The sequence below is a fragment of the Lepisosteus platostomus genome, chromosome 9, assembly GCF_059453375.1.
Source record: "Lepisosteus platostomus isolate fLepPlt1 chromosome 9, fLepPlt1.hap1, whole genome shotgun sequence".
NCBI classification, from domain to species: domain Eukaryota; kingdom Metazoa; phylum Chordata; class Actinopteri; order Semionotiformes; family Lepisosteidae; genus Lepisosteus; species Lepisosteus platostomus.
The window spans coordinates 30,656,836-30,929,398 of record NC_142619.1 but is presented as its reverse complement, the minus strand read 5'-3'; the positions used below and the strand labels follow the sequence as shown (position 1 = coordinate 30,929,398).

The following is a 272,563-nucleotide window of genomic DNA, read 5'->3' as shown; positions in this document are numbered from 1 at the left end:
CCTGCTGCAAGGTGAAGCGCCGACCAATACGTTTTTAAGCATTTGGTCGGATCTGAGCAGATAAGATGCCTCTGTACACTTCAGAATTCATCCTGCTGCTGCCGTCTGGAGTCACATCATCAATAAAGACAAGTGAGTCAGTTCCACTGGCAGCCTTACATGCCCAAGCCGTGACATTACCTCCACCATGTTTCACAGATGAGGTGGTTTGCTTTGGATCATGAGCAGTTCCTTTTTTTCTCCACACTTTCCTCTTTCCATCACTCTGGTACAGGTTCATCTGTCCATAACACTTTGCATCTCGTGGTGAACCCTCTGAGATTATGCTGGTGTATTCTTCTCTTTATGGTAGTCTTTGACACATCGATGCCTAAATCCTGGAGAGTGTTCTTGATCGGTTCCACAGTCGAAAAGGGTTTTTCTTCATGATTGAAAGTATTCTTCGCTCATCCACTACTGTGGTCTCCCGTGGTCTACCAGGCCGTTTGCTATTGCTAAGATCACCAGTGTGTTCTTGCTTCTTAGCAACGTACCAAACAGTTGATTTTGACACACCTAATGTTTTGGCTAAGTCTTTGATTGATTTATTCTGATTTTTCAGCCTTATGATGGCCTGCTTTACTGGCATTGCCACTTCTTTGGTCATCATGTTAAGAGTCAGCAGCAACAGACTCCAGATGCAAATGTCACATCTAGAATCAACTCTAAACCTTCTGTTAGCTCTCTTGTGCATGAATTATTGATGCGACAACACACAGCTGGCCAAGAAACAACTGAGCAGCCAATTGTCCAATTACTTTTGGTCCCCTAAAATGGGAGGGCTATGTATAAAAAGGGCTGTGATTCGTATATGGTTCACCCAATATAGACGTACAGTAAATACTGTACCCTCAAATTAAAGCTGAGATTCTGCACTTTAACCTCATAGTCATTGTTTCATTTCAAAACTAATGTGCTGGACTACAGAACCAAAACAACAAAAATTGTGACATTGCCAAAATACTTAAAGACTGCACTGTATATATTTAAAGTGCAATATAAACTAAATATTATTTTTGTTGTACAATGTACTTGCAAAAACTCTTTTGAAATATTAATTTATGTTTTGATCATCACAATACTAAAAATATAGTACTCTGGAACCCATTGAAACAAAAGCAACCAGATATATTCCTGGACATAACAGAAACAGAACAGAAATTCCTGAATTACACTAACAGAATAAAAGAGGACTGCAAGGGTACCTGATTCAAGTATTTACAGTATGCAGAAGAAGATCATGCATATGTATTTTCTGTTGGCACACAGACATGGAAAATGAATAGAAACTTGATGCACCTGCAGGTGACATCACTACGTAACAGGTCTCTCACCAGTAGAAATTTTCCCAGTGGCCTAGTTGAAAAGGACAAGCATAATGCAAACAGATGACAATTATAGCCACACACAGTTGTTTGCTGAGCATAGTCTCAGGGGGAAACAGAGTTTCCCAGTTTCTGGTGTGATGTGATTGCAGCTGACAAAACTTCCAATGGTACAGCATAGCTTTGAAAAGTCCTCTTTACATTTCTGAGAATTCTACTCACTATCCAAAAACCCATCTTTGGTAACAGCTTTATCCTTAGAGGGTTAACAGGGAGTTGGAACCTAAACCAGCAGACACAGGGCACAGGGCGGGACTACACACTAGATGGGATGCCAGTCCGCTGCAGGGCACACAAACAAACACACACCTACTGTATACACAGACACGTGGCGGGAACTGAGAGGTGACAGGTGAACTGGACTGCGTGTTTTTGGTGTGAGTGTGAGAGGAAATCAGTGTACCTTACGGACACAGGGAGATGAAAACTCAGAAGAAGCCCCAGGCCAGAGTCAAACCCAGAGTCCAAGATCTCTGTAGCCCTAACGCTTACTTCCATATCACTGTGCACAGATCAACATCAACTTACACAGTCAACGAAATGAAGCCAACAGTATATAGAAGTGATGATGACTTTTAACGTATCTACATCCCAGCTGGAATGCTGGAATTCGACTTGAGAAATATACTTTGTTTAAATTGCTCCTCCTTGAAAAAGTTCAATTTTAATAACCTAATAGATTTAAAAATAATCATTTTCGAATTATAAATTGCAGCATTTGGAAGTATCAGAAAATTCAGTACTGGGAGCATGATCTTATTTAGGACACACAATGCCCTTGGTGAAAGAATACAGTTCTGAGAAGCAGAATAATTCACCATATCGTAGCATAATAATAACAACAACAACATATTAGCCAGAAATTTTATGAATGCCTGAAGAGGGAAGATACTCCAACCTCCAACAGTACATTACTGTTATGTAATAAGTCTATTTTTGGAAACGCAGGAAGCATAGCGTACACGTGATTACCCTTGAACTACAGTACATGAAAAGGCAGTTACGAGGTAATCTACATTGAACTGATATCCATAATACAGTGAATTCTTAAATGCGTTTAAACCGTAAACCTGATTTTGTAAAATCACATGAATCATTAACATTAGCAGCTGAAGCCGGTCATTACGCAGCTCGGGAGCTTTGGGGAAGCCCCATGTATAGATGGTAGCGCCCGAGAAGAGAAGCTGAAAGCTGCAAACACGGTTCTCTCCTTTCTCGTTTCTATTTTTAGAAAAAGACATTTTTCGCCTAAGGGGGATTAGAATCTATTTTTGAAAAGACCTTGCTCGAAACCAAACCATTTAAGAAGCGAAGTAGGGGTGTTACTATCCAATTAACAAAGGGGAGAGACGAACTAAATGCTCGCCACCGCACTCCAAGGCAGTCAGGTAAAACAATCACAGCCCTAATTCATGTCGAATTCAGATTTAGTTAAACCAATGAAATTAAAATACAATGAACATATAAATGAAACATTCGATGCATACATTTCCCCGGGTCGTTTACAGTTGTTCTTTTTCTTTATATGTGGTAAAACCCATGAATTAACATTCATGACGGGCACGACATGAATACGCGTATATGATCAGCACGTGTAACGAGATGATAAAATAATTAGAAAGGGTTAGCCATTTCTGTAGAGCTGTAGTATGTTCGATTAGAAAAATGGAAGAGGAGTCCAGATACATTTTCCCTTTACCAAATATTAGGTCCCACTCATTCTGCGCAATGCGGTAGACTCCCACGTACAGCCTCAAGTGCCTTTAAATGTAATTACAGTCATGTGATGTGGCCGGCTTTGGACTGAAAGGAATCTCACACACAATTAAAAGAATAAAATTGCTTTCTAAGAGCCAAAAATGAATGATTCATTTTATTTTTAATTTAGCAAAGGGGCTGATATTTTCAGGATACCCTACATGTAATATTGTGGTTCATTGTTTACCTACAGTATAATTTAGACCTTTATAAAGTTAACAGCAATATTAGTAACAAAGGAGTACTGCAGTGTATTCAACATGAAGACTGCATTTTTCCATGTTAGTCTCTTGTTTATTTTTGTTATCCTGTCCATTTAGGAATATAACAATAATTCCTAAATCAGCGGAATTCAAAGCTTCATCATCCCTGTCCTGTTTTCTTTAATGGATTATAGGCTGTCATAAATAACTTTACATCAGTAGATTAGCATTATTGAAATATTTTCCCATCAGGCTTGAGTGTCCAGTAATCTGCAAATTGCATCTGATGGTTTATCGAGGTGATAAAGCCTGCTGTATTTCTTTCTGGCGGCAGAAATCAGTCTTTCTTTTTTTGTGACTTAGTCTTGTCTGATCATCTCTGCTTCTCCATGTTTTTTTCCCTCTTGTTTCTTGTTGAACTTCTGGCCTTAACCAACTGCCTTACAGTAGGTTCACTCCCTCAGATAGACAGGTCCTCTTCCTGTTTTCACGGTTTCAAGACACTGTTCTCCTCTGTCTGGACACATCCTCTTAGAGCTCCTGTCTGCCATCGAGGCTTCAATTTCTTACCATCTTTACACAGATGATGCAAAGACCTGTCTCGTTTTCTGGATCCTTCCACGTCACCTAACGTCCCTCAGCTATGAGATGAATTTGCATCTTAAGCATGACCTTACTGAATCATATTCCCTCTTCTTTTCAGCAATTTCATCTTCTCTATCTTTCACATCTCCTTTTGTCTTTCTGGATTTTTTCAGGTTGTTCTTCCTCAAGGTCCTTGGATATTTCTTCTAGTCATTAAAAGAATGTCTTTCTTGCTCTCTATTTGTTGTCTCTTTTGTAACAATGTCTAAATGTTTCCTCCTGAATGGTTACATACATTTCTACATACAGTATTTCTTACTTCTACTTACTACTGCCTCTACGCTTTAGGATTGTGGCTTCCTGCCTCAGCACTGCTCCCTCCTCAGCTCAGCCAGTCTCTCTCTCTCTCAGCCTTGCTACACCAAGTACACCACTCTGTACTGGACGTCCAACTCTTCCTGACCATTTTCTGCCCATCTCCCCCATCTGTCTGTCCATCTTTTTGCTCACCCCTCTCTCTGTCTCTCTGTACTGTATGTCCATCTATACCTCCGTCTCTCTCTGTCTGTCCATCTGCACTCTGGTCCCTCTCTCTGTCCATCTGCACCTCTGGTTCTCTCTCTATCTGTCTGTCTGTACCTCTGGTCCTCTCTCTCTGTCCATCTGTACCTCTGGTTCTCCCTCTATCTGTCCATTTGTATCTCTGGTCCCCTCTCTCCCTCTGTCCATCTGTACCTCTGGTCCTCTCTCTCTGTCCATGTGTACCTCTGGGCCCCTCTCTCTCTGTCCATCTGTACCTCTGGTCCCCTCTCTCTGTCTGTCTCCGGCTAGTCTGTTCCTGGCAGGGGCCCCACATGGTGCCACAGAGATGGAGCAAGCATGGCTGAAGTGGTGTGACACTGGTGCCCTACACAGAGACTGAATTACCTTCTGTCCTGCAGCAAACTGTCCCCCTTTTCAGGATGTTTGTCCCAAAGGAGGGAAACCACTGGTTGCCTGGGGTAGTCTTCTGTTGCCCATTCTCCAGTACTCATTGTTTGCCTTCTCTGGTGCACTGAAAGGTCTGACTACCTTTCATTTTCTTTGCAAGACTGACCCCCTTCAGAGTACATTTCTACTGTTCTACTATAACTTGTGTTCTTCACAGAATCACACGTGCTCTGAAATAACTGATTTTGTATTCATTAGTTCAAGTTTTAGACTTTAAGTATAGGAAAAATAAAATACTGTAAATGAGCTGTTACAGTATAGTTTTTATGTCTTATCTCATCCCTGCAAAGACTGAGGTTATTGCATTCCTAATATTAAATTACAAATCTTACAAAAGATATTAATAAGTAATAATACTCACATGCATGAATCACAAAATTTCTGTCACATTTACGTTATTTGACTAATTATTTTATAATATTTATTCCAATAAGTATTCTTTGCAGTAACTACATTTTGGATAACCTTACATTTGACTAAAAATTCTAGAAAAAATCAATTTAACCCATTTTTGTAGTTTCCAGCTTGATAACCTCAGACAAGACTCAAAATGACTATGTTGTATAGCGCTATCCTGCCTGTCCATCAAGAAAAGGATTTTAGAAACCTAAAATCATGTAAGTTAGTAATCACAACTGAAATACATTTACAAAAGTATTTTCAAGTCAAAAAGGAAAGCTTTCTTTTCTTTACAGAAATGACAGGTAAATTCATCATGTTGATTAACATTTGTCATCGACTGATTTTACCCAAAGGGGGTCTACTGCGAAAGTCACAGTCTTGTAGTATGTACAGCTGTACCACTACTGGAAGAGAGACATGCTTTGCTCCACTGTGGGGGTTCATTCTTGTAGGATTCTGTCTTATTTTTGGACAAGTCTGGATAAGCCCTTGACACCAACTCTCAGCTCATCCCAGAAATGTTCAGTATGCTCAAATCTGCAGACATCCACAACATAACTGCCTTATTCTCATCCTGCAAGAAAGCCGTTCTCACATAAGCTGAATGAGCACCTGTCCCCGTAAACACCTGCCCCCCTGAAAAGGAAGCAAGTGAGACCCCAGGACCTGATCAGTGCAGTGCTGTGCAGTGAGGTTGCCAACAGTCGCTATGAATGGACTTCAGTAGAGCCTACATGCTGTCACGCCCTCTGCAGCCAGAGGGCGCTCCTTCTCTGTCCTGTCCCTAGTTTCCGGTCTGCTGTCCTTCCTGTCCCTCTCTTTCCCTTGGGCTATATATTTCCGGGTCTTGCACTCTGTCCTCGCTCAGCATTGACGTTCGGATGTCCTGAGACCCGCCTAGCACCAGGGCGCCCCACGTCCGCTCCCTGAGGGCATAGGTTTCTATACGGCATTCCTGACTCTTTGCATTATGAGCCCGGGCCTTTTTCCCGTCTCGCCGCCACGCATATGGGTCTTTTTCTGCTCTCCTGCTCCCCACGGTTAGTCCCTTTGGACATCCGTGACACATGCTTCTGACCAGACAATCACACCTAGACCTTACCATCAGTCTTGGAAAGGTCTCTCCTAGATGGAGGCCCGACACTGACGCACTGTACCTGGCTGTAATTTTGCTTGGTAAGAAATTGCAAGCTTGTCTCTGGTTCCTGTTCTTCCATCTCGTTTTTGCCAAGCTTCAACATTTCAACAGATTTCAACATCTCATTACCTACTCACCACCAATTCTCTCACTGATGAAATGATTTATGTAACAACTGAAGGTACAGTAGATGAGTGTGTTATAGTCAGTCGTGAATGATGAATTGAGTGAGGTATGTTTCCTCAGTTCCTTGTTGAATAAGTAGGGACCAGCAGTTCTGGGGTACCCCAGGGGAGAGGGGATCCAAGGGAGATGTGTGTTCCCCAGTTCTAAGTCCACTTAAGGCTACAGTAACCAGGGTGTGGCCTGATAAATCAATGTACTGTGTATGTATTTGTAACACTCACTGTATGTAACTGTGATATTGTACTGATCCTCCCTTTTGCCCTTAAGCTGTGTTGACGGAGGGGAGGAGAGAGCAGGACAGCAGAGTTGCAAACTGGAGGGGTTTTATTGCCCTTAATAATTTAAAGATGCGTGCCAATCACTAAAAGTGCTCCAAAGATGAAGAAAGGTTTACCTACCTCCTTTTCTATACTGGGAGAGGTAGAAGAAAGTGGAGTTGTGTGTGGGGGGGGGGGTTAAAAATGGTTAAAGAAGTATCCCCACAGTCCCTAACCCTAGCGAGAGTGGAAGGGTTGGGAGCAAACTCTCCAATCGATAGCATTGTCTGCGAGCAGGTTCCTGTAACCTGCTGTCCTGCTGAAGCAAGAGCTGCGTTGGCAAGGAACAGAACTTTCAATCTCCCTTTACACAGCAGAAAATGCAACCAAAATAGCTTAGCTGGCCAGTAGTCAAGGCTCTTGACAATGCCCCAAGTAACACAAGGAGAACTCCACTGCACAGGTTAAGGAGAGAAATAGAAACATCAGTAAGACATGAATGTTGCTGGTAAAACCTGTAATTTTAGTGTTTAAACAATTCTTTGATCTGAAAATGAATGCAAAATATACAGTACCATGGTAAAAAAAAAAAAGTGTGTGGCTCCTTGCTCTGTGATTACAGTATATGCAAGTGTGTTTGCGTGTCATGAAACTGCAGGTATTCCATCTGAGAAAACCTTTTCCTGTGTTCAGAAGCATTAAAGATGAGATCTGAAACCACGCAGCATCCATCAATTATTAAAGACAACTGGGTCAATGATTCACTCTCCTTTAGAAACAAGCAGCATGGAAAACAAAGCCATGCTTACAGCTCTGCTAAAATGTTAATGCCATCAAAAAGTTATGCAAATACACATGCATATATTAAATTGAGATTGCTTCTCAGGATACGTGGCATGCTGTCACTATTCCTTGGGAGATCACAATGACAGTAAATAGCTTCAGTGTCAAATACAGTACTGACTGCTAATATGTGATGCACTCTAAATTTAATACATACTGTAGAAGAAGAAAAATCACAGACATTTTGTTAAAATAGAACTGCTCCATCTTTCAGTAGCTGTAGTCTAACAGCCTACAGCTACTGAAAAAAATGTTCCTCCTGTTTATACACAAACTTTAAATGTGAGGGAAATTGATGAGCAAAATGATTTGTCTGATTTTTACAGTACAGTACATGGGAAAAGCTGGTCACAGCTCACAAAGTGGAAAGAATTCCCTTTGAGGTTTGCTGAATACTAACAAGGCACATACCCCCAGAGAAGGAGAGCTTGGCTAAAAGTAACTGGAACAAGCAGATTTTCTAATAAAGATAAACTACATTAAAATAATATAGTTTTACATATATATTACAGTGTATGACATTGAGAGTGAGTAACAGCAGAACACCAGGAGGCATTGAGATGCAATACTTTGCATTCTTGCTTTAATATCTATATTACAAAACCATATTTAGATTTAATAAACTCAATGTTTGTTAGTCTGATGGGTTTGTCTTCATATTAGAGCTTGAGAATTACATCTTCAAGAGGAATTCTAACCTGCAGATTATGCGCTGCTTCTGTCATGATTAAATCTGAAGGCCTGAAGCACTTATTAATGTAAGTGTGCTTTTGCTTCAGTGGGTTGCATTAAGTGAAAAATACAGCTTTCAGTTCTGGTGAGTGATGCAGAAAAACATGTTGGCGTGACATGTTTGTTGCTCGGAGTGCCTGGGGTCAGCCACATTCATTTTGCTGTTTGTTGCCAGTTGTTTTTTGCTTTTAACTGTGGACAGTTTAAATCTATCGCAAAGCTGAGTTGGACAGAGCTCTAGGCTGCACTGTGAAGTCTGGGAACTGCTCTGAGGCTAGCTTGCTGGATAGGCTGAAAATACAAAAGGATATTTTTTCTCTCTAGGTTTTGCTATTTCTTTAAATAAGTGTTTTGTTTTTAAATAATAAAGCCAACTATCTCTTATTCTCACCTTTAATCAATGAATACTGGAAAAAGTGGCACAAAACATAACATTCCCATTTATCCTTTAAACACCACACTAAAAGAACAAATCAGCATTTTGCTCTTATTGCCCTACTGGTCCAAATTCCTGTCCATTTTGCTTCTTGTGTCACCAGTGTTTACTGCTGCTGGCAACTGTGAGTATCCTGATCACAATCTCTGTAACACAAGACACAGCTTCCCTCGGTTATCAACGCACAAGGTTCACATATATGTCTAAACTACAGCAGAATTAATTATTAATTGTATTCATGTATTGCTTTCCATTCCAAAGGATCCCAAAGCACTTTACATACAGACAAGGACCAGCTTCACAGATCACTGAAGTGCAGAACCCACCTGGGTGCCGACTGGTGGACAAGCTTCACCAATTGATTTAAGGGACCCTTTAAAAAGGGCACAATGTACAGCCCAGAGTAGAATTTAGCCAGAAGAAGGCTGTTAAATGTGAAAGCAGTGACCACCTCCATTCATTGTCTTATCTGAAGGATAGCCACTCCTGCAGCAGTGTCCATGGTCACCACACTGAGGCAGTGGAAAGACTAGTCTGGTCCAAAAGGTAGAGTGTCACCTAGTGAGCCACTATCATCACTTACAGCAGCAGCCTGGTGTTTCTCTGAGGTCTCCCATCCCAGAACTGACCAGGCCCAGCCTCGCGTATTTTCTGAGATCTGAAGGTGGGAAGTCTGCCAATACATACAGTACTGTGTACTGCATAACTGCAAAGAATGCAAGAGGAGAGAGCAGAATTTTTTATTGACTTGCATTAATATTATCAAGTGGGCAGCTACAAAAGAGTGTATCGGCTGTAAAGGAGCAAGTAAAGATTAATTCCACACTGTAATGCAAAAAGCAAAGTTTTTCAAGATTTCTTCAGTTGTTAGGCCCAACAACTCCTGCACCTTATACATTTCAGCACTGAATGAACCTTTACCTGTTCATTTACACTAATATTATGCCAGGTAAGTCAACTATGGGAATAGAAGAGGTGACACAACACATGGTAGGTACTGTAGCCAAGAGCATCCTGGAAATAACATCCAGGAAGTCACCAAGAACCCTAGAGTCACAACAAAGGATCTGCGGGCATCTACAGCTCTGGCTAATGTCTGCCTTCGTGCCACAACTTTCCATCAGGAAAGAACAGACCTAGAGGGGTTTTCATGAGAGCGTAGCTATGACTGATAATTAAACAATCAAATATATACTGTACATTTTACCAGGTCATCATTGTTATGCCTCGCCCAATGAGTGTTAAGCCTTGCCCAATGAGGACCCGACACTCTCCACATTCCAGTGCAGTTTCAATTAAATAATTAGACACACACCCTCCTCCTGGCTACTTTAACCTGCCTCGCGCTCATCTCTCTGCTCAGTATTGGGTTTACACTTGTCAGGGCCTCGGCTTCCCTGAGTCCTCTCCTGGTCTTCTTGGCTTACAACCCAGTTTTGTTATTGACTCTGATTCCTGTCTCCTGGACTGTGCCCTGTGGAACCCTCTGGTCTGACCTCTGCCTGTTTCAGGCCTCTAACTACTGCCTGCTGGACTCTTCCTCTCTGACCCTAGCCAGGCTACAACCTCCGTCTCTGGATAACTTTCTGCTCAGCTGTTAACTTTTGTAACAATCATGGTCTTTTATTAGAACTTGTTTGAAGATTATGTTTTTAGGTCTACAACATACAAGATAACAGACCAACCTTTGGGGATCACAAGCTTTTTCTCGGCAATGTAGATGAAAATGAAATATTTTAAATACAGTTTGTCACCAACACTCTCCTGCCTTCCAGTAAGGCACTGATGTATGAATTTCTTCTGTTTTGGTGCAGCACTTCTTTTGAGATGAAGGACCATGCCTGTCTGGATCATTAAAAAGATGTGAGGTAGACAGAAATTCATGTCTGTGTCACAAAAACACCTCCTGTGTGGGTAGTGTTGGCCGTAGGACATCTTGTTCACAGAGAGGAAAAAAATACACGATGGCAAGTCAGTACACAAACCAAAAGGCCAGTTTTATTGAAGTTTACACAGCTGGCCACACAAACACTCACTGGGTCTCTTCACCCAGTATAAAAATAAATAAATAAATAAAGGAACAATCTTTTTATAATATCCACTCACATCTTGTTCTTATTTCTAAACCCCTAACTCACCACAACCAACTCCTGACTCCCAACAAACCCTAGTGCTCGCCACACCCTTACAATAGGATCTGGGCTGTACCATTATGGATACACTAGGTGTAAAACATAAAATTCACAAGATTAACAACACATACTGTAGCTCAGTAGTCAGGACTACTTGGACACACAAATACATGAAATCCTTAACAATACAAAGGACAGACATTCATTAGATATTCTATACATGGTTGCCATTTTTAGCAATAACATTAGGCTCTAATAACTTCCCCTCTCATGCATTCCAGCAATGGTATCTTCCACTAGCTACATTTCAGGCATATGACCAGTCTCCTATCTGTTTGCAACCTTTTGACCTTTCTGAGGACCCTTCCAAACAAATAGGCACTGGCTTCTCCTCTCACGCAGTGCTGTTAAGAGGTAAGCTAGTGGCATTCTATACTCTGCTTTGTTTCTTTAGTGCCATTTCTCTAAACAGTGTTCTCTACCATTAGTTTCCCCTCCTTTCCACAACCTGTGTGTGCACCCGCAGGCTGAGAAACAAACAGGGTAAATTGGTGAGAACTGGCACACACTGGTGTTTCAGAAAAACATAAGCTCCATTAACTTCTGCCACCCCTGTCCTAACATGTTCCATTTGCCACAGTGACAGACTGCTCCGTCACTGTTTGTCATTTTTACTTTTCACCTGAATTATCTCAGATATAAAGCAACGAATCTGTGCCTTCACTTATTGGGCATAGACATGTGTGAATGTTAAATTGCATGCGGCACCAAATGTTGATACTTCATAGCAAGTTAGACATGTTGTGAAGAATTTAGTAAAAGACGGGCTAAACAATCTCTTAGGGAATTCATTTTGTAACATTTAAAATCAAGTACAGTTGCATATCGACAGTGCGGATCTATATTATTCTTAAAATGTTACAGAGAAGATAAATGATCCACTTCCTTACACATTTCACACTGAAAATTAGCTACTAGTAAAGGAACAGTGTCATAGATTTATTGTACTTTTGCCTTCTTATGATCAGTCTTTTGTGGCCATAATGCACCCTTTGACTTAGTGTTTTATAATTTCAAGCCTTTGATAACAATATAGTAACGGGTTGGATTTCCATCATCCCTTATTGTCTTCCTGCAAGAGACAATGCTTAAAAAAGAAATTAACATCCTGTATGCTTAATCTTTAAACAGCTAATTTTCATTGCGAGGTTCTCTACATGGTTAGTAGTGTTAGTAGTTCAAACAGCAAATGTCTCTGATGTTAAGATTACGTTTGGAACATTTCTTATCACCTTTTTTATATCAATACTTGAATTCCTACCTGCTGTATATCCTAATCAGAATAATGGAGGTTCCTCTCTCTGTTGTGTCACTTATTAATTTTAATTTATTCTCATGTGCCAGAAATCAAGAAGTGGCTCCCCGTCATCTCTGAACTTAAGAGAGATCTGATGCCCTGGAACACAGTCTCGGTTTGTCTTGAAGGGATGCTTGTGACTGTGATGTCCTCTTATGTGGATAACATTTAATTTAAAGATACAATAGAGGATCATATTCTCTGTATGTGCAGATTATCCAGTTTTTCGTATACTGGATAATACATACATAACCATATCACCCTGCAACTCACAACTGCTAGCCCACTCAAGCTAAGCAGGTGTGAGCCTGGTCAGTACCTGGATGGGAGACCTCTTGGCAAAAACATTTTGCTGCTGGTAGAGGTATTAGTGGGGCCAGCAGGGTGCTCACCCTGTGGTCTGTGTGGGTTCTAATGCCCCAGTGTAGTGATGGGGACACTATACTGTAAAAAGGGACCATCCTGGTGATATGGCCAGCAGCCATATCACCTTGCAACTCACACCTGGCAACCCACTGAAGCTCAGCAGGTGTGAGCTTGGTCAGTACCTAGATGGGAGACCTCCTGGGAAAAACTAAGGTTGCTGCTGGAAGAGGTGTTAGTGGGGCCAGCAGGGGGCGCTCACCCTGCGGCTCATGTGGGTCCTAATGCCCCAGTATAGTGACGGGGACACTATACTGTAAACAGGCGCTGTCCTTCGGATGAGACGTAAAACCGAGGTCCTGACTCTCTGTGGTCATTAAAAATCCCAGATCGTTTCTCGAAAAGAGTAGAGGTGTAACCCCGGCGTCCTGGCCAAATTTCCCTTCGGCCTTTATCAATCATGGCCTCCTAACAATCCCCCTCTATGAATTGGCTTCATTACTCTGCTCTCCTCCCCACTGATAGCTGATGTGTGGTGAGCGTTCTGGTGCACTATGGCTGCTGTCGTATCATCCAAGTGGATGCTGCACATTGGTGGTGGTGGAGGGGAGTCCCCATTACCTGTAAAGCGCTTTGAGTGGAGTGTCCAGAAAAGCGCTATATAAGTGTAAGCAATTATTATTATTATTATTATTATTATTATTATTACATAAAATTGAGGTCCTAACTCTGTGGTCACTAAAACTCCCAGGGTGTTTCACGAAAACAGTAGGGGTGTTACTCTGGTGTGCTGTCCAAATTTCCCCCTGGTCTTTACCACTCATGGGCTCCTAATAATCCCCATCTATTAATTGTCTTCATCACTCTGTTCTCCTCCCTACTGATAGCTGGTGTGTGGTGAGCATTCTGGCGCACTATGGTTGCTGTTGCATCATCCTGGTGTACAATGGTGGTGGAGGAGAGACCCCATTACCTGTAAAGTGCTCTGAATGGAGTGTCCAGAAAAGTGCTATATAAGTGTAAGCAATTATTGTTGTAATTTGTATTATAATTATACAAAGCAGCAACATGTTTGTAAGTGATGCAGAACAAGTCAAGGTTGTAACAAGCTTTTCAGCATGGTTTGTTGAATACTTTCATAAATTAGGCTAAACATTTTGAAAGCTCATGTCATCATTGACAGGATGGTCCTAAAATGTTTAAAAAAGCAAATAATCAAGCATCTGAGGATGGGATCATTGAGACTTACTGTATGACTTACTGTATGTTAAGATGTTAAAGTACTTTTACAATCGTACAAATAAATATGTAGACCATTTATTTGGAATTGGTTATGCCAATGAGCATACTGCAACAAGAATGATTAAGTGGTTAAACATTAGTATTGTTCAAAAAATTACCTTTAAATTAAAAAAATAACAAATGGGTAAGCCTACAGCTGTGATTTCCAGGTTATCTTTGCTTCCTTTGAATATTTTTACAGAGACCTCCTGACATTTAACGGCTGCATAACATTAAGTCACTGACAATCTTGACTAGGTTAAAGGTCCTGTAGTGTTACATCACTCAGGCTTTTCAAAGACACTTACAATTCCTGTGTCATTTTTTGTGTCTGTGATTTTCTGATACTGTATATAAAGTATTTTTTCCTGAGATCTAGGTTCTTAAATGGTAAGGGTTGTGTGATATAACATAGGAAGAGAATGTTTGAATCCTAAGGACAACAATGAAAGGTGTTAAGAACATAAATGCAGGTGGAAAGCTGCCATGAACTCCAAACTACTGTAAGTGTTGAATTTCAGATGACAAGAGCATGGGCCATGACTGGAAATAAAATTACATGGGAAAAGACATTTACATAAGGTACTTGACAGTATCCACTGGTGCATTTGCAGCTGTTGCTGCTGCTCCCAATTGCAATTCAGTTATGCGTTCCCATGTGCAGAGGAAATATCCTGTGTAGATTTACAGTACACTGCAATGTCTCAAAAGGATTGTCCCCTCCTGTCTTTCCCATGAAAGTGAGATCTGAATGTTTCATTCCAAGTGGAGAAAAGTAGTGAAATCCAACAAGGAACCTTAAGTTAAGATCAGTAATAATAGATTACTGCAGACTGGAAAGGTAAGGGTACTAAGGGAGTTGAATTTTAAACCCTCCAACCTACTTTGGCAGAATTTGGTTCTTAAATTGTCTTACATTTCAATTTTCTATCTGTCTAACATGCTTTGGTAACTCAATCTCAGGTCAATTATACATAAAGTTCCACTTTGAATTGAATCACCTCCCTGTATCACTTAACATACACACAGGATGCCAGAGCAGGCAATAGCCTCTCTGTACTCTTGATCTATTGATTTTGTCTCTTGAATCCAGGCTGCTAATTGAAGGTTAAACTAATCTAATTAAGGGAAATGCCTGTTTGTCCAATTTATACCAAACTAAACACACACACATGACAGTATAGAGACTGCAAATTCACAAACATAATTCATCATAAAAATCTCATTATAGTGATGCACAGTACATACAGTACCAATGGCTTATTTGTATCTGAAAGCAGATGACTAAATACAGTATATAGCTTTAACTGCATTAATCAATTGATAATAATGGCATTGGATTAAAGGAATGTCATCATTATGTGTTTGAATTGAAAGGTGTAGTTGTAATATCTATTTAAAGAAACAGCGTTCTACCTATCACACCTGTAGATTTAAGAATTAATCGATGTTTTGTCCATGATGTATAAGTCCACTGTGAAAAGACATTTTCTGAAAAACACAGCACTTTTAGATTTGATACTGTACATTCATTTCAGATTAGTTACCATATGGCCTTGGAAAGTCGAAGTGCTTATCAGAACTAAGAAACTAAGGTAGTGTCCTTACTGCTTCTTACTGTCTGTTGGCTGGCAATCAGGATGCAAATTAAGTTGGTTTTGTACATTGTTTTATTGGACCAGCAGATGGCACTCTTCCTTCTAGATAAACCAAAATGCCCCACTATTTTTTTTTTCTTTTAAAGGAAATCCTACATTGTTGGCAGAGTTGCATTTATGATGAGACATGAAGCAAACATCTTATTAATAATGGGAGTGCTGGGAGTACTGTTTATTCCTAGGGTTATGAATCTAATTCGAGAAACACAACACTTTACAGGTAGATAATACACATCAGCAATGGGTTTAATTTGAGCTGCTTTGAAGATTGGTGTTTGTTGGATTTATTAATGTTTTGTTAGGTCCCATTGTTATTTAAGGTTATTCCTACTATTATTTTATGTTGGTCAATATGATCAAATTGTTTGTGATGCTCTAGTTGCTGTTGCTGCAATATGTACAGTGTAATTCCGTATGGCAAAAGTGTTCTGTGGATAGATCTGCTGTCTCTTTTCAGATTTTCTTCTAAAAAAGAAGAAAAGAAAAGGTTTGATATCTTATGAGCTGTATTTCAGTTTGTGTATTTGTGAATGTGAAGTCAAAAGCACTAGGTTTTCATCCCAGTAGAAAAGCTGTATCCCTGTTGCCATGGAGAGACATGTTCTGCATGCTACTATACATACAGACATTCTTCTGTTTGAAGCTTCCTAGCAACATCATTGATCACAGCACATCTGCAACAGTGCCAAATGTTCAGAAATCAACCAGTGTCTATTCTCTTTCGATTCATTCATACTAAAATACCATGTAAAAATGCCATCCAAGCATATCGTCCTACAGTATATCAAACAATTGTTACTACTATACAGTATATATCCTTATTTGACACAGGCAGTACAGCATCTTAGTATTTCAATAAATTCATTTTGCAGTTCCTGAAACTGAGATAAAATCTGATGATTTTGACAGATACACTGCAATATTATATCTTAGTTGATGATTTGTTTTATATCCTGTATGCACATTTATGTGTTCTGCACACTCTGTAGTTCAGATTTGAATAATTTATAAATATGAAAATGTGTGTATCTCTGGAGGAACACTGTGAATTTGATTTTTATATCTGCTCATGATTTAACACTAGACAATGTGCTCTCTGAGCAGAAATGTCACATTTTAGATCCACGCTGTTCTGTATCTCAGTTAGTACTCTTTCACTTCCAGAGAAACAGTACAGAGACTAGAGATTCTGTAATGGACTAGAGGTGTTTCTACAAAATCCATATTCTTTGAAGTCTCTCAAAATTTAATCTGAGTTTATCTAAGATCATAGATCACAAAAGCAAAAGAGAAAACTGAGATCAATGCACTGAAATTATTTTTGGAGGACAAGGTAAGAACTTTAAATGCATTTGGAAACTGTTACTGGAATAAAGAGTGCTACAGAGCTCAAATATCTTAGCTATAGTAGTTCAGGTGGGTAGCTGCGTCAGCATGCATAGGCTGCAAAGGAACAAGTAATAGGTTTATCCCATGCTGAAAAAAAGAAGAAAGAGAACACAACGTTTCGGCCGTGGAGCCTTCTTCAGGTGTCAACGGCCGAAACTTTGTGTTCTCTTTCTTCTTTTTTTCAGCATGGAATAAACCTATTACTTGTATCTTAGCTATAGTCCGTTCCTCAGGAACAAGTAATAGGTTTATTCCATGCTGAAAAGAAGAAGAAAGAAAACACAACGTTTCGGCCGTGGGGCCTTCTTCAGGTGTGAGGACTATTCCTCTAAGACTATTCCTTTTATAATGGAAGAATACATACATTATATTTATATTGTAGATGCATGTAAAATACAGGACTTATGATTTAAATAAAAAATAAAACATACTGTATATAACAATGTTCCACCGAATGGAGTGAGTATTGGCTTTTTAATGGGACTAACTGTGCCTTTAAGACCCATGATCCAGTGCAAGCCTCCCCCCACTCTCCCTGAGGTGCTTTACTTTGTTAATGACTCTGAAGGAAAGTGGTAATGGACTAGAGATTCTTGCTGGATTCATTTCTTATTATCTGTTCTCTAGCACCGCCTGTCTACTGTATCCACTGTTGTCTGCAAGGGATTCCTCCACTTTATTGCTGTAGCATAGAGTGGCAATATTGCACTGTACAAAGCATCTGAATCAACGAAGCATGCAGTACTACTCAATGGAGCAACACAATTGTAACACCAGATCTTATGATTCAGTAGCTCTTTATTCAAAATTAAATCAGTAGTTAGTAACAGGACCATTAAAGATGTACAGAAAACAGTACTAAACTACAATATACCTGTAATAATAGTTGACTAGTGCACAACTGAAAGCACTAGTCACCAGCAAAAAGCATTTAGTACTTAAATATATCAGTAATACCCTGAACTAAAGATCTTTTAATTGTATAATGCCGATGGGCAAGAGAATGTCAATCTTAGATTTCTGTCCAATACTGTCCAATACCTTAAAATAAGTACAATTAAAAATAAAGATAATTAAATAGGAAATTATCAAATTAAATCATTTTCTATCTGCAGTTTAATAACATAGGGTAAGGTGAGGTATTGTGAGTATTGTAATAATTTATATGATTATATGTATTATAATCATCATACATGAAGATGGGGAAAACCATGTTTTTTTTTTCTAAAGAAGCCCTTTAAAACATATATTATATATATATAACTGATGGGCTGCATATGTGTAACAATCAATGGTGCTCTATTAACTGATGAATATCACAAGAAGTGAAATGCATATTACAGTATATCAACATGGCATGAATATACCTGACAGTGTATATGGATGCTATTTGTTGTGTTTACTGGCAAAGGTCAATTTATAGGCTGCTGAAAAGTGTGCTGTCCATGGTGCTGATTTTTCCCATTTTATTAGTTCTAAACGTTTCTCCAGTTACTGTATGTTGGGTTATTTAGGGTCATCCTGCTAATATGGTCAATTGCATCGTAGACTATGAGAATAATTTGGAATTAAGGCCATGCATCAATGTCCTGAGCAACAGCATGAGCCATCCTTTTCACAACTGAACAATAAATCACATGGTAAAATTAGCTTGGTCAGTCGAATAATCAATATAATTTGAAACAGACAACTGCTCATTTTTGTGCGCAAAAAGGTGATGAACGCCATGGTTTCAGTAGCAGAAACATGTTGAATGGGTGCCAGACCACCACCTGTGGAACGGCCGAAGACTGAACTGCATTCCTTCAATCCCATTCTTAAACCAAAACATCCACCAAACCTCATTTTCTATACCTCAAATTGGCTAAACAATACTTTTCAAGATATTTTCACTTTTCAATCCATGCATGGAAGAACAACCTCCCAAAAATGTGAATAGTTTCTGACTTTAAAAGTCCTGATATTCATATAATCACTAGATTTTGTATCTTTCAACACTGATTTTTTTTTTTACTTTCTAATACACACCATCATAAATTACTGTAAATATCCAGTTTCTGTGGCATGGTGTAAGGTAACACAAATGCTGCTTTCAATGCCAGTGTCTGTAGTGGAAGTATTATCTGTGCTATTTAAGGAGAGCATGCTAAACCTGCTGATTATAACACATTTCTCTATTTATAGTTGTTTCCTTTAGGTGCGGAAATTAGCGATTTTAAGGAAATTAAGTATTTCATCTGTGTGCTACAGTATGACCTGGCCCACTACTTCTGACCTTTCCATTAAAAATAGTTTTATAAGGATTCGGGCTTCTAGAGCATCATGTCTGTGTATATGATGAGTACATGTATATTTAAGGATTGACCTACCTAGCGATATTCCTACTGCACACATACAGTAGAAAGAAAAAATAAAAACAAGGTTCATTGTACAGTACCTACTGTATGGTCAATAATGCTGGATGTTCCCTAGTGCTGCTTTAGCAAACTGCAAGTAAAACTATTCTGAAATACGCTGCTATTTTTAATTAAATACTGATAAAGCATGACAGAATTGCAGTAAATTAAAATAATAAGCCTGACCTTTGTCTGTGGGAGAACATAATATAAATAGTAGTGAATTTACTGTCTTGATATATTGTACAGTATGTTGAACTGGGGGTTGCATAACATGATAAAACGTCCGTAGTAGTATTATATAAACTGTATACAGTATCTCGGTTTATTTTACGTTGTCGTAAACCCCCTAAACCTATCTTTATTTCATACATGTATTTAAATCCATGTCACTCCACCTTTGTCATCGTCGAGAGTAACATACAGTACACGGTGAGACACCACTACAGCCGCCTCGGTGATTCTACAAACCCATATTTGTACAGCAGCGCTGTCTTGTACTATGCAATGTTGTTTTTTTTATGGTGTAGGATGCACTAGTGGCAACGTGTGTTTAGCACAGCCGGTCTGCATTGCGTCTAACCCCCCTCCCACCCCCCTCCCAACACACAATTTCACGCACTCTATCCCTCGCTCACACACCACTCTCTTTCCCCAGTACTTTATAGTCCTGTATACTGTATGTTAAGTAATGCGGTAGACTGTCTTTATAAATGCCTTTTTATTTTTATTATTTTTGCTCTCAATCCGTTCCCTTTTAAAGTCCCGCTTTCGTTCACCTTCTGAAACTGTACTGAGATATCGGTGTACAGTACCTTGGGACGTTCGTTATCTTATCTGCACCAAACAGGAAAAGCTCTCCAATTTCTGCTGATGCTGCAACGTCAAGAAATGGCAAAAGAGTTCGCTTATTGCCCTTAATGTATTCAGCCTTCCCAATCGCACCATCATCACTTCTCTCGCTGTATAGGACATTATGCTAAAATGGTGCAGCTGGGCTGAGGTCAATAGATCCAGTGGATTTCGTGTTTGGTTTTGTCTCTGCTCTCTCGTCTGTCTCTCGGGCTTTTATATTGCTTTAATGTAAGATGCAACACTTCGATACTTTTGCCGGTGAGGTGGCTCGGTTGTTCTGATTAAACTTAGGAAATAATGACGTTAAAATGCCGTAGACATGTACTAAGACAATATAGTCTATTAATATTTCAGGAAAGCTCCTAGATAGCGCAGTGTAAAGCGATAGCCATATTAAAACAAAGCAGGGAGTGCAAAGTTCTAGCTTTGGCTTTCGGTGTCCACGGAGTCGACGCATTCCTGCACAGTGTCTTACAAGATTAACCGGAGGTAAGGTGAATTAAGGATGATGACGAAATAATAATAATAATATTAATATTAATAATAAGAAACGCACAAAAAGAGACCTTACTTCTGTACTACCCTGAAGTCCCTAACGATGATGCAGCTGTTTGGCTAAAATGAGATGTTAGCATATGCGGGATTTAGTTTGAGGAGTGTGGGTGGGCTGTAGATCTGAAACTTGTGCAGAGCTCTATGCAGTAAAAATATGCACGGCTCGTTCCAGTGAACTGTATGGGATTTTGAACGTCTTTCAAAGAAGAAGAAATAAATGTTTTTTTTCTCCGATTTTTTTGTATTCCGCAGCATCCTGTACAGTTTGCGCTTTGGCCACCTTAGGTCTACAGCATAAAGAAAAAAAAACAGGCAGCCGAAACTGCTGATCTGGCAAAGATCTCTTCTGTTCGATCCATTTTTTCTCCTACTGGGTGACAGTAACAGCAGCAGCAGCAGGAGCAGCAGCACAGAGAAGCAATGGTCGAGTCAGCGCGGATAGCTGGGGAACCGCACTGAAGCGAAGCAAAGCTATCCCCTAAAAAGGGGAACCCGCAAACAAAAGAGCAAGTCGAAGACGACACATATAATAAAAACTGGAAGCCTGCTGACGCGGGCTGAACAGAAGACGTATCTCCTGCAGTATTAAAAGATTCGACAGCCAGGATGACAGTTGTGGCAGGAGATAACATGGATGAGACGTCTGCCTTGCCCGGGCACCCACAAGACAGCTACCCACCAGACCACGATGATCACGAATGCTGTGAGCGAGTGGTTATCAATATAGCCGGGCTGCGCTTCGAGACTCAACTAAAAACACTTGCCCAGTTCCCCAACACCTTACTGGGTAACCCCAAGAAAAGGATGCGGTACTTCGATCCCCTAAGAAATGAATATTTCTTTGACAGAAACCGTCCTAGTTTTGACGCCATCCTGTACTATTACCAATCGGGAGGCCGGTTAAGAAGACCGGTTAACGTACCTTTGGATATGTTTTCTGAAGAGATAAAGTTTTATGAGCTCGGGGAGGAGGCAATGGAAAAATTTCGCGAGGATGAGGGTTTCATCAGGGAGGAAGAACGCCCTTTGCCCGAGAAGGAATTTCAACGCCAAATCTGGCTTTTATTTGAGCACCCGGAGAGTTCTGGACCAGCGAGGGGGATTGCTATTGTATCTGTAATGGTGATTCTGATATCAATTGTTATATTTTGTTTGGAGACTCTACCTGAACTAAAAGACGACCCTGCAGGGAGGATACAAACTATAGGGAACAGTACCTTCTACTACAAACCAAATATCTTCACTGACCCTTTCTTCATTGTGGAGACTCTCTGCATTATCTGGTTCTCTTTTGAATTGGTAGTTCGGTTTTTTGCTTGTCCTAGCAAGGCGGACTTCTTTAAGAACATAATGAACTTCATTGATATAGTGGCCATTATCCCGTATTTTATCACGCTTGGCACTGAGATGGCAGAAGAGCAAGACGGGAAAGAGCAGAAGGGAGAGCAGGCGACGTCTCTAGCAATTCTCAGGGTGATCCGTCTGGTCAGAGTTTTCAGAATCTTTAAACTCTCCAGACACTCCAAGGGACTTCAAATCTTGGGACAGACTCTCAAAGCCAGTATGCGGGAACTGGGACTGTTGATATTTTTCCTTTTCATCGGTGTCATCTTGTTCTCCAGTGCAGTATATTTTGCAGAAGCAGAAGAGAAGGATTCCTACTTCTCCAGCATCCCGGACGCTTTCTGGTGGGCTGTGGTGTCTATGACAACCGTGGGTTATGGGGACATGTACCCTGTTACAATTGGGGGTAAAATCGTGGGGTCGCTGTGTGCCATTGCCGGAGTGCTGACGATTGCATTGCCCGTGCCTGTAATTGTGTCCAACTTTAATTACTTCTATCACAGAGAGACGGAAGGGGAAGAACAGGCACAATTGCTACATGTTAGCAACCCGAACATCGCATCTGACACAAATTCGAGTCGCCGTAGTTCGTCTACTGTCAGCAAGTCCGAGTACATGGAAATCGATGAGGACATAAACAATAGCATAGACAATTTTAGAGAGGCAAACCTCAGAACTGGCAACTGCACCGTAGCCAACCAAAACTGTGTTAACAAAAGCAAGCTGCTAACTGACGTTTAAAAAAAAAGAAACATTAGCAGCTCGGACCCAAGTGACACTGTCACTTTGTAGATACTGTAATCATATCTGAATGCTTTATTTACCTCGTTAATGCGTTCTTGCATTGCGATTATTATGCTCAGCGATTTAAAGAAAAAGACAAAAAAACAACAACAACAACAACAAGCTTTCAGGATACGTGAAAGATTAATATTTTCATTTATTTTTAAATGGGATTCTTCAAGTTGGTATATACAATGGGAAAATATTTTAACTAGGTTTATTATAAGAAGTTGTACAACCCTTAACAAGGACTTCCATTATTTGCTCGTCAAAACAAACAACGTGATCATTTTAAAGTAAGTTATGCATGGATTACAGTAAATTTCAGCAAGTTGCACAGTGCATCCAGGAAAGTGCATCAGAATTCTCAGTTCTGCTGAAACATGCAAGCATCTGCAGTTATCGATCTACTTATTCCCTTGTGATAGGTGATGTCATTACTTGAGACATGCCGACCAGCAAAGCACCTTATCCGAAAAAAAGACTGGTCTGTTGCTGCGAATTTATAGTATAAGAAGTCTCCCGGACATCTGCAATGCTGCTATTTTCCTGCAGATGCTGTAACTCAAATCTTACAAAATGGGTACAATGACATGCCCTTTAGATGCAAGACAGCACAATGGAAAAAAAATGAAATGTAAGCATGTTCTGATACTCTTCGTTTAATATTGGCATGCGTGAAACATTACCTCATATAATGGGAAATAGGTTTTAGTTTGATCCCAACCTTCTGAGTTTTTTTTTCCTCATTTGCTTTCACCAAAAGTGCACTGGTTATTGATTATTTAAATTATAAATAATTTAAAGAATTTAAGTGCTGAATGTTAAACCTTATGGGAACAGTAACTTTTGGAGATCATAGCATGTTAAAATACTCAGCATTATGGACAATTTGACTAAGGTACTATGTATCCTAGTATATTTAATGCATGACGTCAGTATTAAACAGCTTGTTGTAATAGAGGAACTTCCGAAGGACCGGATGATTTTCCTGGTTATTGTCAGGGAAATGAGTGGGTTCATGTCCTCACTTTGTCTGAACTGTGGCTGAACATATCCCAGACTTTCCTGGGACTGCAGACTTTTTTAATGAGAGAAGAACAAATCAAAACACTTATACTCATAATTGGCACTACTTGGTAAACTACATTCAATATTACTTCAGTGGTGTCGTGCATGGACATTCTCAGAATGCAAAAATTAGATATACTGTATTATGTAAATGATGCATCCATATTGCAATTGATTTTACAGTATTCATTAGTTCAATATTTGAATTTTTGTTCCCCAATACACTTTGCAGAAAAGAAAATGGCAACATTACTTGAGTTAGTTGCTAGTGCCTTTAACCCTCTTACACAGTGGATCATTGAAAGTGCCTCCATGTACAATAGGGAAAAAAAGCAAAGCAGTCCTGTCTCAGTTTCTTCATTAACTACTGTATAATGCACTATAGATCCATCTATATCCTAAAGAGAATGACAGAAATAAAACAGTACATCCACTCAACAGTTCTGAGAACAAAGGCCAGAATTGATGAATGTGTCATCTCAGACGTGTCAAGCACGAGACAGACAGGACACAGGATGTCTACACACAACACAGAACCGGAGAGAAGCAAAGGGCTGGATTCAGGATCATTTGAATGGCTGACTGAGGAATCCAGTTAGATTTTGATTACTTAGCATGTTGCGGTGACTGTCATGCACCGTTTTACTGACTCCTTGTAAATAGGCCTAATTAAAACAAACATACAGTAAATGCTCATGTGCTTACCAGCATCCACCCTTTTGATTTGCATCATACCATTTTAAGCCTTTCTGTTGTCTACCTCAATGTGGTTATGAATGACAGTGCAGTGCATGTGATTCCGCTTGGTAAAATGTAGAAACTGGGTTCATCTGTGATTTTAATCACTTATGTTTCCTTTGATGGCCAACTGCAATTGAACCTATGGTTTACCCAGAATATTTAATTTAGTAAGCACTTATCCAACAATTATTAACGTCTCCTGACGGAGCACAGTGAAGAGCTGTGAGTGATGGAGGGTAACCTGACTTGTGATTTCGTGTCTGCTGAAGTGATGATGAGTATGGATGTGGAGAGAAAAAGCAAAAGAAAATCACAAACCTTTCGAATGCTTGAAACTACTGGATAAAAGAGGACAAGAGGACAGTTTCACTGAAAAATCTCCAATAAACCTATGGCCTAGTTGTCCACATATTGGAAAAAACTGAATATTGGAAAAAGCCTAATTTTTATTTGATTTCCGCGCTTGATCCAATAGTTTTAAAAAGACCTGTCCAAAGCTGTGAGAGCCATAATAATCTCTCACAAACTCTTGTTGGATTTAGTATTTAATTGCACCTCAGGATAGGTTAGAGCTGGCTGCATCTAAATAAGAATGCATTGTGTTTGGTGTGGATGTGGATATGGATAAGGAAATCCGTAGAAGATGAAGCTGTAACTTTTTCATACATTTTTGGCACAGGAGAAAATGAGACATTGGTCATGAAATAATCTGATTCTTGTGCACAACAGGCATGTGTCCTTGGTGAAGCAGTGGTGGCAAAAGCGCTGAACAATTGCACTACAGAGGTTCAAATGTTGCAGGGACTTAAATGTACACCTGATATACTGTATTAATAATAGAAGCACTATTTACCCCATAAAGTGTTTTAATTCATAATGAAGTTAAGGTTTAGAGTAAGATATGCATCTTAAAATTATGTACAGTAGTAGATTTCCATTTCTAAATAACTAAAAGTTATATTATGAAACCATTTAGTTTTTCATTTAATCAATAGCTTAAAATGAAATGTATACTATGAACAATCCAAAATCCAATTAACAAACCCAAAGACATTGCAAATTTACCCACACTTAAAAGAAATAAAATACAACAAAATAATATTGTAAGTAAAATATTGCACTTGAATTACAACCCTTTTTAAATTTTAATATCAATGTTTTGTAAAATATTCAATCAATTGCCCATTAATAACGCACTGATATCAATATCTTCCAGAAGTTGGAGCTATCAGGTGTTTTCCTTTGCAGTTACATACACCACTTTTGTCTTTGTATGGGTTTACCTGTTGATATGGGTCCATCACCAAACTATTTCAACTTTAAAAGAAGCCGTGCATTTAGGAGAGCCTTCAATGCAGTAGATTTGATGGGCAAGCATTCTAAAAAGTTTTTGACATTTGTACTATTTTCCACAAAATATACTAAAATGTAACATTTGTACACAAATGTCCCTTTTAGTCAGCCCAGAAATGTTTAGAAAGTTTACAGAGTAATTCACCTCAATATAATTGACCATATATTCTGCTCAAGAGGACCCATTCCCCCTAAGAATACCTTTAAAGTCATGGAACTATAAAGTTATAATATCATTATGATTATCAGAGCATTATGCCATTTAATTCACAGGGTTATAGAGAATTTTTACATAGAGATATATACATATCTGTGATATACAGTACAGTAGTATATCCCAATATTTTATTACAATAATGTTTATTCTGATGTTAATTCATTAAATTATTTCTGGTTGTGAAAGAAGGTATTAACATTTTTTTAAAAAGACGGATACTGAACAGATTTTTATTTTATAAAAGAAAATACAGTCTGGGTTAATAGTTTTATTTTACCATAATTGCTACATATGTTAGGTACAACCATAAAACCTGTAAAATTGAGTTAAAATGTTGATTTAGATAATTCATAATGACTTTAATTGTAAATATATGAAAGGATTATCTTGACGGTGTATATGAGTTGGGATATAATAAAGCACAGAATCTCTAATGTTTTTAAAAATTAAAAATTCTAATATTCCAATTAGTAAAAAATGGAAACAACAAAATAGAAAATGATATAGAACAATATTTTTATATGTTAGTTACATTTTTATTTTTGATTATTAGAAACAAATGTGAAAAATGTTACATAATAAGTAACTCAAAACCATTGTATTAGAGTAAAAATAAGATACTGTGTACTGAGAGACTGAGAGGCTTTAAAATGCAACAAATGAGTATTGAAGCCAGTAACATTTGTTGTGTTTTAAATACACCTCTAAGAAAATATATGCTTGCTCGGCTGAAATTGAAATCCAGCATATCCCTTTACATTGAATGTGTTAAAAGCTTTTAAATATCACAGTAATGATTGTGTCTAACTTGTATATTCTGGGTTTTGAAGAAAGAGGATGTTGCAAAGTGAAAATGTTACATTTCCATATTTCTGTAATTTAATTGATGGCATTTGGTCACTGAATTGTTTAAAAGTTGGTGATATATACTGTACAGTTGAAAAATTGTGATCAGCAGAAACACCAAAAGCTTCTGTTCTGTATTGTAATTTTAAAGCTATGCCCATCACAGACCCTGTGCATTTTTAATGTCAGGTAAAAAAGCAGACAGAGGTTTAATTTATACAGTATGTGTATGTTCATAATCTAATTGCTGTAAAACCTCTCTCAAGCCTGTCTGCTTCCTTTTGTCCCTTAAGTTACAGCTGAAGAAAAGGTTACATCTCAAACAATTTTAATTTTCATTGTATATTCTTATTACATATAACAACTACTCATAACCACTACTTTTTTATTCAAATCTTAATAGCATCCTGCACATTATAGAACTGCATGGCTGAAATAACACTGCATGCGATTTTCTATCCAAAACCAAGGACAGACGACAGCTGTCAACTGTCAAAACAGTTACAGTTTCTCCTTACTGTAATTCACTTTATTATGATAGCTAAAAAAAAATCTCAAATATTTCCATTATTTTATAACCTTGCTGATCTTTTCGAACCCCAAAAGCAAGACTCCATCAATTTTCCACAAACATGGTACAGTCAGAGATTTTTTTGAACTGATGGCGATATGATTGTCCTGGGTCCATATAAATCCATTTAAAAAACCAAATCCTTTCTAAAATAGCAATGCCAGGCAATTCAAACAAATAATTCACAGTGTGTTGCCAGGGAGCCTAGAGCACTTCAACTGCAGGAAATCTGTACCTGGTGTATTCATGAGAGACTTTGTAAGTTATTGCACTTTCTGGGAGGATGTTAAATATTTGTACCTTTTATCTTATGTTGTTTTTTCTACATTCAGGAAACTGCAATTTAAATGAGTTTGTTATATGTTGTTGAATGCATAGACTAAGATCTATGCAAAGGTAATCATTGTTTTTGTCACTTCTAATTTCTTCTTAAAGAGCATCCAATTAAAGACATTTTTAAAGATTGATTATCGGGTCTTTTAATTCCTTCACTTCTAGGGTACATTTGACCACTAACTGCCTCTACAACCCTCACCCCCCAAAAGCAGTCAATTAGATTTTCCCTTATGCCCATTCCTTTGGATTAGATGGATTACGATCTGCTTTTTACACATCTGAGATTTGTTTTACGAGAATTTGCTACTTCAAAAACAAATACAAATTACACCATTACTAATATTCTGCAGGTGTTAAAAAAATATTGTTACTAATGGTGGGTCATTAAAATGGAGAAAATCAGGAACTGAACAAGCAGATTAGTTAATAAGTAAAATAAATTATTTCTGCCCTAGTGGTTGGTATAATTAGAGGCATTTGAATTCTTTTTTCTCTGATACACTGTAACTGTAGTGAAAAGTGTAATAATTTAGCCACACTAGCTTAAACATATATTTATTAACAATTATAATACAAGCACTACACTGCATACAACATACACATAGAACACACAAGCTACTCTATTTACAAGTTTACAGACAAGATCTTATATGGTGTCTTTCTGGACTGATCATTTAGCCAGAACTTAATTAAGGTAGACATTATGATTGCTTTGATCACAGACTCTCTAAAGCTCCCTCTGCTTTGAAGCTTGAAATGCTTACATTTCCAGGTGTTATAAACTTTATCTTGATTCTTAGACGTGTCCGTTGTTTTAAAAATCCATTAATTAAAAAAATTAAATTAATAATCCAGACATATGGATTAGACATATACCATATAGTCCTTTACTGAACACATCACATAAAGAGCTTTACAGGTAACGGGGACTACTCTCCACCACTGTGTAGCTCCAATCTGGATGAAACAACGGCAGTGCACCAGTAAGCTCACCACACACCAGCTATCAGTAGGGAGGAGAACAAAGTAATGAAGCCAATTCATAGATGGGGAAAATTAGGAGGCCATGATTGGTAGGGACCAGGAAGAAATTTGGCCAGGACACCGGAGTTAACACCACAACTCTTTGAGAAACGCCCTGGGATTTTTAATTACCACAGGGAATCAGGTGCTTGGTTTTATGTCTCATCAGAAGGACAGCACTTTTCTTTACAGTATAGTGTCCCCATCATGCTGAGGCATTATGATCCACACAGATTGCAGGGTGAGCGCTCCATAGTGGTCTCTCTAACACCTCTTCCAGCAGCAACCTTAGCTTTTCCCAGAACATCTCCCATCCAGGTACTGGTCAGGTTCACAGCTGCTGAGCTTCAGTGGGTTGCCAGTTGTGAGTTGCAGGGTGATATAGCTGCTGAATTCTTACTTTTGCCATGCTCTTTGCATCTTCATCAAAGTTTAGTATAATATGTAATATAAATATGTGTGAAGTCATTATCTTCTTTTTTATATATTGATTCAAAACAGAGCTAGCAAACATTGAAATAAAAAAATCTTAAATCATTGTAATTTCTATTCTAATAATAGTGATCCGTAATATCATTTATTTTGTGTTGAGCAACACCAAGCTCCAATAATGAAGCTTCCTAACACATCTCAATGTGTGCATATTTGACTTCTGTCTTAGGTTGTTTTATTGACCAGTTATTGCACATTAACTTGAAGAGACATTTTCATTGATTTAGATTCCTAAAAGTTTCAGGTTGCAGGCAGAAGCATAAACTACAACTGATTACTGACCTCTCAGCATGTTCTTTCAGACTCCTGTCTAAGGAGAGGTGCTCAGAGCCTGGAAGTGGCCGAGATTGAATCCTGCCAGGGGCAGGCAGAGATGCACACATTACACTGATTCAATGCATTTCATGTCACGTCTTGCATAACTGTATGGAAGAAAGCCATTCTCTATTCTGACCCAACCAGAGTGTTTATATGTTATGAACAAATGATAGGAGTTTCTCTTATCTTATACTGTGTTTTATTTAACCATTTGCTAAATGCACCCATTGGCCCTCCATGAAAAAAATAAGAGGCACGATAAGGGGATGACGCATTTTTGTAAGTCAGCACATGTGGTGTTTTTGGGTCCTGTCAGTGGAAAATGGCACAAACAACACGAAACGCTCTGAAGATTTCCAAGATGTGATGAGAACAACACTTCGGGGGTGAATCATACAGAAACATTGCAGCTCTGTTTCCTGTGCCAGGGTCCATGTATGTGACGGTGTGGGTGCAGGGGACTGAGGCTGATGTGGCGTGCGGTCAGCACACGAGCCTGTAGCTGTAGCCATGCAGTGCTCCACCAGCACCTGTAGGGAGCTTGGAGAGTGTGGTGAAGGGACCCCCCAGTCCCCAGTGTGCTGACGGGGGTGTCTTCCCCCAGGTTTGTGGAGTCACCATATTGAGGGGAGATGGTAAGGGGCTGGTTCCCTCCATCTGGGAGTTCTGTTGATGTGACAGTCTGGTTGTACTCCGCACGTGCTTTCTCCATGTTAGGTTATCTCTGGTGTCAATAAAGATGGCACACATGCCTTTATTTTACTTAGAGCTGCGTCTTATGTACTGGATGTCCTCAGAACTCCATAAAGCAGCAAGCTCTGTTACAATAGTACTGGGGAAAGTCAACAAGAGTTCTGTAGAAGAGACCATGCTTGAGAGAATTTATTTTCTTTAAACTCTGATAATTACAGTATGACATTGTGTACTTGATTTTTTAGCCTTTGAGGTTTCTAATGAGAAACCCATTCTTAAACTAAAGACTGTGGGACATCATGGCACACCCTATAGATGGATTTAACTTGTTAAATCACGACTGTGAAACCAAGAATATAATAAAATCTCTATGTTTTTAACAAAATCCATATTAATCCTAAATATTCCAGTTTGTGAAAATCCTGGTTAGATACACTGGAAATTCTCAAAATCCCTGGTTTCACTTTCTTACTGTATCATGTACTGTATCATGTACTGTATATGGTTGATAACATAATTCAAGGTGTCATTAGCAAAACAGTCAAATTTGTTTGGGACACTCAGGATGTAATTAGTTCAGGAATAGTGAGAAGTGAGCAGATGCATGGGAAATTAAATTTACTGTTAGCCACTGTAAGGTTTGGTACTGTATGCCTTTACTTGCTGCATATAGGACATAATTAAACCACAGGATATACACAATTAAAAAGCACACAGGGGGATAAAGGCCTGGTCAGTGGGAAACGTACAGTACATTTAAACTGCAGCTACTGCAATAAATCCATGAGATTATTACTTGACATTTACAAGAATGAAATCTAATTTGACTTTTTCTATTTTTCAGTTAGGTTTTATTTTTTTCTGGAAATCCAAAGGACAATGTTTTTCAACCGCTGTGTTTTAGCACAGTGCTGTGCCCTCAGACATTATTGGGTGTGACATGAAGTTTTGGAAAAATCAAATACTGTATGAGCAAAATAAAGAAATAATAAATATAACATTGATTATACAGTATATTGTAGCCTTCCACAGTCCCCCATATAAAGCATTGGTCCTTTCCCCATGGTGTCTCCCTTTATACCTCAGCTAACTCCCTTTCCTTAATAAAAGAGTGGAGGAATCTTCTTTCTTTTCCCTCCTCTGCATCTGCTCTTTCTCTCTCTGCCTTCCCAGCTATTGCCCTGCTTCGGAGGCAGCATGTTCCACTGAAAGGGGCAATAAAACTGTCAGGTAGCCCGTAGAATTGTCTCCAGCCCAGTCATTCCCCTCGCCGCCGATACAGAACTATGAGCGTTGGTTACAATATGTCAGTTTTGTAGAGTAACCAAAATGTTGACCTGAATGTGTGGTGTATACACACAAGACAGGGGCCACCTACTTGGAGAATCTCATCTGGTGCGAGGGTGATGTACAGAAAAAAACAAAACTGAAAATGTCTGAGAGAGACAGAGCAGCAGCTCTGTGCTTTACTGTGATCTGTTCCTACCAGGATAAGGTGACTGCGCACTCTGAGGCAAACTCAGAGTAAACACTGAAACAAGTCTTGGTCATCATATTAACAACGATGAGCTGGGGTTCGGTGACATGTGGGGGGAGGGAGCGGTGAGCCGCAAAATCCTTATATCCAAGTGAGCGGTGGGAAAGGAAAGGCTGAGGAGCACAGCCAAGGAAGGTGAGGGCTTATTGCAACACAATTCCACATCGGAGTGAGTCTCCACTGCGGTATGACTAAGATAAAAACGGTATTTCTGTTATGACTTTAAAGCAGAGTTAAACACGATAGTAAGCTGAGTATATACAGTGAATCCAAGCAAAATCAAACGATTGTTATCACCTTTGTAGTAATTACTGTTTAAAGAAAAGACCTCCTTCATTCCAGTTGTTTTTTCTTTGCTTAAGACGATACTCTTCGTTGGGATGCCGCTGAGGTTGACAGACTTGTCTGGATCCTAAAACTAAAAACCGAAGCAAGGCCTTACAAATGAGTTAATTAAAGTTTCAATAGGAAGGAGTGCTGTGTAACACTTATCCCTCCCTAGGGTGTTGAATCAATTACTTGTTAGCCTCCTTGGATACCATGTTCTTTAACACATGAGATGCTACAGGATTTTGGCCCTGGAAAACTGAGCACAAGCAAACCAGCTTAGTTTCCTTCCTACATTTCCTGGGGGCAGAACTGTTCCAGGGGTGTAAAATGTTCTCATCGTGACTGGTGCTGTTTGAACATGTTAGTCACTTAGAAACTGTAACTATTTAAACTCTAGTAACATAACCACGTGTCTGTGTGTCACAACTGCCTACATTTCTCTGCTCTGGAGCTGAGCTACTGCACAAGACATCAGACTGTGCTGCTGCACAGGACTTTGAAATGCTTTCCCTGAAATTTACACAGGCTCATAATATTCACCAGAATAATTTCTCTAAATTCACAAAGGCAAGAAAGTCATCTTTGCATGTAGCTTTGTTTTATTATAATTTTATAATATATTAAGCAATTGTGTCAAACATGACTTTTGATTCAAGTCATTTACTGATAATTTGTTCAGTATATGTAAACTAGCAATATACAGTAACTGAGAATGCTGTCCTGAACATCTCAAATATTTAGTAAGACACTAAATTCAATTTAGATAAAAAAAACACTACAAAATTACACTGACCACATCTCAGTAGTATTGACAACAGCATTACCACTTTAAACCCAAGTTCTCCAGATCTCAGAAATAAAGTAAGGTGGAGCCTGGTTATTACTGGAATGGGGATCTCCTAAGATTTCTGCAGTAAATGGGGATCTGATCTCACTATGGGCTATAATGACACCTCTAACTTCAATATCAGTGCGACCTAATCCCATTCTTGTCAGTGTTCATCTGAGGGTCACATTATTGGTCATGGATATCTGCACTATCTTTCTAAAACTGCCACGTGTTGCATTTCTAAATCTAACCTCTCTTTAGTAAGGATCTCTTTCAGATTTGGTCTCTTGAATACTTGATTTTAACAAGACACAGATTCTTAATCAGTTTATTTTTGACTGCAAAATGTCTTTTGTCCCCAATACAATGCTTTCGTGATCCAACAGGATTTCAGCCATTGCTGATGGTCCTTATTTACCATGCCACTTAACCTACTAATAGGTTTTTTCTTGTGTTATCAGATCTACTGACTGCTTTGTGCAATTCATTCACCCAAACCCAGACATTTATTTCCTGGGAATTTCAAAAGACATACAGTATGGTTCTTTGTATTGTCTTGGTTTTAATCAGCATATTTTCCTCCCAATACATAAAAGTTGTAATACGTTAAAAGTTGTCATGGTATGAGTATTTCCAACATACAGTATTACACTTGAATTGTACACTTCAGGCCACAAAGCTGCTATTACTGGATTTCACATTCCCTCTACTTTCCAATAATTGTAAATGGAATACAGCCAACAGTAGAATGAATTTGTTGAATTCAACTAGTTTGGTGGAGATCACAACATCTAAAGTTTGTCTCATTTGTGTTGTTCATTCTTTCCCTTGCACAAAAGGGAACTGAGCTCTGTGACGGCAGCAGGGCATTGTCTTGAGAAGTGACTTAAAGATGGGGCTTGCATTTCATCCGCAGGATAGTGAACAGCAGCAGCAGACCTGCAGGGATTTCCCTATTCCAATCTTGTTTAGAAGGATGATGTACGTTAATTATCCACCATCAGTAAAAAGCTCAAACCAGTAAAACACCTACTTTGGAACAATATAACACATTCATGCAATTCTTTCACAACAAAATGCATAATATTTATACCAGTTTCTGACCTCAGCTCCTGCAGTCATGACAACTACACCCACTCCCACTCTTACAAGTTTGAGATTCACTCAATGTACTGCTGTAGATCCAACATACTGTACTGTATGTGACTGAGTTGATCACTGAAATGAAAACTAATACCTGAAACTGGCACCGAGCATTTTGTACATTCAAAGTAAAATATAGATTCTCTGTTCTTTCTCCATTTGTTACTAACATCACCAATGACAGCAGTAACAAATAACCCAAAATCTGGTCTTGTAGCTGAAGATTTAATGTCTGTTGCTATCACACTTTTTTGTGCCTAAATCTTAAGTACCTACAGTAATGACTTCTGTTCACCTTTGTTTTTTTATCCAGCATTTTTTAACTGGGAAATGACACCACAGTTAAAAACTCATATTTTATTTAAAGAGCCTTTGAATCTTTCTAGCTGGGTTTAGACAAAGATACTACTGAATTAACTGTTTTTAGGTACTGGATGATTTGCTGACGATTTCTCACTCAGTTACTTATTTTTTAATAAGTTAATATTTTCCTCCTTCTGGATTGGAGAGCAGTATCTGTTGCTGTTATTCACGACATCCTACTGGAGCATGTAAAAAAGTATGTAAGCATCCCCAGTTCTTCCATTGGTTAATTTCCCTCCTATCTTTCTATTAGGCGCTAAGCTATAAGTCTTGACTTTTTTTAAACCAGTGTTGTCTTTGTCAGTATGTTCTGCAGTTTCATGCTGGGATCTTTATTATTTAGTATTTTCATCTCACCTTTCGGTCAGATCACCAGCTCCTGTGGACTGTGTTTTCACTATGCTGATGACGCTCAGATCTACTTGCAAAACTAATCAGATACAATTGGTGTGGTTTTCTGCACTTTACAGATGTTTGTCTAGGACTGAGATGCAGTATACATGCACAGGACTCTACTAAGCTAAACTGTGACAAGAATGAGGTTACAGTCACAGTCCCCCTACACCATTTTGGCAACATTGGTGACTTCAGTGTTGTTATTGATGGTGCTTAGAAATTAAGCCCTTGAGAGAACCAGAAACCTTGGAGTTACTTTTGATCCTGTGCTGTCATCTGAAGCTCATGTTAGGAAGGTCACAAGGGTATTTTTTTCCATCTGTGTAATACTGCTCACTGAAGGCCCTTTCTCTATTTGATACGTTCCTTTATTTCATTAAAAATTAAACTACTGTAACCCCTTTGCTGGGGTATACTAAGGCACTTAATACTAATCAGTATGTCCAGAATTCTGCTGTTCCTGTGCTCACTAAAACCACTTTGCATTAACATGTAAGTCCAGTCCTATGAACAGTCAACTCAAGAATTATTGGCACCCTTCATGAAATTGAACAAAAATGAATGTATAAAATAAACAACATACAATGAGGCTTTCTATGAAATTTAAAGTGAACTTTACAGTCCTCCTTTTTGTTTATAAAGCAGAGAACAGTTTAGCTGCAGCGTATATTACGTTTTTATTGCATAGATATAATTCAGAAAATAAGATACTGTATACTGATTCAGGTCTTCCTTCTCTACCAAAGACCAGACTCCAGATAACATGTGACAGAGTATTCTCCTCTTCAGCACCATATTTCTGGAAATTCATTGCCCAAATTCCTTAGAATGAATACTGTTCAACCAGAAGCCATTTGAATGTTCACAATAAAATAGCACAAGCAGTCGATAATGATTTGGCAGCCATGTTGATTTACATAGGGCTATGCTTGCTGGGCAGGTTCTGGCCATGACCCTAAATTTAACGAAGTGGTTAGAAAATTAATGGATGGATTATTGTAGACTATCATAATTACATTTTCTGCAGGATGATCAAATATAGACTTAACTGGCTAAACACACCAGTTAGAAGCCTATTCTATAGTCTGATACAGTTTCAACAAGAACATCTAGATCATCGATATTGTTAAAAAATAGGGATAGAAAAATGTAGAATGCTGAAATAGAATGAGTAGTATAATTAATAAGTAAATGAACTAACCATACCCACAAATTGTAAAGATTTTGTCAAGAATATACCTGAGTGGTTGGTAGAATTTGACGCACCTGAGTTCTTTGTTCTCTGACACAGCTTTGGTAAAAAGAATAATACATCAAGAACACCGAGTTAAACAAATATTTATTACTAAAGATGAAACATACACTAAACAATACACAACATAAACATACAAAATATAAGTTTCTCGATTTACCAACAAAGCATTCCAGAGGCATATTTCCTGACCAACCAGAAAAAAAAACCCAAGTATTTAAAGATCCTATATAAAACCTACACATGCCAGAAAGGGAGACAAACCCATAGTCTGAAGTAGACAGAATAACAAAAATTGTCTCTATATAAAACTAGAAGCTATAATGTGAATGGAAAAGCTGTCTCTCTGTTCTAAAAATATATCCACTAACCAGAAGAGGACATTTTTAATCTAGGGATTCTCTTTATGGGAAATCAGAGTTTTGTAAACATCACAATGGCAAGCTATCTTAACAATGTACAGATAGTAATAGCATGTGGTGGTCCTTGAAACTTTTGGAGTTTATTCTGCACACTTGGACTTAAATGTTTTTCTTTATCATATCGGCATATGGCCAGCTCAGTAACCTGCAGGCAAATACAATGTATAACCTTTCAATTTGATAATTAAAGGTCCCGAGGTCCTGACTCTCTGTGGTCATTAAAAATCATAGGGCGTTTCTTGAAAAGAGTAGGGGTGTAACCCCGGCATCCTGGCCAAATTTCCCATTGGCCCTTACCAATCATGGCCTCCTAATAATCCCCATCTATGAATTGGCTTCATTAGTCTGTTCTCCTCCCCACTAATAGCTGATGTGTGGTGACACTATGGCTGTGGTGGAGGCTGCACATTGGTGGTGGTGGAGGGGAGTCCCCATTACCTGTAAAGCGCTTTGAGTGGAGTATCCAGAAAAGCGCTATATACTGTAAGTGTAAGTAATTATTAATTATTATTATTATTATAAGCAGGACAGAAAAGTGCAACATTGTTAATGTAACCTGTTAAGAAAGAGTTTCACAAATGAACTAACAATAACCAACATCACAACCTTAGTCAACCTACAGTACTAGGATCTATGACTTTTCAAATCTTCAGTTGAATGATATGTGCGGCTGTATAAAAATGTAACATTCTTGAAATTATAAAGAGGCTGCATTTCTTTATTCCCATCACATATTCAACATTTTAAATATTATCTGCTGGATAACATTCTAAAATAGCAGGGCATTTAACAAAGACAGCTGTCAATAGCGAGAATGCAGCAGACATCAGAATTGTCCCAGAAGTGTATTTCCTGGCTACTGCTATGAAATAACCATGATAAATAAACCATAGTATGAAAGTTTTGTGTTAAAACTTTATACATTTCTATGAAAAAGTAGAACATCAGGTCTGCCACTTACTGTATACGTTAGCCATTAAAACAAGACAGCTAAAATGAAACAAACTAGACTAAAAGTGATAAAAGTCAGTCACTACAGGTTTTAACCACTGCTTTGCTCTGAAAAGCTACAAGCATATATACAGTACAGTATACAGTATATTAAATTTAAGATCAAACTCAAAAAGCCTAGCACACTGTTTGTGTGTTTAATAAACAAGCAGGGGTAAGGAAGAGTGAGATTTACTGAGGTAAATTGAAGGGAGAGGATGAAAAATAAGAAATTTGTAAAACCACACTGCATCCTGAGTTGTTACTGGGCTATGTAGCCAATGAGTGAGTGTAGGTGGGCAGCTGCACTGTATTTGGAAGAAGCAGGTGGAAAATTAAAACCTACTGCAGAATCCCACAGAGCCACACTATGTTTTCTGGCATGGTTGGAATGGAGCCAAGCTGGGCAACTGGTGAAGTACTGTAACACCAGTGGAAGCTACTGTCCAGTATATAGCCAGAGCAAAAACTGGATGGAAAAGTGTCACAGGGGAGGCAGATTGGAGAAAAGAAAGCAAGGCCCTGCCATAATGGCCAATACTCAAAGTACTGTCGCCAGGGCTTGTTGAAAATCTACTGTGGAGCAATGGCATGGAATCGTGCCGCAGCTGGACTGTGGATGGCGTTTAGGTCAAAGTGCAGAAGCGTCATTCATAGTCGATGAAACTCATGAAATACAAGGAGATCAGAAAGAATTAACTTTACCCTGGCTACAGTAGTGAGAGGGAGGGGTTATTTTCTTAGATATAGTTGCATTGTTGTGTACACTGTGGTGTTAGTGAAATTGAATTAAATTAAAATGTTGGCCATTCCAGGAGAAAATGCACAGGGATTTCATTTTTGGTTTGTGTTGAAGATGTTGAAGTAAGCAAAGATCCCTTCTTAAGAATGGCCATAATTGATTGAAATGCAGACAAAAGTGAATTTAGAGATGTAAATATAAATGTTCTCATCAATTCAAAGTAACCATGTTTCAAAGAGTGAAACCAGATATTCTCACTTTTTGTGATGATAAATCATAACATCAACAAAAAGCTGATTAAAATAGGCCAAACATTCTGAAATTTCAAGTTAAGGATATTTACTATCACAGTTTCCATCTTTATTATATTTTGATTCTGATTTCTGTCCTTGTTTTTCAAAATACCAAAAAATAACAAGCACTGACCTTAACAATATGTACTGGATGGTCATCAGGTGAACCTGCAGAATATACTGGCTTTCTTCGGTCTATTTTCAGTCTGTGAACGGGCTTCACAATTTCTGCAGCAAGACTGACATAAGATCCCTTTGTTTACAGCTCTCCAATTCCTGTTGAAGATTGCAGATGATATAAATATACCCTTGTATAATGTGTTACACATTAAAGAGAAATGTGATATTTGAAGAAAAAGTCCAGTACAGATACAATAGATAGCTGTATTTTCAAAATAATCCAAAAATATTAGTGAAATGTTATATGCTGTCTCCATTTTTACTTGCAGTAAAACTTGAAATTTAGGAAAACATATTTAAAAAACAACAAAGTGAAATGACTTTCAGAAAGCTGGAATGAAATACTGTAGTCACAGTATAAGTACTGCAGTTTGGCCTAAATGTAGAGATCCTAAAAGCTAATCATATGAATCTGAAAAATAATAAGAAAATGAAATGATCTCCACTGATGAAAGACTAAAAAAAAACAGATTTTGTAGTTTAGCCTTTATATTCATATTACTGTTATATTTCCATTCATTATTATCTGTCACTTATCCTGGTGACAATTACAGCAAGGCAGAGCCTATAACAAAATCAAAGGACGCAAGGTGGAACGGAGAGCATATGACTCCCTACTCCATTTAGATTACTGTTTAGACAGAATAAATAGTTTCTGATAATTTGTCTGGGATTGCTTGACTGTTTGCTCAGCAGAGCACGGCTTATAATTTCTGTTCAATTTCTACACAGTCATGCATTGCTCTTGTTATGTTTTTTATTCATATTCTAGCATGGAAATTTAACAGGATAACAGACATTGTGATACAACTCTACTCTTCAAGGGTTTCATTGTTGCCGTTTTACAGATATTTTGCAATCAGCAGCTGATTATGTTGCAATTTGACTTCTGATCCAAATAATTAGTTCAATTAATACATGAATATCAACACTGGGACAGCACGTTAAGTTTAGTGCAGTGGTTAGCATTGCTGGCTTGCAGACCTGGAACCCTGGGCCCAGTTCCTGACCTGGGGGGCTTGTCATTATACTTACATGGGTGCATAGTATAGTGAAAAGTGTTTCTCATTAGTCTCTCAGGTGCAGTATACAGTATAAATAGAATAGAAGACAAGACAATAGACAGTAATACAATAACAATAACAGTGTAAACAATAGTATGGTGCCAGTGCAAAATAGTCAAAAACGGTGCAAATACGCAAACAGAGAAAAGTATTCAAACAGGACAAAAACAATGCAAAAGTAATTTGGCAAACAGTGTAAAAATAATTCGGCAATTAATAAATAGTACAACTTGTACAGTTTTAAGTACAATTTCGGCTTGCATTCAGTTGTCGTGTATGTATGGTGTTGGAGGACAGTCATTGTGGGTACAGGAAGAAGAGGAGAGATCATAGTATAATGGGAGGAAGTGGGGGTGTCACCAGCTTGACAGCTCTGGGGAAGAAGCTATTTTGGAGTCTAGTTGTCTGCGACTGGAGCGTCTGGAACCTTCTACCAGATGGTAGGGGGACAAACAATATTCTTCCTTTGTTTGCAGAGGATTTTTCTGGGTGCACTTACTTTCCTCCCTCAGTCTCAAAACATCCTGGCAGGTTAACTGGCTTCTGGGAAAATTGGTCCTGGTATGAGTTGTAGTGTGCTCTCTGAAGGCACCAGTTCTGAAGGGTTTGCACCACAGAGATGAACAGAGAGATGAGGCCTCATTTGGGAAAGCACAGCAACACTTAATTCTGTCTTATTAACAAGCATTGCCGCAACAGAGTGTACACTTGTCTGTGTGTGTCCTGTGATGGAATGGCATCTCCAGGGTACATCTTGCCTTGTACAGGACCTTTAGCTTGTTGGGATAGGCTCTGGATCTGGTTATATACTGTAGGTTAACTGGTGTCTCTAAATTGTTCCTGTGTGTCTGTGTGTTTAAGGTGTGTGTACTCTGCAATGCACTAACTTCCTATCCAGGGCGTGGTCCCATCATGTTTCCTGGGGGATAAAGCCTGGGTTTCCGTGACCTTTAATAGGAGTGAATGACGTTCTGATATTAGATTGTTGGATATTTAAATGTTATTACACTTTGCTTCTTCACCTGTTGTACACTCCACTGAAAGAGGCGCCTAGGTGATATGTATCATGTAAGACTCATGTAGTTCTGATGTTCTCAGGATCTTCACTAATACATCTGAGAAAACCTGCAGGATAACATTTCTGCATGGTTAATTTGTTGCACAGCAAGTTTTTAACCAGCCTGCCAATTGCTTTACATTTCCAAGTGTCACAAGTGACTTCCTCTAACGAGCCCAGCTGAGCAGTCTGTTCATGCCCACGCTGGAAGACCTAGAAGTTGGATGTGGGCGTGTATTAATGTCATGGGGCTTTTAGAGTAATGTTTTCTGCTTCTTCCTGAGAAATCTGGTGGCAGTACATTTGTCACATTACAATGGCATTTTCAGTTAATATGAACATAGATCTAGCTCTGTGTTTTGTCTGATCTGATCTGTGAACAGCCTGTGACTATAAAAAGGGTCTCTCTACTAAAATTAGAGACAACCTACTGTACTACTGTATATGCCATCTCTGTATGGCTGGGGGGCAGGAGGTATACGGCGTATACTGTACATGTCCATTGCATCTAATACACAGGTAATTATATTCAAACCTCACACCATGACTCTTTGGGCCAGTGCTTATTCTGGTTTTGTAAGGTATGAAGCAATCAGAGAGAACATGACTCCGCTCTGGACAATAGCAGTGTTTGCAGTGGGTACTTGGATCACAACTCATTGGTTATGACTTACCTACTATGTTATGCTGACCCCTATTATAAATAGAGGCATTCAACATCTCTGCATTTCATGAGTTTTCCAATACATCTCATCAAGGTTTCTATGTGTCTTTATACACACAGTTCATATTCCCTGTTTCTCAAATTAATTTGGTGGTTCACACTTTTAAGAAATTCAGGGCCTCAAACACCAGTTTTGTACATTTACGTAAATAATAATCCAGTATCTCTATCTGTACACTTCATCACCTTCTTAAATCGCTTCCATAGAGCCTCGCACTCCTAGCTTTCCAGTCATTCTTTACAGTCCCTGCAAATTTCTTTTTCTACTACCAGTTACTGTACATGCGTCTCAGACATCTATCGCTCCCAACTCGCTGTTCTCCGACAAATGGACAGTTAGTGACTTTTCACTGATTCCTGAACCACGCTCTTGACGTGTCCAGACTTCAGCACTGAGTGCTTTCCTTGCATGTCTTGAATTGGTGCAGTATCCTTCACTACTCATCTAGAAATCCCAATCTCCCAGTCTAGGAAGTGGTTTAGATTATGGGATCTCCCTTGTTTATTTTGGGGATTCTAGCATCTCTGTCGAACCCTAATCTCATCCATTTCCACCGATTTACATGTACTGTGTATAAGATAACTTTATTGGCCATATACAATTTCTTGTACTAGGAATTTGTCTTTTCGCATTCTCCAGCTTGCTCTCCATGAGATACACAGATGGGGAGAGAGAAGCTTCGGGTCAGAGCGCAGGGTCAGCCATTTATACAGTGCCCCTAGAGCAGTTGGGGTAAAGGGCCTTGCTCAGGAGCACAACGGAGTAGGATTTCTCTGCCAGCCGCAGGATTTGAACCGGCAACCTTCAAGCCACAGGCACAGATCCTTAGCCACAGTGCCTGGGTTACTCACTTGCATATTTGATTTTCCCATCACTCCCTCTGATTAATCTTCTATACTGTACTAGCTCCCAAGATCATCCCTCATCAAATTAGGGGAGCCCTGCCCTGGCTGGGTTGTCATTATCCTCAGTGACTGGAATTACCTCAATAAAACTTGTTATTTCCCTCATGCCTCTTCTCCATCTTCTCCAGAGAGATACGTGTCTTTTAATGCCGACTCTCTGTGTGAATATATATTTTTTGCAGTACCACATTGGCGTTTTATTAACACCGTTGTTAAAATGATCATGGTTAAAATTAATTCTTTGAATCTGGTGAAAGCCAGTCTAGCTGACTGCTCCATGCATGATTCTTAAACGTGTGATTACAATTGCTGTGACTGCTGCGTTAATCTACTGACCTCCTGCTAGTGTAATTGGGGACGTGCCTGACACAGTTTTTAGTCTCCCGTAATTGATGCCTACAGAAATTACTTGATATAATCCCAGAGCTATTAGCTGCTTTTGAATAATCTGCTGAATGCTGGTTAAATAAAGGAGTTTTTCTTTTGTTTTTTTTTGGAATGGTTTGACCTCGGTACCAGTCACTCTCAGAGAACAGCTGTTGAAAATGACCACAAATCGATTTAAAGGTTTCTCCCTCAGTTGTCTTTAAACCACTCATACTGTATACAATCTAGATTTAAGAGACTAGATTCCATGTTTAATTAACCTTTTCATGTGAGTCAAACACAAAGAATACAAACAAAAAAACAAGAAATAATAAAAAAGTAACTGATTTTTAAATGTGATAATCCCCCATCAATCCCTTGATGTGATAATCCCTCATCATTTTAATGATGCACTCTTGAGGGTCAACAGATATGGTATACAAACAGCCTTTTCATTAGTTGCCTTAGCCTGTTAGGAATCTATACTGTACTTACAGGCTTGTAAGGAAGATGAATAAACCCTTTGGTATTCAGTGTCTTTTACACCTCAGGTGACTTCAGGTAGGCCATGTTCATAAGAGTTTTGAAGTAACACAAAGCCAACAATCAAAATTAAAAATTGCGTGATTCTATTACACAAAAGTGTTCAAAATTGGTTGTTTAAATAGATAGAAGTCCTGACTTTATTCCTATTGATGGTCTGTAGAATAACTTGCAAAGCCACTAGCCATAAGTGATCCCCAGGTTTAAGAGAGCTGGAGCAAAGCTGCCAACAAGAATAGGAGAATATTGCATCAAGCCGGTTAGTAGTTACCCACAGTTTACAGTAGATACTTACCCAAAATACTTCAGGTTGTAAAATTGTTGGGTTATGAATACTTCTGAATACAAGAACAGTTATCAACATTTTTTAAGTTTTTGCCTGATTTTACAGTAGTGTATCTCAACTTTTGAATAAAATATGAAGTTTAAACTATTCATTTTTGATAATGACAATCATTTTGTAATTTCAGGGAATTGGACCCTGTAGGAAGGACCTGAAACACTTTGCAAGGGAAAGGAATTATTTGTAATTTATTGTGGTCTGTAATGCATGTTAGGATTAAAACACCACCAATGGAAATGTATCCTTGCAAGTTGAGTTCATTTCAGTTTATTTAGCAGTGCTAAACATGGGTATGTAAATATCCTGAATCATATACAGTACATTTTAAGGGAACCCAGATGACGTTTTACAGAACCACAGACAAAAAATCTGTATGTTAGATGTGTCCTGCTTACATGTTTTTTTCATTGTATGTTAGCAAGGATAAAAACTTGCATAATAATGCTGTAATTAATATTTTCTTAATACAGTAACTCATGAATCCCAGAAATTTTATCGAGTCTCCTTACAGCTAATCAGAGAATTTGTTCCACCCTGTACTTCAGCTCACATTTAATTAGTCAAGTAGACCAAAATATCAGCAAACATAATGTACACTTAACTGAAGACCTCCTTCTCTCTTGTTTAATATTGTTAATAGTTTAATCAGTTTAATCTCACATGAAAACAGTTGCATGCATATACAACTGCATATACTGTAGACAGAACTGAGACAAGAGCATCTTACTGCTGTTTGGGAATGTGCTTTTGTTTTTGATTGAGAATTATCCATAATTGGTTCCTAGTTTTAGAGTATTCATACTATTATTCTTACGGTAATGATGATGCAGACCTAAATGTTATCTGAAGCATTTTCAATATTATTTTGTCCTTATTTTACAATTTCAGCATAAATACAATAGAGAGAGATATCATTGTCATCATTATTATTCCATTATGTAAAAGGTTTTTCTCTCATGATTATTACTGTACAATATATAGCTTTTCCTCTGTTTCTTCCTTACTTCTATTACTGTACACATTGCTTGGCTGTGTTTCATGTCCCGACTTCAGGAAAGCTCTGAACCCACATTCTGAACTGTAGGGTGTTTGCAAGCACCCACAGAACTGGCACCCCTGAAAACGGCAAGCTCCGCCTCACCTACTTTGCAAAACAATGTTCGTGAGAGCCCTGAAGAGCCCTGAAGACCGGGTGTCTCATGGGAAAAAAAACAACCCCCCCTGCTGTTCATGTACAAACCTGCAGCAGCGTGGCCCTGTTGTGCTTGTGCCGACTTAACAGCTTGACGAAACTGCTGGATGAGCTATTGAACAAAACAATATTTAAGGTTATATGTGGGTGGGAAGCAAATGATTCAGCTTGATGCTGAAACCCCCCCCACCTCCGGCTGCACACAGACAGAGATTGACATCAGCAGTTATTGTGCACATGCCTGAAGTTCTGGAGACTGAGATGGAATTCATCTGAATGCGGACAGAGTTTTATTGTGCCCTGTGAAAGTGTGGCGCCATGGTAGCTCAGATGGCAAGGGCGTCTAGCTTCCTGACTGGAAGGTCACAGGTTCAATCCCAGGCAAGGGGCAAGTGATGTAGCTTGTGATGATTCCTTCCAGGCAGCTCCCAGCTCCACTCAGGTCCTGCTTTCCAAATGAGTACTGGGGGTTAGTTCTGCTGGGAGTACTATGCCAGCTGGAGGGTGATTCTGACCACATCACCTTCACCTCCAGTGCTGGATGTCCAAGAATAAAGGTGGCCCTTGCCCCCCCCCATTCCCCCATGGGCCTTTATAGCCTGAAAAGGGAGCTCCCTCACTGTGAAAAAGCAGCTTCCCTTAACAGACATTAGGGGATATGGTGTCTCTTTATAAAACAAATTTTGTTATCCTCAAAAAGACTTAATTGTACATGTTCTTGAAATTTTGACACACATTTCTTGCATATATCATGGAACATGGTTGTTTTAAATCACGACCATTAAAGCCGTGAACACACTATGGGTTGTTTAAGGGGAGCACTTGTAACGAACAGAATCTCGTAACATGGTGATAGATTAATAGTTTTATAAAAAAAATACTCAAGATGACTTCATTCATTTTTCTAGTCGATAAATGTTATTTCTATAGACGTCCATTGAAACTTATGAAGGTAACAAAAATATTGTTTGTGCCTCTTTTCATGAATGCATTTAGCATCTTTTTTTAAATTTAAACATCCATAGCTATTGGTAAAACCATTATCATACCACATAGACTAACTGTCTTAAACCACAGCAGTTTATTAGGAGCTCAGATTACATTCACCAAGAGCCAGAGCTTCGCTGAACACAGAATCAACTATACAACTTGTGCTTAAAGTTTACTGCATTTTATCAAAAAGTGAACATAAGGCATTGCATCTGGTAGAGGTTTTAAGGACTGTTTAAATTCAAGAGTTAAAATTCCAGCGGCCCTCAGATTAGCTGGCTGGAAACCCATCACGATATTTCTGCACAATCACAGCACAGATCTCATTAACTGAGTAGCTACCTTGAGAAACTTTTTTTAGAGCACCAAATGATCTGAAATTAATTTGTAATGAAAATCATTTCAAATGTTCCCAGATTCCCAGAAGGAGCTGTTTGAATCTGCAGAAGACATTTGACAGACACACAAATAGCTACAGTAATTTTAGATCAGTTTAACCTAGCAAATTCACTCTCAAATGCAACTTTGAAATATGTGAAACTACAGTGTATGCACTGCAGGATTTATTGATGTTAATATTTTATGGATAATTAGTGCCAAAAAGGTACTGTAAATATGCAAAATTAGCTTTAGATCTAATGTGAATTAGAGAAAGTAAGAAACTATTATTTTGGAAAAGAGTGCTAGCAATGAGGTTTGGGAAGGTGCCATGGTTTCTAATCTGGAGATACAGTATCTATTGAGAAATGAATATGCAGAACACAGCATAACATGGTCCATCACAAAACAAAGTGAGAAAGGAAATGTGCTCTCCTCCCTTAAGATTTGCACCTTCTGTTTCCCTTCTTTGTATGAAAGCAATTGAGTGGCTGAATACCTTGCCACAGTAAACTTATTTGTTTTGGATTTGAGAGGAACAATATAACAGCGTGATATCAAAATTCTATAGTAATTGGATTTTCCAATCTGGAATACAGATGTAAAATTAGTTAATGATTCAATGTTTTACAATGTATTTTAATACAAGCCCTAATGTGACACTAGATCACGTCACCAAATCATACAGTCTCATCCCTAGAAGCTGAGCTTGGTAATGTGGGTGTAAATGTACTATGTGTGATACCAGATTTCCTTTCAGTTCCTTTCAGAACTGTACACTTTGAAAGGGTATCTTCCTTGGAAGACGTACTGTACATGGTGTTTTATGAAGTGATTATTCCAAAGGAGAGAATATGGAAATGACAGATGTCAATACGTCAATGTTTTCAAGGAAAGAGAGTAGTAGAAAGTAACGGTAGGATTTTGGATCTTGTTCTTTTGTGATACACTCTCAATTGTATTTAACAAACATTTTCCACATTCCTTTGTTGATGCTCTGTTATAGTGGGGGACTTTTCTGGGCTTCGACCTGTTCTTCAGTGATGACGGCGTGAAGCAACTAAAAATGAACCCATAAAGACCTTCATCCTCTGATGTTTCACAAGTATGTTTACTAGCCACATGCCAAAATTATGATCTGAAAATATTTTTAGAGCTCACACATGTACAGGTCTACTGTATTTCTAAGTAATTGTGCTCTGTGGAGTATTGGCAGGGGTACAAAGAGCAAAAATTCTGGTATCCGCACTCTCACTTTCACCCCCCTTCCCCCTCCCTCCCTCCCTCCACCTCCCACACACTCCCCCACCCTCCCACTGTCCCTCAGTGAAGAGGACCCCTGGTCCACTTCACAGCTCAACTCCTGGCTTTTCTACCCACTCACTTATTACATAATCTCTAAACATACAGCCTGCTGTTGCAGGCGAGACCTGTTTAATAATTGAGAGCACTTCCATCATTGTATTGTCGAGATGGAAATCTGTGAACTGATCTTCGTGAAACTCAATCTGGTATAAATTTGCTTCTCCACTGCTGGCTAAATATAGTAAAATAAACACAGAAAAAAATGCACTGACATATGATAGCCCTCAACAGTTGTTATTTCACTGATCCTATAGAACAATAACAGTAGATTACTATCTAAACTATGGCGAAAGGTATTTGATTCCTATGGTAAATAGTCACTTTTCTTTCAAGGTGATTTAAAGGCCAATGGAAGAAGTCATAAACATGTCAACAATACATTGAGGAGTATCTTTCTAATTTTTTTATGTATGTCTATCTTCCATCTAGCATCAGTAATTTTACTGAGTTTAGAGAACAGTAACCGTAGGTTTACACCATATTAAATGTACACCATTTGTTGCAAATTCCTTGGCCATTTCGGCTTGCTCTTAAAAAAAACTGCCATGACCCAGAAATGTGTTTTATGTAAGACATCTATCAACTTTTGAATTCATTCTGGAATATTCAGTACTTTATAGCTGAAATTAGTTCTTCTGACATAAAGTAGCCTCTTTCAAAGGATGACACCAAACAAGATAGATACTGTAGGTCAAACAAGGCTTCCCAGGAATGTGAATTTGAAGCCTTGTTTGAAGGTGTGATGAAGTCAGCTTTGTTGTGACTCTGCAGTAAAAAAAGAACAGCAACATTTAGTACTCAAGGCTAAACTTACTACTCACAATTTGTTTTAGTTACTGTATATGTTCTGCTGAAAATTCAGGAGGAAATCATAGCGGTAATACAGCAGTTAACAATTACTAGGTTTACCAAATACCAATTTAATTAACGATCTTATCCAAAGTAACTTACTGTACATTTCCAGACATTTACATAGCTGTATATTTTAGCAAAACAATTTGGGTGAAATACTTTCCTCAAGGATATAACAGCAGTTTCTTATCTGGGATTTGAACCCACAAATTCATGTTCAAAAACCTAACTACTCTTTCCCTTGGTAAGCATGTCATATAATTAGGATATGTTTAGAAATACTGATTATAAATCATTTGCTGACCAGCTACATAACTCTAGACTAAGCCTTCTGGGCCCAGGATCTTTGAGGATTTTGTGCAATGGCTTTGGGAACTATAACAGGGCATAAGGCCTTGGAGTGTAGCTACAGGAGAACACCAGAAAGCGATGTAGGAACAGTCCAAAAACAGAGAGCAGGATAAGTCAGGGTTCACATTCCTCATGAGTAATATAGAAACTGGCTTCAGCTGTCAGCCAGCTGACCTCACACTATAAAAGAGACTAGAAGCTCTCATTCGGCAGGCAGGCAGGCATGACCAGTGTGTGGCCTCGTGCTTGTTTCTGAGGTGAAGCTCACTAGTTTCAGCACAAGACCAAAGTAAGACTGTCGATAGGTTCTGAGGCAAAAACATTACAAGTTTGCTGGAACTCAAATAACCTCTTTTCAATTCTGACTGCTGCTTCTGTCAGAAAAATGACAGGGCAGAAAAATGACAGGTTAAATACCTGTCCCTGGGCAAACAATGTCAGACGGTTCAATTAAGGTTGTAGTCCCAGAGAAAGTAGAATAAATGAGGAGCATACCAGGGATGGAAGGTGTGAATCAATACTGTTGGAACGACCTTAGCTGAATAACTACTTTCCCCACTCCAAAAAATCAAGGTATTATTTATGTAGGTCCTCCATAACTCACTATCCCAGTTGGAGGATCTGCAACAGGAACAAACTGCTCAGTCTGATAATGACAGGCATGTGCTATATTTAGTAGATGGACTTCAAATCATGGCAGGTGCTTGGTACTTCCGGACATTTGTGGCAAATGTTCTTTGCACAGGGGAAAACAACTAACGGTTCTTTTCATCCAGAAAAGCAAATGCCTGTGTGGTACAGTATGAGGTGGTGGGTTTAACTCAGTAGATCTTCATGTGCTCTTTGGTAAACGAAGCAGGTCATTTCTTCCCCTAGTCTACTAATGGATTATTTTTATTATGCTATGGTGCAGCGCTGATTTATGAGACAAAGCACTTGCAGCAATTTTTATTTTGTTAAACATCCACTGGAAGTGGAGTAGACAATTGTGTGTTTATCACGTCTCAGCACAATGCCTATAAGGCTAGGATCCCTCCTGCCTCGGGGACAAGAGATTGCTCATCCCTGCCTACCTCAAAGCCACTCAGAGCCCAGAATTTTATATCATCCTTTTTTAACAAAAAAAAACATTTTTACACATACTGTATTTGTTTCAAGTGGCATCCTCACTACACTACACTCCAGGAACTTAGAACAAGCTATTCTATATATTTTTCAGTTTTACTGTATAAAAATATGAAATATTTATATAATATATACACATTTAGCTATGTCATTCTAAAGAAAGGGGAATAGTTATAATATGAAAAGAAGAAAAAACATCTGTCTCGGTTGCCTTAGGTAAGAATGTCCCAAAAATAACACTCAAAATAAAAATAAATATAAAAACAAAACACTTGCTGTGGTCTCATATGTCACTTAAACAGTGCATCTTGATTTCAGTTTTGAATGACTAATGGGAAATTACTAATTGCTCCTCGCTAGGAAGAAATCACAGTAACTCCACCTTAGGCCACCTTTGCCCCTCTATCTAGTGTGAAAAGTGACAGCTAAGAATATCCCAGTGGAGTAACACTGCAGAGTTTACTGAACCTCCTAGGTCACATTGTTAAACAAAAGGGGAAAGAAGCTTATATTTAATCACAAGAAGGTCATGTGTTTATGTACAGCTATTTTCAAGCTTGTGTGCTCTTCAAAAGGTTAATACTGTCAAAATGACAGAGAAAACACTTGATCTTTTGCCCTCCAACAGTCTTAATACACAAGCCAGGACTGGAAATCTAAGAATCTTGTACAGTACAGTATTATAATTTTTCCTCTTTTCTCTCTTCAGTGTTGGCAAAGATTTAGAATTATTATTGAAAAGCCTAGCAAGAAGTCAACATCACTTATTTTTGTTAAAAAGCAAATGTTCCTTTATTTTCTTCTTATAAAGAATTGGTTTAAACTATGCCTTGGGCTGATTCATTATAATAACACTAAAACCAAGAAATTATAATATTATGTTTTATTATGTTACAATAATGTTTTGCTTTTTAGCACAATTGTTATCTCCACATACTGTACAGGTATACAGCTTTACTTTTTTCTTCTAACGTATATTGCTCTTAAGAATTGTTGTTGAAAAGATACTAGCTGCATGTTCATGCAAAACTGTTAAACACAGAGGTGTTTCATATTGGGCTGTTCAACTGCTGGTTAATTATTAACTGCAGCCATTACAGTAAACTACTGTGTTCGGAACAGCCATCATCACACTATGTACAGTACCATGTCCTTGGTGTGTCAGGGAATCTTGCTCACTGACTGTTAAATACAAAAAGCAATAAGTCAATGATCATCCTTGGTTTATGTGGGCAGTCATCATTATAAACTCAAATAAGGTCTGGGCAGATTGCATGACCATAAGGTCTCACTACTGGATGTCATGTAGGAGGAGCAGTGAGACGTTCTGGGTGACTGCTAGTGTAAGTCTGCCTTTACATTTCTTTCGGTTGTATCCTTGTTTATAAATCTGTATTCCTTCCCAATATGGATTATTTCTTATAAAACTATAACAGAAATGTGTCTGCCCTTTCACACAACTGTTAGTATAATTATGACAGATTGTTCAACCATCCATCTTTAAAGCACTGCAGGAAACTCAAAGTCCACACATTTTTCCAGTGTTTCAGTCATTCTGTGCCTTTATTCCTCTAAAACAATGTGCACATTTACCATAGTGACAATGACGAAGGAAAGACATTTGTTGTGTTAATATGTGTGAAAATATAGGGTACTGAGTATCAAGATTGAGTCTTATGAATATGTATCAGTTTCCTTTACTAGATATCATTTGCAGTATTTTGTAATGAAACTGAAATTGTCAAGCGCATTATGTCAGTTTATTATCTGTGTTGTTGGCAAAGCAAGTGACACGCCAACATCTACAGTCACTCATTTCTATTAAGACACAACAAAGGTTATGCATCCAGAGTTTAAAATAATGCGTTGATCCTGGGTTAGCTCTAGACCTTTCTTGCAAGACAATCTTGGGAAATATTTGTGGATGACCGGGAAAACGAATTTATTTAAGTTAAGTTGCAACTGCTTGAATTGAAGTAAAACTATCTTTTGCCAGATTTTATTTTTATTTTAAATGCTGCTGGGTTTATGAATGATTCATGTGACATTAAATGCTTTCGTGACCTTGGATGTGATTTTTAATGATTTTGCAAAGATGGTCTTTAATGAGAAAAAATGCCTTGAGCTGTAATTTGTGTGGCCACATTTTGATGGGTCAGAAATTATTCTGGAAAGGCAGTGCACTAGCTGAATGGTCTTAATACTGATTAGAACCACCTTAGGGTGCAATAATACAGTAGGTGTCATTCATGAGCAGTTCTTCATCCAGACAGAGAAAAAAAAGGTTTGTTTCAAGACATCACGCAAATGATGAGGGCTGGGAAGAATGTGTGAAGTCTCTGTAATGTGCTGTAATAATAATCATGAGAAATTCAATCCCCATTCAAAGACACAAGAGTCATTGCAGAAAGAACACTTTACCACAGTGTCCATGTTTGATTGGAGCGTCTCCTGCAACGATATGTAGCCCAGCCAGAATCTTCCAGAATGTAAAAATCCCTCTAGTGTGAACTGTGGCTACAAAATATTGGATCCCCTCATAGGAGCCTTTTCATGAAATGTAATTCCTAAGATCACACTCACTGTGTGCTCCTTGTGCGTAGTTTTGTTTGAAGAAAGTGTGTACTATGCAGGGCTAAGGCATTGTTTGATTAACAAATGTCCTGTAGCATACAGTATTTGTTAAGTGTGCAAATAATCAATACACATCAGTGATCTTGGTCTGATACGTACAGTATCACCTACTGTATACCTTTGATTATTCATATTCAAATTAAATTTAACAGGTTGGAAAAGGCAATGAATTGTCCATTTTTATACTTTGATGTGACAAGAGCATATGTCCTGTATACATGTGTACAAGAGAGCCCTGTGTAACACAACGTCCTACATACTGTACAGTACTGTACAATTGTGAGAAAACATTTGTGAACCCTTTGGAATCATCTGTATTTCTGCATTAATTGCTCCTAAATTGTGACTTCATCTAAGTCATAATAATAGATAAAAACAATCTGATTAAACAAGTAACACACAAACATTTGTACTTTTTCATGTCTATATTGAACACGTTTTAAAACATTCACTGTCTATGATGTGAGTATGACTTGTTTAGGGGACTATGACTTAGATGATGATGTACATCACAGAATACACCTTTGGGGTAAGAAAGATGTATTGTAGGTATTAAACTTTACTAATCATTTTATAATTTGTGTGTGAATGTTTACACTAAGCTTATTTAATGACTAGTTAATATGAATAATAATGATTCTGGGACTAGTTGAAGAAATAGTATGCTTTACTCAGATCAACCTTACAGCAAGCAATTAGTGTTTTAGAAGATTCCTAATTAAATACAAAGACAGTCTGTAAAATGGAGCTGTACATCCTGGAAAAGACATTTATATCCTAGTGGTCAGGGTGCCCTGTGCAGCAGTCAAGAGCACCCTCTGTGAAGGTTAGGTAAGACCAGCAGGACCCAAAGAAACAAGCACTGCAGGTGCTCCTGACATATGTCTCCCTTCAGCAGATGAAAAGACAGTAATTTTGTTGACATAGATTTTGTCTGTAATGCCAAAGATCTGGGTGCCAATATGAAACATTTCTGTGGGATCTAGCATGTGGGATTCTGAAAAGAAAAGTCTTAGCCAAGAAAATACTGAGATGTCTCTAAATGATATACACTAGGTGACAATATTAATAATTAGGAACAAGTAGGAACAACGGCCAAAATGTTGTGTTTCTTTTCTTCCCCTTTCAGCGTGAAATAAACCTTCACTTGTTCTTTTGCCTTAGCATGCTGACGCAGCTCCCTACTTGAACTACTTCATAATAATAATTTGTGATATTTAGTGCAAATGTCTCCTCGAGCTCTGTTACATTATCTGAACTAACTTTGGTTTAGTGCTACAGAATAGAAACACAAGCTTGGATCTCCCACTTTATGGTACCATTTGCATTTCTTGGTTCTCTGTTTAAGCTTGAAAGGTGCCATAAGTGTGAAGCAGCAGGTGTTGATGTTGCTCAGTCCTACTATGGTTTGTTAATTAGACAGTAAAGCTGTGCAGCTCTGTGCATTGTGTGATTTATTTCCACAGTGAATTTTTACAATACTGGGGAGCCAGAGTCAATCCTGGCAAGAAAGGGGCACAAGGAAGGATACGACCTGGATGGGACGCCCCATCCATCACAAGGCAGTTTCCAGAACATTCTGCAACTTAGTGAAGGTAAAGAGGGAATATACTGAACAAATGTACAAGAAGAGTCAGGGAACAGCTTTAGAAAACAGAAGCCAAATTTACTATGTCACAGTTCTTATATTACCTTCAAAATTAATCATCTTTAATTAGGTTATAATATTTGGTTTTTGAAAATAACCTCATGAAGTCTTATAAAATAATAATCAGTCTGTATCAAAACACAGCATGCCACTGACCCAACAAAAGAAATTCACTTTAAGATTCTAAGGGGATGGGAGTATTAGTAACTATACAGTCTCATTACGTAATCTCAGAAGGTCATTACGATTTATTGAAACATCTTTGTGGTGTCGTGATTTTGCAGACTGTCTTTCTAGTGGATTACAGTGCTGAAGATACAGTAGTGCTCTCTCACGTGTTTTCTTGGATTGGTAAGCAGCCTGTTCTGATTCATCGCCCTCGGTGATTGAACACCTGCTTGAACTGAGCAGTCTACCTGCTGAAGCGTCAAGGCACAGCTTTGTTCAGCGGCTGCAGTCACGTTACCTGACTGGGTGCAACAATGATTGAGCTGGAGACATTCGAAGGAAGGTGAAACATCCTGATCACCACAGATTTCAGCGACAGCATTGAACTGAAGCCTTTTCACTGCAAGGGTCGGAAACAACAAAAGGCAAACTGCTTTTCGCTTTGCAACTTTTAAACTTTCAGATGTTGGTGAGCAGTCAAGAAATAAAATTCTGGGTTGTGCTTTAGCAGCCTTTCATAAGATGGTGTGCAAAAAAAAGAAAATGCTGCCATTTCAACTATACTCTTGTTTCCTACAACCTGTTCCCAAGGTACATACTGTCTGTAGGTGTTGGTGAGCAGTGGAAGGGTCTGAGTAAATAAACATTTAATGAATGCATTCCCATAGAAACAGAAAACATGCCTTGCCTTTTAAAGTGGGATTTATTTTGGTTGGTACACAGTATGCTTCCTAAACTCTAGATAAATATCCCGTTCAGATTTTTACCCTTTTTCATTTCTAGCAGTCTGCTGACTAAGGATTAATGCTGCCAGAATTGAGCAAGATATCCATATGGTGTAACAGCTTGCAAGATAAGGTAGAATTATTTCATTCACCTTTAGATACATTGTCAGAAATGCACTGTGGGTATTTTTCATGTGTTTCATATGCATTTGGGGTTTGCTATAATTAAGCTGAAATTGGTTAATTTTGTTAGCAACCCACAGAGAAGAGCAAATTAGTTTACGTTCTTCCAGCATGGATCTCATAGTGCGTTGACTGCAAGAAAAGTGCAAGGCTCACATTTCTTTTTAAAAAAAACGAATATTATCCGGTCATTTCAATGGACTGGAAAAACCACACCCCTGTCTTGTCTGAATCACATTTATATTGCTGTCCTCTTGAACAGGTGCAGAAAGCTTGTAATTACAAAAGAAAGATTACAGAATTTGGGCCATCAAGCTCATTTGGTTGAGTACTGTAGCTAATAGATCTGAGGATGCCATCCTACAGCTCCTTGAAAGAAACCAGGATGTGTTCCAGAGACTGTACTATGACTTTTGCCCAATTGATTCTGGTTTATTGTGTTTTCCAACTTTTCATCTTCGCTGTATGATACCAAGCTATGGAACAGCAATCCATAAGAAATTAGGGATGCAGCCTGGTACTATGAGCTTACATTTCCAGAACGTTCCTTTCTGTGATTGTTTATCACTTCTGATTGGTTGTTTTCTTGCCTTTGCAATCCTATTTAATTTTGCATTGTGCAATGGTGTTTTTAACAACTGAATCATTTTTGAATGATTGCTTTTAAAGGTGCTATATAAAATCAAATTCATTATCACTGTTACTTATCATCACTGTCATCTGTTTTTATAACGTACATTTTCCTTAATGTGGACAATAATTGTATTCAAATTGATTTGCTGTAATGCAGAATTCATTGAGGTTTGACTTGCAGTATGTAGCATGTTATAACTTGTAACATTTTCAGGACAAAAGACAAATTCAGAGTGACCTTCGGTATAAGCAGATCATACTTTTTTCCCATTTCAACACTGAATTTGAAGTATACTGTCCCGATCATTTTATGTAAAAGCTTTTTTTTGTTTATCTCTTTGGACCTAGAGAAACACAATGGCTTCTGTTTGTGTAAATATAACCACTTGTCCTACAAATGAACTGCCGTGGTGGCTGAAACTTTCCCCCCAAGTTTGGGTGTCTTGTTTCTTCTTGCATTATATTTATATGCAAAGTATCTCAGACCTGAAGTTCAAGTGACATCTGATGCGTCTCACACCTTTACCACCCATGACCCTCTCTTGTGAGATACTACACGGATGACTCAAGGCTTCTTGAATTTCTGTATGTGGTATGGAGCCACACCAGGACACTGCAGCCTAATCTCACTGAACCTAGCATCTGACCGTCTGGGTGGAAACTGCACCTCACTTTCACCATATCCGTCTGTCACAGAGGTTCCCAAAAGAGAATGGGAGTCTCATCTTGCCATGTGTTACTTCATGTTGATCATTCACGTTCACCTACAGTAATACTGTAATTGTCAGTATACAGTGAGGAGAGGGAGTGAGCCCAGGTCACTCTACCTGTGTGTGGTTGAGAGTCATTGGGGGAGGGACTAAGGCTTTAACAGCATTATTACGTCACACCACATTGATCACATTGATACACCAGTAGCTAAGGTTGCTACTGGAAGAGGTGTTAGTGGTGCCAGTAGGGGGCACTCACCCTGCAGTCTGTTTGGGTCTTAATGCTCCAGTATAGTGCTGGGGATACTATACCGCAAAAAGCTGTCCTTCAGATGAGACTCTAAACTGAAAATCCCAGGGCGTTTCTTGACAAGAGTAGGGGTGTAACTCTGGCGTCCTGGCCGAATTTCCCCCAGGTCTTTACCAATCATGGCCTACTAATAATCCCCATCTACAAATTGACTGCGTTACTCTGTTCTCCTCCCCATTGATAGCTGGTATGTGGTGAGTGGACTGGTGCAGTATGGCGGCATTCACATGATCCAGCTGGATGCTGCACATTGGTGGTGGATAGGAGTCCTCATTACCTCTAAAGTGCTTTGGGTGGAGTGTCCAAAAAAGCGCTATGTACAGTAAGTGTAAGGATTTTTTTTTTTCTTCATTAAGAAGTTCATTTCTGCATACTTTAAATGATAACACCTGCTTTGGTGGTTTCTTCTGCTAAGGACACAAGGGTAATTAATGTATGCTAATGAGTGGCAATGAAGGTATGCCAGGGTTGTATTGCCAGAGTTGAGAGAAGATGCTCTGTGAAGTAGTGAGCCAGTATGTTGGCCATAGTATGACTACATTAGAGCAAGGGAGCAAGTGTTTGGAAAAACTCTGGTCAGTCAGACAAAAGCTCTTCTCATTTACTTCAAATTCCCAGGGTGGTCATCAGATCCATCTGCAAGATCAGCAGCTGTTCATCAGATGTGAGACTGATATTTTTCTCCCTCATTCACATGTAGCAGGTAGTATTAAACATCCAATACAGGACTAGAATCAAATCTGGACATCCTCACAGACTGGTGAAAACCCTTTTAAACGTTACCTTGGGTGACCCACATCTGACCTTTACACACAGTGTTGAAATACTGAGGGTTTATTCCTGTGCTGTAACACATCTTCTCGCTGTGCGTCTGTAGTAAACCTCTCGGCTTTCCTGAGTGCAAGATTTTAACACTGAGCATTGACAGGAGCCCATGTGAGTATCGGTTTCTGAACCTCAATCAGTAAAGCAATGTTTCTTTCTGCTCAGGAGTTAATTAAGACAGCTAACAGTGTGATTTAAGCAACATTCCATATTTACAAAATACTTGTTTCTTACTCTCATACTCTATCCAAATTAATATGATACATACTGCAAAACTGTTCACCATTTAAAAGATCTGCCCAGAATACACAATATTAATCAAAATAATTATTCTGATGATCTTCAAAGATTTGTGCTGTGATGTGAATTGTTTGTAGATTTTATTGAATCTCAAATAGAAAATTAAAAACAAATGGTTCTAGCAATGACCGGTCTCTCTGAAGATGCAATGGAACAGGAGTCTCTTTCTAGAACCAATGAATGATTTGGCACATAAATAGGAACACATAATCAAGGAATTTATTGCTTCCTCATATCATTTTAAGAAAGTCACTCCTGTGATAAATACTTTATTACTGTAGTGTTTACATAGAAGTATACATTGATCTTCTTTTCAGTTCCATTATTTAGCATTTAATGTTTCTAGCACTTACAATGCTTATACACAGTTTATCATTTTAAGCTCACTGGACCCGTCTAGTGATTGTCCTGTATACATGTGAGAATTTGAACATTTTGTGTGGGCTCTCTCTTGTCTTTCAATCTAGGTAAGTTGGCTGCTTTCTCATTGAAATGCAGTTCTTCCTGCCTGGAGATACATCATTTGATTCAAATTAAAAGATGGAGGAAGTACAAACATAAAAAAGCTGAAGTCATTTTCAATGTTAATGCTTTTTCTAGGTCTTCCGTAAATTTGGCCAGCTGAGTACAGGACAGAGCACTGGTTATACTGTATACTGTATACAAGAACAGGTTAACAATTAGTAGCAGAACATCCCTGAATTTTGTCTTCTGTAAAGTTTCTGGATTGCCTTTTCCAATATCATCCATTCCCACGTGAATGAAAAGATCTTTACTTAATGTGGATATTATAAAAATGCAAAAAAGAAACAAACAGTTCTTGATGCAGTGTCATTAATAAACAGAATGCTTGACTACGCCTTTTACAGGTGAAAGACATTCATTGGATTCATGCAAAACACCAACCCAAGAGAGTTACGCTCTACACCAACTCTAATAGTAATTTAATAGCTTGCATTTGGACAGAGATTATCATCTCAAAGGGTCCAAGGGCACTTCACACACTGGAGGTGATCCACTTCATCACCAACGCAGCTCCCACCCAGGCAACCTGTGGCAGCCATTATCCACAAGCAGCCTCCACTACACGGCAGATCAGGCGGAGATGAGAGAATATTCCTTCAGCTGAATGAAGGGTAAACTTTAGGCAGGCCCGACTGAGGAAGCTAGAAGTGGTGAGCCATAAGCCTGACCCTCCTACAGGTCAGTTCCTAAGCACAGTCCTCCAGTTCGCAAATTGATGCCTGTCAAGCTAGAATCTGGAAGTATCAGCTAGGGTCTCATTACAGAAATTTGCGTTGTACCATGTAATCGCTAGTTGAGGCCCTGAGTCATCTAATTCAGCTTGTGTCTCCTGTAAATGTAGCCAGGTCACCCTTGCCTTATTGAAAACAAAAAAACTTCCTTCTGTTTGCCTTCAGGTTAGCACGTCTGCTCAGCTGTTTCCTTTCCAACTCATGGGACTGAAGGACGGAGGCAAGCCTGAGAACTGAAGGGACATTGTATGTACTGTAGGTCTAGCTTACTCAGACACTCAGAAACAAAGGTTTGGCTATAGAAAATGGAGACTGAATGAAAAAAGAGAGATTTAAAATAAATTAATAAAGACAGTTGTGTCATTAGGTAAATACATAATTCCATAACGCTAGAAGAGCTTTCTACCTAGTGTTTTTTATACTTTAAGAATATACCATGCCTAAATCCAAAAGCAATTTTATCATACACCTGTACACCTTTGTTTTTAAAAGTGATGCATGGTAACGGATTAGTTCCTCCTCGAAATTGCATTGGGCTAAATATGTTTCAGGAATGATAAAAAAAACATAGAAAGTTTTTTTTTTCTTCTCTGCTCCTCTGTAGTTGGCTGATTATAATTCATTGGCTGGTGTAATATAAGTACAGCTATAATGAGTCTGAAGAGAACTGAGCACATATTGATTTACAAGACTGGACGGACCCTGAAAATGATCCACAGTGAAATAGCATTAGTGTCACCCGACTGAACTCGCACACCCACGTTCTTTGAGCATTGTCTAAATGCTAAAGTTGAAAAGATCCATGGGAACTTATCATCACCTGCCTGCTCATGTGATCGTGGTGCTGTCATTGTCACACTAGAGTACATTTTCCATGGTCTAGCCTTTGTGAAGCCTTTCAGTGGACGTCTCTTTTGTCAGCTAGTGCTAGACCAATTACAGCCCTTGGCAAAGTTCTGCTGTGTTGTCTTGAAGCAGAAAAGTCTTGTGATATAATTTTTTTTTTCTTCTCTTGTAACTTTATCATTCTAAAATTGCCCTTTGTGAAGACAAGGAAGAAATCGTTTGGAGCCAAGACAGTGTCCTGGTAGGGGAGGAGATGACATTCACTTTCTCTACCTTCCTATTCTTTGAGATACACAATGTGAGACCAGCTGAGATTACATCTCATAAACACAATACATACAGATATACAACAATCTGTCATTCTGTGGGACACCACATTTTAAAATCACAACTATTACAAAATTAAGAGAGCAGTTGAACGACAGACATTTTTCAGATGTAGACTCACAGAGTGTTCACAGATGTCTTTAATAGAAATACATATTTTTACAAGCTATTAGTGCTATCAGTCATCCATCCATTTCCTAACCTCTTCATCCAATTCAGGGTTGCAGAAGCGATAGGCGAGGCTGGCGTGGTCAGTACTAGAATGGCTGACCTTTAAGACAAGCTAATTGCTACTTTAAGAGGTGCTGGTGAGCCAGTAGGAGGTGCTCTTCTACTGGTCCTGAATTTCCAAAACAATACCCTAGTTGGCGACAGGGGACAAAAGAGAAGCTGTCCTTTAGATAAGACATTAAACAGAGGTTCTGACTACTTGGCTATTAAAGATGCAATGACAGTGTCCTTAAGAGGAGTGATATTAACTAACACAAACCATTCACTTTTACTCTTTCAATCTGTGTTATTTTTCTGCTGGAGCTTGGATAGGTTGTGCTCCTTTTTATTCTGCATCAACTCGAAATGCACTGCAGAAAAAATGTTAGAGTCAAATTTACTACAACTCAATTTTAGGCTACATGCTTCACTGCATTTTCTGTTTAATGGTGAAAGGGGCTTGTACGAGGAAGTGACAGAGTTTTAAAGTAATACAGTATAAATCCTAATTGGGGAGAAATGCATTGTGCAAGGGAACAGGGAGCAAACTAAGCATGTTAATTCTAAGAACGAATATCGGTGAAGAATGATAGTATTTAACTTTTGTCTAGAAAAACATTAAGTAGAAAATCCTAGACATCCAGAAACTCACCTTGAGAGAATATTCATGTGCAACTAAGACAGGTAAGGCCTAAGCAAAACGACGTTCTAATACACTGAGTCATTCTTGCGCGTTATACATTTCTGATCGATGGGGAGATCAGTCCTTAAGTGCTTGCAATCACATCCCTCTCATATCAAGTCACCTGGGGAGAAATTCCATTTTCTTGAGAACCCGGAGTTGACAGGACCATTTAAAACAACGATCTTGCCTGAAGGCGGGGTGCTGGGAGGACGGCGGATACAAAAAGGCATAGCAGGCACTTTTGCTCTGCTTTGCTATACTGTTCCCACTTTGCCCCCCCACCAACACTCCCCTCCTCTGGACCAATAAAACATTTCCATTACCAACAAAAAAAATTCCAGGAGCTGTAAGTCAGGGCCAGGAAATGGAGGAGGTGACCCACTGCAAACAATGAATGAAACTGAGAAGGGCAATGCCCGATTCCATGCCGGGTGACACGAAATGAGACAGACTAATTACAGATGTAATTGTAGCCTGGTGGGAAGGCCAGTTGAAGGTATTTATGATAACAGGGCATTGTACTGGAATTAAAATTTCAATGAAGATCCGTGGGCCCTATTTAGGGACAATAAAGAGATGAAAGTATTGCTGGTCTGAAGGCAGACATCACAAATGTTTCCATTCTCGTGTGCGTACTTTATCTGGCTCTTCAGTCTAATCAGGGATTAGACTAAATACTTAGCATAAAAGCTGGAAAAGCCTCATTTTAATAGAAGGAATTCTTGTGGGGGAAATGTGGGATATCACTGCTCTAAGGTGCTGCTCTTTGCTGCTATCCAGTCGGGGTTCATGATATTTGGTTGGTCTCATGCAAGGCTGGGAGACCTCAGCAAGTAAATTAAACATGTGAAAAGCTTGGCAAACTTTCAATTTGTTTATGCGGAATTAAAACACACAATTATAACAGGGATTGTAAAGGTAGGCTGTCACATTCTGCACCCCTCCATAACATGAGCCAGTGTTTACAGTTCACTGACTTTCGTACTTTGCCATATTTTTTTCAAGGGGAGTCTGGGTCAGTGATGCAGATTCCTTGCAATCCTTTGCTTGAACTGTTACATGTCACAGGGAGGAGTGTGTTTCAAATCTGCTCAGCAGTGTGGATGGGTCCCAGCATTCCAGAATTCCGGAGTAGCTGGGGGATCTCCGTGTCTCAGGGCCACTTAGCACATTGTACAAACCTGCCATTGCAAATGTAAAACATATCCGACAGTAAGCACGAGATTTCATATTTAACAGAAGGAGATACTGTAGGCTAAACATTTTCTTAAAATAAGAGAAGTAATTCAACTATATAAAAACGATGTTGTCACTTAGCAAAATTTGTTTAGCAGGTCACCGGATGGAAATTGTTTTGTTGTTCTCTACTTTTTTAAGTAAAAAATCAGCAGACCAAGCACTTTAATAGATTTCTTTGTTATGTACTGTAACTACAGTACACTGCTTACGGTTTTACTTCTATATGTAATAAGTCTCCAGCTTTTTTGCACAAGAATACCAAACAAATTCCAAAACTGGATAAAGAAGAAGAAAAAGAAAGGGCTGGGCTCAGGATGAAATGATGTGGAGATGAACAGTGACTTTCATTCGCTCCCATACTGTACTTCTTAATGATGCAGGAATGTCATGGTGACAAAGGTAGGAGTGGGGTAGCTTTCTGGGGGCTATATTTACTTTAAGTATGCATACAAGGGCCATGGGTCCTGTCAGGTGTTGGTGTGCTCCTCCTTTAATCAAGGTCTCCAAGCCTTCCTGGTGAAAACTGTGAAGTACTGTAGGTGCCAATCCCCAAAGACTGGATCACATACTGTTTCTCCAGACTCCAGACTTTTACAGGACTCCCGTGCACTCTGTAAGTGTGCAGTATCGAGTGTCTCCTGCACGACCTTTGCTCCCTGGGCAGTCTCCAACAGCAGGAGCAGACAGAAGGCTTCTGAGGAGGAGTGGATTAGGAGGTTGGATGTGTTGAGTAAGGCTCCTCTCTTGAATTATCTCAACTCTGTTTTTCATCATGTCAAGTGAAGGGGCTTATGGTGCTCACTTCACTGCAGAGAGTAGAAGCACCAGGATTTGCTGCCTCCCTTACTAGCCTTGTTTCAAACTTTGACAGCTTCAGGATAAATTGTGCCCCAAGTTAAGGCTCACAATGCATGTACTGTATGAATTGGGACTTTCGTCAGTTTCATGCTTGTGGCCATTACTTGTTGATAGGATACAAAGTGTCGGTGTAACGTGTATATGGCGCCTCTATGTTTATACAGTAAATGACAACTATTCTAAAATCCCTGACTCATCCAGGGTTCACTCCATTGCCTGAAGTCATAACCCTGCTCATTCTGCAGTCCTTTCTAGATCAAAGTTTCGAATAATGTTCTCTGAAAGTGTGACTGCTACTCCCTGTATGTGCACCATATCAAGATTGTTGGGGAGTCATTGAGAGCCCTTTTCCTCAGATGCACTCGGTTCCCCCCTTGAGTATCTTCCTGTTTGAAGACATGATGAGGTGACTGACTCCCTCACTCAGGCTCCATTCCAGCCCATGCCATCTTCAGAATTGTGTATTTTATTTCTTGTTTCTTCCACAAACAATGACCTCCAGCACTAAAACACATTGTTCCATATGTGAGGCAGGACGCAGACCATATTGTATATTAAACAGCTTTTTGTCTGCTATAGCTTTGTTGAAGGAACACCTTTCCCACTTGATTATGGATACAATCTCTCCAGCGTGTGAGAGTCCTGCCCTGCTCTGAAGGAGAACAGTAACCAATGAGATCCTTGTAGAACTAGGCTGCTCCTACTGTATGCAGGTTCATCAACGAAAGAGTGAATGATGGAGCTGTGTGGAGGCAGACATAGAGCACGATGCTGCTTACTGGCTTACTGGGAAAATTAGTATAAAGAACCAGTCCTCCACAGCTTCTGGGCAACTGTATTATGAGCAGCTACTATAGATCTTTTCCTCATTTTTACACTGGAGTTGGCTAATTAGCTTATTCACTTGGTCTCAGGATCTTTTCTAAATAAATACATTCAAGGACAGTCATAGATATGCAAAAAATAAATTAATTTTACTAAAAAAGCTTTATATTGTATTAAGATACAAAACTAAACAGGTAAATACAGTAGTTTCTGTTACTGAGGTCTTTTAGACATGCCTGTAAAATATCATCCTCGCCTTATTGAAGAACTGAATTCCTCAGTTCTTAAAAATATTCACAAAATATTTCTTATTATTATGTTTGCTTTATAAAGTAATTTCAGAGTATCATCATTTTAATGCTGCCTACAAGTATGTGTTATTAATTTCCTGTTTTACTCTATCTTGTCTGATAAGCTCTTTGCACTTAAAACAGTTTAGCATACATACAGTAGCCTATATTTTTGCACATAATTTGCAGAAATATAAGCATCTTGTGAGCTACCTTTTTTAGAAGAAAACTTTTTTCAGTGCAGTCCCTGGTTAATACAGTAAGTGTAGGCTTTGCGGAATACAGAAAGTGTAAGCTTTGCTGAATGAGCACAGAGTGTTTTTTCTTCATGAGACTTGAGACTTCATTGTTTTCTTTTAGAAATATATGTGCCGACATCGAAATGTAAAGAGAGATGGCTAAATAAGACAAATATGGCAGGTAATAGTGTTAAAAAAAGTAAACCAAACACTGAGTTTATTGGAATAGATGATAGGACTGAAGAAAGGTCATAATTATTATGAACTAGTGTGCTCATTTGTAGTTATTTCAACCACCTTATACAGCCTTTTCTTGCATAAAACCAGGGTATCAGCTTCAACAACATGGCTGGATAGCTCGTTCCATACTCACACAATTCTTTGGTTAAAGAAGTGCTTTCTGTTCTCAGTATTAAATGCATTTCCACATACTGTAGTTTCCTCTCATGCCCTTGTGAATTACTGAATTATACAAAATTAACATAACATTCCTTTATTTAAATTCTATGCTTTCACTTTTTAATTGCCACTTCACATTGTTGAAAATGGACAGATTGTTGTTAAGAGTTAACTTAACTCTTAAATTATTTTACTTATTTAAAATAATCACTTATCACTCATCAAAAGTGTTACGACATTAAGTGTTTAGTTAACACAATTACTAGTAGTCTAACTTTCCCATTGGTGAGTCTTTAAACTCCTATACCAACATTTCTTTGAGACATTCTCTTATATATCCTACATCGCAGTATAAGCATTAAGAATCTTTACCATAGTTGACTTACAGCATTCTTCATGTTTCATGTTAAGTCTGTTTAATAGAAAAGAGTCACTAGGGGGTGATTCCCTCGGACCAACAGGAAATAAAGAACTTTAAATAGGGCTCAAATTGGTAGAGCAAAAAGTCCTCCAGGATGCACTGGAGCCTAAGTATCTCTGGAATGGCATCTCTATTTCCGTCAGGCTTTTGCTTGTATAAACCAGCCCCGCCGATCCAGACACACAAGAACAGGATGCCGCAGCTTGTTCTCTGCAGTGTATAAAAGGACCAGGAAACTCCTGGGAAGTTCAACTCTTTTGTCGAGTTAGAGGCAAAAATCACTTTCATCACCTGTCCTTTCATAGTTATATTTGCAAATTAAACTAAAAACTTCACAACAACACTGTTTAAAAACAATAATTAAATAAACAATAAGTCACTTGCCGATGTGGGGACATTACCGGTCAAAATGCAGTTTTACCTAAATATTTCAGAAAGAGAAGTAACAGTGCCTGAAAATTGAAAAAAAAAAGGTACATTATATGCTGCATACTACCTTTTAGGACAGAGAGATAACAGAATATAGAATAGCATCTATATATATATATATTCAGGCATTAATGTAGAATCTTAAAATGCAGTCATACACACTTACTGTCTCTTGAAGAGCATACACCTTTGGAATTAAAAATAATTACTAGCCCTTAAGCTGCAAAAGCTACCTGCTTTTGTAATGGCTAGGTTCACTGTAATTCTTTTTATTACACTGCTAATCCAAAAGGTGGTCATGGGAAGCTATCATGTTAGGGTGTCAATTTTTAAAAGGTGAGGAGTTTCATTTGAATCTTATGCCTGCTACGTATCTTCAGCTTTGGACTGTGAGAGCTCCAACAGAGCCAATACCACCTTCCCTTTCCTAACAAAACAAAAAAGCAGTGTGCTAAATTAATCTAAAAAGGCTAGTACTTTCTCTTCACCTATCAATTGGCATTGCAACATTTTTTTTGCTTAATACCTAATTAAATATAAGTTGTATTAACAAATGGTAAAAGCATCCATAAATAAAACAAATAAGGTCAAGGACAAAAAAGAGGCCAATCTAAAAACACACAAAGAAGTCTGATATAGTTAAAGATAAGCTGTTAAGCTGTTGCAATTTAATAATCAAACCTCATGGTATAAGTAAGAGTGCAATGATGACTTAACGGCTAGCATAGCTGCCTCGGGTTCAAGGTGTTCTATCTGTGTGGAGTTTGTATGTTCTCCCTATGTTCACATGGGTTTACCCCATCAGCTCCAGTTTCCTCCTACTCTCCAAAGACATACTGGTAGGTTTATTGACTTCTGTAAAAAAGACAGTCCTGGTTTGCGTGCGAGTGTGTTTGTCTGTGTATGTCCTGCACTGGGCTGGTGTCCCATCCAGTGGTGTCATTCTGATTTGATCCTAAATGGGTTAGGTTCTGGTGTTTCCCGCAACATTCTACTCAATATACAGTATAGTCTAGAAAATGTACAGATGGTACAAGTACATTGGAGTACAGTAGCTGGAGTTACATAGCACTGGTATTGCATTTGATGCAAAACACAGTACACAGAAAGAAGTCCAGTGAGGTGCTTGAAGTTTCTTGTGCCCATTTGCCACTATCATCATATCAGCCTTGGGAATACTGAGCTGGCAGCACTAAGTAAAACAATATGTTGACAATAGGTGGGCCTGACAGATCCCTAATGATTTCAATGACGTTGTGTGTAGTAAGTGCCACTACATTAAATTGCACAATTTGTTTTATTCAGTAAAAAGAGTAACAGGGAAGAGAAGATATGATGAGATGAGAATCTCAACAAAATTAAATTGTGTGCATGAAAGTTGCTTTTAAAATAGTTCCATGGTTTCTCTTAAAAAAGCTAAATACTGCACTGCAGGGAGATAGATACTTTTTGGATTATGGAAAACAATGACTGGTCGACAGATCCATGGTTTTAGGAGCTGTTGCAAAAATTCTTAAATAGCACAAGAACACCAGAAAACTCCAGGTCTTCTGCTGTGTTTTTTTTTCTTTCACATCAAAGACATAACCATGGTGCCAGTTTGTGCTGAGTGCTTACAGATTTCAAGGGTGTGGGGTGATTTACCCTTCTGTTTTGTCCTTCACAACCTACTGTAGGTGTCCATGTGTGTCAGCGAAACCAGACACCCTGCTGCGTAGTATTGCATGCATAATGACCTGTGCTAAACAGTACAAATATGTGGGTCTCTCAATATCAGAAAAAGGGCTAAGCTACAGTATGTCCTCAGCTGTGAAATATTCAAAATATTGGAAAGAGGAATAAAAGCTTGTGACACATGGGGGATATTTATAATTTTTTATACTTATGTTTTGTCTAACTATTCTGTTTATTCTTTTCAGACAGAGAAAAATATCCTCTACATATATTAAAGAGGAAATTTTAAGAGATTCTAGACAAATGCAGGACTGTTTACATCTCATATTTCATGGTTTGGAACAGGAACAGTTTGTTACTCCCTTGCCGAGAGCATTCAAGTCGTTTTTGTGATGTTAGGTAAACGTTCAGCCATCTGTCCAGTCCTTCTGTGAAGTGGTACTGGAAGCCCAAGCGAACAATGCAGAAGAGGATGAAGCTGTCGTTTGTAGGGGTTTGTAGGGGTGTCTGCTGTTCGCTGCTGGAGACACTCAGAGCCAGGGGCAGCTCAACATAGGCCCAAGACCCTCTGCCATTTAGCACAATTGCTGGGTTTGTCGTGTATGTAGTACAGATTAGACTATGATCCAAGGAAGTCATTTCCTTAATACAATTTGACAAAAAAAATCCCAAATAAAGCTTTAACAGCTTCTGGATAGCCACTAACACCCCACTTGCCCAAGTAAGGATGACTTCAAAGGGACTCTACTCCTTGGTAATCATCTTTGATGAGGATCTCAAGGGGAACAAAGATTTCAAGTACAGTTACTTCCAGAGGCACCCACTTCAACTTCTCCTGCAGTACTGCGCTGGCCAAAGGTGACCCTCAAAAATTGTGCAACACCTTAGGGTGCATGACATCAACCATGAAAAAAACAACTCAAACGCATCGCATTAACATGGCACCTATCATTTCAACTAAGGATCAACAACAAAACTGCAGCAGTGTCTTCAATCATCGACTGACATGTAGGGATAACCTTTATTAAATCAGGAAGTCAGCTTATTAAGTCTCTTTTACAAAATGGCTAAGAGGATAGCATATACAGTACAGTGAATACATAAAAATATTTTGGAACTCAGTTTGAATCTGGCGATGACACCATATTGATGAAGATACCCTTTTCCTAAAGATTTGAACCCTAAGGTCTTTAATTTTCATAGTGTGAACTTTTGTTTATGTATCAACTGAAGAGCTAAAAAATGTCCATGTCCCACAAGACAGTTACTCCCATCATCACAGGAGTACATAAGGAAGGGGATTTCTGCATCCTACAGAACTACTAGCACCACTTCCAAAATCAACTAGTCCTCCCCACCTGCTTCTCATTCAAGTCCAAACCAGTACAAGATCAGACTTCAAGTTGACTGAAAGTGGAGCTGCTGAAGACAGAGCTTTTGTTGCCTAGAATTATAAAGCATGATTTCACACCTTGAGGGATTATTAAAGGGGCACAATGCATGATCGGGTTCATGGCATTCAGCTTCTGAGCTGTTGCTTTTCCCGCTTTCTGATAATAACAGCTTTTTTTGGTCTGTTATTCTCTTTATTTCTGCACAGGATGGTATATCATGTTACCTCAGCCAGCAAATATACTTTCTGAGTAGACCACACACACAACATAAGGACATTGGAAGTATAGATAGCAGTACACTATGCCTTGCTTCAGAACCTGTACACTACTCCTTGCAATTTCTGACTTTTCTGACTTTTTTTAAACTGATATTGTTGTAAGCACTCTTATGGAAGATACCTAATACAACGGTCGATAGGAAAACAGCATCAGAAGGAGCAACATTATCTTGGCTGCTAACATAAATTGCAATGCAAGCTGAATGCATTAACATACTTAATGCTTTCACAAGGGTGTGTGTCTCTTTACAAGCTTGCCTAATCAAATGCATTGTGTTGTAGCAGGTGCCCATAAGCAACATACTGTCAAGACATCCAGTTTCCTCCTTCTGTGCGTCAGAGCCTGGGCACAAACCTTGTGAAGGACATATGGGAACATCACGATCGGTTTGTGTGATGAACAGGGCCTGCATATGTGTCCATCCCCAAGGAAAGATTCACAAATCTATGTTAAAATCCAAAGAAGCTGTAATACGTAAATAATGTACAGTAAGTAAAATCTATACCAAATCAGATGTAAACACTCTTTGTGTTTACGCATGCTGAATCAGCCTCCCACCTGAACTCTTTGTGTAGGAAGCATCCTACTAAAGTATTCATTATTTTAACTTTTCACATGTAACTTTTCTTAACTAAGCATCAATATGTATTTTTCAGACTGATAATACCAATCATGTAAAATATCAAAAGCTATAAATTCATTATGGATTTTTGAAAAGCTGTCACATTCTGATATGTGTTTCACAAATTAAGGCTGCTACAGGTATATTTGCTCGTGAATTAGGCACACTTCTTGAATATCACATTTCTTTTGTTTGCAACACTAAATATGCTCAAATAAAAAAGTTTTATCTAATCATGACAGACTTTCAATCATAAAAGAAATACTGTGGTTCCTGACACTTACTGTAGCAGCATGTTCATCACTTAAAGGAGAACTGCAAATCGTGAATTTTGTGAAATCACTGTAAATTGCCATGTTGCCGCAAACTCACTTTCGAGTTCCCATGAATTGCGACATGATTCGGCCCTTCCTCCTCACCAGTCTCCCTAATGGCTGATGTAATGTGATGTAGGAGTGGATAAGTACAGGTTTGTCACTGCAGAACTGTTCCAATGTGATCTACGTGCAGAGTTAACTGGTAAGTAATATTTGTTGGCAAACCGTGTTGCAATCGAAAGCAATTTTTCGACTTGTATTCACAAACCCGCTTGTTTACAATCTACAGTAGCTGGGCCAGCTCCGTGACGTACAGTAGGTCTCCCTTCAAACGGTACAAACGATGACCCCCCCTCCTTTGTTAGTGCTGCGTTTGTGCCGGTTTGTGCCATTGAAAACAGCGTTTATGATGCTTTCGTTTCCGAAATATACTGTAGCAGCTTGTTGTTTTGGTGTAATCACGTGACTATCTACAAGGACGTTTACAGGTACCAACATACGGTACTTTAATTACTGGATGTAATGAAAGCAATGGATGCAATTTGTTTTCTGAGTCTGTCTGGTCGGGTAGGGTGGATGTTTTACATTTCAGTATAGCGCCTTCTTTTTCTGTCTGTGACGTCACTCTGTGACGTACAAGCACAAAGTACTTTCAACGGCACAAACACAGCACTCACGAATGAGACCGGTTTGGTTCCCCTACGACGATTGCGGTGGATTTAATCGTTTGTGCTGTTTGTTGGGTGGGTTGGTGGGCAGCTTCATGGAGCTGGACAAGCAAACATGTCCTGGGTCATTAGATTGCATACTGCAATTTCCTGTATCATAAATTGTTACAAATTGTTTCGGTGCAATCTTCTTCTCCCGAATTGCAATTGTAAATTTTATTCACAACTGTAACAATATTTTTCACATATCACTAGCATGTGTAACATTCTTATTATAACCTTCTCCACAAATAAAGCTTTCAAATTGGTCTTCGCTGGAGATGCAGAAAATATATCAGAAATCAGTTCAACTTTGGGGTCATCTCATCAAAGAAAGATCTGGTGGTCGTGATCTTTTTGTATTTGTGTCATACTCATATGGAAGATGCTATATTGAAATGCATAACATCCACGCCACTGGATTAAAAAAAAGCACGAAATGCAAACCCGTTGTTTTCATCACATCGAGCAATTAAAAGTACCGAGTGTGTTGGTACCTTTAAACATCCTTGTAGACCTATGTTCAGTTATTTTATCTGAAAAAAAAATATTTTCTAATATTGTCATGGTCTGCGAGTTTGAGATGGTAGTTTCCAATTTTGTTTTGCAGTTGAGATATGAACTACCTGGGTCAACTAAGTCTATAGTGCCCCTATCCTGGGTCTTTTTCACATTAATGATTTTTTTCTTTTTGCATAAAAAATACTAAAAAACAATGGTCTTGTGATACAGAGGGCTGCCAAACCTAACTGTTTAAAATGCGTGGCTAGACAGGCGGGTCGAATCTTTACACGTCCCTTGGTGCGCGTGTTATTTAAGGAGACAATGAGAAACTGATTACTTCTTCAAGCTTTTAAAAAAGGACACAGATACGAAGTATTAAGACGTGGTAGTTAAAGCCTATTTGTAAGAACATACAATTGTTTGCTAATGTTCGCTTCTTAAAAGCTGCACCCGCAACTTTTCTGATAAGGGTATGATTTGGGTGGCCAATTTAATTTTCCTGTTCACACAAAAACACAGGAGATACTGTAGTTGCATCCCTGAATTGGATAAAGCTGTTAGAAAAGGGATGGATGTATATAAATTTTGTCTAACACATATACATATACATGTGAGAAGTGTACTGTATGTGTGAAGTGTGTGTATTTTTAAAAAGCCACATTATCAAATAATGTATTTGAAAAACCCTTCTTTCTGGTCAGTCAGTTTCTGGTCAGTGTGTGCCTCCTTGTGTCCCACATTATGTAGCTGATCACCTCTTTATGATCACACAGTGAATACTTAGTAACCATTACTTTTTTTTTTTGCATTTGCATGTTGTGTTTTGAAAAGGTAAAGAAGGAAAGACTACAGGTTCTTGCATGTCTGTCTCAAAATGGAGCCAGTATGTGAAAAGGCTGTTAACATACATATCAGAGAGAAAGATTTCCTGTCAAGATTAAAGCAGGCTTAAGGCAATCTGAGAATAAAGAACATCGGGGTTTATACAGTAGCTTCTTATGTAATGTCTTTTCTTTCTTTTTTCTTCAGTGTCTTATAATGGCACATGCAAGTCCATTGACCATGGATTATTTTTTCCACCAAAGTAAACAAAACATTTACGATTTCTTTCCAGGACGTTGAGGGTGTGTACCTGTCACTAAGTTTCTATACACTGGACACAGGACTAGAGGAAAGTTAGAATAAATCACATTAGGATTAGCATTAAAGCATTCACCTCAGCATTGCTTTAATGTGTCTCTATATACAGTATAGATCATGTGAATCATATTTAGTGAACACCTAACAGATATGATTTTGTCTACCCACTTCTTCTATGCAGAGTAAGTTAGAAGTCTTATGCATAATGAACATTTACATATATTCTCCCACAATAACAAAACATGATTTTAGTTTTCGAAGCTGTGATGTAAACTACTACACTGTTGAATTAGCATGACAGAAAAAAATAAAACATTTCAGCAGTGGCTTAAAGGTTCCATAAGAAGAACAAACTCTAAATGGCCCAAAAAGATTCATTTTTCATGTTCCATATTTTAATGGTAGCAACTACACCTTTGTAAATGGGACGGGACAGATTGAAAGGTAGTTCTTGTGATGACAGTTTTGAGTATTGCAATACAGGTCTTATCTTCAAATTGGACATACTGTATACTGTCCTGGGAGGGGAATCCTCAGTGTAATGCTCTGTCACCCTGTGTTCACAGCTAGAAGTCCTTGGGCAAGGGAACACAGTGTACAGCCGGGAGCATTCGGTAATAATAGCTCGGACTATTATGGCTCAGCCATTCAATGCCTTTCAAGTCAACAGGGAGCCTTTGTATTCTGCTTTTTCGGGAAAACAAAACCAGAGCAGAGCAGACACTGCAGGAGTAACACACAAGATTGAGGACTGAGACTGAGTAGTCCTTACAATGAAAAACCTTCCATGCATTCCCTATCATACAACCATGGATAACAGCTTGCCTCCCCTTTTGCTAACCATAATGAGTAGAAAGATTTTTCCTTTTTAAGTAACAGTACATATAAAACGGAAAGCTCAGAACTAGTGTACAATGAAAGACGTGTTGTTTTTCAATGATAAAAGGATTCCAATCCTCTTCCCTCACCTTACCACAGACCCAAAATCTCCTACATCAAAGCTAGTAAAAAAAAGGCTAAGATTTCATAGCAAAGGAGAAAGAACAAAATAATCCCAAGCATAGACAATGCTCCCCATTAGCATGTAACTCATTTATAGCAGCACTTAGTATATAAATGACACCTTATTATTCTTAAGAGGAAGCTGTTGGAATATAGTTTAATTAACGTAAGCCAACAGATGCAACCACCTTCCGCTTTTTTCAAAATGAGTCAAAGCACTTCACAAACTGCAAAACTATGAATAAAGCATTACCTACCCAGGCTACAAGCATTTCCCTTTTAATAGTCTAAATACAACCTTCTTGCATCTCATTTGTTCTGCTTCTCCTTAGTTTTGCAATTCACAGTAGCTGGTGGAGCCATCGATTGTATGCTGTATGGTTTTAATCATTAATCCTATGATTTTGAAGTTCAGTAATTTTATTCCAGAGCATTTAAGGCAGGCTTTCATGGACGAAACAAATAAATACAAGACAAATATGCAGAAACGCCTTAGAAATGGGACACAATTATACCACTATTAAGTCTGCACACTCAGTTGTGAAACCTATTTTTAGACAGGTGTTTTGAGAGGTGTGACGTGTCTTTGGAAAATGCTAGTGTGCGTGCCCTCTTTTTACACTTCTTGTTAGCTCTGATTTATCGAATGACAAACAGTGTGACAACAAGGGTGTTGACGGATTTATATTCCTGGCTCTGCACACACAAAGGGGTTGTTTGCATGTACAGTATATGCGATTCATAGTTATGCCCAATATTTAATGTCATGGCAACAAATCCACAGCTCAGCAAAATACAGTACATAAGCATCTGCAGTAGCTATCACAGCTGGGTGCCATGAAGACTCATAAACATGATAGTAACATAATAGTAACATTATAACTCAACATCAGTAGGCTCTAAAACTGTTACTGTCACATCAACATGAAGAGCAGCCCTTTGCATATTTACAAGACCTGTCATTTACTGATGAATCTCAGTTCTGTGCCTCATATAAGCAGCCAGGTTGCTGCTGGAAGAGGTGTTAGTGGGGCCTGCAGGGGGCGCTCACCCTGCGGTCCATGTGGGTCCTAATGCCTTAGTATAGTGACGGGGACACTATACTGTAAACAGGCGCTGTCCTTCGGATGAGATGTAAAAATGAGGTCCTAACTCTCTGTGGTCATTAAAAATCCAAGGGCATTTCTCGAAAAGAATAGGGGTGTAACCCCGGCATCCTGGCCAAATTTCCCATTGGCCCTTACCAATCATGGCCTCCTAATAATCCCCATCTATGAATTGGCTTCATTACTCTGCTCTCCTCCCCACTAATAGCTGATGTGTGGTGAGCGTTCTGGCGCACTATGGCTGCCGTCGCATCATCCAGGTGGATGCTGCACATTGGTGGTGGTGGAGGGGAGTCCCCATTGCCTGTAAAGCGCTTTGAGTGGATTGTCCAGAAAAGCGCTATATAAGTGTAAGCAATTATTATTATAATTATCATATGATAAACTAGAGGACGTGTGTGTGTACACAGGTGAGACCATGAAAGATTGGTTGAGGCATATACTGTATAAGAGATTACATTGTTTTTGTTAAAACTGATTTTAGGAGTCTGATTGTTGTTGCCACACCATCACTCATTACTCTGCCAAAAATTAAGAGTCCTGTGGGCCACTTGTTAAAGCACAAAGGTACTCATTCTTGACTTACTGTAACCTGCTCTGAGGTCAATTAGATGGATTCCAGATCCCTCAGTTACCTGTTGAGAAACTAGGGCTACTGTATGTATTCCCTTGCCTCCACCTCTCACTTTTGTCACAAAGCATCTTTTAGGACCCTATGCAGACAGCACAATCCAGAAGGGAGTGAGAAAACACAGGGAAAAAAGACTAGGATAGGAGCTGGAAGAATAATAGGGGGTGTGTCCAAGGTGTGCTGGTGCTCGGGGGGGGGGGGAGGGGGGTGTCCAGGGCAAACAAGTCCAAGGGAGACCATTAGAATATCCTGGGAAAGCCAATGTCCAAAACTGGGTGATACATCCTGACACAGACGAACAAAGTTAAAAGCCGGAGCAGGATCCGGCGAAGGGTCAAGGGAAATAAAAGGGGGTTACGAGGCCAGACACTCCCTGTCCTGGACCCAGATGGTCAGGACGCCGTTGTGAAATCGATGCCGTCAGGTCGCTCCTGGACTCGCGGGTAGGTGGGCTTTCGGGCGTCCATCTTTCAGAGCTGAGCCCAGATTGGCAGGAACGCCTGGCTTTTATAGGACAGGGGCAGGAACTGGAGGCGGGGGCAGGAGATAAAGAATAAACAAGGAATGGAGCATCGTTAAGGGGAGGGGTTTACGATCATGACAACTATTACCTTATGAGAACTGCTGCTCCTATGGCCTAGGTAAGATTGGGGCTCCCAACTTTTGGAGCCACCCCTGGAGAGAGCTTTCCTTTTCTCCTCCTTCTGCTTACTTTCAGAGCCATCCAGCTACTCAGTATGCCTTCCTTGATATACCCCAAACCAGTCCGTCCGCCTCTATAATTGAGAACCTATTACTTTACTTTAATCTCAGCATATTATTTGAGACGTATACCCAATTACTTTTCCTTACTGAAATGCCCTCCAGAGTTTGTAACCAAATATGTTTGTGTTCCCCACCTGAAGAACTTTGATCTACTTGTCCCCTACCAGGGAACTTTTACATTTTCTCCAGGATTTAGAACCGGCCAATTTCTACCTTGTAACCAACTGGGGTCATTTTCCCCTTTTCAGGGTAAATGAATCCTTTCTGGGTTTTATAACAAGGCGATGCTGAACTAGCCGCTTTCAGTGATCCTAGAGAGAGAAGCCTATTCGTCCTTTGTAGCCCTAGTAGTAGCACTTATAAAACCTCTCTCAGTTGTTCCCATTGGCCAGGTCTGCTCTACCAAACTTTAAATTACCTGGCGGAACCTGGCATGGGTCTCAGTCTTCCTGTTATTCCAGCTTCTAGCCTGATTGTGTTAGGATGACTTCCCACTCAGCTGAAGGGAGCCAGCCTCCTGCTCCACCCTAAATTAGACAACCCCCTCTACTCAGGGCTGACCCACTCCAACTAGACAACCCTCTGAGTTGCCTACTTTCAAACCAGGCCTTTTCTCTAATTGTGACACACAACCGGAAGAAAGACCACTCACTACTGCCCTTTTCTCAACTGTTGTTACTGTCAAGTGTTCTCGTCATCTCAGGTTCTCTGAATCTTCCTGGATCCCTTAGTTGTTTCTACACACTTCTTACTATGCTGTCTGCATGCTTAATTTTTCTCGTGTGATAATGTGTGTTTGTTACACCATATACACATTTCGTCTTCCTTATCAATAATCTCACAGACTGATGGCAGTAAAAGAAGGACAACAGCTTGAGGGCTATGATCCAATGAGGTAGAATAAAATAGCCAGTGTGTCTGGTTAGGTGTGGTGTCTCCGGGAGCACCGGGAGCAAACAGAACCGGATACCCAAGCCACCTGGACCAATCTGATGGACAGATCTGTGGAGGTCCCCCCTCAGCCTCTGGAATCCTCTGGACAGCACAGCCCAGGCATAGCCTGATAGAACTGGAAACCACGAACAAGAAGGGATGCGGGAAGGTGGCTCAGGAGTAATGAACGTCAATGCCAGATCATCGAGGAGAAACAGTGGAGGGTTTACATGCCCTCAGAGCCCCCGCTACAGTGAAAGATCTAACTACAGCCAGGTGCTCAGCATCATCTGTCTCCACGGCGATCAGGGCAGAGTGGAGGCGTGGCCACAGGCCATTGAAGCTGTGACACACCCCGCTGGGGAAGAGCAAGGGCAGGCGTAAACACACCCTGTTATGAACAGCGGGCCGATTGTACCAGAAAGTGCAAAAAATCAGTGTGAGCATCTTGGATTGATACAAGCTAGCTTGTTGACGAGGAACAATATTCATGTAAGACCAGTTACACGTTGTTATGCCGTGTTCAACAGCAAATTTTCCTTGGCATTATTTAGTTGTTAATCAGGGAGATGGTGCTTACTGGACTTTGGTGGGAACAGTGGATTTAATTAAAAACTACACTTTAGTACGAAATGCTATTCCTCAACAGGAATGAACTGTTCAAAGAAAAATTATACCACAGCTGAAGACATCAAAAGCAGAGGCATTTCATTGAAAGAGGTGTATCATGGGAGACAGGCTAACACTACATCTTTCTGGCACAGATGGAAAGTCACAACCAAAATAGACTGACTGCACCCACTGTGCATCTCATAAGGTTACAGTGTTGCATTTGAAATGCCACAGTGATCCTTCCTAGAATACTTCCCCCTTGCCACAGCCAAGGACAACACGAGAGGAGAGGGCGAGGGAGAATACCCTTCTAACACAAGCAACACACACTGCGACAACACTTCCATCCAAAATGAAGGGCTCAGCAAGACAGGGCTCGAAATGCTCATGTTTTGTTTTAATGAGATTTGGTTATTAAACCATATTTGTACCAGCACTTACCGAAAGTCATTATATTTACTAGTAATAGTTTTCTTGCGTTCAGATTTTTTTAGGTATATAATCAGCAAATCTGACCTGCAAAGACACATTTTGACAGTAGAACTACAGTATGTGTATCTAAATAATTGCAGATGCATCTATATTTATATTTATATTTATCACAGGTGTAGAGGTTCCCGTTGGTATCTATGCCACTGCAATCTCCAAAAGTTACACTGGCTGCAGGTTCGAAGCTAAGCAAAGGTTTAAACCTACAGCCCCAGTTCTCTCCAGGATGCATACCTGAAGATTGGGGAGGATCAAATAAGGGCTGCTTAAAAGAGAGCACTGTGGTGGTGGACTTTTTGTCTGTTGTTGGCTGATTTAAAGAGGAATTCCTTGTGCTGATTGTTTTAATTTTGAGGCTTGACATCTATTGTTGAGTATCTTAAAGGTTTTCTTTACAGTATATGCTGTACCCAAATGGGCCTTTTGTTTAACCAATAAAAAAGAGTAGAGTTAATTGGGGAGAAATCTCAGATTGGCCATATTCTGGTCTTTTTGCCAGCTCTATTTATATGAAAGTAGTATTGTTTCAAAAGGAGTGCTTTCCTCTGCAAATCCCCAGGAGTAGTTCATTATGTATTCAGTGTAGGAAATGATATGGAAACGGGTGACAAAGTGGTTAAATAATACAAATTATGTTCCATTTGAGCAAAGATGAGCAGAATTCATAATTACAGAAAACAGTGTAGCAAACTGGAGTGTTGTAGCTCTGGGTGCAGTAAAACAAAAATCAGAGTAATTCTTTTTATTATTTCTCCAGGTGAACCTAAATTATTTCCACTGTTAATGCCAATCTTTAACCTCTCTAACTGATCTGCTGTATTTTGGGGACCCAATATTTATTATTATATTATAAATATAAATATTATTCTGATATTTGTACTAATACTAATAATAATGTTACAATCGCATTAGTGCATTATTGCTACTACTATTATTCCTCAGCTGTATTTAGCTTTGACAAAGCATGTACAGTACTGTAGAAGTTCCACACTACAGCTTGGAATATCACAATTTATGACAGAGCAATGGCATACCTTACCTTGCTTTTGGGGTGTTTTGTAAAGTTTAAATGTTTAATGTTTTTTTGTATTCAGTAAGCCACAGGGAAGGCAAAAAGGGGATGTGTCTTAAATGTTCAGCATACGTATTACAATGTCTCATAACATCCTGCTCTAACAGGTCATTCTCCTTCTGCTGCATAATTAATCATGCCTTTGTGAGCCACCCAAGAGGAAAAGGACAAAGAGTCTGCTGCTGTTGCCACCTAGTGTAGTCTTCGAAAAGCCCCAAATGGTTCCCTCTACCTCTTGCCAGAGACTTTTCTAATGTACAAAGGAAAACAGGTTACCTCATGAACATGGAACAGTAAAATTGTACTATTTCTTTTGTTTTTAGCTATTGTGGAATAAAGACCAAAAATATTGAATTAAATTTCAGATTCATTAGTCGCAGTACACATTTTCTGCATCTTTTGGTTCAATACTGCCTCTCAGTGGCCAGTTTAAGCATCTATTGATAACGGTTTTTTTGTACAGCTGAAAGGGAGTCTTTTTTCCTCCTGTCAGAAGCTGCAGATCATACACTACAATCACCACTAATTTCATTGGGTTTGGTAAGGATTGTCAAATTATTATCTTGATATAAAAATGTAAATGTAATATCAGAACTGAAACATTTTAATAAGATATTTTAATAATTTTGAAAAAAACGTTTTTGTTAACAGGCAACAGACAAAAGTTAGAAATGAAGTGACATTTACAGAATGCCTACATAAATAGCTGGCTGTTACTGTAGGAAATGATATATCACTGTTACTGTTCTTGCTACTTGGTTTACAGTTTACATGATCAGTGATTCATCATCATCATTATTATTATTATTATTATTATTATTATTATTATTATTATTATTATTATTTTCTGGACAGTCCACTCAAAGTGCTTTACAGGTAATGGGGACTATCCTCCAACACCACCAATGCGTACCACTTGGATGATGCGAAAGTCAGGGCCTCACTTTTATCTCTTGTTCAAAGGATGGTGCCTTTTTACAATTTAGTATATACTGTAAGATGATGTTTCCATTACAAGAATATAATAAATTTGAAAATATTTATCATATCTCTATATACTGCATACAATTAAGTATTTTTGTGTAAATTAGTTGTGATCTATTCACATGAATACATGAACTTATAGGTTGTATCTCTTTAAAATGGGTAATTTGTCCCAAAATTAGTTTAGAGGTAGCTTTGTTACTGTAGCTGTAGAAATAAGAGAAACAGTTACAAATCATACAGGATATACAACATGAAGAGATGCCTGTATACTGTAGTTACAGGAACCAAGAAAGAGAAAATGAAATTGGAATGGCATGAGGCTATGGAAATTTTCACTGCTGCCTCACAGCTCTTGGGTCTGGGTTTGATAGCAGCTGAAAGTCCTTCCATGTGGAGTTTGCATGTTCTTTCAATTTCCAGCTTCCATAGGAGCTTCAGTTTCCCTCTAAAGATGAACTAGCTGGGCTATTTGATGTCTCTAATTTGTCTGTGTGTGTGACTGGTGTCCCAAGGGTGCATCCTGTTTTGTGCTTAATGCTTTGGTCATACACTTCAGATTGTTGTGATCCTTACTCCTTTCAAAGATGTCTTTTGCTTTTTCTGTTCTCTTGTTCTGTATTTAGTACAGAGTAAATGGAAAGAAAAGAAAAGGATGAATAAAATGAAATAAATAATTAAGTATTAATTACATTCTTAAAGTCTGAATAAATCATTTTTACAGTGCACACCACATCACATAGCTAAGCACAGTAATACATTAAACTGCATTTAAGTAACTTGAACGAATGATCACACACAGTCCATATCTGTCTCCAAACTCTTTTCTAGTACCAACTTGGCCACACCATACTGGCATTTGAACCCCTAACCACCCACTTATGAGCTCTAAACCCTAACCACTCTTCCATGCTTCTACCCTATAGGCACTCTATTTACATTAACTACACATTTGATTGAACGTTCGCATTATATGCAGTTATCTGGAATCGTACAACCAATTCAAACTTTCCACGTTCTTGTCATCTAAGTAACAAATATGCAACAAAGACAACTACAGTGTCTTCGACGGTGTCTGTGAAATTTGATCATCTCCAGGGGATAATTTCATTCATGATCTTTCTCTGCAATGTGAAGGTATGGCTCCTGATAGGCTCTCTATAACAATCAGAGCTCTTCAGAGTCCTAATAAAGGGCCTTGAAATAGTTTAGGTGCACCTGTCACTTACAGTATATTTATTTGTGATTTAATGGTTCACCTTGTTATAGCTTTCATGCCTTGCAGTGTAAATGTTTTGACAATTAAACAAGTGTTTCCGTAGAAGCAGGAATGAGGGAGATCCTTTAGTCATAACAGTGTTGCTAGGGAATGGAAAGTGCACCCATATACACTGTTCTGCACAAATGCGTAATAAAAACACACCTCTGCTCTTTGATGTCTTTAAATGCTTCATCAAACACTAATGATTCTGAACAGACAAAAAAATGCTTCTAATAATGCCGCACTGACTTTGAGGCAATGGATGTTGTTCCCTATCATTTTTACAGTGCCAGCTTCAGTTCTCGCTTCCAAGATTTAAAACAATGAGATTTGTCAGTGAGCTTTGACAAGTTAGCATACACAAGAGGGTGAGCACTAACAAAAGCAAAAGGGTTGCTTTCAGTTTGTTTTTTCTTCTCTAAAACAAAATGGGGAAATCAAAGCTGTCTTGACTATGAGCTGTTAATAATGATACAGGGAAGCTGTGTCCAGTGATTAAAGCTTGTTACGAAAGCCTGAGCTTTCAAAGGAAACCTGTCATGTAATTTGCATTAGTGAACTGATGTTTTTCACTAGCGACAGTATTCTTTTTTTTGGAACATTATGTGCCCGTATTCAGGACTCCTTTGAGGGAGAAAATATTAGTTTGTTTCTTAAGGATTTTCTGAAGAATTATTAAGAAACATTGGTTCAGATTCCAACATAATGGGTTGATTAATGCAAATTACTTCGTTCGATTTTCAACTCGCGATGCTCAGAATTTGTTGTCGCCTTGTATAAGACATGAGGTGGCACAAACTAAATGATTTCCATTCTTGGATGTCTGCTTATTTAAGAGTTGTCTTCAGTTGTTTACAATGTGAAGAATAATCAATCTAAAACAAATACAAATCCCCTAAACAATATGATACTTGCAATTGAGAACAGCTTTTCTCTTCAGAATGTTTTTGCCATATTGTCTGAAGATGAGGTGGCATTTTTACACAGGGGTCTGGTGTTCCCTTCCTGAGATTTACAAATATCACCTCCACAAACACACCCCCTGCCTCATCAAAAATTGTCCTTATTGTCCTTTTTTGTATCTCCTGCTTAAGACACGATGTACAGTATGTTCCTTCCTCTGGCTGTTGATCATAGCATTATCTTTGAGTTACATAACAATTTTTCTTTAACGTCTCATTTTTCTACATACTGTATGCACAGGAGATTCTGTTAGATGTTTCCCATGGCTATCAGATTGTCTAAGCCCCGGGCACAGTTTAAATCCTCCTGACTCCTGTCACTTGTTTCCTTTCCTGAACAGAGCACTTAATCCAACCATTACATACAGTACAGTATCGTTTAAGATAACAGTGGGAAGAACAGAGGAGTATTTGTACATATTAAACAGCCTGTTATGTGTTTTTCCCCTAAGATGTAAACCTTTATTAGTTCAGCCTTTTGTTTTGATTTTATTTTTTATGCCAGTGTGCAGCATGAATTCCCAAGGCAATGAGCAGTGGAGACACTCCTGTTTGTATTCGCACTTCTGAGCTGAAATTCTCTGTGTGGACAAATCATAGGAGAAGGAGAGGAGGGGGAGGGGGAGGTGATTCTCTGTAAATGCTGAGAGGGGAAACCCTCATATGGTAATAGCCTGCCTTCAGGAGCTGTTTCAGACACATGATCTCGTCTCGGGCTGCGATGGAGGTACAGTTGGCCTATATGCTCTCTTAGCAGAAAAAGAGAGACACCGTCATTATCTTCAGCTTTTATTGGCCTTCACTGCAGTTTGTGCTATTTGAAGTCATGAGGGTGAAGAAAGGAAGCCCATTTTATGCCGTATCTTTGTGTTACAGGTGCCTGCAGACCTCATCATAGGGAAACTGACATGTACTGTATGTTTACTGCAAATGGAAAACAATGTTTTGTCCAAGCTCTGGAAAAGCATACTCTACTTCAACCTAATCTTTTCTCCTGAAAAATATTATATTTTTATTGTTTTGATATTTTTATTGTACAACAGCTTTCATTCAGATATTTTTAAAATTCCCATGCATGGGGAAATCTTCTCTATTTCAATGAAAAATGCTAATTCAAATCAAGGCAAGCAGATAAGACCTTATACAGTAGGTGGAAGGAGTCCTGCTTTTTTCATAGTTTCTTTTTAAAAACAAAATGTAAAAAATGGCAGCATTGTTATCTGAATTACAGTGAGATGCTTACTAAATTACAGTGAAGTGGAAAGTGCCGTAATATAGAAAATAATGCTGTTTTGCTGTTGGCGTTTCCTGTTTTAAAGAAGTAGAATTTTTCTAGATGTTCACAGATGTCTGTGGAGGTTTGAGATGAATCAGTTAATACTGGTTGATGTAGGGCTGCTGTGCTATCTTTAATTTTAAAGAATGCTTTTCAAATAGTAGAGAGTACTGAATATCTTTGTAATTATGTGTATTTTTTTAGTTTTCATTTCCACTGCCACATAGATTCCTGCAAGAAAAATGTAAAAAGGTTGTGTATTCTGAAAAGGTAAAATGTGAACCAGTCATACTAATTCCAGACCTGTGTGCAATTAGAAATACAGTTGAAGACTGGTACACCACGGAAGCTCAGAGCGCCAATCAGAATGTACAGTACTACAGTATATGACCAGACCAGCCGTTTAAAATATAAGACAAATGTTTCCGCTTTGAAACTGCTGTTTAAACAGTTACTCTTTGGTCAGGGCACACAGGATACTAAGACTTTGGGTTTGTGGAAATTGTATGATTCGTAAAGTGTTAAGGATGGTGAGTGGGAGGCGTCTTTGAGGAAATAAAGCACTGTCTCTAGAAGCAGAAGTGCAGTGCTGGATCCCCATTAAAAGGCAGCCCTCATGTCATTTTTCCATCCCCTCCCAGGAGGTCTAAAAACTGGGGGCATCCTTACACATCCCTGTTGTGCATAGCTATGTGGCAGATTATGTATCAGGGACATTTTCTAACCCCCTCCCAAAAAGGGCTAAACAGAGCAGATCTGAAAATTAGGCTCCGCCACAGTTACAGTACAGCTGTCAAAATGCTCTTCTACCTCAATCGGAGACCTTGAACAGAGCAAACCAAGTAACACCATTCTTGCAGCAGCTACTGTCCCTCTGCATCCTGCGAGCTTCCAGGCATCACTGTGGCTCTGTCAGCAGGTCTCCAAAGGCCTTGGAGAAAGTGCTGGGGGGGTGGAGGAAGCCTGTGTGTGACGTCTTTTACTGTGAGAAGATTGATGCACACCGGTTTCCACAAAACATGACAGAACTAGAGTGCAACCTTGGTCCAATGGGATGGAGTCCATTACAATGGAGTTCTCATTCTGCTGCAGTCTTCATATACCAGACCAGGGGTTGAGAACTTCAAAAAGTCTAACCCCTCATCCTCGCCATGAAACCTCAATTGCTAATGGCAATACTTAAGGTTAATAAATAATGTAGGGTCAGTATTGACAGGGTTAAATATAGTATCATTCATTCATTGCTTACACTTATATAGCGCTTTTCTGGACACTCCACTCAAAGCGCTTTACAGGTAATGGGGACTCCCCTCCACCACCACCAATGTGCAGCCCCCACCTGGATGATGCGACAGCAGCCATAGTGCGCCAGAACGCTCACCACACATCAGCTATCAGTGGGGAGGAGAGCAGAGTAATGAAGCCAATTCACAGAGGGGGATTGTTAGGAGGCCATGATTGATAACAGCCAATGGGGAAATTTGGCCAGGATGCCGGGGTTACACCCCTACTCTTTTCGAGAAACACCCTGGTATTTTTAATGACCACAGAGAGTCAGGACCTCGGTTTTACGTCTCATCCGAAGGACGGCGCCTGTTTACAGTATAGTGTCCCCGTCACTACACTGGGGCATTAGGAGGGGGCGCTCACACCACATGAGCCGCAGGGTGAGCGCCCCCTGCTGGCCCCCCTAACGCCTCTCCCAGCAGCAACCTTAGTTTTTCCCAGGAGGTCTCCCATCCAGGTACTGACCAGGCTCACACCTGCTGAGCTTCAGTGGGTTGCCAGTTGTGAGTTGCTGGGTGATATGGCTGCTGGCCACCTGTAATGCTTATAAATTATCTCAGTCTATCGGAGCCAGTAACATAAAGCTGAAATTTATACAATATGAATCTAAATCTTGAAATTATGCAATGTCTATGTTTAAACAGATTTTGGATTACTATGTTTCCTTTAATTGTATTTAAACTAGTACTACTCACAATTTACAGTGGCAAATTAATGATTGTTATGACGTGCCCCTTTTTAATAATTGTTCTATTAACCTATATATATATACTATATAGGTTTATATAGTAAATATAGGGTTTAAAGGACTTTGCTTTAATGGACTTATGCTGTAACGGGCAAAATCTGATGAAGCAGAATTCTGTCTGTAAAATCAGAAATAACGGACTTATATAACGGACAAAAATAACAAGGAAAACGGAAAAAATAAAACTAGGTCAAAATAAATACTACATAGGTGCAAATCCAGGAATACTAATATTCCTGGTCAGTAATGGACCCCCTATTAGTCTGTTGAAATCCTGTGAGTTGTGTGAGCAAAGCCGGGTCATGCAGCCTCCCCTGAGAGGGAACAACTAGGAAGAGCTCGGAGTCCAGAGGGGTTCTGAAAGACAAAGTGTCACGCCCCACACTCTCCCTCGCAAACGCCGTTGCATTCCCAAACCCACTGTTTCCTAATTGAACCCATCACATTCTCACATGTACTACATTCCACAAATTCTCACTCCCTAACCAATTATCCAACCACACTCCTTTCCTTTCAGTATTTAAACTCCCCTCACACACCTTCCTACTGTATGCTTACTATTGAGAAGCCTCTTGTAGTATTCTCCAGTGTGTGTTTCCAAGCCTTTTGATTGATCTCCTTTTACTAACTCTTTGCTTCTGCCTTTTGACCATGCCTTTTGGATTTTGTCTTTTGGATATCTCTTGTTATCGGACCCTTTGCCTCCCGTATCGACCAAGCCTCTGGATCTAATCTTTTGGATTGTCCCTTTGCTTCTCTGCGTTCTGTGGGATTCACGGTTACGCACAAGTATCCTCCTATTCTACCAATTCGTTCCCTGAAGCAAAGGAGACATGGTGGCTGTGCTGGAATTAGGGAAGTCTGTATTTGTAGCAGAAAGACAACATAGGTTTTAAAAATATTGGAATTCTGGTGCTTGAAGTCCCAGTTTTCTTTCTGGTGCAGAGAATGAGAATGTCTTCTGTTGCTAACTGATATTCCGTTTCCAGTAAGATTTGCATTGCCATTATAACCAGTCTTCATCACACACAACCGCTGCTGCTGGATCTTTAAATAAATGTGACAAATTTAATCTGGGTTTCCCTAAAGCACTTGCTATCAAATACACCTAAATGCTGATTATTTGAGCATCTGCTGTCAAGACATTTTTAAGTCAAGACATGTTTTTCCTTCATATTCTTCTACAGCCTGCTGTATTGAAAGGTAGTCTTTATCCTATACTGTATGTGTTGCTATGTTAGTCATTTGGTTCGTGTCCTTCAGGTACTGTATTATTGCAATGAATCACTGCTGTCAAGTTTCCTTTGTTGGATTTGTAAAGTATTTTTGCCTTTGAAATGGTACTGCTACATCCTGTTCTTTATTGAACAACAGGGATTGGTTGTCATCAGTGCTTTCCTTAAATATTTCAGTGTCATGAATTATTTAAGGGTTTTTTTCCTTTACAAGCAGGTACTCTAGGCAGGCAATTGTGCAAGTTCATAGTAATAAAAATGTAAGACATTCAACAAACATCAAATCATGTATTTCCTAGGAACACTTCTCATAGAAATATTTTTTCTAAACATGATTTCTACCTCAACAGTGGGGTCTGGAAATTGAAATAGTGCAGATGTACAGTATTACAGGAGCTCGGTTCTGATTCCCAAGCAGGGTTATACATCAAAACTGACCAAGCTAATTTATGTTCATAATCCTTCAGTCCTTCAGCCAAACCCCAATTAAGATTAAGTCAAGGCATGATTTGAATTAGTCTGCTTTATTGACTGAAGTTGCCTGGCGGAGGGAACCCCCCTCATTTCATTAGGGATGAGTCAGGGAGCTACTGCAAGGGTGATGTTGGAGGGCAGGGAGGGAGTTGAAATGATACTGTGCGAGTGGATACTCTAGAATCCTCATATTTGTAAGTAAGTGGGCAGAAGTGGGCAAGGTTAGATTTTGAATTCCTCCCAGGTATAATTTCAAACAAAGAAACTGCATGTTTGAAAAAAGCTGCCATAACCCTGGAGGATGCTCCTTTGAAGCATACAGTGGGTGCAATTGTACCCCAAAGCATTAAAGCATTAAAGCAGGCCACCTCTGTCTGTGGCAGCTTTGGAAGGTTTTGGTAAAACATCTTGTGCTGGATGGTGCCCACAGTCACACACAACTGAGAGCTTTCGGAAAGGCAGAGCGATGCGGCGAGATCTCAGCTGCCCACGCTGCTGTCAACAAATTAGATTAGTTTGGAGTGTTATTGTTTCACGGTTCTTTACCCTTGTGACCTTCTGTGGCTAGATAATATAATCAGAAGAAAAATGCTTTTTCGCCAGGTTTGTTTTTCTAAACACTCTCATCTTCATAGCTTGCATTTTCATGCTTTTGCCATTCAGGATACTGTTCATGTGTACGAATGTATTTTGGCTTCCATAGAAACACTCATGTTAGTTCTCAAGAACCTCCCTTTTGCATCATGTTTCTGTTCATACTGAGTCTTTCTCCGAGCTGTATACAGTGCCTTGCGAAAGTATTCGGCCCCCTTGAACTTTTCAACCTTTTGCCACATTTCAGGCTTCAAACATAAAGATATAAATTTTTTATTTTATGTGAAGAATCACCAACAAGTGGGACACAATTGTGAAGTGGAACGAAATCTATTGGATTTTTGAAACTTTTTTAACTAATAAAAAAATGAAAAGTGGGGCGTGCAAAATTATTCGGCCCCTTTACTTTCAGTGCAGCAAACTCACTCCAGAAGTTCAGCGAGGATCTCTGAATGATCCAATGTTGTCCTAAATGACTGATGGTGATAAATAGAATCCACCTGTGTGTAATCAAGTCTCTGTATAAATGCACCTGCTCTGTGATAGTCTCAAGGTTCTGTTGAAAACGCAGAGAGCATCATGAAGACCAAGGAACACACCAGGCAGGTCCGTAATACTGTTGTGGAGAAGTTTAAAGCCGGATTTGGATACAAAAAGATTTCCCAAGCTTCAAACATCCCAAGGAGCACTGTGCAAGCGATCATCTTGAAATGGAAGGAGTATCAGACCACTGCAAATCTACCAAGACCTGGCCGTCCCTCTAAACTTTCAGCTCAGACAAGGAGAAGACTGATCAGAGATGCAGCCAAGAGGCCCATGATCACTCTGGATGAACTGCAGAGAACTACAGCTGAGGTGGGAGAGTCTGTCCATAGGACAACAATCAGTCTTACACTGCACAAATCTGGCCTTTATGGAAGAGTGGCAAGAAGAAAGCCATTTCTCAAAGATATCCATAAAAAGTCTCGTCTAAAGTTTGCCACAAGCCACCTGGGAGACACCCCAAACATGTGGAAGAAGGTGCTCTGGTCAGATGAAACCAAAATCGAACTTTTTTGCCACAATGCAAAACGATATGTTTGGCGTAAAAGCAACACAGCTCATCACCCTCAACACACCATCCCCACTGTCAAACATGGTGGTGGCAGCATCATGGTTTGGGCCTGCTTTTCTTCAGCAGGGACAGGGAAGATGGTTAAAATTGAGGGGAAGATGGATGCAGCCAAATACAGGACCATTCTGGATGAAAACCTGTTGGAGTCTGCAAAAGACCTGAAACTGGGACGGAGATTTATCTTCCAACAAGACAATGATCCCAAACATACAGCAAAATCTACAAAGGAATGGTTCACAAATAAACGTATCCAGGTGTTTGAATGGCCAAGTCAAAGTCCAGACCTGAATCCAATCGAGAATCTGTGGAAAGAGCTGAAAACTGCTGTTCACAAACGCTCTCCATCCAACCTCACTGAGCTCGAGCTGTTTTGCAAGGAAGAATGGGCAAGAATTTCAGTCTCTCGATGTGCAAAACTGATAGAGACATACCCCAAGCGACTTGCAGCTGTAATCGCAGCAAAAGGTGGCTCTACAAAGTATTAACGCAAGGGGGCCGAATAATTTTGCACGCCCCACTTTTCATTTTTTTATTAGTTAAAAAAGTTTCAAAAATCCAATAGATTTCGTTCCACTTCACAATTGTGTCCCACTTGTTGGTGATTCTTCACATAAAATAAAAAATTTATATCTTTATGTTTGAAGCCTGAAATGTGGCAAAAGGTTGAAAAGTTCAAGGGGGCCGAATACTTTCGCAAGGCACTGTATGTTCTTAAAGCTAGTTAACACATTTATAACATGAATGGAATATATTATTTTAATGTTTTTGTTGTCTATATACTTGCGCTGTATGTTAAAGCTCAACACATTCATCATCATATATTAATTTATGTACAGTATTAACAGGCCAGCCAAATCCAATCCTATTCTATAATTAGGAGATCTAATTTAAATGTCAGTGCAAATGCTGGTTGTTATCGGTTACCTGTTGTTATGGTTACAGTACCCTTCTGTGACTGGTAATAAGACCTAAATCACTGAGCCTTTTCACACTGACGATGATTTCAGGCAGGCCCGAGCTTTAGCTTGTTAGACACAAAATATTTCAGCAGAGAACACAGCTTGGCAAAGTAGTTAGCAAACAAAGAATCTACTGAAAAATGCTCAAATATTCAATTGAATTGATAGGAATCAATGTGCTTAATGGTCAGTACACACAGATAAAGAAACAGAGGCTTATGTCGGCACCCCAATTTACTTCCAATTTTCTTATGCCTTGGCAGCACAGTGGTGCAGTAATAGTATAGTTGCTTCGCAGCTCCAGGGCCCAGGGTTCAATTTTGAACCTGGGGTATTATCTGCATGGAGTTTGCATGTTCTCCCTGTGTTTGTGTGGGTTTCCTCTGGGTGCTCCAGTTTCCTCCCACGGTCCAAAAACATACTGGTACTGTAGGTTAATTGGCTTCTGGCAGTTTTGGCCCTGATGTGAGCGTGTGTACAGTATGTCTGTCTTTGTGACTGTGAGTGCCCTGCAGTGCACTGGTACTTTATCCTGCCACCATAGGCTCCACCTCCCCCGCAGCCCTGAACTGGAAGAAGCGGTTAGAAAATGGACAGAGGGACAATAGTCCCACACTATCAATTCAAATGAAATCTGAAAAATTAGACTTGGCTAATGATGCCTTACTCTTACGTGGTTTGTCACTTCTAGCATTTTCTAGGGAATTATATTGACTAGTCTTTTCAGAAAATCAAGATATAGCGAAGAAAAAAAAGTTAAGAGAATAATTAATAACCAGTATGGTATTATTTTGAGTATATTAAGTGTATACATGAAATTCAAAATCAAGGTTTACACTTTAAGGAAAATTAGAGGCAGGTTATGAAGGAATGAGATAAGAAGCTGAATGAGATGGGAGAAACATGGAATAAGTTGAGTATAGTTAGCAGCAGTTAAAGATATTCTGTTTAAAGCACATAATACTGTAGATTTATCTAATTTTTATTAGATTTATCTAATAACCTCTCCAGCAGCCATATCACCCTGCAACTCACAACTGGCAACCCACTGAAGCTAAGCAGGTGTGAGCCTGGTCAGTACCTAGATGGGAGACCTCCTGGGAAAAACTAAGGTTGCTGCCTGGAAGAGGCGTTAGTGGGGCCAGCAGGGGGTGCTAACCCTGTGTACCCCGGCATCATGGCCAAATTTCCCATCGGCCTTTATCAATCATGGCCTCCTAACAATCCCCCTCTATAAATTGGCTTAATTACTCTGCTCTCCTCCCCACTGATCGCTGATGTGTGGTGAGCATTCTGGTGCACTATGGCTGCCGTCGCATCATCCAGGTGAATGCTGCACATTGGTGGTGGTGGAGGGGAGTCCCCATTGCCTGTAAAGCGCTTTGAGTGGAGTGTCCAGAAAAGCGCTATATAAATGTAAGCAATTATTAATTTTTATGTACAGTGAATAAATGTCAACAAAACAGTAGTACAAAAGGCATACTTTAAAAAATACAAAATTATAAGGAATAAGAACACGCTCTATAAAATGATTTTTAAAAACACCATATATTTAAAAAGGGATATAATTAATTACAAACTCAGGTAATAGGCAGTATTAGAAAGGTCAATGGAGATACAGCGAAGAATTCTGTAAAGAAAGTAATCTCTATCTTCATGATTACAACTGCCTCCATGGTTCATTCCTCCTAAGTGAAGGAGATCATGACAGATGTAATTTCCTCAACCAGGCAAGTTAAAACCAGATTAAATACACTATTCCTTATAGTCATGATTTTTTTTTATTATTCCAGCTATGGCAATAAAACCTACAATATAAAATATTGTTTTATATTGCTACCTGTAATATATGTATATATCTTTTTTCTTCAAAGTGCTATGTATGTATTGGTAATTGTGGCTCATGACAATGGTAAGATTTAATGTGCATTTTTACTAACACTGGCAAAATAATTCATGACACAATGTTTTATAAATAAAACATTTACATGTTTGGAAATAAAAATCTTTAAGTTTCTTCAGAAATGATTTTCTAAATTAATATCATATTAAAAAGTTCCAGATGCAAACATTAAACCATTTTCACAGGTGACTTATAAGGCAATTACTTGCTGCTTAACAAATTTACCACCAAAGGTGAAGAAGATAATCAAGATTAAACCCAAGTATAAGATTAGTTTGGGATTAATGTAGTTTATAGGCAGTGGTAGCCTTCTAATCTACAATTGCTAAGGAACTAATCTTTTAAAGAGGTCACGCATTTTTGGTATTATGTTTCTTTTTCTTATATACAGGGTTGTAGTTTCTCCACAACACTGCTTTTAAAGAACAAGACTTTGGATTTCATCACTTATCTGCTAATATCTTCGTACCTGAGTTTGTGTCTCTCTGTGGTGCATGATTACCAAACGTACAGCTAACACTGATGTAAATGGAACAAAGTGCCACAACTTAGTGCTACATTCTAGACTGTACTGTCTAAAATTTACCTAATTTTGTTCATGAGTTCTTATTGCATAAGTTACTTTCTTGCTACACATAAAGACATTAGAATTGAAAACTTCTATTTTTGCTTTTGACATCCAAAATGTGGATACAAATAAATTATCCTCTACAAATCAGTTGAACCGATTGGTTAGAGCACAAAAAATCCTTGGATACATATTGTCAAGTGTAGAATTTAAATCAAACGAACAAAGTTGGGATTATACTGTATATTGCACTGTCTATACATGACATACCATACCGTGTACAGTTCTGGTTGCTGTACCACACTATATCTGCTGTACTAAGCTATATCTCTGCTCTAGGAAGAGTTCAAAAAAGAGCAACTAGAATAATTACTGGTCTGAGAGGTTGTCTCATACAGGCACAAAGGAAATTAATGTCTTGAGAAGAGATTATGAGACATTAAGAAAAAACTGTGGGTTTCAGCAATGGAGCACAAAGATATGACAAAATGTTACAAGAATGTGCATTTAGCACTGAGAACAGGAGGCACTTTTTTATGCCAAGGGTGGTACAGTATGTGACAATTCTTGGGAACATTCAAGATAGAGGTGGATGGTTATCTTGATCAATAACATACTAGCAATCAAATAAGCAGAATTAGTTAAAAGTCCCTTTCACATGTGTAACCAAATGTTCTTAACTTTGGAAGGAAAAGGAATAAAGTTGTTTATCAGAACAGACCTTTTTTTCACACAAGGGGTGTACATTTATATTAATTGGCCTAACAATCCTTTGGTCTAAAGGGCACTTTAAAAGTAATTTCATGACACAAAGACAGATTGTTATTCAAAAATTGTTTTCAAATTGACATTACATTAATGTGTCCACTTCAAAATCTTTCCTACAGCTGAGCTGAATGGGTTTTATGAGGCTAAGTTTTTTATGCCAATGTTTATTGCACTAAATGAATCCATATACTGGTTTTAGGTTAGCAACTTCTGCAATTTAAAGGCTACCTAAAGCTCAACACTTTCAGTTGACATCAACTTTCCCTGTATTATAAGAGAATTGCTAATGGAGTTACTAGCATGTCAAAATATGATTGGCTCTGATATGTACTTTAGGTGGGTCCAATGAGCATTTTTTCCCATCATTGAGTGTGCAGTACAAGACACTCTCTAATAAGAAGAGAAATATAGAAACTTGATTCCAGATTGGTTGGGCATAAAATGACAAATAAATAAAACATTTGTATAATCACATGATAATACGTATAGTGCCATTCTAAAGCATTCACCTTCTTCCAATTAAGTCCCATTTTGTTAAGTTACAAATGATATATACACATTTTTAAATGAATCATTGTATTCAAATCTTGAATGCTCCCATTTGTTCAAAAGTTAGCAGAACCTGTGGCACAAAGCCAGCTAGTCCATTTGATGGTTAAAAGTTAAGTGATCAAAGAATCTCATCCAGCCATTTTCTGAGAGAAGCCAGGGTATTGGCTTCGATAACACAGATAGGCAGCTTGTTCCAATCTCCCACAACACTTTGGGGAAATGCCTGCTGTTCTTGGTTTTAAAAGCACTTCCAAGTAGTTTCCACTTGTGTCCTCTGGTTCATATTTCACTGTTTACTCTGAAGTCCTCTGGGTTGACTTTCTCAGGTGATTTGAGGATTCTGAATGTTTCCCTTTGTAGTGCAGGACATTCATTTAAGCCTCTCTGTGTTGTTAGAAAAACATGTACTGTACTGTACTACTGATTTAGGGAAACAAGTACAAAACCTTACTATTCAGTTTGTAATATGTGCTGCAATGGCTAACAATAAAGAACAATGCTTTTGTATGTAAAGCACAGCTGAAATAGCATTACTCCCAACTAATTATTAAGTGTAGTTCTTAAGTATTCACGAGAGCAGGAAACAAACGTGAAAACATACTCACGAGTTAATCCAATGACAGCTCCTCGCCAGACCAGGGGACGATTTTATCGTCAGCCTGAAATATGGAAATATGTACAGAGTGTATGCGCGCAAATTTTATTTGCCTCGTCGTCTGTTGCGTGGGGGGGGAGCGTGCATATGACTCATACTGTAGCTGTTCTATCCTCTTTTGAAATCAGTTTCACAAAGAGTTAACCCGGAAACCTCTTTTTAAACGCTAATCCCCGCAGCCCTCGTCCATATTCTGATGAAAACAATCAGCAAGCGAGGCTGGGCTGGCCTGCTGACAGCCGGCTGCTCCCGGGGAGATCGCTTCGCCTCAAACGCTCTAATTCCTGTGAGGATTAGGTTGACACGAAACAGGACCAGATTTTTCCTCCTTTCTAGCTCGTTTTCTCTCGACGCGATCTTGATCATTTTCATCCCCTCCCCCTTCAGAAACAACCTATACAGAAGATGGCCTGCAGTTTTTTTTTTTTTAGAAATGTTTATAGCTTAGAAAACAAGATATTCTTTTTAGAAAATCAGGACGTTCATATACAGTATAAAGTTGTATGTTATTCTGAGAGGCTGGTTTTTATACAGTTTTTTAATACCATTTTGTAATTTTGAATGAATATTAAAAAGTTCAATTTAAAATGTTTTGAGCACTCCTATATTATTCTGCTCATCTGTGTCCGTTTATATAGATATTTGGTTAAACACTAGTGGGTATCATGGTATTCACTATAGTGTCACAACGTTAGGGTTCTGGGCTGGATTCTAGCTCGGGGCACCTGTCTGTGTGGAGTTTGCACGCTCCCCTGTTTTGTTGTGTCTTATTGCTGGGTGCTCTGGTCTGCTCCCACCTCTCAAAGGCAGACATACTGTATACTGTAGGTCAAGTTTGATTGTCTACTATAGCTTGTCCTTTTCTATGCGGCTACAAGGAGATCTGTTTGCTTGTTGGGTTTGTTCCCTAATAATAGTAACATCAATTTAAATGCATAAACACCTTTGGGGCATATTCACTTATCATACAGATATCTAATGGAGGACCAAATCATTTTTCTAGTACTACGGGACATACATTTATTCTAAATTCTGTCATATAAATTAGTGAAATTATGACCATCCACTAAATAAAGCACATATTCAGTATGCTGTATTATGAAAACTGATGAAAACAACCTTTTCTAAGGATGCTGCAAGCAATGTTACCATATATTTAAATTAAGAAACAAATCAGAATTTAGATTTATATCCACAATTTGTATTTTTGTGCAGACTTCCATAGGGTATAATGAATTAAATACAGTACGTACTGTACATTCAGACGTGCAGTTTACCAGTAGTGTCACCTGGGTGTTGAGTACAGTCTTTTCCAAGTAAATAGGGAGACAGTAGACGCAAGATGCACATTTTGAGTCTTGTGCTGAAATGTTTTTAGGACCAGTGTCTCTCATGGAAGGAATTACTCACATGTCAGCAACAAAATCCTGGGAATACAGAGGAGCAAGACATTGAATCTGTGCTAGCATGATCTTAAGGTGACAGTCAGTCTACTGATTGCATATAGAGGTATCATCTTTGACCCAGTGATGCCTTTGCCAGCTAGGTGGTGGGATGTACAGTATATGACAGAACTTTTGGCAGCGTAAGGAAATGTGGCAAACGGGACTGTCAGGACACTCCAATGTGTCCCTCTATCAGCAGGGGATCTGCTTGTTCTTTTCCATCTCTTGAAAGGTAGACTTACTGTATGACAGGTGACAGGTGTAGCTCAGGTGGATATTCTTCCAGGATGGGACGCTTTGATGTTTGACCGATTCAAGAAGTGGCTGCACCTTGGCTGAGCTGAAGTTAGAAAATTTTAGCTTTTGCAGAGCTAGGGAAAGCACTGACACACACCACTTTTTTTTCTCACAGATGGGCAACCTGGTAGAAATGTTGTACTGCACCCTGCTTTTTTAATACTGGAGAGTTATTTGTGAGTGGTTCTGGGAGAAAAAAAGTACTGTATATTTCTATTCTCATGACTCTAGTGTTGCAAGTCAAACTGCTGTTGAATGAAGTCGGTGGTGCAGGAGTACAAAGGCTGAAACCCAGATTTTTGGGCTGATTCCAGATCGAGTCCTCAGCTCACACAATTATTTATGCCATTGTGAATGCACTGAACCTCAGCTAAAGTACACCAAGCAGCTACACCAACTGACAGGCTCCTTTAAATCACTGACATTTCATTTCTAGATGGAAAATAATTTAGATAGTGCAATTCACAGGCATTTCTGAGAATATCCACCTCCATTTAGAAAAGTATGACAATTATTATTGATAATTGTCAAGACCAATACATTCACTGGGAGCTTTTCCAAATGTTTGACAGTGAACAGACTGCCACTGGTCTAATATCAGAGTGTTATTTATGAGTGTGTATGGAAAAAAAATAAATGGATTTCTCTTTGCTTGATCGGAAAAGTATACAACATAAGCCCATGGGAATGTAAAATCCAGTTAAGGGAAGCTGAGCTTCCCACGCTGAATTCAAATTCAGACATATGGGACATCTGTTTCTTTTAGTTTTTAAAACATGGCCCCAGACTTCAAAACTGGGATTAAAACAATCATTTTTACATTTCAGATAAAAATAGATTGAATATGTCAGAGAGTGTTTATTATTTTGTGGTTCCCAGCAAAAGAACAAAAATGCCTTTTTGCTTCAGCTGTGTCATGGATCTGTTTATATATAACGAGCTTCAAAAGAAACTTAATGGCGCTATTGGTGCATGCATGTTTTCAAAAAAATAAATTATGAGGGTTTTGGATATTGATTAAATGTTTTTGGAATTATTTTGATTAATTTATAATTCAAGACTGACCAAGATACACTCGAGTGACTTTGTTGCTTAAATACTGAATCACCTCATTATTGAGAATGCTGATCTGGTTGGCACTCATGATGAGATGAAAACCGCAAAAGAAAAATAAAGAAAGGAAACAATGTACTCTGCTTATCAAGAGAATAACAACGTTATGCCATTGGAATGTCAGAAATCGGAAAGTCACCTCAGATGGATTTACCAGGAATGAATCCAAGTACTCTTTAGGGATGAACCAAGGTTTTATGTAGTCCACCTGACAGATTTCAGTGAGACTTGTGCAAAGGTCCAGAACAATACGCTAATCATTGTGTACAACTGTTCTGGTCCCGGGACATCACCTGCTGCCCTTCCTATAGGCAGGGATCCTCATGCAATAAAGATACAAATCAAAGAAAAAATATGTAAGTCAATGATGATGTTGCCAGTAAACGGCCATGTATACTACTGTAAATGGACACAATCTGACGTTTTCTAACTTATTTTCTATTATTATTGTTGTTGCTGTTCGTTTCATGGTAATTAAACTTCATAAGTCGTATATTTTTCTCACACATGCGATTTTTTGCTTTCCTTAACTACAGTACGAAAATACATCACTTCTTAAAATATTGAAATACCGGAGCCAGAAAAATCGCTTAAATTTTAAAGACGGCTGGGACCAAACACAGGCAATGTCAGACATTATTTATAGACAAAATACTTTATTTTAAGATGATGTCATTTTATATTTTTATGTCATTGTGTTGTTGGTTTCCTCCATAGTGAAAATATACAGTAAATCGGGGGAAGAAAACCTCACGATCAAGGAAACAGAAATCCAGAACTGACAAACAACAAGATTTTATGTACAGCAGTTTACTTATGAAGGATATTACATATGTAACCCCAAGTGTCTTTTTTTCTTTACATCACAGCGAAAACAAGTCTGTTGTGCAATTGATTTCTGGAGCTGAATTAAGAGACGCGTAAAAACGCACTGACGGGGTCTCCTCCATTCTGTTTCAACTCACCTCCTTATTTCTGCGTGAGGAACAGATTGCCCGACACCACAAGACATATTGTATTCAAAGGATTCCCTGACAGACCTGGTCGTTGAATACCTCTTCTGACGTCAGGAATAATAATTACTTTTTCATCCGGGTCTCCACTCTCCTCTTATGGTATTATTTACTTTATAAAGACGCGGGAGCTTGCACTGAGCTTAGTTTTATATATGTATATTATTTCGAGGGGAGGAGAGTGTTTTGGATTATATCCAGTTTAATCTGGAGTTGATCTGTTTATCTGAAGAAACGTGTAGACAGCGAGTGAGAACACAACTGCTACTACTCAATTCTCTAAAGGAGATGAATAATTAATGGATTCGGAATGGAGATAGCCTTGGTAAGTTTTGAAAACGGTGGGGCTACTACAATAGGGAGTGGAGGCAGCACAAACGCTCTCAATCTTCCCCAAGCATCATTTGTACAATCTGGGCTCAACGACGACTACAGGAAAGAGATCAACACTTTCAGCAGCTTGCAACAGGGCTCCTGGAAAATGAACGACATGAACAACACTTTCAGCAGTAGCGAAAATGCCATTGATGCGCTTTTACGGGCAGATCACAGCCCGCATCTATTCGACGAGGATGCGATGGATATGGATTTGGACAACGAGAGCAATGAGCGAGTACTGATAAACATTGCTGGACTGAGGTTCGAAACTCAGCTGGGCACACTCAACCAGTTTCCAGACACTTTGCTGGGAGATCCAGACAAAAGGATAAAATACTTTGATCCACTCCGAAATGAGTACTTTTTCGACAGGAACCGACCTAGTTTTGACGGAATTCTTTATTTTTATCAGTCGGGCGGCAAAATTCGGAGACCAGTGAATGTCTCCATAGATGTGTTCGCCGATGAAATTCGGTTTTATGAGCTGGGAGAGGAAGCGATGGAGAGATTCCGAGAGGACGAGGGATTTATTAAAGAGGAGGAAAAGCCTCTGCCTCAGAATGATTTCCAGAAACAGGTATGGCTCATTTTTGAGTATCCGGAGAGCTCCAGCCCTGCTCGGGGAATTGCAATTGTTTCCGTTCTTGTTATCCTCATATCTATCATTACCTTTTGTTTGGAAACCTTACCGGAGTTCAGAGATGAAAGCGAACTGCCTCACTCTGCTAGAAGGAACAATGTTACTCAGGCTCCGACGTCAAACACGCTCTCCGACCCCTTCTTTATCATTGAGACTACCTGTGTGATATGGTTCACTTTTGAGCTTATTGTCCGTTTCTTTGCCTGCCCAAGCAAATCTGTGTTCTCAAAAAACATTATGAATATAATAGACATCGTGGCCATATTTCCTTACTTTATCACCCTCGGAACAGAACTAGCTGAGCAACAAGGCAATAATGGGCAACAAGCCATGTCACTGGCTATTTTAAGGGTCATTCGGTTGGTTCGGGTGTTCAGGATTTTCAAGCTTTCCAGACACTCAAAAGGGCTACAGATTCTGGGGCAGACTCTAAAGGCCAGCATGAGAGAGCTTGGTCTTTTAATCTTCTTCCTCTTTATCGGTGTCATTCTGTTTTCAAGCGCTGTTTACTTCGCAGAGGCAGATGAGCCTGAGTCTCATTTCTCCAGCATCCCTGATGCTTTCTGGTGGGCTGTGGTAACCATGACAACTGTTGGCTATGGAGACATGAGACCCATTACCGTTGGAGGGAAAATAGTCGGCTCCTTGTGTGCTATTGCTGGCGTTTTGACCATTGCCTTGCCGGTCCCCGTTATCGTGTCCAACTTCAATTACTTTTATCATAGGGAAACGGACCAAGAAGAGCAGCCAGCTCTCAGAGATGACCCAAGCAGCGGCCATGCGACCCCTTGTAATGAAATGAAGAGGAGCCGGAGCAGAACCTCTCTCAACAAGTCCTCGGGAAACCTCGATAGCAGTGATGGGATTTCTGTTGGACGGACTGTGGAAAAAGCTAATTTAAAAGCCAACAGTAACATGGACATAAAAAGATCCCTGTATGCCCTTTGTTTAGATACAGGCAGAGAAACAGACCTGTAGCTAAACGAGCCTTTTCTGTTGTAGTGACCGGCTTAGTTGGTGTTTTGCTTTTGAAAGCATTTTGTTGTCGTTTCTCTTTATGTAAAAAAATGCCCAGAGTAACTGTCAATCTATACAGTATTTGTACTAAAATATGACCAACACTTTGTTGAAAAAATAGTTTGAAGAAGTTGACTCCAATATTATTCCAGGCTGTGATAATCATAACGAAAGAGCAGTATTTCGAAGTTCTTTAAGATACATACTGTACCTTACATAAATGTGCTACTTTGTATCAAAACGAAATATTAGACTATGTGTAATAGAAAAAGAACATTCAAGTTTACATTTTTTTAATTTATGAAGAATTCATCGTAATATGCGGGCCTTCATCAAGAAGTATTACCGACTAAAATGTCGTTTACATAAGATAAATAGAATTTGAATGCTGTAGGCTAATACAAGCAAAGTTATCTTATTATTCTTGTTATGCCCCCAGGCACTTTTTATTTCTCGGAATAAGTCAATATTTATATGTAAATGGTATATATAACATAATCTTAAATATTTAATACTTTATTTAGAAATATTATTTATTGTTTAAGCTTTGTAAGAAGAACCCTGTTAACCATAAGCATTTCAATAAGCTTTTTTTTTTTCAAAAGATCATTTTTATTCGATGCTAGTCATTAGCCCTTTATCCGTTTTATCATTAGTTGATTTGTATTTTTTCAGTCCTGGGTGATTTTTACAAAATAAGCACATAAAACAGGACAACATTGGACGGTTTTGTTGAGAAGTTCCCATCATTGCAACGCAAGAACGTTGACATTTTACGGGACCTTGGATTACGGAGTTAAGGTCTACATGCAAGGTTCTGCCCATTTGAAATAATATACTAAGACAAAGATTCCTTGTAAAATTGTACTAAAGAGCACTTCTTATTTTCGTAAAAACTGGAATGGAAATGACTAAAAAGAACATCGGAGCAAGGGATTTGCTGGAGAAAACTCCTACACATTTATGGAAGATTCATATTTGCGAAGGAGGACAACTGAGAAAAAAAAATCAAAGAAAACGTCGTTTGAAAGCTTCCTCATTCTTATGACAAACACAAAAGGTTAGTATCATTAAGTTCTTTAATTTTATTAGAAATGTGCTTCAAATGTTTTGTATATACTGTATGTACATGAAATGTTAAAATTATTTTTGAGGTCTCCAGTGTCTCATCGATAGCTATCTTCTGACAACATAATGGTCAGTTTTATGTACACCGCGGGTACATGTTTTGCGGGTATTATCTGGATATTTTCCGCTCTTGATACCATTAGCCATGCTGGTAGGAATTTATGTGTAAATCCTAATTTTGTGGCCATCAATTTAGGAAGAAATGCCTTAGACTTTCAAGACTTTAGAGGAGTCTGATTCAACCGCCACATGGTTTTCAATTCTCCCCATTTACCATAGCTAGAAAAATTGTCAAGGAGAGGAGAAACGTGTCTTAGCGTTAGCAATTAAAGATTGAAATGGGTCCCATCACTCGGTCAGGGCCGCTTGCGCAGCGTACAGGTAAGACGCACGGAGCTGTTCTTTCAGAACCATTAACACACCCAGCTGCAGAATGAATGAGGGCGCGGAATTAGTCTTGCAGCCGCCCCTCGCAATTGTACACGCATCGAATCAGTAAAGCTGGGTTTTTCATGCACTTTTAATGTTTGTTTGTGGCTGCATTTCTCCTGCTAGGCTTTGTAGCATTTTAGACGCTAGAACTTCAGCATCTCATGTCATTGTATCGAACAACAATGAGTAAAGACATTTAAATGTACCACGTCTGTTTTTGTTTACGTGAGAATAAAGAGAAAAGAAGCGTGACCACTTGAATTTAAAACTATGACAACCGTGGCCCTCACATGAGTCACTCAAATCTCTTAAAATCGCCATTCGATGCCATACAATTTACATTGCATTACCGCAATGCACTGCATGTACAGGTATGTAAAAGCAAAAGCGCGGGAACTGGGTGATTTACGATTGCTTCTAGATACAGTACTAACGATGAAGCACAGAAAGTTTTCAGCAGTATATTTAGTACGCACTGATGTAACATGACTCCATTTGAAACGCTTCAAGACAGCGTTCGCAAAGAAAAGATCCGTCTATACTCCATTTGAATACAGATTTTGAATATTAGGATCAAATCTCTTTTGTTCTAGATTAAAGAGATCTAGTTCCTTTTCTCCAGCTGCTCCGGCTTCCCCCTGTCTGTGGTAATTAGTGCCTCTAAATTATTCCTATGCGTGTGTGCCCTGTGATGTTGTAACAACCTACTGTATACTGTATGCTTCTGGGGTTGGCTCAGGGCTGCCTAAGCTCTCACCAGGAAAAATCCGCTTTCTGGTAGATGGTTGGGTGCATAACCTTGTGCCATACTGTATATTCGCCATTCCTTATTGTAGACTTGCTTTAGGGTGTACTTTGAGATCATGCTCATCGCGAAAAAGAGCCGTACAAGGTAAAAATTAAAAGTGGTTTTCTATTGTCAACATGCTAGTCTCAGATTTTGCATACAATAAGGAGTGGTATGCTAATTGCGCTAATTGCATCACCATTGTGTACAGAAAAAGAGGATCATATTCTGACATAAAACTTTGGTTTATACAGTAGTTAGTGCTTGTCTAGGTCAGGTTAGAAACATCCACAGGACTCCCATCTCCTTCTGGAACTTTCCCCATGTGAGTGCAGCAAGTTCAATCGCGAACTGTATTTCACAGTTCTCCCCGAAGCGCCTGTCTGTTGAGGAGATATGAGATGAAAGCAACCCAACCCCCACCCCCCGCTGACATGAACGCAAAAACTTACAGAAGTCATGGAGAATTCACATTGGAGCTCAATCCATTAAGCAAAGTTAACGGCTTAGACTTTTTGCTTGTTAAATCTTTATTACAGTAGCTGGTGAAATGCACCTGCAACTTCACAGTTGTTCACAAACGACTGTATATCTCTCTCTTGTGATCGTACTTTTAGTAGGACTAAAATATATGAATTCGGAGTGTATTCAGTTTTTTTAAATGTTTTGCAGCTTATCATCAAGCATTTATAAACTTTAATTTTTTTACAAACAGAAGCTTACTACAGTATGTTGCCCAAAGATAATTAAAATGGAATGGTTAATTTAGTCTTGAGGGAAAAGTTACATACACAGCCTAGTACAGTATGCCTGCTATTGGAAAATAAATTACAGTTACATTTCACAACATAGGATCCATATGTTTCTAAGGCTGGTGCATTATTCTCTACGGAAGCGCATTGCTGCCATCAGCAAAATAAATCACGTGAATCTCATAAATACGTGAAAATTATAACATTATTACAGCATAGTACATTATCTCATTATTACGAGATAGTACATTATCGCGTACTTTATGTGATAATCGTCATAATCACGTGATAGCACACTTGTCGTACAATACCTTTTATCATTAGTTGAATTTCAGTTTTAAGCAATGGAATCGATTACACGGTACAGTCTTTTTTGTTTCAGGATAAGGTCTGAGTGTGACTGTATTTTTATAATCATTGTTGACATTAGCTAAAAAATGTAACATTTCAATATGACTAAACCCGTCTAAAGTATGACCGTGCTGCTCGTTCTGCAGCGAAGGACATTGTCACGAACACAGTTCAAGCTGAGCTATCGGTAGCTTCTATAGGCGCTGTCATTGCATAATGTAATGGGTTCTTCATACACTCAAATGATCATTTGCATCTCGTAATTACGCAATGGAGGACTATCTTGTAAGAACAAACTAAATTTCTCATATAACGAGATACAGTACTATATTTTTTTTCCTTGATAGCAGCAATGCACATCCGTAATTCCGTAATATATAAAACATAAAGCAAAGCTTCACTCATATTGCTGAAATAATGCAATCATATAAAATTGTCACTTTTTCTGATTGTGATTAGAAACTACTTATCCTTTGCATGTTAACAGCAAAGATGTTGCTTGACATTATTGCACTAGTCTGTAAAAGTGTTTTTGGAGTTATGGAATCTTGTGTATTGGCGCATTTAATTCAGAACATCTTCTTTATTAAGAAATGTAATCTGTAATCAGTATAATTTTTCAATAGCCTTTTTCTTATCATACACTACAGCCTTCATGTTGTTAAAACGAATAGGATTTAGCTTTAGAAATCAGTGCTTTAAGATGTCATATATTAAGTTTATTAATTGACATGTATCCAAAGTTCAGTGGTTGAGGCAAACATCTCTCTTTCTTTAGAGAATCTCACAGTCATTTCATATGACAACAAAGCAGTACATTCAAGGCAGGCCCCAAACACAACGTGTGTTTTTGATCTTATTCCAAGTGACGTCTTGATTAAGCCTTGAAGATAAACTACAGATAAATCACTTTCACAGAAACTGTTAACACAAAACACAGCTTAATCCTTTCCTGCTACACCATGAAATGTGGTGTTCATTCATCTATTATTACCATATAATTTCACTCAATATTAACGTAATTTTTTAGCATAGTTGTTTTTAAATATGCACTGTTACAGTATATTTACATTTAAGACTTCTTTCCACTCCATGCATCAAAATATACAGTAGATGTTGCCGAGGATAATTTTTTTGGATGAATTGTAGGACAACAGAAGACTACTGACACTTTTGTGTTTCATAACAATTTTTAGTGAACAAGGTACTGTATTTAACAGGAAGTTTGATCAATTCCAGCACATGCTTTGAAATGCTGTTACAGTATAAAAATCATAGAATAAACTTACACAGTTGTAGACAAAACTAAAAGGAGACAGAAGCTGCCAGAGAACTGAGCAGATATGTGAATAGCAGGGGCATGTACTGCAGCCCTTTAAGGTGTTTTGTCAAGAAAGTTGGGAACATTGAAACAAAAATGTTTTTAAGCTTAGTTTCTGGAGAGGGTTTGGTGTGCAAGAGGTAACAATAGCAATACATGAATAACACGGCAAATACTGTAGATACAAACATTGTTTTTGCAATTTTTTATTTTTGCTCCTTTTCATTTTAAAAGTACTCAACATTGATTTATACAATCTTGTGGTCTAGTAGTTTTAGGTGGTGTTAAAATGTCTAGTGACCATCCTCTTTTAGGGATGTATTTTACAACTGATGAATAATTGCCCTCTCAAAGTTCTTATATAACATCGATGTTGTTACTCTCCTTTAATGGTGTTTATACATATGCTTCATGTATATAATTATTGAACTAATAAATCCCTGTAATTCTGAACTGTAAGAATTGAGGAGACTGCTTGTAGTTCAGTGCAATAAAACTTTACAGTGCCTTGCTAAAGTATTCATTTTCCGCATTCTATGGCTTTAAGGCTTGCACTCATGACACTGTGATGTACAGTATTCATTATTTTTTGTGTATTCATATACACAGCCCACTCCACATATTCAAAGCAAAAAAAAAACAAAATGAAAGAATCATGCAGATAATTAATCTGAAAGCAAAATGGAATCAATCAAATGGTGCAGACAATTGTCTTGACAGCCACATGCTCAGTTCGTTGAGTGACCTTGTCTGTGTGCAGTAATAGAGGTTCACATGATGTCAGAATAAATATGCATCTCTGTAAAGTAATGCAGTCAGGTAGATTCAACCCTGATGACCAAGGAGGTTTCATAACAACTTAGGGAAAAAGCTGTGTTAAAGTTTAGACCGGGAGAAAGTATGCCAAGAAACATTTCAAAGACTGTTAATATGTCTGGGAGCGTGGTGAAATTAGTCATTGATACTGTGCATGGAGGCACACACTATATCAGCCAGGTCCAAACTGAGCAGCCGGGCAAGGAGGAAACTGGTTAGGGATGAACACTGTGAGACCAAAGGTGACTTTGAAAGAGTTACAGAGTTCTGCTGCTGAGAAAGCAACGTGGCAGAGATTGAGCAAATCTGGCAAGACGAACGAGCAGAATAGCAGAATAGCACCAAGCAGGTGTGCAATGTTGGTCCAGACTTCAGCAGAAATATTTGCAGTTGTATTTGCCACCCAAGGTGCTTCTGCCAAATACTGTCATCACGAGTCTGAATACTTACATTATTAATATACTGTATTTCCATGTTTTCTTCCTCGATTCTTCAGAAATGTACTATTTTTCTTTGATTAAGCTACTATATAACCTTTATTTAGTATTCTTTAGTTTGAGCATTTATTTGAATTAAATACGGGATTTAAAAAACGTGTAAGCATCATTATGTAATTTCATAAAATGGCACACTTCAGGAAGGGTCTGAATACTTTTGCAGGACTGTAAATCACACAGCACTGCATGCATTGTCAAATTATAATGTGTAGTTGATCTTTGAACTATTTTGCTTTCATTAAACATTCCAGCATATCATATGCCCCATTTTCTATGCAAATCTTTCTATTTTTTTTCTCATTGTCTTTTGCGGCTTCTATTTTTTGATAAACTACAGTATCTGTTGAGTCATGATTTTCCGTCTAATGTTTAAGCACTCTTTGGTTTGGCTACTGTAGCTATTTGTATATCTCATGCAAAACACTATTGCATCCGGTGTTAAATTAGGCACTGCACTTCTCAATATAGATCTTTCAGTTTTTGAAGTGACTTTATCGAGTAAATAAACACGAGAATAAAATGTTTGTTTTCAAAAATGTAATATAAAGTCTAACTTATCAGTGGTCTAATGACAAGTAATACGTATTGTACAGCTCCTTGTCTTCTGCTGTATTTCACCTGAAAAAAAAAAGAAATAGATTGTGTGTACTTAAAAAGAACCATTGACAATGAATATTTCCTCAAAACAAGCAAAACTCTCAGATTCTTAGATCTCTGACAAGGCAAGGAGTTTGGAGTTGCTTTTGTGGACAGGAAGAAGCTCGCTCCTGTGGATTTTCACAAAATGCTTCCGCAACTGTGCCCTTGTCCTCCTGTACTGAATTAACTTTAAAGCAACCCTTCACCAAGCATCCCTCTGCAGCATGGGAGAATAGATTTCTCTGGCAAGGTGGTGCAACAAAGGGCAGCTTAGAGCCATTTTGCCTCCACTGTGCCCTGGCAATGTGTCACTTGCATTACATCATGCATTTCTCACTTCTGAGTCATCCTTTGCTATAGCTCATGGTTCTCTGCATGTTATCCTTAACAAGATCAATTAGGCAGCTAAAATGGGGTTTCCATTTGCACTGGGACAGGATCCAGCACCTACTAATTTCTCCTCGGATACACTTGGACCTGGTTCATGATTGCGTTAAGTGTTTCAATAGAAATTCAGATTTAGCTTTTTAATCAGGTGTCTCACTTTGAAAGTCACTGTTGCCCATACTGTACATACTGTATATCAAGACAATGACAATCTTTGATTAGCACGAGTATGACTCAAGTAATGACTATTACCTAGACTTTTTCTTGCAGGCTGTGGATTTCTTTTCATGAAATGTGTTTTCTGGTAATAAAAGGAAGCAGCAGGGTAAATTGTATTAATCCCAAGACAAATGCTAGGAAAGACTGGATATTGGATTAGTTCAAGTAGGGAGCTGCGTCAGCATGCGTAGGCTGCAAAGGAACAAGTTAAAGGTTTATTCCTTGCTGAAAAGAGAAGAAAGGAAACACAATGTTTCAGCTGTGGAGCCTTCTTCTTCAACCTTCTTCACACCCAATGAAGGCTCCACAGCTAAAATGCGGTGTTTCCTTTCTTCTCTTTTCAGCATGGAATAAACCTTTACTTGTTCCTTTGCTGGATATTGGATTTGTCTATTGGACATACTAATTGAGATGAATCAATTAGTCCTTTCTTCATTCTGGATATACAATAGACGGACCAGATCAAGTCAAACCAGGCCAGTTAATTACAGAACCAAGCACCTACATGAACTCAACTGAGCAGTTTGAAAAATATCTTTCAGTGAAGCAATAGTATTTTGTCATTTTTCAGAAATGGCCTTAGTTATAATATGCTGTTTGTTGTATCTGTGCTGTGTAAACTGGCTTATTATCCATCTAATATGTAATGTTTCAACACCTGAACTTACAGTAAGTATAACTGATTCTGTGAGTATGATAATGCTTAAGTACAGTATTACAACTGACTCACCTATACAAGAGATTAGAATTTGCTTTATAGCATTGTACAAGGGTCAAAGGAAATTAATATTCAGTATTTATACAACAAATATGTATAATACATAATACATAGTGTTTTGTGATGTTAAATGTTGATCTGAAAACACTTTATATTTATTCATATGCACAATACTAGGTAGGCAGTAATGACGTTTTCATTTATAAAGCAAGTCCTGAGTTATCTTTGCAAGCATCCATTTTAGAATGACTATTGTTATCTTTCATTTTAGATGGTATTGTGTAATTATCATTACTGCACTCTAAATTTTCTATGTTTTATTTGGGAGGCTGGGTACAAATCTTCACGCATCGATTGCCTGTGCTTCGTGGTTGAGGAGGATTGTTTCCCATGGACCTGACGGTGACTGATAGATCGAGAGCTGTACACTCTCTGGCAGGCTGAGTTGGTGTTGCCCCTGGAGATATCATGTCATGTTCAATGTAATCTGGTCAGGGAGAGCTCTTGTCACTGCTCACACTTTGCTTCCTTGTTCTGACATCTTTGAGTCTTACAGTACCAGGCCCCTTTCAAATTGTTCTTCCTCCATCTGGTTCAATTGAGGACCAGAAACGCCCTGAAGTTCTTTGTGTTTGCTTCCTGCGTTGTGATTGCTTTGGCTAAAATAGAAGAACAGCACTGTTATGGAGTGCCTGGACTCTGACATGCTGACAACATGACCAACCAAACAGAGCTGATGGCAAATGATCATTGTTTCAGTGCCTGTGGTGATTCTCAGAGAGAAAGGTGTTTCCTCAAACACTCACTTCTGCAGGTGGAAAATATCTGCACTTGGAGACTTCATTTGCATTAGTGAAATCAGACTTGAGGTCTTCTCAAGTAATGTAAGCACGTTTCTTCTGTTCTCGGTTGAGATGGTGAGCTTTTCTCTGATGCATTCTGAAGAACCTTCTCAAATGGGAGGATCCTTCAATGCCTGGGTGTTGATTTTCTGTGGACATGGCTTCTTCTGCAAACAATGATTGAGAGCAAGTTTGATTAACATAACAGATTACTGTGAAATAATTTAGCATTATTCTAGGTAGTACGTCTTTCTAGAGCCCTGCTGGCTAAGTATGGAGGAAGCAGTAATTCTAAGAGGCCATCACAATAACCAAAGTTATTGTGCAGGACTGAAGGAGTCCTTCCAAACTTCTGCCTGTCAGTTCTGACTCTATATCACTCATTGTCCCGGTTCACAATAAGCTGATGAACTGTGTTTTTAATCCTCTTACAAATTCAATGTTTTTATGAAGCAGCATTTTCTGAACACTAAATAAACATCTAAGAATTCCCTAGAGTTTCTGAAGCTTCCTCCTGGAGATGATAGTTCTGTTTTCTATGAAAAGATTTATAAATTGGTAGCATGAGGTTCTGGGAAGAGTTCCAGTGGCTGGCAGAGTGGACACAAAGAGCTGTACTGTACTTACGGTTGTGAGTGTTACTGATGCTGTCATCCACTCAAGTGGATGACAGAAACAGTCCTCCTTTTATCTTAAGCAGGATACCATTTGTAACACAGTGTCATCTGGCGTCTCTTACTCTGTGGATCATTTTGGAAAGTAAAACCAATTTCTGAAATTGAAGCAGAACACACAGTAGGTACAGTATGTGCACTCATACCAGTCAGCTTTATGGAGTAATACTTTGCGAAAATTGCAGCCACCAAACTTTTGTTTTCCTAGAGCACAACTAAAAAAACGCTTTATGTGAATTCAGCCAGTACTACAGTGAACACTAGAAACTGGTGCCGAAGTTAACACTAGATTAAATATAGATCATTTCTATATTGTCTATACTGTCTAATACTACCTGCTACTACAGAAGCACTAGGAGCAGCGATATCGGCTAAAAGACAGAACAGCTAAAGACAGACAGAAAGGCATAAAATGATTATTATCAGATGATTATTATCAGATATTCTGCAAGTGTGACTGATAAATGAATTTACTATGTATTAGCTGTTTGAAAATGATCCCCATTAATTTAATTACAATACTTCACATCACAGTTTATGTAAATTGCAGTAGCTGCAGCTGCTGTAAAATACTTTGTCTTCCCTTTAAGACATTCTGCTTTGAAAAGAACTGGGATGCTTTTACTGATTTTATTTTTTATAGGTCCTTTTTTTCATTGTAAGCCATAAATGCATATGAAACCTTCTGCTTGACAGATGGAAATCAATTCAAAACATACTGTATATCTTTCATAATTATTCTCTGTTAACTGAAGCCTTTTTTATTTTAATATTTTTTGTCATTCTTCAATGCTGTCTTCATTTTGAAGGGCTGTCTCACTTAAATGTCACATTTCAGCTTGAATTAGAAATTCCACAATCTAGACTTTAGAATTTAACATAACTAAAAGGAATATCAATAAAACACATTCATTATTTTTCTATATTCCTGTCTTTATAGCTTTGATTTTTCTTCATTTTCTACAGTCAATAATAATGGGAAATGAACTCAATCGTTTCTTCCCAATCTGGAGCAAAATAGTATGCGCAAAATCACAAGGAAACACTGGAAGTTTATTACTGTCTCTACATTACTTATATAACTAAAAAGGTGAAGATGTCAACACAGAAAAACATTAGAATGGTGATTCAGAAATATTCTTCCCCCATCGCTTGTATAGGCAGTGATTCATTTCAATACTGTAGCACAGCTCTGCTGGAAACTGTCTGCTCTGGTCAGGCTCATGAATGTTCAGAAAAGTCTTCCTTAGCAACCTCTTCCTAATAAAGAAACACCCATGGGATATAACGGGATTTTTTACACCCAAACTGATTTGATTTTGTTACTATTGCTCCTCTGAATTTTTCAAAGGCCTATTGTTTTATGATAGAATACCTTTTTCCAACACCATTTAAAGTGAGAAAGATTTGTTTTGGCGTTGGATCTGGGTAGTTTTCCCTCATTAAGCCTAGAATGCTGTCCAGAAAGTCAAGCTTTTCCCCTTGGTCTAAATGACAAAATAAAGAATAGATCCAGTATTCAAAACCCAGTCATTATTGTGGATATACAACTCCTATAATGCAACGATTTTAAATGGCTTTATCCAATACAGGATCATGGGGGAGCAGGAGCCTGTACTAGCAAGCAACAGGCTCAAGCCAGGAGATACGCTGTCCATTGCAGGGCACACATAGACCCACACATAAACCTGCACACACTCACACCAGGGCCAATTTTTCTTAGAAGCCAATTAACCTACCAGTATGTCCTTGGACTGGTAGAGGTAACCAAAGAGCTCGCCAAAACCCACGCAAACATGGAGACAGTGTACTGTACAAAGCCCACACAGATAGCACCCCAGACTCAGACCTGAGCCCAGGCCCACAGCACTGCAAGGCAGCAATGCTGATGACTGTATCACCATGCCAGGCAACTCCGATAATGATCCTTTAAACTGGATCTGACTGCCGGCAGGTTTTGAATCTTATGTGTGACCAGACAAGACTGTCCAACAGAAGTCATGGACTGTCTGCATCAACTTTAACACTTGTTCTAAAATGGATTTGAATAAATCAATGCAGTGTTAGTCACGTGATTAAATGTGAAAGCCAACCTGTTCTATAGATTAATTGTATATTAGCTCCAGAACTTCAACCCTACACCTGATTAAACCAAACTTAAAACATAGTGGTCTGACTACCAATTTACAGAGGAGTTCTAAAACATCTAAACTAAGGTGTGACCTAAATATTTTAAACAAGATGTCATCCTTACTTTTCTTTTTTATTTTAACTAAATTAAACAATAGAGCCTGACTTGTCCCAATGTATTATGTTATTCCAATTTTAGGCACCATGTGCTGAGGACTCTGGGTGCAAATGTATATTTAAGGATGGAAGACCAGACAGAGGAGCTGCAGCTAAATTTAATCATCCAGAAGTAACCTTGAAATTTACATGCACAGTTGCCAAAAGTGAAAGAATGTTTATAGCATTATAGATCTAGAGATACATTATAGTACACGTGAATACAACAAGAATATTACAGTAAGTCACAAATGCATCAGAATTCCATATTTCTTTTGATGTCACACCTTTAAATATAAATAAAAATACATGCCAAATGTCATCTGAAACAGCTGAGCCACTGATGCTGTTTTCATTGAACTGCATTTTGTTATTTATCAGGTAAGCATTTTAAAAGGATTGACATGTAAATGTTGGAGATTTTTTAGCAAAATAATCTACATAAATATATTCTGTTTTACCAAAGCACTACTGGGCTGTGTTTATTCAAGTATGCAATTCAAAACTAACCTGCAGCAACCTCTGCCATTACAGAGAGAGCAGTAAAAAAAAATATCTGTACAACAACAGAACATAGAACATGCCAGAAGACATTTCTTATGGTAATTAAAAAAACACATACAGCTTTAAATGTAGCCTGAGTGGTCCCTTGGATGTTTAATATTTGAACAAACTGTATCTGCTCTCTTTATTTTTGCATAGTAGCTTTAAGGTATTTTTGATGTAGAGCCTTAAGTAAAGTTTGTGTACCAGATCTCCTAGATTTGAATCAAATGCAATGAAATGTTTTTGTGAACAGTTAGATTTGTTCCAAGGGGAGTATTGTATGTTTCATATGAATGAGTATGCTTATTGAGCAACCAGGGAAAATATACTGCAGAGTGGTAGAATAATAGAACACTAGAATAATAACACAGACCGCAGGGTGAGTGTCCCCCACTGGTACCACTAACACCTCTTCCAGCAGCAACCTTAGTTTTTCCCAGGAGGTCTCCCATCCAGGTACTGACCAGGCTGACAGCTGCTGAGCTTCAGTGGGTTGCCATTTGTGATTTGCCTGATATGACTGCTGGTGTATCAATGAGATCAATGTGATGTGAAATAATATTGCTGTAAAAGCCTTAGTCCCTCCCCCAGTGACTCTCAACCACTCAGCCACACACAGGTAGAGTGACCTGGGCTCTCTGCTTTGCTGTCAATCTGGAGTATAAAACCGTTTTTGTTTCAGAATATATAGTGGCACCATCTATCCATGTTCTAACAGTTTTTTTCCAATTAAGGGCCACAGCAGAGCCTATTTCAGCAAGTAACAGGTGCAGGGCAGGGTGCACCCTGGACAGGACACCAACCAATCACAGCTCACTCACAAACACACACACTCGCACCAGGCCAATTTTCAAAGAAGCCAATTAACCTGCTAGTATATATACTGATGGAAAAAAGAAATGCAACATCCCCTCCTCCACAGTCTGGCTGTCCCATTTGCATGGAACAGGCTGAAGAGTGACTCATCCATGAAGAGGACCTGATGCCACTGCTGACGAGTCCAGTCGCAGCCTCTGTCTGGCCCAAGCCAGTCGGGTGTGATGTCTAGTGTTAGCAGAGGGCCTCTGACAGGTCACCTTGATCTAAGACCAGCAGCATGGAGCCTCACTGTCCTGTCACTGATGCAGGCATTGTGTCTGCTGGCAGTTTCACCAGCAGTATGGGTGGCAGATCTGAAACGATCTCTCAGATGGACCAGTCTGATGTGTCGGTCCTGCTCTGGTGTGGTCACTCGAGGGCGACCAGATCGTGGACAGTCATCTGTCCTGCCGGTCTCCTGAAACCTTCTCTGCAGTTGGGACACAGTGGAGCAGCTTACTCCGTCGTGTCTGGCAATGCTGGCACATGCCTCCATGCAGCATGCCAATGGCCCCCTCCCTTGCTTCTGGTGACACTGGACACATTATGGAATGCACAGAAAACTGACTAAGTGTGGCCTTTTCCTTGCAGTGACCTAAGCTTTGAATTAAGGCCTTTTTAAAGGTGACCTGATCAGGCATTGTTCCACCCAGACCTTGTTGGGTAAAAGTGCACCTAACAAGCTTTTCGTGTGATTGGCAAGCTGCAATGCCTCACTGCACAAGCTGTATTGCTGGTCTGAGGGCTTAAAGCAAATTGACAACTTTTTGTGAAAGTACATAAGCTATAACTATAGTATTCTCATTCCAGAAAATGTTGCATTTCTTTTTTCCAACTTTATATTTGGACTGTGAGAGGAAGCCCACACAAACATAGGGAGAACATACGAACTGCACACAGATGCACCCCAGGAATCGAACCCTGGGACGCAGTGCTGCAAAACTGCAATGCTAAACATGGAACCACCATGCTGCCCCATTACTCCACCATAATGGTACCTTTTTAGTTAATTATTAAAATAGAAATTCAGCCTGCTGCCATCTTTTTAAAAGAAAAAAAATAGATCTTTAAATGGTTAAATGTCAAGGCGTTCAATTTTGTAACGAGATACAAATTAGATACAGCTATGGTCAGCCTATTGATATATCTTGTTTTTGTTTTTAGGCTATTCTTTTGGACTATAGTGTTGATGATATACTTAGAATTATAATCTAATTCAATCTAAATTTAAGCCCTAATGCAGCAGCCCTGTACTACTTTTTAAATGTGTCACAGGATATTGTTTATTAGATTAGTGAAATATTCTGGGGGCATTTTTGTAAATAGTTGGTAGATGAGAGATGACCTACTACTGTATAATCTGCAATATTTTACTAAAAAAATATGGTTAACTAAGAAAGTCATGCACTGGAAACTGCATTTTGCCTTTTACTATGAAGATTTAAAGTGATTAAAAATAGAAAGGATGGTTATGCAAGCTGTGTATCTACAGCAGTTTGACTGTTGTTTTGCCCTGAAAGACTGGACCCACGTGTTAGCAGACCAGAGGCATGATGGTATTTGTTCGTATGGGAGTTATACACAGCATTTTGGGGTTTTTATGGTGCTGAATAAAAGATTCATTTGTGATTTGGACATTTTGGAAACACATCGGCTCCTTGACTAGGCTCTTACAGTATCTTAATCATTAAAGGGCTTGTGCCACACTGCAGGCAGGCAACATACATTACTGAGCATTGCTTCCATAAACAGCTGTGCCAGGAAGCAGTAGCCCTCTGATGTCTGGAGGAGGTCATTATTTATGCATGCTTTTCTGCTGGCTCGCTCTCTTTTTATATTAATGGGACCTGTTTCATGATGATAACGATTATTAGTAATAATAATGAGACTGATAGTACTACTACTAATGATAGTGCATCCAAAGTAATATTAATTGGATCAAAATACAAATTCAGTGAAGAGAGAGACAATGTTGAGCCATGCTCTTTACATTTTTGGAGGTTTTGGAAGGGGGAAAGCTTCAAAGTCAGTCTGTTATTCATTCCTTTTCTGAACATATTCCAGCCATATTTCTGTCTGTTATGTAAAGCATTAGGGCATTTTAAGATTGCATAACACCTGAAATTGTGAAATAAGGAAAGCAGAGAAATGATCAGGTTTGTCAAAGATGAAGGTTTTTGTCATATCATTCTGCTCACAACGCCTAAAACTGTTTGCTCATTTTTATTTATCTGCTCTAAATACCATTAAAATATCTATTCTACGTCAATTTCACCTAAACCTCAGCATCTGTATTAACTTTATTTAACGTTTCACTGCTAAAGCTGATCAGAGAGAATTGCCTAACATAAAGGAATAAAGTATTTTTCAATACATAATGATTTGTGCATGAATGAAGACTTAATTCATATTTGATTAAGCATGATGTGAGGTGGCTTGGTGGGTCAAACAGTTGCTTCACAGCTCTTGGGTTAGCTGTCTGTCCTCCGGTTTCCTTCTGTCAGGTCAAAGACCTGCTGACCACCTTAATTGGCTTCTCTAAAGCGTCCTTCAAGAGTGTCCAGCCCTCTCAGGGTGTAATCCCACCCTGCACCCTGTCCCTGCAGAGTTAGGCTCCTCTAAGTATGAATTGAATATGGGTGGATAAGCTTAAACGGGAAGTGCAAGTTGGTCATACAGTAGCTACATCTCCAATAGTTTTCCTTGGCACAGACATGGTTTAGTCTTAAATATCGTTCAAGAACCAGTGATTTGGTCAAAAGCCTTTTGTTTGTCACAAACATACAGCCGGTTTTCCTTCTTCCTTTCCAATGAAAGTGCGAGCATTGTGGCTGTAACAATATACAGTATACACTCCAAGTTGCATCCAACGAATGAACTGGGACCAAATAATTTTAGAGGAATAAATAACCAAATGCACTACTGAGACAACGCATCCTCAGATCATACTCAGAGCAAACAGATTCTTAATATCAGAGTATACCAACTAAACACAGCAAACCACAGGACAGGATTCATCTTCCAGGTTTATATTACCATCTGGTTTGCTTGGAGAGCATATAAAATAAAACGTGAGCTTAGAACAATTAAAAATGAGGTATGGAAGTTGGTTCCATGTACAAGAAACAAACAAAAAAAAACATAAAATATAATTTACCACCTTACTATTTAATTAGCTATAAATAGAGTACATACTGTAAGGGAAAACTGTAAATGAAAGGAATGATACAAGCAAGCAAAATAGGATATTCATGTTCTCCTGTAATGCGTGGATGTTAAAACTAATTTAAGACTAATTACTAGAGTTATGCATTATAGCTATGACTTATATTTAAAAAAAAGGCTCAGTTCATTACAACATATCCATAATTATATCCATAATTATAGTTAATGTCTGAAGAAAGTGGCTATATATAAAGATATGCATAATCTCAGGATTTGCACTGTGCACAGAATAATTGGAAGGATTTCCCTAAGACTCCATTAAAGTCTTTGCCATTGTGTAGGATACACTTTCCTTTTCCAAATTCAATCTGGATACGTAACATGGCATGAGAATGTAAGAAAAGATGCCAATGAGAGGAAGCTATTCAGCCTAACCTTTGCAGTGCTTCGCTGTGTTACATTTATAATATCCTTTCACGAGAACACAAACCTTCCCATGCAAAACCATACACACCCTGAGACAAAAACAACCCACACTATGTTTTCTCTCATGGTGTCATGCTATTTAGAAAAACTAGGGGATATCACATTTCAAGGCAAAATTAAGAATATTTTAGAGATGGGGGGGGGGGTTATTCTAATTATTGTGTTTGCCTTAGACGTTGTGTGGCAAAGATTACAGGAAAAATAAAACATAAGTCAGAGCTGCACTTGCCTTTTCTCATTGCGTTTTTTTGCAGTGATAAGTTATACAGAAGTGCAAGAACAGATACAGTATAAAAGCACATTCACCTCTGACAACGCAAACCTTTGGCTGCTAATAGAATTGCAGAATAATACTTTTACATTATGGCTCTGTCTTATTCTCGCGCTAGAGTGGTATGAGAATAAGACAGAGTTATATAACTGAGTTACTGTAGCTCAGTGTTGGTTAGCTGCTGTTCACAGTCACTTTTGTCACTGACTTACCCTGTTAAGATACAAACCAGCAAAATGGTGGACTCGTGTCTAAAACGATACATCATTTTCTGTGGAAAATCCACATCTCACAGTTTCAAGAGGAATTGACTCATGACCCAGGATGGATCTTAACTCCTCAGGGACAAGAGATGAAGCTCATTACATGGGTCATAATAATGACTTGTTGCCCCAAAATATTGAAGGTACTGCCACTAACTTCATTAAAGGACGTTTGAAACTGATACTTACAATGTGCATTCTAAATGAAACATTGGCCTACTTTTCTGCTGTTTGGAAATTACCTGAACTGGCCCTTGTTTTTTGTAAAGGGAATTAATTTCCCTCCAAAATAAAAACAGGACACAAAGGTACATGAAAGGTACTGTACAGACAGAAACACAGGAAATTCCAAAGAAGTTGCCATTATTGTACAGTATGTGGGGATGTTAGGAATTGTTTTTTTTATTTCTTAACTAAAAAATGGAGTACAAAAAAGAAATGATACATTTTAAATCATCATCACCCAGGATAATGTGTAGAATTTCAATTTATTTTTTCAGAGGACTGAACTAAAACTCAAACGATTTGTTACCATGCATTTCCACTCCACCTCTGCAGTTCTCAGGCTTCACCTGCAACCATAAGTGTGGCTGCCATGGCAACATGATATCACACTTTTCTCTCATGCTGTGGCACCCAGAAATTGTGTTAATAAAGACTAATATTAGCACATGCTTCTTCATACAAATGCACACAACCTTCAAAATGACTCTTTCCTTCACGTTTGCATGTGTTCACTGTCTATTAATGACAATTAACTGCTGTCAAAATAAATGAGTAAAAATCCAATTGGATGATGGAGGATATGTCTTATATCATGTCTTATATGTCTGGAATAATATTCATTTTTCAATTCAAGCGCTAAAGCTAAGGAAAATTATTCAGTCTTGAAATATTTATTTCATAAGGGTAAAACAAAAAATACTCTTCTATGATGGTGCCTATACATTATTTTTAAATAAAACCTTACAAATTCAAGGGACACATTTTAAGTTATGCCTCAAATGAAAGTGTGGAAAACGACACTGAAGATAAGGCACTGTAATAGACATTTTATGGATATCATAGGTCAAGGACATGAGCAAGAATCCCCATAGCCTGATTCAGTAGTTTGACCAGTTTTTGCGAATTGGGAGTTTGGTATTAAGTATGATAACCTGCTCAGTTAAAGGGTGAGTGGCTGGTCAGAGAACAACATGGCTTGGAACTCCCACACACTCCGCAGTAGGTGGTGAATAGCCTCTGTAAAGACTGTTGTGACTGTAGCTATTGTAGATCACAAATCATGCAAGAATTATGTAATCGTTTTCCCTCTCAACCATTTGCCTCTGAACACCCATTGCTGCTGCACATTTTTATCATAATACACAGATGTACACATCACACCAGTCTAATCTTTCCACATTGCATCTGCTTTTATGAAACGGTAGGGATTGAGATAATATGGTATACAAGCTTTTGCCTGTAGAGCCACAGAAACAAAATCATATAAAGTTAATCACATATGGCTTCAGAATGTGAAGTCTATGATGGTTGGACTGTGATAACAGTGCCATTGCAGGAGTAATGCAAAAATGTACTGTAGGAATGATCACATTTCCACACTTGTACTGTATAAGAACAGAAGAAAGGTTACAAGTGAGAACCGGCCTTTCACTTTTAGGGCTTTTAGCTGCTATTCTACTTGTTTTTGGAACAAATTCCATTTTCACATCAGAGGCTCTGAGACACTAGTTTGTTTTAAAAGCAAACCAAAAAATGTATCTTTTAGATGTGCTTTCAGTAATGAATTATAACTGGATTTGTTTTTGCTTATATATCTGTTATTTCTGTCAAATCATTCTGGGATGCTGAGGCATGCAGAGAACTACAGAAGAATACAATTGTTTTGTATTGTATTTGGCCCATCTGTCTCTTGCAGTGCATTTTCTTCAGCACATCTAGCTTGCTAAGCTTCTAATACATGATCTGAGGATCCAGTAGACCACTGGACCTCTGTGCTTCTTGCTCTTCTACAGTACATAGGTTCCACTTGTATCCTGTGGTTCGTGGTTCACGGTTTAAAATTTGAATCTGAAGATATCAAATGGGTTGACTTTGTCAGTGCTTTTAAAGAATTTGAATCAGTGTAATCTTCCCTATTCAAGACTGAAAGGATTCAGTCTTTTAGCCTTGGGTCTGTGTACAGATTTTCAATGTGTTATACATTGAGCACCATTCTCTGTTGATATACTGTAAAGCAGTTTTCCATGGGGAGTAAATTTATCTTGTTGCGCATCCATCCATTTATTTTCTAACCTCTTCTTCCAACTCAAGGTCAGGGGGGCTCAAGTCAGGATACACCCTGGACGGGACGCCAGTCCATCGCAGGGCAGACACAGACGCAGGCACACAGACTCACAGCAGCGCCAATTTTCCCAGAAGCCAATTAACCTACCAGTATGTTTTTGGAGTATAGGAGAAAACCAGAGCACCTGGAGAAAACCTGCATGAACACAGGTAGAATATACAAATTGCATGCAGACAGCACCCCAGGACTGGAATTAAACCCAGGGCCACAGCTCTGCGAGGCAGCAATGCTAAGCACTGCAACACTGCGCCACCCATTGCTGCTTATTGCAAACATAAATATCTTCCATTCGACTTTTATAAGCAATGGATTGTGTATAACTGTATTTCTGAAGAATTTACTGGACACAGCAGTTAACCAATTCAAGAAATATACAGTACCTTGTAAAAGTATTCATCCCCTCCCAATGATGTCCCATTTCAATTCAAATAAAAATACTTAATTCATCACCAGGGGGGCAATTTAATTTGGGCACAACGATGTCCCAGTTGAGTGACTGGGGAACATTATAGAGACAGGTGTATTTAAATGGACCATTATTATTGCACACGGGGCTATTCAAATAATTGTGTGACCTGTCAAAGTAATTTTGTACTTTCATAAACTGGGACAGCATTGGAGTACCTTCACAAGGTACTGTACATTAAAAATCCTGGAAGTTAGAATAAGTCTAAAATGATCTCAGAATGGATAGTGAAGAGAGAACGAAAGCTGACAGATGTAGTTGTCAGCATCTGAGTGCCTTTGCCCAAGTAAAGACAACTGCTTTATTATTACAGATAAATGTGAATGCCGTCAGTCCTGCTAAGAACTGATCAGATTAACAATTAAGCACAAATGACAAGGGTGTCTCCTTCCATCGTGTTAATCCACTGTGGTTAAGGCCTACTCATGTCAGGGAAAAGACAGTAGTAGATATGTCGTGGTGATGCCCAAACTCTCATTTAAATTCGACAATTATGTTATTTGTCAATTTGCAAATTACAGTTCGCATTTCAAAGGAAGATGGTCACAGCCTCACAGTCCTTTTCTGTTTTAACATATTTCAGGAGCTTTACCTTCAGCCACTCCAAGACTGGCAGCAAAGTGAAACGGTACTGATAACAAGGTATGAAAGGAGATTTCTTACTGCACCTGTTCTCTCTCAGCATGTTCAGGGAATATACAGGGGAATGCATGTAGAAGATAGCCCCTTAGGGCTTGTTCCATTACACAAAATGGTGGAAGTGGAAGTCAAATTGCTATTTCCACTTTACATAATTTTGGAGATGAAAAAAAACTATTTTTGGAGGTCACACATCAAGGTTTTGGCCAAAGTGTTCCCTGTTGTGTTGGGGAAAAAACGTGGCTGAAAATGTGGCCTGATTTACCTGTGCGTTCCAAGCTTTGTTAGCTGGAACTCAGACCTGGAAAAAAGGATTTTTACAGATTTCGACTTACAGTAAGTCTGCAATTTTCACATTAAAAACAAGATAAAACGTAAGAAAGAGAGGTTAGGTTTAAATGTAAATACCCGAATTTAAATGGCAACAAATCAAAATTCAAAATAGTGTCAAAATAGTGTCTTTACATGATACATAACATAGTATTGCCAAAATCATTTCCTGACTTTATTTCAGCATCACAACAGTGCTTGTGCTTCTTTAATAGAAGAAGCCTAGGATTGCAGGGGAAAAAAATCATTAAACCGGAAACAGGCATGAATTAAGACCAGAAACAGATTATAAAAAGAACAAATTATTGCAGAAATGAAAGAATGAGTCTTAGTTTTTAGATCAAAGCTTCATTTTGTGATAATACATGGAACAAACAAAAGGATCAGAATGCAATTTGAGTTTTTTTCCATGATAGCATTAGGGCTATCTGAATACCCTTTGTTTTTGCTTGGCTCTTTGAAAAAAACGAAAACAGTGGTCATTTTCCAACAATCTTGCTATTACCTGAGCTGGTTCAGGCTGTGCTAACAGCATCTTTTTTTTTTGCTCTCTGGGTTTGAGTGCCAGTATTCTGTACAGTGTGTGAATGTGTTTGTTTGCTGTGTTAATTCAGCCTGTTCCAGAAGATGAGGAGATAAGATTTAATTTATGATGCATGCACTAATTTTAGAACTGTGAGGGGAAAGTCCTATTTCTGGCTGCATTATAAACAAGTGAAGGAGCACCTCGGTGTCACATAACCCTTTCCTCCCATGGGCGATGCCATGCAAATTGAATTTCAAATGCAGTGTTAGTTGCGCATGGGAAGACTGATTTAATTGCATTTCTTCTTATGACTTAACCTTAAAATATTTATATAATCCAGCGTATCTAATGTAAAAACTGAAGCAAAACAGGAGGTGGTTTAGAACTTATGGATCTGTCTTAAATCTGGTTAAAACCTCCCGTAGATTTGTCTGCCTTATTCCTTTGGAAGAAAATTGATTTTAGTACTTTTCTACAATCCAGACATTCCTCCAGGCGGTTTGCTCTGTTCTGCTTGAATCCAGCCTCTGTCAGAGAAGACATGATGTCATAAGAACTGCTATATGGAGGCAATAACAGGCCAAGATGGTGGTGAGGAATGGCAGGGACAAGCCCGACAACATTTCTGGCTACTCCAAGCTGGGCGGTGGCTTTAATGTCACAGGGAGTTAGAGTTTGGCTGGGTTAGCTGTAAGCTGATGGGGGGGGAACAGATGGGAATTGCTCACGTTACTGAAACGAACAAACTGAGCAGCGTTCACTGAGGCGAAGGCTGAATGCAACCTTGAGGGACAGACCAAACGCTTCTGCTGTACTGTGGATAAAGTTTCACTCAATGTCCTAAGAAAGCTTTACGTTTCTTAATGCTTCATTCTCAGTTTTTACTCAGTGGTTGCAGTGCTTTAGAATGTTGGTCTGTCTTCGTTGTCTCACATTCATTGGGTTGACTTTGCCACTACCCTTCAGAATCTTGTATTCTTGTACCACATGTCTAGTGATCTGAAGAGATTCAGCTCTAATAACCTTTCAGTGTATCACAATGCATTCAAAACCAGCCAGTCTTCTATGAACCCTTTTCTAAACCTAAACAGTGAGCAGACAATGTAGGTCCCAAACATTTTACATATTTCTATTGTTGTGCTCCTGTGATTGGAAGAAAAATCAGTTATTACGTTATTAAAAGGCTATAAACCAAATAGAATGGTCTTCACATCTTTACATCCCTAGTGAGAATGGGCTTAGAGGAATTGATTAAAATCCAGCCACTTTAGTTTAGAAAAATGCAAAGGTGCAAAATGTACAAAATTGTGCTTTATCATTCTTTTGCTTCAAAATGATAAACTTACGCATCTAAACCCAAGAAACAGGACCATCACCAAAGCACTACATTTTGTTTCCAGGTTCATAAGCATGCAGCTTGAATTACTGTATGTCAGGAGACACTTGCACTTTTATCCTGGTGTATAAATCTGCTTTTCGTTATTGCATGCAATACTTTATGTGCCCTGAAACATGGCTCACTGAGGTACCCTTTAAAATGATAGTCTCTCTTGTATACCTCTTTAGAAAATGTAAATAGTTTTTTTCCTCAACCTATTTACCTTCATGTTTACTATGCCAGCAACCCTATTTACCTTAAAGTTAACTATTCCAACAAAGAATGTCTTCTAAAAGAAGTCTCAGAAATAAATGAGCAAGACAAAACTGAGGAAGCATCCCCACACTGTTACAGTTTGATCAGTGGTTTATGCACCGCTTATATACCCTGTACATTTCCCCCTGTCAGAAATTATTATTTTTATACCATTTAAATAGAAAGCCAACTAACAGAATGAGAGCAGAGATAATTATTAATAGACTAATAACTAGTAAATGAGATCACAGTTGTTTAGGGCAAGAGTCAGCCACAAGCCACACATTTCACACTGTTGTGAGCTAAGCTTTACCTCTAGCCTTTGAATCAGCATTGTATGTTAATATGTTGCAAAAGAGGTAACTTTAAATTGCTCCATGAAAAGCTTTCTTCGGAAAACATGCCAGCTCATAAAAGCATCTGAGATGGCAGTGAATGAAAATGGCTGCTCCCATGGGTCCTGTTTATCCAAAGCCTGGTCCTTGGTGGGTCAGTGACTGAGTAGCTGACCAGTGAAGAATGGCACTCTCCACCTCAGCGAGCTGGTTAATCAGTTGCCCATCAGATAAACGCCAGGGGAATTTCCATTGGATTCAGCTTCAACTTGCCACAGGGCCCTTATCCACAGGATTTATGGAGTCATTCCTGACTTATAACTGTCCAAAAGTAAGTAGATAAATCGAGGTTTTGAAGAACAGCAGAAGGGCAGACAGCCTCTCCCAATGTCGCTGAGAATACTGGAATATAAACAACATGACATGACTGGTTACATAGTGTTAAGCAGGAATTAATCTGCTTTAGCATCATTAAATGGATGCTACATGAAATCTAAAAATATCCCCTGAGAAATGTCTATTGCTGAGAGGTAAACCGAGAGGCCAAACAAAGCAATATTGTCCTAATATAGATATGAGGAATATTTATAAAGACAAAGGTAGGAATTACAATTGGAAGCAGATATATTCCAGCAACACCCAATTCTGCCATGTCAAAACGCAAAAAAAATCCTGAAGCAGCCAGCCCCTCCCGACTTCAAACTGAAATGCAGATTTTGTCAGTAAAGCCTTTTTTAAACCGCCATTCTAAAAAAAAACAATTGAGAGGAAAATACTGCAGTGCTTGTGATTAAATGTAAATGTCGCTGTTTTGTACAGAGAAACAGCCCAATACTTGGTCTGTATATTTACAATGTAGATTACATAACACTGAAATGTGTCCATTTGTAATGCTGCAGCACCTTCCTTGGATTTCAGTGTGCTATGTACGTTGGTAACTGCAGTTGTTTTCAGATGTTGTAGTGTTTTTCTTGTGCTGATTGATCAAATTCAACATTATATTTTCATATACTGTACAGTGCCTCACAAAAGTGTTCAGACCTTTGCTATGGTGTTCCATGTAACAAATCTGTATTAAAACTACAGAAGAGTGCATACCCATTTTTTAAACTTAATGTTTTACTGAAAACCTGAATGTTCAAAGTGAAAACTTCGGAGTAAAATGACCATCCCTCCATCAATTTTTTAACTGCTTCTTCCAGTTCAGGGTATCAGGGGAGCTGGAGCTGGAGCCTTGTGCTTTGGCTTATTGTTCTGCTGCAAGGAAAATATCGTCCTAGTTTTAGGGCTAAAGCAGGTCGTCCTTTAAGATTTGCCAGTACTTTGGTCCAGCTAAGTTCCCATCAGTCTTGACAAGCTTCCCAGTCCCTGCTGAGCAGAAGCGGGACTATAACACGATGCTGCCAGCACCGTGCTTGACAGTAGATGCGGTGATGATTGAGTGATGAAATATGTTGCACTTTGGATTTAGGCTTCAATGTTCCAATTTTGTCTTGTCTGACGACAAAAGCTTCTGCCACATTTTTTTAGTGTGGGATGTTTGACGTTTTATTTATGTGGACATTTTCCCTCATCTCAGCCTCTGAGCCCTCAAAGTCAAAATTGGCCTCATTTGGCATCCATAACACGTTTTCTCCTTCCCCGACCACTCAGTTTAGAGGAACATCCTGATCTCTAGGCAGTGTCTGCATTTCAATTCTTAATGATCGATTTCAAGATTCTCAGGGAGACTTTAAATGTTTCTATATCTGATCTGTTTTGTACTTCTCCTGCATACTTATCACTGATTGTTACTTTCTTTGTTGAATCTTACATCTTTATTTATGTACATAACAAATATTGATGGCTACTTCAAAGCATCATGACTGCAAGCTTTGCAAAAACAAGGAACAAACAAAAAATATCTAAATACTTTTGCTAGGCACTGTATGCAACCATTTTTTACTGAATTATGTCAACCATTATTTGTTTTCTTATTTTTTAATTTGTTTTTGGTGACTTACGTGTTCTGCTATAAATATCAGTTTTAGGCAGGTGTAATTATTGTTTTAAATGATCTGAATAGTATTAAATACCACAGAAATAATACATTTTCCATACATTTGCCACAGAATCAACTCCATGCTTCTGTTAACTTAGGAAAATGTAGTAATTATCTGAACACTTACTGAAAATTTAACAGATTCTTTGTAAAGTTTGTGCCAAGATGTGATACATTTTCTTTTTAGACCAGCAATACTTTCAAAATGTGACAACAGGACAAAATCACAAATTTTCATTGGGAGCTCTAGAGCCCTGGTACCCTGGTATTCAGAGCACTGTGAAACAGGAAGGCTCCATATTACTGTGCAAATTAACTCCCAGAGATTAAATACAATGAATCTAAGGTATCCCACTGCTCTAATTCCTCAGAGATTTTGTTCAGAAGCATTATTTTGTAATTATACTGTACTGCATTTGTTTTTTAATGTTTAATTAAGTAATTGATTCTTGTTTAAATTTGCATATTTTGTCACCATTTTGGCACTCTACTGATGTAGGAAATTGAACTAAAAAATCTAATAGAAATGATAGTTGAGTGACCTACATGCAAACAGCAAGCAATATCCTAGCAAGTACAGCTGTGATGTGGGTGTAAATGTGGAGTACTAGTGCCATCTACTGGATACAAGCTACGTAAGTAACTAGTAAGATCAAGTTCTGTCAAATTCTTCTCCAAACAAACAAATGCAATTCACTTGAAGTCAAGTTACAGCAATTCTAAATATATTTAGGAAGTTTATATTGAGTAAACAAACTTTTGTGATGAAGTCTACAGTTTCAGACATTCATTTTCACCATCATCCGTTTAATTTCATGACAACAGATTTTTTTAACCATTTTGAGCATTTTTTTAAAGAATTAAAGAACAAAAAGTACAGTATTATGATTTTTGTTCGTATTTTTTTCCTGAAAACATTTCTGCATGTTTCTTATGCGCTGTCAAAATGAGGGAAGCAGGCAATTTCAAGCAGGGTAACATCCTACTGTCTTTTCTACTATATTGAAAGGTAATGAAACTTTAAATTAATTTGAACTGTATGACAGTTTTAATTTTCAGCTCTTAGACATGTTGACAATTGCCTTTTAACTATTGGATTTTATAAGTGAATAAAAAATGTTAATATGTTAATAGTTTTGGAGTAGAACATAAATAATATTCCCATCAAGGGTCTTGTTAGTTCAGTTAAGGATTCAGTTATGTAATTCAGCTCAACTGGAATGAAAACTAGCTGGTGTGCAGTTCTCCAGGACCAGTAACCCCTGCTCTGATGTCTCTATATTCCTTAGTAAAGATACTCAACTTGAAGCCATTCCAGTCTGCTCCACTGCTGAACTTCTGATTAGCAAGACAAAGAACTGACTTTTGTGCATTTTAAATATGGAAAATGTAACATATACAGTACACGTGTTACATATATACAGCATATACACTCTTTTAAAGAGTGTTAAATGAGCCAAAAAAAGAATTTAGGGCTAGGTGCATTTTATGTACTGGGATTTTGTGTTTTGCTCTACAAGTCTTTTGTTTCTGATGGTAGAGCAGAGCACGGTATATGCAGTGTATTTCTTTTGAACTTTGGACACTCCATTTTCGGGTACAAAGCAAAGATTGTCTGCAATATTATGGCTCTATTTGTCACTGCCTTGCGTCGAAAGACTGCTAAGAAAGTCTTTCTCAGTTGGAGCCTTGCTGTCCAGTCACTGTTGGCTTATGTCCCTGTGCAGTGTGAAGTTCTCAGACCCTTCTTCTGCAGCACCACTGTCTACACAGCTAAAGTCTAAGGTAGCCCTACTATATTATTACAGGCTTTAGAATAAGGTCAAAATAGAACAAAATCCTGTGACTAAGAACAGATCCTCCCTTAGAGTCCCTTAAAACGCTGTAGAAGTATTGGACCTTAGGGTAATTCTCTATTTCTGTGTACAATTACTTTGACATGAATCTGATAGAAAAAAGCCAAACACTCAAAACTAACCAACACCAAATTGCATGTTTTGAGTACTTACCACTTAAAGCATGTATCATTACACAGTGTAGAAAGTGGATTTATCATGAAAGGACTGCCATTAGAGAGTGCCACAACACAGTGTCAAAGACTTCAGTTTATAGTTTTACCTGGTACATGCTGCAGGAGTAACTGATAAGTATAAGTGAGTAGTGGTTTGGATTGACCATTTTCTCTTTGAATTAATAATTGGTATGGTTGTGTATATACGAATTCCTCACAGAGCTTGTTAGGTTAAAGAAAAGTAGTTAGTGTGTCCTTTGAAATGGTAAAGACGTGCATTTGACACTTTGGTAGCTGCCCTTTCTAAATCTGTTTTTTTTTTCAAAAGTCTTTAATGATTACTTCTTTAACAAGTTTTGTATTTTTTGTTAAATCTTTATAAAAAATAAAACCAGAAAACATTCTGGATTTTCAGCAGTCTGGGGATTGACATACAGTACTGTACAGCATGTGTGATGTTTCATGTCACGCTACCCAATGCATCAATCTTCCACAATGGCTGGAAACAAGCAGATATGTTCCAGAAACATTCTCACCTGCAGAGTCACTGATTTGATGTGCTGCCCTACAGGAGGGCTATGGCCCATTGAGGTGAAGGCACATTACTACAGGTGTTATCGCAGGTACTAAACTAGTCACAGCAGTCAATGTTTGCCATGAAGTCCAATGAGCCCTGGGATTAAAACTTACAGTGTGTGTTTTGTTTCCCCATGGGACTTAATACAGTCGTGAGAGGCCTAAGTTCTGTGTGTATTTTAGTGTTTTGTCTGTAAACTAATAAGACTCGGTTCAAGTAAAATTAAAATACACAAAGCGAATATATTGTCATTATAGGAATAACCCTGCTTGAATCATGAGTAACCTAATTCCAGTTCTACTCTTAAGTCACTCAACCAACTGCACATCACTGCTTAGGGCTCCCTGTTATACTATATTAATCGTACTGCACAGGGCCATTTTGGGGATACCAGTATCCTACTAAGTGGTCTTGGCCAATGTACAGTATGTACAATTTCAACCATAGCATTCCACACCTAGTTGCATACAGTAGCTTACTGGTGGAGATAATGCTAGAGGTAACTGGAAGAAATTGGCTTTTTTCAGGCCTCATGCATTCCTTATATATTCAGTGCTCATCAACTAAAATGTTGTACACTGAATGTTTTTGTAGATTTTACTTATAAGATATTCATAAGCCCAATTACTTTACTAGAACTTATTGAGTTTTAAATTGCAACACAGTATATGTACAAAAAATAATTATAACATAATCCTTAATGTAAAGCAAGAGCCTTATTTGTGGTCATAACAATTTAAGACTCACTGACCTCCTAATGGGCCATATATCTTCTGGGTTTTATTCTAACATGACTAGTCAATTAACAATTATTATATATTTTTTAAAATTAGACATATATGCTATGTATATGTCTTTACTGATGTTTGAACAACATATTCACTTCACCAAAGGTACAGTTACCTATAAAACACCAGTGGTGCACCTAATTAAATTATTAGACCAGCTACGTAACTGAGAATGTTGGTTGAACAAACACCAGGATAAAGAAATCCTCCAAGGCTTGAATCTGAACCTGTTTTAAGATTTTCTGAATAAACTGGTTCTCCTGTATGTTGCCGCCTAGTGTGTGTTGGAGTGGACTGGACATTTGGACACATCAATTTGTGTTGTAGGAGAGAAACTGTATTGTATATGATTCTGGGTGCAAGAATTTATCTATATTTGGTTGCACTGGCATTTCAATTGGCTCATAGATCTTCTGTCTTCACTTTCACTTCTAACTGAATTTTCATACTATATACAGTATATATTATTAATACACAAACATCAAGACGAATCAAGATATAATAAGCATCAAAATACATTTATCACTCTATGTGTTTAGGAAATAAAGTATATGGATTTTAGATATTGATTAAATGTTTTTGGCATCATTTTGATTAATTGATCATTTGTGTCTGACCATGATACACTTGAATGGGTTTGACTGTTGCGTAAGCATGACATCATCCCATTCAGGAGAGAGTTGAGTTAGTGCAGGGGATGAGGTGATAAAACCTTTTGCATTTAACCCTGTTGAAAATAAAGAATGAAAAACTCAGAATGGGACCAAAATGCCCTGTATATCAACAGATCCATGTCTTTGTGCTTCATGACTCTGTTGCTTGCCATCTGGGGTGTGCGCAGTCAGCAGTTTCTATCCTAGCAAATAAAAGGATAGCCAAACACAGTCTATCAATGGCAGGTATTGATCCGGAAGTCCGCGAGTCACATCTTCGAGACCAACACATCATCTTCGCAGAGTGATGGTCTTCTTCAAGAATGTCTTCTTGCTCTGCTTGTAGAGGTTGATGGCACTGTATTGATCAAGGCCTGGGTCCTCACTTAGTGCCCTTCCCGTGGGTTCATTCTGACATGACAACATTCCAGCAGGATCATACACACTCTCGGGCAAAACCAAATATTGTCCCAACTGAAAGTGTGCTGGCTACGCCGAGCATGCTCCACATCCCCATTACCGCTAATACTAGCTACTACGAATTTAGTTGCCCGACACATTTCCAAGTCAACCGTTTATACGGCCGGGTGATTTACTGGAACAATCCAGACAAAGTTTCTTGCTCAAGACACAGCAGAGTCTCACCTGGGGTTTGAACCCACAACCTTCAGTTTGCAAGTCTGGGACACTAACCACTGTTCCCAGTTCAGTTTGCCTGCTGTTCCCAGGGATGAGCTGGGGCAATCCGAGAGTTCACATGCTTATCCAGGCTGTACGAGAGGAATGTGGCAGTGTGCCTCATATACAGTACAGTACCACTTCCAAAGAGGTAACACATTACTTGGCTGTGACTTTGACACAGGACCCTCTGCTGACCAACCCTGGTGATGATAAATGTTAATTCACATAATTAATTAACCAATGTTATGCGTGTTCAAGACAATATTCATGCAAAGTTTTGTCATTTAACCAAAAACTTTTGAATGTGCAGCAGTTATAAGTGATTGGTTTCTTTTGATGCTCTGTAGATAACCTGCGACAGATCATAATAATACATGAATATTAACTATTTAAAGTATAGTATAACAAGTTTTTTTTCGATATCTAACTGATTTTTCTGAAATGTTTGGGTACAAATTATTCTTAGTGTCACAGATGGATGCAATAATCAGAGAAGCTTTAAGACTTAAGATGTGCTGGTACAGATGTTAGGTGAGTCACTAACAACAGCAACCAAATGTCAGGAAAGGATGGGTCAGAAAACTGAAAATATATTTTTCTTCTGCATGTCTGTCAAAGTCTTCATGTGCATTAGCACCTTAATTCTGCATCTCTGTATTTTGCATATATTACAAGAAGCAGTTCATGTACAAGTGCATATAACTGAATACAAAACAAATGCTGCATAAATCACAGGGTTCTCCTAAATACACCATGATTGTGTCTTCCCAGAATAGTGCATTGCATTGCATTTAAAACATTGTGAATGGCTTATGTTGTCACAGTCCAGTTAAAACAAATTAAATCATTCATTAGATTTCTAGGTTTTACACAAGCACATATTGAAACCAATTGTACATAATCCTGGAATCTCCTTTAAAACCCTCAGCAACAGACCTGCAAGCCTGTCTTACATTAGTATTTATTATCATCAATACATTTAATATTTATGTCATCATTATTTCAGTAGGTAGTCCATGCTGATCTTAAAAATAAGCCTTTGAATTGCCTTTCACTCATTCAGCCCTGCAAGCCTGTTACATACAAGAAAGATACATCAGTGTGAATATTTTATTAAACAAGGAACAACCGCCTTTTTTAATATGGTATCAATTTATTATTAATTCACTGCAAGTACAAGATTATTAAATATTAAGCTGACCTCATCCAAAAGGGATGAAGGAAAAAAAAGAGGCAAAAGTGATTGGAAAAAATAATCAAATTTGGCAAAGTTCACCTGTTGGCTTGAATGTGAGCACGAAAGCTGTTTTAGTGAGTTAGACTGGCCCTTATTCTGCGGGACTGGTATAAAAAGCATTTTTGCTGCCTCTGTCTTCAGTCACTTTTAAAATGAGAGTAAGGGAGAATCTGTGTCAAGTATGAGAGGGAGCATTGTTTCAGACTCGGTAATGATGACTGCTGCAGATTCCCAGAGAAGAGTAAGCTCACTCTATAAAACAAACTGTCACTTACTCAGCACATTCGATGGCCAGGAAAGCCTAAATGGATCCAGCCAGTGTCTGGCAATGGTGGAGCTGTCAGAATGCTGATATCAATATTGCCAACATTATTTGCACAGAGGTAATGAACAGTGTGTGCTTCTGAAAACTTTTAAACCATGGAAAGTCCTGATGTATTTCACTCTTTACATTGGAGCATTAGATTAAAACCTACAAAAGCACTGATACTGTATCTCTTGGTAGCAGGTGGAACTAGTAGTAGGGGAACAGTAGGAACTATTTATGCACCATCACAATGTTACCTCCTCAATTAAAATATTTCACATTGTGTCTGGTCACACTCAGTTATTGCTCTGAACACATAGTTAGAAGCGGTCATTGCATATGCATTAGAACCATACAAAATATTTTTATTTCTAATAAGGTTTTCCCCGTCCTTCAGTTATTCCTGAAATGTCACATACTGTACAGTTCACAGTTTCGGGTCAGGAATGAGCCCAAGGTCATTAAATATTAAGCTGGCCTCATCCAAAAGAGATGAGGGAAAAAGGAAAAAGTGATTGGAAAAAAACACCAAATTGGAAACTCAAAAACATAAAAAACCCCATCAGGTCTGGTTCTACAGCGTCAATGTTGAAACACTATTTGTTGTTGCACTAAACCATCCCCCTTTGGTTTATGCTACAGGTTGTGGTAGAATCTACAGTCAGTACTGCAGTGGCAAGTCAATCATGCTTTCTTCTACAGGTGACTGCAGTCCGTGGGTTTTTTTTTTTAATATTGTAAGGTTTCTCAAGCCGCATGAAAAATGCTCACTGGCCCTTTTCATGTTTCCTTCGAGGGAGTGTCCACGTGTTTTATTTCAGGTGTGAGACTGCAAGGTGCTTGGAAGATAGGGAGTGTAGTGAATCTAACAAGCAGGCTGATTGGCTGAAAGAAAAATGCTACCGTACACACTATATAAGAAAACTTTCAATTCTACTGTACATACAGTAATTGTGAGAGTGGTGTAAAAAGTAATAACTCTATACTCCTTTTCTCGTGTAAATGAACTCAACATACTTGGGAAAAAGTGTGGAAGGAATTTGACTCATATCTTGATATTTCTACATCTCTGACGGTGGTTGGCCACCATTGAGATCTCTAATGTGTTGGGCTGGGCTTGTGCTGTGAACAATACAGAACATCACTAAGTATAAAGTATCTTTAAATGAAGAGTTGGGATTCATAGATACTATGGGGTTGAAATAGTTGAATGCTTTGAGTGAGTTTACCTTTAAAAAAACAAAGCTAAAATAAATACATGGGAGGAAAAACAGAACACTACTTTTCTGTTGTCTTGGATAATGTCTCCCAAAACATAAACCAAAGATCTTGTGAATTCCTCAGAAACACCTTTTCCTACTGTATATCACTGCAGTAGAAATCTTCTATCACCTTTGCACATGCACAGTATATTCTAATTATATGTTACTGTGTAACCTTTCATGACATCTAATATTGTAGCGGTACAATATCTAATAGCTGTATCAGATTCACCAGTAGTTGGCAGTGTGCTGGATTCAGAAACAGCTGAGCCTTAAAAAGCTCTACAGCCTTTTCTTAAATAATAACATAATATTACATTGCAGTGGTGCCACCTTTTTAATTTAGTAATTTAAAATATGGAGCTAATTTATTATGTGATCCTGGATTTCACAGCCAAAATATGTAGAGATTAGTTCACAGTGTACTAATAAATGTCATTAAGGAGATTATGATTGTTTGTGTGATAACTTCTTAAAATGTCTTATATGAAATTTTTCCAGCACAATGGTACTGTTAAGAGAACCAGGATGAAGTGGCAGAAAATTGTCTTTGCAAGCAGACATTAGTGATATACAACATTCATGAAGGAGATACAATATTGATTCAGCACTTAGCAGACAGAAATTTTGAGAGCCTTTTTAAATGAAACCTTGTTATGCATTTCAGCATTTATATCAGCTTGCAATGCAAGTAGGATCATTCTGGAAAGTGTATCACTGGCAGTATTACTGACCTCATCATCTCACTGTAGTCAATGGCTAAATATATTCCAAACAATCGTCTGTCAGGTGGAAGAAAAACAATTCTCTGTTTAGAATTTTTTGTTATTGTAAATACAAAAAAAACACAGCCAAAACAAATGTGCACTGCTTTAAAAGCAGCAGAAGTGAATTATGGAATTCTTCGATAAGCAGATCTGTATGTCAGTCAAAAATCCTTACTTGATCCAGATACTGTACATTAGTTGAGAATACAGTTTCATTTATAATACTTACTTTGGCAAAGAGGCTCACTTGCAGCAAGCAAGCATAAAACAATCCCACTAAATCATAGAAGAAAAGAGAAGGTAGTACCAGTACTAGTAAGATTTTTATCATCTGTGATGTTAGACTTCAAATCTTCATCAATAGAGTACAGTATATTGGCTCCACAGCCGAAACGTTGTGTTTTCTTTCTTCTCTTTTCAGAATGAAATAAACCTATTACATATTGTACAATGATGTTAATTATAAAACCTATTAGTTATAATTGTCATTAAACATTACTATACAGTACCTTCTAATGCAAAGCCGCATCGTTTTAAACTACTGTATGCTGACGAATACTCCAGTACAGTTAGGTATCTTCCACAAACTGAAAGGAAAGATGTCCAAAGACTGTTGATGTCCTTATGACACGAAACTGTAGCTGATAGGACAATGAGGAGTTCACTAGGAATGATGACACCAAAGATTGAAGCGTCATGAAAGGATTATGGAGCAAAGTTTTGGCTTAACCCGCTTGGCTGAGGACAAGGAGGCCAGGACCCTCATGCAGGGTGACCAAGGGGCAGGTGCAGAGGTGGAGATGGGGTGGAGGTGGGATGCAAGAGACATGCACGAGAGAGAGAGATAGGGATCTCGTAGGTATTTATAGAGTTTTGGGAGAGGAATGGATGTCAGGAGAGATTGCTAATTCCTGACAGCTCAGTCTGATTGAGCTTGGTTGTTGTCATCCCTCCCGAACTTTCGCTGTAAACTCCATGACAATGCAGTTTTTTTCACTTGATATTTACCATTTCACAGCTTGTGCCAATTCTTTAGATATGTACAGTATGTAGCCGCAGACTGGCCACATGGTGATGTATCAGGGAATGAAACATTCTGCAGCTGAAATCACGGGCGGCACGATTTCTTCCTCCACCTGGCACCTGACATCATGACCCTGCTGTGTTCTGGCCAAACACAGGGCATGTCAAGTACAGTACTGAGCCCCTTTATAGACTTCAGCAGAACCACAGAAGCTTACCAGCTTAAGAGGAAACCCACATTCTGGGGTCTGACATCCACAGAAAGTGCCAGAAACAGGCTTTCATCACACAGAACATACAGTATTTACTGATTTTAAATAACGGAATATTTTGCTGTTTTGGGTTGGCAAGTCCGTAATGTCTTTGTATCGGAGTGAACATGTAAATAAGCATTTCATTTCCCTTGTGCATGTGACAAATAAACTGAACTGAACCTATGTTTGTTGATTATTCTGACTGAAATATTTTCTTTTTTTTTCCAGGGTCCTGGCTGTGGGTCCTCTAGGCATATCTATCAGAAAACCCCTCCCTTGTCTTGTGAAATACGCTTTTGCTGTCAATGAAACATAAAAGAAATATCAATTGTATTTGGAAATTTGTGCCTTTAATGTATTTATTAATGAACATATTTTTATAGTGATTTCTTGTTGAAGTCTGCAGTGAATAATTCAGGAAAGGTGCACCTACTGTGTGAAAGACGATATCTCCTTTTTGACTTTTGGAGTCCTATTTTACATTTACCCACTGGTGGACCAACTCTCCCATTACATGTGACTGAGCTCTGCTTCTGCAGTTTCAGCTGATATCAATAAGGAGGTCAAATGGTGAAGTTCTATTCTGTATTTCGTAGTGCTCTGTTATTCTAATATCTATGTCATCCTTAAGAAAATAAGAACATTTCTTTAAAATACTTCACATAAAGGATTTGTACCTTTTGTCATAACGTTTGATTGACCTTTTTTTGTCATGAGGTTTGATTTTAATTGAAAAAATATACTGTATATTTTACGATTCATATGTTTACCAAAAGGGGAGAAGGGGTTGAAAAGTAAAGTACTGTACTAAATGTGGAGCTGATACTTTTCAAGCAAAAACTATACATCAGTGTTGTATCTCAATTTATGCCCTGTTCTTCTTGCTAAAACTACATTTTATTTTGCTGTTTTTACGGGATGTGTTTTGATTCCCTAGTGTCCAGTACAATATGTTGATTTTATGGCCTAATTGCTTCACTCACACTTGCCCTGATGAGGAAAATGCATCTCTGTGCTTAGAACCCTGCTGCAATTTGGGATGCTTCTGAAGTAGGAGAAATCGCCGCTTTGACCACCTCTGGCCCTTATGGCCACAGGAAGACATGCTGTGGACTAAGAGCTGAATATTTCCTATGATGCCTGGCTGTTCTAAACTGTGGCTTTCTCAAATGATACCAGTGCAGCTGTCTGAATTAATTTTAGTCTTATTACTCTACAGTATGTATCAGTTGATCAGCTCAGCCTGCCCTGTGGAAAGATGCTACATGTTTACTCTCTGAAGTCTTTCAGATCCTTCTCCTTGCTTATATTGTGGAGTGTTTTTTTACAGTGGAAAACTTTGCTTCAGGTTTTTCCATTTACATTCGTTTAACACTGTATAATTACCCTGGGTCCTGCCTGTCTGCCCCCTCGTTGGTTGTACTAATGCAGAGCAATACAGTATGTGTGTTTATGGAAATGATAGGCTCAGGAAACGGACCTGTAGTATATTACATTATTTTCAAATGTGCCATTAACATGCTCAAAGTAACTGCTGTAGCTCTGTGTTTGTGAAATCCACGCTATATAGCTTACTGTGAAACAGCGGTCGATAAATGTTTTATTTTTATGCTCTCTTGAAATTTAATATCAAAACCTGGCAAAACCCTTAAAAAACAATAGCTTTGCTGGCTCAGAGGTTTACTTAACACCCTTTACATTAACAAATGCCAAGAGATTTCTAGTAATGAATCAATGAATTAATTAACATGCAAGAAGCAAAAATAAATTAATCGGTCCTGAATTGTTTGATAGTTTGGCTTTTTAATTAATTAATGTTATCCACTTGAGGTAGACAGATTCAATTTGCAACACAAACAAAACTGGAATGTATTAGATCCTTTTGCCAGTAAAGGATTATTTGGTGTAGTGTCAGCCCTTTTGAATCTTTCCAGCATTTTCCACGATGATCAATTGTCAGCCTGGCCGGATTCAAGGCCATAATTAGCACTGATCCTCAGTTACATTGTGCTGTCTCCAGTACGGAGAGAATGGAAGAGAGCCAGTGAGACCATCAATACTTCATCATAAATGGCTTTTTTAACAAAAGTTCAGAAAGGCTGACAGAAACCAAGTTCTCCTTTACCTCTGCTACTGTATTCCTAATTCCTAATCATCCATGACATGTCTTTCCAAAAATGTATAAATGATATAATAACCCCCTTTCTCTTCCTTATATTCTTATATATCTCTCATCCAGTCCATCTCCAGATTTGCAGCTGCTCCTTGGTTAACTCTTCACTCTGTATGGGGGTCCCAGCCATATTGCCTCACAGGCCACAACCAGCGGAGACAAAACTCATTGTTGGTTATACTGTATAGTCCACATTCACATTCAAGTGGGATAAGCCAAAACGTCTCACACCTGACTCCTTTATAAACATTCGTATTTCATTCACATTACTCTTCATGAATACAGGCATATCAAACTAAAATATCCAAACTGGAGAACTGAATTGATTCATTCAATTACAATCTGGGAAACAGATTTTAGGTTAAAAAAATAAGAGTTTCAAAAAACAGAAAATTTGTTGTATAAAAAAAGCATACAAAAGGAAGCAAGACAAAGCTCACCACTGGTTATACTCTAAAGCCTACAGTGCATTCAGCTATTGAGGATTGTGTAGGCATATTTTCACAGAGGAACATCCACAATGGCCAGCCTCAAAAGAGGCTTACATTTTGCTTTAGTCATTTACTGTGCATGTGTTTCCAAGCCTTACTCCATATAGTACATTGTATCCCAAGAGTATGTTCATCAAAAATCCATACTTCCAGGTCTGGATTGTGTCTGTGCACTTAAGAGTAAACAAGCCTGCTCTCCTGTTTTGCTGTCATCTCTACTTACTTTTCTTCATTGTTAACAGGGACTGGTACTTTATGAAATCACAAAAAAATGTTTAACTACCAGTTCGAACTTAAATTTGCAAACTGAAATATTCCTTCAATTAAATTTTCCATGTTTTATTATTTTTAATAGGAAACTACTGTAAATTTAGCATGGTGGTAAAAGAGTCCCAAGTAGTTCCATATTAAGCCTGTCTCAATACAGAGGTGCTTAGAATTAACCAGAAATTGAATACAGTTTTTTGTTGTAAAGCTATATTTTTTAGAAGAATTTCACTTATGTTTAAAGAAGAATATTAATACAATATGGACTAAACGCTGTCCTTCCTTGAAGGCATTCACAAACATAGTGCTTTTGCTACCATGCCTACTAATTACTATAAAATAAGTGTATCTGTGCCAAAATCAGAGGCTGGATCTTAATTTCCTGACCAAAACCAGTCACTATAAAAACAGCTGAAAACTTTTGAAATGTAACACATTTGGGGAAAACCAAAGCATTTTAATTCTACATTCATGTTATTGGTGTGGTGAATAATGTCACTGCCTCTCAGCTGCAGAGTCCTCAAGTTGATTCTGGTCTGGGGCACATTTCTGTTTGGAGGTTCTTCCACCTCCCAGAGACAGGCTGGTGGGCTAATCAGGGGCTGTGGTGAAGGGAACTCTCTGATTGCTTAACTCACCTGCCCTTCCAGCACTGTCTAAGGCCTCACCGCTTTGTGCTCAAAATTGAGTGTGGGTGTTGATCATATGAATCCTTTTTTCTGCTATAAAACCATGTGCAAGACCAAATATCCATACTAACACAACCTTCCAGCCTTTCAAACACGACTGGAAAGTCTAAAGATGACTGGAATTACAATATTTTGCTTGGCTCCTAAATATGTGATGTTTTTATTAAATATGTGATTTATTTACAACATTTATTCCACAACTCTCATAATTTCACTCCTCAACAATCAGGGAATGAAGAAATAAGATTCTCAGTTTCTACAAAAAATAGACTACAAACTCTTACATTCTTGTCCCCATGAATAAAATGTAGCTTTAAAACATTGATTTGATTTCAGTTTAAATAGGGCATCTCTGAGAATTTGGAAATCTGGCATAATCAGACTAAAACTATTAAAACGTAATATTTAAAACAATATCATCAAACTTTAAAGGGTTACAAACCCTTTTTCACATGTTACTGGCACTGCCTTTTTAGTAGCCTACTGTACTTACTACAGTATACTCATTTGAAGATGTTGTTAACTGACAGTGTTATATTGTGTTAATTTACTTTTTTGGCACAGTTATATTATATTTTTGCAAAGGCTGGTTAATCTGCAGTGATTCAGTCCCAGTTTATGTAAGTGATATTTGTAAAGACAAGATAAACTGTTTAAAGCTAACTTGTGTGTTGTCAGTTATCATCTGCCCTGTAAAACAATGTGTTTCTGTGGCAAACTGCCAGAAAATAAAAAATACATATTTTGTTGGGTTTTTTTGTGTGAAAATTTCGCTTGAATAAGGGATCAATGTTGATGTGCTGTATGTTTGTAAGCTATAGCTTTGCATTATGTGACACTACACATTTGAGCATACTACAGTTTTTGTATATTCCCTCAAAAAACAATTATCTGAACTTCCTAACATTGTGTATGCATGTAGTTGTCATTATCCTGATCATTACAACTTAAGAAATCAGGATTATTCTCTCAGACATCCCTGTGTAGCTCCTGCGTAGTGTGACTTAAAACATACATTTACTTCCCTTAGTGATCATATTACTTTGGGTTTTTTTCCAAAGAGAGTTCTGAAGGCCTTTAAGACTTCAAACCATATATTGCTGTATTTCTTTACTTTCATTTCATATTAAATGAAGAATCAACTCCCTGTTTTTCCATTAAATTACTAGAAAACATTTAATTTTTATTTTCAGTCTACAGACAAGTAGTTTACCGTGGAAGAACCACATCATTGTGCATCACAAAATAAACAGGTCAGTTCATTAAGAGTTGGATATCGGCAGTAAAGTATTGTTTAATATAGCATTTATAAAATGTTTAAAAATCCTTCATTAACCGTAAGCAAAATTTCCCTAAAAGTAATGAATAATTAATGAAAAATAGGAATATGAATTTATGGGAAATGTATCTAGCACTTACTAATATTGTCAGGAACTATGACAATGTGAATAAACGACTAAAAAAGAATTATAATAGAAGAAGAAGAAAACTCTTGCACTGTAATGGGAGCCGGTCCTGACTCCCGTGTAGTGCGTATTTCGGACACTATGCAGACGGTGAAATCCGGAAGAGACTGGAGAGGGCAACAGAAAAACACGACAGGATCAGGTCGGGATGACTGACAGGGGGGCGTGACAGCAGTGTTCCGGTGCTCGGGGGCGTGGCGCAGTCCAAAACAATCCGAAAGGGGGAAACCAGGAAGCCGTCCAAAAGTTCATAGCCGGGAGATCCAGCCAAACAAAAACAGGAACGGGGACAAGGAATCGGGAACTAGGAAGTTAAAATCATAACGGAGCCGGGTGCCACGAGCTCCAGACCCAAAAGGTCAGGACGCCTCGGAATAAGACCTGCTCTAGGGCTACCCGCGATCCCAGAAAATAGGCAAGCCTTCTGGCGTCCATCTTCCAATGCTGATCGCAGAGCTTCGGAGGCATGGGGTTTTAATAATACACAAGGAACAAGGGGCAAGTGAACGTAATAATAAAACTAAAATACAAAAAAGGGTCGGAGCACCCTCTAGAGGAGGGATGACGATCGTGACATGCACCCTGGTTGTAATTATGCACAATAAAAATGAAACTGCCTATCTTTTACATGAAGATAAAATAATAACCCTACCAGTAGAATAAGTGTGACTCGCTCACTGTATGGAAATGTTCTTAGACATGATCTCACTTAGAGGTTGTTCATCAGTAACGTTTATAGCTGAGACAAAATCTCCCTTGTGTCATCTGGAATCATGGCAGAGTAATAGAGTTTTATTCCTCAGTCAATACTGTTTTGCCCTTGATAGATGTTACAGAAGACAGTGTCACAATGAAGACATCAGGGTAAGTGCTATCATTACTGTTGTCCTCTTCGGTCCAACAGGCAGACTGGTGAAAGTATAATGAGGTGGGGAGTAAACTCCTTGAACACCTGTGTGCAGACTGGGGGCACAGTGGATACTTTGACAGTAGTCCCTGAGCAAACAGTTGTTCTGTTCATACAAGTTAACCGGGAAGTTTCAGTTTTTTTGGAATGACATTTTTTTCTCCCCAGAGTGGCCAATTCATACAGAAAACCTACTATGAATATTTGTCTATATTTGTGTTTACATTTTCTGTGATGTGCTTTTTTTAATCGTCCACTACTGACAGATTTAAATTAACTTAATTATGCATGGATAGTTACTAATTGCAGCTTGTTACTTTGTAGTTTTTCTGCACACATTCCTGAAATACATCTCTCAGCTCCTTCCCTTACCCATCTCATACTTCTAAGTGATTTTCTCCAACACACTAAGGCCCTCCCTCTCATGAGTACACACTTACAGTATAAAGTTAATATAAAAGTGTGAATGCATAAAACGAACATTACATTTAATTTTATCTAAAATAAAATGTCTAAATATGTCTTTATTTCTAAAATAAATGTGCATTAGATATGGGGGGGGGGGACGACACAATTATATGATACTAGTTAAAAAAAACAAGTTTTTATTTCAATCTCAGGCTGCAGGCAGATTAGTTAACCTACTGTAGTCCCCCCCCCCCCCCCAAAAAAAAAAAGTGTGGGAGTAGTGGTTTGGACATTGAAATAATTGTGGGGTCCATTCCCATTGTTATACCTTAGAATTAGATAGAAATAAACTGTTCTTGGATAAAGGCATCAGCAAACTAAATGAAGTAACTAAATTCAAATGAAACAGGTCTGTTCTTCTTAATACTGGTTCACCTTCCTAACATGTCTTATCAGTATGAATTTCGAGGCTCAATATATATAGACACTCTTCCGGGACGGCATGCCACTAGCAAGCAACGACTGAGTCAAGCATATCAAAGATTGATGAAGATGATAAGTAATATTTTTTTCTCCTTTTACATATTGAATAACTACCACAAACCTCATCACAAATCGCAAAAAAAACCCCCACTAAATAGCAAACACTTGACTGAACATGCTAAAATCTATCGAAACGACCAAATTAGCTGTGCACGAATTTTAGTCGATTTATTGGTCAGCTGTCACCCCCTTGTGGTTTTGTAACAATTCAGAATGAGAGGGACTGTTGACACTGGCACCTTACAAAATAACGAATAATTTATACGTTTATATAATGTATTTTATTATGTATTATCTCTGTGTGCTTTACAATAAAAATGTTGAAAAGAGAACGACATATTAAACAGAATTGAGTCTGTACTATTTAAAATAGTACAGTGTAAATGTGAGTTTTAGAAGAGGATTCAAAGTCCTGAAAGCAAGCCAGAGACCAAGAGCACATGCAAAGCGCAGCCGTGTAGCAGATTAACTGTTCACTGGTGTAATCGGGGGTTAAACCATTAAAGCCTGATAAGGGTGAACAGCAGCACTTCAAGTTTTCGGCAGGGAGCCGGTGTGAGGAAAATAAAACAGGAGATATATGTTCGTGGAATTTGAATTTGGGGTTTGATCCGTGCAGACTTACTGTAGTTCTTAACATGCTGCAACTTGTTAATAATACAACTGTAAACACGCAACAGTTCATAATCAAACTTCAGTTGATTTATCGAACCGACAACTGACAACTGCAGGTCCTCCACAAACACGTGACCCTTAAAGCCGGTCCGGTCTTTTCGAAACACGCAGCAGCCTTCACTGCCACAACCCGCGAAGTTTCGTTCAAACTCAATTCAGAAAAAAAGGGCGACGCAAATATAATTTCGTCTTTTACTGCCCTCAACGCATTCATCTACACTGTGTGCACTTAACGCCGCAGCGCGAAGTTTATCCAAAAGGCCTTGGACCGCTGGACTGACCGCCTAATAACAAGCAAATAGATAAACATTCAATTGCGGACAGTAAACAGGCGCAGTTTCCGCGTCTCGGCCAATGACGAGGCGTTACGACACGTCACTCCCTGCGCTGGGGTCCAGTGATTGGTTGAGGTCATGGGGCGGGGCGGAATTTGGCGGGAAGGTGTGGCTGTCAGTGGGAGTTCGCTGGTCTGTGTGCCGTCCTGTCGTACGAAAGCGACTTTTCCAGCGGGTAAATATGAGAATTATTTTATTAATATTAAGCCACATTTTTAATTATTCACATGTCTAGTTCTACTAGATTGTTCCAAGATTTATGTTTTGTCACCCTGACCAGCTGTCGTACATATTATTTAACCGCCATGACATTTGGTTTGGATTACGTGGTCAAGGCAGTGTTCGACAGTAAAATGTGCATTTACTGTATACCTAGAATAAAAACAGTATACATGAAAAAATAAACTGCGGCCAATTTATCCTTACATTCTGGCTGGTGTTTATAGAAGGGAAAAACGTTAGCAAGAAAACATTTATTGTTATATGTAGTTCACAGTAACATTTGTGAAGTTTGTGCCAGCGGATAAAGGTTTTCTTGAACCTGGCGAAATTCGTGCTGAGAGAGCATTCACGACATTGCTAATTTAAAAGCCGGACAAGAGGCGTCACATGTTCATCTCCTCCCTGCGCCAGCAGTACATTACAATGGCCCTTTCATCTAATATTCTTCTGCTACCTGCTACAGTTAGTGGACAGTTACCATTGACATGCGTATGCAGTTTAACTGGGGTCCATAAGCAGTGGCGAATAGATTGACCACGCTGCCCCCACGTGGTGACCAGTGGCAGCACAGGTCTCCAGTTTTCACGGCAGCCCTCAGTCTCACGAAGAGCAGGGTATTCTGTGGGATCCCCTCTGATTTCTCCGAATACATGAACACCCGGTCATCGCTCATCTGGAGTGGCAAAAGTGACTTTCTACAGTATGAGACATTGACTGTTTTTCCTGAAATAAACACGTTGAAACCAAAGCGGCTCACTATGTAACATTTCAAGGCTGAAGACGTGTCTGAGTGGACGGGGAACCGAGGGGATTTTGTGCTGTAGCACATCTGCTGTTGATATCTGGTGTTCTTGGCACAGCAGCACCTGGAGGGAATAGGGAAATATATAATTCAATGATTTAATGTGTATTTCAATATATATACAATTGTTAAATTGTATATATACAATATGCATTAAGGGGATCAATTATAATCCTTATCCTACGTATTGAAATTTTTAAAAAATACAAAGTTCAAGCTAATTTCAAGTAATGAAAACTGTACTACTGCAGAGAAAATTTGGTGATCAGGAACAGAATGCACTTCTTTTGGAGAATGCATTGTTTTCCTTGGTTCCAGCCTAACCGCTTTATCAGGCACAAGGCAGGATACACCCTGTGACAGGACACCAGCCCATGACAGGGATCGCACCAGCACAGCCACACTCACACCAGGGCCTGATGTCTTCCAGGAAACCGGAGCCCCTGGAAGAAACTCATGTGAACGCAGGGAGAACATGCAAACTCCACACAGACAGTGCCCCAGGAATTGAACTCGGGGCCCACTGCTGTGAGGCAGCAATGCTAAACACTGTGCCACCGTGCCGTACCTAGTTTCGCAGTCTGCACTCTTCAAAATAAAATAGGACAGAAACCATCCTTTAAAACTCAAATACAGTTGATGCGTTTTCTAAATCACGCCAGTCATTTTTAATCAGGTCTTTTCTGGCATGTGGCTCCGGGCTGTGATTCGTCCACGTTGCAACTGATGTCTTCATTTGTGTGGCACAGGAAAAAAAAAATCTCTCTGTGATTTATTCACACTTGTCACTACTACTGTGATGTTATGGCAGTCTTTTTCCATGGTCTGGACCAGGGTCTCTTGCTTCTAAGGGCAGCTGTCATAGTCCTTGCACCTCAAAGCACGAAAAAAAGCTTTTACTGAAAAAGATATTTCAGTTATGAGAGGCATTATTTCTATTAGTATTACCTCTCATGTGACAGAAAATGAAATGGCTTGGTGAGATAAAAACTAAACTTTTTAATCTAAATCTAAAGAATTTCTTTTATCAGGTCGGGAAATGAGAAAAGAGTGTGGCAGTATCACACTAACATCTCGATGAGCCCTGGAAGTGCTTAAGAGCTCTCTCATACCGATGATGAGTGCATGGCGAAAGTTTATTTTCTCCTAGACGACAGCTAGTGCCATTCATCCAGAAAATATATTGTTTGGAAACAGCATCAGCCCTGGGCTGTCTCTCATCCAGGCCTATTGGATTTGCAGCATTGTGTTCACTATCATTTCTTTTTCAAATGGAAATTCAATTTCGGTACCGCTAGTAAGAACATTTGGATCTCACACTGTGGTGGTACTATGGGTACTGCACGGTGATCTGGAGACGTTGCTTAAGGTGCCAGGATATAGTAAAAAAAATCCTCAACAAACCTCAGATCATTTGCTCTGATCTTGTTCAGTGTATTGGTACTGATTGGTATTTTGAAGAGGACAGTGACCTGAAGTGTGAGACCCCCCCTGCAGTAGTTTGGAAATTAGAGAGAATGTCCCTCAGTTCTGGCTTGAATCCAATAGTAAACATATGTATACCATAAGAATGTATCTTATAGTATAGGACAACATTCTGTATAGTAGAATATAGCCTTCATGATATATTTAACCTCGCTAATGCCAAGCCTCAATAGAGTAGTGCTCACCTTTGGATTTTTACCAATCCTGTTTTCGCAAGAGGTCAAGGGTACGTTCAGGTATTTAACACAGACAGAAAGTGGAGTAGGGCAGAAGCGCCTCATACAAGGCTCTGAACCGAGGCACCCGGAGGTGACAGACTGTCCTGCAGGGCGCGATGGCGAGCCAGGGTGCGGCGGCGGGGGATCCCCTGAGGACACGCCGGCGCCTCCTGCAGGCCCAGCAGCGAGCCACTTTGGCAGGGCTGATGGACACCCTGAGGAGCGTGGTCTTCCCTGCTGCCAGGAAGAACCCCAGCAAGGTACTGTGCGTCTGCTGCCCGCCCTTCCTGTCAGGAGGCGTTACCGTACGGACACTGTTTACACTGTAACATGAACGGATTATTAACAAGTTATTAAGAGAGTGATTAACCAGTAAATTATGTGTAGTTACACTTAATGTAGTATTAGCATGCTATTACAACAGACATAGTTACTGTTAGAATCATTTATTTTTTTCCTCTCTTTTCTAAGTACAGTCATTACTGAATGAAAAGTGGCCCCATTAATGCTCTGATTTGAGCACAAGTGGCAAAGCCATGTAATTAGACCCTGGTGTGCCACATCATTTTTCTTTCTGCAAGCCCATGGTGATACAGCGGCTCATAGCCATTCTTGGCCTAGCTTGCTTTTAGCTTTGTCTTAGTGGGCAGTTGGGAACTGCAGGGCTTGTTTTCAAATTGTGGGGTTAGAAAGAATCAGCAGTGATGTGGGAATTTCACACCGCAGTGAAAAGAAAATGTACACAGTGACTTGTGAAAATGTCCAATTTACACCACAAAATGGATGAAATTTCCAGGTAGGCTCAGCAACATGTTCTGCGACTCAGAACAAGGCAGCAAAACGTCCGGTGATGTGTGCGGCCCTATGAAGTTGTAAACAAGCAGGCTTGTGAATGTGTCTTTTTAAAAATCCAGTGGAAATATTGCTTCTGATTTCAACACAGTTTTGCCAGCAAACATTACTTACCAGTTAACTCTGCACGTAGATCGCATTGGAACAGTTCTGCAGTGACAAACCTGTACTTATCCACTCCTACATCACATTACATCAGCCATTAGGGAGACTGGTGAGGAGGAAGGGCCGAATCATGTCGCAATTCATGGGAACTCGAATGCAAGACTTCATGGCGACTTCTAGTTGCTTCACAAAGTTCACAGTTTTGTGCAAATTTGTATTTTTTTAGAATGTCAATTTATTTTGTTACTGAGATATACAGTAACAAGTGGTCTGGGAAATTGGGACTGCAGTTCCCTTTAACTCATTATTTGCACCCACCAGAATTCCCAACTGATCTTGACGTTGGACATTAATCCTAGACCATGTTTTATATTTCTGGTACATCTGGTGCAAAAAAAACCTAAATTGGCTCAAATGTAAAAATGTCTAGCGTTAAATCTGTATATTTGTAATGTAATTGTATTCATGTGAATACAACATGTGTTTAAAAAGTAAAACTACTGTAAGTAAAAATAACCATTCAGTATGCGTAGTTTAATGTATTAGACTACTCTGTCATATATTCTTGTGAACAGTGGTACCAGATGTCAAACTACTGCTAAGCAGTTAGAGACAACTTCCTAAGCCCACAAAACTAAATCGTTAGCCAATTCCACAATCCTAAATATAGCCAATTTCCTAATTAGCAAAATAAATTAAATAAGATGACAAATGCCAAAAAAGAAAAATATAAATTTTACTGGCATGAAAGCTGTAAAAATAGGTTTTATTGGACTGTTCAATAAACAAATCTGTTCACGCTGCAGAAGCAAAAAACAAAAGCTGGTCACAAACATTAGAAAGCATTTGGAAAGAAATAACAGACTTGATTAATCAGTGTTGCCGCGAGTACAGATGTCTGGAGGAAGTAGTTCTCTCATCCTCACTAATCAATATGCTACAGTAAAAGCTCATTATTCACAAGGGTTAGTTCCCTTACATTACATTTTTACAAAGTTACATTTCTGCAGATGTGGGACTTAATACTGTATGGGGAACACAGGATAGGGTATGGTTCCATGGCTCTTGAAACGAGCATTTTCTTGGAATATTTATGTTATAACTCTCAGCTGTTTCATAAATAGCGTTATCATACTCCCTCACGACAAACTACCAGCAGACCTATCCAGGCAGCTATGGCACCTGTCAATCAATGATCATGACAACGCGAAGTGGCAGTAAGTCATTCCCACCTGTTTGCTATTAAATCAGTACTTACCTTGTTTCTACAGGGTATCTAAGACCTGATTTGCCAGTCATCTGTGCTCAGTCTCAGAGAGTTCTGTCTCTAATCTCGGCCTTACTGGTTTCTCTGTGGCGGAGCGGTGGCTCTGTGGCTAAGGATCTGCGCCTGTGACTGGCGCCGGTTCAAATCCCGCAGCCGGCAGAGGAATCCTACTCTGTTGGGCCCCTGAGCAAGGCCCTTAACCCCAACTGCTCCAGGGGCGCCGTATAAATGGCTGACCCTGCGCTCTGACCCCAAGCTTCTCTCCCTGTCTGTGTGCTTGTGTGTCTCATGGAGAGCAAGCTGGGGTATGTAAAAAACAAATTCCTAATACAAAATATGGACAATATGTGGCCAATAAGGTGATCTGATCTTCTCTTGGTGCACTTCGTCTATCCTCAGCTACGGTGCCTGTGTTTTGACTTCTCTTTGGATTTTTCCTACAGTCCAGCTTTGTGTTTCTTCTGGCAGTACAGTTTCTGGCAGTTTTTCTGGCAGTACAATCTGCATTTGTACCTTGGGTAGACTGGGTGTTTTTTGTGCTCTTTTGTCTCTGCCGGTGCCAAACTCTGTGTGCTAACTGTGTGTTACCTGATCACGGCTTGGACTGCGCCTCCATTCTGTTCTTATGACTGGCATCTGCCTGCCTGCCTGCTCCTTCACTTCACTGCTTTAGGAGGATGTTCTTAGTCCAGTAAGAACAGCGATTATTACAAGTATCAGTAATGATGGGTTATTAGTATTGTATAATGAAAACGAGTACTGGGGTCCTTCTGGTAATTTCATTAATTGACAGTATGTTGATGAAATTGAATTATCCAGTCATCCAGATGCTTCATCCACAATCCAGGGTCGCGGGGGAGCCGATGCCTACATTGGCAAGCAACAGGCGCAGTACAGGACACGAGCTGCTGTCATTATATTTGGTCAGAAAGATTTTTTTGTCCCTCAGAACATTTTCAATTGCTGGTACTGGAATACTGGCTCAATGGAAAAAATGCTACAGTATACGGCTCCACTAAATATAGCATGTATTTTATATTCAGATTGCAAGATATTGTTAATGATGTGTTTAGGTAAATATACTGTTACAGGGGGATGCTAAAAATTAAGATTCTGACACCAGCTTGTTATGCAAACAAATAATAAAGATGAATAATTTGACTCTCCTGAAGTCAGGGATTACAGAGTTTTCCAAAATCATGAGTCCTTTCTATGAGAAAAAGCTCTGATGATAGAGTAATAATCAGGCCCAAATCAAAAGACAATATGAATATTTCTTAATGACAGTGTACATTTGTGCAATCAGTGGGTCTCAGAGTCCTTCCTGTAGACCTTGAGAATTCTAGAACCTGACCTAAAATCTAAATATACCACAAAATGGCCAAGTAGAGAAAACCTATGTTCTGCCCCCCAAAAATATGTGCTCTGCTCAGATCTAAATCTCTCTCTTAAAATTGGAAGCCCACAAGTGAAAGGAAGCCTGTGTAGGAGTTCTAACAATACATCACTAACACGGAGAAAACAGGTTTAGACTAAGGAGTCCACAGTAAACGAAATCAGGATTTCCTCAAATTTGATTTCCAGGTTGGTTAGGAAAAGTGACTCTGTTCAAGAGTGCAGCTTCAGAGATGCTAAGGGGTGACGATAAGGTCTGTTGTCCTTTCCTTCCCTTCCTAGGAATGGCCCATCACTATCGGATGTGTATTCTTTAATAGGTAGACTTAATGATGTACTGTGAAATTAATTAACCCACGTAAATGATTAAGGAACGCCCTTTGATCGTGTGTTTCTTCTCCCGTGTTTGCATGCCTCCTATGCCAACAGAATCTGAGTAAATACTGCTGCACAATAACCATTGTTCACAGCTTCTTAGCAAGGTAATCAAGCTGGGGGTGCAAACAGTCACAACAGTATGTTCCCTTAGTAATACTATATAAATAACATTTACTTCAGACTAAATTCAGACAAAAACTGCAATATCATGTGAATAACAAAAATAATGCAGCACATGTGCTGGTAACTATGGTAACAACTATTATCGGAGAAGCATCAAGATAGAGATTTTAAATGTGTTTCTTTTAATTAGGATGATCACATTGACTTTGCTTGAATAATTTTAGAAAACCAGAAAAGTTGATGGATAAAAAAATCGGATGCACTTTTGTTTTTTTATGCAAGGCACCAGAAAGCATTTCTTTCTATTCTGCGATGATGTTAATATCCCAAATTAAATATTTGCTGAGCGTTGTATGAAAATGATGGGTTGATTTAGAATGTGTTGTTTCTCTGTTTTTATCATTGCCTTGATTTCATATTCCTCCCACAGACCCAGCATGTTTTCCTTGGGAGGTAAGAGTCCTGCACACAAAGCTGCTCGGGGCTACACATGCCGCTCCAGTCTCAGATGTGGTCTTCTCATTTTGGGGTACTGCACAGCTTTTTTTCAAAACTTCACGGAAGCAGTGTGGCATGCTGGAGCCCGTGGTTCTGACTAGGATGGCGTATTGGCCTTCAGACCACGTAGTGTGATCCAGGGACATTTTCGCAGTTGGTGCGAAATACAAAACGTCATGGTGGAGAGGAGGAAATGGTAATGGGATATTTCGGGTGTAGGTTTAAATATTCTATACACACATATATTTCATTGCTGCATGGGCGTTAGAAGTTCTTTGCACAAGCTCTAGGTACAGTAAATAAGGTAAAATGAGCGTCATCTGTCACTGCTGTGTAATGCTTGTGTGTTTCTCAGTGGCAGGTCCTGCAACGGGCAAAGACATTCCTCCAGCAGCAAGAAGCCCACCTGAATGAACTGCTGAAGATGAAAGGTCAGGTGAAAACCTGTAGAGAGCGGGATAAAAGAGCTGGTCTTATTTACTCGTTTTGCCCCTGAGTTTTCAGTACACAGCACACGGATGCCTCAGCATTGTAAAAGGTGTAGTGATGTCATTACCTCTTGGGTGTGTGGTTTTGCACGTACTACATCATGTATACAAATGTATCTCAACGCCTGTGGCTTTCAGTGACACCGAGGCAGACGAAGGGAAGGTGCTGTACAATAGTAGAGCTCCTGACTAGTACACGCTGCGCCAGTAAGGCCGTTCAAGATCCTCTGCAAGGGTCCCTGGTGTCTGTCTCAGTGAGGTCAATATTTAGATGGGGTGAACACTGTAGTGATTAGTGACAGCTGTGTTCACTCTGAATAGACGGTTGTGTTGTCTGTGTTGTTGCAGAGGTATTCCAGATGGACGATGGAGGGCCATACAGTGTGGAGGAAGTGAGAGAAGAATATCAGAGGTTTTGTGTTCTCTGCAGGTATGCTCGCAATGAGCGTTAATGCACCCATCCTCCACTAAGTGGCAGCATCTGTCCGCTGTCCAGCGAGAAGGCTGGCCCTTGTAAACAACAGTGTGAAGTGGCTTGAATTTGAGCAGTTTTATCTCTTTGTTTACTTAGTTGCATAAAGTAAGTTGTGTTTTGAAGTTTCAGAAAGCAAACTGTGCTTTTCTAATGAGTGTAATCATCACAACTTTAATTTAACTTCTTGAAAACAAAAACTATCAGTGTTATTTGACCTATGTTTCTTCTAAATGCTGTTCTGATTACTTTTCAGACTATCCTTCTTAAAAGTAATCTGTTTTTGTCATCTTTTTTTGTATCATTAATTCTGCAAATTGGTTTATGTTAATTGCAAGCATTTTTTGTAACATAACATTAGTACTGCTTCATCAGTCTCAAATGTAAATGTAGCATTATCAAAATTCTTCAGTTTGCCATCTAAACTCTTTCTTTTCATATAAAAATTGATTAATTATTTAAGTATAAAAATCTGTTTTAAAATAGCAACAATAAAAACAATTTTACATAATCGGATGACAAAAATGATTAGAATTACACATTTTACTTATGTTATTTTATTTTTCTTGAATTTCTCTTTAATTTATCTAAACATCTGCACCCTTACTTAATGTCCCTTTAGCGGGTCAGCGGTAGCATTGCCACGTTTTAGCCTGATCTCGTCAGGTCTCAGAAGCCCGGCAAAGCCGGGCCTGGCAGTACTGGGATGGGAGACTTCCAGTGAGAATCAGGTTGCCGCTGCCAGTGGTGCTGATGGACCAAACCAGTGCTCCAGCTTGCTGACATGGGCTGTTGTGCTACAGGGGGTGTCGTTCTTCGGATGAGTGATAACTGCGTTCCTGACAGCTTGACCATTAAAGCTTCCAAGGCACATTTTGCAAGAGAAGGATGTTAATCTTGTTGTCCTAGCTAAATTGCACTCTGGGCTTGTACAATCATCCAAAAGCTCCCCCTAAGAATTTCTCATGTTCCTCATCTCTGCAAGTCATGTTGTGAAGCTGCTGTTAAATAATAGCGGCTGTGCATCATCCTTGGTGCCGCATTTCAGTGCTGAATGAATTAAAGTAATAAAGTATCCTCCTGTAACTACAAGAGCTTCAGGATCCTTCTGGATTCTCATGAAAGGATTGGTATAAAGGCAAGAAATGAATGAATACAGTTAGTTCTTTATGTTTGTGTTCTTAATTTGCATGTTTTTGGTTTAGCACACCTCAAGAATATATACCTCTTAAATGCTATCAACTGGGCGAATCCACAGTCGGCAGTGTGGTCTGTGGTGTTTGATGCAGTACATGCTCTGCATACACAGACGTGTGTTGGGATGAATAGTGGCGCACGGTAGGGCGAGAGGCACACAGGCAGCAGGGCTCCGCTGGGCTTTGAGTGTTCTTCCATTCGTCTCCGATTGTTCACGCTTACGAAATAAGAACATCCTATTTCTATTGTATACATGTCATAGAATCCTAAAACAAAGTAAGCTACTGTGTGAGAAAAAGCAAATAATTTGTGAACAAGCCCATTAATGTTATAAAGTAATATACATTAAATAAAACAAATACAACAGTTCACAGTTTATAACTAGCTAATAAAAAGCAAATAGGGTAATAAATGTAAGTAATGTTACTTTCAGTAGTTAAGGAATTTTTTTAATAAGCAGCTTTTGAATGGCTTGCTAAGAGTAAAAGAGCTGAAGATAGTTGCGCAGTCCAGGTGCAGTTTGTTAACAATATTGTAACTTTTTGAAATAGTGCCTTCTAGATGTACTTATGTGTAATGTGTGCCAATTCCCATTCCTGCAAAAGAAACTTTTTATATTGTGTTAAAGTATCTTCTGGTTATATGTATATTAAAATAATATAAATATTTGTTTCGTAAGATGCACATTTTTAATAATTTAGTAATTTTCAATACTTTTTCTCTTTCTTTCTTTGTCTACTTGAGTTTTATGTGGAAGTATTGGGTCTCTGGTAAAGAGAATGTCACATCGTGAGCCAGGGGGTTCATAGGCATACAGAGGATGTTTCTCCAAGGTGGTTAAGCTTGTGAGGATCTTCTAGTGAAGAGATTGCTGCACACTTGATTGGCTGTTTGATGTCTGTAGAGGTTGTGGAAAAATGACTTTTTTTCAAGCCAACTCTTAGTCTCTGAACTCATTTCCATTTAAAAAATAGATGTTTGCAGATGTTAGAACGGTACTAGTTTGAAACAAAAACAGTGTGAAACTGAAAACAGTTGTTAGGTCCATTGCAGCTTTTCAAAAAAGCATGCTGGGATGTAGATATTTTGCACAGATCAATGCTAAAATAGCACAGCATCATAATGCAGCTAATGTAAAAGAATTGTGAGAAAACAAAGCAATATAAAAAACGAATGAAAGCGGTACATAACCTGCATAATTATGCCACTATTAATAAAGACACTGAGCAGTAATTTCCCAGAAGCTGATTAGCAGTAATCTTGGAGTACTCTGTTACTTTACGTCTGTGAGTCCAGAGCTGGTGCCGAATGAAGCAGAGTGCCATCTCCCTGTTACAATTGTCTTTCAGACGAAGTCATTTCAGCTTCACTTCGCTTTGTTTTTTTACTTTGATTAGTGGACAAATCGTTTTCAGAAAGCCACGTGAAGTATTGCTCCAAGAGTACATTTGAATGTGACATGATATGTTATTTGACACAGTCATACACATTCTTGCCTTCAGTCATACCTCACATTCTGAACCTTATTAATTGTGCAGTCTTCTTTAAGGATTTGGTTGTCTCCCTTAGGTCTGACCCCGAAGAGAGATCGGTATGGAAACAGCATTATGACGCCTGGGATTCACCAGGGCCTAATAAAGAAGAAATATCAGACAACACCTTTGAACTCTCACAGTCTTCAAGTGCTTCTTTTCCCAGCATTGTAGAGTTTGAAGGGTAGGCACAGTTCAGAAGTGAATTCCTCTGTACATTATTGAGGATCATGTATCCAAACAGTGCACTGTATGTATCGTTTAATGTAACACAAATCACATTTTTATGCTTCTTGTCATATCAGTATTTACCTCTGACCCTATGTCTCAGAGGCTTTTGTTGGTGTTTTATAAAAAGTGCTGTAATTTAACCTAATGTAACCTAAGACAAATTCCACCTGAAGTGTGGCCACTGACATACAGTACGAAGCCCATTTGGTTTCTAGTTTGTGGTTGATCTGAAGATCTCACCCAGTTGTGTCCTGAAGGATGTCCGCTTCGTGTTTACTTGTCACTATTAACAATATTGTGTTTGTCAGCAACAAGGCAGTATTAGTTATTTTTCCAAAATATAAGCTTCTCTCTTTGTATTATTTATTGTATACCTACATACTGTACAGTATAAGCTTTTGTTACTTTTTTAGAAAAAATCAGTAACAGGTAACAAGTTACCTTGTCATTAAATTGTGCATTTCAAAATTATCCTACTGTTGCATTATAATATCGTGTTTAATTTTGAACATTGGAATGTAATCTGTAGTGTGCTGTTTTTTTGTTTAGTGTTTGGCTTTTAAATTAATGGGTTCATAATGAGAGATGAAAAGATTAGCAGCAAATATGTGTTTGGGGAAGTCATCCGGTTGTAGAAGGTATTAAGCTAACTGCTTGATTTCTTCACTGTTCTGATGGTACAAAAATGAGGATCCTGGTATTGCACAGTGAGTCTACTTTTGTGACTTAATTCATATTTATGCTTTGATAACTTTGCTGGAGAAAATGCCACACAGCAGCTTCTCCTGTTTCCTACTGAGGCTGTGTGCTTTCCTCTGCAGGTACCTGCTCTTCTACAGACAGACTGTGGACTTGCTTTTGAAGGGCGGGGTGCTGTCCCCGGAGCAGGCCGGCCTGGCCGTGGTGTCAGAGGCCATCTCGGGGCTGTGGGAGTGCCTGCCAGGACAGCGGAGGGCTGCCTTCCAGAGCTACAGTCTGGGGCGCGAGTCCTCCGTCTCCCTGAACCTGCTGGGTGAGCCGCTTCTCCAGGGCTCCCCGCCCAGCTCGTGTCAGCTCGGGAGCCAAGAAGGTTCACTGTCATCCGAAGAGGTGAATGGTTTTCACTTCTGGCGTTAACCACTCTGCACTTATGAGCATGAGGTATCGTGGCTTATGGAAACGAATAGAAGCTGGTTGGCTGAATTGTGGAAGGGGTACACCTTGCCCACGATATTCCTGTGTCAACAGCACTTACCAGCTTTCTCTAAAATGCTGCACTCGTATGTCCGGCTTTGATTAAAGCACAGGGTATCAAAGTCAAGGTTGGGCGTACAAGGAGATAAGAATGCAAGAACGTGCAAGAAGAGTCCATTCCACAAACCCGTCTAGCTTGTCTGATTTGTTAGTAGCTAATTGATCAAAGGATTTTAATCTTTAAAAAAAGACAGGAAATCAGCTTTGACAGCATGGTTTGTCCCTGACACAATTTGTTAAATAAAAAACAGTCTCCTATTCCCTGTCTTAATTGCTTTTCCCCTTAGTTTCAGCGTGTCCACCGCTGGTTTCTTCAGAAGTTGAATGTGCAGTGGATAGGCTTTGTCAGTCCCTCTGAAGATTTTGAATAGTGGAATCAGGCCTCCTCATAGTTCACTCTGTTAAAGACTGAAACGATTCTGTTCTTTTAGCCAGTCAGTATAGGACTTTCTTTGAGCTCGGGAATGCATCTGGTTTCTTGCTCTGGGCTTAATCCAGAGCTACAGTAGCTTTTTTAACACATAGACTCTAAATGAGCTCTGCATTTTACAATTTTAACATAACATTCCTGGATGAAACCTCTACACTTACAGTGTATAAACTAACAATCAGTTTGCTAAGTATTGCTTCTCCGACTTGTCTAGAAGATGAAAATGGTGGGTCCTTTTAAGACGCAGAAACAACACCAAAGTCTTCTTCAGATGTAACTTCTTCAGGCTCAGTGTTTTGTAAATGTATACTATCTGCATGTACAGTGCCCACCAAAAGTATTGGGACTGTGAAACTAAAGTATGAGTGTGGCTTCGATTTCTAATAACAATCGAAAAGTAAAATTCCCAAGTATTTTATTTTTTAGTAAAGTCAATTCAGTTCTCGGATAATTTAAACAAATTGATAGTGTTGACTTTATTTTAAAGGAGCAAAGTATAGGAACTGTCTCCTGATGGTCGGGTGTTTGTAGTTGGGTCCTTAGTACACAATATTGTTTTATAAAAGCAAGCAGTTTTGAACAAAATAAAATTACAATTTGGATTATACTAAACAAGAAAGAAACCACTGGTATAATTACCAACCAGCCAAGACCTCCACAAGATTTTTTTACGGACTATAATGGAATCTAGATCACAGTGCAGAGTATTTTGTGCTACTGTATATACTGTACAGTATGTGTTTGATTGCTAAGTGGTCATCGTACCTTCCAATGTTCGAATTTAGCACAGTGATAAAGTGTTTGTGGAGACACTTCCAGTGTAAAATTTATGAATGATAGGATCTTCACCAACCTTAAACACCTGCCTGTACATACAGAGTAGTTAAACAAAATCCCCAAGTTTTACCTGTCACAGACGATCTGCTCACAGCTTGTTTGGGTGACTATAAATTTATAATGTCATTTTTTATGGGTAGCCAGGAGGGCATTTCCATAAAAGAGCTGAAAATATCCTGAGCGACAAGATGCCTATTCTTTTGCCCAAACCTAATCTGAAAGCTGATTATCTTTGTCTTGGGGCCGTTTTTTTATCTTCAGACTGCAGAAGGTTTAGCTCCCAGAAAGGGAGTTAGGCACTTTTGAGCAGACCATATGTTCCCGCAGTCGATTTGATCATTTAATCCATGCCATGCTATAGAAATGCCTTGAAAAGCTCCTTCCGTCACTGACAGAACATTTGATACAACTCCCCCTGCTGTAGTATTGGACAGTACTGCAGGAGGAGCCTGTTTGTTCTCAGAACCCTCAGGGGTGGAGTTCTGGCATTCTGGCCATCCCTCAAATAGTGTGGAACTGAAAGCTTCCTTCTCCTTAGAGCTCACTGTCCTGCTGCGTAAGCATTCATGGGATTGGACTTTTTTAAACACTCACTTTAATTGCATTTAAACCTTTAAGTGATGAATGCAGCCGTTCTTAGGCAGAGATGTTATATCCATCCTCCAGAGTTCGTGTCAGATCTTACACAGTTTAAACGAATGTTTTTGGCAGCGATAGCTAGGAGATGCATGGTAAGGTTCCCTGAAGGACGTAGCGCCTTGTAATAATAATGCTCCTGCACTACCAAATCAGCATGGTATGACATTTAGTAACAAAATGTGTCACGCAACAAATGTGTGATTCACTTTAATAACCTTTCCATTTACAATTCTGTAAAGAAAATATTGTGGTTTTAGAGCCTTGAAAAAATACTTTCTATTTAAATTGTTTGCACATCTTTACTGTAAGCTAAGAAGATGAAGTTGCCTTTTCTACTCACTCTACGTATTTATTCATTCAAGGACCTGTTTAAAGATGCTTTTGACTTTATTCGGATGGAAACAGAAACATCCTCTCAAAACAGGTATGGTAACTGCACTTTCCTTTCTCCTGCACGGTCCTGCCATATTAAAATGCAAACACAGTGTAACCGACTAGTTTCATCAAAGCACATCTTCTCTGGACATTTCTGTTAAAATCTGTACCAACACCTGCAAATTCTGAAAACGACAAAATGAGCCAGCGGATATAAAGGGATAGCGCACTTAATATGGCGGTGTTATCTCACCTGGCTGAGAAAATGATCAGCTGTGTCACAGCCCCCTTCACTCAGGAGGACTCCATCACAGTGAGACTGGGGTGCTGGAAAAGATGCAGACTGCTGTGCAGCCAGGGAGTATTTATACGTAATGGAGCAGAAGTGCAACATTAGAATCTGACATCCTCCTGAAACTCTGTTACATAAGACATTTCAGCAGTTCTCCCAAATTCTAATAACAGCGAAACAATCCAAAGAACACATAAAGAGATAGCATGCTTAATACTTTAATGTTAAACTCGCCCAACAGAGGATATGATATGACAGGGCTGATGGGACATAAGTCAGCGAATAGGTAGTATGACTAGCACTAGCGGCGGCAAACTTGAGGTTGGAACACTGCAGTGGGCAGCAGAAAACACTGTTGTGAGCGGGAAGAGTATCTCAAAGTTAAGTGTACCGATACAGAAATAGGAAGAGAGCTATTATCACTTGCTGAAATTTGCTGCACAGAATGGCTGGGAACGTATGTCATGCGAAACCCCCAAAGGAAGAACAGATTATCAGTTATACTCACAGATGGAAGCTTTAGGAGGGAGAAGAGTTGAGGGCCAACATTACACCAGTTAGTCACCAGTCAAGGAAAGGGGTAAAGGGGTGGGAGAAAACCTGTCGCCATAGCAGCCAGGGCGGCAATTGGGGTGCAGGCACCAGAGCAGACTGGCCCCGTGCACCTGTGCTCACGAGTTGATGTGAGCATTAGTAACCATGCTCCAGGAGTGAGGAAAGCAGAGAGGCAAAAGTACACAGATATGCTGGGGTCGTTCAGCAGGTGCAGTGGGTTGAATGCTCGACCAGAAACGGAGAGAAAAAAGGGGAAGGAGGAAGAACGGAGCGAGTGAGATTAGGACAAGAGAGAGGTGGCTAAGTTGTTCTAAGGGAGAGTTGATGACATCAGGAGTGAAAGAAAAGCACAGATGGCATGGCAGGAGCAGCGCCACTTGTTTCCCCTGTAGATATTCAGGTTGAGAGAGGCGAGAAAGCGCCTCTGGTCCTTGCTTGTAGGAGGCAAACGCAGTAAACGGTAATCCGGTCTTAGTGACAGCGAGTGTCTCAGAACACACCAAAATGCCAGCTGCTAAAAAAGATGCAAGCAGAAGTGTGTGCACTCAGGGAGTATTAGTATGTTGGGGAACAGAAGTACAGCATTAGAATTTGAACTTCTTTTGAACATCTGTCGACACTATTTACAACACCATGACTTTGCAGAGATCAAAACAAGCCTTGCCGGTGCATCATAAATGAGTTTGTTCAGGAATGTACTTTATCCCTGGTACCCAGATTTCAAGAATCTGACGATAATGATGTAGCCCATCACACACACAAGGAAGTGGCTCTGGACTTGTGTATTGTTTTCTTAAATACAAGCACACTCTTTAGCCTTTCATTTTATTTGGAATTCTTTATTTTTGACGATGGCACGACACACTGACAAGAGCAGTAAGTTGAAAAAATTGGTGTCCTTCCATGGTAGTGAAAGTCTCTTCACATTTTTCTTATAAGAAGCGTCTGGCTTATCCCAGATTGAGCAATTCATCCTAGGCAGAACCACTCTACAGCACTGGCAAACTGCAAAACACTGCAGAGCACAAGTGTACGCAGTAAGACAGTGCAAGCCATTGAGATCCTTTATGAGTCATAACATTTATGAGTAAATAAACAGCTCTTAAAAGAAAAGATTCCTAGGTTAATTATTTGCAACTGTCACATTGAATGGGTCACATACTGTACATACAAGCAGTGTGTGTGCATGTTTGTGTCTGTGTGTGCCTTGCGATGGACTGGTGGCCCATCCAGGGTGGATCCTGACATGAGCTTGTTGCTTCTATATTCTATGGAAAACGGCTCTGATTATCTGGAACCAAGTCATAATTTGAACTCAGTAGCTGCAGTGCTTCTTTGTCTTGTGTTTTGTATTTTTGTTTGCAAAATGAAGCATGTGTTTCGATTGTAAAAGTTTGCAGCTGTGTTCTAAATTAAATCAAACACATTAAGCAGGTTGGCTACATACTCGTAATGCTGAAGTGAAGTGTAGTTAAAATAGCTTACCCCTCATCATTTTGAAGTCTAATACCCCTGTCAAGAGAAGTGGACACAGCTGTGAGGCAAGTTACTCTAGAAGGTTTGGGCTAAAATGACACTTATTTGAAGTTGACCTTTTCACCAAACCCTATATTCCCTTTAGTATAATAATGTGGCAATGATTGTATTTGAGTTTCCTGGCCACACTTCAACTCTTCACACCGTCATCTTCTAATCAATCATTAAAACATTAACTGCAGATTCCATGAAGGGAGAAGGAAGCTTTTATGAAGAGAGAAAATGTCAGCATGGAAAGTCTTAAGACATGGACATAATTGGCAGAAACCTCAGGCTGCATATACATGTATTCTATGTTTTCTTATTCAAATTCAAATACGCAGCTTAGATGTCAGAGCACCTGCTGTAGATTGGATTTTCTAATTAAGCGTCTTAGAATAGAAGAAAAGCTCACCCAACAGCATTTTAAGGTGTGTTGCATACATTACATGTTGTTTTTCTTTCATCTTCAGGCCAGTATTGGAGTCTCTTGACTATAATAGTGTTGAGGATTTGAGGGAAATCTACAGAGCCATCATAAACTTTGTAAAGGCCCAGGTATGTTTCTGGTGCCACTTTGTGGTGGCGTGATTTCATTAAGGATACTTAACATAATTAAGTTTATGACAGGTACTTTAAGAAAGCACATCAGTCTACCCTAGCACACAAGTATTCATAAGAGTTCAAGGTCATACAGGCACACAGTATTTCACTTCATAAGACCTACAGTATTACAACAATACTGGCCAACAGCCAGCAATATTGGCCAACAGCCATATCACCCTGCAACTCACAACTGGCAACCCACTGAAGCTAAGCAGGTGTGAGCCTGGTCAGTACCTGGATGGGAGACCTCCTGGGAAAAACTAAGGTTGCTGCTGGAAGAGGTGTTAGTGGGGCCAGCAGGGGGTGCTCACCCTGTGGTCCATGTGGGTCCTAATGCCCCAGTATAGTGATGGGGACACTATACTGTAAACAGGCGCCGTCCTTCGGATGAGACGTTAAACCGAGGTCCTGACTCTCTGTGGTCCTGACTCTCTGTGGTCATTAAAAATCCTAGGGCGTTTCTCGAAAAGAGTAGGGGTGTAACCCCGGTGTCCTGGCCAAATTTCCAATTGGCCCTTACCAATCATGGCCTCCTAATACTCCCCCTCTATGAATTGGCTACATTACTCTGCTCTCCTCCCCACTGATAGCTGATGTGTGGTGAGCGTTCTGGCGCACTATGGCTGCCGTCGCATCATCCAGGTGGGGCTGCACATTGGTGGTGGTGGAGGGGAGTCCCCATTACCTGTAAAGCGCTTTGAGTGGAGTGTCCAGAAAAGCGCTATATAAGTGTAAGCAATTATTATTATTATTATTAACAAAGCTGCTGTCTCCGGGACGATGCCAGCCATGTTTGGAGTTGATCACCTTTAAAAAGCAAAGACAGGGCAAGTGGCCATCCTGGTTTGTGCACGAACACAACTTTTCTGTTTGAATTTGACTGTCCCTAGAGTGACGCCTGCCTGTGGCATGTGTTTATCATTTTAAGTATCCATTGTTAATGTTCTTAAACAACTTAAACTTTTGCAGACTTGAAAGTGGTCCAAGTTCAGAGAACTGTTTAAACATTTCTCGAGAAAAGTGTTTCAATGAAACAGTTCATGCCTCCCTTTCTTCCTCCAGAATGGTACCTGCAAAGGTTGGAAGTATTTGGCTAAACATATTTTTACCACAATCTGTTTGAAATTTCAGAAGAGAAAGCAGATTTCATTCTGAAGTTGCTTTAGGCAGTGTGGAATCATAATATGGCCTTTTTTTTAACCTAGCATATGCACTGCATTTAGAATTAATTGAATAGTTACTGTGTTACTGTCTGCTTGTCTGCATACATCTCTGAAATTAATATTTTCTTATTGAATCTTATGCAATATTAGCATATGATGAACTTCCACAAAAGTCAGTAGACACACTGCAGAAGTTTCCTTTTCCAAGCAAGAGAAAGTTACACTAGTGATACTGGCACCAAAGGTACAAGTGCAGTATTGACATTTACCAGCTACTTGTTCTTATCTCGTTGATTTGATCCTGGATACATTTTTATCTCAATTTCTGACCTTTCCAATATTAATACTGTATCAACATATGAACAACTGTACTTCTCCCTACCTAAAGGTAAACTACTTATTTAGGGTGCCAACCTCAGTTATGTACCTTACTAAAACATTCTAGCAGTATTTTCCTTTAGATTATTTTATATTTTATTAATCTAAGTAATATTCCTAATATGACTTTTTAAACCACTTTCGTTCATACAGGAACTACTTCAGACTGAAGATTCAGATAGTCTTTTTCTGAAGTGTACTGAGACATTTGATGATGATGACGTTTGAATGTTTTTGGAAGAAATAAACTTCCATTTGTGATGTTCAATTAGTATTGTGTTTGAAAACAGTCAAAATGATTGTATACGTTTTGCACAGCACAAAACCATTTTTTTAGTTTAATGCTGCTAAGTGACAAAACTTTGAAAAGCCATGATATAGTACAGTTGAGATTGTTCAGATTAGATCTCTGCTCATCAGTCATGCTGAGATGTCACATTGTAAGCATGCATGTTCTGTAAATAAAGTTTTTATAAATTCTTTGTTATTCCTCATTAAGTGTTTTTAGTTCATTCTGGCTGCTTGTTGTCAGACATGTTATTAATTATTTCAGTTTTGCTTTAATTGTCCCATAGGTTCAACTGCAGCTTTTTCAGAACTAAGCTTATTTGCAGGTGTTGGTTAACAAAGCTGTCAAACATCAAATACAGATGTTTGTGTACTTGTGATATACAGTGATGTGAGAATTAGTAGCAAAAAAGCAAATATAACACCTGCTGCAAGTTTTGTTAAATTAGTTTTGATTTGTACTGTGAGTGCTTTGATGTATTTTTATGATATTTGTAATTCTGAAGGTGTAGACAGAACTACAAGGCACGGATGCCCTTTTATCATATCCAACATGTAGCTTATTGCAGCAGATGGCTATTTTTAAGTTATGATGAGTACAGTATATAATAGTGGATATATATTTGTCCTTTTTTCATATCCAGTATACTGTATATTACTGCAGTGGATAGCAATCTTTAAGTGATTATTTGCTATAGAAACGTGGCATCACTATTGCAGGATATGCTCTTCATTGGATGTCTGTTGAAGTTAAACAAAAGAACAAAGGTGAAACTAGAACAGAGAAAAGTATTGAAGACAGCAGTACTTCAGGGATTTCTATAAAATCATTTTAAACAATCCATCCATCTATTTGCTAAACCACTTTATCCAGTTTATACAGTACGGGGTCATATTAAACACAGCAGGCAGGGTCCACCCCGGACGGGATGCAAGTCCATTGCAGGCCAAACACAGTCTCACACCAGTCCAATTAACCACCAGTGTGTCTTCAGCCTGTGGGTGGAGGACCCAGAACAAACCCTCATAAACACAGGGAGAACATACAACTATGCCACCATGCTGCCCCCAACAAGGAACATGACAGGCAGCTATAAATATTCAAATAAAGTAATGTTTAGGAAATAAAGTACATATTTTGCTTAAAATACTAAGTTTTTGTGAATGTGTTTGTGCACTTAAGATTTAAAAGACTTAAAAACTAATGACAAGTTTTGTACAGTTGCATTCATTTCTGTACTCCTATAGGCTTATGCTAAATGTTTCACTTATTTTAAGAAATAATTACAAATACGTTTGTATCATCTCAACATTTTTTTAAAATGTACATTTTTGTGAATACCTCTGTAACCGCAGTAGAATAGTAGTTTGTTTTTTTACCTCAGATATCAAGATCATCTTGCTCCTGGGTAGCCGAGAAAATTGCGTCCCAATCTAGTGCTATGATGGTGAACAACAGCCAGATATACAGGGAGAGGGATCAGGAGGCTCTAGTACCAGCACTGAAACGGTGATGATGAAGATGAGGATAAAGGAGTGGCAGCAAAATGGAAACAAATACGGTGTAAGAAAGCAAAGTCTGATCTTTGAAAGGGATTTGCCTACATTTTAGGAGAGAGCAAAGTGAATGTTGAGGGTACGGAGCCAAATCACTTCTTCACATGCCCAATTACTGCTGCTCTGATTGATGTAACTGCCTATTCCTAAACTTCTTTGCATTCCACAAAGGGAAAGAATATCAAATAATTGAAAAAACATTTCTGTGGGATAAAATTGGTAATATCCTAAATACATGTATGTCTACTGGAGATCCATAAGGTACTGGTGTACCAGTGAATGAAGGACTTTGTCTGGACCCGACTGCAAATTCACCTCCTGAAGTCAGGATTAGTGCAGGGGAATCACTGGCTAAAGGTAACAGGAGGGACAAAACAACAATTAGAAACTGCTTAAAAGCTTTTTCTACACAGAAAGTAAGTACAGTTGCACACAGTGTCTACAACCATTGTATCCTTAATGGTTTTTCAAATTATACCACTTGCTGTCATTTTTGTATATTTATGTACAGTACCTGGGTAATTTTGTTCCCATGCAAAACAAATAACATCAATTGGAGCATTACCAATCGTTTAGTTTTGCACTTTACATGTTTATTTCTCAAAATAAAAAAAGACATTCATTCTTGTGATTTTCACAGGAGAGCAATTTGCTGTTGCATGATGTTCACTCATTTGGAACAAGAAGAAGCTTCTTCAATTTTGCTCTTAAAATAACTTGGGGCTTTACCCTTTTAAGAGCCCTTCAAACCAGCAAAAGCTATCTGAAAACAAAATCTCCTCAAGGTTATCAGGATCAATGCACGGAAGAGTTAAGAAAGCAGTGAACACAATGCAAGTGCTTGATTCCACTCTTTATTCATATTTAGGTAGCAGCATATCTATTAACACTGTCCTAAACACTGACACATTCAGATCCTCCTTAAACCTTGCAAAGACTCGGAGCCCACATTCGCACTGCCACACATGCATTTACACCCGCGCCCCCACTCACCCAGACCTCCCCACAAACGAAACCTACAGTAGGTCTCATTCAGAGCTGCAATGTGCAAGTTTGGCAGTGTCAACCAGTGCTGGGCCAGTCAGCAGGGCCACGTAAAACTCCAGCTACTGACTGACAGTCAAAGGACTGACCAGTAGAGACCAGGAAAAGGACGAACAACTCCTTTTATATTCCCTTTTGACATGTTCAGATGCCGTTCCCCTTTTTCCACGTCTGGGTAGTGCATTTTAGACGTTTTTTTTTAGCAAGAGAACTGTAAACACATAAGTAATACCAACAAATAAGAAAGAAATGAGTATTAATGTCCTTATTTTGCTTCAGGAAAAAAAAAAAACATTTTGTAAAGGAAATTCCAACACAAAGCACGTGCCATTTTTTTTAGAGGAAGAGTAGTCAATGAAACAACAGCAACACTGCTTGACACAAGCCAGGGAAATGCCCCAGGAGGAGAGGGAGGCAGCCAAGAAACTCGCCACCAAACCGCTCAATTCCCCGAAACACTTGTGACTGGACACCTGACTTGAGCGGGAAGGAAAGAGAATCCAACAGAAGCAGCCGGTCAGCTATAGGAATCTAGGACCAAGAAACCTGACATTGTGCAGTCTAAGCCTAAAATATGTTGCGTGTCCAGCTCCCAAGTAAGTTCCTTATCACTCTAAATGGCAGCTTCACATGCTCAGACCAGCAAATAAGAGCTTTAATACATTCAGGCATTCTGCCACATTCGGACAGTTTCATGTCCTGATGTTACATTCCTTACGTCCTGACGGCAAGCCCTGCGCGAGCTATCTTAAGTTTTATTTCAGTCGATAAGTGAATTTGCATGGCTCTTTAAAGGCCTGTACGTTTGTTTTTGCAATATTCAAGTAAAAAATAATTTTGCCCATCACATACAGTACGTTTACATGAAAGGCAATTTTTTTTCAAATTATTCCGAAAATGTTACTCGGAAGATCTGTATATTCAATATTTTTTTACAGACGTGTTCAAAATTTCATATGCAAATATTCTCCCTGTTAAAAAATGCAAACGGACATTTTACTTTACTGGTATGTTTTCAGTAGGTTTGTTTTATGATATTCATACCCTCGAAATATATCTGAAGTGTCAGGTAGAAAGTGGAATGTTGCATCCATAAATACAAAGTACGTGTACATATTGTGCAATGATACATCTAAAAACCTATGGATATTAGAGCAATATAACCCATCGAGTGTTTTACTGTTTTTGGACATAAATCTTGGTCACTAAAATTCACATAAAATCACAATGAACGTACTGCAACAAATTAAATGGTGCAAATGTGAAAGAGTAAAAAAATCCAACAACTTATTTAAATGGAAATAGGGTCAACCTGCAAAAAATGCAATAAATCCCTTCACATATGCAATGTAGTTGGAAACTGAAATGCATTGCTCTTTTTCTGATGTGAAATCTCAGAATCTCAGAATGGTTTGAATCTCTCATTTTTACCTAATTGAAACCAGGACAAACTGAAAAGTTTACAATGCAACACTGCTAACAGATGTACTGCACTGTTGCAGCACTGATAGCAGCTTGTAGTCTGATCTAGTCAGATCTCAGAAGCCAAGCCAGGCGGGGACTGGTCAGCACAGCGATGGAAGGCCTCTAAGGAAAAATCAGGCTGCTGCCGTACATGGTGCTGATGAACCCGTAGGTGGCGCTCTTTCTCCTAATCCCAAACCTCCATTCCGCCCCAGAACGGTGGCTAGGAGCACTGCTGTAGGATGTTCTATACTTCAGACGGGAGGTTAAACAGAGGCTCGGACTTCCTGGTCACAAACATGGCACATTTCAGAAGCGTAGAAATTTAGCGTCTGGCTAAATCCCGCTCTGGACTTGTACAATCTGAGCTTCCTAAAGTTCCTGCTTAAGTCAGTTGTGTCACTGGCTTGCCTGAACTGTAGTATAGTGGGGCTACAGGTACTGTACATACTGGTGGGTCTGTGTGTGTAAATGCACCAACGTGAGTGCACTGGGAACCTTCAGGAAGGAAACGTGCTCTACACGCTCTAGACGCAAAAGGAATTACTATTCACACTGAAATAGCTGCATATTCTGAATGGCTTTACATGTAAACGCACTGAAGGATATCTTCCTTTGAAACCTTTGAATATCACTGAATTATTCTGATAGCAAAGTGATCACCTTCTTTTTCTATGCAGCCACATCTTTGTCTAGGTTTTACTATTGGCACAAACACCCTTGACAAGTGAAAGAAAGCAGAAAAAACCTGTTCAATACAGCTGGACGCGGCATTTCATTCCCAGAGGAATGAGAGCTCTGGTTTCAGGTAAGCAGGTAATGGCAATCACATACCATTAGCTGTTTTGTTGGCTTTATGTTTTGTGGGGATGGCAGGTTGCTGGGGGGTGCTGAATCATATTTATTTTCTCACAAAGAGAACATCCACCACGTTGCATTCTCTCCTGAAACCTGGGGCGACAGGAGCACACAAAATAAGAACTCCATTATGTCTCCAGAATTTCAACTAGATCTTAAAAGAACACTAACTGGCCTCTTTTTTTGTTGCTAGCTAGCATTTCTTCCACAGCACAGGTCTTGATACCAAGAATGAGCTTTGTTCTTCCAGACAGTTTTTTTTTTTTACCAGACACACAGAAAAAAAAATATTTGAGCACACAGAGAGAAAAAAAAAATTGTTTTTCTGTCTTCACAGCCCTGCGAGTGGAGGGCCGAAGGAGCCGCGAGATTAACTGAGAGACCCCCTGTTTCCGGGCTGTGTCTCTGGTACCCAACACCCCAGGGCCTGGGGTGTTGGGAAACGCGATGCGCTGGCGTCTGGCGGCCTCCTCGCCACTGGCTCTTCGGGAAGAGCTGGAGGGCAGTGCGCCGGCCGTCCCGGGTGGGGCGGCTAGCTGTTGTTGTCAGCAGTCATGTACTTCAGAGCGGCAAAGCCGTAGCGGCGGGACATGTTCTGCTGGAATTCTTCTTTCAGAGTCTTGAGGCAGACGCGATACTGCTTGTTGGAGCGGAATTTAGTGATGTCGAAGCTGGGGGCGTGGGGCATGTGGATCATGTAGGCGTTGGGCAAGACCACAAACTCGTACTCCTGCAGGCAAAGAAGAGGAATCAGACAAGTGTAGCTCGCAGCATGGTAACTGGTCCTGGATAAGCTCCCTCCGCCGCCTTCTCCAGACGGAGAAACATGTCAGCATGTCAACAGGTACAGTACAACACAATCAGGAAATTCCATTGAATTGGTCAAGCACAATTTTCTTATTGCAGCTTGAGAGCTAATTAGAAAAAATAGACCCCCCCAACGACTCAACCAGTTGCTGGCCTGTACCACAGAACAAGCCCCTAGCCAGATGTCGCTGGTTTCAGCTAAGACTGTGCCGTTAGCCAGCTGTGACCATGATTCCTCCATGGTGGCTTACAATGTGCCGATTACCCCTGGAGTTGGTGGGCTCGAGTCAGTCAGGCTTTCTTTAGCTGGCTGAACAACAGCTGCTAGGTGCCTACAAATATGCGGTAGTGTCACTGACAAAAATGCTTCTCCTCTGATCAGCGCTAACTCTCCTGTAAGAATGCCAAACTCTAGCTCTGCTAGATGGGTGTTTTGGAAGGGTGTGTGCGTACAGCTCCTATTACGCCCTTGTGGTACAGGGACTGCAGTGGTAAGCCGAACTGGCTAAGAACTGCAGTTCCAAATTGGCAAAGGCTTATACTGTATTTACGACAGATAAAATAGGTTACACTTTTAACGACGGCAGGATTCATAGGAAATAAAGACGCTACCTGTGCATCGAGCTCCATGATATGAGCCACTTTGTTCCAGCCAAAGCCCACAAACCTGCGGTCGTACTCGGGGCAGTCCCGTCGCACCACCACGTATGGCTCAAAATCAGCCTCCCACTGCACCCGGTAAGGTGTTGTGGCCGTACGCCACTTGGCAAAGTTTGTAGGAGCATGGCCTTTTGTCCACACATGGTACCTGGGGTATACAGGAAAACCAGAACATCACAAGCAGCCCGCTGGGATTTGTGCACTTGCAGATCTGCTGAAGCTCTATGTGGAAAAAATAAATAAATGTGACTACAGAGGGATGAACCCAATACATTTGAGTACAGTATTGAGTGCGGATGACTGTTCTAAAACCTTTTTATCACTGTTTAAACAGAACTGACGGCAGTATAGTGCAGCATCATAGTCGTGACATTATAACCCCACCAGCAAGCAAATTCCAGTCCTTCCACTTTAAATTGTTGTAACTGCACCAGGTAACACACTTGCCTGAAAGTGAAGAGAGTGCCCATGTCCAGCTGAGACAACAGCTCAGCCTTGGACTTGGGAAAAGAGAGACGGTAGCGCAGAGTCTCGAACGCTGGCACGATGAGAGCTTTCTTGGTGTTGGCCATGTCCAGCTGCACTATCGATTTCCTGCCGAGAGGAACACAGAAATCAGGAGAAGGCGAGTCAGCAGAACGTGGCAAATAATTCCTGATCTCCCCGGTAAACTGAAAGGAGTTGGAAAGAAAAGAGATGTTCATCTTTCACTACACTACAATAGATTTTAACATATTAAATCATATGCAATTATTGCTGAAATGCATTTTTATCAATTGCATCTTGATAACCTGACATTTCAAATATCATTTTCAAAACGTTTCTCTGCCAATTTACCTAACAAATATGGTAAGGGTATAAAAATACAACTAAGCAGTGATTAACTTAGGAAAAAAAAAAGGAACAGAGGTAAATTTTAATAGCAGATTGGCTGGCAGCTGAAGGAGAGAAAAGTTTTAGTCTTTTTTTTTTATTTAACAGTCTAAAGTAAAGAGCGTATGGGAAATCTGCATCAGTCCATGGTAACCTGCAGAATGTCTTTGCTCCCTGGACGATGGGTGAGCTTTAGTGGTGAACTGCTCTGGGTCTTACTGAAGCCAGTGTCTGGTGGATCTAAGGTGGCCGAGGTAACGCATCTCACCTGAGGTACTCGTACAGCCCGTACATGGGCAGAAAGTCAATGTCGGACAGGAACATGTACGGCGTGTTGACCTGCTTCATGGCCACGTTGCGTAGCAGGTTGACGGGGTAGAACTGGCCTTCTTTGTACACGATGTGATAACCTACGTTGGTGCGGCTCATCAGCACCTCCGAGCCCTGTGCGTAGCGCAGGAACTGCTGTGCTTCTGCATCAGAGAGGTACAGGGCCAGGCTGATGGGGCCTTCCCAGTGCTTGCAGATTGCCTCCAGCATCTGCAACCTTACCGAGACACACAGGCTCTTGGTGAAACAGGCAATGCGGAGGGTTGAAAAACAAAAGCTTATCATCCACTGGCAATAGTCAACGAGCTCCTGAATGGCCATGCTAATAGAACACATGTAGATCCCTTAAGGACTGTCAATCATTCAAGAGCAGTTCCTCCCTTTAGCAACACTGGAAGTGTTCGTGTGATAACAGTGAAAGAAAGGGAAACAGGCTTTCTAAAATGAACAATGATGAAAATTTCCCTTTTTTTTTTGCTTTTCAGGGAAAAAAAACACTTTTTTAACATAACACCTGTTGTTAAGAAACTAAAAGGCATGCACAAAGACTTTTTTTGACGCAGCTAGAGTAATTTCTCAGCACTGACTTGACCATCAGGTCAAGACTTAAAGCTACCAAACTATTATTTCAACCGTTCCAAACCTCGTCTAAACTCAATGCACTCACATGCAGATTTTACAATTTAATGTCTCTTATCCCCTGACTGATGTGTGGAGATGGAAGCCATCTACTGCTGCTTGAGCTCCACCTTTTCTTTGTCTACAATGTGGAAAAATAGTATAATCTGTACAGCTGCTGTGCACCTGTATACTGTATACGTTAACCTACTGTATAACAGTTAATATAATTTGTGATTTTATTTTTTAATAAGTAGCTCTGGCAACCTTCCTTTTAATATATGATTCCACTTATCTGCTTCCCCTCAAGAGCACTTTCTCTGGCCAGTTTACCACTAGAGCCTGAATACCTGAGGCAGGTGCCATTTGTATGATATAACTGAGAAACAATGCTGAAGGGGAGAAAAAGGACTAGAACATGAAGTGGTAATGTAAGCAGATCATCAGAACTCACATTCATCAACCACCCAAAAAGTTAGTGAAGTGAACACTCATCAAAATAAAAAAACATCAGGAATGGGGTACAGAATTTTACTCCCACATGACAAGGAAAGAGTTTACTTCGTGGCATGTGCTGTTAGATTGATTAAATATGGGAAGTGCCACATACAGTACTTAAATTGGGGATTTTTATTCCTTGCCCGACATCTTCTTTACAATCAAAGGGCATCGAAATAAACTAAACATCACCTTCTTAAAACATAAAAATCTGAACGGAACGAAGTAGTTCAGGTGGGTAGCTGCGTCAGCATGCGTAGGCTGAAAAGGAACAAGTAAAGGTTTATTCCATGCTGAAAAGAGAAGAAAGGAAACACAACGTTTCGGCTGTGGAGCCTTCTTCAGGTGTCAGACGTTGTCTTTTGTTTCGTCTCTTTTCAGCAGGGAAGAAACCTATTACTTGTTCATCTGAACAGAATTTTCAACATGGTGTCACCGTGGTGCAATGGTGAGCATTGCTGCCTCGCAGTGCTGGAGTCGGGTTCAATTCCAGACCTGTGGTGTTATTTGTGTGGAGTTTGTATGTTCTCCCCGTGTTTGCATGGTTTAACTCCAGGTGCTCTGGTTTCCTCCCACAGTCCAGAAACATACTGGTCGTTTATTTGGCTTCTGGGAAAACTGGCCCTGGTGTGTGTTTGTGCCAGTGTCTGTCCTGCTATGGACTGGTGTGCCGTCTACACTGTCCTCTGCCTTGTGCCCATTGCTTGCTAGGATAGCCTCCAGCTCCACTACAACTCCCCTGACTTGGATGAAGCGGTTACAAATGGGTGGATTTTCAACATTGTAAAGCCAAGGATTTCTCTGAAATGAGCTGTGTAATTGTCATTAAATTTGGTGAGGTTTTCTCATAATTCTCTGTTTCATATGCCTTATTAAATATTCAAACAAAGCCCAAAGTTTAACTTGATTTTATATACTATAACTCACTTTATATACTTTTATATATGAATAAAGCTGCAAAGGATCAGGAATAATTTTACAGCTTCAACCAAAGTATTACATTTTGAAGAGCACTGAAAACTTGAAACTTTCACAAATCAGGTGTGATAAGGGACATACTTCAAAGACTCTTTCAAACGAACTCAGATACTTTATTGCTTAATCTGGTATTCGAGTCTAAAGTGACTGAATACAATAAGTGTAACAATTTGCCCACATACAGCACATTTCATGCAGATCACGGATCATTCTGCTTGGAGCTAATCCATCAAAGAAAAGTGTCCAGAAATTAATGATGGAACAAAATGTTAATATAATGATACAGTGTGGACAGAATATTACACAAAGATTTTGCACATCTTGAAAAACTTAATAGCTTTCTCGCTTTCTCTCATCGGCCAAATCAATTTAACATTAGTATTATATTTTTGTCTTCTGGTGCATGCCAAAAGCAATTGCATTGCTTAGAAGAAGTCTAACTCTAGTGTTAATGACTGTGTGTAAAAATAGAATTCATTGTTATTGTCACAGAAACCACAAATTCCATTTACAGTACATTCATTATGTTATCATTGATACGGTTAAATATCTCCAAGCTAACAATTTGCATTATTCTTTTTTTTTTCCCCCACGCTTGGTAGCGTACGGTTTGTGCAGTGCTAGGACCTGACTTTGGAAAAGTAATCCATTACAGCTACATTTTACCCACACAAAAATGTAACTACTGTAGTTACAGTTACTTACCACTTTAAAAAATATGTATATAGTTATTTGTTACAGTTAAATGTAATGCAATTAAAAGACTGATCAACTTAACCCACTTTATTTTCCATCCTGTACTACATATTAAAGTTGATATAAAAGAAATAAAGCAAGTTATTAAGTATCCAACAATTAGCTTTGTCACAAAAGTTAACAAAACACACTTCACTTATATGCTACAGATTATTAAACTGTTTCCATTACACTGTTCCTTAATTTATTCTAAAATATAAGAAGCTTATTTAATCATAACATAGTATACTTGTATGTAATAGCATGTTGTCATTCAAATCTAATTCAACTGTATTTTGGGGATTTTGGAGCAAAATCTTTATTCCACTTGTTGTCTTAATAAGCTTTATTGTACCATAATATGTGCTTTGTGAATGTTTGTTTCCCATCTTTTTTAGGCTAGACTGCAGTTTGAATAAGTGTAAGAGATTTGAGTAAATAAAACATAATGAGAATCTGCAGGGACAAAGTATATTTTATACCCTAACCTTCAAAATATTGATTATGTCAAAGGGTATCTCTAATTTGGAAATATCAGTATTTAATTACTTTAAGTACTTTGGCAAAAACATTGTTAACTGTTTTGCGGAAAATAGTAGTGATCAGAACTACTGATGGTCTTAATGTATTGTACATACTGTAAAACTACTGCTGTTTATTTTTGCTTGTTTTTAGAAAAAAGTATATGGATTTTGGATATGTACTGTATTAAATGTTTCAGGGACCATTTTGATTGATCATTCATGACTGACCGATACATTTGACTGCAGCATACGCACTAAATCTTTACATTGTGCAAAATCTGATTGGGCACATGTTGAATGATATAACCTGATTGAACAACATGTTGAATATCAAGCCTGTTGAAAATGTTACAGAAAAACACAGAAAGGAACTAATATTCCCCACAAATCAAGAGAACAACACCTTCCTGCTATCAGAATGACACATCAGCACCTGGTACCGTCTGGTATGCTCACAGCCAGCAGTTTATAACCTGGCAAACACAGTAGTGTAACACTGTAGTCAAACACAGTCTGTCAAAGATGGACTACAGTCTGGGAGACCAAGAGTCAAGGCATTTCACAATGATCCTATACAGTACCTTCATGATCTTTTTCCTAATGTCAGTTTCACTGCCTCAGAAAATCCAGGCCACAACAATCCTTGCATTATCTGATTTAAATATTTTCACATCACAGTACAAAACAAAAACTACACAGCTGAAAATGAAATTACAATAGCAACCAGGAACTTTAACTCATCTGAATTTTGAAAAGACCTGTTTTTTGTACAACATATACTGTAGGAGCCTGATGGTGTTAACAAACACAACACTGTTAAGCAGCCAGCTGTATTAACTTTGTAAAGAGTTTAGCCAATAGAGCGAGACTTGTTTAAAAGGTTCCACTATACAGTAAATACACAGTTTACTGAGGGAAGGTATATCTGTTATTGCCAAATGTCCGTTAAATGGCAAATTTAACAAAAATAAAATAAAATGCAAAACTAAACTACAGGAAACATTATACTATATATAATATTTGGATCTTCTGAGTATTTATCTGCAAACTTGTTTTATTATTTGTGCACTTTCCTGGCATGTGGGTATTTCTGATTTTACAGACAAAAAATACCAAAGTCTGTTAAAGGTGAGGGTTTACTGTAATAATGTTAACTCCTTATATGCTCGATTTAATGAGTCTAATATCTTATTAAAAATTTTCATTTTGGACTAGATATACAATGGGGAAAGGTGCTACTAAAAGTTATTTTAATCTTACTACCAACTCATTACCAGTATTATATCATTTTATACAAAATTAACATTATCATAATGTATTTAGTATATTACTGTATAACAGTTTTACACTGTAAAGAAATGAACACTGTAGGGCTTTTTTCTTGAATACCAGTTAGGTTATCGGCTATTAATTAATTATTAAACTATGCCATATAAAATCAAACTAAAAATAGGAAAGTAGCCATATGTATACGCACAAATATGAGTTTGGCTAAAGGTGGAACAGATGTGCATTTACTAAGCCTTCCTTCTAATGTCAATAAGGTAATTGAAAAATAATCACGGCTTAAGCAGTTCTTCCTTTTCAAGGACTCTATATTTAACAAGGGTGTTTGTCTTTGTCTCATCTGTGTCACCTGGGAATGCAGGGGACGCCAAGCTATTAAATACACCCGTTTCTCCAGACATGACTTTCTCTCAGCAGAGGTTGTGTGGTCTTCTCGAGACAAACGTTTGGGATGGTCACGCAATGTTTTCACTGCAGCAGGTTATTCACTTCAAAGTTTATATTAGTCTTTTTTAAAAAACTGTCACACTTATACAAGAAGTACTGTATAAACTGTTTGCCGCATATTGTTACCTGTCTGGAAAAGCAACTGGCACGTTTAAATCGTTTTGGAAAATGTTATCCGATCAAAGTAGCTTATGATCCCAACTGTGTACGTACAGCAGTTACACAGCTGGCGACGCCTTGTTTGTCTGCCTTGTTTCAGGAGCTCAACAAGAGGCAGCTCTCTTCTGGCGTCAGAGCTTCTGCTCCTGCAGAGAGCTCAGGGATGCAAAAAAGCCCTGGCGGGGAAAATTCTCACTACTGTATACTCTGCTTGCACAATGGCTGCTTCTTAAACTGACTCATATTGTGCCTGTCTCGAGTCTTACAATGTCACTTACACAAGTCACAGAACTGCTGTACTAACCATAGAAAAAGGAATCAACAATAGTAAAGGAAAGTACAAATGTCAGCATTCAAATTATAATCGAACCTTTTGCGTTATTCGGCTATTTCAGTTGCTGAGATACCAAGTGTTCCGGGAAACAGATTATTAAGAGAATCTCTTCTAAGCCAGACTAAGGATCAGCATTTAGACAAGATAAGGTTTGTACAATATCTGGATTCTCATTGGCCACGTACAGTATTTGCACAGAATGTTCCTTCTCTTGCTGAGGAAAGCTGATTAGACAGCAAGACCCCCCGTTATTTTATTCTGTTGGAATCCCTTAAACATAGACATGGAATCAGCTGCTCAAATAAAAAGCTGAAAATTGCTAATGCAGTGGGCAATGTCCACATTTTACGAATAAATTCACTAGGTATGACAACAGCCACAAATTAGGCATATAAAAGGCTGATTGAGTTTTTTAAGTTATACGATTTTCTCTTAACCCGCTTGGCTGAGGGTTATCCTCCTGGCCACGGGACGAGGAGGCTGGAACCTCCCTGTAAAACGAGGAGTAACCAAGGGGCAGCTGTAGAGGTGGAGATGGGGTGGAGGAGGGATGCGAAAAAAGAATGCGAGGGAGAGGAGGGGATAATGCACAGGATTTATGATGTTTAAGCGAGGAAATTATGCCAGGATTGATTACAAATTACAGTCAGTTGAGGACGACTGAACCTGGCTGTTGTCATCCCTCCCGATGATACTCTAATTTTCGTTATAATGCCTTTAAAGGGGACTGCAGTCCCGATTTCTCAGACCAGTTATTAAATCTCAGTAACAAAATAAAATAATTGAAGGTCTTGCAAAATGTAACACATTCCAAATTAAACACAAAATTGTGAACTCTGTGAAACAACTTGTTATTTGCCATGTTCTCAAAAACCCCTGGTCTCACCACAGGCAAGAGAAGCTTACGTAAACTGCAATGTGAAGCAGCCCTTCCTGCAATGCAACGTACGAGCGAATAAGTACAGGTTGTGCAGCAGACATTTCACCAAAGAAATGTTCCAACATGATAGTTGGAAGTAAGTTGTATTTGTCTGTAAAACTGTCTCGGAGTCCAGAGCAATATTTGTATTGGATTGAAGGAGATGTACAGTATTGACTAGCCTGCTTGTTTACAATGTCATAGGGCCACTTTATGGTACCAGAAGTTTTGTTTTGCCTCATTCTGAATAGCAGAATATGGTGCTGTGCATAACTGGATATTTGTCTATTTGGTGATAAAAATTGTTGGTTTTACACGTTACTGTGGACATTTTCCTTTTAATTGTGATTTGAAATGCACTTGTCAATGCCCATTCTTTCTTAACACCGAAACATAAAATCCCCTTTTAAGCGACATTATGAATAAGCAGAGTAATAATCTTTCCACGTGTGAACACCAAGGCTGTGAAGTACAGTACGTTCTCTTACCTGTCCATGGAGAGCTGTGCCACCAGCGTGACGTCAGCGTTGTCAGCGGTCGGCTCATACTCGTAGTGCAGGAAGCACAGGTGCGTGCGGTGCACGGTGAAGCGCTCTCGGCGGAACTCATAGCACGGGTCGTCCTCGTCCAGCTCGGACAGCTTCTTCTGCAGCTGCGAGATGAAAGAGAGCTCAGAGGTCAGCTCTGCCATCCGTTTTTGCACTCGGTGTGGATTGGGTTTACTGTACAGTATGTCAGCTGACACCCATCAGCCTGCTTTCCCACGCTTCTGAGTAACAAGTATCATCTTTCACTACTGCCGTCGCGCCAGTGTATCGGCTTTGCTACGACATGTTTTTGCATAAGGACCTGATTATCTGCGTATTTACTGTATCTTCATTGGGCAAACTTTCAAATAGCTGAAAAATGCAGTAAAAATGGTACTGAAGTGAGTGCATTTCTGGTGAGTGTAGGGAAGTGCATTTTCAAAATAACAAAAGTAAGAGAGTTTACCCAGTAATACAGGTTTTTTTACAACTTTTTATCTGAATTACTTTTGGAATACAACTACTGAACGGTTCAATACACAAAACATGCAGGCAAAAAAACGTTTCATATAGGAGCAAAGTACAACTTGTCCTGAAGTTCACTTGGGACCCAAAACCCAACACTGAGCGTAAAAATTGTCTAAGTAGTGTGGCAATGCTAACCCTAACCCTAGCTGGGGTTTCAACACAGCAATTCTGCAATGTGTTTCTAAAGCCCTCCAGTCATCAGATTTGAAAATCTTCCTCAGACCAAAAAATATTAGTCTAAAACAATCTTCTACAACAATGCATCTTCTTTAGGTAAATGTTCAATCAGCTGCAGAAATACTGTAAAAATCGCATTTATGTGAGTGCATTTCAGGTGAGTGTAGGGTTTGGATTAAAAGAACCATTAAATGTCGACTCCAGCTATACGTCTATTTGAACATTACTGTATATGAGGCCTAAATGCTGACCAGCTGTTGATTTCCAGATAGGAGTTCAGCATAGTCACCCTGTAAAAATTGCATCCATATATAATCACATTTGCTATATTACCTATCTTCCTTTTAGTATTACTCACCTTCTGCTACTGAAAAAATTGTATGACAAAAATCAAAAATGATTAATATAACATTAGACACATTGCATATTTGTGCTAGGCTATATGAAAATAGGAGATGTTTTAAAGGCAACAAAATAAAGCGATATACACTTGATAGTATAATCCTAGTAATAATCTATAGTCTGACAATGGCTGTATGTTTGTAAATAAATACCATACGGTATTAACATATCCAGTAAAAACCTTTATTTGAGATTATACTTGTGCTACCTTATTTTCGATTGTATTTCACATGTATTCCAGCTAAAAAAAATACTTTTCAGGATATTTGAGATGGAAGATTGCAAAAAAAATCCATGACAGATTGTTTGTTAGTGGAAACTTGGAACAGTGTGAAATATAATAAGACAATATGTTACGTGTAGGGTGCAGTGTATATCTTACTGCACAAAACAGCAGAAATTACATCTCTTGTAGCATCAGGCAAACCCTTCTCATTACATATTGAAATATTAGGAAGTGATCATTTTTTTGCATCATCAAAAGGTACTACATGTAGAAATGAGCTGTGCAGGATAGGTGAAAATGATACCGACTGCAGTCAGGCATGTAGCCAGAAAGCACGGTAACTCAGGGTAACACTCTGCAACCTCAGCACAGTTTTGAAGTACAGGTACTGTATTTAGCAACAAATCTCTCTAAAGAAAAAAATAGCTCAATGCTCAGCTGCCAGTGAAAATCTCTACAGTTGGGCTGTAGCAAAAAACTGAGACTGAATCTCAGGCAACTGTCTCAAGCATCTCCATGTATCTTACGAACACTTGGCACGTCTCATGGTGAGTTTTTCAGCAATCCATCTCATTAACCAAGTCTTGGTACAGTATGTACAGATGACCCAAACCCTGGAATTGGAAGTAACATGTAGTTATGTTTAGTTTGTAGTTTAAGTTTGTTTAATTGTAATACAACACCCCTAAGGGCTGTTTATTTGATAATTAAAAGCTGAAGGCTATGTACAGTATCAGAAACTAATTACCAGCTCCAGAGTGGTCTAGCCCTCTTCTGATTGACACACTTCATAATATGTACTAATACACACCGAAAGTAAAGTTCACATGGAAAGCAGACACTTACCAGAACGCTCAAGGTTTGAAATAAGAAGCAGCGCCAGTGCTGAAAGTTGTGTTGTGTACACTTTGCAGCTCACTCTAAGAGACGCAAGTACCGTACAAGTAATCTTGTGTGACAAGTGTGTGACAAAACTAGAGCACAACACTGTTGGACGGAGCGACAGTGTGTATTAGTGCAACACTGTGACTATATGTACTGGGTGAGAGGAAAGGTACAGGGGCATTGTCATTAAAACAGTCAGGCAACAATGAACAACGTGATTACTATAAAAACTAGTATGAAGAGTTTTCTCTCTGCAAGCTGCCCATAGTCACAATACCTACATTCTCACTGTTGAGGTCAGCTTCACTGGGGCAGCCGAAAAGCTCCCTGCGCAGCAGATTGCCATCATACTCCAGGAAGGTCAAGTAGAGATTGCGGAAGAACTCCACATGCTTGTTCTTCACTCGCAGCTTTTTGGGGGAGTTCCAGTGTATCACCTGAAGGGAAGTGAGCAACATCTTATTGGACTCAAACCGTATGTCAGGACACACGAAAGGGTCTCCAAAATAAACAATTCGGTAACACGGACATTCACCGACACGGAGCTGTAAAACTAAAACATAGCAGTGTCACAAAATGGGAGTGAGAAGAATTTAAATAAAGGGGGATTTAAAGCTATAAATAAAAAAAAATCTAATTGATATCAAAATCGATTTCTGCCACTAGCTTGGTAGCGAAGCAAATTTAATTTTCAGCAGCTTACCCTTTTTTGTTCTGACACAAAACTGTAGCAATGTGAAAACAAGGCACCAAAACATACAAAATAAAAATGCCTATTTACACCAATGCACATGCACTACTGTTTGCTATTACTATATATATAGATATTGACAAATCTCTGAGGAAAATAAAATTACTGCTCTTTATTGACAAAGAAAACTAAAAGTCATTCTTTAACTGATGCTCAAATGCATAGGGAAAGAAGGAACCCGCGGGTAATCCGATAAAAGACAAAGCACTCCCTGAATGTGTTAAATTAACCATCTTCCATATTCCGAAGAGCGCATCACTAAACAAAATGAGAGATATAGCTTGGTGGATGCCAAAAATGGAAATGTATTATTTCCACAGCTACAAAAGCAACTGTCCCTTACTGAATGTCCAAAGCCAGTCTCTTTAGTGCTCAAATTACCTATCGATCTGTAGTCCTGGTCATGAAAGAGGAAACACTCTCAGAGTGTGTATACTTCTCCTTTCAGCTCTTCCTCTCACGTTTTTATCATTTAGTGTAGTCTTACAGAACTGTATATCCTGTCACCTCTACTGATGCTCAAAGAAGGCTGATATAATGATTTAACTGCAATTGGTTTAGTTTTAGTTTACAATACAATTGCTTGGCTACCTCAACTGACTCAAGTGAGAAGGTGAGATAAAAGATAGCTTGTTTGACAGATTGAACTATAAAGAATGGGGTCCCAGGATATAAAATTTAAATTCTGCAACATTATCAACCTGCATCAATAATGTTTGTTCATATTAGCAAAGTTGCTGCCATGCCAATCAGAGGTTCCTTCCATGCTGAAGAGAAAAAGAGTCAAATGCCATTTTTTTCTTTTCAGTGAACTTCTAGCTATTCCTTTGTCAGCCCGCACAACGACACAGCTTCTCACTCTAAACTCTTAAGAACATTGCAATTCTTTGACGGATCACTTTAATAAAATCCACGACATTCTAAGTTATGCAGTAACACGATTTTGCCACTTAAGGTCACCGTAGTGGTTTTGAAGTGAGAAAAGGCCTGGAACTGCTCTTCCTCCGAAACTGCAAGGTAAGAGATGAAGAGCTGAAAAGCAGAAATGTTTTCGTTTTTGTTTTCAGTGGGGGGGGGGATAACCTACCTTGAGGTCGGAGACATCTTTATAACACTTCTCAGAGCGGGTGTGGTCAGACAGCTGCACATTCCAGAAACAAGGCAGCTGGTACACCAGAAATGGGTTTTGCTTAATCACTGCATTGAAAATATCCTGAAAAACAGAGATCATTTAGAGGCAGGTTCCACCCAGGGCACACAGGAGGATTAATTGTTTAATGTCACATCAAACTAGGTATGAATCACTCAAAAATGAAAGAAAACCTATGTGTATTTCAGTCACAATTCCACTTAGGGAAATGTATTACAATTTGTTATTTTTATGTGTAATAGGAAATTGCTTTATGTACTTTTAATAGTACTACTTAACAGGAGTAGTTAACACGTATAATAGTGTAGATATACCACAGGCACAGTATAACACTTGTAATGTATCATTTTCTAAAAAACACATGCAAAAGAAGCTCATCCTCCATAAGGCATGCAAAGGTAAAACAAAGAATCTTGACATAAATACTGCATTTGTTGTTTTAAAGAAGCTGTACCTGTCCATTCAAATCATATCAGGCAGCCGTATACCTGTATCTGTTTGTGTGGTTTGCCAGGTTAAAAGTTAAAGCTTTCCATAAGGAAATGTACAGACATATTTGTACGTTATGTAAATATGCACACAAAGCAATGAGTAAAACTCAACAGAAAAGTGCAGTTAGGAGAGCACATTCTCACAAGACGTTGTGAAGCATCAATGAAGAATCACAGTTCAGCATACAGTCCTAAGATCTAGTTGCTTACAGAAGGGGCTGCTTTTAAGTAGCTACTGGGGACAGTAGTGCATGATTGAATTGCTTTTTTAGCAATTTGCTTAGTTAAATTATTTAAATTACAGTGGCATATTGCCAAATTATTGTGTGGTATGGTAATTTTAAACAATTTTCTCAGGATACAGAATATTTTATTTTAAATTACTTTCTATGCATGACAACTGTGTGTGTGCAGTATGTATCATCATTTCTCATTTTCATGGATTTTAATTCTGAGTAAATTCCTTGCAAATGAGAAGCAAGTCTGGAAAATTATAAGGCCACCAAGCATTAAGTATAGAATAATACACTGAAAATATCACTTTTAAAAGTTGTGCCCCAAATAATAAATGCATTTAAAAATAAATGCTTGATTTCTCAGGTGAAAGCAGTTACAGTATGTGGGGAGGAGGAACTGCAAATGGTAAAAGAAAGCAGAAAGTGATTCTCTGGAAGGTTCTATCGTTAAAATATTGAATGAATGAAAGTGTTCAATTAAATGTCATCTTAAAATTAAGCCAGTATAACTGAATTTTTTTATCCAATTAGTACCCAACTGTGCAGGATAAAAGGTAGGAATGTGATTTGCAAATCTATCACCATTGTCTTGGTTTCTGGAACGTTCAACACCAACACAGAAGTGAAAATAACTGCATTTAAGTCTCCCCAATGTACAATATTTATTGTTTCTACCATGCCCAGGATATACAGTTATGTTTGATCGATTTAGCTTCTACTGCTTTCCATTAAACACAAGGACAAATCACTGACAGTCAAAGGGAACTGAACCTTCTTAGTCTTGAAAAAGCAGACAATGAGAGAAATATGTTCCAAATAATTCTAACCAAATCAATCGAGTGAACGTCACCAGAATCAACAGTGACTTAAACCAGAGGACCAGTAGAAACTACAGTACTTTACAGTAAAGAGCATTTAAAACCCACAAGAGGTATGTACTTCTTTACCCAAAGTATTTTGGGAGTATAAAACATGTCATGTTGTTGAAGGTCATATCTTGGCTTCTTTCAAGAAATGGTTGGATCAGATTTTCTATCACTTAGCTACTAATTACCAAACAAGGTAGCTGGGTAGAATGGCCTCCTCGTGTTTGTAACTATTCTTATATTCCTAAATCTGTAAGCATTCTAAAAAAGATTTCTGTAAAAAAGAAGTCCATTCAGACCTGATCAGCCAAGGAAGTAGACAGCATGCTCATCAGCTCCCTCTCTGCTGTCAGTCTCCACATCTGCTCCCATTTCAGCTTCCTGAGCCGGTCCAAGAGGAGAAGAATCACCCCTGTGGGACAGAAAAGACAGGCTGTGAGGCCACCTTCAGGGGACCACAGCTGGTACTCTGAGGAACTAGTAGACAACTGGGGTGAAGGAGAAGAAAGACAACACATGGATTACTGGATTATTAGCAACAGGTTTAACTATGGGTTGGGTTAGGAATGTTTAATTACTGTATTTATAGATTCTGACAGTGAGAATATAGCACCCTCATAACTCCCTCAGTTAAAGGGAGTACATTCAGAAATTAGGTTAAAAATGCTGAGAGCAAAATTGGACATTCAGAACTGAGAGCTGTCTCACTGTAGGAGTTCAGTTGAAATTAGGGCCACCCTAGGAATTAGCTACCTTCAAATGGAGATGAAGCAAAAAACTGCAATGATACTTCACTTTCAAGTAACAAGGGGTGATTAAATCACAAATATAAGAACTAATGAACTGAAAAAGCAAATATTTTAATTTCATGTTTGAAGTATTGAAGCACGATTTTAAAGTTAGGAGTCAAGAGCCTAAATAATGCATGTTGCAAGAGCTAGCATTCTGGTGGCAAATCTTTAGACTGGTTTAAGTTCTTAGCAATATGTCCCTTCACTCATCATAAGATCTGAATTGTTTAAAAATGCCATTTAGGAGATTCTTCTAACTAACTTCTAACTTTTAACTTATTCCCACACTTGTTTCTGGTATGTTCCAGGCCATTTTCCTCTTGGCTTTGATTACAACAGAGGATTCTGGGATGTACCAGGCCATTTTCCTCTTGGCTTTGATTACAACAGAGGCTTCTGGGATGTACCAGGCTAGGATCATAAAGAAACAAACAGCAAATGTCTCGAGTCTGCACTAACTCTCTTGTGAGGTACAGCGGAGCTTGCAGAACATCAAAAAGACATATAGCTCTAACCAGATATCATATCAGAGGAGCATGATCACAAGCCCTTATTCTCCTTGTGCAGGACAAGGGTTGTAGCTGGAAAGCTTTTTATAAAGAGTCATAAAAACAGCAAATCTAGACCGGGAAGATATTAAATAAAACAATGTGGCAGTTCCACAACCTCAAAAAAGAAAATAAAAAACATGAATATACATGGAACAAGTTATGAATACATATTGAGGTATGTGGGGAGCTGCATCTGCATGTCAACTGCAAAGGAACAAGAAACTATTAATTTTTGAAAAGTAACAAAGCAAAATTTCAGCTGTTGAGCCTTTGACAGATATGAACACCTGAAGAAAGCCGAACTGCTGAAACATGGTGTTTTTAAGAATTTATAACTTCAAATCATTTATTTATGCATTCAGAATGAATTAAGCAGAAAAAAATCACACCTTCAACTATAATTATGAAGGACATATAAAGAATTATTGTTGTAATTAGATGTATACTGTATATTTTTATTTTCAATCAATGTATGGTATTATTGTGGCTGTCTTGGGCAATGTGTATTTTCTGCTATATTTCAACTTTAATTTTATTCATTTGCTTGATTGAAAGAACTGAATATTATACTACGTTTTATTCAGTAAATGACTTAAAAATATAATACTACCTGATAAAATAGTCACTTTAAGTTTGTTCATTCTTAAGGTTTTTTTAGAATCAGTTCAAGAACTTGTACAACACCTACTGTATCACAGAGGGTGTTTATTGAAGGGGAAATAATTTACTGTACATTAGTAATGGTGAACATCAGAATTAAAAAAGGTGAGAAAATTATCTGAAAAAAGAAAAAAAAACTGCAAATTTTAATGCTGTGATGAGATTGGAAAACAAGTCGCTAGCAGATTTTAACCAGCATGAATTTAATTGCTACCATTCTAACTCAGGGCTCACATCTGCCTCTGTGCATCATAGCCCGCCTGACCACAAGTTAAAAACCAGCTGAACTGCAGCATCTTTTAAATAAACGTTTTGTGTATCACAGCAGATTAAAGCCTCTGCTCTCTTGTGTTGATAACCCTTATGTTACTATATACTGTACAGTATTTTGTCTCTTAGACTACTGGGTGTCCTGGCTCTGCTTGACCCATTTCACCAACAGAAGAGGTTACTCACCAGTGTTAAACCCTCTGCCCAGAGCCGGCCAGGGGCGATGGTTCTTCCACAGGTTTCCCAGGTACCAGTCGCTCTGGTTCTCTACCAAGCCCAGCACCTGCTGGCCTGTGAGGACAAGGAAAATGAGCCCTGCTGCAGGAGGGACAGACGTACAGAGGGGCTATCTAGGGAAGTGCTTAACGTCTTGTCTTGACTGAATTGCACCTAAGAGCCTTTTTTATGACCTACATAGCCCTTGGTTTTCTCAGTGTTATAAGGTAAGGAGCAATGAGTTCACTTTGTTTAGCAAACAAAGGCCCACATTCACTAAATATTAAACACAGCCCTGAGACTGTGCTCAGCTAAAGTGGAGGGAATATCCAGAAGCAACCAGCGTGGAATGTAGGAGCTTCTGAACTATTTCCCCGCAGTGCCGAAGACACATTCTTCTTCTTGGTCAATTACTTCCATCACAGAGGAGGACTAAACAAAATGAGATTTTTCACAAAACTGTTTTGCAAATAAGCTGCTGATCTACTAACCTGATAATCTACAAATCAGATAAACAAATATTAAGTTTGCAGGCTCTCAGTATGTATTATTTCAAACTGCATTTTCCTTTAAAGTAGTTAAATACTGTACACGCTCAGTTTAGGCCACTGCTCCGCAGGGTATCGCAGAAACTTACCCAAGAGTGCACAAAATCAACAATCTAACACTCAATTATCACTTACTACTTACTAGATAATCACTCAATTAGCACTCATTAATTAGGAAAAACATTTTTATAGATTTTCAGCCAAACCCTGTCACTACAGTAACAAAGTAATAATTATGAAACATTTTTCTATTCCATTTTTTACTGGAGGTAGTTTCTGAGACCAATTCAACTGACAAATTTTAGAATTCCTGATACAAGTGCTTTGGAAGTCTTTGACAAGAAAAGCTATACACAAATGCAAGAAATGTTTCTAATAGCAGCAGGAGCCATATCACCCTGCAAGTCACATCTGGCAGCCCACTAAAGCTCAGCAGGTGTGAGCCTGGTCAGTACCTGGATGGGACAACTCCTTGGAAAAACTAAGATTGCTGCTGGAAGAGGTGTAAGTAGGGCCGGTAGCGGGGCGTTCACCCTGCAGTCTGTGTGGGTCCTAATGCCACAGTATAGTGACTGTAAAAAGGTGCCATCCTTTGGATGAGATTTAAAGCCGAGGTCTTGACTCTCTGTGGTCATTAAAAACTCCAGGGTGTTTCATTAGGGGTGTTACCCTGGTGTTCGGGCCATTGGCCTTTACCAATCATGACCTCCTAATAATCCCCACTTATGGATTGGCTTAATCACTCTGCTCGCCTCCCCACTGAGAGCTGGTCTGTGGTGAGCGTTCTGGCACACCATGGCTGCCGATGCATCATCCAGGTGGGGCTGTACATTGGTGGTGGTGGAGGAGAGTCCCCATTACCTGTAAAGCGCTTTGAGCGGAGTGTCCAGAAAAGAGCTATGGAAGTGTAAGGAATTATGATGATAAATTATTGTAAGTCTTAGCCTGGTACTTTGCTTGAAGCGTAAGAGAAGGTCATGAAACCTTCACTAGATGTCACTGTTTCTATTTGTTCTGTCCTGTTAAGTTGGAGAGCAGGAGAAACAGCAGAGCGGCTCAGACAGGCAAAGAGGAAAAACAAACTCCCAACTGCAAAAAGAGAAAAGGCTAGAAAGAAAAGAAGGGGGAGCAAAGAAAGAGATGAAAAGTGGGGAGGTGGAAGTGGTTAGAAAGGGAGGGAGCGCGACAGAGGGAGATAAAGAGGGAGGGGGCGGACAACGGTTTAATGAAAGCTGTAAGGAAGATTAATGAGTGTCTCATGGACCAGGCAGCTCTAGGCAGACAGCCTTTAAATAATTTAAAAACAACTTCTCGGCTGTACTCTCAAGGTGACAGGAGAGTGTGACAATTAAGAAGCCAAAAGTGAACCCTCTTTTAATTGAGAGAGGAGGGAAAGGTTGTTCCCAGCAATTATTTCGCCATGATGATGAACATTCTCATGCCGCTTTGGGTCAGAACAAATTGGGGAAATATAGAACAGGTAACAAAAGTAGGAATAAGTGAAGTTTATTCCCATTTCCTGAAATATTCACTGCTTCACATTAATGCAAATAGTCTCAAAAACAGTCACATGCACAGCACTGTTCATTGCAACAATTAATTATAACAGTACAGAACTGAATGAAATAATTTCAAAGCTACAAAAGTTTGCATTTAAAATAACTGGCAAAAAAGTTAAAGCAAAAGAAAAACTTTTTTCTTTTTTTCACCTCAAAATCTATTTTTACTATTGACACATTTAACCTTTTGAAAGTTTATCTTAAATTCAAGAATATTCCAGAAGGGTTCTGAGGGCCTCCACTCTGGCACCTCCATTCAAACACAGGTAATAAGAGGCAAGTTGAACATCTCCGTTTCGGGAGCCATTCATTTTCTGCTTTTCAGAAACTGCTCATTCAGATATGTGAACAGAAAACTTTAGCACCTTCATTTAACGAACTCTTGGGCATTAAAAGGAGATTTATATCAAAACGGTAGTTCAAGTAAAGGTGAAGTTAACTTCATGGAAGAATTGTTTTCACACAAACTTCCCTTAAGAATTCTGCATGTGTAGTAAGTGGTATTCTTGGAAATGTTTTTTTTAACATGAGAATGATTAAAAATAAGGGGAAAACATTTGGCCAATTCTAGTCTGTTTGGTAGTTAGACTTGTCACCTTTTAATTAACCTAATAGCCCACATGAAATATGCATTGTTTTACAATGCGCAATATTAAAATTGTTTTAAATATGTTTTTTATGGGTAGCAAAGTGGCTATCATTGCTACCTTGGGCCCCAGTTTCACCTTACGGGGTGCTTTGTGTGTGGAGTTTGTATGTTCTCCCTGCGTTTGCTTGGGTTTCCTCCAGGTGCTCCGGTTTCCTCCCACAGTCCAACAGCATAATGGGAAGTTAACTGACTTCTGGGAAAATTGGCCCTGGTGTGAGTGTGTCTGTGTGTTTTTCATATTATTTCAGGAGAAGGGTGTCAGGGGATACTTAACAGGAATCAATCTGAGGCAAAAGAAAAAAGGGCAATAAATACACAGGCTGAATATTTGTGTGTAATATTCATGCTGTTTGGGCTCCATTATGCACAGAATGAAAAACAAATCGAGAACAATTAAATAAGAAGCTGCAGGCAGCAGTTATAAATGAAATGAAAAGGTACTGCTTGTTAATCCTAGTGAATTGAAGAACACTTCTCTACTGCAAGATCTGAAATGCTGAGTCCTGTGAAAAAAAGAATCCAATGGAGGATGCTGCTGCCAGTTGATTTGACTGCTCTGCAAACATCATAGACAGAAAAGAACAGGACAGTAATCCCAGCAAATACCCTACAGCAGGGAGATGAAAAGAAAATGTCAACACCGACACAGAAAGACTGGACTTCAAGCCGAAGATCTGAAGGGCCATTCGATATGAAAAGTCCCACCCATTGCCCAGACTGTCTAAAATAACGCATGCCTGGTCCCAAGATGACACGTTAACATGTTTATCAAGTTTGACAAACTTATGTATAATAAAACATCAAAAATTAATCTGAAAAAGGGGCCTCCCAGATTGCAGACTCCAACTTCATTAAGCATTTGTTTCTCAACACTGTCTTCCCTGTCTTTGTTCTGACAGAGAAACTTTCCGTAAAGAACATGATTGTGACAGGACTGGCCCCAGAAAACAAGTTCTTTCCATTGTTATGTACATGTAGCAGCTACAGAGAAATAGAGAAAACTAAAAAGTCATTCAACTAAGTACTGGTATGACAACTGATATTGAAGACTGCCTTGGCAATGTGAAACTTTTGGAAATCATTAAAGCAAAGCACATATGAGATTCTGTAAAAATAACTTTGGGGGACAGTAAACGTGTAATTCTTACTGAAAGGAACAGAAACACAGCAGTGAACTGTGTATTAAAGTGTGAAGTTTTTGCTTCTAAAATCACTAAAAAAGCTTTAGTGCTCCCAGAGCACCTCAGGCAGTAACAGAGCTCACTCACAGTGTATGATGAGACCTACGCCCCACGCATCAGCAGAGAGAGCCTGGCTCACACCACCAGCTAACAGTGACTGGGATTGCCCAAAGAGGCAGTGCACATTTGGCCGGAAATCACCAGGGTAGGGTGGACATCAATTAGCCAAGATCTTTCCACCTTTCAGCATCGTAGTAACTGTCGTGACTTCCAAGGCCCCTGCAAACTTGCTGCGACCTACAAGACATGCATTATTCCTCAAAATTGATGCCATCTCTCTTGTAAGGCACTGTAAAACCTGTAGTTTAGCAAAAGACAAATAGTTCTGACAGATCTGCTGATCCCTTTTTTTTTTCTAGCCTGGCTTGCAATTTTCTCATACTTCCTTATCAACTTTAAGTCTTCTCTACAATCGTTCGATTGCATAGTTCTGGAATCCAGTCAAAGACAGATAACCCGTTAATTCGCTATAAACTATTTTTCTCATTATTTTCAATGTTTCAGAAGCTCTTTGTCTGAATAGAAGATGCACAGCAGGGGAAGCAGATTTCTGAAGACTTGCTAGCTGGCAATGGAGATTTTGCTTGCTCATTATCTTTGTCACAGCTTTCAGAGAATCATAATGCATTTTCTTCTAACTCGTAATCGAGCGGGAAATGCACTGTCAGGGTTTGGCTTGCTTCTGAAGTTAAATAACTTATTTGAAACTGAGAAACTTTTCAGGAAGAAATTGAAGATTACTTTTTGCATCAACATCAACTTTCAAACGGTGAAAACCGAGAGCTCTTTTTTTTTAATGCAAGTAGGCAAGTAAGAGCAATGAAGCACAGCTGACGATCTGTGTCTTTGAAAACCTGTAAGACAGACCAACTTCAGAAGGAATCTAGGAATCCATAGGCACTTATTCAGTTAGAAGCCTTTGGAATTTTTTTTTTGCACAGACAGATGTGACACCATTTACTGTGACAATTTTAACAATGAGAACAGTATTAATCCCCAACTTCTCTAATGACGGTCTAAGAAAAAATACATCTGTACTCTTCTTACAGTAGTTAATAGCAAAAGTCTAGCCATATGCTATTAGAAAACACAGGTAATTTCTGTGTGAGCACTTGCAAGTTTGTATGTGTAGGCAATTAGCGGTTTTCCTTTTCAAGTCACAAATGACTGATTGGTAATCTTATTCACTGATTTTAATTCTGTTTTAAAACTAATCAATGCAGGTGTGCAAATTAGATAGTCTAAAATGAATTATTTAAACAAATTAAGCATCTGATTTTTTTTATTCACATACTGCCAGTTAAATATGTATAAATATAAAACATTCAGTTAGGAAAAATCCTCTGTGGTGTAGGCAGCTCAGTTTATTAAGCTATGCAAATTACAATTAGTCATTAGGAAAAGGGTTCATTACAATTAATTCTGCACATTTGCTAAGCTTGTATTATTGTTAATCATCATCATCATCACCACCACCACCACCACCACCCTTGGCTAGGACTAGGATGTAACTTTCAACCCTCTAGTCACATTCTCTTCTTAATGTACAGTAGGTAACCTTTCAGCCTGTCTTTGGACTGTGGGAGGAGACTGGAGCACCTGGAAGAACACAGAAAGAACAAACTCCACACAGCCAGTACTCCAGGAACTGAACCCAGGGCCCAGTACTGCAAGGCAGCAATGTTGATCTCTGCACCACAGTGCCACCCTGTTTTATGATTTTGGGTTTAAAAGAGACTTTTTTTATTAAAAACTTCACTAAACACTAATAATGGATTTATTAAATCAGATACTAAAGAAAAAAACAAACACAGAAAGGGCCTACATCAAAATGTAAGCAAAAAAGAATCACTTCTAGTTTTTTGTGATTCTTTTTCCATTTGCCACACAATATACAGTAGGTGTAAAGAATACCTGGTCTTTAGTTTCCATTGTAGTCTATTAAGCAGTTTTTTTATATTTGTTACCTTGTTCATTCAAGCATTGTCAGTCTCATAGAACCATTAAGGTTAAAGGAGAAGAATTATAGTTCACGTTTTGTTAATTTAATTAACAGTACTATCACACCATAGTCCTCCAATGCTTTCACTCTCCTTAGGTGCCTTCCTTTAAGCCTTCTACAAAGGCACTTCTGTTTCCTCCATGAAAACCTTTGAGACTTTTAGTCTTCAAATGTGGTTCAAAATAAGATTTTTCATCCAAATACCTCAGTCATTCTTCACATCTGAGTTCTGCACATCGAGAGAAAAGGACTCATCATCTGAAGAAAGAGATTTCTTAAACAAGTCTCTAGTCTACAGCTTTGCACAGCCAAGACCCCCTACCCCAGTGAGTGATTACGAAGGGGCTTGGAGTCATGCAGTACAGACAGCCAGAGCAGGAAGATTAATCATCTCTGCCTCTGGCTGTGCCACAATCTAACTCAAATAATTAACTGATAATCTAATATCTAGATGTCAAGGTTCTTCGTTGTTTCAATATTCCTTTATGAGTACAAAGGTATTTTAATTAAGATGGACTTTTTTTTCCTCAAATAGTAAGCATTTTGCACATCTTAGGCTGGAAAAAGAGATATAAAGCTTGTCTTAAAAAGCTTATCGTGCTGCCTTAACAACCATGATTTATACTGTATATGATGGGCTATATTTTAAACTTTTATTTTTGCCTCTTATTGTTGTATTGCACAAATGGCCGCAAGAATCTGAATTCCAATATGCTGATGATGCTGCAGCATGTGCTTTGAGCAGATCTGCCTGCTGCCTGCTGCACATGGAGAAGGATTTCACAATCCACATGAATACCCGGTTGGAAGAAACAAGAGCTGTGACTATAGTTTGTATTAGAGTATAGTCCAAATAGTCAATACAGTGACTGAGACATACTGTATGAGAAAATGAAACTTTTGAAAGGGAATTTGAAAATGCACACACCACAGCACCAATGATTTGGATTCACAAGACATGAGCAGGGCAAGAGTATACAGTATAATTGGAAAAACAGAATCTACAGTCCTTCTTTCTTGGGAGGTATCTTTCACTGAAGATCAGTATTAACAAAGAAATCCAGCATGCCCTGAAATCTCCAAGTGCAGCTTTTTGCTGCCTGAGGAAGCGAAAGTTTGTGGATCATGACATAAAAGCTGAAACCAAACCGATAGACTACTGTGCAGTCGTCATTTCTACCTTCATGTATGAGTACTAAATATGGACAATATACAAGAGACATTTAAAAGGATTGAAAATCACATCATCAGCACTGCTTGCAGAATACTTAACGTATCAAGTTGGAGACAGATGCACCAACAAGACTGTTCTCTCTCAGGTAGGCAGCATAAGTACAGAAACTAGAATCATCTACCATCACCTCTGCTGGGTTGCTCATTAAATTTTGCCCAGATGTCAGAATCCAGAGTTCCAAAGAGGTTCTGCTTCTCCCATCTTAGCCATGCCAATCAGATCAGGAGATAAGCGACTGATATCAACTCCTGGGCGATTATGGCCCTTGACTGAAGCAGATGGAGGAAGAACTGGAAGAAGCCCAGTACTTTGAGATCAAAAGGTGTCGGAATGAGAGAGCAAAGTGAAATAATCAAAAAGAACTGGCCCCGAGAACACCTGTTCAACCTGTCTGAGTGGGTGCATATCCTGTATTGGTCCTTCAGGCTCATGGAAGATAACCACCCTTGACTGTGAGGGATAGCCAAACTATGTTCCTATGAATCCAGCTTTTAACGATTTTCCAGTAATGTTCTCTTGTTCTCCTCACTGTTCATAATTTGAATTAACTACTACTGTATATTCAGCCTTCTTTATCCTTTAAATTCACATCTGTCCTTAGTCATCTTTTAAACACTGTCTTCACAACGTCTTTTTCTTCCTTGCAATCTGCAAACTTCACAGTGTTTAAGATCCACTAAAAATAAGCTTTCAGACAGTTTCAATACAAACCCTCTTTCCCAATGTCCCCTCTCATGAGTATCATATTGTAACTCCCCTGCAAGATCTGTGGAACAAAGTGCTTGATGCAATACGGTCATGTGGCTGTATACATTTTTTTTATTTTGCCAATAACTAGTGAGAAATATCTAAAGCTGAAAACAAAATTTGAAAAGGATGAAAAATACTTAACCATGTTAGTAAGCAGTCTACCTTTTGTTTTGTAATAGTAGACTGATTTTAAAACATTACATGTGACATTCAAGGCCTTAAATCTCTAGTGTGTCTCCTCTTTATTTAACTGATCCTTTGCTTATTTACAGTTTTACATGCAACCTTTGGTCTACTGATGCAGGACTTGTGTCTCCCTGATCCTGATTTCAATGGCCAACTGTCTGGGAATACAAGAATACAACTGTCTGGGTTTTTATTAAACCTTACCTAATTTCTCAGTTTGTTGCAACTCGCCTTCTCAAAGAATTATTTTTCTCTTGTGTGATTCACTGCTTTTATATATTTTCATGCACAGCACTATGCAATGACAGGCACTTATTTAACTAAAGATTATTGCCTATTTGAGTTCAGATTCCACAGATAAAAGCAAGCAGACGGTAAAAGAAAATTGTGTTCTATATATACAGTATAATATTCAATATGCACTGTTGTTGATGCGCATATTTTGTTTAATAATTTACCGTAAAATTCCCTTATGTCACAGAACCCTTAATGCAACTTCACGTTCAGGTGCTTTCCAGGAGAAAAGCTCAAATGCAATGCATGCCATCTTCTTGGACTAAACGGAATGAAATGCACTCAACCAAGGATTTGCATAGTGCTAAAACAGATGCTAATTGGCTAGGCAGTGCCGCTTTACCCTGACTTAATCGATTTGTTTAAATGCCTATACAGTAGTAACAGGCAGCCAGGATGGACAAGTCTGAAGAGACGGAGCACAGAGGCAGGGATGCGGTGTAATAATGGGATATTTACAGCAATCCGTGCATCAGCTCACGGCAGGGGGCCCAGCCTTGCTCCTAGCCTTAATCGCTTCCACCAGCAGCTGCCACCCACAGCTTAAGAGAAGCACACCTTCCCACGGCATCCAAAATGGGATTCTGAAATGATATGCAACCTCACTGGCCTCAATTTTCATGACAAAAAAAGGCTGCGGCTCATGAAGTGAGGATGTCAATTCCCAGAATTATTCCGAGATTATTTTTTTTTCTTAAGATAGAAACTTGCATGGGGCTCGGTTTTGGTATGCCAGTTTATCTGAATACACCTAAAAAGCACCAGTGGGAAGAGGTGTGCAAGATTCTGGATACGGACAGTAACTAGAAGGCTGGGGGGGGGTCTCATCCAGGGTGGGAGGAAGCAAAATGCTTCACTCTGAATGACCTCCATGAAATGCCGAGCTCTAAAAACGCATACACGTATACTGTAAGTCGCGTCAGATAATAGTAATTTTATTTAATAATAAAAGGCTGGTGGGAAGATTGTTTGGAGTCAAGGTATACGAGCATCAGGAAAGGAATAGATGAGATTTAAATAGATGAATTTCATAAGAATGCATTCCCCTAAGATAAAAGCACAAGGAAACCAAATTTTGCATTAACAAAGTAGAATTAACATTAAAGTTTAACTATAATTTCCTGACTTTATAGTCTTATCCTACTGCTGTGTCTTTTTCATAATTTAGTGTTCATAAAGTACATTTAAGTTTTGCATTGAATGCTAATGTAAGCATCATTAATCCACATTTGTATAGCAAGACTTTATTTTTTGTAATATACTATGAAGAAAGGTTCTGCATGATGGTACCTATCACTTGCAATCGCATAATGCTGCATTACTATTTTTCTTATGTTTTCCCACAGACTTTTTTAGTCTGTCACAATTGTGATGTGGCTATATTAAGATCGCTTTCCACAATGAGCTACTTGTCACTTGACACTGGTCCTAAACATTTACTGTACATTGTAACCGTGTGAAAGCGAGTCGTAAAAAGTAAACGCCCCTAACTGAGGGACAGAAGCACCAGTGTGAGGTTAGCAAGAACAGAAAAGAACACAAAAAAGGGTGGAAAAAAAAGAACCAAAAGCAAAAAGAAAAACGAGCCGCTGTGCATCGCGACATCCCGGCTGGGTTTACGCTATGCAACGAGGTCCAGCCTGGGAAAAAGAAGAACCGCTAGCACAGCGGTGACCAGACCGGACTTTAACGGGAGAGCAGGGTGCATTAGGTCAAAACAAAAGTAAAAACTCAGTGTGTGAAAAAGGTCTGCCTGCCCCGGTGAAGATATGTGATGGGACAGGAAAAAAGAAAATGAACAGAAAAAAAAAATAACCACAGCCTTACGTGGGTACAACCCCCTCCAGGACTGCCGGTGAAAATCTTCCTCCACTTCCGGGGGTGGCCCTGGTCATCCCTTCGGGGCGTGTCCAGTGTGCCTTTTGCCTTTATAGGGCTTGCACAGCCGTAGCTCATCTTCTAGCCAGAGCAGCTGTGACTACTATGGCACACTGAACACGCCCCCGCGGAATGCAGCAACATTGTATTACAATAAGGGGGGTGTTGTCTACTTAATGCAAAAGTAAAAATAATTTAAATACCAACTAACACACCGCACATTGACAGTAATGAAAACTGACCAAGTGTTATCACATGGTTTCTGTCTTTTTCTGGTGCAGTGAATGTCCATCGGAAGGTTGAAAACACTTACAGCATCTTGCTTCTTCTGCTCCAAAGGGTAAGAGTGCGAGTGATGGCCAGCCTTATTCTGATACACAATTGGTCTACATGGACCGTTAGCTCAGCTCTCAGGTGGCTATTTTGTAAACTTGTTTCTATTTCTTTCCCAGAGGTCTCTGCTGAATTATAGCTCACGCTCCCTAGTCGCTGTTCCATAGCTTGTTGTCACTAGTCCAGTACAAAAGATGTCTTAGGCCATCCCATGCTCGAGGTCTCTGTTAGAGCTAGACTTCTGATTGACCTGATTACAACATGACTCTCCTTCCATAGTGGACCTACAGTACTTAGCATTGGACCCAATGTACCATTTTGTGCTTAACTGTGGTTATTGGCTAACTTTGGTTAGCATTTGCTGAATGGCAATGCCATTATACATTTATTGGTATTACCAGTATAACCTCAGTTTACAACAATATTTCAAATTCACGAGGAATGACAATGCCCAAAATCAAAGCGTAACAAACTATCGTGGAGCGAATATTTGGCTTAACCCGCTTGGCTGAGGGCCGACCTCCTGGCATTAGGTCGAGGAGGCCAGGATCCCCATGCAGGGTAACCAAGGGGCAGCTGCAGAGGTGGAGTTGGGATGCAAAAGTCGCTGTGAGGGAGAGAGATGTCGCATTTGGTATTTTTAGCGTTCGGTGGAGGAAGGACGAAGGGAGTGATTGCTAATAACTGACGGCTGGGAATGATTGAGCGTGGTTGTTGTCATCCCTCCTGAACTTTAGTTAAATAAACTCCATTACAAAGCAGAAATTCCAGCACACAAAATAAACACCTGTAAAACGTAAAATCATAAGCTTTAAGTCTCTCACTGCTCTTTTGTACTTTACTTTGCATTTGGCTTATTTGCATTTGTTACCTTAAATACATTTTAAATTCAGTCATTTTACAGTAATCATAAACTCTTGTATAACTTTAAGGGCTGGGCTCAGCTAATACCCTATCTCCGATGAAATTTCGAACAAGTCTTAATCAAAGTGAGATGATTTAACTGATAGATTCTTGCATGTAACTGTTTGCAAAAGAGGTCAAAACTCAACAGGCCACAAAAACAGCAGGAGTGACAAAAGATGGCTCCCTATGGTCTCACTATTTGTCTGCTCCGGCAGGACACTTGTACTTCCAAACAAGAGCCCTGTATTTATTATTAACTGTTTAGATGTGACTGCCAGGGGGTACTAATCTAGAGTGCTAGTTAAATGACTTAATATTATATACAGACATCACTGTGGAATTGGAGTACTTTAATGCCCCAGATGCAATACTTAACCCACCATATGGAAACAAATTCTGCATTCATTTAAAAAAATATATGATCTGGTATTATCCTCCATTTTACTGAGTTGGAGTAAATGATGAAGTTGATAAGATCAGTTTTTACATGAGCTCAGTATTTCAGGATTCTGTGATATTCCTTAGTGTTTTGTTTTTGCTGCATTTGCTTAAATCCATTTAAATGAAAAACTAAACCTGATACTTAAATAAAAAAGCATTAGAGTGACATACTGTGCATCTGTCACATATATAAAATATGGTGTGTGGAGCATAAAACAGGTAATAAAAAAAACAGATTGAGGATTCACGCCTACATTTGTGGCCTACATAGTGCATTTCATCCTTTGTATAGGTAGGGTTGTCAATCAAGATGATATATTAAAACACTTTCACACAGGAGGATAAAAAACAGCAGTGGATTTACTCAAGTGGAGATTCAGCTTTTGAATTTTAATTTCTAGTATTATCATTTCATCGTTACTTGCCAGCAATGGTGCATCTTTTCAGCTGTATAACATGCAAATCAGGTTTCAAGAAAGACAAGTCTCAGGATGCAGTCCAATAAGCTCCTAATGTCCATCTGAACTCAAAAGGACATTTTATACAGAAGTGCTTTACAATAAGTTAGCAAGGCATTATTGAACTTAAGGTCTGATGGCCTGAATCTATCCTTCTATTAAAAATAAACATTAAAGGTTTTCTCTATGCTCAGATACACTTAACCCTAACTGACTTACTTAGTTACTTATTTCACCTAAAGTCCTACCATAAACGGTACACTATGGGCAAGAGTAATAATTCATACAGTACTGTATATATCCCTTGGACTACGATGATCTTCTATACCTTGATCTTGGAAAATAAAAAATAACATATGCCTGGCGTGGGTGGCACTGTTGCGGAGTGGCTAAAATTACTGCCTTGCGGCACTGGAGCCCTGAGTTCAATTCCTGGGGTGCTGTCTGTGTGCTGTTTCTATGTTCCCCCTGTGTTGTGTGGGTTTCCTCTGGATGCTCTGAGTTCCTCCCACGGTCCAAAGACATACTGTACTGGCAGGTTAATGGGCTTCTGAGAAACCTGGTCCTGGTGCCCTGCAATGGACTGGCATCCTATCAGAGGTGTACCCTGCCTTGTGCCCAATGCTACCGGGGCCTATTCTGGCCAGCATGACCCTGATAGATAAGCAGTTATCGAAAGCGATGTGATACAGTAAGTCTGACAAAATGAAATGTTTCAAACATCCGGTCGCAGAGAGACCATGATGACGTTGGAAGAGAAAAGAAGCAATGATCTTCTAAATTCAATATGAGCAGGACTAATTTTATTGAAGATTCGTTGGGTAAGCCCTGCTTCTTTAAAGCTCAAGATACCATCTATTCCAAAGTGCAAAGCCATTTGTGAGAACCCACTGGGGGCTCGCCCACTCTTCACAAGTGACTGATTAAGCAGCTGGCCCTGCTGTGCGCAGAGCTAATTCTGACAGTTAATGGCTGCAGGGGAGCCCACAGCTACAGTGGCCCCACTCATCGCGTGCCATTCATGAATCAGTTTCGACTCTGGGGAACCAAAAAACATGTTGGGGGAAGGAGGGTCTTATAGAGGGAAGGAGGTAAGAAAAGAGAATTGACAAAATATGACCTCTTCAGTTTTACTGCTAATTAAGATCCTACCAGGCCGTGGCATTTAATATTCCCCTAATGGCTTGGGAAGTTTTCTAAATCTTTCTTCATGCTGTGCTCGTCTTCCATCATGTCCTGCACTATCCAATCTAATTAAAGCCAGTGGGATCTACTTACACTCTGTTCTCAGTGCCTTCCTGCCTTACTGTATAAACACAATGGATTAACAAGCTATTGAAGAGAGTTTTGCTTCAGAGGATCATTGCAGTAGACCTGCAAGAGCATACTGCAGCCCACCTCAAGGTCTCTGTAAATTATTTTCACAATGTAGACACAGTTTTTTTCTTTTCACAGATGTCGACTACTATCTCCTGTAACCATTGATTTGCAATTATTTCAAATGCAGAGATGTGAAAGTGAAAAGTATTCAGACTGTCATGAGCAAAAGAGGTTTATAGTAAATTTAATAGCGAAAGGTTATAAAATAAACAATTAGCAAGGAGAAAAATGAACATTTCCATTTATTTTCCTCCTTAGGGATTTGAATTCCTATGAGCTGATAAACCTGTTTCAATTTAAACCAAAAGAAGTCTTCTTACAACGCTCACTCAGCAAAACGCTGGATATCTTGCTGGAAAGATGAGGCAAAACACACATTTCAGGGCTGTCCAAGTCCAGTAAAATGCAGTTTAAATTAAATTCAATTTAAATGAACGGGCATGGCACTTTTTTGATCTACTCACTTAAAAGTGACTGGTACCATTTCCTAAACCTAGCTAAAATAACCTGAAACCCTTAGAAACACAGACGAAACTGTCATCAGTTTCAGAAGGGAAAACAGGAAATCTAAACAAAAAAAGAGACTGAAAATAAACACGAGAACATACCTTTGAATTTGTGAAAGACAGCCCAGAGCTCTGCAATGTCAGTAGCAAAAGTGATGTCAGTGTCCAGAACAATAACTCGCTCTAGGGTTGGAGGCAGGGTCTTGGTTAGAACCAGCTTCATAAGACCATAGATTCCAGAATAATGCTTGTTAGGGATCCAGGACACTTCTGACTATAACAAGAAAAACATTTGTAAGCACATCATTAACTACAACTGTCCTTACAAATACCAGATTATGTAGTGTCCTCCACAGGAATTCATAACAGTTTGTAGTTGAAGTTGAAGTTTTTTTTCAATCACATTTTAAGTAACTTTAATTATAATTTTTATCTTACTAAAGTCTTACATCTTGATCTAACATTCTTGATTAATATTTTTCACTTGTAGCTATGCTCGATCAACATCACATTAACACACATGAGAAATAGTTAATACCAAATGCACCTAAAATATTTGCCTTTAATTTGCTTTTAGTTCATTCACCAAGGAAATGCAAATAAAAAGATTAATTTGTTTTTTCTCCTGTTTAACTTACTCTTCCTAAAAAAAAGCAATGGCTCTTACCTGTCTTTTTCAAGTTAAAATGCTAAAGAAATATGAATTTTTGCTCTAATGCTGTGTAAAATACAACCTTAAAAAAGGACAGTACTCTCTTTTTCTGTGCTACATTTGTCCAGGACGGTAAAGTGAGGCCTACAGGAAATATAAAAAGACAGAGCATGCTGGGGGGCCAGGAGGGCTCACCTTGAGTTCGTCTGCATCGTAGAAGTCAACACGCACTGCTGGGACCATCCATGTGTGGAACAGCGAAGCCAGGATCTGCTGAGCAATGGAGTCTGTGATGAAGTGGAAATGAAGAGGATTTCGCCTGAAAGACACAAGGCCATTAACTTGCAACAACTGCAACAACTTCCAACAACTGCAAAGAAACCGCACATTTTGAACTGAACAGATACCCCAAAGTTGCAGAGGAAGGCAGACATGAAACGTCTTGAGATTTGCATCACTTTTATGTGCCCCAGCATACTCTGTGACAATTAATTTCAAGCCAAGGAAAAATATTCTGAAAGTGTCACTGTTGTCTCAAAGAAATTGCTCTGCAGGGAATAGCCTAACAAACTGAGTGACAGAGTAAAATATTTTGATTTTGATTGAAGTAAGCTGAATTATGCACTGAAGAGGGGGAGATATCTACAGTATATAACACTTGCATGGTACACACATTTTCTTTTTCAAAGGCAGCATTTTTTTCATGCACAGCATTGGAAAAGTGAAAAACTGTGGGAGAGGTATCCTCCTGATTTATTAACAAGAATAAATACCTGCATTTTTCCTTTAACTCATATGTACAGCTGAGGCTATCTGTGTAAATAGTTAAATAATACATATTTTCTCAAATAAAATATAAAAAAATATTAAATGATTTTTGTTCCTTGTTACCGTCAAGTCAAAACATTTTTTTTAAACAGGTCAGACTTAGATTCTAGAACTCTACCTCAATATAGCTTTTAGAGTAATACAGCAAATACTACAGAAATACTATGAGCTACTTTAAAAATACAGATGTGTAGGAAGAAAGCAGGTGTGCCAGATCCTGTCTGAAAATTGAAATTATTTTAATGTAAGATCTTATTTATTAGATTCGATTTTAATCCAACATTTTACTTAATCTGGAATGATCCCAATTTATTGGATGAGAAAAAATGTGTGGCAAACTAGAAGTACACAAAAGCAGTTCCAGGCATGGACTACTACAAATTCACTGAGAAGCATACACCTATTTTTACTACACCCATGTGCTAGATGTGACATTTGTCCTGTGTTAGAGTCAGATGAATCAGTTTCCCTGTACTAATAAGAAATGGACAAATCTATAGGAGCATCCTACTACTCCCCATTGTTTAAACTTGTGGTAGCATGAGATCAGAATTCTGTAACAGGCAAAACTGAATACTGACCTGGCAAGAGAAAGTATTACAGTACGATTTAGTGTAAACTACAAGAAACACTTTAAAGCCACAGAAGAAATTTCTGAGTATGTCCTCTTACATCTCTCAAATGTTGAAGATGCACTCTACATTGCCTAGAGTCAAAACACCCAGGACGTGAGTAAAAAAAATAATTCCCAGAGCTTCCCACAACACCTTCTCATTGATGTCTATCCATGTCATTCTGGCACAGGAAGTCAAAATGGAACCACAAAATGTAAGAAAATGAATAAAAAACAGGCTTAACTTTAAGTAGCAGCAAAAAGATAATTGAAGAATAACATTTATCTTTAAACCAGTAGGCTTTATTATTTTAACACTCTGTAAGGGTGTTTTTTTAATGCTTATTACTTTTAATGATGTCACCATTCGCCACAGAGACAGCATGCCTGTATTTAAAATCAGCACATCTTTACGTTACAAAGTGCACACACTCAGGCTGTTCTCCAAGGAAAACTACCACCTGCTGTTTTGTGGAAGACTAAAAACGTTGTTCTGAAATAGAATGTACTAAAATCCCAGTGGAATGATTCCAGAATACAAGAGTAAAGGCACCTATTCATCACCATAAACAAAAAATATTTATGTCCAGACAATGACCCCCCAAAACACCTCTAAAAGGGCAGATCCATGTTCTCAGTGAGAGGGAATATTTTGTTTTTATGCTACACTCAAAAATATTTGTTTGGCAGTTATTGCCAAGAATGAAAATGCCAAGAGCATTGCACCACTTGAGCAGCATTTATTTGGCAGGAAACACTCAGAAGGTCAATAGAGGGCAAATATTCCATACTGATGCATCTTTTTTAGGAATGATGACAAATTAAAATCTTCTGTTTTGAACAATCAGAAAAACTTTTTTCCATCACAATAAATCAGCGTCAGTTAAATTAGTGTACTAGATTTTAAGAGTAAAAAGGAGATGTCTGAGTGCTGTCAACAACCACCTAATAAATATTCACTTTTTGCTTATGAAGCAGAAACAGTTTGTATGCATTTTTTAATGCCAAGAAATTCATAATACAGGGATACGAAAAAAATATAATATGGTATTGTACAATAAAAATACAACAGTCTAAATGTTACATCAACAGCCGACTGTATGCATAAAGTACATAGTAATTGATATGTTTAAAAGCAAGCATATGGGTTTGTCTATTACTCTTGTAGTATTGTCCCTTCAGATAATAAAATACTGAGCTCAAGACATACTGTACAATTTCATAAAAGCAAAAGGTATTCAATGTTTGGCTTTTGAAGTGCATTGAAATTGCCAAATTGAGATAATTAAGGATCTGGAAAAACTGCCATTCATACTGACTGTAAAGACAATTTTGTGCAACTGAAGAACAGCTTAGGATGGGCTCCACTTGAGTCATGATGATCACCTGGTTGGTATCAAAATAACTGCCTGTGAGAATGAGGTGCTCTGCATCGATCAACAAGATCGGAGAAGCCAGGAAAGTGGCACAGTGAGGGATAGACCATATCCTAGAAGGCAGGGGATCACAACCTGCCCTCACACCAGTCCACCACATTCATCTTAGCTACGTATCTGTTTGATCCCTTTCAGTGTCGCAGCTACAGCACAAGGACTTACGTGAAGCAATTTCGCACACATCAGCAAAAGGACTGTAGTTCACTGTATGAATCATACATGTCTTGTAGCAGAAAATATATGATTCACAGAGTCGCCCAAGAGACGGCTTCATCAAGGGTATTCAGACAAAGTTGCATTAATACACTGCAACAACATTGATGTATGGTACAGTAACTAGAAACACATGCTGTATAGTATGCAGTAAAATTATAGGAAGAAGTAGTTTAAGTAGGGAGCTGCATCAGCATGCGCAGGCTGCAAAGGAACAGGTTAAGGGTTTATTCCATGCTGAAAAGAGAAGAAAGGAAACACGTTTCGGTTGTGGAGATCTTCTTCAGGTGTGAGCTGAAGAAGGCCCCACGCCCTCACAGCTGAAACACCTGCTCCTCACACCTGAAGAAGGCTCCACGGCCAAAACGTTGTGTTTCCTTTCTGTTCTTTCCAGCATGGAATAAACCCATTGCTTGTTCCAAAATTATAGGAAGCCATGCAAAGTCTTTGACAGACTGACAGTTTCCTATAGGAGTCCCCATTTTTCCTTAGACTTTTTTTTATCTTAGACACGTTGGCAGTTCTATTGATACTCTACAAGGTATTCCCAAGGTATTTGTATTGCTGCCTTGCAGCACTGGGGCCCTAGGGTCAACTCTTGGGAGCACTATCTGTGCGGAGCTTGTATGTTCTCTCCAGGTTTATGTGGGTGTCCTCTGGGTGCTCTGGTTTCCTCCCACCATCCAAATACATATTGGTAGGTTAACTGGCTACTGGGAATACAGGCCATGGTGTGAGTGTGTGCGTGCTTGTGTCTGTGTGTGCCCTGTGAATGACTGGCATCCTGTCCAGGGTGTATCCTGCCTTCCTATCCTGTTGCTTGTTATGACTGGCTCCGCAGCCCTGTGTTTTTTTTCTATTTAATGTTGGCTATAAATACAGATACATTTAAGTGAAAGACCATAGCTGTCATATCTAAAAGCTGTTAGTGAGCTGGAGTTAGTGTTAAGGGTTAAGAACTTATGGAAAAATTAAATACAGGTCAAGAGGCAAAGGAAGAGTTATTTATGCATGATAGCAAACAACTAAGCTTAAGTAGTATTTAATCACAGAGCAAAAGCACTAAAAGAAAGTCACTGGGGACAACCAGATGGAGAAGTTCCACTAGCAAAAGTATGGAGTATACGATACTTGACAGTTACCTCACACTTGTCTGAAAAAGAGGAACACATTAAAAATAGAGTTTTCTAACATTTTTCTTTGTTTCATTCATCATCAGCAGGACAAATCCTCTATAAAAAGCAACAACTAAGCAAACACAAACAGAAATATATTGTCATTAAAACAATATTTTTGACAATCAGAGGAGTGAAAAACACAGTAGCATTTCTTAAATAATTCAAAAAGTACATAGATTACATCATAATTTGGTTCCATATTTATTTCCTTAAAATATTTCCTGCTTTTCACAACCAATCGTGTTTTATGTGCAAGAGGAAAATATCGTGCATTTCAAACTAAGTATACCAATTTAACAGGTGATATCAAACATTGCACTAGAGCAGAAAGAATGAGTCACGATCTGTTATTAGACAGTGGATCAGTTTCTCAATGCCATGCATTCATCCCACCTTTGAATCTATTTTTTACAGTAATTGCTGGAACAGTGAGCCACAAAGGGCAAAAATGATTCAGATAAATATAAGAAAATCAGGAATAAACGTAAAGAGATGAGTTCATAAAAAAAGGGTCAATCAGATGACACATGCTCAGCTTTACTCCAAATGTTTGTGCTTACAACAAATGTTGTACTTTTGCATTTTACAAAGGGTTAATGAAGAAAAAGATTAAATATAATGAGTCTTCCACCTAAATAATACTACCTCAATAAAATACAGTGGAAGTGGCATCCTTGATTTAATGTACAGCCTCCTATCTCATATTGTAAGCAGGTGAAATAGCAGTTAGATGAAACAGTGGAGCAGGAGACAGGGAGCAGTTTTGCCTGGGTTGCAAACGGACATGTTGCTTGGCAACTAGAGTAGAGGTACTGTATGAAGAGGGGACAGGAGTAAACACCGTATGTACTGATTGCCAAAGCAGCTAAGGTAGCAGTGAAGCTTAGCAGTACAAGATGGGAGAAAGCTTCAATCTGTGGCAAGAACATGAAATTCACCATTGACAATACTGCTGTGTTTTGTGTTTTTGTAAGAAAACTAGGAAAGGGGTAACGTTACCGGTGGAAAAGTACAGATTTCACAAGTGTAACCACATCCCGGCTGGCATTGTACCCAGCGCAAACGATGGCCACATGGATAGTCTACAGAAGGAAAAGACACAAGAGACAGATAAAGACACATCAGTATATTTTTTCACTTTATCATGAGAATCCCCCCCCCACACACACAAAAAACAGTCATCTATGGTCGCAACAGAAAAATGACAGTACAGTAATAGTACTGCGCAAGCTGAATTGTCCAAAATGATCCCGGATGCCCAGCTAGGAGGCCCTCACAATAGAAAAAGAGAAAAGATGCAAAAGGCTGCTGTTGCCGAATATGAAAGGGTTTATTTAGATCCGTCACGAGGCAAAACTATGGAACACAAGACAACGGATTTCTATCTCCACAGGCTCTGTCATGCTTCATAAGATGTTTGCGGAATTAGGCCAGACCAAAAACAGATGGCTTCCCGCCCTGGTCAAAATCACCCAAATCAACAACAAGGTTCACAACCTGCAATGCCAAGCTTTTACTACTAAGCCAACTACAGGCTTGTTAGAATACCTAGAGAAATGCATGTTGAAAGGCAATAATGGTGCTCTTTCTAGAATGTGAATTCTGTCATGAATTATATTAAATAAATAAAAATATCTGAAATCATAAATTGGCATAGAAAGCCAATCGGCTTCTTCCCAATTTCTGCTGTAATTTTTTACTTCACTAGCCGTTTTTTCTCTCGCTCCCCATTAAATATCCCTCCTATTGTAATTTGGTTATTGCTTGTCTTATTTAAGACTACTGAATTCCTGAAGACAAAAAAATGAGAAGGAAGCTATAGTGTCGCTATAGTACAGAGAAGGAAGAGTCTAGAGTGGATTCTAAAGGTGAATAAGCTCCAAATTGAAAGACTTTTGTCAAGCGAATATGAATCTGTTCTGGCTTGCCTGAGGCTAGCCACTGACTTGAGGCTGGCATTTCAGACCAAAACCAGCCTTTTGATAAGACAGCAAAGTAAGGTTCTTTGGAGGAGGTGACTTCTTCCAAGGATGTTATTTAATAAAAACTACTATAAAATACTGCATAAAAACTCCATTCAATTTAAACATTCCAGTTTGCCTGAGGGGATGTGACTCTTCTGTAAAGTCCTTATAAACTGGGGCCACAAATTGACATTAGTTGGCTACCTGCTGAGAGACAGGATGTTAAATTGCTACATTCTCAAGCATCCTGATGTCCTTATTCCTGTCATGTTTCTGAGTCATGACATTTAAAGGAAAAGAGAGTTTTTCACAAGCAATCTGAGAGGTTCCATCTTTTGTCAGCATGCCAATGTGCTTTCAAGGTCTAAAGATAGAACTATGCTATTTATACTACAAGCTTCTGTTCAAAACATCTGTAGGGTGAAAAAAAATCAATCAAACCAATATTGATTTTAATGTAACTTTCAAAGTTGATCCTTAGCCAAATTTGAGAAGTATATTGAATTCACTCAGTGATAAAGTACATTTCAAATGAAATGCAAATGAAAAAAAGACAAAAAATAGAAATGCAAAATGGGGCAGCATGACAGCATATCAACCAATATTACTTCCTAACAACTCCAGGATTCTCCGTTTAGCGCTAGTTTGAGGTGCCTGTCTGTGGGGAGTTTGCACGGCCTTCCATGTTCTTTCAACATGCAAACACATGCTCATTTAGTTTGATTAACAACTCTAAATTGTCCAGATCAATTGCCAGGGATGCGGTGGGGGGGTGTTCAAAAAGAATTAATGTTACTAACAGGGTATGTGAGGCCACAATATGCTTGCACATGCAAAAAGTCATGATGCAGTCTTTGAATATGTTGCTGGCAGGAATATAATAATGTAAAGTGATGAAAGCATCATGCGCCATTCCATTCACCATCGATAGACGCCAGCAGTGCTAATAGTTGACACAAACGCACAGTCAACCAAATCAAACGACCTGGCAGGGTCTATCTGACAGATTACTTGGCTAGCTGAAACAACCACCTTATTGCTAACAGAAAGGGGCATAACTTCAGAATCATAAACCCAGCAATAGTCATTATACCTCTCAGAACTGCAACTATCAAATATGTACATCCCTCCAATGGTAAAGACACCCAGTGTCCACTACACCTGTAATTCATCATCCTCTCATTGACGACAAACCCCCGATAAAGTGATTTCTGATTAATCCATGTTCTGCGTTTTGTTTGGAAATGTCAAAACATGTAAAATGAGGTTTCACTGACAGCTGTTATTATTTTCAGTGCAGTTATCGTGGACAGCCACTGATTTTGACAGACTTTGGTTTGCTATTGATGAAGGTAGTTTCACCACTTTGCACTACGCTGACAACACTTCACTACCTGTGAGCCACCCACTGTTACAGCAGCATCAGTGTCAGCAGAATCACTTATCTTTCAACACCATGATGTTCACCCTCACCGGCCTTTTAAAGCTTCTTTTATCTGGCCTTACAAATCCCGTAAGGTACAGTATGTGACTTTCAAACACTTTTCTTTAGGAGCATTTCTGCAAATTATGAAAATTGTGTCACAGCCAAAACATATAGAACAATCCTAACATGATCCTGTTTATGCCGGTCTAGATCATGGCATTCCTAAAGTACATTTGTTTTAATCACAAGTGATTTAAAACACCTTGTAAAAAAAATGGTGCTCATGCCAAATATATATTTTTAGCAGTGTCTCAGGAAAGTAAGATACTATTCTCATCAGTTTGAGAACTTGTTAATGTCACCTTAACATATTTTGGCAGTATTTAAAAGATTTTATCTAACTGTTTATCGGCAGAGCACTTCACGAGTGAGGGTAAATATTGTTTTTACATACAGTATATACAAGCAGCTTGTATTATACCGCTTGATCAAATAAAACGGACTCCAAACCTGACAGCGTATGAATTATTCTAGAAAAAATTAAATGTACTATATTGTGCACTATTAAGTAAAATAACAGTGAAAATGTGCTAAAAGTTTGACAAACTCAGAACACTTAACAATACGTTTTGTTGTTACTTTAGAACTATCTAAGGTAGTTCAATAATTATAATAATGCAATATGATTTTCAACATCAAATCATCACGCTGATCTAAAGAGGGGGGGGGGTGCTGTGTCAAAAGACTGTTAAAAAACAGATTATTTCAGAAAAAATAAATTCACCAACACAACATGAAGAGTAACAAATTCCTGAACACAAGACACTCTTAATACTACTTAATGTTTGTCTTACCTCACACTTGTCCACCGGGGGGTGCTGTGCGCAGTCTGAGCTGTTGCCTGCAGCCCCAGAACGCTGGCTCTCACTGTCCCCTGTGCCCTCCTCTGTGGAGTAAGCCCTTGACTGGTTGCCATGGTGCCCATGGTGAGATTTAGGCACCGGGCCTCTCTGTGGCTGGCTGAGCTCCCTGCGTAGTGCGCGGTTCTCCTCCTCCACTTCTCGAACCCGCATCTCCAGGGCAAGTCGTTCCCGGGGGCCAGCCAACAGCGTGGCAGACTGGGCCTCGATGGGCGACAGTGGAATAGGCTTCACTGTTTGAGAACAGAAAGAGAGTGAGAACCACTGTCGGCTACTCGTCAAACGGCAGAAGATATTAAATTGCCCTGAAAATGGCAATGACCTGCTTAAGAAAACACCTTAGGTTAAGTGTAATTAGGTGATTTTCCCTTAAAATATTCCTTATTCCTTCCTGTCAAGGAGCATAGATGCATAGGCGGACAAACACTGTGCTGTGCTCTGCGGTGTATTTTTTCACATATTTTATTATTCCTTGTGGATTGACTCTAACAATGCCCAGCAAGTGTAAATCTGATGTGAAAAGTGATATTGGTGAAAAAGCAATGTAAAATGATTATACTAGAGACAAAAATGGCTGTATTAAGCAGATGTTAAAAGGGCGATGTTCATTATCAAAGACTGCATGTGAACTCGGACTGGCATTATCCACAGTGAATACCAATCCGAAAGACAATGAATAGCAGAAAATTCTAAAGGATCTGCCCCCAAGAAGTCAACTTTTATAACCATGCAGAGAGGAAATGTTATTGAGAAAACTTTTCATTTTGTAGACAGAGATCAACACAAAGTTGATCACAAATAAAACACAACACACATGCCTCTAAGCTTTGCTCTCATCAATTAAGGTATGTGTCATCAAATATTACTTTCATTCTATGATCATTTGATCATTCGTCTCATCACTTTTTTTTTCAAAAATATTATATATGATAATACAGTATATACACACATTGTAATTTTACATACAAATGCATTAGATCATGTCTGCAATGCCTAGCTTTGTTGTCAGTATCCGGGTCATTACAAACTAGTGTTTCAAGCAGGATCTGTTTTATCACATAAAGTTGGCTAAGCATGGCACAAGTATACACGTATGTCAAAGGAAAAGTATTTTGTGAGTGATGTAAGGAAGTGACTAATGGCCACACATTTCTTGGAGAATCTGTCTGTGAAACGATGAGTCCAGGGGAAAAACCATAACCTGTGGAGGCCACGGCTTTAATTATAGGAACACAGCGGAGTCCCTGGAGGGCAGCCATCAGTGAAGATGGCAGTGGAGAGCGCAGAATACCCACAGCAGGAGTCACTGCTATTATTATTATACTTATCGATCGGGCTTATGAGATCAATGGTTTTCTCCAAGACATCGTCACTCATTTTTACACTCTCGCGCCACAGCAGCACAGCTCTGCTTCCCGGAGAGCGGAAAAGAGCTCTACCGCCCTTCAGCAGGTCCGGTACTTGACAGAAGTGGAGGGATGCACATGACCCTTGAAGGAGCTGAAGGTGCAGGTGTTGTAGCACACAGAGCGGCTTCTCACACTGTAGATCTCCAGCTCTGCTTTTTAGCCCAAACATGAGAGTGTGTTATCAAAGAGGTAACTCACAGTCACCAAAGAATGACAGAAATGGGTCAGCTTTCCGAATGTGGCTTAACTGGCTACCTGAATATAATTTATTAGCAATATTTTCCGTAGAATGCACATTTTCGATTGTTTTTCATATATTATTCAGAATCCCAGGGTCTTTTTAATACTCCCAATCTCTGCCCAGTGTGCAACATTCACGGCAACAGACAAACCATATTCAAGAACGTACAGGTCATTTCTTGGCGTTCTTCTGAAACAAAACAATCTACAGTATTTCCTGAAGGGAATCTTTTCAAAACTGTATGAGAACATCAACTGTAGCAATTGCTGTATTTTGGAATGTGAGTGGTCTGAGGAATAGACCTGCTGTTTGAATCAGTGCAGTAGTGGGCTCTCCTACACTTCACTGAGCATACGCAGCCCGAGAGCAGAGTGCTCAAGAAAGATGATGGGCTTCCTTCTCCTTCATTATCTTCGGATTTTCCCTGCCATCTGTCAACACAATCAGGCGAACTCTGTCTCGCGAAAGGAGACAGAAGCAAAAGATATAAAAAAAAAAACCTTCGTCGCAAAACCACAATCTAATCCACACTACCATTACTAATAATCGTAATTTCAGCTGCTAGTTTTCTACACCTGTGCCACCTCTCTGGAAACAACATTTGATTAAAATACACAGGCGTGAACAGATTTGAGTGCAAACATTATCTAAGTCCTAAAACCGCAGGATAAATTCAGACTGGGCTTCTTCAATTGCAGTCACTGAGCTGGCAATCAATTCCTGTCAGCAAGATGCCGTCTAGCTATGCTGCCCGTAGGAAATGTGCAGCAGAATGAGACGTTCTGGAAACCCTTTATGTCTCAATATTTTGGGATGAAGATTTTACTATACTGTTACCCCTGCAAAAAATAACAAAAACAGTTCTCCAATTATTTAGTTTTTCCATTTACTGTACTTTCTCCTTCTGTGTAATGATTCTCCTGAGTCATAGCTGCATTCATACCTTCACCTTTTTTTCTTTCCCAGTACAGTATTAGGTCATAATAATGAAACATATATACCTAAGGGTAAATGGGGGTAAACAGAGCTCAAAGCAGCTTTTCAGCAGAAAAGAGGAGTGCCTCACCTGGTACTGGCTTTGGCATCTCACTGTATGCAAGCTGCACAGCCCGGATTCAAACAGACACTCTTCAGCTCAGAGGTTTCAACGAGAAATCCAGAGAGAAGCTTGTCATGAGCCATTGGAATCCCCATACTGTTGCCAAACACTCTTGTTAAAACACTGGCTCTCCGGCGGCAGCGCCTTAAGACTTCATATCGCAGCAGGTCTGGCAAGTCTTTGAGGAACTGAGGCACAGCTGTGGACTTGCAGTTGTAACTTATAATTTCCACAATTTCACACTTCTTCTACAAACGTGTTAAATCCTTTAAGAAATTGTTACAATCCATATAGTTTACTTTGCAAAAGTTACATCAATATATTAATTACTAAAGTGGACTAACCACTAAAACTAGTGGACTAGCTTTGTTGGATGTTTAAATAATTTGTATGACCAACACTTTTGAGCAGAAGCCATGACGCAATAGAGTTGAAAGTCTATTTTTTGGTGGGGGTTTAAATTAATTTAAAGTTGTGAATGATCCCAACTGGAATTTCTTCCATCATTCTGAAAGCTTGTTTTTAGAAATAAAATACAGCAGAAAACGGTTTTAGTGACTTTAAACACTGGGAGATGAATTTACTTACTAATTAAGCCATAAAAGTACCAAAAGCCAATGTGCTGTCCAAACAAGGTCTCACAGTGCATGAAATTAAAGCCTAATTTATGATGGCAGAAGGTCAATATGTAATGAAAAAAAGAAACCACCCATTTTTTATAGTTTGCAAATGAAGCAACACTGTAAATAGCAGCACTGAAGTCAGAAAACACACATATTACCTTCTTATGGACACCATACAATTTGATCACAGGGATCCAAGAGAAAAACGAAATTTAGTGACAGAGAGTTAAAGCCTTCAGTGAATAAAGTTCTAAAAATCAAAACATTCCGTTTGGCAGAAATACTTTGCCTAAAGCAAAAAAAGAATGACTTAACCAACAAAATACAGTAAGTCACCAAAAGAACCAACAAAGAAATTAGAAGGTATACTGGAGCACAATATTAAGAGGCATACAAAGTAGAAAAATACCTAAAATTTACAGGCCAAAAGCACAGACCACTAAGGGAAAGAGCAGCTTCTGCAACACTTCCTCCAAACAGAGCTGATATTATGACAGACAAACCAAGGGAATCAGTAGATTATTATTCAGACTTAATAATTTCTTCATTAACAGAATGCCTGGCACGTACTAGTATTTCACAATTTAACCAACAGTCTAAAATGTAACAGCTTTTTATAAATGAAGATACTCAGATTCCAAATTTGGGTGTAAATTATTGAGTGTCTGGTTAGTGAACTGGTTAGGGTTATAGACTGGAGTGTTCTGGGCTCTGATCCCATGTGGGAGAGTACTCTTGTACTCTACTGTAAAGGACTTCAATCAGATTTCTTTGGGAAACTGCTCAGCTGTGGAAATAGGCACAAATGAAACAGACAAAACTGTCAGTAAATAATACATAATAAGCTAGCAATAACCATGATGTGCCGCATCTAGACATGTACAAGTAGCCCCCTTTGTAGTTAGTACTTACTGTATGAAGTCAAAAACTCAAATAATAACAGTAAAGCAGGTAATCAAATATCAAAAGGATATGTTGGTACCATACAATTGTAACCATACAAATTGTTTTGATGTTTAATATGATGTATATTATAAAACTAAAACAATTAAAAGAATAAACAATTTAGAGTCAAAAATCTCCTGAACACAAACTGACAACATTTTCCATTATGGGTGAAGATTCCTACAGTACAGTAGGTACCAGTATGTACATCAAGTGAAGCAGATCTGATGACTGGGCCATTACTACTGAGAGCATTAAAGCATTAAAAATGTCAAAATTAAGGATTTTGCAATTATGATAATTAACTAATTCAATGATTAAAAAGACATGAATGTTGAAGTGGAAAAACAATTCTGAGAACATAATCGGAAGTCTCAAAGGGGGTGTCAGAGAAAGGTAGCTTGAATCAGGGTTGTTGACATTGGTGTCCTTCTGTGACAGTATTTGTCCTGGGGGTCAGACTTGACCATCAACCCACATGTGACGAGCGCATTGGAAAGGAGCTAAAAACAGTGAAATGCGTTCATTTGTTTTAGGAAGAAAAAGCAGTTTCTCCTTCAGAAACGAAAGCAACAGAGCTCTCTTTACACATCTGAACTTCCTGTGAAGTCTTGTAGCACCAAGACCATACAGTTAAATTCAAAGGCATTATTGCCCTTTTCTATGACATTTCACAGGATCTAGGCAGTGCCTGGCTTACTACTGTACAGGTATGTACTTAACAGCTTCTTGGATCTTCTTCTTGAATTATGGATCTTAAAAAATGTGTATGAGAAGCTATTTTCATTACAGATAAAAGAAGGAATGAAACACATTAAACACCGTGAAGGAAAAAGACAAGGTGGTAGAGTATGAATAAGGCATCATAAAATTTGTGGGTCAAAACTCCCCACCTCTCCATTCCTCCACCACTGGGGGCAGTTTGTTTTCTACGAGAAATTTGACTCACACCTGTATATGGCTAAACTTTATTTCCAACCTGAAAGATTCAGTGAGTTGACATACAGTATTTCTTGTTATTGCTTATGAATATGTAGCATCTGTGGTTGGACTCCCAGAATCCAAAATGCAGTCAGACTCACAACTCAGAGCATGGGATCCACAAACTTCAACAACCACTCAATCTACTGCACCCAAAAAGTTAATCCTCTCATGCAAGGAATGCAAATGCTCTTCAGATGCTTTAACATTCACCAGTGGCCATTCATTACAGTTAACAAAAGCAAAATGCCAGGAAATGACCGATTCAAAGCACTGGATGTTCAATTTTCTAACAAATTATTCTGGCATTTAAAAAATGCAAGGAGTCATTTATTGACAAGACAACCTAAATTTAAGGCACATCAGTCAGCTGCTTAGCTGTTCAAGACGGAGGCATTTCCAGCAGTGAAATAACTGGACAGCAACTTTTACATTTCTTTTTCAATTTTCCAATTCAAATTTTGTATAATCATTGTCATCATCCAGCGGATCACTTTTCTCTCTACTACTTAGAAAACCCATTCCTTCTGCATCACCACCTCCAGGGGCCCAGTATTTTATTATACACCAGACCGCATGGGTGGGAGGTCAGTAGAAATCTCAGAGGTTTAAGAAGGAAACAAAGTAGTATTCAGTAGCATACCCATAACAATACTGAAAATGTACCTAAAGATGATCCTGTTCTCCAATAAATACCTTTCTTTTTTCAAGGTCTTCAGTTAAACCCTACTCTCTCTCTTTTGTTCATTCATTTAAACACACAAAACGGGAACCTTTGCCGTACTAAGAGGTGGTGAAAATAGATTTCAACAATAGCGGTGAAAAGATGGACTTCTGAGTGGCACAACCTTAAAAAGCACTCGCCCAAGCTGTACGATCATGAGCGCACGTCTGGGTCGTGTCACTATCCGCACACTGGAGTGCTACTGAGGGCGTGTTGGGATCAGTGAGGCCTAAGCGACACAACGACCCCTGTGGCCCCCCAGGCACTTGCAGACTTGAGGTCCTGTCGGCGTGGGATGTGCCTATTTCAGGCAGAGCGTTAGAAACGACGAGCGGCCCTAAAGTGGCCGGGTTGGAGGAGTCTGCCTACGCTTCCTCATTCTCCCCCGTGTGCGGTCATGGGCTTCATGCAAACACATACAACTGGCAGTTCCAAATGAGCTGTGTATAACAAAAATAATCAGCTAATCTCATTTTAAATAGAAATGGCTGAAGCTACATCTGTTAAGCCCATGAAGTCAAAGTAATGATCACAAATTGTTCCTAAATTAAAATTAAGAAAACACTGGCTTCTTTTACATAAGAAACAGAGGAAGTAGAAAGGTAAGTTATTCCGAATATGCACGTGTGTGAGAGCTGCTTCATCAACTGGATCAAACAAAGATGCAATGAGAAAAACAAATTGATATATAGTGATTTGTACAACTTTTAAAACTTTTACTGATGCAGGACTCGTGTCTCCCTGATCCTGATTCCTAACTATGGGTGAAACAGCCCTCTATTTTTATGTTTCAGTGGCCAAAGAATACAGCCATCTGGGTCTTTATTAAATCTTACCTAATTTCTCGGCTTGTTGCAACTCGCCTGCACTTGCTTTAAAGGAATATTTTTCAAATCTAAGCCATCAATTCCTCCTGACTATTTAATTTAGGGTGGCATGGTGGCACAGTGGTCAGCACTGCTGCCTTGCAGGGCTGGGACCCTGGGTTCAATCTGGGATGCTACCTGTGTGGAGTTTGGATGCTCTCCCTGTGTTCGCTTGGGTTTCCTCCAGGTGCTCCAGTTTCCTCTCACAGTCCAAAGACATGCTGGTAGGTGAACTGGCTCCTGGGAAAACTGACCCTGACGAGAGAGTGCGTTTGTGTCTGTGCGTGTCTTGCGATGGACGGGCGTTCTGAGAAACGTGTATCCTTACTTGTGCCTGTTGCTTTCTGGGATAGGCTCTAACTCCGTACTGGATAAAATGGATGGATATTTACTGTAATTTAATGTTCACGGAGTGTAAAACAATAACTACTATCATGCCACACATTCCTTATGCAGCATTATACAGTACATTCTTCTGTGAGCTGGCAGAGTGGGGAGCATGCGTATGTGCAGCAGGGTGTCTGGGCTCCAAGTGTGTCTCCAAAGACGTTCACATTCAGGTTCTCCTAATCAAGCCATGAAAACTCCCACGAGCCCTGTTCCATCTGGGACTCACCAACTGTGCAATTCAATATGAGGATTAAAACTACCAACCCAAGGAAAAGTAAAGCAACTGTCAAATGAAGACTGCACTGGAAAGACCCAGGTGTCTGGGTACATGAAATGTGATTCTGTGGAGTTTGGGTATTTGCATTAAAAAGAGTTCATGGTAGGTGTTTGACAGACCACGTAGTTTGACTTCAATACTCAGTCTCCCAAGGCAGTAAAAAATGCATGAGCTGTCAGGTGAGCAGGAGCATATTGCTGAACAATGAGCAGATAGGACGTGCACCTCAAAACCACAGAGCTAAGAGCCGGTGATGCTGTGCAGAAGCTTTATTTTAACTCAAGAATGCACCTCACCTTCACTTAATATCTAGATGTACAGTATTGACTATAGGCATTCAGCAGAAAATAGTTTCCAAAAGTAAACTGCCTCACAGTATCTCCCAGTTTTGAGAACTCATACTGTAAAACCGATGAATGTTAACATAAGCTAATTATAACTGTTGTCCAAGAAATTAAATATTAGTATAAGTAATGGTTATATTTAACTATATAATATTGCTTGTTTTCAAGAACGAGTCTTCAATGGAAGCAACTAGGAAGAGTTTTTTTCAACTCAGTGGTGACACTCACTATGGTAACTTGCTCAACGGTAGCTTTATGCTTAAAAGAATGCCCACGACGGACTGGCCCATGAGCTCCTCTCTCACCAGCAGCTGTGTGGAATAGGGTTAGGGGACCGGGCTCATAAATAAAAGGACAGGAGACAGGACCTTGAACGGGGCATTACACGTCGATTAATCCAGTAACGTGACCTGTTTTAGAAATGGGTACAAATCTAAACTGCTTTGTAAAAAACATCAGCCAAACGAACGATCTTAGTCCTGGTCTGACCTGCCTTTAGCAGATTCTCCCCTAAAAGCCCTGAGCAATGGTGAGAGCTGCGTATCTGCATAATGTGCAGCTGCATGTGCTTCCACAGCGGCATAATACTTATTTATTTTTGCTGCTGGAGAGCAAAAAGTCTTCTTTCTCTACAACGACAGTACATTGTTTAACTGTACCTACATATTTTGTTTCTCCCCACACAGGCTGGAGTAACCTCATATAGACTTTTTCATCTCGATCTACTAAAGTTCTTGCTTTATCCACCGAGTAAAAGGATGAGCCACATTATGAGTTAATTTCAGATGACATTTCGAAACGGTCCCTTTGCATGTCACATTAAGTGCAGGCGTACTGAAAGCATTAAATCTGAAATGAACAAAGGTAGCAGAAATTGTAATGAGGAGCTTTAATTTCCAGCGAACATGTGCTGAATTATGTGAGCTTTCTGCTGTGTGCTTTAGTCCCCTTTGTCAATGTGTTATTCGGCTAAAAGATACAGGTAGGCCGATTCAATAGTTTGAACATTTCACTTCAATTAATTATGTCACACTAACAATTTAGGACATTGGAACAAGTAATAGGTTTATTCAGGTGACACCTGAAGAAGGCCCCACGGCCGTAACGTTGTGTTCTCTTTCTTCTTCTTTTTTTCAGCCTGGAATAAACCTACTACTTGTTCCTTTGCAGCCTACGCATGCTGACGCAGCTACCCACCTGAATTTAGGACATTGCCACCTTTAGCTGATATCAAGGTGATGTTAGTGTATTTGCATAATGTACTACTGCATGTGCTTCCACTGCATGGCATAATAAAATGTACCAGCATACGAGAGCAACAAATTAACTGACAGCATCTCCACCTTGATCTGCCACCAGCATAAACACATATTTGAAAGAGGTAAATGTAAAGATTAAATAAACAGAACGCACAGTAGCCACTGCCAAATTACCTGCCAATATCAGATGTATTCTAACCCTGGGTACTGCAGATTTTGCAGTGGCCCGTGACCTGAACAAGTGCTTTGATTTTTCAGAGACTTGATATATTTTTGATATTCTATTCTGCAGCGTCAGCTCTTACGAAGGGTGCTGAAGAGACATGCTGAAGTCCTTCACACAATGACAGCAGAGAGAGAACTAAAGTCAAAGGTATAACATTCCTCAGGTTATCTTTTAAAATAGGATCTGGGTGCTCAAATCCCCAGATTGCTTAACTGTCAAACTCTTGCAGAATAAAACTGGGGGGAAAGATGGAGAGATGCTGCCAAAATATGAAAAAAACATCTTGAAATGGTTTAACAGTGCCTTAAATTCCACCTCGAAAATCTTATTAGCAAGAATATATATAATATTTGTATGTAAAACCTTTATTTAGCAAAAGTGTGCTTTCTAGAACAAAGAAATGTTTACTATGACACTTAAGAAATTAAATCGTCATTTTTTTTCATTAAGAATACTCAATGGAATAATTTAAACTATATCAAACTATATATGCAGTACAAACAATTCATCTGCCAATTAATTCACCTGTAAGATTATAAAGGGTAAGGTTAAATTACAATGTAACATTCCCAATCAAAACAGAAACAAGAATGTTTATGCACCTGGACAAAAGTGTACTGCCAGCCTAAGATGAATAACCGGCTGCCTGAATCCAGTCACAGATTATGATTTTCTAATTTTGCAGAAAAATTGACCAGCAGCCAGGTAGCTGATTTCTTGGCCTTCATGTCTTCTGCTGTATCCAGGCATGTGTACAACTGACTAAATTGGGTCCCACAGAGACTAAGAGTGTGGGAGATGAAAAAAAAAAACTGATTGAAAAGGAGAGAGTTAGAGTGGGAGTGATTGGGTTAGAGAGGTTTTCAGCAGCGTAGCAATACACTGAGTGAAATGTGATATGGGTCACAATTTGCAAAAGTAAACACATAAGGTCATATTTTGCAGCTTGTGCAATTCATTTTCCTGGTACATTTGACAAAATATCACCAAAGCCACAGGTCAGCGTGTTAACATATAGGAAAAGTCAGAACCGTTTTTTTTAATTTAGTTTTCACAGAGAATTCAATGTAAAAAATGCGAAAAGTAATCAACTCTAAGATGACTTTTTGTAGCTGATAAATGCTAGAATTCAGTTAATGCCTTCTTAAGCTAGCCCTGCTGTAGACACCCATGCTGAAATGGGCGAGTGTCATCTCAGTGGTGGTGTAATACCCTACCCAGAAGGGGCAACTGATGGAGAAGGAGAGAACGTAGAACCTGTTGCTTCTTGTAGCATCTACACAAGTTTAGACACACGACTATCATATTGTACTTCTTTTCTACATCTGCTTTCAGGTGTTGATTTATACAAGTAAAGTACTCAACTACTTCATGAACCTTTTGTATGTACAGTATATTTTACTGTATGTACTGTACAGTAGTACTCCATGTTCATATTCATACAGTGCATAAGCCTCACCTATTAGAAATCCCCTTCTGTGGGATCCCTTTCTTTCAGTAAGTGCTCAGTAAACAGGGTGGCAGAGATTACTGGTATATGGTGAAGGTATTTCATATATAAAACTTTTATTTTCTTGACATTTATTTCCAACTGCAAGACTGGCTTTTATATTGACATTTATGGTCTGTTTCTGAAATCTGACATCTAGGAAAACTGAAAGTGGGCTCACAAAGCTGAATTGGTGGTTGTCAGTTTCTTCAAAAAGATGTCTTTTGGGAACAAAAGTAAGCTGAGTCAGTTCTGTCTGCAAATGTCTGACAGTGACCTAGATGTTACGCTGAGTGTTGTGGCATGACAGTATTAAAATTTGCTTTGATGCTTAGAGCTTCGGCTGCAGTGTGAAAAGATTTGAAGGCAGGTAAATAGCAAACCTTTATTTAGTGGTTAAGGACCGAGTGTTTTATCTGGTCACAGTGGGCTTCTAAAGCTTGCAAATACACACTGATTCCTCCATCATAACATAATCATTTTTAAAAGAACCCTTCACCTCACCAAACTCAGTAAGTACAGATGACATCCACAAAATTAAAACTGAAAAGTGAAGCCACATTAATCTTTAAGTTTGTGAAACCTTATATCTTTATATAAATTCAAGGCATTTAAACAACTTGAAAAAATATAAATATAAATCTAAACACTGCATGAGAATGCAAATACGGAATTTATATACCCATACAGATAACATTAATGTATCTGGTCAAGTGTTGAATTTTGTTTGGTTTTGCTATGCAATCATTCAGTACTCCAAAGCTTTGCTTATGCAATTACTACAGTAAGTATAATATGTGTACGTAATATAAAACCACATATAGCTTCTAAGGTGAAGTGTGTGGCCCAACAGTCTGAAATTGAGACGCATCAAATCAGATATATTTTACCTTTATTTACACATTGTCCCACAACCTCCAAGTGATTTTTTTTTCTGAAAAGTAATTATAAATGAAAACCTACAAAATAGGTTAGATAAGTGCACACCCCCCTTGGTAACAGGAATTGTAAATTAGCTCTCATGTAACCAGTTGCCTGCCAAATCACACAACAACCTAATTAGTCTCTACAAAATGTGTTACTTTGAACAGTGCGTGTAGACTTTCTAAAGGCACTGTACTGAAGGTACTTATTCCAAAATAAAGGACATACAGTTCATACTGTAAATTCCATTTTATATCAGTTATAAGAAGCAAAAGACAGCACTATATTCCTTTATGCTCTGGAACACTTCCAGCTTTCCCAGTGATTCCAGGTTTTTGGACATCTCAAACAGTGGAGGACTATGGGTATACAAGTCCCTAAATTGAGAGACTGCTTGCAATGAAGTTGGGATATGTCATCATCGTGAATTTTCTACAGATCAGAGGACACTTGGCCGAGATCTTCTGGGTTTGGATGGATGTTTTTTGGACGGAGTGTCTCTGGCTTGCCGTACAGCAGTGAGCTGTGACTAGCCTATCCCCTGTCTGATGCTTTAACTGTATGATTTTCTATTGTGAAACTTACAATAGAAAAAAAGACACCTTGCATGACAATACATGTTTCACCTGAAACATGTATCTCTCCTTAAGCTAATTAGCAATTTGTCAATTTTCAATAAGTAGAGATCTGAAAAACACTTTTTTTAGAATAAGGATTTAGCAATCCTGAAAATTTCAGCTTCCAGGTTGTTGCAATGTTTTCTTGGAAACCCATCTCTTTCCATGGACATCAGTGTAAAAACATTCAAGAGGCTCATGCTGCTTACTGACAAGTCTGTTTCCAAAATTACAGTACATGTCTGGCCTTTAGATTTCTGTGAACGTTTTTATCAGAATCAACTCACATTAGCTACCACAGTGTGCGCGTTATGCTCTTGATAATTTTATTTCTTGCTGCTGTATTTAATGTATTCCCAATGTGAACCTGCCTCTCACCAAAGAAGCCTGTGTTCTGGAGGCAGGAATCTGGCACTTGTGCAGAAGAAAAATGGTACCAAGCCAAGCCTGTCGAGGTGGACCACGAACCTGATTTCAAAGCTGAGTGGAGATGTCAAACTGTAAAAAACAGACAATATTGAAGGGCTGTTTCTTTTAATCTTGCACACTTCAGTAGCATCTGTAAGTAATTCAACTTCTTATTTCTCAGGTCTTCAGACAGATTTGGTACATTGTGTTGTTTTTTCCACTATGCCCTGAATATGCCATATATTTGGGTTTAAAGTGTTTTGTCTTTTTTAATTCTACTAAAGCTGTATAAGGCACGCTATTGTGGTCAATGAGTTTCAGCAGTGATCTCTTCTTTGACGGGACATTCAAGACATTGTTGTTCTATGACTGAGTGTGTCTACCTTTTTGTTTCAAACACATTTTATGTGAGTATCTGGAGGATTTATCTTTGTCTTTAACAATATATAAATACATGTACTTGACATGAAATCAATCCTTTTTATGTTTAGCTTCTGGATGTAAACAATTTTATTTTCCAGTGAAGAGAAAGCTTCTTATATAAAAAAGAGAAAGCTTTATATATAAAAAATATATATGCATGACAGAATATGCTTGACAAAATACAGTTTGTAATAAATGTTTTGTAAAGTATGGATCTCCCAGATGCAATTTGTGCCACTCATCTGTCAAAACAAAGCAGGTTTTGAAAGGAAGTTGGCATACTCCAATTCTGCACATAGAAGAACCAATATGTAGAAGTATACTTTTTGAGAATTGAATGAAAAACAAAAGTAAAATTTAAGAGTTGAATGAAATCTAGTTGTCCAGGATGACATGCTCTTGTAGTATTTTCAGATATTTATGGTTTCTGACTCCGATTATTACCAAACTTCTATTATTTTAGTTCAAGTAGGTAGCTGCATCAGCATGTACAGCCTGTAAAGGAGCAAGTGAAGGTTTATTCCATGCTGAAAAGAGAAGAAAAGAAACACAATGTTTCAGCAGTGGAGCCTTGTTGGGTGTTAACAGAAACATTGTGTTTCTTTTCTTCTCTTTTCAGCATGGAATAAATCTTTACTTGTTTCTTTGTTATGATTTTAGCATAGTGTTGTAGAAATCAAATGGCTATAGCATTTTCACCACCTTAAATTGCTGTTTATATCCTGACAACAGTGTTTGTCTTACAACACTAAGTGCTAGACCTTACTTCCTATTCCTTCAAGATGTAGTGCATTTTATTACCGTAGGGCACAACACATGTGCCATATTGAAACTACCATTCTGTATTTTCCAGCATCACTGAATTGAAAATAAGTCCTTCTGCGGTCTCTAGGTTGTCAGCTTAACAGCTATTAAAGCATAAAGGTCTGAAATTGGTCTTGTTAAGTCTGGTGTTCCTCAGGGCTCAATACTTGGCCCCTTGTTCTTCAGCATTTACATGTTTCCACTTGGTCAGCTTTTAAGATCACATGGCCTCAGGTATCATTTCTATGCTGATGATACTCAAATATACATCAATACCAAACCTGACACTGATGTGATTGTCTCTATTCTGTCTAATTACATCTCTGACATCATAACTTGGATGACTCAAAATTTCCTTCATCTTAACTGTGACAAGACTGAAGTCATGCTTATTGGCAACCCCCATCAACTTGATAAAGCCAATCCTGTAACCCTATCTGTAGATGGTTCTGTACTTGACCTTCAGTCTAAATTGAAAAACACTGGGGTGATATTCGATTCTGGCTTAACATTCAACCCACATGTGCAGCATATTGTCAAAACATATTTTTTTCCTCTCAGAAATATCGCTAGACTATGCACTATGCCATCACTAACTGTGGCTGAAAAGCTGATCAACACATTTGTGTTCTCTCGAATTGACTACTGTAATGCTCTACTCGCTGGGGTATGTAAATCTACAAACTGCAGTATGTCCAAAATTCAGCAGCCTGAATCCTGACCAGGTCTAGTGCAAGTGATCACAATACTCCTATCCTGGAGTCCTTGCACTGGCTTCCTGTCAAATTCCGTGTGGGCTTTAAAATTCTCATGCTCACCTATAAGGCTCTGTATGGCTTGGCACCTCAGTACCTGTCTGAACTATTATCGCCCTACTCCCCACCTCGCAACCTTCGCTCTTCTAATTCTGGTCTTCTAACTCCCCCCCAAGCCCGTCTACATTGTATGGGTGACAGGGCCTTCTCCTGTTATGCCCCCAAGCTCTGGAACTTTCTGCACAAGGATATCAGAAAGTCACCTTCACTAAACTCCTTCAAATCCAGACTCAAAACCCTCTTCTTCAGAAAAGCCTTTACTTAACTGGCTCCATTCTTCACCCCTCTGCTTTTCTTAGTACCACCATCCACAGTCTCCTCTGTATATTTTTATTGTGTTTTATCTTGTGTATTCTTTTTTATTGTTGTTGTCATTCTGTAAAGCACTTTGAGAAGCCACCTTTAAAGGCCCTATATAAAATAAAGCTTATTATTATTATTATAAAGAGTTTGTCTACGGTGTAGATACTGTACGTACACCATTGAAAGAGTTGAATGATTACATTTTTTAGTCTTCTGCAAAATAATTGACATAGTTGCTGCACAACAGCATCTCATCAGTCCATTAACAGTATATTTATATACAGTACAAATATATGCACTTTTTTGAATGCATCAAGACAGAGCTGATGAACCATGTAAACAGCACACAGTACAGTATGTCATTCTTGTTTAGATGCACTCTGGCTCTCATTTGTTGTAGTTGCTATAGAGACCTATTTTAAACCTAATGTTCAGAATGTATCTCTTTTCCCTGTTAATCTTGTGTTTTTAGAAAATTATAATAATCTGTAATTAGCATTTAAGTCAAATGCCTGTACCATTCCGTTATCTTAATAGCTGCCACTAGACAACTGAGACAGTCCACTTCCTCTTTTGCACATTAATAAGGTTTCGAAGGCTCGAGCACAAAACTGCAACCCAAATCAAGTATCCAAAATTGTAAAATAGAGTTCTTGTTCACATCAAAAATAATATCCTTCTGGCATTGTTGGTGACTCTTTCAAAGCATCATCATACATGAAAAATAAACCAAGGACAACTAATCTAATACCACCTGATAATCAAATAAATTGGTGAGTATTTTGTTATTCATACAGTCCAAAAAGGTAAGTTAACTCGACTGAAGACATCAGTACAGCAAAAACAGTTCAAAATGAAAAACTATGCATGAAATGATGCACAATGTTTAGATACTGTTTATCAGTATGCATCACAACACCCCCTGCTAGAAAGCAACTATTTATTGGGAAGGACATTAAAATATTCTATTTATTTTATGGTCCTCCGAAATTAAGATGATCTGAACACTATAGTTTATAAATGAGTATACAGTATGTGCATTTCTGGGATGGTCAATTTTTCTTCCATGAACAATCAAAACAATTGTGAGGGATCACCATCGACAGAAGAAGAATGCGAGTGTTCTGACTAAGACAAAGCCACACGGTGAATATATATGCAACAAATGATCACTGAAATTACATACTATGACACACTGAGCATTAAGTGCATGAGATTTAATTGTGCATGTCAAAAAAGCTACATTCAAATATGGGTTTGGTTAAGACTGAAGTGATAAAGATTAGACTGATTTTAAATTCATTTGCCTTAAGAAATGCACATAGCATTTTTATGAGCCACAATAATAATGCATCTATTTAACTGAACAACTCACTCTAAGACACGGAGTCTGTTTTTTGCTCAAGTGATAAGCCCCTTAATTTCTTTTACGTTCCAACAAGAAGGAATTACTCTGACTGCTTAACTGCTTTAAAAGGGAAGTAACAGTCAGAAATCACAACAGATACTATAAGGAATATACGACTTAGATTCATTTCCCCATTAATGTGTCACTTTTACCACTTCAAAAGTTTGTCACTCTGCCTACCCTTGTCGAGCTGGAGAATATGACTATCTTCCCTCTATTTTGGAAAGTAGGAAAGACTGCAAAACTTTGAAAAGACTATTATGAAACGATGCTACTTTCAGGGGTACAAATTGTATAAGGGGTACAAATTTGATGAGAGCTGTGGAAATGCATTGAATTTCTGCGTCACTTAGATCTCATAGGGATTTTTAGGGATGTAAAAGCCTGAAAAGTGATGGTGAAAGGCAAAGTATGACATGATGTTGTAAATTTTTTGTGAATATTTGTTTTCAAGCAACAGTATTGCATCCTGGTTCATCCTGAGACATTTCTTGCAAAGAAACATGTTGTGTCTGTAAGGTATAAATGCCAACCATAATCATATGTAATCATATGCTCCTATAAGCGGACACAAGCTATTCCCTGTTATGAAATAACATTTGTAAGAAAAAGACAAACTACCAAGTCAAATAATTGCTTCTTTTCCATTTGCAGGAGTTCATGGGCCTGATTCAAATTTACGGTTTCCGTGGCGACCATGACCTCCAAGCCAAAATTGCAGCCTTAATCATAATTAATATTTTGATGGATGCAGAAATTCAGTCTCCTCACACAGTCATTACAATGCTGCCCAAATCCCCTGAACTCAACTACCCCCCCCTGCTCTGATCAAGTTTAGGCAGGCTATATTAACTCACTAATTCGAAAAAGGAGAAATGTTAATTGAAGTTAAACATTAATTTGGTGTATCTTATGTTTCTAAAATCAAATTTACTAAGAGCAAGATCTTCATTTAATTAAATACATATCTCTAAACCTAATGTGCGTGAAAATATAATAACCAGGGTACGCCATGATATTTGGTGAAAACTGATGAGCACATTTGTGATTAGGTTAGAGAAAACCTTGCAGCGAGGAAACTCCTCCACCAGCACCACTCCTGATAATTAGTGTTCTGAACTTTACCGTACAGCACCTCACGACACAGTTACTTTACCCTGTGTCGTGAGCTGCTGTACGGTAAAGGTTTTGCCCTTGTTACTCTTGACTTTGCATTGCTAAAATGCTGTTTTCTGGGGAATGATATCAACTGTATTGAAGTATTACCAACCCCGTGCTGTCACTTATCTGCATTGACAAAAGAGACTCACATTTAAACGTTACATTAATAAACTAACAAATGTTACAGCATTTAATAAGCATATAAGAACTTATTTTTGCAAGTGTTAAAACGAGATGCTTATGAAACTCCTTCACTACAAGGCTCCAAGTACAGTGGCGCTTGTGAGATGAGATACTGTACCTTGGAAGTTTCCAGCCGACAGATAGAGCCAGGTGAGAGCTGGAACGAAAAGCAGAACTAGAGAGGCAGCAAGGAACTTCCGGCGCCCTCGACACATTCCCAGCATCCTCTGCGGAGCGCACGATGGTCTCAGAGTGCGGTACAACCTCTATGTGGGCAAGAGCTGGTTGCCAGGGGGGCGCATGGCACAGCCTTTAGGACAAGAGGGGAAGAGAAATCGTTAAGAATCCTCAACACACAAAACTCAGGTTAAATAATATGCGCAAATAAAATCCACAAGTAGCATTTAAACCTCTCCAAAAAAGACATGCTACCAGGTCCGATCCAACGTTCCTCTGGGGAACATATTTGGACCAAATGCTATCTCTATTTAAAAGTAATCTATTACAGTTCCAAGTTAATTATGTAGTGGGTTACTTTTAAATTTATTGGAAATTGAATTAAATTATTTTTATAAGGTACTGTAATATATTACTTTATATACGTATTCACAACACCATGTAGATCACTGTAACTGACAGATTTTTAAACATACTTCATCCCAATTTCCTGTGGCTTTAAAATGCAATTGCTTACACAATTATGGTCATATTTTAAAAGTACCTTTCCACAGTACTATCAAACCATTGTCAAGAAATACATTCCAGGCAGCAGTGTCAGAAGAACAAAGAAGTGTAGAACTTCCTCTTCAGTGTTGCAGTTTTCAGCAGTATAATGTGGTACGGAATCGTGTTTAATTCTGACTAATTTGCTAATAACACATGCAAAGCCTCTGGGTGACTCACAGCTGATCCAGATGAAGTATCATGTAAAAGTAACACCAATCTAATCAGAATCAAGTGTTCTCATATAGCAGAAAAGAAATAGCAGTGAGGATTTTCTATTATTAAAATCAACCTTTTGATTTCCTTCAGATTTATCTGCAGGTATTAAGACTTTCTATATGAAAGTTCAAGATCTAAAAGAAAAATCTGACCAACTATGTGATTTGGATTTTTCAGAATCACCAGGTGATTAAGCTTTTCATCATGAGATCAATAATGTTTGTGTGCTCGCTTCTGAATGGAAAACGCAACAAAATCACAGTTGCCAATTTCAATATCACCATGGAAATTTGAAAGTGGATCCATGTGATTTCAGGCACTGCCAGTCTGAAAAAGTATGTTTATTTGCTTATGAATGTGACCCTTTCTACAGAAAAGACATGACATACTGAATGCAGGAAATCCTACCACGTAGAAATGAATGTTTCCTTGCAGACTTAAATGGATCTCAATAATTATGGCAGCTTTGTTTTGGCAATTCTTTTTGTTCCTTCAAATAAAAATAAATCCCTCCATTTCTGCCTCATTGTGTCAAATAGTTGGAGTTACCTGAGCTGTCAATGAGCAGGAGTGAAAACCAAGATTAAAATACCGCTAACCAAAACCAAAAAAATATAGATAGTATCTTGGCATTTTACTCCTTGCACAAAAAAGAAGTTACAAAGCATTTAAACAGTACCATCCAACCACTTTCTAACTGTTTTATCCAATACAAGCTTGTGAGGGAGTCGAACATCAATCCTGCAAACAATGGGCAAAGGCAAGATACAGCCTGGATGGGACACCAGTTCACTACTAAAACCACACAAACAAGCACACACTCGCTCAAACCAGGGTCGATTTTCCCAGAAGCCAGTTAACCCACCAGTATGTCTTTGGACTGTGGGAGGAAAACAGAGCACCTGGAGGAAACCCATGCATACATGGGGAGAACATGCAAACTCCACACGAACAGCACCCCAGGAACAGAACCCAGGAATCCAGGGCTGCGAAGCAGCGATTACTGACCACTGCACCACCATGCAGACCTCATTAAAACAGAACTGTTTTTCTTAATTTAAATTGGAGCACCACTAAAGCCTAAAACAATTGAAGAAGCCCCAGAAATTGTACTGTAGCTCTTAAAGTGATTAGCTTTAGACATTTCAATTCCCTGAGAAAAGCCACTGTCTCACCAAGCCTAATTTTATAACAGCAATTGAGGTCCTCTCAAGCTGAATGGTTCAGACACCAAACATATCAAAGTGTTAAAAAAGAAAGAATATTATTCATTCTCAATTAAAGTTTCAACAAAACTCAAGAGAGTTATCTAGTGTCTGCAGAAGGGCATGCTTTAAAAAGGAGAAAAGGAAGCACTGGATTATGGCCATCTGTGTAGCATACTTTCTGAGATCACCTCTGTTCCTCCACAAAGGTCATGAAAATCTAATAATACAAATAAGCAAAAGGTCATAACAGCAGCAGTTACCACCAGAGCTTTGATAACCACTGGGTTAGAACAGCACAGACTTCGATAATAAAGGAAAATGTAAAGCCTTATCAAAGTCACAAGAACTGATTAACAGCATTAGACCAGCTAACCTTATTTCAAAACATAATAACAGTTTTCACTGACATAAATTCTGTTATTCAGAAAATGGTCGAAATAAAATAACATCTATAACCACAATCCTTAAGAATCGGAATAGTTATGAAATAGCCTACTTTGCCAGTGGAAATTTATACCTAGCGGGGCTAAGATTTATTGTAGTTATTCTTAGGACTCTCATTAGTGGTTTTGGAAGCATTTAACATTGAGAACAGGAGCACGTCTTTACGCAAAAGGTTGTGGAAGTGTGGAACAAGCTACCTAGCCATGTTGCTGGTTCCTTTCAAGAAACAGTGGGTTGAGACCCTTAGATAAATTAACAGTTAGCTACACCGTGGACTAGAGAGGCTGAATGGCTTCCTCTCATTTGTAACCATTCTTATGTTCTTATCTTATTAATTGGGTACCACAGCTTTCAAAGCACAGTATGAAGTTGCTATAATGGATTCTCAGCAACAGCCTGTCAGACTCTTAAAGGTGTGTTTTGAAAACTCTTTCATAGCAGAACAGAAGGATGCAAATGAATAAATTTACAGAATGTTAATAACTCTACCTTTATGATCACATTTATTCAATACCCAACGTTTCTCTGAAACAGAGCCACTCCACGACATTATTATGCTGTCATATGAAAAAAAGAAGCTGAAAGTGAGCCTATCTGTTATGCGGGGCAGGCCAGACAACTGTGAAGTATCTGAGAGGATATAAACAGAGCCATTCCATTTGTGCTTATTAAAAAGATTACATTTTAAAACAGACCCTGTTCCTGACTATTATGAAACCTACAGTATGTGCGGTTTGTCACACATGAGAGATCTATGAAAGGATACATTCAGACACTGAATACTTGACTTGAAGATTCCTTAACCTTCTTGCATTATTCTCTGTGGGTCTTGTTAGAAATGTACATCGACGGCATGATGCTTCCCAAACTACTGCACACAAGCAGGAGAGATGAATGCTGCTTTTGCGGTGACACAGATTAAGTCATAGATTTTCCACTCAGTCTCCTGGGAAAAAGCTGCTTGGAGAAAGAGGGAGAGGACAAAGGCTGAGGAAAGGCCTCCTACTGAACAGAAAGGTGGAAAGTGAAGAAGTCTGATTATGTAAAGGAGTCTTCCACAGAGACCGGCACCACCCGCAGTTCCTACTTAACTATTCTTCAGCATCTTGATAACAGCTGAGACACAGAAGTCAGGCGCTGCACAAACAATCTCGCACCATTTTCTGCTTTTAACATCAAAGCAATTAGAAAAAAAAACTTTGACAGGTTGTTTATTGAGCGGGCTACCTTCTGGGAGCAGGGACCCTCCCTCAGGTCTGACAATTCTACGGGTGTGAATTACAGTCATGGAGACAATGGCTAAAGGGACTTCTGGGTGGGAATTTATGTGGTTAATTCACACCCAAATTATTAATGTTTAATTGATGTGGACAACATTTTTTCATGCCTTCAAGCCACAATAGTTACAATATTTATCTTAAAAACATGAAAATTAATCTTATTTTAGACCTCTAACTGGTTTAACCTTGCTTCATATATTTCAGTGCATTGTGGATGTATTAACAACATGACCAATTGGTTAGATTTTTCAACTGGTTCCTGTTCACAGACGCAAGGTAATAGTCATGATTTCGAGAAGCTGTGTCTGTCGAGCAAACAGGCTAGCCTCTCAATCCTCTATGATAATTGCTTGGCAAGGTCTCAAAACCAGTGGTCATTGAGAGCAAACAACCATTTCCTCATGTCGCAAGAATCTGCAAAAGCTGACCTTACTCGCTTAACAGAAGAAGGTAATGAAAATCAGACTGCAGCTCTCTGTAACTACTGCGTAGACTCTTCCATTTCCTCTCATCTGCTACATATGCTAAAACTACCAGAAGTTTAAAAATGAACATAAAAATATGATCTTAAAATGTTTGCGAATTTGTTATGTATTACTGTATTTTAAAGACTTTAGGAGAAGTCCCTTGACTCATCTTTATGAGTTAATGACATATGTTAAATACCACTAATAGGTTCTTGACATTAGAAATGCAGTAGATACACCATCATGGCAAAATGTGTGGTACAGGGCTAAAAAAATGGGCGTATTGGGAAAAGGAGCTTCAGTAATGTGATCTTTGTAGATACCGGGGCAATCACCAAACAGACAAATGCTCTGGTAAGTAACAGACCAGTACACAAACATACAGAGGCAATTTCAATTTTGAAATGCAAATTCTGAAATGCAAAATCCCCTAATTAGGCCTCCATGATCCAGAAAACATAATCAAATATTGATGTCTGGAGTTCAAAGGAGGACTGTCATGTCAAGGCTAAAGAGGAGGAGTTCTGAAGGCTAAAAGAACTTCACTTCTCTTACTGCTTAGAACACTTGCCAAGTAATGTATAAAAGATCACGTAAAGGTTAATTCCAGCTGAAAAGTAGAAAAAAGAAACAAGATTTCTGCACTTGAGCCGTCTTTGGTTGTCACCTGAACGTGATCATTTCATCAGTTTTCTGATACTGATTACGGGTTTAAGCTTGTAAATCCCTCAGCAGCAGTAAGATTCTAAGGGATTATCGACATGGATTTAGAAAAGTTAGATCTTACATATCTAGTTTGTTAAGAGTTTCTTATGTAACAGCATAGGGGTAAAACTACAGCATAAGGTACGTTTAGATTTTCAGAAGAAGTTTTGCCAAAGTTACTCTTGAAAGAGTCATTCTCAAACTGAGGAATTTTAGGCATTCAGGGTAATTCTAGTCTATTTTATATAGCACCTTTAAAAGTGTGGTCTCAAAGCGCTTTACGGGAAGATTAAAAGCACACGAGGAGAGGAGACAGCATAATTACATACTTACAATCTGAATATAGTAGGAGAGCAAAGGGGCAGACACAGAACCTGTTAAATAAAAGGCCTTCCAAAGAAGAGGGTTCTGAGTCTTCGTTTGACAGCGCTCAGAAAGGATATCCTTAGGATAGAATTCCAGAGCTTTGGGGCACAGCAGGAGAAGGCCCGTCAGCCACAGAGTGCAGAAGGACTTGGGGAATATGATATATTGATATGCTATATTGATATATACAGATATGAGACAAGAATTAGATGACCGAAGGTTCTAAGGTGGGAAGTCAGAATAAGAATAAGAACCGGTTAATGGACAGAAAATAGACGGTACAGATAAGGGGCAAATACTGCAACCAGGGTGACATAAGTGGAGTGCCTCAGGGATATGTGATAGTACCACTTCTTAACTTATATAAATAATCTAGATTATGGTATAGTTAATATGTCTTTCATTCCACAGATGATACTGAAGTAGCAAACACTATAGGAAAGTTTTGAAAAACCTAGCAGTCTGCCGTCTTTTAATGCAAGAAATAAAAATAAAAAGGCAAACAATGTTATGAAGTAACGTTAAAGAAGTAGAATTTAAATAAAGGAAAATTGTATGTTAAAAGTGTACAATGCACTTATAAGATCTCATTTAGAATACTGTGCAAATACTGTCTGGAATCAATCCAGACAATTGCAACCAGATAGATTTTTACAGTTTGCTCAAAGGAATATCCAACAGTGACTGATTTAAATAATTTAACTCTTTTAGTTTTGAACAGAGAAGATTGTGAGCAGTTGTTATTCAAGTATTTAAAATCCATGAAGGTACTGAATTAGCCAATTCTATGGGCTTCTTCAGAATCAAAGCAAAACACCAGCAGAAACTATAGAGAACTGCAATTTAAACCAAGCACAGGAAGCACTTCTTTACACAAAGCATTGTGTAGTACAGTCTCCCAGCTATATTGCTGGAGCCAATACCCCATCTTCTTTCTACATCCTATTACCAATTAACTACTGAAAAATATAAATCAGCTAGATGGACTGAATGACCTCTTGTTCTTTGTAACCATTCTTATGTTATTAATGTAGGTTACCTGCTATTATATTTACTAATGGATGACCATGTTCATGAACATTTAGAACACTGAATGCTCATTTTGAAATGTCATTTATTATCATCATCAGCTTAAATATTAAAGGCACTCATCTAAGCCATATTTTCATATTTGACCTGAAGCTACCCTGCCACATCACAAAGCAGAAAGCTGACTTAACCCAAAACCAGCTTTGGTAAACACTCTGTTTAACTCCATCACGCGAAAGAGAAACAGGCCAACATTACTCTCTAGGGTTCCCACATATTTCAGTTTCACATCTATTGCTCCTTGATATTAAAACAATTAACACTGTCTTTACAAAAAAAATTAACAAAACAAAAATATGTAGTTGGCATCAAAACAGACTAGAATCTACTGTATGAAAGGAAATGTCCACACTGAGTCAATGTGATGCGCACGAACACTGAGCAATTCAAGAAATACAGGAAGAGTGATTTTGCTTTTCTTGCTTTATTATGGATGTACTGTATATATAAATCTAGAGCTTTTTCAAGCAGTCCTCTAAAATGCATAGAAAGAATTTTACACTTGATGCATTCAGATCCTGGATCCATAAGGTAAGTGAATTATCGGCTGTTGGGCGAGATGTTTTCTGTTCAGAAATGGTGTAATACATACAAAGATAATATACATACTAACTATTCCAAATGGCGATTGAAGTGTCTCAAGAATATAGGGAAATAGTCTAGCATCTAGCTAGTGTCAACATTTATAGTTCTCAGACGCTTGTTCAGAAGCAAGAAAGGAACTAATGGGTTTATTCAGGTCTGAGGCACACTGTTCAAAGGAATCATGTGGTTTACCTTGATTAATTAGGTTCTGGGTAAATGATGATGAATCATCAACAGTTGTGGAACACAGGATCAAAACAGGCAGGTAGGGAGAAGAGAGAAGAAGGACACAGGAGAACATACAGCAAGAAACAAGAGGAGAAGAGACAAGTCCTTGTCTTAAAGGCTGATCAGAACCAGTTTCTGATCTGGTTGATAGGGAACTGCAGTTTCTGATCTGGTTGATAGGGAACTGCAGTCCCAATTTCTCAGACCAGTTAGTAAATCGCGGTAACAAATTAAATTAACTAACTTGGCTCGTTCTAAATCCCAGATAATGACGACAACTATTACTGTCACTGTGGTTTGAAATGCACTCATCGGTGCCAATCCTTTCTAACTCCAAAATATAAAAATAGCGTTGCAGTTCCCCTTTAAGCGCTTGAATCTTTTTAAGAGAGCTTGCCATTCTGTTTAGTTTAGGAAACTGATTATTTGTGTAGAGAATCTCTAGGTTAAAAAAGGACTTTCCTGGCTAGTTCACGCAGTTTAACAATAGGGAGATAGGTTCTCGTTCATATTGTAGCAGCAGGATTTACAGAGAGAGAGAGATTTAACTCTAGGCTGTATTCCGTTTGGTTCAGAGGGCAAGTTTATATCTATTTTGGGGCCAGTTAGGAGTTCTATAGGATTTTAATACTTGGTAGCAGTCTGGGGTTTTTTCTGGTTGCTTAGGACGTAGGCCTCCAAGACACCTTGTTTGTAAATAGTGTAACAAATAGTAAAAAGTGAGAACAAAAAACGTGGATGCCTCTAATTATATCAACCACTCTGGTATATTCCTGGCACAATTTATTTTTTTAATTTGTGGGTTATGATTATTTTAATTATTGATCAACCTACTCAGTCTATTTCTGTACTCCTCTATTTTCATAACCCATCTACAATACTCAATTCTCTATTTTAACCACTTTAATCCAATCTAATCGCGTGGAGGGCTCTGGAGCCTAACCCAGCAGGCAACAGGCGCAAGACAGGATACGTCCTGGATAGGACAATCCATCGCAAGCCACACAGACACCAGAGCCAGTTTTCCCAGAATCTAATTAACCTACCAGTTTCTCTGGGCTATGGAAGGAAACTGGAGCACCTAGAGGAATCCCATGAGCATATGGGGAGAACATGCAATACAAACTCCACTCAGATAGCTCTATTCATTTCTGCAAAACATTTTTAGAGGTACCAATACCTTAATAAATAGTCATTTGATATAAAGAAGGCTACATAGAAAATTATACTATATGTACATAACTATACTTATTTAGTATAGCTTGCAATAAAAACACCACAATGGTGTGGATTCTAATACATTTAAAATCTTACAAGCTCACAATGCTTTTCATTTAAGGTTGATTCAAACGTATATTGCCAAGTTGCATCTCAAATTAAAGAAAGTCTTACATTTTTTTTCCAGATTTGTACACCAGCTTGGGAAGGCATTCCCACAGGTACAAGGCAATTTAGTGGATAAGTACAAAAAGCTTATCTTCTATCCAGCAATTGTCATAATGGAGCAGTATGTCAGACAATACTGTACATAGCTTTTCCCACCTTATATTGTCACATTTTTTCTTATCACTCCTGGGAAACACATATCTCACTCTGCTTTTACACAAATAATCGCCAGGCATCCCAACATCTTCTTACCTCTGATGGAACATTTTCTTTCCCATACCTAAGGAATCATAGCTGAGCCACTTTTCCTGTTTTTCTTTTTCACAGAATTGAATCACACTAGCTAAAGATGTGTGTATTCAACTGAGGTTAGTCAGTCATTATTTCAAGATAAGTGGCCTCACTTTGTCTTGTTCTGCAGCAGCCTAGAATTACAGTTGGCTAAATATAAAATGCACCTTTCTATAAGGAAGTATATCATGTTATCCAGAAAACCTTACTTCAGTTGAGCTAACGTGAAAAGTAAGGCTTTTTTTACAGCTGAAAATAAACATAACCTGACACTCCTGGCACCATTGAACTACTGCTGCCATTAAATTATAGCCTTTCTTAACAACACTGCATGCGTTATCAGTCAAATGTATCTTTCATTATTGGTTCTAATCTTGTATGAAACATATTCACAACGTAGATAAATTATATTTTATTTTACGCTTTCACTCAGCTAATAAACAGAAAAGGTCAAATATACGCGTAAATTGGCATTTACGGGCCATACAGTGCTCCACTGCAGTTTCCCATTTAAACGCCACATAAATCATATAATTTTATAGTACTGCTGTGCTTATTGCAATTGCGTCAGTAAAATAACAGTGAATTATTCAGCATATACAACTGCCAAATTTCTATGATAGCATCCTTTGTTTATTTATGAAGTTTTGGTTTTCCAAGCATGCACGATGGCAGAAAAAATAACATTCTAAGCAGCCAAAGAAAATGATCACTTACAACTGCCAACAAATTCACAAAGTTCTTGTCAGGAAAATGCCTTTTTTTGCAGCAGGTGCACTGCAATTTCATTGACATGACACATAGGTTAATTATACAGATTAGCATTTGGCATCAACAGGGTTCCTTAACTGGGGGCCTGCAGTGATAATCACAGGCTAGCCTACATTAGCGGCAACACAGGTTGTATATCTGCAATGCACGCAGTACCTTCCACGAGCTTGATCTGCTTAGTGGGCTCCTATCCCATTCAAGTCATAGAACGCGGGTCAAGGTGTGTCTGTTCAAGAGAGCAAATATGGCACCTGTGGCATAACTGTCGCGCTTACTTTTAAAGAAAGCCGTTATCATACAAACAAGGCCAAGATATGCACACGGCCATTGTCTATTTCAGTTTTTGTTTCCCTTGGCAGTTTTTGCCGACGTGTAAATTCATTTTAAAGTCCAAATAAATGTAAAAAGTCACTTGAAAAATGGTGACGCATCCTTTCTAATTCAACCAAATGGGACAGGATTGGAAGGGTATGAACGACCTTGCAAAGCGCTTGGGCTGGTGATGTGTGAGGAGATCTGCCCAAGGCGGATCTGACCACCCCCCCGGAAGAATGAACCCCACCGCCAGCCCCTTCCTCGTCTCTCGGAGAAACTTCCGTCAAGCTCACCAGACGCCTTTGGCGATCCGTGTGGACACAAGAAAGTTTATTTCCATTGTCAAGCTTAATATTTCTTCCGTCATCTCCGAGTGCTTGCGTGAAATGAAATGTATTGTTTTTGTGCTCTTCTTCACTGTCTCCAGTGATAAGGTATTGAAGGTTGCAGTTCATACATTACACATATACTGTACAGTAGCCTGCCCACAGGAGGCAAACACTGGCGAGCTAAAAATGGTGTAATAATATACTACTGCCTGTATGCCAAGAACCATTAGGAAACAGAAGACAAATCTTTGCGTCTTCCCTATCTGGTGTCAGAAGAAAGGACCTATCGATTATTTTGTGTGTGCCTCAAGCATGTGTTTATTTTTGAACAAAAATCTTTTGTTACCTGCCACAAACATTCGGTATTCAACAGGAGGGAAAAAACAGACAGTTTTCCACAGAAAACACTGATGCTGCTAAGCCAGATCTCTCTTTAAGGTTCTGCAAAATAAGCGGCGAACTGAACCAAAAAAGGATGAAGAATCTGCACGTTCAGAAAATATTAAAAACACAATACGATGAGATATTGCTAGTGCCTGCAGAAACCATATGCACCTTTAACAGTGTTCTGTAACATGTACAGTTTAAAATATCATTTTGCAGCCAGTTATCATTTCAGCTGTGACCATTTTAATCTACTCTGTAGTACATAACTTGGTTGCAAAGTGTGTGAATTCTAGTGTTAATAAGAAGAAATGACTAGCTATCACATCTGCAATTAGTAACTGTATTTAATTGAACATTCCTGTCATACATTAAAATAAGATGGTAAAAAGTTAGAGAGTGACACAAATGAGAGATTAGTATAAATCACCATATGTCCATTTTCTTATAGAAACCACTACATACTACACACTGTATGTTGTGTAGTGAATTTGCTCAGCTAATTCTTCTGCAAAGGCATTTGGGAAAGGAGTCTACCGCTGCACTAACGAAATATTAGGGAATACTCTGCAGTTGACCTCCAGCAGCGATTACAGCTGCAACATTTCAGTTTAATTAGATGTTCACAGAGATATGGGACCTCTCAGTGGGTCATCGCGCAAAACATGTAATCTGCATTCTGCCCTTTGGTTCAGTCAGCTTCATGCAACTTGAATTGCGTGCGTGTTCTTTTTAGCTTTTTTCTTCTTCTTTGCCCACCACTGCCACTGCCTATAAGCTCTGGATGAATGCTCATGAAGTGGGGCTGCTGGTGTATCATGCTTCTTGTGGGGTTTCTGACTTTATCCCCGTTCCCCACAGCACACCGAGGAAAAGGTCTGGTGTTACTACATGAGCAATGTGGAACATACGATGTGCTGAACCATTCCCACTCTTTTGACAGCACAGAATACGGCTAAGTATTTCCAAAGTCTAACGCCACGGTAGTGCTGTACACATCCATTCATCCATTTTCTAACTGCTTCTTCCAATTCAGGGTCGCCGGGGAGCCAGAGCCTATCCTGGCAAGCAACAGGAGCAAGGCAGTGGTCCATCACAGGGCACGCACTCACACCAGGACCCTTTTACCCTGAAGCCAGTTAACCCACCAGTATGTTTTTGGACTGTGAAAGGAAACCGGCGCACCAGGAGGCAGTAGCAATAGCATAGCAAACATGAGGAGAACATACAAGCTCCACACAGACAGCACCCTTGGTCCAGGGGCAGCAATGCTGAGAACTGTGCCACCAGTAGCACACATACAGTATAAAATCAATGTCCCCTGTCTTACCAAAGTAAAAGGCAAAAATGTCTTCCATATTTAAGCTTGATTTACATCCTTTCCTGTTTTTGTCCCGCTAGGGGGATTTACTACAGCTCACGGATAAATCTACTGTATCTGTGTCCAAAATGATGTTCATCACAGGCTATAGAATGTAAACAGATTTTACATTCCAAATTGTTCATGTTTAATGGTTAGAACTGCTGCCTCACAGCACTGGGGCACTGGGTTCAATCCATGGGGTGCTGTCTGTGTGGAGTTTGTATGTTCTCCCTGGGTTCACATAGGTTTCCTCCGGTTTCTACCGTTTCTTCCCACTATCCAAAGACATTCTGGAGGCTAATTGAAATTTGCCCCTGGTGCAAGTGTATGTGTGGCTGTGCGTGTGTGTGTGCCCTGCAATGGACTTGTGTCCCATCCAGTGTGTGTACTCCTTTGTGCATGTTGCCTGCCAGGTGATGCCCCGGCGTCCCTCATGAATTGGACATAAGCCTGTATTGAATGAAGTGGTTAGAAATTGGACGGACATTATAATCAACAATTCTGGTCAGAAGCTATATTTGTGTGCCTTTGTAGCTGTTTGATTTTCCTAATAAGACAAGTACTGCTAGAACACAGCAATAAGACAGCTCACAACTCAAGTGGGATGAAAAAGGCAAGAAAATGGTTAGTAATATCCACTAGCTGAATTGATTTACTTTCAGTTTATTTGTTCTGGTGAAGGTTTTGAAGGCAGCATATCCAACAGGATGGACTGGACCAAGACTTTTCCCAAGCCTCCTGGGAAACTCCCAAGTGCTCCCAGAACAGTTGATCCAGGGGATAAGACCGTTAAAAACCCAATGCAAGCCTCTCTGGGGGTATCCCAGGCTTCTCTCTGTTCAGACGAGTACTCAGTATATTCCAGGTCTCTTCCAGATTTAGCTAGGTTTCTTGCCTAGTCCTGCAGAGTAAGCCCAAGAGCTTCATACAGAAACCTGATTTCAGCTGCTTGTACCCATGATCTTGTCCATTCAGCCATAACAAGAAATTCATTACCATACTGTAGATCACCTGTAACATGGAAGCACATCACTGAACTCAAGGGGCACGTTTTTACAGAGAACCGTGGAGGTTCGGAATAGACAGTATCGGATCTTCTGACGAACTAGCTACTAGCAACCAAACAAGCTAGGTGGGACAGATGCCCTCCTCTTGACAGTAAACCTTCTTATATTCTAATAATCTCAGCAGGTGGTGATACTGCACCTCTGCATAACACAGCTTACATAACACAGTTCTTCTACTAATAACCTAAAACAGATGCTTACTGTATGTACAAAACCAAAAGAGCACAGCATTTAACAGCACTCCAGTTTACAGCACAGTGTGTGGAAGCTTAATGTTCTCCACTGAAGGGAAACGGGCATGACTTGCTAGGAAATATTATTCTGTGTTCTGGAGAGTAAGTGAGTGCTTTGGACAGCTGATCTTGTTTTCAGAAGAAAGGGCTTCCAGGCACAACCAGAGAGCTGTCACACGAAAGCTGACAGCTACAAGTCCTCTGACTGACAGCAGTGAAGAGCAACTGAATTCAAAATGAAAGAGAAGAGAACAATCTCAGACTCTTTCACCAGTTTAGAGTATGTATATTTGATGTATATTTGTGGGATTAACCAGTCATATAAATTAATCTACAGTTTCCATTATAAGGACTTGTCTTTGGTTACATACACCCAGAGAAAATACATCACATTTCACTAGACCAACAGTTTTGTCTTTTTGCGCAATCTTATATTTTATGTTTAGGGTTTTGACATGTTATTTATTTCAACCAAGACTAAATGATTTATTGTGAAGTGTTCAGTACTTCTGGTTAATGCAAAAGAAAAACCAATATAGACATAGGTTATAGAAATAAATATCTTATAATGGTGCTGAAACAGAGACAATATACTGTAGTACATATATATATATAATTTTAGCCAGAAATAAGTCAGATGAGAAATGGGCACATAATGATTATGTGGCTCCAAATGTTACTGTGCTGAGAAGCATAAAAAACATCTCATTCCCAGAGATTTGGGGTTGAACAGCAGTTTTTTAAACCCCAGTCACAGGACGAATCTTCAGGAATAAAGGATTTTCAGGAAAGTGAACTGAAATTTTTCCAAAGTGTACTGAAAAACATGTCAGAAATTAAACAATCTGTGACTAAAGCCAGGAAGGGTGAGAGAGAAGCTATTTAAATGCAAATTGTGTAACAGAATTAATAAAATGCATCATAAGGGTCTTTCTGGTAAAACAAATAAGAAACGATAGAGATGACTTACAAACTTCAGCTGTCACTGTCTATGCACTCTTGTCATATCTCTTCTGTCTCTGTATTCTGTACAATACAGAGGGACACAGACATGATGCACATGTTTTAAAGACTATGACACAGTCCCAGTGCTACACCCCACATCTGATTTAGCTGCTACATAAGACTGTTTAAATAATCATTGCTTCTTAACTTCAAAGGTTTTAATCAATTCCTATAGAACATAATATATTACACATACAAAATCACATTTTACGGTCTATGCAAACACTTGTGTTTTTATAGTCTATTGATAGTTTTTTAAAACATAATACTGCTCTACAAGCAGAGAAAAAAAAACACAGAATGAAATCTTACAGTTATCAACAACCTAAAACAGAACACACTGCAATAAGACTTGATCTGAAAGAAGAAATCCCCTGAACCTAAATCAACAATGAAACAAGGATTCATGGAGTCCTGGATAATTCAAAACTGGATGCAGCTGACACTTCTTTACACAGAGCTTTTTTGGGGATCTGGAACAAACTTTCCAACACATTGCCGTGTTAGGAACAAATTTCCTATAAGTTCAATGGAAATTCTTGGATAGTTCAGCAATTGAGCAATTGAACAAATTAGACTGGAAAATTGCCCTATTCTCATTTGTAACCATGTTTACATTATACTGTTCTGAAACACACTTTAGTAAATAATCAAATATCTGATCTTGGGGGACAGACTGAATATAGCAATATCCTTAGAATGTAATATACATTTCAGTAATTGTAATGCGGTTGCACTTTGTTTTTGTAGAATGATATCTCCTGTAAAGAAAAATTACTTCAAACAACGAAAACACAGTTGTCTTCTGAAATATATTAAGCTACCTTCAAGAAACCAGGAATCACAAAAAAGTAAAAATACCGTGACTTACAGGAAGCATATGGACATATATTTATTCAGGTTTATGGCCATATGTTAAGCAATATTGCACACTATAGTCTGCATCATAATAACAGAAACGGCAATAAATTAGGAGCAAATCTTCACAGTGCTCACAACAGATTATACAAATAACAAATAGCCTAGATTTAGGAAGGTTCATTTCATGCTAAAAAAGAAAGCAGAAACACAACATTTCACCTTTTGGGCCTTCTTGAAGCAACAGAAAGTAGAAACAATGTTTCAAGCCTTCTGAAGAAGGCTCATCAGCTGAAACACTATTTTTCAGGGTGGAATTAACCTTTACTTGTTCCCCTCCTGCCAACACATGCTGACACAGCTCCCCATTAGAACATCTTCTAAATCGATTTAGCTTTAACATTCATTGCTAAAATGATTACGAGATGCAGTAACTTGTATCAAAGAATAAGCCAAACACAAGAGTCAAATTAAAGTTACATTTCTTAGTTTTTAATGAAAAACAAAATCCATGTAGGTTCAATTCAATACAAACTGAATGTGGGGACAAAGAAATGTCTTCGCCAACAGAGCACCATATGAGACGAAATGACCCAGTGTGCAGATATGTGGTAGTTACATACTGTATCTGAGGGATAATGTCATATTTTCATTTATTTACTAATCGATTACTCATTTAATTGCCATACAATTAAGGCTCAATAAAACTTATTTAATCCACAGCAAATTAAAGCTGCAAATTCCAACTCTAATATTTGATAGTCAAGTCACCAAAAGTTAACAGATTTGGAATTTGAATTTGCAGGCAGTGATTTGATTTGATCTGGCAGAGGCACTCTAGTTATACAGTAGGTTGTGGATTTCAATGTTAGCGAATTTCATTTCAATTTACTTAAACTAGTTTATACATTTACAGGTAAAAGCAACTCATTTAGACACAATCAGTGTTTCTGGTCTAAATGCCAGGAATGCTGTGCAATCACTCTGACGCCCTTCACATTACATCAGCTCTGATTACTCACAAATAATGCACTCAGGGCAGTGCGTTAATGCTTGCAGTAAACCATGAACCTCATCTGCTAACGACAGAAAGAACTTCCAAAACAAAGACTAAGAACGGTGCGATAATACCTGCGGAGTTGTCAAAACTCAGATTTGCGGCTTTGCCGACATTTAACGTCTTTTCCCCATGAGACTGTACAGGTGTAGCATTCAAGCTTTGTTTTTTTTAAAAATTGGCTATACGGCACATAATTTGTATTTCAACAAAAATCATATAATCCATGTAACACTGTCAGTGCAGGGACCTTTCAAAAGCCACCTCTAGGAAAATTTGTTAAATGAAATCCATTCATCCATCCATTTTCTACCTAATCGATCCAATACAGTCTCATGGGGGAGCCGGAGCCTATCCCAGCAAGCAACACGCACTGGGCCCTGGACGAGACGACTGGCCATCACACACCAGAGCCAATTTTCCCAGAACCCGATTAACCTACCATGTCTCTCAGCTGTGGGAGCAAACTGGAGAACTCAGAGGAAAGCCACACACACACACACGGGGAGAACACACAAGCTCCACAGAGACAGCAGCCCAGGAACTGAACTCAGGGCCCCTGCATAGCGGGGCAGCAATGCTATCTACTACGCCACTGTGGCATTCCTACACAATGAAATGGGAGAATCAACACATTTTGACAACTGCAATTGTGCAACAAAAGATTATTCAGGCGTATTATCTCTTTATTATTATTACACACAACATCAAATATAAGGGTGACAGCCAAGGTGCAGGTAACCAGCTTCATCTCAATAACTTGGCTTCAGTTGTCGGCCCAAGCGATTCGGCATGTCCAATAATAGTGTATTGTATCTGTCACTTCTGGTTTTCTCTACCGATGTCCTTTAGTTACAGCCATTTGAACTGTCCTGTTAACTCGCTTTGAAGTTCAGAAATGAAAGGTATTCTGTGCCTTCTTAAATGAAGAGCTGTGAAGCGATGAGGACTGCAATGCCGGGTGATATTTCAGCTCTTTAAAGCGCACAAAACTGCTTAAGCAATAATATTCACATGCGATGCAGTAGCTTAAAATGCAATTGGAAGCCGCCTGCATGATTAGTACAAACCTAAAGCTATGCCCTGCCTGCTCCGATTCAAGCACTTCACAAGCATTGCTAGTTACATACTAATCAAATGTAGCTAGAGGTTACAGTGACAAATAATTACATTAACATGCATCAAAATCTATAATCAGTCCCAGCCTATCAGCAAATGTACACCGGATGTTTAGAAATGGAAAGTAGCCTCACCCAATCTAATATTCATGAAGCAGTGATTGTGACAAATTTTGACATATTTTCCCCAACAGAAGCATTGTCACCCTACAGCCTAGTTGCTCTCAAGAGTACATGCCATCTGTGACTTGACATTTTTAATGACTCAAACACTGATCTTTTGTAAAGATGGTTTTATTAAACATGCAGCCACAGAAAATCATATACTACAGAAGTATACTGGACTGCATTCAACAGTTCATCAAAAGCAATGTACATTTATATTCAAACTCACTCTCAATATTGTCAAAAAGCTTTTAAAACCTTTTAGAAGCCACATACCACTTTCTGTAGTGGATTTCAGGAAGAAGTTGGGTGTGGTCTGTGCTGGGGTGAGGTGTCAGGGTGTCTGAAAGACCATGAAGAATACCAGATGATGTACCTGTCATTCTTCCGGTGTTTTCCAATTCAGAATTTTACTAGGAATTTAAGAAATTGGATAAATGTGTCTGAAACGTAACCATATTTAGTATATTGGATTAAAAAAGCAACAAGGGTTAGTGCAGAAAGATATTTATAGTACCACTTACACTTGTGATGCCAACCTTGGCATGCAGACAATAGTTTCATCATGACCCCCAAAATGATATTATAGTACCTCCCATCTCATGATACACCGCCCAGTTCCAACAGGGGTGGCATAGGAAGAAATATTCAAAGTGGTATGCACAGACTGCACAGAATGGGTATTTTCTAAACATTCCCAAGACAATCCACAGGAATCAAGTCTGTAATCAGTTCATGGCAACTAACTCACAGGCAAAAACTAGGCAAGATACTGTACAGTACACCCATAAGAGAGGATGACACTAAAAAGACTGCCAAACGTAGGCTGATCAATGCTCTCACTAGAAGTTCGGCTTCAAATTACATTTTGGTACCGTGTATAGCACAACACCCACAAGTATCAGAAATTGCATGAGATATTCCGCATTTATTTTCTGCAAAGTGAGATATTTTTAGATTCCAAATTAAATGGCTTCATCGTTCCAGAATCTTAGTGTCAAAAGGCTCAATTTTCAGTATTTTCAGTAGTGTTTACTATTTCCAAATAAGAGATTGACAATTTTGCAAAATGCAGGATTTTGTTTTAACAGAAACTGATTTTGGCCTTAAAAACATACACTTAAAATACATAACTGGGGAAAAGAGAAAACCATCTGGCATCTTTATAGTGCATAAGAAACAAAGATGACAATTCCAGAATAACTGATGAGCATTACAGTGAATGTACTGAATTCCGTACACTAGTTAATTGGGTTGAACACGTTGAAAATTCATATATTCATTCACTACAATTCTTTCTTGGTCATTTTAAAAATCACCAAGACTACTGTAGTTGTGTCAGATAATTAATAAGAAACTTCACATTGTCCATCCAGACTTAAAAACTGCTTTTAAGAAATCATTTTCTCCAGGTTTAACAATCAATTATTATTAAACTCAACCTGACAATGCAGCTCCAGACCAGTATTTGAGAGATGAATATTAGATGACGTGACACCAGCATTAAGCTCCCGGTCATCTTTTTTTTCCCCTAGATCAATAACACAAGCAAATCAGCTCCGGCGCCGACTGGAGGACGGACACAGCTCTTGGAACGTTCAGCCTTTCAGAAAAAAGACATCATGATACAAGCTAAATCAAAGAAACAAAGTTCCACCCTAGTAACCGGGGTGTATATTCTGTATATTCTGCTCCACTAAACAGAGCTCTCAGCCTCTAACAATTGAATAGACTCATCCAGCAGCCTACAGAAGTTTTAACCTAATGAGCCACCTGGGCACTCAGTTGCATTATGCTTGCTACTCTGTAGAACAAGACTCCTCCACAGGCTGTAATGATATCATCTTGCAGCCTAATCAGGTCAGATTTTAGAAGCTAACCCGAGGCTGGACCAGGGCAGTATTGGGCTAGCAGCGCTGGTGGACAAGTAGAGATACTCTTCCGTTTCAAAACAACCATCCATTTTCTAACCTTTTTATCCAGCACAGGGTCACAGGGGAGCTGGAGCCCATCCCAGCCATATAACCTACCACTGTGTCTTTGGACTACGGGAGGGAAAGAGAGCTCCAGTAGGAAACCCACTCAAACACGGGAATAAACAAACTAACTCCACACAGACAGCACCCCAGGCACTGAGCCCAGCAATACTAACTACTAGGCCACCATGCTGGTTGAAAACACTTGGTATAACTTCCACTTTCCTTACCACATTTTACAGGTGCGCTATTGAGAGTGTGCTCACGTGTGGTGTTACAGTGTGGTTCGGCAGCAGCTCGTTGTCTGACTAGAAGGCATTACAGGGGGTGATCGAGTCTACCCAGTCCATCATCGGAGTAGAGCTCCCTTCTATTTCAGACATCGTTCTCTTATGAAGGTTTGAAGTACCGCTAAGGATACCAGTCATCCTGGTTTCTTATTTTTCTCCCCTATTCCCACTGGTAAGAGGTATAGGAGCATAAAGGCACGAACGTCCAGATTTAGAGAGAGTTTATTCCCACAAGATGTCAGATTACTCAGTTTAACCCCTACCACTGCCTCACACTGATGGGGTTTTTCCCCGAGATGTATGTTATTTAACTTGTTGTTGCTGCCGCTGTTCTGTGTTTATGATTTTTATTATGCTTCCTTAATGTCTTTGTATTGGAGCATACATGCAAATAAGCATTTCATTGCATTTGTGCAAATAAACTGAACTGAACTGATGCTGCCTTCCGTTTGAACCAGAATTTCCAAACCAATAACCTACAGTGCCTTGCGAAAGTATTCGGCCCCTTTGAACTTTTCAACCTTTTGCCACATTTCAGGCTTCAAACATAAAGGTATAAATTTTTTATTTTATGTGAAGAATCACCAACAAGTGGGACACAATTGTGAAGTGGAACGAAATCTATTGGATTTTTGAAACTTTTTTAACTAATAAAAAAATGAAAAGTGGGGCGTGCAAAATTATTCGGCCCCTTTACTTTCAGTGCAGCAAACTCACTAAAGAAGTTCAGCGAGGATCTCTGAATGATCCAATGTTGTCCTAAATGACTGATGGTGATAAATAGAATCCACCTGTGTGTAATCAAGTCTCTGTATAAATGCACCTGCTCTGTGATAGTCTCAAGGTTCTGTTGAAAGCGCAGAGAGCATCATGAAAACCAAGGAACACACCAGGCAGGTCCGTAATACTGTTGTGGAGAAGTTTAAAGCCGGATTTGGATACAAAAAGATTTCCCAAGCTTCAAACATCCCAAGGAGCACTGTGCAAGCGATCATCTTGATATGGAAGGAGTATCAGACCACTGCAAATCTACCAAGACCTGGCCGTCCCTCTAAACTTTCAGCTCAGACAAGGAGAAGACTGATCAGAGATGCAGCCAAGAGGCCCATGATCACTCTGGATGAACTGCAGAGAACTACAGCTGAGGTGGGAGAGTCTGTCCATAGGACAACAATCAGTCTTACACTGCACAAATCTGGCCTTTATGGAAGAGTGGCAAGAAGAAAGCCATTTCTCAAAGATATCCATAAAAAGTCTCGTCTAAAGTTTGCCACAAGCCACCTGGGAGACACCCCAAACATGTGGAAGAAGGTGCTCTGGTCAGATGAAACCAAAATCGAACTTTTTGGCCACAATGCAAAACGATATGTTTGGCGTAAAAGCAACACAGCTCATCACCCTCAACACACCATCCCCACTGTCAAACATGGTGGTGGCAGCATCATGGTTTGGGCCTGCTTTTCTTCAGCAGGGACAGGGAAGATGGTTAAAATTGAGGGGAAGATGGATGCAGCCAAATACAGGACCATTCTGGATGAAAACCTGTTGGAGTCTGCAAAAGACCTGAAACTGGGACGGAGATTTATCTTCCAACAAGACAATGATCCCAAACGTACAGCAAAATCTACAAAGGAATGGTTCACAAATAAACGTATCCAGGTGTTTGAATGGCCAAGTCAAAGTCCAGACCTGAATCCAATCGAGAATCTGTGGAAAGAGCTGAAAACTGCTGTTCACAAACGCTCTCCATCCAACCTCACTGAGCTCGAGCTGTTTTGCAAGGAAGAATGGGCAAGAATTTCAGTCTCTCGATGTGCAAAACTGATAGAGACATACCCCAAGCGACTTGCAGCTGTAAACGCAGCAAAAGGTGGCTCTACAAAGTATTAACGCAAGGGGGCCGAATAATTTTGCACGCCCCACTTTTCATTTTTTTTATTAGTTAAAAAAGTTTCAAAATCCAATAGATTTCGTTCCACTTCACAATTGTGTCCCACTTGTTGGTGATTCTTCACATAAAATAAAAAATTTATATCTTTATGTTTGAAGCCTGAAATGTGGCAAAAGGTTGAAAAGTTCAAGGGGGCCGAATACTTTCGCAAGGCACTGTATGTGATACTACAGGATACCACTGATACCTAGAAGACACCGCTGTATGATGCGTCATGCTCCGTATGAGACATTAAACTGAGGTTCTGTCTACTTGGTCACTGAAGAACCCATGTCACGTTTAAAAAAATACACGTGTGGGCCCCTAGGTAAACTCAGGGCTCATACCATCTGAACTTTCTAACAATCCCCTGGATTTCAATATCGGTAAAGCAATACTTAACTTCCCCAGATCAGCTGTGTAGCAGGGCTTCTGGCTCATTATATCTGCTGTGCGTCACCCAGGTGGGTGCTGCAGTTCAGAGGCGAAGGATTCTTCCTGAAGCGCTGTAAGATTCTTTGGAATGAAAAGTACTACAAAGAATTTAAGGAATTATAATTGTTATTATTTTGTTATGAATGCAAACCAAATTTAAGGACAATCTTAGGTTTAAAAGACAGAAAACCATCTGTATAGCCAAACCTTTTTTCTCTGAAAAATCTCTGACTTGAATGACTACAGTAGGTATGCAAGTAAATAATAGGATAGGCACTGCAGATGTTTTGCAAACATCAACTCATTTGGATGCTGCATGAAACCAATACGTTTTCTCATCAGGATAATACAGAACTCATGAGAAGTTCATATTTTTCATTATTTTGTAATTTCTACTGTATTTGAATGTTTTGGGGGTGAGCAGTTATTGTTGTAAAGCTCTGATATGCTTGATAAATAGCCCAGTGTATGCTGTGACACTTCGTTCTCAGAGTGATTAATGTACTCGCATAACAATTTTAGTATTACAGTGCCTTCCACTTACTTTAATTGCATACCTAGAAATGACATACCTTGTTGAATGCATAGTAAAGCAGAGATTTAAAAATGAACATGGTAGGTTGTGCACGTTCCAGCTATTAAACCACTAAATTCTTGCAGGGTTACAGGCTCCATGAATTTAGATTTTGCAAAAAAAAATTGTCAGTTCACCAATCACTGGAGAATGAAATTAACAAATAAACACAAATAGCAATTATAATATCTAACTAAAAATACATATAAAAGTATAGTCCAAACCACTGGGTACAGTATAGGAAACCACATGTGAAATTACCACATAACATTGTCCAAACAATGTCCTTTAAGATCACACTTCCTGTCAGATGAGCAACTGTCTATTATGCACTTAAAGCAGGCTAGCTTTGATGTAAAAAAATAACTAATTTATTGCCCATGCCAGAACCTACAGCTCATGAATCTCAGAAATATCTCGGTTTCCTTTAGAACGTATAGTATCATCCACAAAGTTCTTCCACATTTAAAACTGATAATAAGGACTTGAACAGGAAATATTCTGCTCTCATTAACACAAAAGTGAAATACAGAGTGGTTTGTTTATATTCAGCATTATCCTGTATAAATATTCCCCACACAAATAGAATTAGAAAGACAGCATGTTTTCTCAATAGGTTGGACCTTAGATTTTGGGAATGCCAGAGGCAGACAGGAACAGTTAAAAATACAGTGCCCTCCAGATTTTTTCATACCTCCAGCAAAGGAGAAATAAAAATTATCACAAAACAGAAAGGGTCATGCTTTGGATACTGAATCTCACATCAAACAATATTTAAAAAAGTTATAATTTTACATGTATTGTAACTCTACTAGCATTACGCAGGGCAAAGTCATATTGTCAGAAATAACATTTATTCACACCTCTCAGTATCCAAATAATTAAGTCCAACAAAAATCAATCTACAATAATATTCACTCTATAAAGGCTTCTGTAGGTACAGGAACTCATATGGAAGACTGCAGTAGCAGCTTGTATCATCATGGTTAAAGTCAGAGAGCTCTCTCCAGAGACTGCACATAAATGCTCACCAATCTCCAAAAACAGGGTATGGCTATAAAAGAATCCGTAAGAAGCCGACTCCTTCAGTTCACTGCTAAAGAAGATTAGGAAATGATTAGGAATTTAGGCTACTGGTCCCAAGGTGGCCCAGGAAGAGAACTCAACTGTATCTTGCCTACAAGGGCTGTGAGAGAAGTAGTTCAGTATTCAACAGTACTGTAAATCCAAACGTGGAAACGTGGAAAGGTCAGATACAAACTTACCTTTAGGTACAGAGTGTTCTAAACTACGATTTGACATTGCCTCTATCAGTGTGCTGTTAAAGGGGTTGCATGAAAAAAACATCTAAGGTGAAACACAAATAGAGGCAACTTAAAATTCTCATTCTGGATATCAGTTTGAAACCATGTCTTACAGGCAGATTAAAAACTTTTTGGACATGCATATCTATGTTAATCTATATGTTTGGCACAAAAAGTATGAAGCTCATTTTAATATTTAAAAGGGAAATATGGTGGGGGGGGTCTATTATGCACTGGGGTTGCTTTGCATCCAAGGGTCCTGGAGCCTTTGTTAAAATGTGGGGAATGATGAACTCCAACATGTGCCAAAACACTCCAGCCAAACACGTGGTTCCCTCTGCCATGAAGCTCATGTTTGGCGATAATCAGACATTCCAGTGTAACAATGATCCAACATAAACATACATAATAATTGGTTGACTGCACACAAAATAAATGTTCTCGACTGGCTATCAAACTCCAGACCTTGAAAACCAATTTAACACAACCTGACACTTTACCAAAAGAAACTGAAGGGTCTGACAGACCCAAAGCAATTCTGCCCAGAGGAATGGTCAAAAAGTACTCCTCTGAACAGCCAGAACTTCATGGCACACTACAGGAAGCATCTTGTAAGTGTGTAATCCCTGCCAGAGGAGGATTTACAAAATATTAACTGCAGGGAATTGAATAAATGAACAAGTGACCCTCATGCTTTCTGGACCTTATTTATTTATAAAAGATTTGTCTTGACCTGTGCTATTTTATTAATCTTACAGCAAGACTGCATAGACTGCAAGACTGTAAGAATTTTATATCAGCAGGACACAATATCCAATCCATAACTCATTCTTTTTAATGATATTTTTTGTTTCATTGGTCATATGAATGGAGGTTTCTGGAGGAAACTATAACACATAAGCCTGAAAGGTGGCAACCATTTTACACACTTGTGACTTAAAGATTTTTACAAACAGTGCATTATTGAAAAGATCATCTTTCTGATACCTAATGTTTCCAAAGAAATTTGTTACAGCCATTCTAAGATAGCAGTAATAGCAGAAATAAAGATTCTCTACTGACAGAACATATACTGCTGTAACAAATGACTCTGCACCAACCTCTGTCAGAGGCAGCACTGCGAAAAAACCTGGATTTGTAATTAGAAGGTTGTGGGTTCAAATCCCAGGTAGGACACTGCTGTTACACCCTTAAGAAAGAGTATAACAACACTAAAATATACAGTTGTACATAAAAAGTCATTTTGGATAAAACATCAGCCAGATAAATCAATATCTAATTAAAACAGGCATTAATTTTTATATTAGTCTACCCAACAGTAATCTGGCTGGTTACACAGAAATACCATTTGACTGTGTAGGCTGCTGTTACTGTTCCTGTAAATAGTTTGGCAGCCTTAGAAAGTACTGTCTATCACATGGTCCTTTTTGGAAGTGCTCAGTCATTTTTCAAAAGTAAAATAGTTTGTTCACAAATATAAATGACATGTAAAATGGATATCCAGGAACTGGCTTCTGCCAGTACTAGAGGAAATTTGAACATAATACTAAAGACTGAAGGACAGAACGCAAAATCAATAAGCATGACGCATGTTCTCAAACTCACCCATCCTGTGGTTCTCAAATGTTCTATTCTTGAGTCATCAGGTGTAATTACTAACATTTGTGTCCTGTAATGTCAATACTTCTCTTGCTCCATTTCTTTTTACTTTCTCCTAGGGCTGGGTAACTGGCACACAAGATTCAGAGAGTGGGGATCTCTTCTTGTCGGTCACAGAGGCCTATGTTTTGTTTAAAATAATCTGAAGGCACAAAAAGAAACTATAAGAATTTAAAAGGATAATGGTCACACTTCAGAAAGTGCTCATATAGATCACGGAGATCAAAGCAGAATTGTAAAGTTTCATTATTGTGTTTGAAGTTTTGCTTTTCTTTTTTTCTTGACCAAAATAACTAAAACTGGAACAAGCTTAGCTCAACTTTCTGAAAACAATTCACTAGCATAAAAGACCTTGAGACTACCAACCACTTCAAAAAACCTCAGAAATAAATTAGCGCTTTGTTCTGAAACTGAATTTGGAAGGGCACACGCGTCTCTCTTAGGATTTTTTGTGGAAGATGTAATGTATAGTTGAGAATACTGGTGATTCAATGGAAAGTATGACGACTGCTCCCCAGCTGTACAAAACCACGCTTCCCAGTGGGCACAGTCAGCATTGTTCAAGTCCTGCTTCGTGACAGATAATGTACAGTAATGCATGAATGCACGGGAACATAAAATCGTTCAAACTGTACTTCAGGAGTGTACAATGTTCAGAAGCAAAACAGAATAAACAATAAAAATGGAGACCTGAGTAACCACATTCCTATGGGCATGCAAACATTATTAAAAATAATCTGCTTTGTAAATTTGTCAAATCAAATATCAGGTCCATTTTATTTTGTGCAGCTTTGCCCGTATCCCTTTCCTAATTAGCAAAGATGGTCACGTCCTGTACACACACATACAGTTCCGTTTCCTTACTTGGCTGACCTGCATTAAAAGAGATGGCTGTTGTCTAAAATGATCACAATTAAATTATCATTGTCTCCCAATTAAAATAACACGCCAGATGAGAAGGTGCATATTGTTTTCTTCCACAGAACTAAATATACAGTATAGCATTTTAGCTTTGAAAGGTTACACTGCCTAGACTAACAGTTAAAGTGGACTAGCTCTTCAGAAAGAAGGTCAAAATGTACTTTATCTTCATTAATGCCAGAAAAAAAAACAGCACTTCTAATTTCAAATGTGTAATTCTCAAGGAGACAGCGACAGAGTACTGCTCATCCCTTCCTGTGAAAGGAATAATTAGAAAGTCGACAACACCCATTGAACGGGTTACTTGTTTTGTGGTTTTTGCATTGAGCGGAGAATTCAAACATCGAGGACTAGCTATAGAAAACAGTGGCCCCACTTCAGTCTTCTTATCCAAAGCTTCAACAGTAGGACGCACAAGGAAAAGTGCTACTTTTGACATTACCTCTACCCGCATGTTCCACAGTCCTCAATGTATAAAAATATGTTTCTGCTAAGTGCTACAGCCTCTTCTCAGTGCTCCATCTGTGAGTATACTGACCCAGCCTCTGTGCATTGCCTAGTTCTTTAATTCTTACCCCCAGCACTGCTGAAACACTTACTGAAGTCTGGGGGGTTTCAGTTAAGCTCTTACCTTGTTTACCTATATTTTAAGGTCCACACCTACTTCCATAATAATATAGTAGAGTCCCCAGACACTGTTAATCAATACAACAATCTATTAATAAAACACTAATATATTTCCTTTATAAATTACAAAATGAAGTGCTTGAGTTATACAAGAGTTTTGTAGGTGCAGGTCTTTGAAAAGTAAAGATTAATGAAGTGCTGCAACCAATTCAGTCTTATTGCCTTCCTATAGCCTACCTCCTAAATTACAGCACAACGGATCAATAAGGCAGGTGCATTTACAGGCCACATCTACACACACTGCACTGTTCTGCAAAATCGCATGCCCTACTCATACCCAAGACAACTTGGAATCTTTATTAAGGTTTTAACAGCAGTGCTCCACAAATCAATGCAAATATCCACCCTTCTTAAATTTCAGGAAACTTGTCTTTGTGCTAGCTTCAAGTTTTCAAATATCACTGCACTCTTATCATGCATGGCATTTTAAAATCCTTTATACCTTCAGACAGTATAGCATACAGTATAAAGATATACCTAATTAGTTCTTTAAAAGCAGCGGCGTAGTAACTAAATCTACACTATGAAATATCCTTCTATAAAATACAATGTTGATCATCGTATATTCTGTGCCCAGTTTATATGAGCTTTCCAACACCAGAAACACCTTCATTCACAACTTTGAATCCACATTTCTTTTAAGGAATCACTTAACTACTGATATTAACTACAGCTGCAGGTAATATCATTTACCAAGAACAGACAATCAATAAAGAAGACCATCAATTAGGGTGTGAGTAAATATTAGCTTGGTGTCTGCACTGTACGGTAAATGTTCTCATGATAGCTCTGAAATAGTCTATTAATTATATTTCCAGTTTGGAATGTCGGAACAGAGACAACGGTTTCTGTTTGCCAGAATACTTCTTCTGAGTTTGAAGACACCCACCATTTATCCTGCACTGAACAGCCAATAACAGTGCAAAACATGCTGCCTAATCGGGCCCAGAGTAATACGTCTTAACTGCATTGCAGATCCTAAACAAAATCATCTTAATTGAAATATTCCCCATTTAATCATGTACTATAAACATAAATGACTTCATCTGTATTAACTGGATGAGTTATTCCTGTCCTGTGAACTGTGTTTGAATAACAGTAAAATCTACTTAACTGTAATTCACTAAACTGATAATTAGACTCCATAAAATACATTTCTTGTGGTGCCTCATTACAACATAGGTTAATATGTTTATTGATTTCTAAGAGAAATATTGATTTTGTAATGTAGGATCTACAAAATATGAATTGCCATTACCAAAAGAGACCTTGAGATTAAATTCCTGAACATTACTTGTGAAGTTTTAGCATTAACAATTTTGGAACATTTTAAAGACAGCACAAGCTGACTGAGCTGTAAGTGCAATATACTGGCAACTAAATCATTCTCTTGCTTTAGCAAGGAAACCAGAGAAACTTGCACAGCAAAGTTTAAGTGACAATTTCGGGTCTGATGCACGGAGACAGTGAAAGTACAAATCAACATCAATTTGTGTCCATTAAGAAAATAAAAATGATTCTGGAAAGAATCATATTGAGTGTACGCAGGCTGTTTCACAGAGAGGGAGTAAAAATGCCAGTGATTTTGAATAGAAATGGTGAGGCTTATGAAAAAGATACAGCAGTGAAAAACACTTTTTATCAGGTGTGCTAATAATATCTCAAGAGTGCCTGTGCGTGCAGTGCTCTCTAGTCGATTTATGATCAGGATGTATGAAAACAGGAAATTGAAAATTGGGGAACACAAAAACAGCAAATATTTTAAATGCATAGAAAAATGTACAGCTTAAGACATAATGACCCCCAGCATTTGAGAATTTGAAGAACATAAGCACATCCAAAATACACTACCATCTTGATTTGAATGCATATTTTGAAAGTTTATATGTGCCATAGTTTACCCTACTAAAAACAGCAATAAATATAAATACACATATGATCAATATCTATGCTACAAAGGTTAAATAAACCTATAAGCCTAGTATAGAAATAAACTGAGGAGACCACCAATTTTAGATTTTAGTTTGTATATAAACTGTATATTACAGACCTAATAATATTGACCTTACAGTTCATATTAGGTATATTCTTAACATATATTTATATGTACTTATACTGCCATCACTAGTAATGTTAAAAATGAAAATACAATTCAGTCAGAACTTTTATCATGTTAATAAACACACCACAGGGCAGCACAGTGGCGCAGTGGTTAGTATGGGGCACTGGGTTCAATTCCAGACCTGGGATGCTGTCTGTGTGGGTCTATAAGTTCTCCCCGTGTTCGTGTGGGTTTTCTCCGGATTCTCCGGTTTCTTCCCACAGTTCAAACACATTGGAAATAGGAAATTGGCCCTACCGTGAGTGTACAGTATGTGTGTTTGTGTCTGTGTGCGCCCTGTGACGGACAACGTTCCGTCCCAGGTGTATCTGACTTTGCACCTGTTGCTTGCCAGGACAGGCTCATGTGCCCTGTGACCATAAATTGGTTAGAAAATGGATGGATGGATAAACAAGATATTGCATATATGGATCACGGTCAGCAGCCAGTATCTCTTAGATCAAGCTGGTACCTGTGAACAGGGATAGGTTTATTCCCTGCTGAAAGGAAAAGAGACGTAATATTTTGAAGGTGGAGCCTTCTTCAGGTGAAGAAGGTTTCACACATGAAGAGGGCTCTGCAGCCGAAACATTGTGGGTCTTTTCTTTTCCTTTCAGCGTGGGAATAAACCTTTACCAGCTTCTCTCAGCTGTAAGATCAACAGTGACTGCTGGGATCTGCAGGGCAGCTGCAGTGAAGACTGCAATGATGTCAGTGAGACATGCACTGTTCCTCCAGCTGGAGCTGGCCCATCTGTAAGTGACTGGAGAACAGGCTGCATGTCCAGGGTGAGTGGGTCAGAGGAGCCTTTTCGAGACCACCAGGTCCTCATTCTCCCCATGCAGGACATGAGCTGCAGCCAAAGGCCATAGCCTTAATTCAATTCCATATAATAATAATAATATCATCACTTTATTAACCCTTTACAATTTCTTGCATTAAGAATTTGTCTTTTCGCATACCCCAGCTTGCTCTCAATGAGACACACAGGCACACAGATAGTTAGAGAGCCTGGGGTCAGAGTGCAGGGTCAGCCATTGTACAGCGCCCCTAGAGCAGCTGGGGTTAAGGGCCTTGCTCAGGGGCCCAATGGAGTAGGATTCCTCTGCCGGCTGCGGGATTTGAACTGGCAACCTTCCAGCCACAGGCGCAGATCCTTAACCACCATACAATTCCCAAGGAGAAAGCAAATAAAAGCAAATTGTCTGGCTTTTGGTTTCTGGTTTAGGCTTTAGATTACCCCCCAAGAAGTAAAAAAATTATAAGGCTTTTCCAGCCTGCTGTGACATTTTTCAAGAATACCCAGCATGGAGTATGAGTGGATGCAATAGAGATGGGCCTTGGCGTTTCCGTCTGAGTAAGGCGAACCACCTTCTGAACCACCGTGCAAACAAAAGAGTGATTCATCAATACAACGACTGAACAGTGGTCTCTCCTGAAATCGAAATGCCAACCACACTGGTCAACGGCTTCCACAGCAAGGGCATTACCTCCCGGGCAAGAGGTCCAGCCCGCCCCTGATTAAACTGCACCGAGATTAACTGGGTCCCTTTCCTAAACAGAAACCTTTACAACAACGGAGGCCATAAGAAGCATTTTGAAAGTGTAAGCAAAACAGCCTTTGTAACATTTTGTCCGTGTTCATAGAGTTAGCTAACTGCATGGAACTGCTTACTTACTTATCATCCAGGTGGAGCTGCACATTGGTGGTGGTGGAGGGGAGTCCCCATTACCTGTAAAGCGCTTTGAGTGGAGTGTCCAGAAAAGCGCTATATAAGTGTAAGCAATTATTATTATTATTATTATTATTATTATTATTATTATTATTATTACTTCTGGCACTTTGTATTTCACAGGATCCACTGTACATGACTTGGAGAAGCAATTCACGCAAAAAAAACTGGCAAGATCTCAGTTGTAATTATTGGCTGTGTTTCTTTATACCAGGAGGGATAAATCGGATGCATTATTATCAAAGTAATTAGTTCAAACACAGATTCGTGCTCGTCTTCTGTTTTGTTTTGCATAAGTTACTAACATCTTCGTGTGTTGTATTAGTATGATCCTAGGCTTCAGTCCTCAAAGGGCCTCTGTTTTTTTATTCCACCTGAGTTCTTTAATTAGTGAAATGAACTAATCATCCAATTACTTAACTCTGACTACCTACTGCTTTTCTTAATTTTCGTATTATTTATGCTTTCTTCATCGCTCATTTCAACCACACTGTGGATATGCTCCTTCAAAGTCTGAGCCTTTGTCTTCGAAGAAACACAACTGAACCTCAGCCTTTAGCAAGCAAATATTTATATCAACAGATTTATTATTCGTTTGAAATACTTTCCTTTAGCTTAAAACATGTTGTCTTTCTATCAACAAATGCAATGAAAGTGCAGTGTTTTCTATGGCAGATTGAAAAGCAAGTGTATGTTAGGCTGAAAAATATGTCTGCTACATAAATTAAAACGTAAACCAATAAAATGGATGTAAAAAATGTGCGGAGCTCATTTCTGTGCAAACACAGCTCTGTGGGCCGAAACAAACACACACAAGGAAGACACATAGCTGAGAGGACGGTTGTAAAGTAGCGTTCAATATCCAAGACTTCCCTTAATGAGATCAAGAGTATCATGGAATGTGGATGTATTGAAATACTCATGCTTTGAAGATAAAGGATTCCCCTTACAATACAATTATTATAGATCAAGGACAATTGTTTTTTAAAAAGTCCTCTGTCTCCCACTGACAGCAAAACATATAGGTTCATCAAATGTTAAACACAACTGCAAAAAATAAATGGAGATCATTCCAAGCATTGATTGACCTAATGCTCAGTAAGCTGAAAATCTTGTATTTGCAACTATAGCATTTAAACTCGCACTGGGTCTGTAGCACCCTAGCACAAATTCCTTTATCAAAGATGCTCTGTCTTCTAGACGTCTTGGAGTATGAAACCAGAAAGAAACCAATATATCCTGGGCTCCATAGCCTGCAAACCAGCCCTGGTCAAGCACAATATCCTATTCTAATATTTATTTAGATTATATTATTATTGTGTTAAATTTCCTGTTGTCACTGGTTATTCATTTCAAAGTTGAATACCTATAATTAGCAAGACTCAATACAGTGATTCACACTGATCAAGAATTTTCTTTTTCTAAGGAAACATTTGGAACTAAGGACAAGATATACAGTGTCTAATCACCACTAGGATTTATCGCATAATGTGTCTTGTATCAAAGAAGGCCACACAATGTTAATTTGTTTTTATACTCTGTTACATTTACCTATTTTGTGCCTTAAGCTCTTGCTTCACCAGGCTGACAGTCCCGAACATCAAATGCATCTTCATAAAGTTTTAGCGTAGCGTTTTATAGAAGTGACTTATAATTTTCATAAAAAAGTAAGACTGTTTTCCAAAAATGACATGAAATCGGAACGACCTCTTCTGATAACTTGAAAGAAAACCCTAGAAATGTTCATTCAGGTGGACAAAAAGCAAAAGTGCACAGAATTTGTTCGCAAGGATGAACGCCCTGAAAATATAAGAGCTCCTGAAAAAAATCGTACCGCTGTTTCCGTTTATATTTTTCATTCTTTGGAAAACCGTGAAGTCTTTGCGATCGAGTTTCGCTGAAACCTAACAATTTTGTGACTGAACATTTCAAGCAGAAATGACTAACAGCAAAAAGGCATTTGGTACTTAGTATTTTGACTGTGTATACTGTACATATACGTTTAAGGTACTGTACGACTCCAGCCGCCTGCTTGTCTGTGATGAAGTTTGACGAGTTTCAAAATTGCGTAAAGCTGACAGCTTACCTTAAGATTAGTTTCTGGGACAAGGGATGAAAGGGCCGCAGCCCTGTCACTGTATGCCCTCCGCTGACTGAATGATGTAGCACTTGTATTTTCAATCATCCAGGAAAGTAATAACGCATTCGGCGGCGTCAGGACCCGACCAGCTTGAACAGCTCCCACGTCCAGATGCCGCCTGTCACGCGCAGGGACGCTCGGGGATGTACTTGGTGGACAGTGCTCCGTCTTCCACCTGCTGCTTGAAATACATGAAGTATATTTTCCTCTCTCGACGATGACCAGCCGACAGTTTCTCAGTTGCCGTGCCCTAGGAATTTGAGAGGATAACTGCCTCTCTCTGTTCTACGGCTTCCGAGTCACTGGCAGAGCAGGGGTTGAAATACAAACCCCAGCTTCCTGTAATCAATAGCTTGCCACCTTCTTGAGTGCCGGTCTTAAGAGTAACTTAACGGTCCTTATTAAATCTCCTCTTTTCCATTGCCATGCTTCCATAAGGTATTCTCTGCGATTTCATTATCGGGCTTCTCCCCCAGTCTTCTTTGGCACAGTTACGTGAGGAATTAATTGCATGCAAATCTGAGACATGTGAAAATCGGCTTATTCTGAGCTGAACCTTTTGCGGAAAGGTTGTTACTTCAGAAAAGGTTTCCGACTTAAGAAGTCAGTCCCTCCCGGTGTTTTGTGATGTCTTGCTCCAGGTGGGACAATTGGCATTTTTTATTTGTCGGCTGCCCCCCGAGCACGCCAGGACAAAAAATTGTACAACAGTAACTATATAGTCCTGCGTCAGGTGAGGTCCGACTCACAAATAGAAACCAACTAGGCAATACCGGGCAACAACAGACGCCTAATCTTCCGTTAGGTCTACTCACGGTTTGTCGAGATCTTGTGGCGTTTTGTTCATTAAAGTAGCACCCATGCTTCTTAGCTACTTGGTGGGAAGTCCTTTATCGTTTCAGTCCCGTTTTAGGCGACGATCGTAATGATCCCCACACGAGGGCTTCGGCGATAACACTTCTCGTAGATGTGCTGTTAGTTTTTAGTCCCAGCTTTCTGCAGACAAAAGGCGGTCAGTTCATTTAATTCACACGCAACGGCCCTGCGTTTACGGAGAAAAAGGACAGTTATGGTCCAGATCTGTGAAGGGAAACCGCACTTGGATCTTTTCCTTATATCTCGCTTGTCCGTTTTTTATAGCACTGGGTCTTTCTGTTGTTATAACCGGATGGCTAAAAACAGAAAAGTAACAAGTAAGAAGACATCCGGAACTCAAGAATCCGGTGAGGAGGCCTTCTAATAACGATTCACAATCCTTTTTTCAGTTTCTTTTTTTTTTCCAGAACCACTCAGTACCTCCCACAATCAGCGACGTTTCACCGACAAGCCGTTAGCCTCAGCAGCAGGACTGTGTACCACTTTCTGGGGGGGGGCTTGTATGCAGACGTTATCCCTTCTTCCCAGCCTCCCTCACTCCTGACATGCAGGAAACGTCCAATCGCAGACTCCCCTCCGTTCTCTTGCAAACCGTGTTGACAGTAAAACACGGCAGTGTGGAGGAAACGGATTGGAGCCGGGAATGACAACCGTATACCGGCGCAAAGGATATTGACGTACTAATTCTCAATACCTTGCTCTGGCTCCAGTACAAGCGATTCTATTTTATAAACTACAGCACGTTTCCCCTTTACGAATTTCCCGAGTTCCCTTTCTCTGTTAACAAGGACTGTGCACATTTGAGAACGAAAACCTCTTCATTTGTGTGTGTTATTTCAGCCTTGTCCGTTATTAGCAGCACACAACAAACATCTGAAAGGGCATTCCTGCTGAACAGACTCAATCCATACACCATCATAGAAGTGAAGAGATTTTTTCACGATTTTTAAGGTGCACTCAAACAATTTAAAGTTACTTTAAAGGCCATTGCAATTTAATCTTAATATGGATTTAGATACATTTGGTTATGTATAAACAAGTGCATCGTCTGTAGTTAAAGTGAAAAGTTTGTAAACAACTTCCCCGCAGTTTACAGTAGCTACCCTACTGGAAAAAAAGTTTCTGAAATGCATCTATGTATCTTAATGCCGTTAGTAAAGCTTAATGATTCCTGATAACTTTTTTTTAACGAGGGGCACATTGCAATCCTATCATTTATACATATACATAAATTGTATACATTATATATTTAGTTTTCTTTTCATCTAATACGAAAAGCAGTTCGATCCGGTCTGCGGTTCTGCTAGTGACAAAAGCACCCCCGCCGAGTCGTAATCGCGAACACCCGTGTAAAAGGGTGTTGTGAAGTACTAGCAAACCGCGGCTCAGAATTAAGGTTCAGTACATGTTTTAGTGCAAACGGCCTTTCTACAACTAGAATCGCAAACGTACCAATAGAAACGGAATATTAACACAACGGTACTAATCTAACATGATTCACCAAAACCCAGGGCTCCGTTGTTAAACTAACAGCTTGGTTCAATAAGTGCTGTAACCACCTGCTCATACTGAGGCCTACAGGGGCAGCACGTTCCAAGAGTTTACTGTGTTGTCAGGACCTTGACTATTGTCTTGAGGTCACATCCATTCTGACAGCTCTGTATACAGCACAGGTTTTTGGGAGGCTTACCAGACCTTCAGTTAGGAATTCAGCTGGTGACAGAACAGCGTGTTGGATTTTTCAGTCATTTAAGTCTATCTTAGAGGATAAAGTGTCTCCTTATGTGATTTGCCAGTTAAATGATTAACAGTCTTACAGACCTTATAACTAGATTTAGTGAAGTTCCTTTTCTATCCACTACCACCTATCTATTATCTGCAGTCCTTATCTGAGCTGGTGCTTATGTAGTCCTACCATGTCTGCTTTATATTTGGCAGCCTTCAATACCTCCTCACACAATGAAGAATGTCTGTTTTCAGTGTTAATTGTCTATCATCACAGGAGATGTTGCCACCTTATCTATAAACTCTGTGCAGACATTACAATTTGCCTCCTGAAAGTTCCTAAGTCAGTGTCCCTCTTTCAGGTTCAAAGGTCAGCATGCACATAAAAGTCACCCTTGGAGTGTCCAGAAAAGCGCTACATAAGTTTAAGCATTTATTATTATTATTATTATTATTATTATTATTATTATTATTATTATTATTATTATTATTATTATTATTATTATCACGGAACCTCTGTTAATGTGTATCTCTCCTTTCATAAACTACATTAATGTGAAGATGCACTTTCAGGAACATTTCCATTTAAAATGTGCTGATCTGCTTTTGCATAGTCTTTTCAATTAAACTTGTTGTAAAAATATCCAGATAGCACTAGGTGAAAAAGGGTCACCTACTGTACATCTAATCAGCATATGCAGAGAAAATGCCAAAGGGAAATTTTTACTATACACTCAAGTTTTGTGCTTTTTTTATTTTGCAAAAGTTCTCTCTGCCTACTTACTAAGTAGGTTGAGAGTGTTCTTTACTTAGCACTGCTTTTAAAGCCATTTACAATGATAAGTGAAATAACAATGATGCATGATAAGTGATAAATACAATGATAAGTGATTTATACATCAGAACAGAGAGGAAGAGTAAAAAAGGGCTAGTGAATAGAAATAAAAAAACAACTTAGTTTCAACAGAGCCACTATATATATGGTAGCAGAAATGTAAAATCAGGATTTGCAACTGAACAGAGGCTCCAAGCAGGCTCATTAAAGAGCCTCAGGAGCAGCTGGTAATAGATTTCCTAAGAATTAAGACACATGCACTGTTATGTGTCTTAAACTGCTTATTAAATATGATTTTAATTGCAACATACTGCAGCAAAACATTGCTTTAAATTGCTACATTCTAATATGTTCTGTTATGAAGTATTGTCATTATTAAAGAAATAATAATGCCCACAGCATGGGAAATTCTCTTACTAGTACATTCAAAATGTTAATAAAATCTACCCCCATTTTAATAAAAATATACCCCAGTATATTATTCTATTATATTCCATTATTTTACATATTTGTAACCGGTACCATTTCAAAATCCAAACTGGCTGACAAGGAAAACTTCATTACTTGATCTGTTCTTCACTTTTCTTGTGAAGACTTTAAAGGGTTTAAAGAAAGACTTCTGTACCCTTGTCATCTTAAATGCCTGTGTACTCTCAATTTTAAAAAGTTGAACAATGCTAAATCATGCAAGGCCACTCTGGAATGTTTCCAGGTTTATTTAAATATCCCTAACTGAGTTTCATTATAAATGGTATAATTTGCATTTGTCAGGATAATTTATCCTCATAAAATATAATAGCTTGTGAATCCACATACTTTACAGAAGAGGGAGGAAGAACTTTAAAGGAAAAAATGGGGTGACTTATTGGAGCATTAAGGCACAATGGATGGTGGATTAACACTTTAGGGGTGAGACTATGGCATGTCACTACACCAGGAAAATAGTCCTGAAAATAGTTATATAGTTTATTAAAACAAGCATGTTTGTGTTCTTTTTTGTCATGGTCAGTCTGCACACATACTGTTTATAGCCCCTAAAGAAAGGCTACACATCCTTTCCAAAGTAGCACGGTTTGAGACCTAACACATTTTTCTAGGTTTTCATTTGTATTTACTTTTCAGAATGACTGAGTAGTTGTTGTTTTTTTTTTATTTTAATTTGGAGGTTGTGTGCTACAATGTGTAAATAAAGGTCAAATAAAATCTGATTCAAAATGTCTTGATTTCAGACTGCTGGGCCACAAAATGTGTTACTTTGGACTTGGTGTACTTTGGAAAGGTATTAAACTATAGTTGGAAACCTTTTTCAACATAAAAAATATCCCAAGGCTTCATCATGACTGAATTGTATACAGTTCATAACTGTAAATTTGTCCAAGAATCTTCTTCTAAGAAGCAGAATTACCTCATACTTCTAAACACAGCTCTAAGAAACCTCTTCAAACAACATTTAGGAGAGATATTGGAGAGATTACTAAAATAGAATACTATCTAAATATTACTCATAACCTGTATGAGTATGGGCCTTTATGAGCCTGGATGCATAGCCTAATAGCTAATATTTACTGTATCTGTATAATTAAATAGACTGCCATTGTATTTACAGATGTGTTTAACAAAACGCTTTTCTAAAAATCAAATTTTATTTTGAAATACGAACATACAGTATTTTCAGTGTGGTCCTTAGGTTTTACATTCTTACTGTTCTGGTACAAATCTCCTATACAGGAATTGGAATGAAATAGCAGAAATACTAGAGATTTATTTTTAGGTGTAGCTAGTACAGTACCAGCCGGTATGAACGTTTAGATCTTAATGACTTTTTACATTTGCTAGAAGCTTAGAAGGATGTATTGATTTATTCAAAAACACAGTGCCATGTTGGAACATCTGGCATCATGCTAGATATGAATGTGTGGATTCTAAACTGTCTATTTAACTGATAAACTACATTATACACACAGTTGAACTGTTAAGTTGCAATATAGGAAAGAAAAAAAAGAACTTTGCTTTCATGAGAAAAGTGAGGATACTGTATGCATTTTGGTCTGATGTCTGATGTTAGAAGTCCTGCCGAAGATATGTCACTAAATCTTTTTATATATATTAGGTCTCTTGTGTGTCATACAGTACATGCTCATATAAAGTAACTGAGCATTAATGAGGGTAGATTTGTTAGATTCGATATTCACATTCTCTGTTTCCTTTAGGATTAAATTATTTCTTCCCTAGTACAGTGGCATGATCTTGCTTTTCTCAAGAAACAAAATGTGTTTCTTAGTATACTGAAGAAGACTATGTAATACAGTATGTTATATTAAAATGGCATTTACATGGTTATGAATAGCATAGCACTTGTGTCCAACAGACCATGAGCTTTCAAGTGAATGACTTCATAAATGTAGCTCATAAAAGACTTCTTTTTAAACTAAGATAATTATGATTTGGCGCTTGTCTGTACTGGTGACAAGAAGCTCTCCTTTGACCTTCAACAGAGCAAAACAGTAAACTTAAAGTACTAAACTGCAAGATGCATTTTCAAGCCAAGACACCTTTGTATGTTGTATTTCTTCTAGCTTTTCTTTTTCACATGACAGTAAACATTTAATTAATTTTTCTGCAGAAGACAAATATGCCAGTGTCTTTAAGGGACATCAGATTAAAAATAGGAAGTATTCCAATGGGGGTAAATTAAGGGTGAGATATGATTAAAGATGTTTTGCATACAGATGAGGTGATGAGAGATAGTTACGGTCAAGACGAATGATTGACTCAGCCATGGTCGACATTAAAAGAATTTTAAACAGGCTAACCGCAGGACATCTGAAGGAGATAATCTAATTTTCTGTTGTTCCTGGCTTTTAGCATGATAAGCATTAGCCTACTTTATTTTTAAGTAAGAGATCATTTTTACTTTAATAAGACAGATAATTGAATAAGTCATAATTGGTAACATATATAAAGTATTTGTATCTCACGTAAGTGGAGACTCTGTCAGACTTTAGGCTTCCTATCATTTGTCCACAATGTAAAAAGCCATTTCTTATTTAGTTTGAGTGGTTGTAAACTATAAATATTTTACTTTCACAGTAAGTTATAAAATACTAGTTGATGCTTGGCACAAGTAAGGCGCACAAAAGCTAAACAGTCAATGATATATTTCTTTTAAATTTTGGTAATATTTCAATTTGAATTGGAATGCTGCACAAAGTCTTTATCCAGACAACCTAACAATCCATATACAGTATCTGTTCCTCTTTTCTCCACTAGGGGTTGTCTGACAAAAAATATTCAAATCCTTGTGCAGTTTTTACATAATAATAATAATAATAATAATAATAATAATAATAATAATAATAATAATAATTGCTTACACTTATATAGCGCTTTTCTGGACACTCCACTCAAAGCGCTTTACAGGTAATGGGGACTCCACCACCACCAATGTGCAGCATCCACCTGCTTTAAAGCTTTAATGCTTTAAAGTAGCAATGAATGTTATACACAGAACCTACTCCACACATGTGAAACAAAAAAAAAAGAAAGAAGTAAATAAAAAGTTAAAATGAAAGAAAAATGTAAAAGTCATGATAGCATAAGTATTCAAACCTGATAAATTGAGGTGCACAAAATTACCTTAAAAAGCCACATATTTAGTTGAGCGGACTATCTGCGTGCAATAATAGTGGTTCACCTTGATAAAATGTATACACATCTCTGCAAGGTCCCTCAGGAAGGAAGTGAATTTCAAGATGGTTTAACCATGAAGATCAAGGGCCTTTCAGAAAACTCAGGGATAAAGTTGTATAAAGGAAATGATCAGCAGAAGGATATAAAAATATTTCAAAGACACCGAATATTCCTTTTATCATGGTGAAGTCAATCATTATATTACGAAGTGGAAGGTGTATTGTCCAACCCAGACACTGCCTAGTTCAGACTTTTCCTCCAAACTGAGCAGCAAGGCAAGAAGGAAACTAGTTAGGGATGAACAGTATGAGGAAAATAGTGACTTTGAAAAAGTTACAGAATTCAATGGCTCTGAGAAAATGTCCATAAGTCAAAGCTGTCTTGTATAGCAGAGAGGAAAGAAGGAAGCCATTACTGAAAAAAAAAACATCTCCGATCCCACATGAAGCTTGAAACAAAAACAATGTGTTTTTCTGTGGTCAGGCTGGACAAAATTTGATTTTTTAAAATGTAATTGCAAAGCGTTACATCTGGTATAAAACCTACACAGTGAATCACACAGATAAATCATCCCTACAGTCAAGCATGGTGGTGGTATCGTTATGTTATTGGGCTGCTTCTGATCAGCAGGGACTGAAAGCCTGTCAGGTCAGAAGGAAAAATAGATGGAGCAAAGTATAGGCTAATCTTGAAGGAAAACGCTCTTCATCCTGCTAAAGACCAAAAACTGGGACAGGAAATCACCTTTCAGCAGGAAGGTGATTGAAAGCTACACTGGAGTGGCTTAAGAAGTAGAAACTAAATGTCCTTGAGTGTCCCAGTTTAAGTCCAGATTTAAATTCTGTTGAGAAGCTGTGGAAAGACCTGAAAACTACTGTCAATAAGTAATATCCAAACAACTTCAGAGAGGCTGAGCAACTCTTCCAAGAAGAATGGGCAAAACCTGCACCAGGCTCTATGCAAAGTACATTAAGTAGAGATGTAACTAAACAGACTTGTGGCTATACTTGGATCAAAGGTGTTTCCACCAATGTAATCAACATATTTCATTTTTCTCTTTAATTTTTGCTGACATTTACTGTAACATGCTTTACCCTTAGAAATCCTAAGGTTGAGCATTCATGTTTTGTTAAAATATCAAGTTTAAAATGTATCAGTTTCATAAATCAGATTACAATAGAAAGCATGAGACACTTTTACAAGGCATTTGTGCATTCTTCAATTATAGTTGCAAATTGTTTCTAGTTTTTGGTCTAGATTTTAAAGATCTTAGATGCCATTTCTAACCACGTTAAACTTAAAATCACTTATTTTTGGACATACTTTTCATATTCAGTAGTATTGCAACAATGTGTGGTTTGGTTTCAATCAGTATGGTTAAGTATGGTTCCATTCGGTAGGAACCATACATGAAACACAAATAAACAAGATTTCATGAGGTTGAATACTGTATCTGTGATATATTTGTATTTACCTTGTATTTACTTTAGATTTAGAATATACCAGTGCTGCACGGTGTAAACATATTTCAAAGCTAAATATGTTATATGCTTTTCTATTTAGTCTTCTTAATTGGAGCAAATAAATAGTGAAATATACACAGACAGATTTGTTTTAGGAATCCAGCAGTTTTGAATCGAGTAGCAATTACTGTATGTGTGAAATAATAAACTAACGCTTCACACAGAAGTAACAGTGTATAATGTTACTTATTTCAGCCAGCCAATTACATTTAGTCATCAATCCATCCTTCCTGGACTCTGTCATCGTTTCTTTTAATTGTTCATAAAAAATAATTATAGCAATGAGCTTTCTTTTTTGTTTTGGACATGAACAAGTAGAATGTATTCACTTACTCCAGTACCAAGAGATATACTGTGTTTTATAACTTTGTGTTGATTTACAGATTCCTAACATCTGAACCCACACACAAAAACTCCTTTCCTATTCCGTTGGCATGCTGCTAAGAAATGGAGTTTATAATGGAAGTCTGGGAGGGATGACAACATCCACGCTCAATGGTACTCAGCTGTCAGTAATTAGCAATCCCTCCCATCATCCTTCCTCCACCAAACGCTATAAATACCAACGTGATTTCCTACTCTCCCTCGTGTGCGACTTTCGCATCCCAACTCCACCTCTGCAGCTGCCCCTTGGCTACCCTGCATGGGGATCCAGGCCTCCACGACCTATTGTCACGGACGTCCAAAGGGACTACCCGAGGGCAGCAGGAGAGCGGAGAAAAACCCATATGCGTAGCGGCGAGATGGGAAAAAGGCCCGGGCTCATTAGTGCAAAGAGTTCAGGAAATGCCGTATAGAAACCTACGTCCTCAGGTAGCGGACGTGGGGCGACCTGGTGCTAGGCGGGTCTCAGGACATGCTGAGCGACGGGTCAGAGTGTAAGACCCAGAAATATATAGCCCAAGGAAAAGAGAGGGACTGGAAGGACAGCAGACCGGAAACTAGGGACAGGACAGAGAAGGAGCGCCCTCTGGCTGCAGAGGGCGTGACACCTATGGCCAGGAGGTCGGCCCTCAGCCAAGCGGGTTAAGCCAATATCTGCTCCATAATAGTTCAATAGTTCATCACGCTTTGATCTTGGGCGTTGTCATGCCTAGTGAAATGTCTTAGTTTGCTGTGAACAAGGGTGGAGTGGGAGGCATCTGTTACAGGGAGAACATGAATTACAACAGATGAGGACCCCGAAGATTTCAAAACATGACCTTCACTTTCTGAGCGCTATTTTAGAATTGAAATTTAAAAAGAATGTTTACGTCAGGCCAGTGTTACACTTGGTGCTGAGCAGTTTGTTTATGATCATCTGGGATTTCCTGTGCTAAGGTCATCACAGGGCATAACGTGATACATCCTTGCAAAATTTGAAATGCAGCTGTTCAGGTTCCTCCAGGGATACATGTTGTGGTCCCTGCAGTTTTGTTTCACACAAGTTGAATGATAAAATAATTCAAATTGATTGTTAACATGCTTTGAAATTATATACTTTATTATATAATTATATATTTTTTATATTGTACAGTATATGTTACAGTAATTATGTGGCAGTTATTTTAGACATTGACAGATATTCAATTTTTGGGAGAAACAAAGTGCATATAGTATGTCTCTCAGGGGAGGAACAATTTAAAGTTATGGAAAAAAAGCAGCACACTTTTAATTGCTGGTAGCTAATTACAGAATCTCAACTAGTCACTTGATAGATGATGCCAGTGTCATCCTCAAAACAATGGCTGAGCAGTTTGCTCCAGAACCCTATGACATGTTGTGTAAAGAAATGCTTTTTTTTCCCATTCACACATTTTTCTCTTTTCAGCTTTATCATTTTTATATAACACGTTATTAAGATAAACAGAACAAGGGATGGATATACAGTACCTGCAATTGTAGCAGCAATGCCATAGTTTGCTGTTTCCATTGTTTTTTTTTATCACCTACCTGTGTTGCTTTTCAAAATAGAAAGAAGCCCTGGTTCAGCCCCATCAGCTATAATGGGAATGATGAGCAAAATAATAATGGACTAGGGTGCAGTATTATTCTGCTGTCGCCAGCACTGACGTAAACTCCACCAGGCACAGATCAAGATTACCAGATCGAGATCTAAAGAAGCAGGAAAAAAACAGAAGGCCCTTAAAATTAATTTATACGGAAACACTTCACAAATGAGATTTTAGATTCAAAATAAATATTAAATGCGATAAAGTTCCTACTCAATTTCTGTT

The 272,563-nt window shown here is 38.8% G+C and overlaps 4 protein-coding genes across 7 annotated transcripts; 3 read left to right on the top strand and 1 right to left on the bottom strand.

Annotated features, from left to right (window-relative positions):
- The first annotated feature begins 20,163 nt into the window (after positions 1 to 20,163).
- kcna1b (potassium voltage-gated channel, shaker-related subfamily, member 1b) lies at positions 20,164 to 28,333 on the top strand. Its single transcript, XM_088644697.1, has 2 exons — positions 20,164 to 20,874; positions 21,193 to 28,333. Exon 2 carries the CDS (start codon positions 21,547 to 21,549, stop codon positions 23,023 to 23,025), a length of 1,479 nt encoding a protein of 492 aa, XP_088500823.1. The 5' UTR covers positions 20,164 to 20,874; positions 21,193 to 21,546; the 3' UTR covers positions 23,026 to 28,333.
- Positions 28,334 to 99,054: 70,721 nt separating this feature from the next.
- Positions 99,055 to 140,803, top strand: LOC148654765 (potassium voltage-gated channel subfamily A member 5). Of its 3 annotated transcripts, XM_088644696.1 has the most exons (4): positions 99,055 to 102,171; positions 121,949 to 122,007; positions 123,344 to 123,451; positions 136,658 to 140,803. In XM_088644696.1, exon 1 carries the CDS (start codon positions 99,387 to 99,389, stop codon positions 101,070 to 101,072), a length of 1,686 nt encoding a protein of 561 aa, XP_088500822.1. In that variant the 5' UTR covers positions 99,055 to 99,386; the 3' UTR covers positions 101,073 to 102,171; positions 121,949 to 122,007; positions 123,344 to 123,451; positions 136,658 to 140,803. The 3 variants fall into 3 exon arrangements, with proteins under 3 accessions (XP_088500822.1, XP_088500821.1, XP_088500820.1); XM_088644695.1 differs by lacking the exon at positions 123,344 to 123,451; XM_088644694.1 differs by lacking the exons at positions 121,949 to 122,007; positions 123,344 to 123,451.
- Positions 140,804 to 143,861: 3,058 nt separating this feature from the next.
- On the top strand, positions 143,862 to 164,151 carry LOC148654764 (stimulated by retinoic acid gene 8 protein-like). Of its 2 annotated transcripts, none has more exons than XM_088644692.1 (9): positions 143,862 to 144,558; positions 147,221 to 147,370; positions 152,084 to 152,159; positions 152,565 to 152,646; positions 155,455 to 155,601; positions 156,470 to 156,737; positions 159,150 to 159,211; positions 161,998 to 162,082; positions 163,825 to 164,151. In XM_088644692.1, the coding sequence occupies exons 1-9, from the start codon at positions 144,403 to 144,405 to the stop codon at positions 163,897 to 163,899; spliced, it is 1,101 nt and encodes a 366-aa protein (XP_088500818.1). In that variant the 5' UTR covers positions 143,862 to 144,402; the 3' UTR covers positions 163,900 to 164,151. The 2 variants fall into 2 exon arrangements, with proteins under 2 accessions (XP_088500818.1, XP_088500819.1); XM_088644693.1 differs by having other exon boundaries at positions 144,470 to 144,558; positions 147,110 to 147,370.
- A 2,206-nt stretch (positions 164,152 to 166,357) lies between these two features.
- large1 (LARGE xylosyl- and glucuronyltransferase 1) lies at positions 166,358 to 263,129 on the bottom strand. The gene is made up of 15 exons (XM_088644691.1): positions 261,645 to 263,129; positions 228,411 to 228,602; positions 210,308 to 210,606; positions 207,063 to 207,145; positions 201,991 to 202,114; positions 201,246 to 201,417; positions 186,749 to 186,853; positions 184,590 to 184,702; positions 182,635 to 182,760; positions 181,078 to 181,233; positions 178,540 to 178,703; positions 171,491 to 171,769; positions 170,797 to 170,943; positions 170,302 to 170,497; positions 166,358 to 169,612 (listed from the first exon to the last, which is right to left on the bottom strand). Exons 2-15 carry the CDS (start codon positions 228,514 to 228,516, stop codon positions 169,415 to 169,417), a joined length of 2,268 nt encoding a protein of 755 aa, XP_088500817.1. The 5' UTR covers positions 228,517 to 228,602; positions 261,645 to 263,129; the 3' UTR covers positions 166,358 to 169,414.
- Between the last annotated feature and the right edge of the window lie 9,434 nt (positions 263,130 to 272,563).

Coding starts and splice junctions, on each gene's coding strand:
- large1 (XM_088644691.1), bottom strand. CDS start 228,516: ATGCTGGGAATGTGTCGAGGGCGCCGGAAGTTCCTTGCTGCCTCTCTA. Junction 202,115..207,062: donor AAATCTGTACTTTTCCACCG/GTAACGTTACCC, acceptor TGTGTCTTTCAG/GCGAAATCCTCTTCATTTCC. Junction 184,703..186,748: donor GGGCAGAGGGTTTAACACTG/GTGAGTAACCTC, acceptor TCTGTCCCACAG/GGGTGATTCTTCTCCTCTTG.
- LOC148654764 (XM_088644692.1), top strand. CDS start 144,403: ATGACGAGGCGTTACGACACGTCACTCCCTGCGCTGGGGTCCAGTGAT. Junction 144,559..147,220: donor GAAAGCGACTTTTCCAGCGG/GTAAATATGAGA, acceptor ACTGTCCTGCAG/GGCGCGATGGCGAGCCAGGG. Junction 162,083..163,824: donor TAAACTTTGTAAAGGCCCAG/GTATGTTTCTGG, acceptor TCGTTCATACAG/GAACTACTTCAGACTGAAGA.
- kcna1b (XM_088644697.1), top strand. CDS start 21,547: ATGACAGTTGTGGCAGGAGATAACATGGATGAGACGTCTGCCTTGCCC.
- LOC148654765 (XM_088644694.1), top strand. CDS start 99,387: ATGGAGATAGCCTTGGTAAGTTTTGAAAACGGTGGGGCTACTACAATA.